The 288,358-nt window shown below is 37.7% G+C and overlaps 4 protein-coding genes across 14 annotated transcripts; 2 read left to right on the forward strand and 2 right to left on the reverse strand.

The window, feature by feature from the left end:
• Positions 1–3,639: 3,639 nt before the first annotated feature.
• LOC131426902 (protein pecanex) lies at positions 3,640–42,852 on the forward strand. 4 transcript variants are annotated; one of them, XM_058589663.1, is made up of 13 exons: positions 3,643–3,793; positions 3,993–4,330; positions 11,889–12,058; positions 12,123–14,353; positions 20,975–23,212; positions 23,280–23,440; positions 23,507–23,663; positions 33,322–33,564; positions 33,636–33,788; positions 33,849–34,057; positions 34,118–34,645; positions 34,708–36,204; positions 41,142–42,852. In XM_058589663.1, the coding sequence occupies exons 2-13, from the start codon at positions 4,178–4,180 to the stop codon at positions 41,652–41,654; spliced, it is 8,253 nt and encodes a 2,750-aa protein (XP_058445646.1). In that variant the 5' UTR covers positions 3,643–3,793; positions 3,993–4,177; the 3' UTR covers positions 41,655–42,852. The 4 variants fall into 4 exon arrangements, with proteins under 4 accessions (XP_058445644.1, XP_058445647.1, XP_058445646.1 ...); XM_058589662.1 differs by having other exon boundaries at positions 3,644–3,793; positions 3,957–4,330; XM_058589661.1 differs by having other exon boundaries at positions 3,640–4,330.
• Positions 42,853–52,117: 9,265 nt separating this feature from the next.
• Positions 52,118–197,714, reverse strand: LOC131432756 (protein crumbs). 4 transcript variants are annotated; one of them, XM_058599256.1, is made up of 11 exons: positions 197,245–197,714; positions 118,179–118,310; positions 108,628–109,836; positions 85,782–86,479; positions 74,762–76,887; positions 74,507–74,572; positions 63,051–64,222; positions 62,854–62,981; positions 62,551–62,795; positions 62,304–62,475; positions 52,118–53,300 (listed from the first exon to the last, which is right to left on the reverse strand). In XM_058599256.1, the coding sequence occupies exons 1-11, from the start codon at positions 197,291–197,293 to the stop codon at positions 53,070–53,072; spliced, it is 6,228 nt and encodes a 2,075-aa protein (XP_058455239.1). In that variant the 5' UTR covers positions 197,294–197,714; the 3' UTR covers positions 52,118–53,069. The 4 variants fall into 4 exon arrangements, with proteins under 4 accessions (XP_058455239.1, XP_058455238.1, XP_058455241.1 ...); XM_058599255.1 differs by having other exon boundaries at positions 74,507–74,584; XM_058599258.1 differs by lacking the exon at positions 108,628–109,836 and having other exon boundaries at positions 74,507–74,584.
• An 8,157-nt stretch (positions 197,715–205,871) lies between these two features.
• Positions 205,872–237,239, reverse strand: LOC131427058 (uridine-cytidine kinase). Of its 4 annotated transcripts, none has more exons than XM_058589948.1 (7): positions 236,991–237,237; positions 236,772–236,837; positions 236,284–236,620; positions 227,978–228,075; positions 227,866–227,914; positions 215,081–215,200; positions 205,872–206,752 (listed from the first exon to the last, which is right to left on the reverse strand). In XM_058589948.1, exons 1-7 carry the CDS (start codon positions 237,108–237,110, stop codon positions 206,730–206,732), a joined length of 813 nt encoding a protein of 270 aa, XP_058445931.1. In that variant the 5' UTR covers positions 237,111–237,237; the 3' UTR covers positions 205,872–206,729. The 4 variants fall into 4 exon arrangements, with proteins under 4 accessions (XP_058445931.1, XP_058445930.1, XP_058445933.1 ...); XM_058589947.1 differs by having other exon boundaries at positions 205,873–206,397; XM_058589950.1 differs by lacking the exon at positions 205,872–206,752 and adding an exon at positions 206,875–207,121 and having other exon boundaries at positions 236,991–237,236.
• An 18,200-nt stretch (positions 237,240–255,439) lies between these two features.
• LOC131431922 (cathepsin K-like) lies at positions 255,440–271,318 on the forward strand. Of its 2 annotated transcripts, XM_058597882.1 has the most exons (3): positions 255,440–255,474; positions 256,117–256,398; positions 271,105–271,318. In XM_058597882.1, the coding sequence occupies exons 2-3, from the start codon at positions 256,301–256,303 to the stop codon at positions 271,301–271,303; spliced, it is 297 nt and encodes a 98-aa protein (XP_058453865.1). In that variant the 5' UTR covers positions 255,440–255,474; positions 256,117–256,300; the 3' UTR covers positions 271,304–271,318. The 2 variants fall into 2 exon arrangements, with proteins under 2 accessions (XP_058453865.1, XP_058453864.1); XM_058597881.1 differs by lacking the exon at positions 255,440–255,474 and having other exon boundaries at positions 256,076–256,398.
• Positions 271,319–288,358: the final 17,040 nt, after the last annotated feature.

Consider the following 288,358-nt stretch of genomic DNA (forward strand, 5'->3'; position numbering starts at 1 on the left):
TACAACTAAAATCTGTACCAGAACTGATAGTTTGAAGTTGGATGGGCGTTGTTTTAATGCATGTACGATTTTTAAAAGTGTGATTGATTCGAACGTAAACGGGAATACGAATTTGATATACTTGCGAACGTATCGCATACGGCCGTAAACAAGAACGAGGGTAATTATTCGACTCAGTTAGTCGAGATTAGAAAATGTCTGCGTGTGCCTGTATATGTAGGCAACAAAATTAGTAACTAACAAACTCAGAAATGGGTAAGCTTTGATTCTAATGATAGGTCTTATGGTTTCATAAACTACTATTCTAGAAATACATGATGAAGTGTGATTAAAGTTGCAAATCGTAATTTAGAGTGACGATATACAAAATGGAAAAATTAATCTAAATTTGACTCACAGCAGTTCCAATTTATAGGCTATAGCGACTCAAAAAAACGAAGATCACTTCATTTTCTCAATGATGGCTAAGCCGATTTTTGCAAACTTAGTCCTAAATGAAAAGACTTATCGGCCTGTAAGCTGTAGCTGAATAATAAGCTGCTACTGAAGGTTGCTATTTATTGCTGTGTACAATAGGAAAGGTTATGCTAGTTATGCCCAGAAAATCTTTCTTGTTTCATTCAAGATTCAATGAAATGTTTTTTTTGGAAACCTTTCGTAATTTTTAGGAAAATTTAAGTAATATGAGAAAAGTTTTATCACACAACTTGGTAGATTAAAACAGGTTTTTCGTAATCAATGCATTTTTTAATATTTTATTCAGAATGTAGTGTTTTCATCAAAAGAATGTAAACGAGTGTTATCCATAGATCGCTATCGGGCAGCATCGACCCGACGATACTAATGTGTTCACTCGGCTTACTCGGTTCATGCAAATGGTGCAGAATTGTCTGATGACGACCGATGCGGTTCGACAAAATCAACTAGGGTCGCTCAGTAACACATCGCCTCTGTTTCTACACCACGGTATATATTTCCGGGGGCAACGTTTTTAGGGAGGCGGCAAACAAATCCTTGGGACCTTTTTTTTGCTCGTCCAAGTCATTTTTCCGGAGATGAAGAGTTAAGATTTAATTTCCTCTCTAAACGAACAATGGGGGCGGAAAATGTAATTTTGCCCGGGCGTCAAATTTCCTCGGTACGCCACTGATATAAAATAAAACCTTTCAAAACTACAAAATAATGATAATAGCCGTAGTGCTTTCATGTCAGATGATCCAACTAAATTTTTTTATGATTATTATAAATAACTGAAATTTTCCTTACCATAGCATACCATCAAAGACACCATATTAACTAGATATCCAGCTCTCACTTTTCCCGAACGAATCATTGGCAACATCCTTTTTTGCGAGCGTGACGCCCTCAGGCGAGTCCGCATCGAATCTAGTACATAGGAGTAGGGGAGAGAAATTTCAAATTCGTGCGCGCCAAAATAGCAGCACTGCGCACCCATACAATTGACATGATATGTTGAATGTAATGCCGTGCGATGGCGTTGCTGAACTGAAGATTGATTTCGCTCCAAGCTCATCGGCGCTGTGTGGAATTTACCAAGAGAGAATCGCAAGTTGACAATTATCGCAGAAAATCTAATCAATGATTCGACTTGATGATTCTCATGGTAGGTGACAATATTTCAAATACCTTGTGTGGAGCATTCACAGACATTTCCATAGACACATCTTAGAATAAGCGGCAATAGTAAAATGATTCTATTGCAATTATCCACTGCCTGTATGGAATCGGATCGTAAAATGAGAATGAGCGACCGTTTGTTGCTTCAGAGCGAATCCCCACAGCAGCGTGTTAACCCGTGATGCTCAGACGGGTAATCGAGAGGAATTCGCTCTCGCACTGGTCAAGTCAAAGTCTTGGCATTACATTCCTTTTGTGGAATTTGGCCTTTCTGTTTTAACAGACTTCGCAGCCGATTCTTAGTGTACAGAATCATTGCATGGCTAGTACTATGGATCCTACTGACCTAAGAATCCTTCCAGGTCGGGGCTCGAGCATACGACAACTGGCTTGTAAGACCAGTGTCCTATGCATTAAACCGCCAACCTGGGCCGGGCTCGCACTGGTGCCCATTCTATATTAAATGAACCATGCCAGTTTTTGTTGCTGAGATGATATCCGTCTCTCTTTTATGGCACTGATTGAATCTTGTGAGCAATCCAAGTAGCAATTCTCCTGTAGAGACGCTTCGAACAGCCCAGTGATCCTATATGGGCTCTTGCGTTCGAGCTTTCATACAATGGTAATTCATGCGTGCAAAGTCGTGTGCAACGGTGATTTTTACCGGATTTTTACTTGTATGCTTTACACAGCTTTTTTTGAAAAAGTTTACTGTCAGTTCTCTTTGACAATATTATAACAACAAACGGTCATCGGTGTACGATCCCGAATAAAAAATATTGTTGAAAATACGATTTGTTGTTACAAAACCTTCCACAATTTTGTTTTGACCATTGAAAAATGTTTCAATATATTGTTATACACTATTCAATTAATTGTAAACATGCTTTTTACAATAGAATGTTTAGGTTGTTAAGTATCGTAACAATTCAAATCATAAAATTTTCTCATACATGTTTTCTTGGAAAGCAATCAAATGTACAGTTTGCATAATGTTTAAACACCACGTGTACAATAAATTCATTTGTAGAATAGTAGAAACAATATATTGAATCGTTGGAAATGAAAAAAATCTTGTTAATATATAATAAAATGTATTGTAACCGATAGATCTAATTGTGAATCAATTGTGTATGCTGTAGTAGTACTGTAGTACTATGTAGTTATTCGAAAATCGTTGAATCATCGTGTTTTCAAACAAAATATTCTTGTTTTTACTAGACAAATTTTGTTTGTTTCAAGAAAAAATCGGTTGAATCAAACCAAAATTGTTATTGTCACTGTATTAACAAACAAGTTTGTAAGAATTGCCAGGAATTTATTGAATTTTGCAATATATTTTTCTAGGTAAAGATAGTATTTTTAATTATGCGGGTTCATTTACACGAGAATTATTAATGTCATTTTTAATTACTACAAAGTACATTCCAGATTTGTATAGGGTAACAGGGGTATTTTGGCCCGCTTTAGGATCGATTTTATTTTGGCCCACTTTGTAAAAATATCCACCAAATGTTTTAATATCTTTGAAAAATCCTTTCGCAATAGGTAATTTAATGTGATTAGCTTCAAACTGATGCAACAATGGTTACCTAAGATCGATTGAATCCATATAGTTTGTTAGGTGGGCCAAAATATATGAAGTGGCCAAAATACCTCTGTTACCCTACTATCCTTACACGTTCATTAAAAATTATATCACTCGTTTTCGGATCTCACCCGCTTTAGAAAATGATCTTGTCTGCAAATGACAGATTTTCTCTTTTGCTTCTCGACCTATTACTAGACACTAAAAGATCATGTTTTTCGTGGAACTATCTCTAATGTTGCTTCTAATTGACATTTAAATGTAGCAGAATGTTCAGTGAAAAATTTTAAAATTGCAGTGAACTCCAACCAAAACACATTGGTAAATATTTTTGATCGGTACTTTGCGAAACGCGAAACTTTGCGTTTGAACTGTCAAACTAACCGTCAAACGTTGCAAGAGAAGGAAAAAGTCTTGAAATTTGTAAAGTGAATCGTGAATGAAAGTAGTGTCGTTTGTAAGATTTTAAAATTGTGTATTATCGGACCGAAAAGGTCTATCTGGAAGCAAAATTGCATGCTTACTTGATTATTTATCACAGCTGCCATCAAATTCAGTGAAACTGATGTAAAGTTTGCACAAAATGGATCGAGTTTGGGCGATAAAAAATCGCCTTCAGTAAGACGAAAGTTTTTGCTATTGCAGCACTTCTGCTGCACACAAGTAGCGCTAGCGAAGGCCCCAATATAGTAGGAAGGCGATGAGAAAAATGGTTTATTTTTCTTCGTAGATTGTCACCTATTAACATTTCCGGATTTTTCCATAGTGCTGTAAGAATTTAACGTGAAAAAGAACTAGTATTTGTGAGAATTGCAAAGTGCACCGGGAAAAATGGACCTTGGTGAAAGGTCGTCTTTTGTGTAGTTGTAGAAAAAAAGCAAGTGTTTCAGTGCGTAGGAAGGTGAACGTCGAACGCAGCGCGAGAGAATATTATGAAATGAACCTTCGGCAATGGGGTCACAAACCTTGGAAATTCTACGACAAGGCGTACTGGCCAGCTTGACCGGCGGATGGTTCTACGACGTGCACCAGAATGTGTTCTGCAATGCAGTCCATCTGTACATCTGGTTGTTCCTGCTGTTCCTGCCTTTCATCATCTACATGGTATGATTGCGTGGTTATTTTACCTCATCATTACTAAACTTCGGAGATACAGGCAAAAAAAAACAACAAAAACATGTCGCACATAACTGTGCCTGAGATGCTGCCGGATCCGTTAGCTTATTAGTGACTTTTCACTTTTCGGATCGGTTCCAGTTCCGAGCTATTGCGAACCGTACAGTCGGCATTGTCTTTTTTTTTCTAGTGAATCCGGTTGAAGCAGCTGTTCAACCATTTGCGAACTTCACACTGTGTAGCAAGTATTGAAGCTGTATTGGGAGTCGAGTTGCACACTCGAAGGCGGATAAACGTCTTTCGTTTATTAGCTCATTATTTTTATTGTGAACGAGCAAGTGAATGGTTCAGTTGCAAGTGCATTTCCGTGATGGCAAACCACGCTTATTTGTGGTTGCACTGAGAAAAGGAAAAAAACAACTTTCACTGCGTACCCACGGCTAGTTTGTCGTTCTAGATTACCTACGTGTGTAAATTTTATGGCTGTAGATTCTAACATTTACAAATTCAATTACGAAAACAAAGAAATTTTATCGTCGCGTTAGATGTATGGAATTTATTTTCTATTACAATTTGTATTTAGATCCGACAGACTTATTACTAACATTTAACGAAAACTTTGATTCACTTCGGTATTGACTACAATTGCTAGCTGTTTGTTGAGTACGTTAAAAGACGTTCAATATCTTTCCATTCCATATTATCAGCAAGATCTATACTGTATTGCTGAAAATGTTCAATAAATTCTTATGGTGCGATTGCATTGCTTATCTTTCTAGAGCACTGGAGGTTAAAATGAATGACGTTTGAATAAAGTTATTTTTGTTTATGGCGTCTTACCTTGAATTCGTTTTGATTGTCCTAGTATTTACTTGTATGGTAGTAATACAATTTTGGTTGTTTTTAAAATCAAGTGATGTTTTTGTATGGAAAACTTGAACTCGTTCGAAATACAAAATAAAAAGGCGGGTGGGTAATGTCAAAGACATAACAGGATGTCGTGAATACGAAAACAACTGGCATGTTCCTTAACGCTTCCGAATATCAATTAGTTGTTCAATTGTATGAATTATGCAAGCATTCCTTTTTTTCACATTTTTCGCAAAAACAAAGAAGGCTTCACTTGATCTCGATTACTGTGAATTTCACACAGCGAAAAGTGCACAAATCTAATCAAACAATTCTAGATTTGCAGTTTTGCACTAAACTGAGGATTTTTATCTTCGATTTGCGAAGAAGAAATCCTAATAGTTCTTTAGAAGACTTTTAGAGCCATTAGAACGGCTGATGCTCTTCACCGTCTTCACCTCTTTTCGTTGTTTTTTCGCCAATGCAATTGTGGAACTCACTACGATATTAAGCACTGTTCGGAACATTTTTCTCCAACGATTTGTTGTACAACAGCAGATATTTTGTTCTCTTCCTCAGAACGCAATCTGATTGGCTGGTATTTACATGGGTCAAATGAGACAGGTTTTTCAATAGTGTACTATTGAAATACTTCAATGCTGTTGCTATACACGTTTAAGTTGAAAATTTTCGATTCTATTGGTAGTAAGATTATGTAAATCCTTTCACAGATCACTGAGCTATGAGTTTTAAAAATACGAGAAAGACAAACGCGCCTTATGAGTTATCCTCTTTGATACTATTTTATACCAAAAATTTAAGAAAAGTTGAATTTTGTATTATTGGAGATTATGTCACACAACTGAAAATTTTATCATAAAGTTGTGATCATATTTCCGATGGCATGTAGCAAAAATTATGTTGATTCGTTAGATACAACAAGAGATATTCACTATCAAAAACTTATCACTCTCTCAGAGGGTAGATTTTGAAAAGGCGCCCCATAGTAAAGTAAGTAAAGTAAGTCGTATTCACGACAAAAATTTAGCATCAATCGAAACATTTCGATTCGATACAAATACAGCATAGGAGTAAATGAACAATGGCAAAATTATTAGCGTGAGAACAAAAACTCAAATTTAAAATTTACCTGCAAATTTAACGAATTTCAATAGACTCCGAATGTTTTCAAGCAATTTCAGAAAACTTTAGGTAGTTTTCACAATAATTAAAAGAAAAATTATATCAGATCTACGCTTAAAATCCGATGTTCTAATGTTTAACAAGATCGCCGAAGGATCTCCGCCTTGAAATTAGAAAATCTTGCGGATTGAATATGATGCATTGGAAACAGGTTTGAGGGTTTCAGAGCATTTTTATAGAGTAAAATGGGAACTGCCAGATTAGTAAACTTCGATCCATTCCGTAAGACTTCACAAGAACTCTGCAGACAGAAGGTCTCCTTATACCTAATTGTATATCTGAAAATTTCGCCAGGTGAAGGAAAATCGCGGATGAGATTTGATTGGGGTCGCTAGAAATTCACGATTCCTCGTTAGCTGGTTTCAAGATATCCGGCTTATGTCTGAAATAGGTTACAAATTCGAATTAACTTGATTCAGGAAGATCTTGAACATACATGTATTCGTTTTGATCTGGTAAATTCCTTTCGGAAAGAATATTTATAATAATCAGAAAGATCAGGGATAGATTGATATCGTATGAACCGTAAACATAGATTTCAATTGCTGACCGGGGATTAGTTGCAAATTGAAATGTTTGTCTTTGTAGAATTACAAATTACGTGGATCACAATATTAGCCGTTTGTATGTATGCATGATAAATGTAGTCCCAATAAAAATGCGCATATTATCGCTCATAAGTAAAAAGTTATTTTCAAACACCATTAGGCAATGTGCTCTGTATCTCTTATGTTCATTCTTCAAAATTCGTCATGTGTAAATTGCACACGCAGAGAAATAGAACATATTAGATCCGAATACCAACTTGCAAAACATTCGTTTGAATCAAATAAAACTATCTTTGAATTAAAATTTCAAATTCAAAAGTTTTATTGAAAAAGTAATAGTAAGTAGAAGTAAAAAAAAAAATTTAATTCACATTTCTTGATCATTATACTAAATGTATTTGAATTAAATATGTTTTGAGATTGTTTAAAATAATTTTCGAAATAAATGAGTCTGTAAATAGGTACTATCAATAATAATAGTAAACTACTTAGATGATCTTATTGAATTTTTTAGCTGTTTCGATTCCTTGGCTATTTCACCTTCAAGAATATATTGAGTCAAATGGCATAATAGATGCTATTTCGAAGACTTTGAAGCATTCGAGATTGAAGGTAATCTCCGGGAACAGCGCAAATTGATTTCTCATAAGAAGCACACAGCTAATACTTATATTTGAACTTTTAATACGCTTATTTATTAAAAATGCATAATTAATATTATCTGTGAACAATTAGATTCAAAAACCAACATTCTACAAAATCTAGCATTGAATTTACACACGTTCGTACGGTCGCCTGACTGTAGAAACAAAACCTTTTTGCCACGAATCAAATAAAAATTGTATTTGATTCCAAGTAAAAAATTAGATTTAGGTTCAAATAAAATATTTATTTTTAGTTCGAACCACAATATATTAAAACTTTATATTTGCTTGTAGAATAAAAAAAATCTACTTTGAATTCAATATCAAATGTATTTGAATCAAAGAGCAAAGAAAATAGGAGCTGATTTGATAAAAAAATCTTAATATTCGAGGCACAATATTCTTTAATTTGAGATCTTATTTTCTTCGTTTATAAAAACCACCAACGTTCAATATTTACTAAATTAATGTTCATTATCCTTGTCATATGACCACGAATCAATTCGTGAAAAGAACGCGAGCTCGAAATTTCGCAGAAAAGATATCCAGTTGAAGTCATGATGCTTAACAAAGTATTTTCTTTAAGGCCTCTATTGCTTCGATGTTGGCCTCGGTTTGCACCAACATTACTAATGGTCGTTTGAGTGCCGTAGATTCTGGAAACACCCGCATTTTCCTAATCAACCTAGGGATGTGATAACAACGCCTTTCTCTTTGCCCGCAAACAGTCTAATTAGAACATATTTTTTTTGAAAAGCCAATTTCTGACACGAATATTCCAACAACATTCCCGAAACCAGAAGTATCCGCAGTAATACATTTGAAATTGAAAATTAGTCACTTTCTGAAAGAATTGAAACCATTACATTTTCGGAACCGGATGTGTCAACAATTTGATCTTCGAACTTGATCTACGATGCAATAGTAGCTTTCTAACGAGCCTAAGATTGTTGAAGTCGGCTTAGCCATCATCGAGAAAATTGAGCGTTGGGTAATTTGAGGTATCTCTCAAACTTATCCACAGAACCAAAACTTTACTAATTCAATATGTTTACGTTTCATCTTTGACTCATCAGTGCATAGCTGTTCAAATTTGCTAATTATTATTAAAAGATGAAGGGTCTTACTATATATTAAAAAAAATGCCGTAAAAAATAAAACTTGTTCATATTTATATTTAAAACAAGATTAGAGGGTTGTGTAAAAGACATAACCGATAAACGTGACATGAAAAATGAAATTGTCAAACTCATTCATTAATGTATTTAAATTTTGAAATAGGCTACAAGTTCGAAACTCAACATCATATTATTTCCTAACATCATGAAACCTGCATGTCGAACCATTAGAAATTTGGAAATATAATGCTTATATGTTTGTGGAGAAATAATGTAAAATCCGTAGTATACCAGAAGTTCACTGTAAGTGCTTAGAAAAAAAACCTAGTGGTGTAATGATGCGTTTCTCATATTACTTATATTTTCAAAAACATCACTAGAAGATTCTGTCAAGATTTTTTTTCAAACTTGAATTCTTTGGTATACCTTATGAACAAAAAAGAACCGGAATTTTCATTTTAAAATTCCCGCGCTTGTCCAATCGGTAAACTTTTATTCTCTCAACGTTGGCAACACTTTTATACACATTCTGTCAAATTTTGACGCATATCGTACGATTAGTTTTTGTTTGGCGTCTATACAAATTTTCGTGTGGCGATTTTTATAATGGATGAAAATTTAGAACAACGTGCATGCATCAAATTTTGTGTTGCAAATGGGTTTAAGTGTTCCGAAACGTTGAAAATGTTAGAAAAAGCTTTTGGTGAATCGTGTCTAGGAAAAACACAGGCATACGAGTGGTATAAACGCTTCAAAGATGGTCGTACAAGCTTGGATTATGATGAACGGAAACCGGGAACCAGTAGTCTCAAAGTAAATTTATATATCCACTAACTAACAAGGTCTGCCAACTAGATCAATTTACCAGCGAGTTTTATAAAAATTTGCATCTCTTTTGAAAAAAATCCTCATGAAATTGAAAAGTTTTTGCTTATCACGCTGTAGTACCGAAACCAAAAGTCAGATTTGGATCAACTTTCCGTGGGACATTTCAACAAATTTCAAGAGCTTTCATTTGTATCTTAGTTTGTAATAATCGGTTGAGAAATTTCCGTGAAAATTGAGTGCGCATTTTGTCATAGATTAGATCTCTCGTTTGAATCTAAGATTGTGAAAATCGGTTTCTCCATCTCTGAGAAAAGTGAAAGACATTTTTTCCATTTTTTGGTGCATATTACCCTGTTATTCAGGAACCGGAAGTCGGATCGGGATAAAATTCAATAGCGATCCATGGGACTATAAGACCTTTGAATCTGAGTTTGAGAAAATCGAGTGATATTTTTTGTCACATACACGTGTATAAATTTGACAGCTGTCTGATTATTAGTTTGTGAGATATTGCATTTTTAGTGTAGCTACTTTTGTTATTGTGAAAAAAATGAAAAAAAAAGGAATTTCGTGTGTTGATGAAACACTACTTTTTGATGAAAAAAAGTGCCGCCGATACCAAAAAATGGCTTGATGAGTGTTATCCAGACTCTGCACCGAGCGAAGCAACAATTCGTAAGTGGTTTGCAAAATTTCGTACTGGTCATATGAGCACCGAATACGATGAACGCAGTGGACGTCCAAAAGAGGCTGTTACCGATGAAAACGTGAAAAAAATCCACAAAATGATTTTCAATGAAGTTGATCGAGATAGCTCACACCCTAAAGATATCAAAGTAACGTGTTGGACATATTATTCACGAATATTTAGATATGAGAAAGCTTTGTGCAAAATGGGTGCCGCGTGAGCTCACAATCGATCAAAAACAACAACGAATTGATGATTCTGAGCAGTGTTTGGAGCTGTTATATCGAAATAAAACCGATTTTTTTCGTCGATATATAACAATGGACGAAACATGGCTCCATCACTTCACTTCGGAGTCCAATCGACAGTCAGCTGAGTGGACTGCACGCGATGAACCGAACCCAAAGCGTGGTAAGACTCAACAATCGGCCGGTAAGGTTATGGTGTCTGTATTTTGGGATTCGCATGGTATAATTTTCATCGACTACCTTGGAAAGGGAAAAATTATCAACAGTGACTATTACCAGACCTCAAGAGAATGCTCGCTGGTAAAAAATTTAGAAGCAATGAAGAGGTAATCGCTGAAACTGAGGCCTATTTTGAGGCAAGAACAAATCGTACTACAAAAATGGTATCGAAAAGTTGGAAGATCGCTATAATCGCTGTATCGCCTCTGATGGCAATTATGTTGAATAATAAAAACGAATTTTGGCAAAAAATGTGTGTTTCTATTAAACGATACGAACTTTTCAGCCGAACTGTTATGGAATGAAATTCGATGTGTGAACACAGACGTCATGAATTTTACACTTTGATGTTTGTTTATATCAAACATTTTCGCAAACTTTTGAGTTTTTGTGTGACTTTTTTAAAACTTATAATATAGGTTTGAAGGCATAAGCAGGTCTAAAATGCCGAGGGCATTTTTGTGTGGTTATCTAATACTACTGAAAACTGATGATATGGCATGCAGAATTGTCAATGCTCCAGATTTTTCTCATTTCGACAGACACTCTTACAAACTAGATCTTTTGCAAGATTTTGCAGGACAGAAGTGTCCAAACTGGATTTTCGTATTGCAAAAAGAATCACAAGCGGGTAGTTCAAGCTTTCAAGAGAAATCCGAACAGTAAGATGTAAGATGCGAAAAACGTGAAGGAAATTTATTCGCTTCGTTCTTTGCCGTGACCACGTAACACTTCAAGTTATGGAAGTCGCGGATTACTAATTGGTCTCGATACACTACAAGAACGGCAAGCATTTTAGTTATAACTGATACCTTGAAACGATAAAATTGATGGTCTCGTATTGCTCTACGAAGCTCAATGACCCCGTATTTTCTGTACGGTGCTTTACTTCGATTACCCAGAAGACGTACCAGCTACGGTTGTAACAGTGCTGGTTATAGGACTGCAGAGATTATTCAATTGAGTATAATCAGGATTTATTTTCTATCTCTGAAGTAGTTGAATAATTGAAAATTTTTGGCATGTAATTGGGAATGATCACTTGTACTTTCTGAAAACATTACAGTGAAATGGTACAAATTTTAGGTACCTAAAACTGAAACGATTCATGTTCTATTTTCGAATAATAATTTCAATTGTTGTTCCTGATCTGGTGTTCATTTTTAATTCTATTCTAAAATTCTTGTTATTTTTTTCTCAGTATTTTCCTACCACGGTGCTGGTATGGAGCATCTACTGCGTGTTGATCGCCATTATCATAAGCTTCTTCAAGTTCATCAATGTGGCGCTGCATCGAATGTACGACAAGGCACGAACCATGTCCGACACGAACCTGAAGAAACCGGCGAAACCTGCCCGTGAAGCATCCGGGTAAGTGGAATAGTTATTAGTACACACGCATTGTTCAACTTATCATTTCTGGTTTTGCTTCTAGGGATGACGATGCCGGTATTGAGATGCAAATCATCCGAACGGCCGAAGTGGTGGAAACGCCTCCGGTGGATATGTCCTCGCGAACTTCGGTAGAGCGACACAGTGACGAAATAAGCTGTGCCAACAGTGCAATTTCCATCGACTATCAGGAGCAAGCTGCCAGCACGATCGATCTGAAAGTGGATGTACATCGGAAGAACAGTTCCGAGTCTAGTGACAGTAATGGTGTTGGTAGCGGTTCAGCAGCGGATGGACCCAGCAACGTTGGCATATTTTCAAAAGCCGTAGCACTCGGATCGATGGCACAAACACTACCGACGGAAACTGGCAATATGTCAACCCACAAGCGCTCCTTGAGTACACCCAATCAAGGAAAGTCGTTGGATTTGAACGCTGACAATCAGGGCAGTGATGGAAGGGAGAAAGCATCGGTTGACGCAGAAGACGGTGCCGTCGGAGGCGAAACGACGAAAGATGGTGGAAAAAAGAGTGCCACTCTGCGCAGACACCAATACAAATCGAAGCGGAAACAACGTTTCATGAACAGCCAACTGCAACGACAAATCTCTCTAGACTCGGAAAAAATCGGCATGGGTATTGCGGATGAAGCGGCCACCGGAAGTGCCCAGCTTCACAGACATCTGAGTTCGGATGATCAAAACAACAAATCAAACACCTCGCTGTTTCATCATCACCACCATCACCATCATCTGCTAGCGCTACAGAATCTCGATCCCGATCTCTATATGGATCATAGCTACACAAAGTCGGCAGTGCAGTTGGCGGTTGAAAATATTCCCGGAGAAACGACGAGCAAGATCTACCAGCTGCAACAATCAACCCCGATTCGTCGGGATTCGAATAGCACAATGTCGGCCCTGCAGTTACCGACCATGGTGGGCAATTCGTTCGGAGTATCTTCGGGAAAAAATAGACGTCATTCGAATGTGAATGCGGCTGCTTCCGGGGTTCGTCCCTTACCACGGTCGCTGACGTCGGTTCGACGAATTAAAAGTGCAGCACTGGAAACCTGTAGTCCGTCATCGATCTCTAATTTGGCCCCGACTCATCCGAACAGCGTCGAAGTGATAGGGGGACAAACCTTGCGAAATCCACAGCACACGGTAATTCCTCCGCCTAGTAAATGTCTTTCGCGGAATCCACATCTCAATCTGTTTCCGAAAGCAAACGGAGAGAGCACCATCGGGTTGATGATGTTGGCTTCGGTTGCGAATGCCAACTCATCGAATGTTGAACCGGTTTATCCGATTGCAGAGCAAGCGGATGAAAGCACTCCGGTAAAGAATCAATCCGAAAAACCTGACAATTTTGAATTAAATTCCGACTCGGACAATGCAGGTGAAAATGATGATGATGATGATGGTAATGACAATGAGGGCGACGATGACGACGATGATGATGACGATGAGGAGGATGAGGATGACGATGAAACTATCGATCGCCTTCGAGGGGTTGTCAGTGAAGGTGAAGGTGTTCATACGATTCACATTCATCGTCACCACCACCATCACCAGTATCCTGGCTCCTCCGCGATAAGTCGACAGCATTCTCAGCAATCTAGCAATCCACCTTCGCAGTCGCAGGCATCACGCCAGGGCACCGGAACAGAGCTGGAGGATGTCGAACAGGATACTGAATCGGATCTCGATCAGCCAGCACTTCAATCGACTGATTCCGACACGGAAAACAATGCTGGTTCCAGATCACCATTGCTTGAGCCGCGAAACCGGGCCCCACCAGTGATCGTGGAAGCTAAGAATCCTTCCTGCATCATTCCTTTGTCTGAGTCTGACATCGTATCCATGAAGCTACCGAAATCAATCGAAATCAAAGCTATCGAAATGATCAAAAAATCCTCTACCAACACCATCGAAGATTCTCCGGTGAAGACAGGCTTCGAGGAAACCGGTGGTCCTTCGTCAAGCGATTGGGAACAGGCGAGTGCCAGCTCCAAAGATCTACTCATTACGAAGGACCGTCCGGGACAACTGGGGATGAGTGAAGGTGTTATGACCAAATCGGCATCAGGTTCGGCGAACGATTCAGTGCCTGGACTGGCGGCTAGTGGACAGAATAAACAGCAAGACAAATGGCTGGAGTATGATGGTGCCATTGATGGCGACGGGGTGGTTCCATGGTTGCCCGGGAGGGAACCGAAAACGATGGAAGAAAATGCCCGAAAAGAGTTAGAACGCGAAAAAAGTGGATCAAGTAAGTGTGCTAAAGGCTAACTAGAAGTAAATTGGTAGGCACAAATTTCATCATGAACTTTAAAGTAACAGCACAAGATAGTAACCTTTTTCCAGTTCGAACCATATCTCGAACCTCTTGATGGAACCCATGGGCACCCGCACAGTGGAAACGGGCACAAAATCAGCGCATTTATTTAATTTTGCCAGCATTTGTTAATTGTTCTTGACTATCGCTCCGCTTTGAAATTGCCCAGTGTTTTTCGATGGGTCGAAATTATGGGCAATTCGGATGCCTCAGTAGCTTGGGGACCAAATCGACTGCCACCTTGTAGTAGTGGTAGCTGGCCAAATCGCGCCAAACGATAATTTTGCACCAATGCTTGCGAATGAACGCTTGCGTTCACGTTAAATTTCGGACACCAAATTAATAGCAGCAAAAATGATTACACAATGATTCAGCAAAACCGATTGTTTATTTCAGAATAATAGAGTTATGTGTACATTAGAAACAATTTATTAAAATGTTAATTCTTTTTTTCGGTAAAATTCTCGAATTTTCTGTGGTATACCCACCATTTCATACGGTATCCGCAGATACGCCCTCGGTGACGATTCTCCATCTTAGTCTTAGTCTCTAAGAGTTTCCGCTTGACTAGAGCCTAATTTGGGCGAAGTTGTTGACAGTTTGGTGCTATTTTCTCTTTCATTGAACCGTTAAGAAAGTCAGTACTCTCGTCCATCTGGTGAATGAAAAACTTCTTCGTATTTACTATAGTCAGAAGCGTTCTAACTGTGGTTAATTAGGGTACAGGTGTTTCATAAGTTTCATCAAAAGCGAATCCCTTTCATTGCGAGTATACTTCAACCACCAGGCGCGCTTTGTAGTGATCTACGTTTCCACTTTGATCTCATTCTAACTGGAATATCACTGTCGATTGCATACTTCCAATCCCTTCCAGTCCCCTCGTTTCTTAAGACCGTCTATGTTTGGCGATAGATCCTCTACGTACGCTTCTGCGTTCAATGTGAAATCCATCATGGTCATCTTTAGAAAAACCTGCGGAACATTGGACACTAGTATTTGCTTCAAAACAGTGACTAAATAGTTAAACTTACCGAGACTTTTGTACTCCCGTTCGCTATGCCTCGTGAAAGCCTCTGCGGGCATATGCCTACAAACAGATTGCGAAGGGAGCGTGCCGGTTGATTTCTCATACTCCTCATTCATCGCAACGTTTTCTCTTATCGGATCATTCTCAGCTAGCCGGAGCTCTGTTGGTACAATTTCCTTTTCGACAACGTGTTAAATGTCATCCTTTGATTCATATGTTGCCTTTTCTGGTACATCATTGTAAATCGATTTTTTGTTTTCGTCGAACATAACATCGCGAGAAGTGAAAATCCTCTTATTTCTAGGATCCCAAAACCTGTAACCATTATTATTAATTTCGCGGAGCAAAGCAATCTTATCATTTAAAACATCTGCTATTAATAAAGCACGTGCAACATCTCGTCGAACTTATAGTGTATCGAGACCGATTAGTAACCCGCGACTTTCGTAGCTTGGTAGTTGGTGAGAATTGTTCGGCGGTAAACGCCGAAGAGCGAAGCGAATCAATCTGCGTTGTAAGGATTCAATTCTATGAGCTTCGTTCAGCTAGTGAGGATTCATAACGACAGAACAGTACTCCAGAGTTGAACGAACAAGTGAGCAGTACATATATTTTAAGCAGTATACACACTTAAATTTTATTGCTGGATCTCGGCAAAAAAGTGCCGAGATTTGCACAGCCGAGAGATCGGTAATCATCTCGGCAACATAATAATTACTGAGAATCTCGGCAATACCAAATTTGTTAACTGTCAATTATTGCCGAACTTGTCAGCAGCAATTTTGCTGTTAGCTCGGCTGATCGAATAATGAATTTTTCTTTATTATTGCATGAAATAAATATCACAAATGCTAAGGTTGAGGAAAGGGGATGTTTTATTAATGTCCGTTTTAATGCAGTATACAAAAAAGTAAAGCAAACCTCAAATGAAAACATCACGGTTAAAGACAATTATTTCCAGTGCTCCTCAACACGTCTACCTGGAAATAAGAATACTTTTGTAAGTATATATATATATGAAAAGCAGAGTTTATTTCACTTATCTTTTCAAGAAATATGAGAATCTCTTACCTTCATCCAATATATATTATTTTCCCGCTCCTCCAGCAATGGCTACGTGATGTTTTGTACATTCGACAATAGACACTAAATGACAAGTGTTTCACCAAGTTTCAATTAAAGCTAAAACACTATTCGAAATCTCGCCAAACGGATTTGTTGATTTCGGTATATTTGTATATTTACTGACAAGCTCAGCTCAATATTTTTCCAAACTTCGGCGAAAGAACGCGCTTTACCGAGATATCAGAATATTACATTACCGAATTTTGGAAAATAGCATATGGATTACTGAACAATGTCGTGTTGCCGATCTAATTCAGTATTTCATTACGCCGAGCTGAAGAATCTCATTTGAGTGTGTACGTTTGTAAAATGTTTAGTCATCCTCATTACAAAAGTTGCGAGAAGTTTTAGAAACTAAATAGCTGATGTGTTGCTTGAAGGCCGGTTGATTATTGAGAAAAACACCAAGGTCTTTAACACGCGTCGTCCTGACTATCGGGGATCCTTCCAGAAACTATTCGAAAAGAAATGGCTCTTTTTCCTTCGAGAACGTAATGGTCGACCGTTTGTCAGAATTCAATTTCATACGGTTCACTCGATTTTTAGTCCGGCAGTCTTCATTTTTCGCAACCGTAACTCCAAGAACAGCTTATCGACGATTCCGACATGTTCAAATACATTTTTCAACGCGTCCCAAGCTTCTTTTGTCGTTGGTTTGTCCTTGATGTAGTCCTGTTGATCCTCAGATATTCGATGCATTAGCAAATTTTAGCACTTCCGGTCTCTGGTCATTCGCTATTCAAGTTTCGGCTGTCAATGAAGGCTGTGTTCTGCGGAAGCTCTCTCGTGTACTCCTCGTTTCCAATGACATTCTTTAGACAGTCCAGTAAGCTAAGTTTTGTCTTCCATCAATGCGTCAATCCGGAATTTCCAGTCTCCGAAATTGGTTCAATCAAACATCCACAACTTTTCTTTGCCCGTTTTTGGAATCTTCAAGGCTTTCGTTGCATTTACCGAACCCATAACCAATTCAAAGTTTATTGAACCAAGTAGTGAACTGAAATGGAAAATTTATTCTTTGAACATCAGGGATTTCCGTGATTTGTAATATCACTGTAACTATGGACGACGTTAGGTCGGTTGTTTTCTTCTCAAGGGTTTCCTGCTTGGTTTTGAGCACTCGACAAACTATTGTTCTCGGTATCTTCAACATTCTAGCCAAATTAGAACCGGACCACTTCGGAATTTCCCGGTGTTTGAGCACATTGGGGACTGCCCATAAAAGACGTCACGTCGCAAGGGGGAGGGGGGTGTTTCATAAAACGTGACCTTATGTGACAGGGGGAAGGGGGGGAGGTTTCAGGAATGTGACGTCTAATATTTTCAATGAGCGCATTTTTGAAATACCTAATTATATTACTGCTTTGCCCTATTTCCTGAAAACATCTCCACAATAAACGTTCACATTCTATAGGGAAATGTGTATTTGTTGATGTTAAAGCTTCTTCTTGTAAATTGTAAATACAGGAAATCATTTCTGTTGTGATCAGCAAAAGTGCACGAAGGAGCGAGTAACTTAGCGAAATTAATAAATTTTGCCTAATATGAGTAAAAAAGAAAAAGACGCCTTCAAACGGTTTAACTTAAGTTATGCACTGACAATTTTTCAGTAATTTGATTTTCTAGTATTGATAATAGTATATCATAAGAATTTCTCTTATCTGATTCTGATGCAGTTTATTCAATTGTACTCCATTTGAAAAAGGGCGGGAGATCAACAATTTCAGACGTAGATCATGTCATGTCTTATCTTGATCATATGTGATTTTCCTCCACCAACATCAAAGCTTATCGAATCGAATCAATGATTGAACTTACATAAATCAAGAATCATTTTAGCTCAAAATCACTACCCATTGTGTGACGGAAGATCAGTACCGATATTGATCGATGTTATTTAAAGTTCACTGATCAACTGATCTTGAAAAGATTCTTCGGCAGTGATCTCGTTTTGATGAGGTCTTTATTTTCTTTATTTTCTCAGCCCTGTATGATACACTAAGGAAATATTATTCTTTACCTAAAACAATAATATATCTGTGTACCCCTAGGAGGAATAAAACAGATTATTTAAATGTTTCATCAATTCCAACCAAATACTTTTGTTAATTTATATAATTGATATTAATAAAATAATTCCGATGATTTTGTAGTTTTAGGAATATTTTTTAATCTAATGACAGCATGTAATAAATCGATTTTTCCCTCATATTTGTATGGTTTGTCATACATATTGAGAAAGTATTGAGATGAATTTTTTTAATTTGAATTCGTGACATGTGACATAGGGGGGGGGGGGTCTTTGATTCAGTGACAATTTGTGACAAAGGGGGGATGGGGAGTCAAAAATCGTCAAAAAAAAACGTGACGTCTTTTATGGACAGCCCCTTGAGCGTTATTTCTGAACGCGATCGACTACTTTTATCAAACTTATTTATTTATTTATTTATTTTATTTATTTCGTCAAGCAAATGTAGACTACATATAAATTGTTTACAATGTTCACTTACATACTACGCATTATTTCTACGACAAAGCTGAGATTTTAATTGATTTTTGACATAGTTAGGTCAAGATGTTCGCTGTATTGATTGTAATGGCGCATTATTCGATTGACTGGACTGTATTTTGCATAATTTGTTCTAGCTTGTTTTTCTAAAAATAATTTCCTGGAACGTAGTTGACGGCTAGGTATATAAAAATTTAATTGCGATAATAATGGAGCTGGTTGAATGCGTTGAGAAATGATGTCGCTGATAAAATAAAGCATTGCAAAGTCGCGGCGTTCTTTGAGTGTTTGTACATTAATGAGCATGCAGCGTGCTTCATATGATGGTAGAGGAAATGCTGTCCAGTTTAATTTACGAAGTGCATATAAAAGAAATTGTTTTTGTATAGATTCAATGCGTTCTTCGTGAATAATGTTATATGGGTTCCATACTAGGCTGCAATATTCCAAGATGGGTCTGACATATGTACTATATAGCAATTTTATAGTATATGGGTCTTGGAAATTATGACTGAAGCGTTTGGTGAAGCCCAGCATACTGATTGCTTTATTGATTATTGTGTTATAATGTTCCACAAATGTTAGTTTGGAGTCCATGACTACACCTAAATCTCGTACAATTTTACTTTTTTCTACTGTTTGATTTCCTAAAAATATGTCTACAGAATGGGTTTCGTTTTTCCTACTGAAAGTTATTGAGTTGCATTTCCATGAAGAGTTTCATGTCGTCTGCTTATATAAGCATTTTTATATTTTTGAGTATGAAGGAAATGTCGTTTATATTTAAAATAAAAAGAAAAGGCCCTAGGTGAGAGCCCTGAGGTACGCCAGATGTTACAGTAATTGGTTCAGAGTTTATTTTTCTTTACGTTTCGTCTTAGACTCGTCAGTGCAGAGCAGTTCAAATTGAACTGCTTATTGCAAACTTAAACAGTTCAACTTGAACCGCTAAGCAGTCGTGGTACTTCGGTACCAAATATATAAGTGTTTTGCAAATAGCATTAACTTTACGTCTGCTTAGCGGTTCAAGTTGAACTGTTTAAGTTTGCAATAAGCAGTTCAATTTGAACTGCTCTGCACTGACGGTTATGTGCCCTAAGCACAAACATAGGCTAACCCCTAAGTGATCAGAGTTTATGTTTTGGAAGCAAACTACTTGTACACGATTCGTTAAGTATGATTTAAGCCACTCCAGAAGGCTATGTTCTATGCCATATTTTTGTAGTTTGTATAGAAGTAATGGTGTGTCAGTACGGTCGAAAGCTTCACTAAAGTCGGTGTAAAGAGTTTCTACGGGGTTGCCAGCGTCCATTGCGTTCAGAGTGAATGTCACAAATTCAAGGAGATTTGTTGTAGTTGAGCGGCCTTTGAAAAAAACATGCTGTTTGTTAGTTATTACGTTCTTCAGTTGTTGAAAAAGTTTTTCGTTTATAATTTTTTCAAACAATTCTGGAATGCAAGAGATAATGGCTATTCCACGGTAGTTCCGAATGTTAGATTTTGAACCAGATTTAAATATTGGTGCAAGAAAAGAAGATTTCCATGCTTTAGGAAAAGTACACTTATAAAGTGATAAGTTAAAAAGTAGTTGTAGTGGTAGTGTAAGTTCTTCAGCTAGATTTTTTAAGAATATTGGTGGTATACTGTCAGGCCCAGGCCCTTTTGAGGCGTTAAGTTTTTCAGTGCTGTCGAAATGTCATGTTCTGATAGATAGTTCACAGAGATGGAGTTGGAAAATGCAGGTATGAAAGAACACCAGTTGTTCTCTATAGAAGTGTAAACAAACCACAGCTTGCGGCGCGCGAGGGGTCCACCAATTTACTTTTTGTCAGCCTTTACAATTTTGAACCAATATGTTAATAAAAATCTGATTATTTTTTTTCTCTGTAAACAGCATCCTCCGATACAGCCGTTGCCATCAGTCGCAACTTGGGTGCGATTCCCAAGACCACTTCCAGTCGCATAACGAACCGTCGATTGAGTGCGGAAGAAAACTACCCCAGCACCAGCAACAAGATCTACAACCGAACACTCTCGCAGCGACTGTCGGCGGAGCGCATTCCGGAGAATGCAACGGCTGCTCCGTTGATTACCTTTCTGGACTATCTGGTAGAATGGGAGCCTCCGTCATCGTGTTTCTCCGGTAACGGTTCACTTCCCGAACAGCAAAGCTCGAATTTTACGACGTTTCGAAGGCCTAACACGTACAATCCGGAACGAAGCTACCGACAGATACAGTGCCGTTTGCGGATGTCCCGAAGTAAACATCCGGTGGTTTCGATGGAACCAAACAGCGGCGGTGGAGCGGGAGGTCCAAGTGGCAGTAATGGTGGATCGTTTATAGACGATTACACCAACAATTACAATCACGGTATGGATTCAGTGGATAATACAACGATGTTTATCCGAAGCGTAGGTGGTTCCAGTTCCACGTTTCATGATCAAACAGAGGTGCCTTTAAATTTATTCGTAGACGAACCGGAACGCTGGGTACAGTTGATTGAGCGAGCCACGATAGAGGATGCGATCAAGGAAAGGATGGCGATAAGTCGTGGCGGGCCGGGTGGCGTTGGGCATACGGGTGATAATAACAACACTAAGCTGAATTCTTCCGGGATCGATAAAGCAATGGCCCCGACGGAGTACAGTCTATCGAGTGCACAAAGTGCAATCGATGTCGTACCGCGGTCGATGTTTGGCGAACCGCAGATACTACCAAAACGGTACTACAAATTTTCCATCAATTTACTGTGCTTGAAGGAGGTGAACATTTCGATGAATCGGTTGCAGCTGCTAGCATTGTTCGATCGCGATACCAACTGGTTCCAAGTGGTGCTATCGATTGTGCTGTGTACGTTAGTATCGCTGCTTGGTGCCACGGTTCTGTATCTGAAGTTCTATGAGGATCTCTATGCATTTATATTTTGCTTTGTCATTGCTGGTAGTCAGTATTCTTTGCTGAAGAGCGTTCAACCTGATGCTGCCTCGCCGATTCACGGTTTCAACAAGACTGTCACCTACTCGCGGCCAATTTATTTTTGTCTGTGCTCTTCTTTGCTGCTAGCCGCACATCACATGCTACGGAACTACCAGAAAGGAATAGAAGCAGTCAGCGATAAGGCCGCTCTGTTCGGATTCCAAATTTCCATCGTTGAGTTTCTCCAATGTACCCAAAGTATACTGTCGGTGGTGATTTTACTGTTTCCGTTTTTGTTCAGCTTGGGATTATTTCCGCAAGTCAACACGTTCGCGATGTACCTGCTGGAACAGATCGATATGCACATTTTCGGCAGTAACGCATCGTGCAGCCTACTGTCATCGTTTCTCTCCGTCCTGCGATCAATCCTTGCTTGTACACTGCTGTTTGGACCAGCCTATGGTGGCCTGTCGGAAACGGGAACCCAGCATGTTCTGTTTTCTATGTTTTGTGCATTTCTGATAACGGTTTCCTACCATCTGTCACGATGTACCAGCGATTTTACCTACATTTGGGCAGTCATCAAATCGAGCCTTATCGTGCATCCCGACTACGATGACAGTAGCAAAGAAGATTCGAAAATGTCCACCGATTCGGACGAAAATAATAAAATGCCCGCTGAGAGTGACCATCAACGTTCGACCGACGAGATACGGAAGGATTTGGATGAAGAAGCCAATCGGGAATGTACCAAGGAGTTGGATGATCCTCTGCCCAAAAAGCTGCAGTCCACGGTAACCGCCAGACTGAAAAACGATGCCGTAGTTTGTGTAGTGTTGTCAATCATCATCTTTAGTTTGCACTGTAGCACGATTTTTACGGTCCTTCAACCAGACATCAACTACGTACTTCATACGGGGGCATGTATTTTGGGTTTCCTCATTCACTACATCGTTCCACAACTCAGGAAACATCTGCCCTGGTTATGTATCGCTAAGCCCATCCTCAAACCGAAGGAGTTTGGTCAGTTCGAAGTGCAGAACCTGTCCAAAATAATGTGGTTCGAAACCATGTATGTTGGGTTATGCTTTTTTGAGCGTAACATACTCTATCCGTTGATCTTTCTGAGTGCACTGACGGCGGACTCCGGTGCGATCGCTCAAAAGTTTGGCCTTACGATGGGAACGACGCTGGTTGTTGTTAGTGGATTGAAATGTAAGTGCTTGCGAAATTATATTTAAATCAATTGTTTTCATATTTGATTTGCTTGTTTTTTTTTAAGGTGTTCGAAATGCATACTCCGATGTTGGCAGCCAATACATAATACTGATATTCACTGTACTATTCTTCCGGATAGACTACAAACTTTCCAGTGAAACGTTTTTGATCGACTACTTTTTTGTTTCGATTTTATATAGGAAAGTTAGTGAATTTTTACTGAAGGTAAGTGTTAATTTTGTGCTTTCACAGATTATTTATTTTATTTCATTTCATTTTTTCCCGTTTCAGTTACAATTCGTGGTAACTTACATAGCACCCTGGCAAATAACTTGGGGTTCAGCATTCCATGCTTTCGCACAACCATTCAGTGTACCGCACTCCGCGATGTTGTTTCTACAAACTGCCATTAGTGCTCTACTTTCGACACCATTAAATCCATTTTTAGGTAAGTTCGTCTCTTTCAATTCGAAGAACACATCGAACTATCCTAGAGTTTATCAAAGTCATGGAAGACTATTATTGTTCTCTATTTGCTGACATATTCTAGTCGTTTTAACTGAATTACTCAGTTCAATTTGATAATTTATTGTTTACTAGCTGGCCCGTCGAACTTCGTCTCGCCTGAAATTATTTTTTTAAATTTGTGTTTTCGGACAGCAGAGTTGTCAAACGTTAATGTTTCTTTCCATTATTTTACTGATTACTTGGCTTACAATAAACGAATTACGACAAATTCATATCCAACATCATGAATTATTGTGGATATGTTCAATGCTTTTGTTACGCAAAAACTAAACAAATGCACCAATTGCCATCTCATCCTTCGAGTCAGTGTATTGAACAGAGATTGTATATCTCTCTCAAACTAAAGATTTGACATGTGGGATGATGGATTTGATTGAATCATATCTGACTGGTCGTAGTATGACCGTGAAAATTGGCGACTGCGTTACTCCATCATTCATCGTGAGCTCTGGCATTCCTCAGGGAAGCCATCTAGGACTATTCATATTTCTGATATATCTAAATGATCTAAATTTCGCATGCAATGCATGAAGCTATCATTCGCCTACGATTTCAAGCTGTTTCATCTCATCAAATATCTGAAAGACTCAAACTTCTTGCAGTCACAGTTGGATGTATTTTTTAACTGGTGCAACGTCAACAGAATGGTTATAAACGCCTTCAAATGTTTCGTTATCTCCTTCTCTCGTAAACGAACCACGATCATGTATGATTACACTATTTCGCAAGCTGTACTAAAACGGGAGACATCAAATAAGGATCTAGGAGTGTTATTGGATTCAAAACTTAGTTTCAAAGATCACATAGAATCTCTAAAGCATTAAAGATGCTAGGATTCATCTTTCGCATCTCAAGAAATTTCAATAACATATACTGCCTGAAATCGTTATATTGCGCTCTAGTTCGTTCTACACTGGAGTATGCTGTTGTTGTTTGGGCACCATATTACCAAACTGATAAGCTGCGCATTGAAACTGTTCAGCGCAAGTTCATTCGTTTTGCTTTGCCTGCCCTGGAGAGATCTATTTAATCTTCCAAGCTACGAAAATCGTTGTAGGCTCATACACTTCGATTTGCTATCTGTCCGCCGTGATACACAAAAAGCTGTTTTCGTCGCGGACCACATCCAATGTCGAATTGATAGTGCAGATCTCCTACAACAGCTAAGTTTTGACATTCTTCGGCGTAATTTGCGGTTTAATCCCTTTCTCAGAATTCCTCGTGCTAGAACTAACTATGGCTTCAATGAACCGTTTTCGAGTATGTGCCGCGTATTCAATACTTGCTCTGATGAATTTGATTTCAATTTATCTCGTAACACCATTAAAACCCGTTATCTCCGAATCTTTTCCCGCTAGTTTTATTTACATAATTAGACGATATGAATAGTTGTTAGTTAGCTTTGTAGTTTAAATAAGGGTAACTAAAGATTTCGTTATGTATCATTTGGTCAAATGTTATCTGTTGATACAAAAGATGAGAAGGTTTTATGCCGGCTGGAGAAGGAGAACCAAAATCTCAGCTCCAGCAGGCTTTTCCCTTGCTCCTAAATAAACAAATAAACAAATTAACAGATGGATGAAAAAGAGATGACCAAGATAAATACTTTAAATTGACCCCACAAATTTCCAAAAGCAGCCCTCGGGGATGGTTGTTTGTCATTGAATGTTAAGACTTATTTGTACTGAAGACGTTTAAAAATTTAATAGCAAATCCTTAGGGATTATCGAAAGTAATAAACTAATTTTGAACGGTTGTCCATAACTTGCTTCACCGCTAGTGATATTATTTAGTCGTGTTTGATGAATGTTCGTAGCAGGATAATGACAGGATCAATTTTCGATAAAATGAAAAATACTTGGACATTCGAAAGTTCAAATTACCCTTTTATTAAATATTGTGTCCATTAACTTTGACATGAACGCTGGATTCGTTCAAGAATTGTATCAAAAGGTCTCTCATTCGTCGAGCCACCACATCGGTTTTCTTAGTATTCAGTCCTGAGAATCAATATTCTGTTCTAGCGGAGTGAACATGAGGAGTGATTATACCAGTATTCTTCTTATCGTTAAAGCCAATGTATAAAACAGCAGATCTCACAACTAATGGTTCTTACATGCCACGATTTCTCCTTCAGATATGATATTCACGATTCCCATATGGTAATTCGTCAAATAATCCAAAGTTCGGAAAATGAAATGATTTGACTTAAGCAGCTTACAAATGTCATGAATACCATCCGTTTTGAAGTAAACCACTCTTGAAAACTCACTCGAATCGGCTGAACAAACGTCAGCATGCTAAATGCAAGGAAAATATTTCCATCTGAACTCATTATTTCAACAGCAGAATCCTATCATAGATACGTAAAAAAAATCGTTACATAATTTTATTTGTTCAACTCACGCCTACGATGGCCAACATAATTCATCTAACTACATCTACTGGTAAATGACATTGGAACTTGTGCTTCTGTTTACGGTATAGCTAAAACAGTCATTTGGCAAGTAATGATTTTGATACCCTATTAAGCACGTGTTTCCAAATGACGAATCAATCATGCATGTAAAATCTCCACCCAAATCTACTCGTTGCGCGCCAAACGATTTTCCAAAGATCTAGTATTCTTTTCTTCAACGGCGAAATACTGAGCATCTCCTTGCGCGCCAAACATCAATTGTAGATCTAGCAATCATTGGCGACTTTTTCAGTGGAAAATTCCATTGTCCATACAAAATAACTTTATTGGTTTTTCCCACTTTTCCGGTAAGTTTTCCTAATTTGTTTGATGTACGAACCCGGTGGGGGTACAAACTGATCAAACAAAAAAAAAGCATCTCAATCCGTCCATCCGTTCTTACGTGATGCGATTACAAAGAATGATCTCTGCATTTTTATATATATAGATAACCGTTTCACTCGGTTTTTAGCAGCTCATAATAGATATCATTTCGCCGATCACACCAAACGCAGAGTTGGTCACAATTCATTACAAACGAACAGCTGTCGTCACTTTGATTATAGTCACTCCAGCTTGCTGAAGTAAAGTTTATTCCACAAACACAATAGAACTATGTTTTCCCCACCATTTCCGCATTGTCGGAAAACCGATTTCTTTTTTCTATGAGTCGTATTTCGCAAAAAGTTTGACAGTTTTCTTGCTGTCTTTCGTTCGATTTGTTTTGTAGCCATTTTCCCATCTTATGATTTTTGGCTCTCAAGTCGCCGGAAATGGCTGGTTGTGACAAATTCAATATCTCAGCAATCGTTTTTCTGGTTCGATGGTGATTTTCGTCCAATAATTACTGTAATTCAGTATGTAAACATTTGTTTCTAACACATAAATCACAACTTTGTAGGTTTGAAACAGTCACTTGAATCAAAGACATCATATTAACAAGATATCAAGCTTTCACATTTCCCGAACAAATCATTGGCAACCTCCTTTTTTTGCGAGCATGGCGCCCTCAGGCGAGTACAGATCGAATCTCGCACATAGAAGTAGGGGAGAGAAATGTCAATTTTGTGCGCGCCAAAATAGCAGCACTGCGCACCCATACGGTTAACATGATATGTTGAATGTGATGCCGTGCGATGGCGTTGCTGAACTGAAGATTGACTTCGCTCCAAGCTGACAGGGTATGCTTGAATGTAGCTTCCGATAGAGCAAAAGGATCGAAAGCCTCTTCGAGCTTTCGATATGATTCGGCATCGGATTTCTTCACATCAAAACACAAACAAACACGTTGTCAAGATTGCTCTTAATTTGGTACAAAATTTGTCGTATTTAGACTTGAAAAATAGTACGATGTGGCATAAAATGTGTCCTAGATCTCCCTCGAATGGTCGATTCATACTTCTTAGCTGTGTCTAGTTCCAGATTTTCTATGGGATTTCGTCCGGCCTCCCAGCTTATCATTGCCGTCCAATCTTTACTGTGCGTACGATAGGCGGTCCTCCAAGCAGCTATTGAAATTCGTTGTGTTAACGATATTTCTACGGGTTATATTCCATTTGGCATTAGGTGCTTAGCAATAACCGGCATTCGGTACATCGGTCGTTTGGCATAAACTCAAAACCGAACAAAGCGATTCCGGTTATTCTTTCATGAATCGAACAAAATTATTTCGAAGAATACCACAGTATTACATATGATAGTATGATTGATACGAGAAAGGCATAACTACACCGCTAGGTGGATTAAAACCGATTTTTCTGTGAGTTTTCATTCATTGGACTTTTTCGATCTCCATTACCAGAACATAAGCTTTCTTGCGAATTTGAAGCTTAGCTTAATTTACCGGCCATGAGTTTCGCGTGATTGATCAGAAACCAGTTGAAATTGAATATTGAACCAAACCATGCTACTAGTGGATCTGGGAAATACTATCAAAAATTATTGTGTACATGTTTAAAGCTTTTGTTACGCAACAATTAAGTAAATGCACCGATCGCCATCTCATCCTTTGAGTCAGTGCATTGCACAGAGATTGTAAATCTCTCTCAAACCAATGGTTTCGGCATATAGGATGCAGGGTGGAGTAGACCAAGATGAATGCTTTAAATTGATTTCGCAAATTTACAAAAGCTGCCCTCGCGACTTGTTGTTTGTCATCGACTGTTAAGTAATGGCAAATCCTTGGGATTATCGGAATGAATAAAATTGTTTTGAACGGTTTTCCATAAACTGGTTCACCGCTAGTCTGGTGATATTACTTAGTCAAGTTTGATGAATGGTCTTAGAATGGCAATCACAGAATCAATTTTCGATTAACAATTTAGCAATAAAATGAGACATTCTTCATTGACATTCGAAAGTTCAAATTACCATTTTATTAAATATTGTGTCCATTAACTTTCTCCACTCTCCATTCGTTCAATAATTGTATCAGTTGTCATCTCATTAGCCGAACCACCACATAATTTTGCTTTACTATTCGATTTACAATTAACGAATGGCGTTGAGTTCGGTGCTGAGAATCAGTATCAGAAAGAATTATATGAAAGAATGTGCAGTTCTTCAGTTCTAGTGGAGTGATCATGAGGAGTAATTATAGCAGTATTCTTCTTATCGTTCAAGCCAATGCATAAAACAGTAGATCACACAACTAATGGTTTATAAGGTTTAGCATTTGCTAATTGGTCGGAAAATTGGTTAGAAAAATGGAATGATTTGGCTAAAGCAGCATACAAATGTCATGAATAGCATCCTAAGCAGTCCGTTTTTAAGTAATCCATATTTGAAAATTTACCCGAGGCGGTTTGATCCATAGAAAATCGTTCTATAATTTGATTTGTTCAATTCACGCCCATGATTGCCAACATTATTCATCTCGTATGTCATAGATCTATGTATTTATATATGCAGTGCAACCAGTTTATCAAAGTGGCTTGAACGATTGAGTTTAAACAATCTTTTTTAGCAATAATTTATTCTCAAACGAATGTTAAGCCTGACTTTTTGAATGAAATATCAGTTTTGATTCATTTTGCACCAATGTTTGATGGAAAATTGCTTACATTTATGAATGTCGATTTTCATTCCCGAATAAAATAGTTGGCTACACTGTTTCAATGCATTTGTATTAGATCGCGCTACACAAAATGAACGAAACTAAATATTTTCTGTTACAAAAGCAGTTAAATAGTTTTACGAAAACTTTCCATATCCTTTGCTTTTCGCGTGTTAAATTAAAGGTTCCTAATTTGCGGGATTACTGAAAGAAGGTATGTAAATCTTTATTTCGCAATAGTTTCTGCAAGTGAATATCCATACAGGAATGTGTGCGTTGCTAATCAAATGTGTTAGTGGAAGTAAGCCGAAACTGAAATAATTTTTCTCGAGCAGTTTTCAGAAAAACGGAAGAGTTTTATACTTTTTATCGCTTTTCTTGAATTGCAATTCTAAACAGAGGGAACTGATTTGTTTATTTTTCAACCATAGGGAAGATTTATAGATTTATTGAAATTTATTAAACGCACACATTACTGACATTACTCATTTGGTATACCCTATAAAGCACGTGTTTCAAAATGACGCATCACACTGATCAAGCATGCATGTAAAGTCTCCACCCAAAACTACTTGTAGCGCGCCAAACGATGTTCCAACGATCTAGTAAATTTTCATGTTCACTACTACTGGAAATTTTCATGTTCACTACTACTACTACTGGAACTGCCAGTTTTGCTGGTCATAAAATCCAGATTTAAATTTTAAAATTGTCATAAATTATGCATCTAGAACTATAACACTACTGAAGCAGTCCATAAACTGTGTCGAAGACATCACTCTCCAAATCAATTCTCATTCCTAATTATGAAAGCTTTTAACTCCATATGCTTACTAGCACCGCCAAAGAGATCGTATGAGAAATATTTTATCAATCATCTAATAGGTCTTAGCACTTTAAGGGCTGAGGACAGTACCGTAAAGTGGTAGGTTTTTTTTGCTATTTTCCCGTTTCAAATTAAATTTTCTTGGAAACGGTGCAGAATATAGAAAAACCCACCTGACAATGTCTTCGAAATTTAGTTGAGAATATTCTGTGAAAATTTCAGAATGATTCATTGAGTTTAGCGGTCGTGTTATATTTTTTTCTGACTGAAGAACTGCTGAATATTGGAACGCTCGGAAATGCATACCTCTACTTGTTCATCGAATATCTCGGCTTTAAAGGCTTGTATCATAAATCTACCGTGACAAAGTCTAGATAATTTAGTTTAGATGCGATTAGTATATAAAAACATATATGTTATCGCGATAAAAATAAAGTCTTGTATTTTTCTGTGGAACAAATTCAGTTTCAATGCATCCGCCATTTTTTTCGCTTTGGTTTTCTGCTAGCATTCTGAGAAAGGAGAGGCTTGGCTCGACAAGGCTGCCAAACACACAGACGTTTCATTGTATATAAACACATTTTTTGTTTCGCAATATTTTTTCATTGTTCATTGGAATCTATGTAATGTTCAACCCATACGATAGATTTATGTGATAAAATTTCTCATCGAAATAATAACATGTATGTTGGCAACCCGGTACAGTTTGCTCATAGACGAGAGAGTACAAGAGAAATGCGATGCGCAAAGAGAATTGAGCGAGCCACGTGGTCGATTTAAAACTCAACACGCGACCCTCTGTCCTCAGACCTTAAAAGATTAAAGCTTCAAGTGCCAAAAATTCACGCCGTCAGCGAAACCGAAAGGCTGTAGACCCAAATCCAGACGATTATTCGCATAGCTAGATTTCGATAGTTTCGGTTTGTATTTGTACGTAACTTTTGTTTTTCCCGTCTCTGTCTGAGGGCTATCGAACAGCTCAAGTGCGGATCGAAAACCTCCAAATAACGAAAAAGAAGAAACTTCTTCGTGTGGAATGAAATTTGTATTTGATTTTTTGCCTTTCTCATATAGAAAGGCTATACAATCTCTGCAAAAACCGACTTTTGAACCGAGGCCGAATGTCATATACCATTCGACTCAGCTCGACGAACTGAGCAAATGTATGTGTGTGTATGTGTGTATGTGACAAATATTGTCACTCACTTTTCTCGGAGATGGCTGAACCGATTTTCACAAACTTAGATTCAAATGAAAGATCTCATTGTCCCATACAAAGTTCCTGAATTTCATTAGCATCTGACTTCCGGTTCCGGAATTATAGGGTGATTTGCACCAAAAAGGGGAAAAGAATGCATTAAAAATGTGAAAAAAGTGTCACTCACTTTTCTCGGAGATGGCTTAACCGATTTTCACAAACTTAGATTCAAATGAAAGGTGTCACGGTCCCATACAAAGTTCCTGAATTTCATTAGGATCCGACTTCCGGTTCCGGAATTACAGGGTGATATGAACCAAATATGTGAAAATAATGTCAACCTTTTTACTCGGAGATGGCTGAACCGATTTTCACAAACTTAGATTCAAAATAAAGGTCTCTTGGTCCCATACATAGTTCCTAAATTTCATTTGAATGCGACTTCAGGTTCCGGAATTACAGCGTGATGTGTACCAAATATGTGAAAATAATGTCACTCACTTTTCTCGGAGATGGCAAAACCGATTTTCACAAACTTAGATTCAAATGAAAGGCCCTACGGTCCCATACAAAGTTCCAGAATTCTATTTGGATCCGTCTTCCGGTTCCGGAATTACAGGGTGATATGCATAAAAAATGTGAAAATAATGCAATAAAAATGTGAAAATAATGTCACTCACTTTTCTCGTAGATGGCTAAACCGATTTTCTCAAACTTAGACTCTAATGAAAGGATTCATGGTCTCGGTTCCATACAAAGTTCCTGAATTCATTTGGATCCGACTTCTGGTACCGGAATTACAGGGTGATATGCACCAAAAATGGAAAAAAACGTCACTCACTATTCTCGGAGATGGCTGAGCCGATTTTCACAAACTTAGATTCAAATGAAAGGTCTTGTGGTCCCATAAACAATTCCTGAATATAATTTGGATCCGACTTCCGGTTTGGGAGTTATGGGGTAAAATGTGCATAAAAAAGAAAATATGTGTTCTAACTTTTCTCATAAATGGCGCCACCGATTTTCACAAACTTAGGTTCAAATGAATACGTAATTCCTGAATTTCATGCGAAACCGACTTCCGGATCCGGAAGTATAGGGTAAAGTGGGTTAAAAATTGTATACCATAACTGAAAATGGGGAAAAACCTTAAAAAATTTTCCAAATCGACCTCAAATCTTTTCCAATTGATAGTTTTTATCAGTAGACGGTCAAACAAACCGATTTCGGTTATTCTTTTAAGAATCGAAGAAAATTATTTTGAAAAATACCACAGTATTATATATGATAGTATGATTGATATGAGAAAGGCATCATTACACCACTAGGTGGATTAAAACAGGTTTTTAATGTTTATAATTAGTTTGAAGTTGCTCAAATGAACTCAGTTTATTTTCATTATTTTTCAATAATTCCTTCAACAAATTCACAAATAATCATGTCGTTTGGACATGCGTGGAGTATCGTGATGTCAGATCTCAACTAATAAATTCTTTGCGTACCCAAGGTAGACTATCCAATATCCCAGTTCGAGACATTCTTGCTTGTCGTGACCTTTCATACATGAAACTTATTTATCATTTCATAAAGAAAACTGGAGTTTCAATTTAATAAAGGCCCCTTTCAAGACTTAGTTCTGATCCCAGCTGCGTCCATGAGTTCAACCAATAGCTAAATTAGAATAAAAATAATGTAATGATACAAACAAACTCGAAACAGTTTATGAAATTATTAACAAAATGTCTGAAAATAACAGCTTATTTTATAATTTATAGAAGTTAATCGTTTGGTTCAAATAATATTTCCGAGTAGATTTCATAATTAATGACGAGTTACCTAAGATGATATTTAAGTAATAAGAGAATATGTTTTAATAAATGCAAAACGTTGTGACTATGTTAGAATTAAATTAGGATAAGAATATTATGTAAAAGTGATGCTACGGCGAAGAAAAACTTATGTAAACTGCCTTAAGAAATAAACGTATTCATGAAAAAAAATTCACAGATATGTACTTATCTCCTCTTCTCTTCATCCACAGGAAGTGCCATATTTCTCACCTCCTATGTGCGACCGATCAAATTCTGGGAGCGCGATTACAATACTCGCCGCATCGATCATTCCAACACTAGGTTAAGCTCGCAGCTGGAACGGGACTTGGGTGCCGACGATAACAATCTCAACAGTATCTTCTACGAACATCTGACCCGATCGCTGCAGCACTCGCTGTGCGGTGATTTGCTGATGGGTCGTTGGGGAAACGTTAGTCAGGGCGATTGCTTTGGTAAGTCACAAGCTGCTAGGTTCTCTCGTTTAGTACGTGCAGTTCTAATCCCCTTTTTCTATGAACATTAGTTCTAGCTTCGGATTATCTTAACTGCTTAGTCCACATCATCGAGCTAGGCAATGGGCTCTGTACGTTCCAGATGCGTGGTCTTGAATTCCGAGGAACCTACTGCCAACAGCGTGAAGTAGAGGCTATTTCGGAAGAAATTGAGGAGAATATTGGTGAGTTTAAGAGAACCCTTTCGCCGCAGTCGAGAGCAAGTGCTTGTGAATAATGAGAAGTTTATTCCGCGCCAGGTTGTTGCTGCTGTACCGTCGGTCATTTGCCGCGGATGTTGAGTGCCAATGCTATGTTCACAACGCGATGGCTGGCGTGGCAGGTGATGGCCTCCAAGTACGTTCTGGAGGGTTACTCGATATCGGACAACTCGGCAACGGCTACACTGCAGGTGTTTGAATTTAGAAAAGTTCTAATTTCGTACTACGTGAAGGTAATTGCAGTACGGCTTTTTCGTTGTTTACTTAATCATTATGACATTTTGTTTCCTCAGAGTATCATCTACTATGTAATCCGTTCACCGAAGCTTGTCAGCTGGTTACAATCGCAGGTCATCGAAGAAGCTTTGGAACATACGCTCGATCGGCAGTTTGTCGATTTGGATCCGGTATTCACCCATAATCTGGACGACGATTATGATTTCCGTTCGGCCGGAATAACCCGGGCCAGTTTCTGGAATGTGTATGGCGAATGGATACAGTTTTGCTGCGATAAGAAGCGTCAACAAATGCAGGCTGCCTTAAATGAAAAGAACACTCCAAAGAAGACACAAGAACCTACGGTGGCGAGCACTGGCGTCGGCGGCAGTGGACCAGCTACTGCTTCGACATCCACGGCAAATAATGGCACTGGGAAAGCAAATGACGGTACCGCGAGGGATCAAGGGGAAAGCTCGGAGAATACTGGGTTGAAGTCAACAACGGAAGGTGAGTCCACTTCGAACGGAGCTACAACGTCCAGTGCGGGAAACAATTCCAATGCAGTTTCTGGAAGTTCCAACCAGCAGCTGTTTTTCAATTCGGTAAGAGAAACAAAACTATTTAGTTCGGTTGAATTTTTAATGAAACACGGATTTGCTTTCAGGGTCGCGAATCTCTCGTTACTTCGCTGTGCATGGCGTTAGCTCTGTTAGCCAGACGAACGCTGGCCACCGCAAGTCACAGTTCGTCGTGTGGGGTGGAATTTTTTCTGCATGGATTGCATGCACTTTTTAAGGGTGATTTCCGCATCACTTCCACCAGAGACGAGTGGGTGTTTGCCGATATGGAATTGTTGCACGGTGTCGTGGCGCCGGCCGTACGCATGTCTCTGAAGCTGCATCAGGATCACTTCCTGTGCCCGGATGAATACGATGTGTACGAGGCACTGTTCAATGCAATCGACTACCACACCAAAGAGTTGGTTATTTCACACGAAGCAGATCCACTGTGGCGAAATGCCGTGCTGCGGGGGACACCCAATTTGCTTGCCTTGAGACACGTGATGGACGACGGATCGGATGAGTATCGGGTTATAAGACTGAGTAAACGGTTTTTAAGTTTTCGAGTGATCAAACTGAATCGTGAATGCGTACGTGGGTTGTGGGCCGGTCAGCAGCAAGAACTTATCTACCTCCGGAACCGGAATCCGGAGCGGGGAAGTATACAGAATGCGAAACAAGCACTTCGCAACATCATCAATTCGTCCTGTGATCAACCGATTGGCTACCCGATTTACGTGTCCCCTCTGACGACATCCTATGCGGAGACAAATCCGCAGCTGTGCCGAATCATTGGGGGTGAGATAACGCTGGAGAAATTGCAGCACATGATTGTGAAATTTTGGAATCGTGTGAGACAACGTTGCCGCGAGGGTTGCAGCAGCGGAAGTGCAATAATTGATAACGAAATGGGTGAATTCCAGGGAGTTTATCCTACGCCGAACAACACACTTTCGGGCACGGCTGGGACGCTATCCTATGGTAGTCAGAATATGTCACTTTCGGGTGCCGCTAACCGAGGCAGTCTCGCAAGCATCAACAAACCAACCAGTTCTACTTTGCTGGCTACTTTTCTGAATCGCGAACGTGATTCCGAGCGGGATACGATGCGAGATCGGGCCGGTGTAACGAAACGATGCAACCTGAGCAGCAGCAGTAAGGACAGAATTGATCGTGCTTTGGCGGTTAACAAACGGGAATCTTTCAAGGAAGCTCTCGCCAGTGGGAGCGGAGTACATCCGGGAGCCACCGTAGGCACCAGTGCCAGTACTAGTCTGAAGCAGCAGGAAAGTGTTGAGTCGACATCTGGCAACGCAAAAAGCAATAATTCTTCGTCGATGAATTTGAGTATGCCCAACACCTCCGGTCCGGTGCCAGGCCCTTCGGTGATGTTTACTTTGTCACCACCCGGGGAAAATTCCTACACCATCTTCTCCATGACGGAAGCCGTCAGCAACGAGCAGAACGAGTCCGCCTGCGCGAAGGAAAAGCTTCGGGGGAGTGAAATCGATGAACAGCAGTTCCATTCGCAGTCACAGTGGATCAATGCACCACCGACAATTGGATTGAACCGAAAGGTCATCATAGTGGACTCTGCTCAGGTAAGAAAGTGCCGGGTTGTTACGGTCGCGCGGATTTGGCTCGGTTTCTGCTATGATTTTGATACTATGGCGCGGATTTCGCGCGAATTTAAAAAAAAACATCATTCCACGAAATTTTTTGCAAATTTTTTAAGCTTGTGAGTTTTATGAAACCCTAAAAAATAAAAGATGGGCGAACGTTTCAGCAATTGGTCGAGATGGTCGAATTTTCACCTTGATAAAACTAAAATTTACTAGAAGGCCAATGTTTTCTTCAGTGGACAAAATTTTGATTTTATGCTTTTCGATCTCAAGTGATACAAGTTGCTATTTCAACATTTTGCACTTAAGGATATTGATGTTAGATGGAAGATATAGTCTCAGTTTACCAATAATACATTCAATAATGCAAAGAACGTAATAAATGCAATGCGATTCTTCAATAATATGGTAACAAATTTTGTGTATGATAAAAATCGCATTCCTAAAGCAAAATTTGCACGACATGCTTACGAAGCTGACAATAAAAGAAACGAAGAAGCTCTATGATTCCATCCGTGGTGATAAGAAAGTGTTCTAATAATTTGTTGGTTCCACTATCCAACATTTTCAATTGTTCTTTGCGTTCTGGAATTTTTCCTGAAATATGGAAGAAATCCAATGTGAACAAGGGTATAGTATCCAACTACCGGGGAATTGATGCTTTGTGCGCTGTATCGAAACTGTTTGAAATTATAGTTCTGGATTTTGTAACACATAATTTCTCTGACTACATATCTGAGACTCAGCTTGGATCCATGCCAAAGCTTTCAACTTCCCCTGCTGCGTTCGACGAAATCAATCATCACATAACGATCTCCATGTTAAGTAGACAGGGATTAAACGGATCATTTTTTAATTGGCTTCCATCATATCTAACTGGTAATGAAATGATAGTGAAAATAGGAGCCTGTACAACCTCACCATGTGCTGTTACATCTGGAGTTCCTCAAGGAAGTCACCTTGGACCGTTCATAATTTTATTGTATCTCAACGATCTAAATTTTTCGATTAAGCGTATGAAACTATCGTTCGCCGATGACTTTCCTATTTCATATTTCAAAATGGTGTAAATGCCACTAAATGCTCCGTCGTCTCTTTTTGTAGCAAAAAGTTTGTATTCAAGTTCGACTATAATATGCCACAAACTGTTCTCGAACGCGCATTGTCTGTTAAGGACCTGGTGTTCTGGAAAGCAAGATAAATTTTAAAGAGCACATAGAGCTTTCAATTGTTACAATTTGGCATTCGACGTCGTAGTTTTCCTATTTTTTTCTTCGGATTCCCTATGTTAGAATTAGTTATGGATATAACGAGCCCATTGCTAGCATATGCCACATATTTCAATTCTTTCGACTTTCATTTATCACGTAATGTTATCAAGAAATCGTTTCTTATGTTACTGTCTCATTAGATTTAATTACTATAGAAGCACTAGATTTAAGGAAATGTATCATTTGAATGATTTTGATCTTTTGGTGAGGAGGTTTTATGCCTGCTGGAGAACAAGTTTGACAGAAACTAATTCCAGTGGGCTTTTCCCTGATCCAAATAAAAGTATAAAAGATGACATGTTCCTTGACACTTCCGAATATCAATTAGTTGATCAATTGTATGAATTATGCAAGCATTCCCCTTTTCCACATTTTACGCAAAAACAAAGAAAGCTTCACTTGATCTAGATTACTGTGAATTTCACACAGCGAAAAGTGCAAAAATCAAATCAAACAGTTCTAGATTTGCACTAAACTGAGGATATTTCCTTTCGATTTGCGAAGAACAAATCCTAATAGTTCTTTAGAAAACTTTTAGAGTCACTAGAACGGCTGATTTTGTGTAATGCTCTCCACCGTTGCTTTTTCACCAATGTAAATGACTGGCAGCTGTGACGTAATCGCTCTTGTCGGAAGCGAAACTAGCTCTGCAAACGACACAAAATACATCTGCTCGCAGTGGCGATAGAATCCAAACCAAACCAATTTTTGTTGAGAAATTTGTTTTTACCAGATTTCGTTTGTAGCTTTCACACTAATGGGCGGTCCTAACGGCTATAAAAATAGCCGCATACAGAATTTTAATGTGGATTATTTAATTTCGGATTTGCATAATTTATTGAAAGAAACTATCAATATGCTGTAGGGGTTTGTTTCTAGCATTCAGAAGGACCAAATTGAGGAACTCACTACGATATTCACCACTTTTCGGAACATTTTTCTCGAACGATTTGTTGTACAGCAGCAGATATTTTGTTCTCTTCCTCAGAACGCGTTCTGATTGGCTGGTGTTGACATGGGTCAAATGAGACAGGTTTTTCAATAGTGTTCTATTGAAATACTTCAATGCTGTTGCTATACACGTTTAAGTTGAAAAATTTCGATTCTATTGGTAGTTAGATTATATAAATCCTTTCACAAATCACTGAACTATGAGCTTTAAAAATACGAGCAAGGCAAACGCACCTTATGAATCCTCTTTGGTACTCGTTTAACCAAACATTTCAGAAATGTTCAATTTCGAATTATTTGAGATTATGCCACACAAATGATAATTTTATCATAAAATTGTGATCATATTTCCGATGGCGTGTAGCAAAAATTATGTTGATTCGTTAGATACAACAAGAGATATTCACGATCAAAAACTTATCACTCTCTCAGAGGGTAAATTTTTAAAAGGCACCCCACAGTAAAGTAAGTCGTATTCACGACAAAAGAGTGAATCAGATCATCCTGATGTGGTCTACCTTAAAATTCTTCTTACCAAGAAGGAAATGTTTGCCGAGCAAAAAGATGTCGAAGCAAAAAAAAAATATCTTCGATGAAATCTGTTTAACTTCTTTCAAAATCACAATTGTAAGCATTTTTATTTTTACTGTAACATTTTCCGTACATCAAAGAGTATTAATTCAGGATCAAGAGTAAACCAAGTGTGTCAGTGGAAGTTTTTCTCGTGCAGTTTTAAGGAAAACCGAAGAGTTCTAGACTAAGACACTTTTCTTGAATTGCAATTTAATGCAAAATGAATTGATTGGTGTATTTTTCAACCATATGGAAGATTTATTGATTAAAATCAGGAAAAGAAGCGCCGCTAAATTTCCTTTTTCATATTATATGATATTCTAATGATTTTGCACTATTATCATTTCCAATGATAGCTACTTGGTGTATTCAACATCATGACAAATATATAAGATAATCTTATGAAACATAAAACTCTGCCTAATGTTATTTCTACAAGATTTTCATATAACGAATGAAATTTCTAGTCTGAGTCAAATTTATAGGAGCGCCTTATAACCATTACTATATATCCACACAACACACATTGGAACTATTTATGAAGCGCATATTATATTCACTTCGAGTTTATATTGATAGGCTCATCTATACCATATGACTAGTTTTATAAAATTTGTATATGACTTTCGATGAAGGTCATCCCAGTTCTACATAGCATTTATATATAGATCACTGAGATTATGGTGTTTAAGGAAATCAAAAACTACAATAACAATAATTGTCCTATAAAAAACTTATTGATATATTTTTCGTATATAAAGCGTTTCATAATATAAATTTATTTTAACATTTCAATTACACTTGCTTCTTTGAGACTGGCTGATTTCATCGGATATTTACTGTAACCAAACGATTCAGATGCACTACGAATAGTAGATAATCGCAAACTACTACTTTTTTCGAGGATTTAAGCTATACTAGTGGTCAGCTGCGTAAAGAAGCACTTCCTAATATTTGCGGAGGAGAAATGAGATCACGAAACTAAAAATAAAAAATTTCAATCCTCTTACTAGACAGAGTAATGAAACGTACCGGATATTTATTTCATGGTCCGTTGGGTCGTATCCTTGAACGAAGTTGAATGAGCTGTCTTGTCAGTGATTTAAAATAACATTGAGAACTTCCCAAAAAACTGTGTGGAGCATTCGATGAATATCGAGGACACAACTCTTTCTTCAGTTTCAAGCCGCATGATTCACAATTATTCTTTCATAAAAACAAACTCCTTTATATGTCTAAGCTTAAGAAAGCAGTGCCTCTTTTTTTCCTTGTTTGCAGATTTTATGTACGTTCCAATAAAGGTTATACGTTTTCACATAACTTTTATTAAATATAATCAGCATGCGATCTATTGAAAAGTATAATGAATATTAATATTAAATTGGCTTAAGTTTTATCGGCTTTTTGCATAACTTGTATATGGTATTCTTATCAATATCATAAAGACAATGAAGATATAAAATTTATTGAACATCATTTAGATTATATGTAGAGTTCCATTAAATGTCATAAGTTATCATATGCCTTCTATGAAATATCATCTGCGTACGATTCATATGACTCATCCAATGAATATAAATAATGTAAAGAGTGAGGTTTCATCGTATTTCAATATAAATTATATGAGATATTCTTATAACCTTCATCATGGTAACGTCTATTTAGATTTAACGTACACTTCAAATAAAGATTATAAATTTCCATATAACTTCTATAAATTATATTCCATATATGATTCATATGACAAATCTGATGAATATAAATAAGATTTTCATTTCAGTGTACGCTTGGTAAAAAATTTTGCTCCTTAACTAAGGGCATCGAAAAAGATGGAGAATAAAAATGAAATCGTTTTCAAGGGGTTTCTAGAAGTGACGTGCTGTAGGCGGAGTTATTTATTGTGTTCATATGACAAACTTATATAGATTTTTATATTATATTTAAGTGAATTTTCAGTATCACCTGCATAAAAATAGTTGTCTAACGCTTCACTCGAATATCGCGCGTTTTAGTTTTCGACTTCGCGCGTTTTGATTTTGAAATTTTTTGTAATAAACCTGAAAGTGTCAATACGAAAAAAAACCGATGGTGTGAAAAATTTAAATCCAACGAATCTTTCAGATTTACGACTGCCTTGACCTGGGACGGCGCATCGATGTTATTTGGCCAAACGAACAGTTTCGAAGTTGCGGGGGTCGATCTTCCTGGAAGGACTGGCAGCCACAGGAGGGCATGGTTGGAAACGTCATCCACTATTGGCAGCCAAACCATCCGGATCATTATTTCCGTTCGCACGTTAATCGAACCATACTGCTGTTGAAAATCGGTGAACGCTGTGTACCGATCGGCGAGAAAGGGGTCAAAGAGTACAACACGGTTGGTTTGGTAACTGGTGGTCAACCGTCCACGTCCACGTCCACAGCGACCATCGGTGGTTCCGTTAGCCGTCAACCATCACTCGAAGTGCCATCTGTCACGGGCTCCAGCTCGGTGGGTGATTCCGGTAGCAGAACCACTGCTGATTCGAACGCGACACCCGACCACGATGCAATGCAGCTTGAAAACGTGCGCTGTGAAGAGGCTTTCAGTGAAGCACGACGAGATGCGAACGAGCCGGACCCAACTATTGTGTAGTAGATTGTGTTGTTTCGAAAATTACACTAATCTTAAGGGTTACGTGTCGTTCAGGAAAGCCCCGGGAAAAAATTATAATATTCAAGTAATTTCTCTACTAACTTCTATCCATCCTGTGAGGAACAAAATCAAACACATTTCCATACAATAGATCGCCTTATCATGTTCACAACAATACGGGAAAAATACTGTTTATACATTGATTTCGTTTGGATGCTTCGTTTTCAATCGGGGGGGAATATTTGGGGCTCTGTTTAATAGTCAATGTTTGTCTTGTTCTCTGTTTTTATTTCGTTCAAAAATGCTACGAAGCAAAATATAAAACCAACCAGCTCGCGATGATCGTTCGATTAGTGCGAAAGATACGATCTTTAACGAATGAAATGTCTTATGGTAGATAGTATGAATTATAGTCAGGAAAAAGCCAATATAAACAAAATTGTAAATTCGGAATAGCGAAGAACACACAGGTTCGAAAAGTTGATAGGAAAGGGGAGGGACTTGTTTTATTTTTGTATAAAATAGTTGGTATTGATTTTGTAGAGTGGGTTTTAAACTAAATTATCTTTTATCGCAGTAGACATTATTTCCAGACATAGAATGCGTGAGTGGGAAGGAATGAAACGATCGCCGAGTGAAAGTGTTGAAGCGATAAAATAAATACTGCAAAAGATGAAAATGTGATAACTAAAAGTAAGAAAAAATTTACCTATTCTAGATTTATTATGATAAAACTGAACATGAAAAGATCGTTAATTTATTCAAAACGTATGTTGCAGTGAAACGATAACAGAAGTTTAAAATATCACACATCTAGAACGGTTTAACGATGAAAAAAAGCTATTACAAATCACTCGTAGTTAGAAATTAATAATTAATAAAAAAAGAGGTTAAACAAAACTGTTATTTAAACCGAAACATTGCGATTTGCGCTCTTATTTAATGGAGATCTACTAGAATAATTACCGTTTGGATCGAATGATGACTAATAAGGGAGGAAGCTTTTTTATTTCGACAAAATATAATTCTTACCGTGTTCTCTCAGTCTTACACAGGAGGCCACCGCGAGAGGAGTGCACTGTTAATCATCGTCGCATGGCAGTTAGCCTGTGAAATGAGAGTAGGGCTAATTTAAAATCGATTGAGTCTAAACGCGGGTAAACATTGCGCAATAAATTGCAGACTATTGTTTTTTAAATGAATCGTGTACTCACTTATCCGAATTTTTCTTGCCGAACTGTTCCTGTCGAATAAATCCAGGCGATATTTACTTGCTTTGCTTAGTAAAGTGGAATTTTTCTTCGACTTTTTGTAACTGTTTTCTGATTCTTTTCGTTCGTGTTATTCTGTGCCGTCTTGGGGTCGTTTGTTGCTGTAGGCGTGCATTATTGTAAAATGATAGTAGAATGCTATTTGGGTCGAATTAGAAATTTGGGTGCAAATTGAAAATCGAACACTGATTAGAAATAAATCTACGCATCGATTTGAATAGATAAAATCATATATTTTCAATTGTAAGACAATGCATTTGTTTTAATAGCGAGTAGTGTCTTGTTTCACCTGCAATAAATCTTAGAGGTTACACAGATAAAAATATTTACATATATTATCATGCACATATTTGGAGCAGGGGATTGAATATAAAGTTACTTCTTACGTCTTTATTTTTCAATATACCGTAGAACAAAACTAAGCGTAAATCGAAATAAGCTACGGTATTCAATGACAAATCGAGGCATTTTCAATTAACTGTTACATCGATGATGGTTTTCAATCAAATTTTATATTTAACTGATGTCTATTCAACAGTATCATTGATATGATAGTAGTATCATTACTATGAGTCAAAACATGTTATAACACCGATTTCATGTTTTAAGCAAAATATCAAGTGTTCTTATCACGTTATTTCATATTCAAAAACGTCACATTAAAACATTTTTTCTTCAAATAACACGATAAAATTGTCATTAAGGTCTGAGGACAGAGGGCCACGTGTTGAGTTTTAAATCGACCACGTGGCTCGCTCAATTCCCTTTGCGCATCGTATTTCTCTTGTACTCTCTCGTATATGAGCAAACTATACCGGGTTGCCAGCATACATTTTATTATTTTGATGAGACGTTTTATCACATTAATCTATCGTATGGGTTGGACATTACATGGATTCCAATAAACAATGAAAAAATATTCAACTTTCACAAAGATTGAATGCGAAACAAAAAATGTGTTTACATACAACGAAACGTCTGCGTGTTTGGCAGCCTTGTGACAGCCAATTTTATTTATCTCTCCTTTTTCAAAATGCTATCAGGAAACCAAAGCGAAAAAAATGGCGGATGCATTAAAAGTGTCTTTGTTTCTCAGAAATACAAGACTTTATTTTTATCGCGATAACATATATGTTTTTATGTATTAATCGCATCTAAACTAAATTATCTAGACTTTGTCACGGTAGATTTATGATACAAGCCTTCAAAGCCGAGATATTCGATGAACAAGTAGAGGTATGCATTTCCGAGCATTCCAATTTTCAGCAGGCTTGTATCATAAATCTACCGTGACAAAGTCTAGATAATTTAGTTTAGATGCAATTAGTACATAAAAACATATATGTTATCGCGATAAAAATAAAGTTTTGTATTTTTCCGTGAAACAAAGTCAGTTTCAATGCATCCACGAGGGGGATGACACTTGGAAACTTCACTTTAAACCCTAAAGGATAAATCGCCTTTTTTCTGTGGTGCATTTTCTTACAACCGCTTGTTCATCTTTACTGTGCATAGTAACGGATGGTTCTGGATCGGTTGTCTTTTGCTGAGTTTTTTCGGGTTAGAAACATTACCATGGTGATTTGTACGTTGTTTATAATAATATTTGCTTGTGTAAATTAAGCTTATTAGAAGAATCCCGACTGGGCTGAATATTCACAGCTTAGTAAATATTAGCTAGAAACTTGATCCAATTTGGTTTATTTCAGATGAGTAGAGAGCAATATCCCAACTGACTTTTGAAAACGTCGGTGTATTTTCGCAATAATGTTGGAATCGGTATTCTCTACCGTTTTGCAGCTCATCGTCGTCATGTAGATATCGAAAATTTATCTGAAAATTTCAGAATAGCTCTTAAATCTTAAATGGATAATTTTCAAAAGGTCTAGAATTCTTATAACAGAGTAACATTCATGCCATAATCTAATATAAGGCACTTTTATTACATCTTCAAGCTCTCAGGAAATTTTGCGCTAAGGAACTTAAGATCATGACGGTTTCACCAATTCGAAACCAATAGCAATTTAAAAAATAGTATGACCGTCAGAGGAACAGGGACAGAGATATCTTTGGTTAATCTTTCAAAGGGTCACAATAAATTGAAAAATTAAATATTATCCATCTTCACGTTCCCAGCTACTGAATTCAACGTTTTTTGAAACCATAATTTCATTTTTTCAATCTGCTGACGATTTAATGTTGACACTCAGTGATTGTCAAGAACAGTAACAAAAACTTTTAAAGAGATCGCATGTTCTTTGACTTTCTTTTCTACGGTTAGCAACGCTTTCAAACGGATCGATATAGATGTTTGGTTATATGTAGTTTTTTCGCTTTCCATTTACTTTTTGAAAAAACCAGATCTGTCGTCTCCCTCGTGCATCCACCATTTTTTTTCGCTTTGGTTTCCTGATAGCTGAAAAAGGAGAGAGAAATAAAATTGGCTCGACAAGGCTGCCAAACACAAAGACATTCAATTCTCATCAAAATAATAAAATGTATGCTGGCAACCTGGTACAGTTTGCTCATATACGAGAGAAAACAAGAGAAATACGATGCGCAAAGGGAATTGAGCGAGCCACGTGGTCGATTTAAAACTCAACACGTGGACCTCTGTCCTCAGACCTTAAGGAGTGTATCGAAAATAAGCTATCCACATACATTTGTGTTGTACGCATGTATTTGTGATGGTTTTTTATGCTCAGATCACAGCATGCTGTCCTTTCGGCTTTAAATTTTCGTTTGTTTACTTGTTTGTGTGGTTGAAATTATGCGTTTATTAGATATCGCGTATTGAAAAGGAAGTGAAAATTGAGGTTCTGGACACATGGCTAAGTGAGAAGGGTATTACTATGCGAAAATTTACGAAGCGGTTTGGAATTCGTCATGCCAGTGTGAAAAACCATCATTAATAAGTTTGGGGAACACTATTCTTTGGATGAGCTACCAGGAAGAGGCAGAAAACCCGGGTCTTCAAATCCGAAGCTGGACCAGAAAATGGTATCCCTAATCATGAAGAACAAATCAATGTCAATACGCGATTTGCCCAAAAAAACAGGAACGAGTGTCGGAATGATCCAGTGAATCAAGAAGCGAAATCACCTGAAGACCTACAAGAAGCAGAAAATCTGTAGAACAGAAGAAGCGAGCAGCAACAAAGGCCCAGAAATTGTATTCGCGCCTTTTGCAGTGGCCGGATGCATGCTTTTTGATGGACGATGAGACTTATGTAAAGGAGGACTCAAAAACCCCTCTAGGTCCACAATACTTTACTGTCGTCGTTGGGGAGGATGTGAGCGATGCGGACAGGTCGATTCAAATGGAGAAATTCGGTCGAAAGGTACTGGTAAGGCAAGCAATATGTTCCTGTGGTTTGAAGTCAACCATTTTTTACACTACTGGAACTATAAATGCAGAAATCTATCAATCTGAGTGTCTCCAGAAGAGATTACTGCCTTTATATAAGAAGCATAGTACACCTTCACTGTTTTGGCCGGATTTAGCGTCGGCTCACTATGCCAAAACCACTCTCAATAGGCTTGCGGAAAAATATCAATCCAACAAATTGCCCTCAGCTTCGACCCATCGAACGTTACTGGGCAATCGTGAATAGGGTATTCAAGAAGACTGGTAAGGCAGCTGGGAACATGCAGGAGTTAAAAACAAATTGGAGTCAAGCGTTCAAAAAAATTCAAAGCGTTCGATCAAAAGTTCGAAAATTCGTGAAGGAATAATTTAAATTTCATCCAGTTTTCATTATTCGAATCTGTTTTTAATGTAGTTTTCGCTTGTATTTAAATGAAATTTGAGACTGAGACCGAGGGGAGGTTATTGTATTACATTTCTTAACGTTTCTGTCGCACATGTCTAAGACCTTCTAAACGTCCATTTCTAGAGCACAACAATCCACAAGACTTGTGATGATGTGATAGATTTTGGGAATTAGGCCGAGATAGTTCCCTTACTTCGATTCTTGGAGAACAGAAAACATCTTCTAAATTTGTAGGTCATATTAGTTGTATTGTAGGCCATACCAACTTACTTTGGCTATACTTGTTTCGGTTTCAGGCTCCGAAAGTAGGGTTTAAAAATTTCAAAATGAAACTCACGTCGATTTCTCAGAGATGACTTCAGATTTGGGAACAGATAATAGTTCGAGTAAGTCAAAGATTTCAACCATGGTTACGATGCTCATGGGCTCATGCGCTTTCATAGTGATTTCGGTCCTCACTCGCTTTATAAATGCACGCTAATACTTGCATTGAGGTATACTCCAAAAGTATACTATGACAATCCCAGAAAACCGGAATCCTGATCCTTCCGACCCAGTGAGCCTTCCTCCCCCTTCCCTCTGGGTACGTGACTGCATGTAGTTATGATAATCCATGGCTTCAAGCTTCGACGTTAATAAATTCTGAGTGTCATTAGAAATGTGCTGAACATTGAGCACTAGCAGTGAAATCTTCCATCAGTTCCTCCATCAAAGTGTGATACTAGGGATGGAAACCCTTTATAATGCCTTTCTCAAATTATTTATATTTTCAAAAATATATCAAGAAGACTCTATCAAAATTTTGTTTTCGGCTTTGAATAAAATAAGAAACTTTCTTTGGGTATGAACTAACTTAACCTTTTCATTTTGTAAATTTAGTTTTGTCAAGTTATTATGATTTTTTCTTTATTTTGTACCAATTTTCACTAGTCAATTTTTCAAGTGATTGCATAAACTTTCTATATGAAAAACACAAGACTTTTATAAAAACAGAATCGTTGTATGACTTTGTGATAATACTTACAAATAGGTAAAAATTGAATGAAAAATTTTCATATTTTTCACCTGAAAATATAGATTCAAATGTGGCAATACGAAATTGAACAAAGCACGCTTCAAACGGATCAAAGTCGGTGGTGTTTCCTTTTTCCGCACCAGCACGTACTGACACGTACCTGTTTTGCAGCGTTATTTTGTATGACGGTTTCAATGTTTTGACACTTATCGCCCTATACTTTCGGAACCGGAAGTCGGATCTGAATGAAATTGCACACTATCACACAGATAATGAGAGCTTTAATTGGAATCATGATTTGTGCAAATTGCTGAGAAATCAGAGTGAGTTTCGTTTTTTTGAGTATTTCTTCACTATTATCGCTACTTTCGGAACCGGAAACCGGAGACTAGCAATCCCAAAATAGGTTTATATACCCTCCTACTAACAAGATCTGTCAACTAGATGAATTTGCCTGTAAGTTTTAACGAAAATTGCACCTCGTTTCGCCATCACTTGTGAAAAAATACTCATGAAATTGAAAATTTTTCATTCATCGCGGTGTTAAAGCGAAACCGGAAGTCGGATCCGGATCGACTTTTCGGGGACTTTTTAAAGAGTTTCGAGAACTTTTATTTGCTTCTTAGATTGTGAAAATCGGTTATGGAATTTTCGAGAAAACTGAGTGCACCTTTTCTCATAGATTTGCACATATTACCTTGTAATTCCGGAACCGGAAGTTGGATCAAAGTGAAACTCAAACTTCCATTCGAGTCTAAGTTTGTGGAAATCGGTCCAGCCATCTCTGAGAAACGTCACCCAACTAACCAAAAGTTCGGATAAAAGGGACTGATTTTGCTTAAACAGCTCTCAAAGTTCTTCAATAACATTTTAAGCAGCCCATTTTTTAAGTAATTATCCACACTTGAAAGATCGCGCGACGCAACCGAACGAACTTCTAAGCTGCTTCTAGAATACATTGTTCAGCTTCTATGCAGCGGAAAAGTTCACGCGGAACTTGTTCTGTACTTCGAACTGTCAAAAATTGCCACGTGTTTTCTTAAGCAGCTAGAAAGTTCACGCGGAACTTGATCTGTTCTTTCAAGTTCTCAAAAGTTCCGCGTGTACTTTTAAGCAGCAAGAAAGTGGATTTTTTAAAGTAATTGTGGAAATTCTGGTTGCTTTTACAGTGACTATTTTTTTTCCTTTTTTTCACTCTGTAATTCCGGAACCGGAAATCGGATCGGGATAACACTTAATAGAAGTGTATGGGACTATAAGACCTTTCATTTAAATTAGAGTTTGTGAAAATCGGTTCAGCCGACCAGGCGCGGCAACTATGGGGTGGCAATGCACTTTTTGCCCCTCCAAAAGATTTGTTGGAGAACCCCCCCCCCCCCCCATTATTTTGGCAATTGGAGAATCTTATGATATAACACTTCGTTCTGTTATCCCCGTAGTTAGTCTCCGTAATCGTTCATATTTCTTAACTAATTTGTTATTTGTTACACCACTTTCGAATATTGGTTATTACTGGAATAGTCAGGGGACCGTGCCACTTGAGCCAATTAGTTCTGAAAGTTTAATGATCTGTAGTAATAATTTTTCGTCCCCCCCCCCCCAATATTTCATAGAACTTACCGCTCCTGCAGCCGAGGACACGACCTGCCACTCGATATTTCAAACTGTCTCACAAATCTAACTACCCCTCAGTAACTCGTAATCTCAAAATGAAAGCAACCTTTCCATAAAAAATGAAACGGCAACCTTTCCATAAAACTGTTGTTTTTGAACTAACAGATACGGTAACCCTAGTTACGTTTATTTACGCTCATTTTTTCATAATAGTTGAAAGAGAAAATTTTCACTTTGAATATTTTGAATGAGATTAAAACAATTCTGAACAGAAGGATATTTCGCTACGAAGTAATTCTACCAATTTTTCAGGAAAAGTTTTCATCTTACAGTTCCATTGCACCGAAGCTCAAACACATGCTTGCGTACTCAGTCAAAAAAGTTATACATAGGATTAAATTCGAACTGAAAAGAAATCAGAGTTGACGATTTGAAAAATTGCCTTGGATCTTTCTAAGCTAGCGAATTACTTTAAAATTTTTTCGCACGGTTATACTCTGAAAAAACTAGTTTGTGTAACCTAGAGTGCCTATAACCAGAGTGACGACATCTCATCCGTAATTTTGGCAACAATTCAAAACATTCCATTAGCTTTACATTGAATTGACAGGTCGTTTGCTCGTTTGGAACTGGGAGCTGTCATTCCAAACGAACAGCTGTCGCCACTCTGATTATAGTCACTCTAGTGTAACCTATATTATTATTTGGTCGAACTGGACGTTTTGTTTACATCAAACTGAATAGGAAAATCCATCGTATATTCTATTAATTTTTTTAGGTTTCATATGATGAACTGTTTACATTCAATATAAATAAATATATGGCATTTTCGCATAATGATGCGGATGCGAAAAAATGTGTTCATAGAAATGTAAACTTTGAAGACTACTTCGAGAAAAATTATTATGATCAGGATTGCGAACGATTTTGCACGATTTTACGTTGAATGTCAAATCGATGTCCACTATGACGTTTACATAACACTAGGGGTGTACCGATAGTAAATAGTTTACGCAGTTCAATATAGGTGGAGCTAGTGCCCTCGACTAGTCAATGTATTTTGACTGGCTCTATTGGATAAATGTTAATATCAGGTGTACAACTTTGCTTTCGCCGTTTTCCGATAGGTGGCTGTACCGGCTGTGGCTGGTTAAAATACATAGATGATAATGCCTTTAAAGTGAGTGTGTATAGTGCCTAACGAACTGTCATCGCCGTTTCAGTGACAGTTGTTCTTGTTTTCGTATTATTCACGCTCGAAAATGTCTGTTTATGTGCCCAATTCTCGCCATTTGCGGGAAGTTTTACTTTTCTGTTACAATTCGAAATAAAAATGCAGCTGAAGCGCATCGAATGCTCTCAGAAACTTTCGGTGATGCTGTTCTGAGTAAAAGAACGTATCGAGAGTGGTTTCAACGTTTTAAAAATGATGATTTCGATGTCGAAGGCAAACCTAATGGTGGAAGAGAAAAAACCTTCAATGTTGAACAACTAGAAGCTTTGCTTGATGAAGATTCATGCCAAGCCCAAGAAGAGCTTGCCGAATCGTTGGGAGTGAGTCAGCAAACCATTTCAAAACGTCTCAAGGCCCTGGGCATTATTCAGAAAGAAGGAAACTGGGTGCCGTACGAGTTGAAACCGAGGGACATCGAGCGCCGTCTGTTTGTATGTGAGCAACTGCTTCAAAGACAAAATCGTAAGGGGTTTTTACGTTGAATCGTAACCGGTGATGAAAAGTGGGTTCGATACGATAATTCTAAATGCAGAAAATCATGGGGAAAGCCCGGGCGAGCTACTTCGTCGAAGACAAAACTGAATATTCACGGCGCCAAGGTTATGATTTGTATTTGGTGGGATCAGCTCGGTGTGAAACTGATGCACCTTAGTCGCGCGCTAAAAGAAAAACGGCCACAATATCAAGAGCGACATGACAAAATCATCCTTCAACACGACAATGCTCGGCCTCACGTCGCAAAAGTGGTCAAAAAGTACCTGGAAACGCTGAAATGGGAAGTCTTGCCCCACCCGCCGTATTCCCCAGATGCCGCCCCTTCTGACTTCCACCTATTCCGTTCGATGGCACACGGCCTGGCAGAACAACATTTTCAATCCTTCGAAGAGTTGGAAAAATGGATTGCTTCATGGATAGCGTCAAAAAAGGACTCCTTTTTTCGAGCCGGGATCCGAAAATTGTCGGAAAGATTGGAGAAAGTTGTCGCTAGCGACGGACAATACTTTGAATAATACATCTGTAAGCACTTTTTCGCAATGAAGCTTTTAACTTTGGAAAAAACGGCGGAAGCAAAGTTGTACACCTGATACATATTTATCCATCGATTCAGTCCAGTTCCGTAGAATTTTCTTCACCTATTTCGTCTGTTGCCGTAAGTTTACTTCTACTATTCGTCCAATGATTTCTTCTGGTTTCGTATAGGGATAGGGTCGATTTATCGATCTACTTCATCGGATTTAACAGAAGATTTTCTACTATGTTATTAACCTACTAAATGATGCATTCAGTATCTACTAGTTGATCGATGATGTCGAATTTCGTCTGTCGATTTGTTTGGTTGACGAGTCAGTAGAACTCTGTTATAATCTGCCATAAGAGTAGCTGCAACAATTTAGAAATTCGTCGGATCTGAAGTCGGATGATTCAGTCGACGCATACCGATTTTTTAGGAGGGAAAATCGAGGGGGTTTTTTATGGGGTTGACAATGTTGACAGAGAACCAACGCGCCAAATCATGGATCCAAACAAGAATGCCGCAGCCACAGTGGAAAATACATCTTTATGGATTTAAATATTTATTTATTCGTTTTATTATACACTAATCCTATCAACGACGTTTTAAAATATCTGCTTTATAACTTACAATATACTTTACAAACATGCAGCATCGTTCTTGTTCATAGTTACCTAAAAAAAATACTTTGCTACAGTAATAAGAACACTAGTTAAAATGAAGGCATCTAATTTCCGTTCAAGAATTTCAGTCTACCGTAAGAGAGATGTAAGTGTCTTACTTCTTTCATATATTCTTCTAGTCCAACTTCAATTTAAGGAAGTTTGGGTTGCAGTAAAATTTCGTATTCTTCTCAAAACATACGGCACTTGAATTTAGGTATTTTCATTAGTTTGCTTTGCATTGTATTAAAAGGGCCTATAAGCATGCTAATGGACGGAATTCGCATGGATAGTTTAAAGCATTCTAAAAAAAACAGTGTTTGTATTAAGGCATGTTCAGATTCAATCTCCCGAGTGTTTTATTTTTCAGGACAGCTTCGAGTTACGTTAAAATACTCATTTTTGTCTTACCGTAACATATTCTGTGTAAGGGATTCATATCACAATATTTATTTATTATTTAGTTAAAACTTTGTTGTTCGCCTTCCTATAGATTTTAAGTACAAAAATCTACCACTAGCTCTTTCACAAGTTGATCCACGGGATGTTATTTTGTATTTTTAACTTAAAAGCTAGTTAGTGATTATTTTAATTTAAGCTGGTTTTTTTTCTACTATGAGTAAAAGTCTGTAGTCTATTCACAATCATGCAACCACGTGGCCATAACAAGATCATTAAAGTTTCATATCTACAAAAACAAACGACACCTGACCGTAGGATTTTAAATTTTCCGCGCATTTGCTCCTCTCGACGAAAATATAAACAAAACACGAAGCTCACTTAACGTACAACAAGGAAACACTGATACGAACGCAGTTCGTAGAAGAAAAAAACACTAGATAAGTCGTTCTTCGGGCGGTATCTTCAGCATGTTGTCCATCTCCAGTCTGGGGTTGCAGTACTCCTGGGCACTGGGACTGTACGTGCCGCGGGTGGCCCGTTTGTTCCGTGCCATCACCAGAAACGTCCCGATCAGTGCTCCTGCCAGTGCCAGGATGCCGATCACCACGGGGACCACGATGAGGGCAATGTCCGCACCGGTTGTTCCCTCCGCTTCCAGTACAGCCTGCAGGAAGAAATAGGAAAACAGTGCAAGAGGTGATTTTCAATCCGTTCGATTATTTTCGATGATTTTCTGCTAAGTACTGCGACATGCAACTAGAACTACAGATTATGGAAATGTTAAGATCCCACGGAAACTACAGCATTTTATGATGATGATGGTGGTGAATCTCCCGACTTATACCTCAATAAAGTTGTGACTTGAATTAGTGATTATTCTTATTATAGGCATACCATTTATTTCCAATGAAGAGAGCTGAACATTACAATCAACAGCTGATAAAATCTTCTAATCAGACATAGATCTTAAAGATAACTGAGCAATTTTTAAATTAATAATTTATCAACCAATCGATTCGGGAACATTTAGCTTGAAAACGTACTGGAACGTCGTTTTAGTGTGTTAATAGTACACACCTAGAAAGAATCATGTAAATTAACGTCTTTATAGATCTATCGATCAATAAACGGGGCGCCATAATTTTTTTAAATTCACGATACAAAGCTTGTGAAGATAAGTCATATCTTTAACTTCGCAGTTAATTTAACTGAATTTTACATCGATACAGACACAACAATTATTTTTACAGGTTAATAGTTGTAATATTTTTTCATCACCGAAGAAATTATGGCATGCTTGATTTTACGTTAAGCGTACAATCACAGCATGTCATAATGATGTCATCTTCTTGATTCTTGTAACACGGCCGACGGTTTTGATCGTTGCTTCACTTTACGTCGTATAATTTGAATTTTTGTTCATGATTTGCCCTTCTTCGGGAAAACGATTAATCTCCTCTATTTCCGATACTTTCGGAGCCAAAGTCAGTTAAATTCACCTAAGGGATTGTAAACCATTTCATTTGATTCGAAATTTTTAAAAAATCAGTGTAGCCAATTTTTAAGTTACTTCCAGGATCGAAAACCGAATACCGTTAAAACTGAAATAAGTCTATTTGGTTATCGACTATCACAATCTGCACACTCGATAAATTCAATTAATTTATGTGCAATGGACATTTAATCCATTAATCACCCAGTATCTCCTGAACCGAAAGTTGGATCTGATTGAAAAGCAGAATGTTTTATAGAATCTTAAAACTTTTCATTTTAATCCTAGATGATTCTTAGATTTCATTTGAATTTTAGATCGGTTCAGCCATCTACGAGAAAAATGAGTTACGCAAATTTAAATCAAATTTTAATTTCGTTTCACATATCATCATGTAGTTCCGGAACCAGAAGTCGGATCCAAACGTAATTCAGAAACCTTGTTTGGGAGCATACGACTTCTAAATTTGTAGAAAACGGTTGAGTCGTCTCCGAGAAAATTGAGTGAAATTATTTGTCACACACGCATTTGCTGATCTCGACGAACTGATTCGAATGGTATATGGGTTATGTTCTTCCAGCATTTATTGATTTAAGTAGTTTAAATAAATATAATTATGGAATCACTTTCAACTTGAAAATTCTGCCATCATCTGGTTTATATGTCATATTCGAACGATTATGTTGCCAAGAATGAGCCATGCTAAAATCGGTCCGAGGCAAATAGTCATGAAAAAAGATGCTGTACACAGGCTTTTTGGTACTTGAAACAATTGTGTATTACGCTGAATCGATTGGTATATGACACTCGACCCTCGGGGCCTCGGAGAATTTGTCTAAAATTTGAGCAACAAACTATGGCTATTTTGAAAGATATTTTGGAATCTGCTTTGTTTTTGAAGTGAATTGAGGAAGATATTGTCAAAAACTTTGACATAAAACTTTTTATAACTCAACAAATGAACAACAAATCGAAAATAATAGCGACAAAAAGCCGTTTCATTTGCGACGAAAAACCGTTTCATTTGCGACCAGTGCGACCAAAATCGGCTCAGTCATCGCTGAGATCTATGCCTCTTTCTTCTGTACACACACAGAACACAGACACACACACACACACACACACACACACACACACACACATAGACAATTGCTCAGTTCGTCGAGTTGAACCGATTGGTATTTGACACTCGGCCATCCTAGCCTCGGAAAAATTGTCCAATGTTTGAGCGAATTATATACCTAGTTTTTTAAGAGTAAGACACAAATTTCTGCGCTTCTTTTCCTGATTTTAAACAATAAATCTTCCATAGGGTTGAAAAATAAACAAATCAGTTCATTCTGCTTAGAATTGCAGTTCAAGAAAAGCGAAAATCTTAGTCCAAAACCCTTCCGTTTTTCTGAAAACTGCTAGAAACTGAAATTATTTCAGTTTCGGTTTACTTCCACTAACACATTTGATTAGCAGCGAATAAACTCCTATATGGATTTTCGCTTGTAGAAATAGTGAAATAAGAATTTATTTTTCCGGAAAACTGCTTTTTTACACAGAAAATATTTAGCTTTGTTTATTTTGTGTAGCGTGATCTAATACAAATGCATTAACAGTGTAGCCAACGTTTTTGTCGTGAATACGACTTACACTACTAGGGGCACCTTTTCAAAATTTACCCTGTACAAGAATGGGCAGAACTTTACCGCGAATATCCCTTGATGTACTTAACAAAAAAAAATAATTTTTTCTACAAGCTATCGGAAATATGATCAGGAATTTGTGATTGAATTTTCAACAGTGTGAGATAAACATTAATCTTTTGGAAATAATGAGGAAAATTCATCACGCTTGCTTGCCTTTTTCGCACCCGGACGACGGTTTTGAGGTAGTCAAGCACATATCAGTACCGATTATCTACTGGGCGAGTATAAAAGGTAAATTTTGATTGGTGAAGTTTTCCCACCATCATCGAGGTCGAGGTGAAGTTTTCCCACCATCATCAGTAAGAACTTCTAATGGATCCAAATTTTATCTAAAGAACTATAAAGGTTTCTTCTTTGCAAATCGGTAATTAAAACCATCAGTGTAGTGCAAATCTGGGATAATTTGATTCTCTTTGCGCAATTTCTTCAGTGCAAAGTTCGCAACAGTGTTTAATATCGTTTATATCCAAACAGTGTTTTATATCTTAGAGATTTACATAATTTGGCCCTTCTGAATGGCAGAAATTAATCCGGTACCGCACTTTGATAGTTTCTTTCACTGTAATATTCAAATCCAAAATGACAATCGACATCAAAACACTGCATGTTGCTATTTTGAACCATACCCAAAAATTAAGCGATTTTTCTTCACTATACTGTATACGCCCATTTTCAACCAGTTGTAGTTTGTAGTAGAATTTTCTGTAGGTTTGCTATATAACAAGCATAGCACCGACTCAGAATAGATTCGAACTCAACTCGTCACTCTCCATCACGAACGCCTTCAGAAAAAGTTTTTTTTAGAACCACCATTATTTTATCATAAATAACTATGCTGGTTATTTCCTAATATTAATTGTATGTCAAAATGTAACTTTAGTTTAGGTGTATCGTTTCAAATTCTAGAAGTGAAAAAGAGGAAAGCTTGCATAATTCAAGTAATCGATCAACTAATTGATTTTCGGAAGTATAAAGAAAGAGTCAGTTTTATTCGTATTCACGAAATCCAGTTATGTCTCTGACATTACACACCCGTACTTTTTTTATTAGGGAATTTAAATCCACATTCATAAAATGTAAGCAATTTTCCATAAAGCATTAGTGAAAAACTGATCAAAACTAATGTTCCACCCAAAAAGTCGGATTTAACATTCGTTTGAGAATAAATTATTGCTAAAAAAGATTGTTTGACACTCAATCGATCAAGCCACTTTTATACACTGGTTACACTGCATATATAAATACATAGATCTATGACATACGTACCAAATAAAATGTACGTTGAATGTTTAATTACCGGATGGACTTCTCGGGGACCATTTATTCGCATCTTAGTTTATGAAAATCGGTTAAGAATTTTCTGAGAAAATTGATGGCTTATATTTTTTTCAGGAATCCGGATAGATCAAATCCCAGTTCTGAATTTAGCCCCGAAATTCCGCTTTAGGAATTCAGTTGCAGAGTCCAATCCATACGTACATACATAAATTACCAACTTTGTTTACATTTGATTCTGAATATTTATAAAAACCTGTTTTAATCCAGCTAGTGGTGTAATGATGCCTTTCTCATATATAAATGTGTGGTATTCTTCAAAATAATTTTCTTTGATTCTTGAATAACAAAAAGGTTTGTCCAAAAACTAGTATAACATAAAGAGTGAAACAGTACTCAGGTCAGTCAGGCCATCTCTGGGGAAATAAAGTGAGTTACGCTATTGCAGGTACTTCCGAAACCGGAAACCGATATAATCGAAGTTGGTGCGAGCAAAGTGACTTTGATCAATTTTTGAGTCTATGGCTACAAACTCCGGTAGTTAATCGAAGACCGGAAATCAGGAAAGCTTAAATTAATTTGTTTAACCGTCTACTGACAATGACTACCGACTTGAACAGTTTAGAGGCAAGTTTAGAAATTATTTTACGATTTATTTTCGGTGCTTCCGGAATCGGAAACCGAGACCCAGAGTAGACGGAATCGGTTTGTTTGGTTGCTAATTGACAATGGTTACCGATTGGAACAGTTTCGAAGCCAGTTTGGAAATTTATTACGTGTTTTGCTTCGCCACTGTAAGTGACAGTATCGAATTTTTAACACACTTCATCCTATAATTCCGGAACCGAAAGTTGAAAGTTTGGAGGTTTTGCATGGAACCATGAGACCTTTCATTTGAACCTGAGTTTGTTGAAATCGGTATCGCCATCTATAAGAAAATGGGGAAGTAATTTGAAATAAGAATTTTATCACTGATCACCCTGTAATTTCGGAACCGGAAGTCGGATCAAAATAGAATTCAGGAACTTTGTATCGGACGATTGTACCTTTCATTTGAATCTAAGTTTGTGAGAATCGGTTCAGCCGTCTCTGATAACATTTTTTTTGCACATATCATCCTGTATCTCCGGAACTGGAAGTCGAATTCTAATCAACTTCAAGAACTTTGTGTGGGATTACAAGACCTTTTATTTGAATCTCAGCTCATTAAAATCGGTTCAGTCATCCCTGAGAAAAATGAGTGCAAAAAAAGTTACATACACACACATAAACACATACAAACATTTGCTCAGTTCGTCGAGCTGAATCGATTGGCCCTCCTGGCCTCGGAAATTTATTATAAGTTCAAGCGAATTCTATACCTATTTTTATATTTATAAAAAAAGTAAAAATAGGGTAAAAACCTGTTTTATTCCACCTAGTATTGTAATAATCGACCGTTTACTGATATAAACTATCAATTGGAAAAGATTCAAGGTCGATTTTGAAAGTTTCTTACGGGTTTTCGCCCTTTTCAGTGGTGGTATAAAATTTTAAACACACTTTACCCTATATTTCCGGATCCGGAAGTCGGATTCGGATGAAATTTAAGAATTCCGTATGTGACCACAGGACCTTTCATTTGAACCTAAGTTTGTGAAAATCGGTCGCGCCATCTATGAGAAAAGCTAGAAAACACATTTTCATTTTTATGCACATTTTACCCCATAATACCGGAACCGGAAGTCGGGTCCAAATAATATTCAGGAGTTTTGTATGCGACCGCAAGACGTTCATTTGAATCTAAAAGCAAAGTCTTGGCATTACATTCCTTCCGTGGAATTTGGCCTTTCTGTTTCAACAGACTTCGCAGCCGATTCTTAGCGTACAGAATCATTGCATGGCTAGTACTATGGATCCTACCGACACTAAGAATCCTTCCAGGTCGGGGCTCGAACATACGACAGCTGGCTTGTGAAGACCAGCGTCCTATGCATTGAACCGTCAACCCGGGACAACCTTTTTTAATCCACCTAATGGTGTAACGTGGTGGCGTATTTGAAGAAAGGGGAGGGGGGTGAAAGGGGCATTTTTAGGAGGTGGCAAACCAATCCTTGGGACCTTTTTTTGCTCGTCCAAGTCATCTTTCCGGAGATGGAATTCATCTTTTTTTGCTCATGGGGGCGGCAAATCTTATTTTGCCCCGGGCGCCAAATTTTCTCGGTACGCCATTGTGGTGTAATGATGACTTTCTCATATTACTCATGTTTTCAAAAACATCACTAGAAAATTCTGTCAAACTGTGATTTTTTTTCAAACTTGAATAAAATCAAAAACATTCTTTGGTATAAACTACCATCACCTTTTCAGTTATGTCAAGTTAATATAGATAAAAAGTGTGGCAACCCTGCACGCTACACAAAATTAAACAAAGCACGCTGTGTGCTAGGTGGGTGTGTTATCTTGTTTTTCCGTACCAGCACGTACCGATGTGTACCGATTTTGCATCATTTTGCAAGATATTTTGAATGTTTTAATACTCATTGCCCTACAATTTCGAAACCGGAAGTCGGATCTGGATGAAATTGCACCGTATCTTTTAAGACACTGAGAGCTTTGATTTGAATCATGATTCGTGAAAATCGGATTAATCGTTACTGAAAAATCGAAGTGAGTTCCGGTCTTGGGGCTTTTTTTTACTATTACCGTGGGGCTTTTTTTTACTATTACGGTTCGGAAGCGTGAAAAAATACTCATGAAATTGAAAATTTTTACTAATCGCACTGTAATACGGGAGCCGTAAGTCGGATCTGGATCGATTTTTCGAGGACTTTTTAAATAACTTCAAGACCTTTCATTCGCATCTTAGTTTGGTAAAAATCAGTTCTCATAAATTTGCACGAATTGCCATGTAATTCCGGAACCGAAAGTCGGATCGGGATAAAATTCAATAGCGATCTGTGGAACCATACGACCTTTCTTTGAATCTAAGTTTGTGAAAATCGGTCACGCCTTTTTTGAGAAAAGTGAGTGACAATTTTTGTCATTTTTTTTGGTACATATCACCCTGTAATTCCGGAACCGGAAGTCGGATCGGGATAAAATTCAATATTGATAAGTGCACTCATTTGAATCTGAGTTTGTGAAAATCGGTTCAGCAGTTTCTGAGGAAATCGAGTGACATTTTTTGTCACATACAAACATACATACATACCTTATGATAAAAAAAGAACCGGAATTTTCATTTTAAAATTCCCGCGCTTGTCCAATCGGTGAACTTTTATTCTCTCAACGTTGGCAACACTTTTATACACATTCTGTCAAATTTTGACGCATATCGAACGATTAGTTTTTGTTTGGCGTCTATACAAAGAAGTTGGAAAATTTTCGTGTGGCGATTTTTATAATGGATGAAAAGTGTTCCGAAACGTTGAAAATGTTAGAAAAGGCCTTTGGTGAATCGTGTCTAGGAAAAACACAGGCATACGAGTGGTATAAACGCTTCAAAGGTGATCGTACAAGCTTGGATCATGATGAGATCCCTGGCCGCCCAACAGCATCTGTTACTGAAGAAAACATTGAATCGGCGAAGCAAATCGTGTTGCAAAATCGTTCCGTACCGATTAGAGAGATTGCTGTGTTGTTGGGCATCTCTTATGGATCAGCCGAACACATTTTAACTGATGTTTTGGGTTTGATACGCGTCGCTTCTCGGCTGGTGCCAAAAAAGCTGAATTTCATTCAAAAACAGCGTCGTGTTGATGTGGCCAAAGAGATGATTTCCAACGCAGATAGTGACCCCACATTCATCGAATGCATCATAACTGGTGATAAGGTGTGAATCTATGAATATGACGTCGAAACCGCACAACAATCGACCGAATGGCGCTTCGAAGGCGAGCCGTTGTTCTAAATTTTCATCCATTATAAAAATCGCCACACGAAAATTTTTCAACTTCTTTGTATAGACGCCAAACAAAAACTAATCGTACGATATGCGTCAAAATTTGACAGAATGTGTATAAAAGTGTTGCCAACGTTGAGAGAATAAAAGTTTACCGATTGGACAAGCACGGGAATTTTAAAATGAAAATTCCGGTTCTTTTTTGATCATAAGGTACATACACACACAGTTGCTCAGTTCGTCGAGTTGAGTCGAATGGTATATGACATTCGGCCCTCCGGGTCTCGGTTCAAAAGTCGATTTTCATAGTGATTGTATAGCCTTCCTTTATAAGAAAGGCAAAAAATTGAGCCTTTTAAAAGACAGCCTATAAAATTTGGAAATAAAAATTTACATGTCCCGAAAGTTGGATTCAAATCTGAAAGGATACTGCCAACATTTGTTGAAGTTGGCACGGCATTCTTCTATAGTGCGCCGGAGCTCTAATCGTCAATCAACGAACAAATCGCAGCTGTTGTTCCACGAGAGAAACAATTTGCATATGGAGCCACTGCCCATCCGCTATTCGTCATTAGCATTTGCTCATCTTTTTTTCACGACGCCAACCCTCCCTTCACTTCCTGCAGTAGGCTTAAAAACTAGGCATGACTGTTCGAAAAATTTCTGTAATTGAAGATCCGTGAGAAGCGATTATCACAGACATCGTTCACTATACGCACGGATAGGCAAATGACTGTTGAAACATAATATTACCTTAAACAGCTTTACGAGTAGTGCACGTGCAGAAGATATGCACGAGTTTAAACGTTACGCCCAGTTGATTTTGGAATACAAGCGAACGGCACTTACTTTTCCGAGTATGTTTCGCATATTTTTCAATCGTTGGGTTTAATGCAATAAGGAAACGAACTGATATTTAATCTCGTAGTAATAACTAGAAGGTTAGACACGTGACAAATTTCATGCAGCCAAAGTTAGTTGGGTTAGTTTTTTTCCGACGATAAATTGTGTTAGTTGTAAAACAGGAATTGAAATTGTATATACATGTTTGATATTGTTTGTGAGATAGGCTTATGTATGTTACAAAAAGAAAAGAACACTCCCCACAATCTTATCGACATAGTAGTAGACCGTATCCAAATAGTGTATTTGAGTGATTATGTGGCCGTCCTATAAAAGAAGAATGAGATGTGATGAAGGTGAAGCGACACGCAGTTATGGCAGGTTATCGACACGATGTTCAATTATTGTGTTACTAATTCAGATCCTTTTTTGAAGCGTGAATGATTGCTGCGTCATGTTACGGAACACAAATCTTACCTGCTCGGAACAGTTGATTCCCGTAAATCCGGCGGTACAATTGCAATAGTACCGATAGTCTTTGTCACAGTCTTCTATGCAAATTCCACCATTTTCACAAATGCTTGGATTGTCACGACACGGATCAATCTGAGCACATTCCTTCCCGCACATGCCTTCGTCACATTGGCACCTGAAACAATGAACAATCGCGGGTTAAAATCATACAAACACAACCACCCCCGTCGCCTCGACGAGACTAGCATACCTGAACGATCCTCTCGTATTTATGCACAAACCACGCCCACCGCATTTGATTCGTTCTTCGTAACATTCGTCAATATCCATTTCGCAATTTAGCCCGTCAAATCCGGTGCCCGAACAATTACATCGGTAGAGATTTATAAAATCAATACATTGGCCACCGTTGAGACACGGTGCCGATTCGCATTCGTCGATTTCGATTTCACAGAATCGTCCCGTATATCCGGAATTACACCGACAGATGGGAACCTGCAAGAATGAGAGCGTGAGCGGTACGTTTTTCATCGGCGGAACTAGAATCACTTACATTCTCGTCGTTGGCAATGCACACTCCATCGTTTCGGCATTCTTCGAGCAGACAGAATGGAGTATCACACAGTGGTCCAGCAAAACCGGTCTTACAGGAGCAAGTAAAATTATTACCCGTTGTGGAATCTGTGAAAAATACAAACAAAAAATGATTTAGTATGAAATCTAGCATGTATTAGTTCTATTCTAACTTACTGAAACCGTCAATACAAATCGATCCGTTCCTGCACGGTTGATTCTCACAGGTCACCAACCGGAACGTATCGCACTGTAGTCCCACGTATTCCTCCGTACATTGGCACTGGTAGCCTGCCACAAGATCGGTACATGTTCCACCGTTATGACACGGATTGGACATACACTCGTCGATTTCGAATTCGCACAGATCTCCCTCGTAACCCTCCAGGCACCGACAGGTAAAGCTGGCCACTCCGTCTATGCAGGTCGAGTTGTTGGTACAGTTGGCCGTTAGACATTCATCGATGTTCTGTGAACAGTCATCACTTTCGTAACCGGCCGGACAATCGCAGGCATACTTCTCCGACGGATTACTGCAGATTCCACCGTTCTTGCAGGACTGCTGGAAGCACAGTACGCAACCCTCTTCCGGTTGACTTGAGTTAAGATTGAAATGAGGACCACTAAATTGGAATGTGTCCGGGTATATCACGTTGTGTGGAAAATATGGTAATAAATATCCTCCGACACGGGTTTCTCCGAGGCATCCTTTGAAGGTTGACCCCTTATCGATTCCACCGTTCACAACGGAATTGCTCTCAATACCGGCATTGGCGGGCATACCTCCCAAGTAGATGAAGTGCCTGCCCGAGAACAGATGTTTGAACGCCAAGTAATCGATACTGACCGAGATAGTAGGCTGAGGATCCAGAGGCGTTTCCCATCCTTTCCATCCGGCTTCCAATTTTCCGTTCGGCGTGACCAATATGAACACCGTGTGCCATCCGTAGTTGTCATCATCTTCATACTCGAATCGGTACTGTTCCGGCAGGTCCATTGACAGTCGCCACGAAATGGTGACCAGCTTTCTGATGGTCGAAATCTCAAAGTACATGTCACTGTCCTGCACGTAGAGCAGAGTTCCGCCGAACTTGGTGCGGTAGGAAATCTCTATCGTTTCCATGTTGTTGTTATTGTTGTTACTTTCCTTAGCATTGTGCAGAAGATCCACCGCACCCGAATTGAACGAGTATTTCAACGGCTCGTTGTCATCGTGGAAAGTCATGTTCGAAATACACTCATAGCCGGTGTCCAAATTCTGACATGTGGCGTTCTGAGGGCATTTCTGCAGCTCACAGAACTGTATCTCCTGGCAGAATTTGCCTTTGTAGCCTCGCGGACAAGTGCATCTGTTAAGTAGAGGATAAGAATCAATTATTGGTTGTTTTTTAAACAGAAGAGCTGGTTAGTGTTGATTGGACAGGGATTAGGTTCCGGTTCTCGGTTTTGGATGACCCTTAAATTAATGGTCACATGAGTCCTAAGGAAGCGTAGAACGCTTTCATCTTTGTGATTAAAATTTATACGGATCGAAGTTCTCGATCCAAAGTTATAAGATAATGAATGGGATTAATATCGAAATTCCATTATGAAGACAAAGGTATTTAACATATAATGCGCTGTAGACCAACTTGGTTGACTCTGTAGATTTTGAATGTTGATGGTACTTCTAGGTCCCTTGAACTTCAATGGTTTTCTTTTTAGAATCACGAGGCAGCGACTAATACAAAAACTCAGAAATCAAAATCACATCAATTTCTCAACGATATTATTGATGTCCTAATTTCAATGGGCGTTCGTTAATCGAGTTAGTTTGTAAAAAAGTTTACATTATTTGGGATTTGGTTCGTAAAAAGTTTGTGCAGTGAATGGTATAAAACCCTAATCATACGGATATTGTCAACAATGTTTGAGGTCGCTTCCAAATCTAAGCTGGCGACTTTCGATTTATTGATATTCCTTGGAAACCGGTATTTTCTGAACGGGTTTGAAGAGCCAATGTCGGAATGCTATGTTTGAGGTCGCTTTGAAATCCAAGATGGCGTTTATCGATATTCCTTGAAAGCTCTTACAATGTGGATTTTTTCCGGAACGGACTTGATGAGTAGATGCAGGAAAATAATGGGGGTCGTTCCGAAATCCGAGGTGGTTACTTCCGGTATATTGATATTTCTTGAAACCCGTTACAGTATGAGTAATGAGCTTCAAGGAATGTTGATAAACCGGAAGTCACCATATTGAATTTCGAATCGAGCACAAACATCATTTTCTGTTATCCAATCACCAAATTCGTTCCGAAAATACTCCTCTCTCATACTTTTTAAGAAATATCGATGCACCGGAAGTCGCCATATTGAATTTCGAAACGACCCCAACATCGTTTTCCGGCACCTACTCAACAAATCCGTTCCGAAGAAAAAACCCACATTGTAAGACTTTTTAAGGAATATAAATAAACCGGAACCGCCATCTTGGATTTAACAAAGAAACCACAAGCATCATATTGTAGTGGTCTCCATGGAATATCATTGACCCGTTAGTCGTTTACATTTTATGCAAAAAAATCTTTTTACGAAGAAGGTTCATTAAAAAAGCTGATTTATGACAACCGAAATGTGGGAGCCTACTTCACCTAAACCAAATATTCATTTTTCAATCCATTTGAAAAAGCCGGATTAGTCTGCATAAAGACCAAATATGTTTAACTTTGTTTTAGCTAAAACAACTCTAACACAATATTTTTCATTCAATCTCTCAATTTTTATTAATTCTTTTTTGTGAGAATTAATAATTATCACTGAAAAGAAACAAGAAAATGGCAAAAATTTAACGAAGATGCAGGGCCTACACGAGAGATGAAAACATGACTTTTCATGCCAACATATTTTTGACTATTATAATGCCCTGCTCAAAATTAAATTTAGTTCTTACTACACTGACATAGATTTGGTTCCAATGGATCTTGCTTCAAACCTTCCAGCTTAACTTATCACAAAATCATTATTAAATCACTATTTTTTACGTTTCGTTCTCGACTCGTCAGTGCAGAGCAGTTCAAATTGAACTGCTTACTGCAAAAACTTAAACAGTTCAATTTGAGCCGCTAAGCAGACATAAAGTTAACGCTATTTGCGAAACACTTTTTTATATTTCACCGTAGCGCAATGTTTCTTCTGACGTCCCGAGCGGAACAAATAGGCGACTGAACTGGCCGATCACATCAATTTGTCACTGCTCCTGCACTGACAAATGGAAGACGAAACGAGTAAAGAATAGTGAAATCGGTCATGTGCACAAAAACGAGATTTAAGCGAAATCCCTAAATAACCATTACTAAATGTTAAACCTCATGCAAGATAAATGCTCTGTATATAATTTGTTTTCATTCTCATCCTGTAATTTTTAACACCGAAATATTGGCTATCGCACACTTTCGCATGCTCAGGCTTACAGGCTTAGGAAGCACCTAAATTACATCAATATATAGCCAAACGTTTTGAGCCATAACTGAAACAGCAATAAAAAATGGAGTCGGTTTTGTGCCTCTTAGTAGTGTTTTTATCTTTAACGGGTGTAATTCATGAAATGTCAACTATCTGTTTTGTTTTGATTACAGACATGTCAAACTCGTGGTCAATATTATCCATCACGCTTAGAGTGTTCAAACCAGAGTGATGACAGCTGGACTTCCGGTGAAACTCTCAACGGGTGAGCACGTTGCATCGTGTTAGTCCGGGGAAAATTCGAGTATTTCGCAAGAAAGAAAGGATTTTCAGCCGTACTTTGACGATTCGACGCAGCCACACAGCGAGATTTTCGCTTGTAGTCAAGTGAAAAGAAAGTCCACTGGACTATAAACGAAAATTAACTGGCAATATAGCCTTAGTTGCTGTGCCATCAATTCGGCGTCATCTCAAGGTGACGCCAACCAGAAAGGAAGAAGAAGAAGATGACAGCTGTTTGTTTGGAATGACAGGTTTGATTCAAACGACCTGTCAAACACAATATAATGCTATAGTGGTTTTCAACTGGACATAGAATGCGACGGAATCGTCGCAGAATAGGCATAGCGAAATAATGAGCGTGAGAACCACAGATGCCAGGTTTTCAGATTAGTATGTAAATTTGCAATTTCGTTTGTTAGCAGACTTTGCAATTAAGCAGACTTTTTTTGCAGATTTTCGAAGATTAATTTATTGACTTTTGCTATTACTATAGGGTTTTTGTTTGGTTTTTCTCGTTATACTTTCAAATTTTGAGCTTTCTTGTACGCAGACGCTTCAAATTTCACCTGGCATCTCTGCCAGAATATTGGACAGTTGTTTTAACCCTTTCGCTGTCTGTTGTATTGAAATTAATTAGCATTAGGGCTACAAGAAGAATTAATCGGCTGGTGAATTGAAGTTAACTGCAGTTTCAACTGGTAAACTTCCTTAGCGACAAGTGTTATTTCATTTTTCATTGAAAGCATCAACAAATGTATATCTGTCAAAGACGACCAACTTTTTAGAGTGGACTATTCACGATTTTATGTAACAGTTTATTTTTGTAGTCATAATTGTTTCGAATAAAGTACGAGATTTTGAAGACCAAGGCGTCGATTAATACAAAATATGAATGAAAAGAAAAAATACTATGCACAAAATAACCATTATGTCAAATAAATAGAATACGGTTGAAAAATCCGTGCAAGTTGTAGCCGATGGCAGATCTGATACGCATTATCAAAATGAATTCTTTATGATTGAAGTTTACTTGATAATTATTTCACTAATAGAAATTTGGCATTGTAACGGTTTTTCTATTTTATTTTGAAGAAAAAAATATTTGAAGTATTTTTCTTGAAGATATAAACAATGTAAAAAAATATTTTTTGAGATATATTCACTTTATTTTAAAAACAGTTTTTTTGGTTTTATCTACGTAGAATCTACCTCTATTACCTCAGTATCTACTACAAAGTGCGCATAAATATTCATAAACAAGCTCATGCTTGCACGCGCAGCTTAAGCAAATTGTTGTGATTATTATTTTGTTTACGTTTTGACAATTATCAATATTAGAAAAAATCTAAGTGGAACTCGATGCACTTTTTTAACGCCTTTTCAAAGTTAGTTTTAAATATTGAAAATCCGAAAAATTATCCAAAGTTGAAAATATGAGAAAGTATTGTAAAAGTTCAAACCTTTACGAAGAAATTTCATTTTTAAACGTGTTAATAAATTGAGCTATTGCGAAGCAACACGTTTTTTAAGATGATATATTGATCGTGCAACGCTCACTTAGAGATGTGCGAAGCAGCTCATACCGATGAGCAGCTCCGAACCGATCAGCTGACTAAAGGGAATTGAATCAATGTATCAGCTCATCAGCTCATTTAGACTGAACTGAAGGATTGTTTTGACGTCGTTTTTTGCGCCGTTTTTCTTTCATATGCATGGTCGAAATCATTGGATGCACGAAGAACAATGCTATTCGAACTAACTTGTCTGCGAATTATTATTATGTCATATTTGAGAATATCTGCAAAAGTGGCATCTCTGAATGTACCTCACCTACTGAGTGAGAGGTAATATTTCTCATTGACAACGGCTCATTCAATCTGTTAAAGAAGGATAAATACACATTTGGAAGAACGAACAAAAGCTCATTTCTTCTCATTTATAACACGCTCTTCAAGAGCCGAAGATCCGTTCAGCTCGTAGCTTGTTTTCACCTTACCATCAGGGGTGCCAGGTAATTTTTTCAAAAATCTGTGACCATCCAAAAACTCTCACTATTTTCTGCCGTTCTGTAATTTTTGGTGCTAAACTGTGGTCTATTTTAAAAATCTATGATCGATTTCAGAATCTGTGTAAATCTGTGATAAATCTGTGTTTTCAGAAATCTGTGAGAATCTGTGCTATTTTTGAAATCCGTGCAAAAAAGTTGAAAATCTGTGAAACACAGATTAATCTGTGAACCTGGCATCCCTGCTCACCATGGCCATAGTGAAAAAGAGTCACACGAATTAAGGACTATTCACACATATCCGGTCCGGTTCAGTGCCGGCACGACACCGTGCACGGATACTGATATTATTTCATTCGTTTTCTATTCGCACATTCACACCTATCCGGCACCGTGCCGTTTCAGTGCAGCTCGCCGTCAGTGTACCGTCCGTCCGGCAAACTCAAATTCGTCGTTACCGATATTTTTTATTCTCACTGAAGTCGGTATGTCATTGTATTGGCTGTGCCGGAACGGAAACAGCACGGAAACGGAACGGAAGGGTTCCGATAAAAAAAGAACACTGACGGCGCACTGAAGGCACTTTCACTGAACCGTCACGGAACTGAAATGTGTGAATAGTCCTTTAGGTTTTTTACCGTCACTGCTAACCTCAATCAAATGAACACATTTTGACAGTTCAGCAGTACTGTTTGTAAACATAGATTTTCTTGTTTGTCTGTTGACAAATTGGAAGAGACCATTTACAGTCCATATCGCCTAAATAGAGTTTTAAAACAATTGTTCACGATTGGATACGGGTTGTTTTTGAGATTTATTAAAGTCACTAGTTGCAAAATGTAAAGATGATTGTTTAAGATGTGTTCTTCGATTTTTGTTTAAGTTTGTTTGTAAACAGTACCGCTGAACTGTCAAGGATGAATTCTTGTTCATTTATGACGTCACGATAAAAAATCTAATAGTACTCATGATATTCTTATTGGAAAATAAATTGAATTAGGAATATATTTTCCTCTAAGTATTGTAAAAGTTTGCTGCATTAAGTTGCATATTTCGCTTCAGTACAAGGTTTCCTAGGTAAAAATAGGTAAAATGATGTATAACTTTTCCTGAAAAGAATTAACCTATGCATTAACTTCTACAAAATTATGGGATTTTATGTTTTGTACAATTATTTTAAATAAAGTATGTATAAAAAACTTACTTGAAACAAGTTATGATTAGAAAACTAATTTTAAGGGGGTTGTCATAATTCAATAACTAAAACTAACTTTAAAAAGGCCTAAAAAAAGTTCCATCGAGTTCCACTTAGATTTTTTTATAGTATTGGGCATATCTTTTCCTATAAATTTTGTAAAAATCAGCTGCATAAAGTTGCATATTTCGCTTCGGTGTAAGATTTTATCATTGGTAAAAAAAGGTAAAATTTGCCAGGAAACAACAAACCACTACATGCACTACCTTTAACAAAAATCTGGGATTTTTTATTTTCCTCAATTATTCCAAATAAAGTATGCATAAAAAAATAACTCGAAACACGTTATGAATAAAAAACTGATTTTAGGAAGGTTGCCATGAAAACGCTTTGTATATCCGAAACGGTGCGACCTAGACTTTTGGTATATTTGACAAAGTAAATTATTTTCAATAGTTCTAAAACTTTGTAGAAGAAAAAAATTTTCTATCTCTTCAGAAAAAAAAGTACGGGTGTGTAATGTCAGAGATATAACTGGATGTCGTGAATACGAATAAAACTGACACGATTTCTTTACACTTTCGTATTCGAGTTGATAGTTGATCGATTGTGTGAATTGCGAAACTTTCCCCCTTTTCACTACTAAAATTTTAAACGATTTTTGACGTCGATTATCTCATTTCGTATTTGCATATTTCATTGAAAGAAACTATCTAGATGCTGTACATGATTCATTTCTGCCTTTTAGAAGGACCAAATTACACGGGCAATATTCCGATTCTTGAAATTTGCAAAACGAGTCATGATTTGGGGAAAATAATATATTTTCATGTTATGATAATACACCATGATTAAAATTTCTCGGATCATGATCCATTCGGACTGATTTCTATGAAATTTAAACGCAATGCACTTGAAGTTGTTGGGTATAACTTCAGGCGTGTTTCTGCTACGATGGTAATTTTTGCAACATAATTTCAGGCGTTATGTGTGATTTTTGCAACGATGACCATTTTTCCAATATAAATACAGTGAAAAGCACGACGAACTTCTTCTAAAATGAAAATATTCTGTTTTTGAAAAACGACGACGCAAGAGATGACGTATTTACTTGCGTTCATTACTTCAGTTTTGATTTTGTGTTCCAGAATTTAAACACTTAAACGAACTGCATGAAAAAACACGAGTGAATCAAACCTCTTAGAAAGAAACTCTATGTCGAATTCTTGCAAAAAAATCGTCTTATTGATAATATTTAGGTGCATCAATACAGCTAGGGTTGTTATATCTATGAAACAAATTAATCAAAGTGATTGAACACAATATTTTTCTGATTTTCGTTAGATGGTGTTCCAAATTCACAATCGAATTAAACGCTAGCTCTCGGAATATTATTCTAGTAACAACGATCACATCAAATATGTAAGAATACATTCGAACAAAATGTAACATTGATGTTTGTCAAATGAAAAGCGTAGCCGTGCTTAGTCTCTTATGATGTCAATTTTCGGTTCATTATCTTTATTTTTATGTTATGTTTAATTCTCTATCAGCAGGTGGGTAAAACAACACGATTATTAAATAACATGCTTCCGAATGAAGTAAACATTTTCAATGTCTGCTTTTTGCTTTACCATTAATCTATTAATCTATCACATCACTTGAGACAGAGGGTTCAAAGTGATATTCGGGTAGAAAATTAGAGTTACGAGCTTTGAAAGAAATGCATTCTTCAAGTAACGCATTTTCGAACCATGATTAATTTTCGTGGGAGAAGAGTTATTGCTCATGATTTCATGATAAGTTAAAATAATTGATTTCATGATTTTCTAATCATAACAGCAGTAACGGATTTCTCTCCGTGTACGATATTTAGCACAGTTCGGAACGTTTATCTCGAAAGATTTTTGCACAGCAAAAAGTGCACGAAGCAAATCAAATTATTTTGGATTTTCACTAAACTGATGATTTCTACCTTCGATTATCAAAGAAGTAATCTTAATAGTTCTTTAGATAACATTTCGAGCCATTAAAACGGTTGTTTTTATATAAAGTTGTCCACTTTTCGTTTCTTGTTTTCTTTCTCTCCAATGCAATCGACCAGCAGCTGATGCAATCGTTCTTGCTTGAATTGAAACTAGCTTTCCGTACAAACCGACACATTCGCTCGCAGTGCCAAATGATGCGAAAATGGTTTAATGCATCTTCTCGCCTTGATGACCGGGAGGTAAATGAGAACTACGACCTGAGCGTTTGTGGTTTTTTACCACGCACAAGGTGCGCTCTCTGATGCCGCTGTTTGAATACGTCTTCTCGCCCCGACGTCTGCTTCCATCCAACGCACAAGAGGAAATGATCGATTTTCGACCACGGTTCCCCTTTTATAACGTTCAGTTGAAGATATGCGCCTGACTACCTCAAAATCGTCGTCGTTGCGCGAAAAACCCAAGCAAAAGTAAAGAGTTTTCCGCGTTGTTTTAAAATTTTCAGAAAACCTTTTTGAGTTGTTTGTGGTTAACTCACACTGTTCAAAATATTATCCTAAATTCCTGATCATATTTTTGATGAAATATTGAAAGAATTATGTTGCTGCCATTAATACAAGTCGAGATATTCACGATTAAGTTCTGCCCATTCTTCCATATGGCGCCCCATAGTGAAGTAAGTCACGACAAAAAGTTATGGTTATATTTATTGTCAAAGTAGGGATAGAATCAAATTACGCGTTATAAATTATATATTTGTAAAAAAATTCTTAAAAGCAACTATACGAGGTCTGTTCAAAAAGTTCCCGGATTTTTTTAATTGCGCGCGTCTGGAGAGTCCGGCGGTCAAAAATTTTTTTTTATTGTGTTGGTACATATGTCCCTAATGTATGGTGAAATTTTCAGCTGTATTCATTGTTTACATTCTGTCTTGTAGCGGCTGGTGTAGACGTGTTTTTTTGAGCTCGGCGATTTTTGTTAGTTTACGATTGTGCTTTTGTTTCGACATCATAACCGTACACCCATGTTTCATCACCAGTTATGACCCTTTCAAGTAAATTTGGATCGTCGTTGACGTCGTTTAACAGCTCCTGAGCGATGGTAATGCGTTTGTTTTTTTGATCAAAATTCAGCAGTTTTGGAACGAATTTTGCTGCCACTCGTTTCATGCCCAAAACATTTGAAAAAATATCATGGCATGAGCCAACTGATATGCCAACTTCATCAGCAACTTCTCTAATAGTGATTCGGCGATCATCCATAATCATTTTTCCCACTTTTCCCAAATTTTCATCGATTATTGACGTGCTGGGTCGACCGGAGCGTTCGTCGTAATCAACGTCTTCGCGGCCATCTTGGAAACGCTTATACCACTCGTAAACACTTGTTTTTTTCATAGCAGACTCACCGTAGGCTCTCTGTAACATTTCGCACACTTGATTACACTTTATTTCATTTTTCACGCAAAATTTAATACAAATTCTTCAATTCTTCCATTGTTTAAACTAACAAAAATCGCCGAGCTCAAAAAAACACGTCTACATCAGCCGCTACAAGACAGAATGTAAACAATGAATACAGCTGAAAATTTCACCATACATTAGGGACATATGTACCAACACAATAAAAAAAAATTTGACCACCGGACTCTCCAGACCCGCGCAATTGAAAAATTCCGGGAACTTTTTGAACAGACCTCGTATGCATTAAGTGAACGGTTTGGCAGCTACTGATTTATGTACACGTTTTGCCTTTCTCATATAGAAAGGTTTTGCAATCACTTGAAAAATGAACTAGTGAAACACACACGGTTCCGGAGTTATAGGGTTAAGTGTGTTCAATATTGTACACCGTCACTTAAACTGGCGGAACAAAAACCGCGTACTAGTAGAGTTTGTATGTCATGTTAGTTGGTGGCCGTACGAACCGACTTTGATTATACCGGTTTTCGGGTTCCGGTGCCGGAAGTGCATATAATAGTGAACCAACCCACTTCGTTTTCTTAAGGATGACCTACGCAATCAAAGCACTGTTTTATTCTGTATGTTTTGCATAAACAATCTTTTGGTTTCTTTCAAAAATCGAAGAGGAAAATTTTGAATAGAATACCACAATATTTACATGAGAAAGGCATCATTACACCACTAGGTGGATTAAAACAGGTTTTATTGATTCGAACCACTGTGCGACAGTGGAAATTACAATATCGAAACTGCTAACATTCAGGATTAACCGATTTGAATTGTTGCCAACATCACGAATGAGATGTCGTCATTCCGGCTTTAGACACTCTAATCACGCTATATTCGATCCGAACATAAACTTATCAAAAACCAATTTTTAATCTAAATATTTTGAATTTTTAGATAAATTTCAAAGGCAGTGACATAAAGTGCTATAAAATAGATTGTTTATATAATCTTATGCGACTGTAAAACAATTAACTAGAAATACTTCTGATATTACTCATCATTACAATTACAATTTCAAAAAGTTTCATTTATCATTAGGTAAAAAGTAAACAGTAATTCAATTTTGTTTTGTTTTTGGTCAAAAGCCCACTCTAGCCGAATCATCAGTACAATTAAAATAGCAATACCTAAAGGAAATTGACATTTTGCTTCCCTACGTGGCTTCAGTTTTCAAAAAGCATCTATTCTACTCGAAAAAATTACTAGCTTTGGTGTCTACCCTAATATATCTATGACTTCATGCGATTTTACCTAGCTAAGAGTTGATCTATCCACATACGCTTAAGCTTATGGAGAGTATCCTTCAAGTGGTTCCACCTGCAGCAGTTACTTACAGGCACAATGGCATTGGTTCAGACCGCAAAAGTGCACGCAAAAAATTGGGTATTTGCAAGCGTGCGTAGAAAGATGGGAAAAAATCGGTTTTATTGATTAGTGTCAGCAAAGCGAGGTGTTAGTCAGTTTGTTGCCATAGGATCAGCAACAGGTCGGTCGAGAACTACTTACACGAAATCATTCCAGGTGTTGGCACAGATGGCATCGTGTTTGCAGGGTTGATTACGGCACAGGTCGTCTGTGACAACGCCCTCCAGCACCGAGCTGCGATCGATGGTGACTTTTCCGAATGGTGGCGGTAGAATCAGACCTTCTTCGTTCAATGGATACAGTTCGACGATCATGGCGTGGGATCCATTGGACACCTGAACGTCCTGAATTATACCCTTGAAGAACTGCTTTTCCGCGAGTTTGTACAACTCATCTTTGTACAAACTGTTAATTGAATCGGCATACGGCGGAGGTCCACCCAGATACAGTACCTGAGCATTGAGTTGACCCGAAGATGAGAGTGTTTTTCGGAAGTATTCAGTTCCATTCAGTTTGACCTGTACCAGCGTAGAGTTCCGGATGACTTCAATCAAGTGTAGATAACCGTTGTCAAGTTTGTTACCACCGACCGTGTAGCCTTCGGGTGTATCGTTGAAACTCATACGGACGAGCAGTTCTCCTTTGGACAGGAAAGCAGCCACATACGAGTCATCGGCCGGGTTTTGATTGTTATCCATATCCTGATCACTTCCAAGGTAGAACACCATACCTGATCCTTCCCGGGTTCGGATAAACATTGAAATATCCAAAACCGATCGAATGGCGCGACGCGCTGACTCACTTACGATGACCTTGACAGCTGACCGGGTGGTGTTTTCGTGGCCAAATGTCGCTGCAGTTATGTTGTACTTGCAAGTATGTCCCAAATGAGGCCGCTGACAACTGCAGGCAAACGTATGCCACAGATCGGTACAGTGACCGTTTGAATTACACGGATTCGGTTCGCACTGTGGCGTTCGCGGACATCCGGTGTCGATATTGTGCAGAGTTGTAAACTCTTGCTCCTGACCCGGGAGCACCCATTGCCCATTGATAACAACGTCTTCCATGCAACCGACGAAACTGGATACGGCTCTGGCGATGTGTTTCAGGTAAGGTTGAGCCAGTGTTGGCGTTGTTCCTCCCAGATAGGTGATCGGGAAGGATGTATTGCTACCGTTGGTTCCCTCGTAGGAATTGATTGGATAGATCGTTTGTTCTTCGTTGGCCGACAGAACCAAATGCGACGAGTTGATCGCCACAAACACCTTCTGCCATTTGCTATCGTTCAAGCCGGATCCGATGAATACTCCTTCCCAGCGATTCAGCAGTGCCGAATGGAGATTCAGTCGACCGTTGTTCAGTACTAGAATGTATGAGGTAGCTCCATTTCCGAATGCTAAAATTCCATTCGGTAAGGTTGTCTTGAATCTCAATTGGATATCGTATCCTTCGTCTCGGGAAGTGTTCACGATCAGTAAACTACTAGCAGCAAGCGACATTGTCGTGACGGTATCACACGTTTTTCCCTGAAATCCCTGCCGGCAGGAACAGTTAAACTTATGCTGAGTCTCATTTTCCAAATACGGTATACAAGCACCACCGTTCAGACACGGTTCATTGACACACCCTGTCAGTCGAACCGAACAGTTCTTTCCTCCCCAAAGCCCATCACAATCACAGTTGTAATTATTGCGCCCATCCATACAGGTTCCATGAACACATGGTTGGTACTTCAAGCACTCGTCAATATCCGTCTCGCAATGGAGCCCTTCAAAACCCGGATCACACTCGCACGTATAGTTCCCGATTCCGTCAACGCAATTCCCGTTTTTACACGGACTGCTGTCGCACTCGTTGATGTTAACCTCACAATTTTTACCCATCGTTCCGGGTACACAAATACACTCGTACCCACTGGCATTTTGGAAGGAAAACTGTTGCGAAAAAATGGCCGGCAGGTTTTTATTGTTCGAATAGTACAGTGTTATGTTGGACCGCTGTAGACACTTTCCCGAATACTGACAGGGATTGGATTCGCACTCGTCGACGTCTTCGTCGCAATTTTTTCCACTGTATCCCGGGTAGCACTTGCACGTATAATCGTTCACCTTGTCGATACACTCGGCACCGTTGGTGCAAGGATTCGATTCACACTCGTCGATGTTGAGCTGACAAAATGAACCGGAATATCCGGTCTGGTTACAGTTGCACAGGAATCCGCCCAACTGATCGATACAGCGACCTCCGTTCAGGCACGGTTGAGACTGAAATGAGAGAAAGAAAGTGTTATTGGCGTTCAAGAATTGTTTTTGTTTGTTACAAGAGATGTCATAATATCGATCAATTAATCGAGTAATTGATTAATAACCCTGATAATCGAGTAAAATTTGATCGATTAGTTTAAAACTAACATTCGATTATTAAACTAATCGAGTAATTTGAAAAATTCAATAACACAAATCGAATAATTAAAAGAAGAATAAATTAATAATGAGTCATTGAATAATCGAGAAATTCGAAAAATCCGAATATCTTAAACCAGGGATCGGTAACATTTTGAGGGATTCTTCAAAAAAGTTTGTTGCATACATTAGCATAATCTTTTCAATTTTGAACAGTTTTGATCCAAGTTAATTGCAATTTTTCGGTTTCTGCATTTTCGTTCTAAATGAGAGTTTAAAATTCTAAACACATCCCGATCAACAGAGCATAACAGGATTCTATCAAAATTATATATGATCTTAATATTTATGTTTCATTATGTTATAAATATGATTCCAAATCAGAAGCAAACATTCAGATTTTATTAAGATTATATCAAGTCCAGATATTATATTAAGGTGAAATGTAGCGGAATGCGCGAATCGCGTTTTTGATCAATTATTCAAAAACTAGACCGATTTTCGAAAAACCAAAAACACTTAAGTTTTCGAAATCAAATTTATCACAACTAAGAATTCTTAGAATTTTGAAATTTTGCTTTGCCGAGCCGTAATTGGTTTTTGAAATGTAAAAACCGTTACAATTCCGTTCGACGGGGATGGTTTTTTTTAACTGAAAAGTAGTGTTTGTAGCAGAATTTCACAAAGAATCTGAAAATGCTACTCCAAATTATAAAATTTTAGCCAAAACAACCGGAATTAGGTCAGTTCGTGCTCGCATCTCATCCGACACAGTCGCAAATCGTTTACGGTCGAGACAACAGAAACAAAGACAATACAGTGTAGTGAACAATGTAGTGCACGAAATGGGCAAATACGATTTAACAAAGCCAGAAACTTAGCCTACAAGGCCAAATTCAGTATTGTATTGATTTCAAGCGCTGCAAAGTTAGACCAGCAGCAACCGAAATTGAAATCTTGCTTAAGGCACGAATGCATCTCAACGTTAATGATGTAAGTGAGATTCAATTCAACAAGGCGTCTAACTCTGTGTACATTATGTTCAAACGTGAAAGAGATGCAATTGCATTTGCTTCGGTTAATAACGGGGTACACAGTGTTGATCATGACAATGTTAAATTTAAAATCCCTGTGTCCATGGCGGACAATGCCATAGAAGTATGCGTGCATGACCTTCCTCCGCAGATCAGCGATGGGTATGTTCGGGAAAGTATGTCGCAGTACGGTGAAGTTCTTTCGTGGTATACGTAAAGCAATTCCATCTTACATCATTTGTGATCAAGACGGGATACATCCGTGTAAAACGCTGAATACGTATGAAAATCAACCGGTTACATGTCAGTTTTTTGAACAACCTGCACACTACGGCAAACCTTGCACTGAAACTGCGAAAACAAACAAAACAAACAAAAACAAGAACAACCGCTCAACAATGGAAACTAGTGAATGCAGTGCTCCTGTTTCAAAAACACCTTCACCATCTAACCAACAAGCAACTGCAACCAATGTACAACAAGACGCTTCTACAGTAACTAGCTACGAGATCAAGACTGCGAATAACGAGGAAAACGAAAAAAAGACGGTTTCGGGGCTGTCCATAAAAGACGTCACGCCGCAAGGGGGAGGGGGGTGTTTCACAAAACGTGACCTTTTTGACAGGGGGAAGGGGGGAGGGTTGTTGGAATGTGACGACCAATATTTTAAATGAGCACATTTTTGAAATTCCTAATTATATTACTGCTTTGCCCTATTTCCTGAAAAAATCTTCACAATAAACGTTTACATTCTATAAGAAAAAGTGTATTTGTTAATGTAAAAGCTTCTTCTTGTAAATTCGGAAATGAACGATGCAGGAAATCGTTTCTGTTGTGATTAGCAAAAGTGCACGGAGGAGTTAGTAAATTAGCGAAATTCACAAATTTTGCCTAATATGAGTAAAAATAAGATGCCTTCAAACGGTTTAACTTAAGTTATGCACTGACAATTTTAGTCAAGTTATATGAGTTTGAGTGCACCAAATGCTTGGAATTATGGATTTTTTAACTTTCGGAGATCTAATGATAGGTAGTAAACAGATGTGGATTATAAACCACACAAAGAATGAAAGAATTTGTTTGTTTGGTCAGTCGCATCGAAATTTCATGCTTCTTGATGTAATTAAAATTCATTCAGCAAAACCATGTTGGCGGAGTAATATCAATAAAGCCAGCAAATAACATTAACATATATGCTGTGGTTATCAATAATTATAATGATAAGAAAAACAAGTTCAATCATAAAGCGTGTCATGCAGCTGATTTATTTACCCTGTTTAGCTTGAATATCATACACAGAAGTAACAGCCCGGGTAGAAGTGATTTGCAAACCAATTATTAAAAACCAAACATCTCAATGGTAGAAAATACCATTGTTTAGTTTGAAATAAGAGTTTAAATATCAAAAATCATTCCAAAGTCTGCATGAGAAAATAGCAACAAAATATAAAATTTAACCATTGTAACTTCAAAGTAAGAGCAAAACATTTATTGAAGACGAATTTTTCAGTAATTTGATTTTCTAGCTTTGAGAATAGTATATCATAAGAATTTCTGTTATCTGATTCTGATGCAGTTTATTGAATTGTATTTCGTTTGAAAACGGAACCACTGGATCAATTGTATTTAAAGAAATTGGTATGCCTCATCAATAACGAAATAAGATATAATAACAAATCTTGATGCTAAATAAATATCTAATCTATCTAGAAGATTCCTTCAATGAAATATCAAAAAATATGAAGTATTGCTTTGGCAGCACAGGAACATTAAGACAAGATATAAAGGTAAAATTTGTTATTATTTTAATTTTTGTTTACTATTCACATCTACCCGGGAGAAGTGCAGGTTTTGCTAGGGCAATTCAAACGCAGCGCCTGCTGTGTGCTCGAACCCTGCTCCTGTTACTAATAAATTCTCTGAGGTGGATGCAGATACTTTCACAGAGGTGTACACGCCGGTGAGCACTCTGCTGTATAGTTTGCGTAGAAGAAGCGTGGACACGCAAAATCAGCAAAATAAAACAATTTATCGTAAAATTTTCGGTTTTCCTTGCAAATTTTTCATAGTAAGGCCAGATCTACTCTCTATCAATTGAAGTTCACAGAAGTGTTCGCTCACCATCACGCGCCAGTGGTCACTTGGGCGTATTTAGACTAGAGCGCGTGTGAGCGATTCATGCGAAGAGAATGTGTTTCACTCGCGCCAGCTGCTTTAACCACAAGCACACACTCAAATGCTGTCTATTCGACACTAAGAAGAAGTGCGCTTTCCTCTTTGTGCGGTGCTTCGTTTTTTGCATCCTCGGTGTGGACAAAAATCTGACTCCAGCGTGTATCACTCTGGTGAAATGCCATCTCTGGTAGAGAGTGCTGTCAAATTAACAATATCAATGATTACGATCCAAACTTATTATTTTCATGAAATTTTTATCTAGCATTTATTTCTCTTAATCTTGTATTCATTTTATTGCGAATGAAACAACGGTTGCGAAATCAAACACGGGATGCATCAAACGAGAATATATGTTGAAACTACGTGAACCGTGCCATAACGAAACCGGTATTTTCCCAAACTGCTACTGTGACAATTTGGGGTGGGGAGTCAAAAATTTCCAAAAATAGCGTGACGTCTTTTATGGACAGCCCCATATCAAATAATGACGCGAATTTATGCAGCATTGGGTTTTGTGTTGAAATGAAAACGAGTTGAATACAATAAAATGTGTATTGTAAGAATTCGTCTATTTTCTAAGTAACTGTCATTTATAATGCTAAAAATGTCCAACTCAGTTGAGCTCAATGCATTGATGTTGCTGAAGCAATAATGTTTGGCTGCGTAATATCATATAATAGGTATTATTTTAGATTGTAGCAATTTTTATACCAAAACTAAAACATATTCATATTCACAGATCCACACCTCATCACCAGTTATGATACATTCGATGAATGTGGGGTCACTATCTGCGTTGGAAATCATCTCTTTGGCCACATCAACACGACGCTGTTTTTGAATGAAATTCAGCTTTTTGGCACCAGCCGAGAAGCGACGCGTTTCAAACCCAAAACATCAGTTAAAATGTGTTCGGCTGATCCATAAGAGATGCCCAACAACACAGCAATCTCTCTAATCGGTACAGAACGATTTGCTTCGCCGATTCAATGTTTTCTTCAGTAACAGATGTTGCTGGGCGGCCAGGGATCTCATCATGATCCAAGCTTGTACGACCACCATTGAAGCGTTTCTACCACTCGTATGCCTGTGTTTTTCCTAGACACGATTCACCAAAGGCCTTTTCTAACATTTTCAACGTTTCGGAACACTTAAATCCATTTGCAACACAAAATTTGATGCACTCACGTTGTTCTATATTTTCATCCATTATAAAAATCGCCACACGAAATTTTTTCAACTTCTTTGTATAGACGCCAAACAAAAACTAATCGTACGATATGCGTCAAAATTTTACAGAATGTGTACAAAAGTGTTGCCAACGTTGAGAGAATAAAAGTTTACCGATTGGACAAGCGCGGGAATTTTAAAATGAAAATTCCGGTTCTTTTTTGATCATAAGGTATACATGGTTAGCAAGCTAGTCAATACATATACATATAACCTCATGTTAGTTATTCATAATTACTCGTGATTCATAGCTCTAGTGTAAGAGTAATCACTAACAATAACGATTGAATTAGCATATGTTCAAAGTGTGAAGGATCTATTACGTCCAGTCTTATTTACAAGTTAACATAACGAGAGGTAAGCCCACTGCGCTCAATCACTGAATAAAGTTCTGGTATCTATGTGTCGGTTTTTCTTGTTTTGCTTTGTGCGACGGTTCGTTCAACTGAAGCGGATAAAATTTTGCGCGCAATTTATGACGCTACATTTCACCTTGAGGGCCGTAATATTTCAGGTAAAATTATACTAGAGAATTGAGAAAAAAGACTTCAAACACTTTTGTCGTTCATGTTTTTGACTTTCAACCTGAAAAATGCTGTGCTTCAATAAAGAGCAGTAACAAACATTTTTTCCAATTTCACATACCTGAAGATGCTTTTGAAAACCATAATTTGATATTTGATTTTGAAATGACGGCCTAAATTTCAAATTTGAGAACGTTTCAATACTTAAATTGTGTAAAGTTTTTATTGAAATATAAATTTTAAATTGAAAATAAATATTTTTCAAGATGATTTTGCGCTTATTCTCGTACGGGGTAATTTTGTTTCCGAAAACACAAAGTGATATGTGTTAAAAATTTCAAAACGTCTTCAAAAGTGACGCTGCAATAAACGAAACTCGAAATCTAAACTGGGCTCAAAACCAAAATCTAAACTCAGCTCAATACTTTTCGATTTATAGGTCTTTTAGTTCAGATTGATAATAGCGACTTTAGTTTTACCCGGGGTCCGGTAAATGTACTGGATAGATGTACTGGAAATAGAAAAAAAATCTTTAAAAAATTCGTATCGAATTATCTTTAGTTCTTGTTGTACTTTATAATATGTTGATCTGATGATTTTTTACGTAGTTCTAAATAAAAAAACGGGATTAATCCACTTAGCAGTGAGATGATACCTTTTTTTTATCAATCCGCATATGTTTTTTGCATGGATATTCTTAGGTATTTTAGTTCTCACTATTTTAATTATCGTCGTTTTAAACGGCAAATTGAGATTTTAATCACTCATTACACTGTAATGTCGAAATCGTATCGAATTTCAATCTTAACGTGTGAAAATCGATTGAATATTCCATGAGATGTCGAAGTAAGTTCCACTTTAGAGTTCTTCGTCATTATTTATGGTATTTCCAGAGCTGGTATTCAGGAACTAGCATAACCCAAAATGATTCGAATGGCCATACTTTAATACGCCAAACAATTTACATCTTATATATCGGTATGAATTTTGAAAACTCATCATCCTGTAATTCCAGAAAACTCATTATTTTGTATGAGACCATAAGTCCTTTAATTTGAATTTTCGTTTTTGTAGCTCGATTTGGCCTTTTTGAGAAAATGATTGAGCTTTGAGAAACAATTCGATACTGAAACCTGAATTCTAAAATCGGTGTAGCCGAAATCAGTTAAGTTCACCTGAGTGTGTAGATATCTCTGAGAAATTGTAGTGCGAATTAAAATTTGGGAATACATTCCGAATCCAAGAACGAATACCGCTTAAACTGAAATAATTTTATTTGGTAATCGACTATCCAAATCTGCAAATCTGCAATCTGCAGACTATCCAAATATGCAAATCTGATTCGAATGGCCATACATTAATACGCCAAACAATTTACATCTTATATATCGGTATGAATTTTGAAAACTCATCATCCTGTAATTCCAGAAAACTCATTATTTTGTATGAGACCATAAGTCCTTTAATTTGAATTTTCGTTTTTGTAGCTCGATTTGGCCTTTTTGAGAAAATGATTGAGCTTTGAGAAACAATTCGATACTGAAACCTGAATTCTAAAATCGGTGTAGCCGAAATCAGTTAAGTTCACCTGAGTGTGTAGATATCTCTGAGAAATTGTAGTACGAATTAAAATTTGGGAATACATTCCGAATCCAAGAACGAATACCGCTTAAACTGAAATAATTTTTTTTTGGTAATCGACTATCCAAATCTGCAAACCCGATAAACCTGATTAATTTATGTGTTTTTAAGACCTCTCATTGAAATCATAGATGATTCTTAGATTTCATTTGAATCTAAGATCGGTTTAGTGAATTGCATTATTTTAATTTCGTTTCACATATCATCCTGTGGTTCCGCAATCAGAAGTCGGATCCAAACGTAATTCAGGAACCTTGTTTGGGAGTATACTACTTTTCATATGAGTCTGAGTGTGTAGCAAACGGTTTAGCCATCTCCGAGAAAATTGAGTGAAATTATTTGTCACACACGCATTTGCTGATCTCGACGAACTGAGTCGTATGGTATATGGAAGTTATTTTCTTCCAGCATTTATCGCTGTAAGTACTTTAAATCAATATAATTATGGAATTACTTTCTACTCGAAAATGCTGGCATCATCTGGTTTACATATGGCATATTCGAACGATTATGTTGCCAAAAACGAACGGTGCTAAAATCGGTCCGAGGCAAAATATCATGTTGTATACAGTCTTTTGAGTACTTAGAAACAAATGTATGTAACAGTATAAAAAATCGTTTTTATGGTGCTCCCAAGCATTTCTTTGCAAGACAGCGCTCAAAACTCCTACTGCTGGAATAGGGGGAAAAGTCGCTTATACAAAAATGTCGATATCTCCGTTGAAAATGAACGGATTTTAACAATCTATGGCTTGTTGGATAGCTATTACCTTGTGGAATCTAAGTATAGAAACATATTCTGTTTTCAAGGTGACAAGTGTGACTGATACTGTCAAAAAACTAAAAATTTTGACATAAAACTTCGTATAACTCAAAAAGTAAACATTCGATCTCAAAACCATTCAATAGCGTTCTGGGTGACGGGGAGACCTTTCATTTGCGACTAGTTTGATCAAAATCGGTCCAGCTATCTCTGAGATCTCGACCTCTTAGTTGACAACACACATACACACTGACATTTGTTCAGTTCGTCGAGCTGAATCGATTGGTATATAACATTCGGCCCTCCGGGCCTCGGAAAATTTGTCTAAAGTTTGAGCGAATTCTATACCTTTATATATATATAAAGGTAAAACGTTGTTAATATTGCATTGAAAAATGTTCACTGGTGACGCTCGCCTAAGGCAAACTAAAGTAATATAGAATCACTTTCACAATTTTTGGATCCAAAATCAGTAAAATCGAAATGAGTTGGTTAGGTCTTCAATTAATAAGATCTACAAATTGCAGATATCGCATTTTACCCGTTGTCATCTATATCATTGCATGAACATTTTTACATTCATGAATCAAACAAAAACGATTAATAATAATACCTTCGATTTAAAAAGTTAAATCTATCCTTATCTTATAAATTTATGATAGTCTCATTTCGTAGTATTTTGATTACTTCCAATCCGGAACCATGAGTTGGGATTCGAAATTTGCAATGTAGAGTTGAAAGCAACCGACCCGCATTATGAGACTTTCCATTTGAATCATTTTTCTGAGTCAATCTAGGTAGATATCATACAATCAAACCGGTATGATCATCAATCATAAAAACTTGATATTCGAGTTATAAGTTTTTAGTTTAGTATCATTATCATCTTTATTTTTGTATTTATTATGGGAAACCTAGAAACGTTTCATGTTTAATGTTATTGTACGACCGAGCACAACCTTGCATACAACCCTCTAATTTTTTCTTTAGATTTTTGAATCAAACATAAAATGGATGATTTCCAACAAACGACTTTATATTAAAAAAATTTTCAAGTAATTACATACATATTCCCATACGTATGGAAATTGAGAAATATGTTCTGAATCCTCTTCCTGATTTTTTTTCTGGGAACGCGTCTGGTTTCTTGCCTTGTAAAGTAACATCCAAGCAAAAATAATTTTCTAAAATCAATTAGTCAAGAGTTGTTGAATTAAAATCGTAATATTAACACTCGTGTGATTCACAACAACATTGTTACTGAAAGGAAATCAAAAGATGAACTTTCAAAGAGTACGAAACAAAGTAGATTAAAATGTATGCATTGCTTCTCCAGTGAACAGAAACAACTTTTGCGTTTTCTTTTCAATTCATTAACCGATTACTCACCTCACAATCGTCGATGTCTATCTCGCACAGCCGGCCCGTCATTCCGGGGATGCACATGCAGGAAAAGTTGGCCACTTTGTCGATGCAGGTGGATCCTTTCGAGCATGGATTGCTTTCGCACTCATCGATATCGATGCTACAATCTTTCCCACTGTATCCCGGCTGACAAATGCACTCGTAATCATTTTCCCGGTTCAAACACTGAGCATTATTTTTACAAGGATGGCTAAGGCACTCGTCGACATCGAGATCACAATTCAACCCGGTATAACCGGGCGTACAGAAGCACCGAAATGAGCCAGGCGTATTCTGGCAGATACCATTCACACAGATCTTATCTTTAATTTTACACTCATCCACATCACTTTCACACCGTTTGCCTTCGTATCCCGGCGGGCACTGGCAGAAGTAGTCCTGACCTTGCGTAAAGCAGGAACCATTGTGGAGACACGGCGACGACGCGCACACATGATCACAGTTCATATTTTCCGGGCACTGACATTTCCCTCCGATGCAGCGGAACGGTTCCGGACAGTTGGCTGTCGAACAGACCGCCAGCGATTCACAGTGCTGTCCTTCGTATCCTTGCGGGCAGATGCAGGTGGAACTGTTCGGTGGACAGCTACCACCGTTCAGGCAGTTGCAATCTTTGTCCTTGTCCGAGTAGGGCAACGCGATGGGTGATTCACAGCGGGAACCTGGGGGGTGAAAAAACGGAAAGCATTATAAGATCAACCGAGACACGGATTAGTTTTTTCCAGCAGAGCACGCAGTTGTGAACATTCTCACGGTTGCGATTCACAACTGTTTGCTGCTGATCGGCGGCATGTGTTGATATGTTATTTCCAACCTGTAAATCCGTTCGCACAAATGCATGTAACATTTCTACCGTAACCCGGTGCAGGGTGAAGGTGGTGCTCGGGGTGCAGGAGGTTGTTGCTGCCGCCGGTGTCAACGGTTGAACTGTGGCTGGCAAGCACACAGCTGGCACCATTGTAGCAATAGCTCGAGCATGCATAAGATTGTGCCGATTTTTGAGCGATAACAACTTGGCGCCCACCTGGCAGTGAAGCTGTGCCGGCGTTTTGCCGCTCTACGCACTGCTCATTCAAGCCTACAAAGAACGAATCGAAATGTGTGGGTGTATGGAAGTGAAAAATTTGGAATTTTGAACGATTGTATGTAGGGTTAGGACATGATTCAAAATGGCAACCGTTTGTAGTGACGCAAAGGAGTTGAAATGAGAATATTTCCAATTCTTTGCGTTACGCCTTTGGCTCATCTAAGCATTAAGCACAGGTGCAATATTATTTAGGACGCCTCAGGCGTGGATAAGTGACGGCTTATTACTGGCCGAAGGCGAAACGCGAAGAAATAGAAACAAAATACACTGAAGTCTTTATTTATGCGAATTTACGTACCGCATAAAAAAACGCATAAAAAAACCGCATAACTCTGAAAATTCGCATGAAAAAAAAACCGCATAACTCTGAAACTTCGCACAACTCTGAAAATTCGCATAAAAAAGTCACGTAAAAAAACCGCATAAAAAAGACCTCAGTGTATGTATTTTTTGCACAAACCAATAAAATCCCTAAATGTGATCATGATTGTCAGAGTGGCTCATTCAATTATCGATTCCAATTTCCCGGGTTTTCCGGTTTGCGAAATAAAATTCCAGGTTTTATGGCAAACCCAAAGCGTCACTGTTCTGATTATTTTAATAGCTGTATACCAAAACTACAATTCGGAAATTTAAAAATAGATAATATATTTAAAATTATACAGTCACTGAAAAACTGTACTCGAAAAAACAGCAACACTTTCATTTGTTTATGACTTTTTATTGCACTGGTAGAAACTGATCAGCATTCGACCAATGTTTAGGGGAGACTGGGAAAAATATATTTTGTTTTATTAAGGACCTTTAAACCGGCTGGCCATTGGTTCCGTGGGGCAAATAGATAAATTTTTATCATTTATTTTATTCTCGTGTGTTCATTTGTCACACACATACTTATAATAAACGACTCTGAAGTCCTAACTCTACATGAGAGGTTGAGATTTTCATCGAAATTCTGTAAAGCACATCCCATCATCACCCTCAAAAAATTGAACGGCCCTTTTCAGGGTATTCAAATTTCTTGAAGAATTTTTTATCGAAACCGCATTCCACATGGATACAAATACGCATGTGGGACACAAAAATACATTTTAAATATTGGAAATAAATACCTGCTGTGCCAGTTGCAGAGATTGCAGAGATGTCTCTGCAAACAGGGATTAGTTCATTGTCAAAACTATTGCGTCACTTTTTTCTTGTATCATAACGTTCCGCAAAATAATAGCTGTTTTATCAATTGAAAGTTGAGACACCATTTAAGGTATTTCCGTGATAAAATCTACATCCCCCCTAAATACGTACACCCAAACCTCCGTTTACGAACACTTTTTATACGTTACCTTTTTTTACGTACCTCTTTTTACGAACCAAATCCCAAATAACGTAATCTTTTTTTACGAACCTACTTCGTAAAAAGAGGTTTTGTCATTCATCGAAAGCGATTTCCGACTCCATGGAAACTACTACAATATGGGTATTTTTGGAACGGGTTTAACACTCCAAATACCAAGCCTCAAAAAAAGTTGGAACGGTAACTTTGAGCTGTCATAGCTCAGCTGTTTTTCAACGAATCTCGATAAATTTTACACCCTCGAATTTTGTGAAGTTCGTAGATTGATTCCAAAACTTTGTTGCAGACGATTGGTAAAGGAAAACCAATGAAAATTTGATTTTTCCCGTTCCAAGTTTTTTTACGCGCTCAACATGCCTTATCTGCTTTCCAATTTTCTTTCCTTTGGCAAAAACGTCGCATAGAAAATATTGAATACTTCAACTTTACCGAGTCATAACTTTGTTGTTAGTCAACCGATCTTCAAAATTTGTTCACCATTGGAAAGGTACTACTTCCACAAATAAAATGCACTGAAAAAAACTAAAAATAGGGTTGTCTACCCAAAGTTATAATGAAAACTGTAGATAGATGACCTAAGAAAAGATGAGACTTTTTACAATGATTGTAAATATCTCAAAATTCAAAGCGATGACATATATATTTTTACACATCATTCGATTGCTAGTGATACCAGCTATAACTTTTGCTCAACTACCATTCCTGCACAATCAAAAGAAAACATTAAAAAATCGATGAATTTATAAATATATATGAATTTTTCATTTTTTTTTCACATGTTTGTATATAACTCAAAAATTAAAGCGATGACATGTACATATTTTTGATTCAGAATATTGGAATCATTACCAGAAACAATGTATTGATGATCAAAATTATATATCCGTTCAAAGAATCTCGAGAAATTTGGTACAAATACAGAGAATTTCTATTATTGGGAAAATTTTGCCAAAAAAAAAACAAATCGAAACTTTGAAATTTTATGACATATATTTTTTTATTATTTTAGTTGGAAATTTATTGTGAACAAAATTTACAAAAAAACTGGAACTTGGATTTCACTGAAAATCTTAAAAATTTTGGAAAATATACCCAAACTCTAAAAATAATAATGTTTTTGTATTGGACAAAAGATCTAAACAATTTTTATGCTCATCCCAAACGGAATTGTTAACTTCTAAAATTAGGTTTTTTTGTTTTAGGTTTTCCATAAAATCTCAAAAAATCGGTAGAAGATCGGAAATTTCAAAATTTCTGATATATATTGCGTTCCAACGTTTCTGCAAATCAAAGTGAAAATATCGGAATCCGTTTTGATTTAATCTGTTTCAAAGAGACGTAGAATTTGTTTCTATTAATAAAATAAATTTTGTGACAACACGAAAATTTTAAATTATTTCAATGGCTTTGTACAAAAAGAAATAGAACGTAAATTTATATGAATTCCATATACTAACCCATGGCCAAAGAAACCAACTACAATTAAAAAAAATAATTATTGCTTGATTTTTGTTTTACAAGCAAATTTTTAAATTGTCCGCTATCCTAAACGACATCAATTATAATCGATAGAATATAAAAATTTAAATATCACAAACTTAGATTTATTTCGGAATGTATATTTATTTGAATTATTTGAATTTTCTATTAGTAAACAATTTAGAAAAAGTAGAATTCTGAATTTAGCAAAAAAATCATACGAAATTAAGTAAAACTTGTTTTTATCCACCTACTTGTGTAATGATGCCTTTCTCATAACTCTCTTATTCTCATATAAAAATGTATTCTTCAAACAGTTTTGTTTGATTTTTGAAAAACATGAAAGCTAGTGCAAGAACTAGTGTAACCTACAAATTGAAACAGTTCTCAAATCGGTTAGGCCATCTTTCTCAGTGAAATGAGTTCCACTATTTCAGGTACTTATGAAACTGGAATCGCCCCGAATATTGGATTTGCAGCAGCCTTTGCGATTAGCACCAACCAACTAATCTACCTGCAGGTTACAGTTGTCTTCGTCTCGAAACACAACCTCTTCATTTGAATGGTTACTGAATGAAACCCTACATCTATGTTATCATAACTAATTGGCTCAAGTGGCATGTTCCCCTAGTTATTTGGAGATTTGTGCCTTGCCGTAGCTTCTCATCAACTTCCTGACGGGAAGGGAAGTATAAAAGGAACATGGAAGGGAATTGAGAATTGGGTGAGGTGGGAAAACAGCACAAAACATAAAGAAATAAGTCGTCCTGCATCCCCGAAACGATGCTGAACGATCTGCAGGTGCCAAAATGCACGGTTGATAAAACCTCCAACCACCGAGAGGCCTTAGAGATTTTACTAAAGCGACACCATTCTGCATTCTCCGAAGAATGCATAACGATTTCTTCCCGAATATGCACTTGAATTAACATTTATAAACATGCTCGAACATATAAACACAATTATAAACATGCTCGAACATATTTTTTGTCAAATGCAAGAAACGGATTTTTTTCGTTTTCCTCAATGTTAGATATAGCAGTTTAAAAATAATCTGTTTTTGAACTAGTTTTGCTCATAACTTCGGTTCAGAAAACGCTACCTGAACACGCCAGTCATTAAAAATTGGTTTTAAAAAACTCTAAAAAATGTTCAAAGATACCTATACGAAAAGAGAAAAATATAAATGCTAGAGCAAAAAATCTGATTTTTTGAGGAACACCCTAAGTTTCTCTTTAAAAATAGCTGTAACACTAAAACCGTTGCAGATACTACTATGGTGTCCTCAGCAAAGCTGCTCGATATAGGTTTATCTACAATTTTGCCGAGCAATGCAGTCCTCTATCTCAATACATCCGGAAAATAAGTTTTGGAACACCTTAATAATAAGAGCCACCCTAATACCATGTACATCGACATATGGCTTATCTTCACTGATCATTTGTTTTGAAGACATCATAGCTCTAAAGTTTAAGGTTAAGCCACAAATGTTTTTGTCCCCCTAAATTGTGGATCCGGACCACTGTGCCATGCAATATAACTCGGAAATTTTAAAATTTCCTATCTTTTACCTATTTTTTGAGATTCTACGGCAAACCTAAATCAAAATCAGATTTCGAGTAGTTATCAATTGCGTTTAGGTTGTGCATAAAAAATTGTTTAGATCTCTTGTCCAATACAAAAATATTTTAAAAGTTTTAGGTTATTTACTAAAAATTTGAAATTTTCAGTGAAATCCAAGTTTCAGTTTTTTTTTTGTAAATTTTGTTTATAATAAATTTCCAACTAAAATAACAAAAAAATATATGTCATAAAATTTAAAAGTTTTGATTTCATGTTGTTTGGCAAAATTTTCCCTGTATTTGTACCAAATTTCTTGAGATTCTTTGAACGGATATATAATTTTGATCATCAATACATTGTTTCTAGTAATGATTTCAATATTTTGAATCAAAAAAATGTACATGTCATCGCTTTAATTTTTGAGGTATATACAAACATGTGAAAAAAAATAAAAAATTCATATATATTTATAAATTCATCGATTTCTCAATGTTTTCTTCTGATTGTGTAGGAATGGTAGTTGAGCGAAAATTGTCGCTGGTATCACTAGCAATCGAATGACGTATAAAAAGATATAGGCCATCGCTTTGAATTTCGAGATATTTACGATCATTGTAAAAAGTCTCATCTTTTCTTAGGTCATCTATCTACAGTTTTCATTATAACTTTGGGTAGACAACCCTATTTTTCGGTTTTTTTCAGTGCATTTTATTTCTGGAAGTATTACTTTTCCAATGGTAAACAAATTTTGAAGATCGGTTGACTAACAACAAAGTTATGACTCGGTAAAGTTGAAGTTCTCAATATCCCATTCGCGATGCAGGTGCCGCATGAATGCAGATAGGGCACGTTTTGAGCTCGAAAAAAAACTTGGAACGGGAAAAATCTGATTTTCATTAGTTTTTCCTAAAAGATTGCCAATAATAATATACTTAAAATAATCTACAAACTTCACAAAATTCGAGGGTGAAAAATTTATCGAAATTGGTCAAGTAACAACTGAGCTATGATAGCTCAAATTTACCGTTCCAACTTTTTTTTAGGCTTGGTGCTTCGCGTAACTTTTTGAGGCTTGGTATTAGGAGTGTTAAAGAGTAGATTCCGGAAAATGATGTTTGAGGTATTTAGGAAATCCAAGATGGCGACTTCCGGTTGATTGATATTCCTCGAAAACCCTTACAATATGGGTATTTTCGAAACGGAATTGATGAGTAGATGTCAGAAAACGATGTTTGAGGTAGTTTTGAAATTCAAGATGGCGACTTCCGGTTTGTTGATATTTCTCGAAAACCCTTACAATATGGGTATTTTCGGAACGGAATTGATGAGTAGATGTCGGAAAATAATGTTTGAAGTGGTTCTGAAATTCAAGATGGCGACTTCCGGTTTGTTGATATTCCTTGAAAACCCATACAATATGGGTATTTTCGGAACGGGGTTAATGAGTAGATGTCGGAAAATGATGTTTGAGGTGGTTCTGAAATCCAAGATGTCGACTTCCGGTTTATCGATATTCCTTGAAAACCCTTACAATATGGGTATTTTCGGAACGGAATTGATGAGTAGATGTCAGAAAACGATGTTTGAGGTAGTTTTGAAATTCAAGATGGCAACTTCCGGTTTGTTGATATTCCTTGAAAACCCTTACAATATGGGTACTTTCGGAACGTGGTTAATGAGTAGATGTCGGAAAACGATATTTGAGGTGGTTCTTAAATCCAAGATGGCGACTTCCGGTTGATTGATATTCCTCTAAAACCCTTGCAATATGGGTATTTTCGGAACGGAATTGATGAGTAGATGTCGGAAAATGATGTTTGAAGTGGTTCTGAAATTCAAGATGGCGACTTCCGGTTTGTTGATATTCCTTGAAAACCCATACAATATGGGTATTTTCGGAACGTGGTTAATGAGTAGATGTCAGAAAACGATGTTTGAGGTAGTTTTGAAATTCAAGATGGCTACTTCGGGTTTGTTGATATTCCTTGAAAACCCTTACATAATGGGTATTTTCAGAACGGGATTGATGAGTAGATGTAAAAAAACAATGTTTGAGTTAGATCCAAGATTGCAACTTCCGGTTTGTTGATGTTCCTCGAAAACCATTACAATATGGGTACCTTCGGAACGTGGTTAATGAGTAGATATCGGAAAACGATATTTGAGGTGGTTCTTAAATCCAAGATGGCGACTTCCGGTTGATTGATATTCCTCGAAAACCCTTGCAATATGAGTATTTTCGGAACGGAATTGATGAGTAGATGTCAGAAAACGATGTTTGAGGTAGTTTTGAAATTCAAGATGGCAACTTCCGGTTTGTTGATATTCCTTGAAAACCCTTACAATATGGGTACTTTCGGAACGTGGTTAATGAGTAGATGTCGGAAAACGATATTTGAGGTGGTTCTTAAATCCAAGATGGCGACTTCCGGTTGATTGATATTCCTCTAAAACCCTTGCAATATGGGTATTTTCGGAACGGAATTGATGAGTAGATGTCGGAAAATGATGTTTGAAGTGGTTCTGAAATTCAAGATGGCGACTTCCGGTTTGTTGATATTCCTTGAAAACCCATGCAATATGGGTATTTTCGGAACGTGGTTAATGAGTAGATGTCAGAAAACGATGTTTGAGGTAGTTTTGAAATTCAAGATGGCTACTTCGGGTTTGTTGATATTCCTTGAAAACCCTTACATAATGGGTATTTTCAGAACGGGATTGATGAGTAGATGTCAAAAAACAATGTTTGAGTTAGATCCAAGATTGCAACTTCCGGTTTGTTGATGTTCCTCGAAAACCATTACAATATGGGTACCTTCGGAACGTGGTTAATGAGTAGATATCGGAAAACGATATTTGAGGTGGTTCTTAAATCCAAGATGGCGACTTCCGGTTGATTGATATTCCTCTAAAACCCTTGCAATATGGGTATTTTCGGAACGGAATTGATGAGTAGATGTCGGAAAATGATGTTTGAAGTGGTTCTGAAATTCAAGATGGCGACTTCCGGTTTGTTGATATTCCTTGAAAACCCATACAATATGGGTATTTTCGGAACGTGGTTAATGAGTAGATGTCAGAAAACGATGTTTGAGGTAGTTTTGAAATTCAAGATGGCTACTTCGGGTTTGTTGATATTCCTTGAAAACCCTTACATAATGGGTATTTTCAGAACGGGATTGATGAGTAGATGTCAAAAAACAATGTTTGAGTTAGATCCAAGATTGCAACTTCCGGTTTGTTGATGTTCCTCGAAAACCATTACAATATGGGTACCTTCGGAACGTGGTTAATGAGTAGATATCGGAAAACGATATTTGAGGTGGTTCTTAAATCCAAGATGGCGACTTCCGGTTGATTGATATTCCTCGAAAACCCTTGCAATATGAGTATTTTCGGAACGGAATTGATGAGTAGATGTCAGAAAACGATGTTTGAGGTAGTTTTGAAATTCAAGATGGCAACTTCCGGTTTGTTGATATTCCTTGAAAACCCTTACAATATGGGTACTTTCGGAACGTGGTTAATGAGTAGATGTCGGAAAACGATATTTGAGGTGGTTCTTAAATCCAAGATGGCGACTTCCGGTTGATTGATATTCCTCTAAAACCCTTGCAATATGGGTATTTTCGGAACGGAATTGATGAGTAGATGTCGGAAAATGATGTTTGAAGTGGTTCTGAAATTCAAGATGGCGACTTCCGGTTTGTTGATATTCCTTGAAAACCCATACAATATGGGTATTTTCGGAACGTGGTTAATGAGTAGATGTCAGAAAACGATGTTTGAGGTAGTTTTGAAATTCAAGATGGCTACTTCGGGTTTGTTGATATTCCTTGAAAACCCTTACATAATGGGTATTTTCAGAACGGGATTGATGAGTAGATGTCAAAAAACAATGTTTGAGTTAGATCCAAGATTGCAACTTCCGGTTTGTTGATGTTCCTCGAAAACCATTACAATATGGGTAGCTTCGGAACGTGGTTAATGAGTAGATATCGGAAAACGATATTTGAGGTGGTTCTTAAATCCAAGATGGCGACTTCCGGTTGATTGATATTCCTCGAAAACCCTTGCAATATGGGTATTTTCGGAACGGAATTGATGAGTAGATGTCGGAAAATGATGTTTGAAGTGGTTCTGAAATTCAAGATGGCGACTTCCGGTTTGTTGATATTCCTTGAAAACCCTTACATAATGGGTATTTTCAGAACGGGATTGATGAGTAGATGTCAGAAAACAATGTTTGAGTTAGATCCAAGATTGAAACTTCCGGTTTGTTGATATTCCTCGAAAACCCTTACAATATGGGTATTTTCGGAACGTGGTTAATGAGTAGATGTCGCAAAATGATGTATGAGGTGGTTCTGAAATCCAAGATGTCGACTTCCGGTTGATCGATATTCCTTGAAAACCCTTACAATATGGGTATTTTCGGAACGGAATTGATGAGTAGATGTCAGAAAACGATGTTTGAGGTAGTTTTGAAATTCAAGATGGCTACTTCGGGTTTGTTGATATTCCTTGAAAACCCTTACAATATGGATATTTTCGGAACGGTATAATGTTTTAAAGGAATACCAAGTCAAAGGAAAATGGCAAAAACTTTCAAAAGATACTAATAAACCGGAAGTCACTGTTTTGCATTTCAAAACCACCTCAAATATAATTTTCCGACGTCTTCTTTTAAATCTCTTTCCGAAAGTACCCATATTGTAAGGGATTTCAAGGAATATCAACAAATCGGAAGTTACCATCTTAAATTTAAGAACCACCTCAAACATCGTTTTCTGACAACTACTCATCAATTCCGTTCCGAAGATACCCATATTGTTAGCGGTTTTAGGCAATCTCAATAAACCGGAAGCCGCCATCTTGGATTTTGAAACGAGCCCAAACATCATTTTCTTGCACTTACTCTTCACATCCGTTCCGAAAATAAACATATGATGCGCGGTTTCCACAATAATCACACAAAACTTTTTTTACGAACCGAATCCCAAATAACGTAAACTTTTCTTACGAACTACCTCTTTTTACGAACCCTCGTTTAGTTCGTAAATGGAGGTTTCGGTGTAATATCTCTGGAAATATTTCATCAATCTGTGGAATATTTCACAGGCTGATGAACGTTAGTCTTTTCATTGTGTGAAATCAATTTTTGGTGCCAATACCAGCTTTTAGATCGAACATTGACGTCGAAAGAAGAGCAAGTGTGAAAAGCAATTGTGTTCAGTCGCTATGAAAATCCGGATTTGTCGATAAGAACACTGTTTCAATGCACCTAGTGGTTTCATGATGCCTTTCTCATATAACTCATGTTTCCATAAATATTACTAAGGGATTTTTCAAAAAACTTTTCTTTGAATATTGTATAAGAACGAAATATATGCCCTAGATATTAGCGTAACCTTTTGAATGTTAAACAGTTTTAATCCAAGTTAATAGGCGTCTCACCCGTTACAGCGATCCGGACCCAGAATTTGAGTCTAATACCGTTTTCGTTTTTGAACCTAGACGCGGGCTACTCTGACTCCGAGTAAAACGAACACGTGGTACGCGCCCTAAACAACAACTCATGAAAAAAAGATAAAATAAACAAACTCTGCTGGATGCGTGGTGCGACCCGAGAAAATTTTCAGAGCGAAACTGCGCGATTGGAGTCCAATCTAGAGCGACCTCAGGTTGCTAAAACAAACATATCAAACGTTGTTTGGGCGACTCTGGGTCAGCTTTCGGGCTGCTCTGATCAATAAACGAAAACGGTATAAGATTGTGAAAATCGACTCATCTGTTTCTGAGAAAATTAAGAGAGTGCCGTTTTTGAGTTTTTGACTACTATTTCCGGTACTTCCGGAACCGGGAGCTGGGAACCGGTATAGCTGAAATCAGTTGGGCCAGCAACTTTCGTGTCATATTTAAAAAATCGTTCCCGAAAATTAATCAACCTGTATATCCGGAACCGGAATTTGTATCCTGATGAAATTTGGTAGGGTTAGAAAATCGATTTCACTTTTTTGAACATTTTACCTCTTTACTCCCGGGGCCGGTTCCAGGTGAATTTCAATAGCAAGCTATGGGATTATAAGGCCTTTAATTTGAGGCTAAGTTGAAGAAAATCGGTTGAGTGGTCTCTGAGAAAATTTAGTGCACTTTTAATTCATTTTTTTTGCCCCTTTACTCCGTCACTCCTGAACCGGAAATTCGATCCGGGTAACTTTCAATAGCAACCTGCATAGTTTATCTATATGAGAAAGGCAAAACACGCAAAAACTTGGTTTTCCAGCAAGCAATGTCCATAAAGCAGCCCATACACGCTCAGTTTTCCGGACAGTTTCTCGTTACCAGAAGCGACTGAAGAGTTCATCCGGCCGAACGTCCGGTTTTTTGACTGAAGCTTCAGTCCATTAGTTTTCTTATGATCAGAATAATGTGCCTCCAAGGAAAAAACTGATGAAACTGACATGGAGACAAAACGCAAAACTGAAAGGTCACCACACACGCTCAGTTCAGTTAATCATTCTGTTTTTTATTCCATCCAAGGTTAATTTGGACTGTCCGGAAAACTAATGGTGAATGAGCCGCTTAACATTTATAAATCTTTCGATACACAATTGGCAATAGTCAGGAAGGCTGGGAATAGAACAAAACCGAATTTCAGGAACCACCAGAACGATGCGAAGATGAAGGAAATATTACAAAAGAGACTAGATCTTTCGGAACGTACTATGACTAGAAAAAATAAATCTGTCTTCAACTTTCGTGCATACTTCCAAGTACCAGCAAGGTATGAATTCGTTCAAGGTGAAAACTGTACCGACCCGTAATGATAAACAGAATGTGATGGGTAAAATCCAACCGCGAAAGTTATATCGCGAATATTTGACGAAGATTCCCTGCGTGACAATACGCGATAAAGCTTCTGTGCTGGAAGACTTTGAGCAATGTCCAGGTATGTCATTTTCAAATTCAAGTTTCGCATAAAAAATTTGCTTTGGCAGGCAATATGTAACTGTGGTCGAGCAAGCCAAAGCATCATCACTAGCGTCATCGTCATTTACCGTGAAGATTCTTACCGCTCCTACTCCTAGTCATGACGCTCCCTTGTTATTCTGGCTTGATTAGGCAGTTCTTGTCCAGTATAGAGCATTGGCGGGAAGTGTTGATTCAGTACTTTGTTTAAAGAAGTGCTGCAAAGTCCCATCGAATTCTTGTTGAAATTCACGAAGAAAATGATCTGTCGATCGCGACTTATGCACGTTGGTTGATCAGATTTGAAAGTGAGGATTTCAGAGAAAAATACACAGAACGCACAGGTCAATCAAACAACAAAAATGGAAGATACCGAATTGCAAGGATCGTTGAACGAAAGAAAAAAATGATGTAGACGTTAGACGCTAATCCATTTTTGATTCAAAAGGTGGGTAAAGGAGTTCCTCGTTAGCTGAAAAACAGGTAGCGAGAAAATCGAATTACGAACAACCATCGATATCATCGCTGCTATATTGGGGAAGCTAGAGTCGTTCTATTGATTTTTCTTTTTTTTTGAGTTTTGAAGCAAGTGGTTTGCTGAAAAATTTGAAAAAAAATCTATGATATTTTGGGCATTGTCAGGAAGGTTTACATTTTTTTTAAATTGTACTTCTGGCTTTCAAAAATACTTAAAAGTTTTCAAACTTATTTCTTTCCACTTTCGTTTTTAGTACTACTCTGGATTTTTTTGTAATAAATTAATATTTTTTGACGTGTTGAAAATGGCAAATGGCCGTTTTGAATTTTGTTTACGGTTCATCTTAGACTCATCACTGTTCATCAAATGGATCTGCCGAGTTTTGCATTAAGAAGTTTAATATGAACTGCTATGCACTGATGAGTCTAAGGCGTTAAATGCTTCGGTTTCAATATTTTTAGAAAGGTGTAAAACCATAATTTTTAGGTTTGTCTAAAGGAAAGTAACATTCCACCATGCGTCTCCATTTGAGTTCATTTGAAAGAAACGCATGGTGCATTACTACTTAAACTGAGCACTATGCGTTTCTTCTAAATAAAGCTTCAATGGAAACACATTGAAGTTTTGGAAAATTGTTCTCCTTTTTACATATCACCCTGTAATTCCGGAACCGGAAATCGGATCCATATAAAATGCAGGAGCTTTGTATGGGACATAAAACCTTTTATTTAAATCTAAGTTTGTGAAAATCGGTTTAGTGAGTGACTATATTAGTCACACACACACTCACTCACACACACACACACACACACATCAGGGCAGCAGGGACTATGTCCAAGGGCTTGACAACCCTTCCCCCGGCAACTGCGAGTTGTAGGGCTTGTATAGGATGTGGTGGGGTTCGGCAGTGGGTTCTGCTGTACCCCTAAAAAAAGCTGCATGTATCCGCAAGCAAGTCCTACCAAAGCGATCGTGTGCCGCTCTAAGCGCACAAGCCCAAAGACTGGAGCGCCGTTAGGCGCATCAGGGTTGATGCCAGTGAGACCCTGATTATGGAAAACTGGCAGCACACGAACATGGACACGAATACGAAGCATGCCCAGACACTATGTCAGAGAGCTGACAACCGTACTATTCTACTCCCCCAGTAAGGACGGATGACACCTTCTGGAAACGGCGAGTGGGCTAATGGTACCATTGCCTCCGTCCCGTTAAAGCCTTGGCAGGACTCCAAGTACGTTCCAAACCCGCCACCTTAGTCGGTGGAAGTAGGCTCAGTTGACGTTGTCCTGACTCGCGCTGATCTGGCTCTGAACCCTGTTCCCCATAAGGGGCCGGGTCAACCCTAGCATGGCGTCACTGCTGGCAAACATCACCATGAGATCATGAAGGCGACTACTTACGACGGGGGAGGATAGCGGCTTGGAGAGGGGACCCAACAGCATGGAAGTAGGAAATCTCAACAAGGGAGAGAGTTTAGCGAATCCATTCGCCCAAAAAGGTCTACCCAGATCACCACCGACGATCCAAGAAGAGCAGAAAAAACAGAAGCGGGAACAACAAGAGCAAGAGAAGTTAGAGAGAGACCAACCCAACCGCGAGTGCTCGAAGCTGCAGCAACAACAGCAGGAGCAAACACAGCAGCAAATGGCGTGGAGTGCACTGCCGAATTCCTCGAGAGTGGAAGTGGCGAAAAGACTTGTGGACGATCTCTATTATCATATTGATAAGAGACATAACGTTCACAAAAACATTAAGGAGATGGTGGTCAAGATCCGCGGAGCTATTGGTTCAGCCACTAAAGAGCTCAAAAGAGAAATGCAAAGAGCTGAAGCTGCAGAAACTGAACTGGCAGCGGCCAAGATTGCCGCAGCAGCAGCAGTGACCCTTCAGACAAAACCCAGTACGACCTCGGAAAAGCACCAAAAAGGAGGTCGAGGAAAGCTAGCGGGTACGGCCAACACACAGGCCTCGACACCCAAGAGGGTCAGATCTTCACCGGGCGAAGAAAAACCAGGGGCGTCCAAGAAACAGAGAGATACCCTGGGAAGACGCATCGATGTAGGTCAAAGAGATGAAGAGGTTGAAGGGGCAACCAACAACGGTACTCCAGAAACTCCCTGGCAAGTGGTTGGGGGTCGAAAGGACGAGACTAAAACGCGGGACAGCAAAAGGAAGCCTCCTGGAGATAAGAAGTTTAGGAAGAAGGGCGAAGCACTCATCGTGAAGACAAGCGCGGAGGATTATCTTGAGATTCTGCGAACCATAAGACTTGCTCCAGAATTGAAGGAGCTTGGTACGGACGTGTACAAAATCAGACGCACCCGAACGGAAGACATGATCTTTGAGCTGAAAAAAAACTCGAAGAACAAGAGCTCATACTATAAAGATATAATCCAGAAATTTGTGGGAAACAAAGCCGAAGTAAAAGCCATGACCGCAGAAGCAACCCTCCAGTGTGAAAATCTGGATGAAATCACTACCGAGGAAGAGGTTAAAAATGCCCTGAAAGAGGCATGTAAAATGGCTGATGCTGAGTTTAATGTTCGCCTAAGAAGAGGAATACTTGGTATGCAGGTGGTAGTCATAAAACTACCAGTTGAAGCAGCCAATAAGGCACTGGAGATCGGTAAAATCAGAGTCGGCTGGGCAATCTGCCCGTTGAGCATCCATCAGCAGCCGGAGGTGTGTTTCAAATGCCAGGGATTTGGCCATGTGGCAAGAAACTGCAAGGGACCCGATAGAACTAAGCTGTGCAGAAGATGTGGTGAAGAGGGCCACAAGGCACGGGGCTGCTCGAAACCACCGAAATGCCTTATATGTGCGAATGAAAACGATAACAATCATGTGACCGGAGGACTGAGATGTCCGGCCTTTAAGAAAGCAGCAGCAGCCAAACCACAATGGAGGTAACACAAATTAACCTCAACCATTGTGACACAGCACAGCAATTGCTGAGGCAATCCGTGTCGGAAATGAAGAGCGATATCGCTATAATATCAGAGTTCCAGCTGGGGATGGGAACTGGATAGCTGATAAAGCTAAATCAGCGGCTATATGGACAGTGGGCAGATACCCCATCCAAGAAATAGTGCACTGTGCGGATGAAGGTTTTGTAATAGCCAAAATCAACGGCGTCTACATCTGTAGCTGTTACGCACCTCCACGATGGACGATAGAGCAGCTACATGCTGGATAAGTTAACGGAAAAGCTCATTGACCGAAGACCAGTTGTCATCGCCGGTGACTTCAACGCTTGGGCGGTGGAGTGGGGCAGTCGTTACACCAACATGAGGGGACGCAGCCTATTGGAAGCTCTAGCAAAGCTTAACGTAGACCCTGCCAACGAAGGCTCTACTAGCACATATCGAAGAGATGGTCGAGAGTCGATTGTCGATGTCACCTTCTCTAGTCCTGGAATAGTGCGAAACATGAACTGGAGAGTAAGCGAGGAATATACCCACAGTGATCATCAAGCAATCCAGTATCGTGTCGAGGACAGGAGACTGGTGGAGCCACGTGAAAGGCAGTGGAGCGAGCGAAGGTGGAGAACGAAAAACTTTGATAAAGACGTGTTCGTCGAGGCACTTCGTTTTGAACAAAATCCGTTGGAGCTGAGCGCGGAAGAGCTGATAGCAGTACTGACACGAGCCTGCGATATAACCATGCCGAGAAAAACGAAACCATGAAATGGCCGTCGTCCGGTGTACTGGTGGAATACGACCATAGCAGAACTACGGGCCAGCTGTCTTCGATCCAGGAGGAGAAGCCAGAGGGCACGAACCGACAACGAAAAAGTGGAAAGAAGAGAACTGTACAGAACGGCAAGAGCCGAGCTAAATAAAGCAATCAGATCCAGCAAGAAAGCCTGCATCGACGAGCTCTGTATAGAAGCCAATGTGAACCCCTGGGGAGATGCTTACAGAGTGGCTATGGCAAAATTAAAAGGCCCAGCTGTACCCCGTGAAAGGTGCCCAAAGAAGATGAAGGCCATCATTGACGGTCTTTCCCCGCAGCATGAACCATCCATATGGCCGCCCACACCATACGAACTGGACGGGGATTATGACGAAGAATCTCGGATCACTAATGACGAGCTAATCTCGGTGGCAAAAGCAATGAAGGTAAGGAAAGCTCCAGTGCTCGACGGTATCCCAAACCTGGCTCTGAAAACAGCAATCTTGGAAAACCCGGATATGTTTAGGACCACGATGCAGAGATGTATAGACGGAGGAAACTTCCCCGACAACTGGAAGCGACAGAAGCTGGTGACATGCAGTTCGGTTTCCGAAGTGGCAGGTCGACAGTGGATGCCATTCACGTGGTGGTAAAAGCTGCAGAAGCGGCACAGAAACAGCAGAGACGGGGTAATCGCTACTGCGCCGTTGTCACCTTGGACGTAAAGAATGCCTTCAACAGTGCAAGCTGGGAAGCCATAGCCAACTCGTTACACAAAATGAAAGTACCGGAATATCTTTGCCGAATTTTGAAGAGCTACTTTCAAAACCGGACTCTTATCTACGAAACTGAGTGAGGAGAGGAAAGAAGAACAGTCACAGCAGGCGTTCCTCAGGGATCTATTCTTGGCCCGACGCTCTGGAACGCGATGTACGATGGAGTTCTAAAGCTGAACCTTCCCAGAGGCGCGAAACTGGTCGGCTTTGTGGATGATGTGGTGCTAGTAATCGTGGGTGAATCAAAAGAGGAGGTCGAAGTTCTTGCCACAGAGACGATAAACTTGGTGGAAGATTGGATGCGAGAAAAAAAGTTAACGTTAGCTCACCATAAAACCGAAGTGGTGATGATTAGCAACCGGAAAGTTGTACAACAACTAAAAATTACGGTCGGGGAACATATTGTCAACTCAAAGCGTGAGGTAAAGCATCTAGGGGTGATGATTGACGACCGGCTGAGCTTCAACGGCCACATAGATTATGTGTGCGAGAAGGCGGCGAGATCGATCAAAGCTTTGCTTAGAATCATGCCAAACAACTCGGTGATAAACAGCAGTAAGAAGAGGCTCCTGGCCAGTGTGACTACGTCAATAATGAGGTATGGCGGACCAATCTGGGCGTCGGCGCTCAAGACAAAAAGAAACCAGAAGCGGCTTAACGGCACGTATCGAGTAATAAGCATGAGAGTGGCAAGCGCTTACAGAACCATATCGCTAGAAGCGGTAAACGTCATCGCCGGCATGATCCCAATTGGAATAGTGGTGGAAGAGGATTGCGAGTGCTACCGGCCTGCGGGGCATCCGTAAAACTGCTAGAGCAGAGTCGCTGAGAAAGTGGCAACAAGAGTGGGACAATGGAGTGAACGGAAGATGGACATATTGGCTCATCCCCAACGTGTCCACGTGGCTAGAGAGAAAACATGGAGAGATCAACTTCCACCTGACACAGTTCCTATCTGGTCACGGATGTTTCAGGAAGTACCTGCATAGATTTGGGCACGCAGAGTCACCGCTTTGCCCGAGCTGTGCAAACGTCGAAGAGACACCGGAACACGTGATCTTTGATTGTCCCCGATTTATGGAAGAGCAAAATGAAATGCGTCTAGTAGTCGGAGAGGACATTTGCGTCGACAACATAGTGGAAAGAATGTGCGGCAACGAAGAGATGTGGAAGGCGGTCAACAGAGGGATGATGCATATAATGTCATGGCTTAAACGGAAATGGCGAGAAGAGCAACGAAACGGTCAAGAATGAGGAACGAGAGCCCGAATAAGGATAAACAGTGGATATCACAGAGCAAAAATGTGAGCTAGAGTAGATGCGCAAGATCGCAGCCCCCTCCCGAAGTAATACTATATGGTGATCCCGGGAGGATAAGGGCATGGAGAAAAGGGGGTGTTTTAGTGGGTTCGACTCCCACATACCGAGCTATCCTGTCTACATACAGAGCTATGTGGAGATAGTTTGATGATCCGGCGATTTCACCTCCTATTACAAAAAAAAACACACACACACACACACACATGGTATATGACAGGTCGGTTTTCACATTGAATGTATAGCCTTTCTATATGAGAAATGAGAAAGGCAGAAAGTTTTTGTAAAAAAAGCTTTTTCTTATCTGTTACTTTTTGCCATAACTATCAATAGGATGTTGAGCTTCATTGGAAATTTCCTTTGGGCAAGAATTTTTATTAGACAATGTTTTTTCCTCAGAACTGCCCATCTTGAAATGTTTGAACGGTTGGTAGGGAACATAACCACCTACCTTGAGACATTTTTTTTTTAAATTAAAAATTGTTCTTTTTTGTAAATCAATTTTTAATTTTCAGAGATAATTTTTCTGCGTATTTTTATTTAAAAAATTATACTGGTTTTATGAAAATTACTAGAACTTTTTGTATGATTTGTCATTTTTCGACAATTTGAAAAAAATGGATGAAAAATTTTGGCCCTTTTCTATAGACAGTTTAAATTAATTTTGGTTTGTTTCTTAAAAAAGTGTAAAAGTGGCTACAAAGTCTACATGTCCATCGGGACAAAATTTTATCAAAATCAAATGATGTTTGTGAATCGACTTTAAAGTTTGAAAGCCGATTTTGTTCCGTGTAGCACTCGAAAAGGATTTTTTTCATTTTTTTTTATTCAAAAATTCAACTGATTTTGTGAAGTTCACTGAAACAACACTTTTTTGTAGGATTTGTGATTTTCCGACAATAACTAAATTGGTAAAAAATACTGGCCCTTTTCAAAAAGCAGTCTAGATCAATTTTGGAGAAACAAACTATGCAAAATGACTTTCTGTGACAAAGTCTACATGTCCAGTAAGTTTCATTCAAAGGCTATAGCAGGATAAGCATGTGAAATCTGCCCCCCTAGGGGAATTCATATTATTATACCACATTCGAAAGGTCATAGACTGGAAACAATTTTCTCAAAGTTTCAACCCATTAACTGCTAAAAATCACTTACTGAGTTAATTATGTATTCTCAAATATTTTCTGGAAAATACGGAGTTTTTTACACAATATACCCAAAAATTGAAGAAATCGATTCAGCGAATCAAGTTTTTCAATAGACATGGTCGATAAATGCTTGACTTGAAATTATGCAAAGGTTATAACTCAAAAACGAAAAATAACGCATCATTATTTTTTTATATCTGTTGTTGTTTCATATTTAAGAACAAATAAAAAAATATATAGCGCTCTCAGTTTACAAACCATGAAAACCATCATAAAGATATTCGATTGACGTTTTCAAGCACAAAACTCCAACTTTATCTTTATCATACATTTTCCAGAAAACTATTCACATCCCTTGATAACATATCTTTATGATAACTTTTGACACTGTAATGAAATTTTAATTCTTCCTTTCATTATTCCTTCATTACATCTATCAGCAACACGTAAAAAACTGACACCCGCTCTAGTTCTTAACTGCCGTAACCGAATTTCATATGTGGCATACTCGCGACGTTCATGTATTACTACCATTCATATATGAACCACATACCAGTAAGTTCTCGCTTTGTAGCTTTCTAGGTTGTACCCGAAGTATGATCGTGTATGTATTATGCATTTCCTTCTTTTCGTTACTTTGATTTCTAAGCCTTGCGCTTGAGTTGCATCATAAACTACTAGAACAAAGCACCATGCGTTTCCCTTTTAAGAGAACTTTATGGGAACGCATGGTCGACTACTACTAGAAACTGCTAAGATAAAGCACCATGCGTTTCCTTCTCTCAGAATTCGATGGGGACGCATGGTCGACTGTTTTTAATTTTTTAGAAAAAATCAAATATTTTGGTCGTTCACATTTTTAAAAAATATGGAAACATACCACTTTAACATGTCCAAAAATTCTTTATTTATCACTAAAAAATCCAGGGTGGTGCAAAAAATGGAAGAGGAAAAAAATATGTTTCAAAATTTTCTAGTATTTTTTAATGGAAGAAATACTCATTCAAAAATTTTGAAAAAAATTGTAAATCTTCCCCATAATGCTTTAAACATGCCTGATTTTTTTCAAATTTTTCGGAGGAGCAGTTTGTTCAAAAATCAAATAAAATAAAAAGCAATAGAACAGTGTCATCTCGAAACAATTTTTTTTTTGAAAATATCGACTTTCTGGGACTAAAATATCAAAAATATCAAAATCCCGGAAAGTTGATTTAAAAAAAAAATTTTTTTTTCGAGATGACACTAAATCTCGACATTTCATGCAATTGTAAGACTTTTGGCATCAAAAGTTTATTTTCGATTTCGAAAATTTCATGTACTCCCTATGGTGCTTTTTCAAAATCGAAATTTTCAAACCTTTACCGCCGGGCAGCACCTCTTACACATGTCCGATTTAGCTAAAATTTTGCATGAGGACATTTTTCGATGTGCTTAAACTTTTGAGCACAAGCGCTTGCAAAATTAGAGGTGATCCCAAAATATTGACACCCTTTTATATATAGGAGCGGTGAAAATCAACCTATTTTGTCGGTTACGTCTTTTATACTATTATATCTCCGGAACCAAAAGTCACAGCCATTTGGTCTTCGAGCTTGATCAATGGTCCGACAGTAGTTTTCAAACAAACCTAAGTTTGTTAAAATCGGTTCAGCCATCTCTGAGAAAATTGAGCGCGTTAAAATACAACGCTTTTTGTCGGTTACGTCACTTATACAATCATATCTCCGGAACCAAAAGTCACAGCCATTTGATCTTTGAACTTGATCAATGGCCCGACAGTAGCTCTCAAACGAGCCTAAGTTTGTTAAAATCGGTTCAGCCATCTCTGAGAAAATTGTGCGCGTAAAAATACAACACGTTTTGTCGGTTACGTCACTTATACAATCATATCTCCGGAACCAAAAGTCACAGCTATTTAATCTTTGAACTTGATCAATGGCTCGACAGTAGCTTTCAATCGAGCATAAGTTTGTTAAATTCGTTTCAGTCCTCTCTGAGGTAATTGAGCGCGTAAAAATACAACGCGTTTTGTCGGTTGCGTCACTTATACAATCATATCTCCGGAATCACTTATACAATCATATCTCCAGAACCAAAAGTCACAGCCATTTGATCTTTGAACTTGATCAATGGCCCGACAGTAGCTCTCAAACGAACCTAAGTTTGTTAAAATCGGTTCAGCCATCTCTGAGAAAATTGAGCGCGTATGAATATCTTCTAAAAGTGCACACACACATACACACAGACATTTTTCGATCTCGTCGAACTGAGTCGAATGGTATATAATACTATGGTTCTCCGAGACTCCGTTCTAAAGTCGGTTTTTCCAGCAATTCTAATACCTTTCTATAGAGAAAGTCAAAAATATTTTAATTGTACCTATATATCGATACTTTCATGATTATGGTCAGCTACAAGCATTGTGAGTCGTCTTGAAGAAATTTAATCTGATGATGGCGAAAATATTTAATGTACCTCGGTGCGAAAAAAGTGCCAGAGATACAGTTAATCAAAACAGTAGCTCAGTTTAGATACTATTCAAACAGTAGCAAAAAACTGAAACTAATAAGGTTTATGGTTTAGGTAGAAGATTCCGTCATAGAGGTGTTCAAGCACATGTCCTTTCTGCGAGCAAAAGAGAATAATACGTTCGAAAACACATGTTGCAATACGATCTTTTCGTTGATAAGGAAGTTGGTGGGCTTTCAGTGAAAGAAAGTTTCACGTTATGATCAGTCGCCTTGCAGGTCAGAAAAACAGACAGAATAATAGAATTAATTGAGTTGTAACAAATAAAAAAACGAACAACAAAAGAAAATCTAAACTAGTCTACAAACAAAGTTTTGCCATTTTGAATCACTTGAATCTATCGTAATAAGATATTGCCAAAAAAAAACAGGTGCTTAGGATGAGTGTGTAAGAATGATTCTAAAGCAAAGCGCTGGCGCTACTCAAACTTACCTGTGGTGCCCGGTTTGCAAACACACTGACCACCGATGCAGTCGGAATCGATCGGACACTGGCTGCAGCCCGGTGCAATTTCGCACAGCTCTCCGGAAAATCCTGGCAAACAGTGACAATCGAAGCCCTCCTGGGTGTCGATACAGGTGCCACCGTGCTGGCACGGTTGCGATTTGCACTCGTTGACGCTAAGCTGACAGTTGGCACCGGTGAAACCGGTGGGACATTCGCAAAGATACGATCCGTACGTGTCGAAGCAGGTTCCCCCGTTCAGACAGGGATTCACCGAACACTCGTCGATGTTGTTCTGACAGAGGGTTCCCCCGTAACCGGTTCCCTTGCAGTCACAGGTGAATGCATCGATTCCGTCCACACATTTACCACCGTTCAGACACAGATTCGGTTTGCAATCGTCCCAGTTGATCTCACACCGTGCTCCGATAAAACCCTTCAAACAGTCACACTCGTAGCTATTTTTACCCGGCGGAACTCGACAAATTCCTTCGTTCAGACACGGATTCGATTCACACAACGGATGGGAGCTGAGCTCCGTTTCACAAAGAATACCCGTATATCCCGGGGCACAGATGCACTTGTAGTCACCTTTGGGATCTTCTTTACAGGTGCTCCCATGCTGACACGGGTGCGACTGGCAAGGATTTCCCGTGTCAATTTCACAATTTTTTCCCTTAAACCTTGAAGTGCAGTGACACTCGTACCCATCGGGTCGTGAAATGCACGTTCCATGCTGCATGCAAGGATCGGTAGCGCAGTGATCCTTCGGTGGCCCAGCCAGCACGTCATGATCCGTGCACGGTCCTGGCGCCAAAGGACAGGGACCAAACACAACCCCTTCGTAGTTCATTGCACTTTGGTTGAACACCAGTCCGGGACCGTGCAGCAAACATCCCGAGTAGTGATTACCCAGAATCAACACCGCAGCTTCGTCCTTGATGTATTTGTTCGTGATCAGCTGGGAGTTTAGGGTTTGATTGGCGATCGTTGTCGACTGCTTGTCGATGATGCAGTACAACGTGCCCAGCTGGTACACGAACTGTAGCGTGTGCCATTTGTTGTCCAGGTAGCGACCCGGAACACGCGCCTCGAGCGGTTGATTATTGGGCGCTGACAGCACTATCGAAATCGAATCCGGCAGTACTGAAACCAGCAGGGCATGGCTGGCATATCGCTGAGACAGGATTTCTCCCCCTGAAAAAAGAAAATAAACAAGAAAAATATGCAAAATCGCGAACGATAAGATATAGGAGGTCTTTGTTTCGGCGGACGCAGGAAAACATTAATAATGTTTCAGCTCGCAGTTTGACCCGGTTTCGGACCCACACACGGATTTCGCCAGAACCGGTCGGTTGGACATTGTTCCGCTTGAGAAACGCGGCTTGCATTGTTCGGTACGTACCCTAATTAAACAGATTTGTTCGGTTCAGCGCAGAACGGTCCTGTCGGTTCCACGTCACGGTGCAAAGATCATTCGTGCTGCATAAACAGCAAGTCTTCTGGTCTCCGGATCGAAGATAAAAGTTTTAATTATTCGCCGAAAGCCTATTTACCGGCTACTTTCCTATCACTTTCGAAATCATTCTTTTACGGTTGAATCGATTTTACGCTGCTGCCGCCACGAACAGAGATTCCGTGATAAGTGGGAATAACACCATCCAAAACCACTTGGCTTCCGAAGACTTCGCGATGCTGTTGTTGTTGTTGTTGTTTGCTGCCACCGCCAGGTAAAAAGCCATGACCAGCGCGGGGCCCCGTGATCGTGGTCTCAATTGGCCAAACTGGGTTTGTATTTGGAACAGAAACAGAAACAGAAAGCTGCGCCATGACAAAACACGTTTATTCTATACACAGCTAGAAACGAAGACCTAGATTCGGTATCGAGGTGATCGAGACTCGCTTCCCGCGCGCGATGCATGCCGGCGTGCGTTGATTGACGGTGGGGACGCGAAACGTTTGGGAAGTGTTTCGAGCTGCTCCCAGCATGCTTCCATGCATGCATGCATGAGTCATTCGGGCGCCGTTAGCACTGTTGCTGCCAGTACTGACGACGAAGATGATGACGATGACGGCGTGGGCTTGGGATCGGTGCGTTGTGAACCCAGAAGTGTGTTAATTGGTTTGCATAAACCTTTCTTGGCACAGGCCGTGCGCTGCCAAGTAGCGGTTTATGGTCGCTATCTTGGGAAACTTATTTACTGTTCTCATCATGTTGACCTCCAGCACTAGGGGGGGTGGTCGATTGTCAACTAATATTCATAGGAATCTAGTATTTAAATCTAATGTGATTGTATTAAAGACTGTCCCAGAAAATATGGACGCAACCAAAAACCGCTGCCATTTCGCAATGGTTCAGAATCTGTCAATTTTTATGGCTGCGTCCTGTTGTTTACACTCTTCTCTAACCACTTGTGCAGTTGTTAATTCGTTTTCATTAGTTTCATTTCGAAATGCGTGGACTTTCAGCAGAACAACGTCGAAAAATTGTGTACAAATGGTGCACAGAACGCGGACTGTCACTGAGAAAGATAGCAAAAATGGAAAGAGTAAGTGAAAAAGCCGTGCGAAATGCAATCAGGAAGTTCGGTGAGGATAAACCGAACCGGGTCGAAAAAAGGTCCAGCTAACCCTCGGTTGGATAAACGTATACTGAAGGCGTTCGAGCAAAAGAAGGACGTTTCAGTTCGGGATGTGGCCAAAAAAGTGGGCACTTCGAAGTCAAATGTTCTTCGTGCTAAAGAACGTTTGAATCTTCGAATCTATAAGAAGCAGAAACAACCAACACGTAGTCCGAAACAAGAAGCATCGATCAGGCCGAGGGTTCGAAAGCTGTACAATACGATTCTTGCTGGAAATTTGAACTGCATAATTATGGACGACGAAACCTACGTGAAACTCGATTACAAATCCTTGCCGGATCCACAATATTATACGGTGCGAGAAGGACAAGTGTTAAACCAGTTCGAGACATTGATTGAAGTCGAAAAATTTGGTAAGAAAGCTATGGTAGCTGCGGTAAGATTTCGTAGCAAGCAATTTGTAGCTGCGGTAAGATTTCGAAACTTTTCATCACCACTGCTTCAATGAACAGCGAAGTATACACCAAGGAATGTTAACAAAAACGACTTCTACCCATGATTCGAAGCCACAAGGATCCTGTTGTCTTCTGGCCAGATCTTGCTTCTTGCCACTACACGAAATCAACGGTAGAATGGTATACTACCAAAAATGTCACTTTCGTCCCAAAAGACATGAATCCACCAAATTGCCCACAACTTCGACCAATTGAGGAATTTTGGGCATTACCGAAGGCACATCTTAGGAAACATGTCTCGGCAGCCGAAACCATTCGAAAAAGATTGGAAAAAAGTGTCAAAACTTGTCGCCAAGCAGTCTGTACGGAATTCAATGAGGAACGTTCGCAAGAACGTGCGCCAGCTAGTCTACAATGGCTAAGTAGCAATTGTTGAGAATAATATTCTGTTGTTGTAGTCTAATATTATCAGTATAACGAATAAAATTTGAATACCTAACACTTGTGAATTATTTACAGCGAAATCAAAGTGCGTCCATACTTTCTGGGACAGTGTTTACTAGTTGTTCAAAAAGGGTCGAGAACGCGTTGACGACAAACCACGTTCAGGGCGGTTGTTTTGAAACTTTTCTTTGACTATCGAGGTGTGGTGCACTCCGAATTCCTTCCTACCGGCCAAACTGTCAACAAGGAAACATATTTGAGTGTTATGCGTCCTTTACGCGAAGCTATTTGTAAAAAGAGGCTAGAATTATCGGCCAACAACTGCACCACGATATTGCACCGTCGCATACTGCATTGATTTTTTATGTTTTTCGGCCAAAAATATTTTTCCGTAACCACCATATTCGCCTGATTTAGCTCCATTAGACTTTTTGAAATTCAGAAAACTCAAACGACCACTCCGGGGGAACCGTTTTGAGTCAATTGAAGATATCAAACGTGAATCGCTACGCGCATTGATGGCTATTCCGGAAATTGACATCAACAACTATTTTGAGGGACGGAAAAAACGTTAGCACAAGTGTATTGGAGCCAGGGAGGATTACTTTGAGGGGGACGAAATGCATTTGTAAGAATAAATATTTAAATTATGAACAAAGTCCTACTAGTTTTTGTCCACAGTAGTAAGACTGATTTTTAAAAAGATTGAGAGTGACAGCCAAAATCGTTGTAACCCGAAATCTGTTGTTGGCAGAAAATAGTGTTTGAAAAAAAAAATATATGAAATAGTGTGGTAGAAAATAGTTTCGCTGTTAAAAATAAATCACACTTTTGAGGTATTCAAAAATCAACCGAAAAAAATACGGTCACGAAAAAAAAGGCTTCTAATTTCTTTTCGAAATTTCTATTTTAACCCTGTTATTAAAAGCAACACATTGCCATTAATGCCATTAAAGACAACAGTGCTTTTGAAAACATAAACAGTTATAGCTGGAATTCAAGTTCTTGAGGAAAGATAGTCAATTAAACACTAAAAACCTCCAAGCCTCGGCCCAAAAGCCGGTTTTCATGTTGATTGCATAACTTTTCTATATAAGAAAGGCAAAAATGTTTAAACAGTTCAAAAGTAATAAATTTACTAAAAGTAGCCATTTTCGAGATATTTGGACATGGAATTACAAAAACTCACACTCTTATTGAATTGCACCGTTTTCTTCTAATCATTGTAGCTCGGAAACTAATATTTGTTGATTGGGAACACTGCTTTTTCAAGAATTAAAACAGTAACCAAACAAAAAACAAATTAAAAGACGGCTGTAGTTTAATCCCTTGCTGATTCGAGATTTTTATAAAACACATGCCAAATTATGAAATAACCATTTTATTATTATTTGTGTAACTAATTTCTATGCATTTAAAATTTAAATATGATTTCGGGCATATGACCGCTACGACTACTTTTCACTGAGATCATTCCGGAAGTCCAATTTTAAACCACTTTTCGAAGCATTTGAGGGCGTATTTCAGCAATGACACGTTGAATGTTGGTTTCTAAAGCATCAATCGTTGCTAGTTTATCCAAATAAACCAATGACTTCACGTATCTCCACAAAAAACATTCGAGTGGTGTCAAATCATACGAACGCGGAGGCCAATTCACTGGTTCATTTCTCGAAATAATGTTGTTGTTGAAATGTTTTTTCAATAAGAAGATTTTTCCGGCCGCAGTATGACAAGTGGCACCATCCTGTGGAAATCACATGTCGTCAACATCCATATCATGAAGATTTGACAACAAAAATTCATTGATCATTTGATTCATTTTGTTTGTTAACGTATCCATTCAACACTGATTTTGAAAATAAATTCCCACGATTTGGAAGCGTTGTTCTGCAGTGCCTGATGGCCATGATGATTTGCCAAATAATACTGAGTAGAGACGTCAGGCGCGTATACAGGGGGGTGTTTTAGGGGTTCAAACCCCCTCCGAAACTCAAAAAAGTATGATATTATGTAAACTCTTTTTTTCAAATAAGTAAAAAATAAAATGAATAATTTTCAACAAACGACTCCACAATAAAAAAATTTCAAATAATTATATAAAAAGATCCATTTGTATGGAAATTGATCAACATGTTCTGAAACACCCCCCGAAATTTTTTTCTGGGTACGCGCCTGAGAGACGTCATTTTACACTGTCATAACAACTTTCAGACAATAGAGTAATCCCTATTGAAAAAACATACCTCCAGAAAAAACACCCGTTATTATAAAAACATCTGTTTCGGTCGATGTGTGTGGTACGCAAGGTTGCGAAAATTTGACATTTTTTTAAACTGTCACCAAACATAAGGCAGTCACTGCCAACGATACGCGCAGCTACTACGTTCAACAGTAGCCAACACGCAGTGACACGAGAGCTTGGCGCAATTATGAGAGCCACGACACACGACAGCAATATTGAGAGCAATTAATTTTGTCGCACTCTCTCACAGTAGTCAAAGCCACAGCGTTCGCTTTGTGGTAGTATACGTACATACTGGATAAGTAGCTGCTATGTTCATTTTCGGTCACGGGTTTCGAGAATGTCACGAGTTCAAAATGTTATGACATTTTCATAACTGGACTGTCATATCCGCTGTGACCGATCTGTGGCGATAAATTAAGTGCGAAAAGAGTGGTTTTCATTACCGGTTCAATTTCAGTTTCAATCCATCACAAAGCTTGTTGATGCAGATGTTTCAAAATATTACAACTATTTACTGAAATTTCATACACGAAGTATCAGGAGCGCAGCTTTTATCTTTCTAGTATGACGCAAAGGCAAGAAATCTTACAGAAGAGACAATAGATTTTGCGCTCCTGTTACTTCTACAATTCTGGTTTATGCTAAACGGGGTTTAATTGTTTGATCGAAAAAGTGCATTGGAGTAAATCAACCAACTGGAAATAAAACAAAATCACCCCAACTGTCAAAATGAACCCACCATCGAAGTTCTTGCATTTACTTTGCTTTTCTCACTGAACCGCTTCCTTCCAACGGTAGTGCAGAGAAACAAAACACGTAAGGATACAGAAAAAAACCCGTCTGCATTGGGAAGCAAGACGTTCTTGTGCATGTCCCCCTACACCTCATGAAAATCGACATAAAACGAATTTCAAAGTTGAGCCTTGTTGGCGACTGTCTCTCGAAAGTTGTTGAATTTAGAAGGGGCTACTGTTTATTGTGGCTAGCCATTCTCATATTGAAAAGAGTAGAACAGCTATCGATGAGAGCAAACGGCGACATTCACGAGGAAAATTGTCATGAGACCCATGACATTTTACATCTGCTACATTCACGGCGAAGTACAATCGGCGACTGTTGTCATTTGTGCGGTTTGCTGTCTGCTGTCTCGTGTCATTCTCCAGTACCGTTTGCAACCCTGGCGGTACGTACTAATTAAGAAATGAACAGTTGTTTTTTAAATATATTTTTCTACTTTAGTGAGTGTATGCTCAATTTTCATTCGGTAAAACTAGCTTTTCGGAGCCGTTATATATCGGAACAAAAATTTTAGGCTTACAGTGTGAGTTTGTTCTCAAAACATACTATGTTATATGAAGCATGCAATATATCATAATTGGTTTCATTTTATACGTTAACCCATGATGTTGTCAATTGGCAACGAAACAGTTTTATAGACAAATGGAGTAAATTGCATTAATCATCGATTATTCTTCACACAGTTGAAAAATGAAAATGAACCTCGGCGTAATAATATTCATCTCGTAAATATTGTTTCAAGCGGTAATTCAAAGTTCTTTTCACTCATTACTCTGTAATGTCGAAACTTCAAATCGGATTGAATCTGAATCTAAACGTGTAATAATCGATTAAACATTCCACGAGATGTCGAAATAAGTTCCACTTTAGAGTTTACGGTTATTTACGGTACTACCAGAACCAGTATTCAGGAACTAGCATAACCCAAAACGATTCGTAAGGCCATAAATTAATATGACGGATAAATTGCAATAGTTTTGATTTCAACTTTGAAGGTTTCTTGGATTATCATCTTCTATATCGGTGTGAATTTTTACGAGTTTTCGTCCTTTTCAGTAATGGTATACAATTTTTAACACACTTTACCCTATATTTCCGGATCCGAGAGTCGGATCTGTATGAAATTCAGGAATTACGTATGGGATAACAGGACCTTTCATTTGAACCTAAGTTTGGGTGAATCGGTCGCGCCACCGACGAGAAAAGTTAGAATACATATTTTCATTTTTTTTTTTGCACATTTTACTCCGGAACCGGAAGTCGGATCCAAATATTATTCAGGAATTTTGTATGGGACTACAAGACCTTTCTTTTGAATCTAAGTTCGTGAAAATCGGTTCAGCCATCTCCGAGAAAAGTCAATGCAAAAAAACGTTACACACACACACATACGCACATGCACACACACACATACACACACAAACACACCCACACACAGACACATTTTGCGTACTCGACGAACTGAGTCGAATGGTACATGACACTCGGCCCTCCGGACCTCGGAGTCGGTTTTCACAGTGATCGCATAACCTTTCTATATGAGAAAGGCAAAAACAAATGGTTTGTCAAACTGAAGACAAATGAATTTTTTTTCCAAATCGGTGCAAGTGGATTCTGATTTTGTTACAATTTCTTTTGAAAATTCCATTTTAGGGGCATCAATTTCGTCGCGAATATTTGATTCCTCACCTTTTTGTTCGTCTCGTAGCAGCTTTAGAAATTTTCGCTTTGTAATAGTTAAGAATATTTATGAAGATAGAAAGAATTTTCCGTCGATAAGCTGTCATAAATCCATTTCAGCTTTCAGTAAAATACTACTTTCTCTTCATCGAGTCTCGTCTCGTTTGGGCAGCACACTTAAATAATACTGTAATTGAAGACACGTCCTTTTATCCTTATTAAAAACATTTAATCAATTCATCGAACTACATGTTGGCGTCCATCACTATGAAGCCCGTTTCTAGGACTCTGATAAAAAAGGGTATCCGTTCGATGTCTACTTCTTCTCACCTTCTGTCATATCTCATTTGGCAGAGCTACGCCATCTAAGAGATGAGTTTGCACCTTCTCGTGCAGTATTCTATCGTATCTTTAAAACTCAAACGATTTGCAGTTCCATGTACCGAGCCTCCAATCGAAGTGCTATTTTCTGTTTCACTCAGGTAGGTTCTTAATTTTGCGTAACATTTGCCACAAACCTTCTGTACAGCCGGAGGTCCTTCTTTGTTGTCCACTATCTCACATCTCACATTTTTAAAGATTAGAGTATTCCTGAATTTACACGTGAAAGTAACCAATGAATCAAAAAGTAAACAAACCAAACATAAATTTGTCATTGTTACCGAAGCGTCAACAATGCGATAATGATTGCAGCATTTGCTCTCGCTAAGCAGCGCAATCGAACGCCGTGCCGAATGCTTCAGACCGTTTCCAATTACACTTCTATTCGCAACATCTTCTGCTTTGAAATCAACAAATCCGATCGCGGTGTGTTCAAATATGGAAGCGAAGAAATAATAAATGTGCCAATAATTATCGCATAATACAGCCAGCGGTAATCGGTGATGGTGTTCATTGAGAGTAATTACGGTTCAATCCACTGGCACTAAAGGGCGGAAAAAAACTTGAAAAATCTATGCATCCAAATAGCATTTCAAATCCCGCTAACCGACAAATTTTCCGCACCACCGTTAGAGCGCACGCCGCTGCTCCCGTATTCATTGATTGGCGTTGAGTAATCCAACAAATCATTTTGCCGGGCTCGGTAACAGCTTATCATTAGGTCGAGATCGGTTCTGTAGCGATCAGTTCTCGGTGCGTCTTCAAAGCTAATCAAAACTACCTTCAAACATGCAAAGCGTCTAGCGTTCGGTGAAACACACTCCAAATTCTACGGGAGAACAGAAAAAGGGGGAGGGGGGGGTTCGGGGGTGGGGGGCAAACTGCGAGCTCGATACTTGATACAGACATTTACCGGAAGGGGTGGGGCGGGCGGTCAACCCCGAATCTTACCTCGGCAGGTCTTAAAACTAATCGCCGAATGGCTCCATAGGGTCATTGGCGTCTTTAACCTAAGGTACGATGAACCATTGAAGTAGGCTTCCTTCTCCACCTGTATCGATGCGGTCCGGGATGAGCATAGCACTGTGACGGAAGAGAATCGGGGAAGAGAGAGAGGGAGAGAGAAAAAAAAACATTGTGTTAATGAGGCTTGTCTCGCTGGTTTGGTTTTGTTCTGTCATTCGTTGGTGCTGTCGGCGGGCGGAAAATGACTAGAACAAAAGCAAAATTAATCTAAATTACAAAGTGGTCATAAATTGAATGAGGTTGTAGTTGGTTGCTTCTTTTGGGTGGGTTCTTCTGCTGATGAATCATCAACATCATCTGGTTTAAGCGCGTACGTATTTTCGGATTTTGCATACAATTGCCCTGGGAGTCCCATAATTTTTTTTCCTTTGGAATCCTGCTGTTACAATTCACTTACTCTGGTACCTCATAATTAAATCATTTGATTTAAAATTGTAAATTACTTTGAATCATCAACCATTTTAAAATAATATAAACGAATGAGTTTGTATTACCACAACATATTTACAACGTTTGGGGGTATGTTATTTTTCAGTTCGCTTTCGTGACGCGTTCGATACATCCATTAACCGCTTACGAAAGAACGACAGCAAAACTAACGATCAAAAGGCACATGTACTGGCTAGTCCACGACCATGGTAAATCGTTCTTAACTGCAAGTGCTGTCGTGTTCGTCCATGTATAAACGAAATTAAAGTTTTGCTTGATGAAACCTCGAAATCTTAAAAGAAAATTCGTAGTAGTGAATTGAACAGAAACAATGAAGCCATATAGATTAATGTTTCTAAACTCGGCGCAACTATATTCGCTACCGATAACAGCAACGTGCACTATTTCGAACTTGCAAATGTAAAGCACAACATACCTGTGCATGCGGAGAATTGTGTATTCAACCAATAACGCTGGCCATGTTGGAAAAAGACGTGTTGCAATCAAGACTGATAAAAGTCAGTTTAAATCGAAAACTGATTGAAAATAAATTTTACTCTTAGATCCGTATGTAAATTGCAAGAAAAAGACTCATTTTCCATTGACAAGCGCGGAAAAGTATCTGTAGAATCGTTTTCTTTCTTTCGTTTCCCTCTTTATTCTTTATTGGGTTTGAGTGTTTACTGTGAAATATTGATATTCAACCGAAGCTGAAAGAACGAAAAATACCAGAAAACGATTAACGATCTTTATATTTGTCTTCGAATCATCCGTGCAATAGCAGTTCATGTTGAACTGCCGAATCCTCCTAACGGTACAAAATAGACCGCAAAGCATACGTCAAGTTCATAGCAAACTATTTTCATTTACATGTTCCAAATCGATCACCACAATGACTTTAATCTGTTGATGCTCATAATTTTGATATTTTAAGTTTCCAATTATACACGGGGAACCCCCAGATAAAAAGAAATACAATATTGCAATTGTTTTTTTCACACCCTGGTTTTTTCAACTAATATGTTATTGATTTAACTAACATATCTGTTGATTTTTCCATAACCATTCAGATAAACGAAATTGCTGGCAGCTAACTGAGAACGAAGACACCAAAATGCAAAAAATACTCGTCATTTCTTCAGAAACGTTTCATTTTGAAAATTTTAAATCGTAATGTATTTTAGGACAATTCATGGCAATGTAATTAAAAACGCTAGGCGCTTAGAAATTTCAATTAAAATGAAGTAATAGTATTTGTGTTTTCTTGAAAGCGCATCTTTAGCATTAGGTTTATTAGAGCTACATTCTAGAAAAACGGAATAAGAAATGCTTTTCCAGCGAACCATTCTCCATTCCAGTTTTAGTTGAAACAGATAAAGTGTCGGAGTGTTTACTGTGATAGCTACACATTGAATATATCTGAAATGATTCTCGAACAGAAATTTTTTTAAAGAATAATTCTCATAGACGTTTTATCTCAACCCTTTGCAGAATACATAATGCTCGTATCCGAACTGTATTTCAAAGTATTGTACTGTATTTTCGACGCAAATACTGCCTACTGTTTTTTACCCTCAAATGTACTTTATTTTAATTTGTACTGTATTTTCACATTTGAATGTACAGTATTTTTCACACTTAAGATTCGTACAGAATTTTAAATCTTTAACGCATCGAATTTCGATTAGTGGCAGTACAAAACGTCAGAAATAACAGTGACAACGCTACGTGAATGTGAATTTTTTCAATAATCATTTTTGTTCAGAGCGCGTCATGAAAACTTAGCGAAATTTTGATGATTAAAAAAAAAAAAGAAAAATGTCTCAACCAAAATGAAAAATCATCATCAAAAATATCCGCTGCTCAAAAAATGATTGATGAATATTTTGTGCATTATTTTTAGTTTCTGTCGAACTTAAAAATGCCCTAAAAAGGAAATAAAAAAAAATTGAGGTTGTGAAAATAAATAACTTGATAGTTATTTGCTTTTAGTGATTTTTTTTAAATCTTGTCAAGACGTAGAGCCGTCTTGAGTTAGTTTTACATATCCGTATATGAAAAAAACAGATTTAAAAATGATATGCGAATTCAACTGTGGAACGCAAACCGCAAAAAAGCTACCGCAGAGATGGGACTCGAACCCGTAGCTAGCTCCTATCCGGGAAAATCGTTTTACCAATTAGGCTACCCTGCATGTGAAATACATGGAAAAAACAGACTAATTGAGGGCTGAATCAACTGACGGAAACATTAGTTTTTTTAAATGTTTTTTGCCCCTTAAATCATACGCAGAAGTCACAGGAGTGCAGGTTATCGCTACGTTAATTCAAACGTGTCATTGAAACGCTGCGCCTGCTGTGTGTTCGAGATATGCAAAATGCTGCGCTCTTGTTATTTCTGTAAGTCAAATTCAAGCTAAATAACGTTTTATTGGGTCGCTATAACCCCTATTTGGAATGTGGCAAAAATATTGTTGTTCACATTGACCATACTACGTGCATCTAATACATCATAGTCATTCATTCAGAGATAAAACTTATTTTGTGCTAGGGCACATAACTAATTTCACTATCTTTACGTTTCGTCTTAGACTCGTTAATGCAGAGCAGTTCAAATTGAACTGCTTACTGCAAACTTAAACAGTTCAATTTGATCCGCTAAGCAGACGTAAAGTTATTGCTATTTGTAAGTTTGCAGTAAGCAGTTCAATTTGAACTGCTCTGCGCTGACGAGTCTAAGACGAAACGTAAAGATAGTGAAATTGGTTATGTGCCCTAGCAAAAAATAAGGTTAATCCCTAAATGACCATCTGAATCGGCCAGTATTAGCCGAAACTTGTTTTCGGTTGGTACGTCAGGAAAGACTTAGTACTTCGGTGTTTATTACAAGTGTGTTGTAAATAGCAATAAATTTACGTCTGCTTAGCGGTTTAAATTGAACTGTTTAAGTTTGCAGTGAGCAGTTCAATTTGAAATGTTCAGCACTGACGAGTCTAAGACGAAACATCAAGATAGTGATCACAGTCATTATTTATCAGTAGCAATTCGGTTGCAAATTTATTTAGTAATAGATTATATCTTTAGGGATATTTCTGAAAGGTGAAAATTCATCATTAAGTTTTGCTGACACAAAAAATCACTTGTGATTTTTGTGGATGCTTGTTTCATGAATGAAAATTTCGGAAGTGGTTTTTTTACGCCACTGAGTTTTTTTTTAGAAATTCATTTGAACTGATTTTTCACGAGTGAAGATGCAATGAACTTTTTCTGATCATGATTTTCGAAAAACTGCACATGACATATGACGCATTATGAATAAGCTGTCATTTTCATTTTCGTTGATTGTTCTTGTGAAAAAATTGATATCGCGTTCCCAGAAACGATTGAGGATTTAAGGAGTGTATCGATAAGTAGTTGGCAATATTCAAACAGTTATTTCTCTGAAATGGCTTAATTTTTTTGCAGCGTTTTTTGCGGTGACATATTTGTTCACATGTCAATAACAGCTGCGCAATCGATTGGTTTCGGTACGGTTTATCGTTTCAATGATGAGTCGAAGAAGTTTGGTAAGACCCTTTCCATGGAGGATTTGCCCCGATCCGGTAGGAAAACGGGTCCCAGCCAGCCCGGCCGGGACTTAACAGTGGTTGAGTACATCAGGAAAAACCCATCGGCGTCGATGCGGGATTTGGCCAAGCAGTCCAACACCAGCATCGGGATGATTCAACGGATCAAAGTTCGGAACTCTCTGAAAACGTACAAGAAACAGAAGGTGCCAAAAAAGTCCCTGGTACAGCAAGTTCAGGCCAAAACAAGAGCGCGAAAACTGTATAACCGGATTCTACAGAATAAAGACGGATGCATCCTGATCGACGACGAAACCTACGCCAAGGAAGACTCTCGAGCGCTGCCCGGACCGCAATATTATACGAAATCGGTGTACCAGGGCTTGGACGACGCTGACGCCACGGTGGCGGTGGAAAAGTTTGGGCAGAAGGTGTTGGTCTGGCAAGCAATTTGTACCTGTGGTTTGCGGTCATCGATTTTCTTCACGAAGGGCACAATTAAGGCCAAGGTGTACGAGGAATAATGTTTGCAGAAGAGAATGCTGCCACTGTACAGAAAGCATAAGGCTCCTCCTCTCTTCTGGCCGGATTTGGCTTCAGCCCACTACGCCAACTCCGTTCTACAGTGGTTGTCAAAAAATAATGTACAATTCGTGGAAAAGGACATCAACCCACCGAAATGCCCGGATCTTTGGTCAATTGAAAGGAATTGGGCAATTGTCAAGCGGCACTTTCGGAAGGAAGGTACAGTGTCTCAAAACATGCAGGAGTTAAAAAAAAACTGGACAGCTGCCACCAAGTCACAAAAGTAACTGTGCAGAATTCAATGAAGAATGTCAAGTCCAAAGTGCGAGCGTTTCACAGAAACTAGGATTTTCTTCAATATAATCAGTGAAATGCATAAAAATGTAATTTTTCTACAATATATCGAAAACTGATGTCAAAATATGTTTTTTTTCGCTTTTTTATTCAATAATCAATGTTGCTAACTACTTTTCGATACACTCCTTAGTTGGATTGAAATCGATTGACTGCATAACTAACATAATTAACATAACTAACATAACTAACATAACTAACATAACTAACATAACTAACATAACTAACATAACTAACATAACTAACATAACTAACATAACTAACATAACTAACATAACTAACATAACTAACATAACTAACATAACTAACATAACTAACATAACTAACATAACTAACATAACTAACATAACTAACATAACTAACATAACTAACATAACTAACATAACTAACATAACTAACATAACTAACATAACTAACATAACTAACATAACTAACATAACTAACATAACTAACATAACTAACATAACTAACATAACTAACATAACTAACATAACTAACATAACTAACATAACTAACATAACTAACATAACTAACATAACTAACATAACTAACATAACTAACATAACTAACATAACTAACATAACTAACATAACTAACATAACTAACATAACTAACATAACTAACATAACTAACATAACTAACATAACTAACATAACTAACATAACTAACATAACTAACATAACTAACATAACTAACATAACTAACATAACTAACATAACTAACATAACTAACATAACTAACATAACTAACATAACTAACATAACTAACATAACTAACATAACTAACATAACTAACATAACTAACATAACTAACATAACTAACATAACTAACATAACTAACATAACTAACATAACTAACATAACTAACATAACTAACATAGCTAACATAACTAACATAACTAACATAACTAACATAACTAACATAACTAACATAACTAACATAACTAACATAACTAACATAACTAACATAACTAACATAACTAACATAACTAACATAACTAACATAACTAACATAACTAACATAACTAACATAACTAACATAACTAACATAACTAACATAACTAACATAACTAACATAACTAACATAACTAACATAACTAACATAACTAACATAACTAACATAACTAACGTAACTAACATAACTAACATAACTAACATAACATAGTATCATGCATTTGGTGCAATATGTAATTTTAATTGGTTTCTGATCAATCATGGGAAACTTTCGGTCGACAAAATAAGCTAAGCTACGCTGTTTTAATTATTACATATTTCGAACAAAACGTTCTCATTTGTCTTTATTTTGAATTAGTTACAAGAATGATTTAAAGACAATTGAATTATTTGGCGAAATGGCTTTCGGCGAAATTTCTTTCAGCTAAATGGCTTTCAGAGATGTGGCTTCCGGAGAAATGGCTTTCAGCGAAATGGCTTCCAGCGAAATGGCTTTCAGCGAAATGGTTTTCGGTGAATTGTCTATCGGCGAAATGGTTTTCGGAAAATTGTCTTTCAGAGAAATGGCTTTCAGCGAAATGGCTTTCGACGTAAAGGCTTTCGACGAAATGGCTTTTGCCGAAATGGTTTTCGGAGGAATGGCTTTCGACTAAATGACTTTTGACGAAATGGCTTTCGGCGAAATGGTTTTCGCCGACTTGTCTTTCGGCGAATTGTCTTTCAGAGAAATGGCTTTCGGCGAAATGGCTTTCGACGAAAAGGCTTTCGACGAAATGGCTTTTGCCGAAATGGTTCTCGGAGGAATGGCTTTCGACTAAATGACTTTTGACGAAATGGCTTTCGACGAAATGGTTTTCTGCGAAACATCTTCCAGGAAAATGGCTTTCGAAGAAATGACCTACGGCGAAATGGCTGATCCGTAACCATGAGGCTGTGCGAATCGTGATTAAAGTTGTCAAATGAAAAGCGCGGCAATTCGTTTGCGCAAAAGAGGAAGATGTTGTTAAGTCTGCAAGAACTAGAAATGAATGATTTGATTTTTCTATTATCGGGTGTACAACTTTGCTTCCGCCGTTTTTTTCCAAAATTCAAAACTTTATTGCGAAAAAGTGCTCTACATCTAATACATCTTATTCAAAGTATTGTCCGTCACTAGCGACAACTTTCTCCCATCTTTCCGGCAATTTTCGGATTCCGGCTCGAAAAAAGGAGTCCTCTTTTGACGCTATCCATGAAGCAATCCATGGTGTCGTGAATATTCGGCTTTGGTTTCGACGAAGTAGCATGCTCAGGCTTTCCCTATGATTTTCTGCGTTTAGGATTATCGTATAGAACCCACTTTTCATCACCGGCTACGTTTCGATGTAAAAATCCCTATTTTGTCTTTGAAGCAGTTGCTCACATATAAATAGACGGCGCTCGATGTCCCTCGGTTTCAACTCGTACGGCACCCAGTTTCCTTCATTCTGAATCATGCCCAAGGCCTTGAGACGTTTTGAAATGGCTTGCTGACTCACTCCCAACGATTCGGCAAGCTCTTCTTGGGTTTGGCACGAATCTTGATCAAGCAATGCTTCTAGTTGTTCATCTTTGAAGGTTTTTTTCTCTTCCACCACCACGTTTGTCATACAGTTATACACACCTGATACAAGTTTGACCAATTTTCGATCGTAACTTTCTTCAGTTTGAAACATTACTATATCAGAGGTTGATCATATCAAAATTTCGTTGGACGACGAGATCATCAAGCACGTTAAAAAGCGTATAATAGGATCATTAGACATCCAACTTTATGATTTTCAAATTGATTCGCATAGATAGCACCGTTTTAAAATAAAGACCCGTCGGCACATAAGAGCAGCATCTTATCGGCCGGAAAAGCACACTACACCATGCATGCATGAAAGTAGTATATAAAAAAACAAAAACATCACGACATTTAACACTGTGCCAGCAGTACGCTCAGCTGCTGGAACTGTTCAAATTTCAAAACAAACCTACTCTCGACCAGTTGGCTGTGTCTAGTTGGGGCAATTTTGTTCCGTGAATCGTTCAAATTTCAAAACATGCTGAGCAGCACCTTCGTACAAAAGAGCTACTGTGGCCCAAGGGCCCCAAGCGCATTGGGCGGAACAAGTTGGGTTCTAAGTGAATGTGAAATAGTAATAAATCTTTTTGTTGTTGTTGCAATTGCACTTTGCCTACAACAACTACGGGCTCTCGTGTTGGCGTAAGTATCGAGCCAATGAAAATTGCAGTGCTTCAAGTTGAAGATTCGGATGAATTTTAAGAGCGCTGTCATCATTCATGTCTCCTTAGCTCATAACTAGTAAACAGTTTGGTAACTTTGCCACACGAAAAGTACGCTGAGTACGTGTTGCAAGCACGTGTGCACGCTCAAACACCTTCGAATGGAATAAGTTATTAATCGATGGTTAACTAATGATTGAAAGATAAAATCAAATCAAGTTGTGGCATTCCGAAACCGTTCCTAAGCGGAACTCACTCAATCAATACCATTGGGCAGATGTGTCGGCTTGATTGATTTATTATTTGAAGAGCTTACTCATATCCGCTGGAACAGATATCCCCTTTGGATTCCTCTCCGTTTCGTCGAGCAATGAAATGTCTAAACAAAGAACCTTGAGATTCTTGCGAATAAGTGTTCTACGCCAATGAATATTAAATTCATTTATTCTCTCTTTGTTTATTGTGGTGTCACAGTGCTTGGCGTCTGCTTGTAACTGCGCAATTGACTGAGCAGAGGTAATTTTGTCCTACGTACCAGAACGTACGGAACAACTGGGAAGCGATTCTAAATATGTGCGTGACAGAAATGTGAATGCACGGATCCGACTCAAGAACAGATCAGCAACTGTCGTTTACCGAATTTCGCAGATTGCAGCCGACAATACCGCAAACCGGTTCGGGCTACGAATATTAGCTGAAAGTTAAACAAGCAACCAAGCACATACCATTGGGGATACGCTTCAGCGGCCAGGCAATCCTTGGTGATCCGGCAGCCGACGTTTCGCAAACTAAAGCTAAAGTATCATCATCACAACACAATCCGGCGCGCCATTGCCAATCAGCATTGTCCGGTAAGATTTACGATTACCACTACCACCACCACCACCAACACCGACGGCGACGCTGGTCAAACAACGCTGGCCAGGTATGATGTACTGTGCTGTGGCTATCTATGGATCATATCCGTTGTACCGCCGTCATCACGACGATCTACACACCGTTGAAAGTAGAGAGCGAAGCGACGAGACATGACGAGTGCGGTATGAGTTGATGTGCAGGATAAAATGAGCTTTGTGTGGTGTACATTGGAATCAACAAAACTGTGGTAGTTTTGTTATTATTAAAAATTTAAGGTTAAGTTGTATAATCTGAGAATCGGATTTTCATACTTAAAAACTCCATCATCTCCTAGCATCCACTAACTGATTCGTCCGATCTAGCTGATATTAAACTTCTAGCTTACTTCACAACCTAAACATTATTGCTTCTGAAACTTTTATAGTAAAATGTTTTAATAGATTGCTGGAGAACGGAGAAAGTTCAGTTCCTCATGGCAAAAGGTGTACATAAATTGCTATGAACGAATTTCTCACCAACTCGAACAATGTTGGCAACACCCTCTCAGAACTGAATGAAACTTTTAGGACATGTAGTCTCTGTCACAAAAAGCTACTTTGAATACTATGTTTTTATTTTTCCAAAATTGATCTAGTCTGTCTTTTGAAAAGAGCCAACCTTTTTTAACATCTTTTGTCGTGAATACGACTTACTTTACTATGGGGTGCCTTTTCAAAATTAGCCATATGAAAGAATGGGCAGAACTTAATCGTGAATATCACGACTTGTATTAACGGCAGCAACATAATTCTTTCACCATTTCATCAAATATATAATCAGGAATTTAGGAAAATATTTTGAACAGTGTGAGATAACCACAAACAACTCGAAAATTAAGTTTTCTAAAACTTTGAAAACAACGCGGAAAACTCTTTACTTTTGCTTGGTTTTTTCGCGCCATGACGACGATTTTGAGGTAGCCAGTCACATATCTTCATCTGAATGCGTATAAAAGTGGAACCGTGGTCGAAAATCGATCATTTCTTCTTGTGTGTTGGATGGAAGCAGACGTCGCACAGTGGTCCAAAACTGGAAAAAGACGGTCAAAAGTCTGTACTGATTTTTTTTTGATTTTTTAGAGCTAACGTGTCTTTGAAGAAGTTTTACAAGATTATATTACGCTTCTTTTGAAAGTGGCACCTTTCAAATCATTTTTTCAAAAATCTGTAAATCAAGCCAAAAACCTGTCTGTGCAATATCTGTGCACGTTTCCCCGTTTCCATAATAGCTGATCGGAATCATTCTGGTAAGCAAAAAAAAGTCTCACTATTTTCTACCGCTATGTAATTTTTTATGCTAAACTGTTATCAATTTTAAAAATCTGTGATCGATTTCAGAATCTGTGTAAATCTGTGACCATTTTCAGAAATCTGTGAAAATCTGTGCCATTTTTTTAATCTGTGCAAAAGGCATCCCTACTTACCATCGCGGTGAACTGGTGAGCGGCGGTTCTTTTGAAAAGAGCTGTGAGCTATCAGCTAACGGAAATATGATCAGGAATTCGTGATTAAATTTTCAACAGCGTGAAAAAACCCTGTAAATAATTGAAAACCAAAGTTTTCTAAAACTTTTGGAAATAATGAGGAAAATGCATCACGCTTGCTAGCCTTTTTCGCATCCGGACGACGGTTTTGAGGTAGTCAGGCACATATCAGAATCTACTGAACAAACAGAAAAGGTGATCTTTGAATAAAAACTGTTCATTTCTCTTATTGCTACATACGGAACTGGATGTCGAGGTGAGGTTCTCTCATCAACATCAGTAAGAACAAACCAAGTATAAAGCGTGAAACGCTCAGGTCGTCCTCCCATTTGGAGCAGTTGGCAATGAAAGTAGACCTTTTGCCTCAAACGCTCAAATCACAGAGCCAGTTTTCAGGATAATTTGATTAGCTTTGTGCAATTTTCGCAGTGTAAAATTCGCTACAGTGTTTAATATCATAGAGATTAACACAATTTGGTCCTTCTGAATGCCAGAAATTTATCTCGTACGGCATTTTGACAACTTTTCACTGAAATATTTAAATCCGAAACGAAATAATTGACATCAAAATTCTGTATGTTTCTATTTAGAACAATAATTGTATACCCAAAGAATTATGCGAAATTTTCTTCACTATACTGTATACTTCCCATTTTCAAACAACTTGTAGTTTGTAGTAGAACTTTCTGCTGATTGGCTATATAAAATGCATAGCACCGACTTAGAAGCCATTAATGAAAGGTTTCTTTCAGAACCACCATTATTTTATCATAAAGAACTATGCTGGTTATTTCGTAATATTTAATTGTGTGTCAGAATGTTTAATGTAACTAATCTGTACTTTAGTTTAGAAGAATCGTTTCAAATTCTAGTCAACACAATCGATCAACTAATTGATATTCGAAAGTATAAAGAAAGAGTGTCAATTTTATTCGTATTCACGACATCCAGTTATGTCTCGGACATTACACACCCGTACTTTTTTTTTCAAATAGTTATAGTCGAAAAATGACAAATCTAGTGGATTTCACAAAATCAGTCAAATTTTCGAGTAAAAATACTGACAAAATCCTTACTGAGTTCAACCCTGAAAAAATTGACTTTAAAAATTTGAAATCACATTTTCATTTTTATAAACTAGTGTTATTTTATTAAAAACTAAATTTAACTGAAAGCAAAATGCCGTGTGGAATCCGGCGGAAAAAAATGAACCAAGAATAGATCCACTGGGTTCCTGCTTCCATGTCGTAAAATCTGTTGACCTTTATTTGGTGATTTAAAATGATTTTATAACAACTGATTTATGTCAATGCAATGAATCAATTATTTTGTCTAAATTCTATTCACTCGTTTATTTTGTATCACGTAATTTCATTTTCAAAAAATAGGGAAGTTTTTATTCTTTACGTGATAGTATTGCAAATTTTTCTTCACTTTCCTCGAATAAGAGCCGTGCATCACGACTTCCCGGGACTTCAATATAGGATATTGTTGAAACGTTCACTCGGGAAGTTAGTCAGTTTAGTGGTTTAGCATCCGAGCATCTTGAAATCGGAACATAGTGAGTCGTGCGCGAATAATACCAATACTGAAATTTTTACTAACAAATATCATTCTCCCGTGACACTTGTGGAGTTCGCCGTAGTATATACGGTCTCTAGTAACAACATGTGTTGGACTAACATCCCTTCCCATTCCTTAGACGATCTACGTTCGGACCTGGCCGGCGCCGGACCTCATCAATGAATTCTGGGATTACCAGAAGATGTACATTGAAGGATGATTTACCAGGCCCAGGTCGGATCATCTAGAAATTCCCTGTAAAATTTCCCGATAGGTAATGCAGTAGCAACCAGGGGAGGTCGCTCAAGCTCAAGCTCAACTAAATTTAACTGAAAGCAAAGACATCATATTAACAAGATATCCAGCTCTCATATTTCCCGAACAAATCATTGGCAGCATCATTTTTTGCGAGTATGTCGCCCTCAGGTGAGTCCACATCGAATCTCGTACATAGAAATAGGGGAGAGAAATGTCAAATTCGTGCGCGCCAAAAAAGCCATACAATTGACATGATATGATGAATGTGATGCCGTGCGATGGCGTTGCTGAACTGAAAATTGATTTTGCTCTAAGGTGACAGAGTTTGCTGAAAGGCATTAACATCCAAAATTCCAATGAAACTCAATTTGTGAGAAATGCCCAAATTAGTGTAATTTTCTCACAAATTGAGTTTCATTGGAATCTTGGATGAAAATGACTTTCAGTTTAGTTTAGTTTTCGATAAAAAAAGACACTAGACAAAAAATCTGTCTGCCTTTCTCATTGTCATTTTCTCTTATATATTACAGCAGAAATTTCCCAAAATATTACAAATTAAAAAAGTTTAGAAAATAGTTTTGAAGATTTCTGTTGCATAATACTACTACATTGATGTACTACGTTTGAATTTAAGTTAGTGAAAATCTATTCAATCCTATGTGAGAAAGTGAAGTGAGCTCCATTTTATCACATTTGGTTGTTATTATCGGTACATCCGGAACCGATAGCTGGATATTGGCATATTGACAATCGGTTCTAAAAATCCTCTATGGCGATTTTAATTTTGAAATGAAATGTATCGGTTGTCGGATTTGGAAAAATATCAGCAAATCATTTATGGGAATATCAATAGTTAATTTGGTTACAGAGTCTCGTGGTCTACAAACTAGAGAAAATCACTAGCCAATATAAATAGATAGCTTCTGAACAAAGTATACTTGAAATCGACATCTTTATACTAAGCACCCTACCTCCGGAACCAGGGTGTTGATCCGAATGAAAATGGGATTATTCTTATGGCATCGTAAGACCTTCCATCTCCGAGAAAAGTAAGTGGCATTATTTTCTCATTTGCACATCACCCTGTAATTCCGGGATCGGAAGTCGGAATCAAATGAAATTCCGGAACTTTATATGAGAATCTATGTTTGTGAAAATCGGTTCAGCCATCTCCGAAGAAAGTGTGTGACATTATTATCACATTTTTGGTGCATATCACCCTGTAATTCAGGGACCAGAAGTCGGATTCAAATGAAATTCCGAAACTTTGTATGAGACCATAAGAACTTCAATTTGAATCTAAGTTTGTGATAATCGGTTAAGCCATCTTTGAGAAAAATAAGTGACAATATTTTCTCATTTTTAGTGCATTATTTTAACATTTTTAATGCATATCACCCAGTAATTCCGGAACCGAATTTAATTTGAATCTAAGTTTGTGAAAATCGGTTCAGCCACTCCGAGAAAAGTGTGTGACATTATTCTCATATTTTTGGTTCATATCACCCTATAATTCCGGCACCGCAAGTCGGATCAAAATGAAATTCAGGAACTTTGTATGAGACCGTGATACCTTTAGTTTGAATAGAAATTTGTGAAAATCGAGCTGAGTCGAATGGTATATGACATTCGACTCTTCGGGCCTCGATTCAACACTTGATATTGCAGAGCCAGTTTCGCTTCAAACAAGCTTCATTACATCATCTGCTGGTCGTTTGCATTGGAGCAAAATACAACGAAAAGTGAACAACGAACAGTGGTCCGAAACGAGAAATTAACGTGAAAAAATTTTCTCGCTATTAAATACAATTTTTTTTGTAGTTTGTGTCTTCACAAAAGTTGTTTGTATTTAATTGGCGCATCTTTTGATGTAAAAGATCATTAGGGTGGTCAATATTTGAATCTGAATTCTAGCTTTCTTAATTGAATTTAAAAATTATTACACCTCACGGTAAAGTTGCAGGAAATTTTATTTTGAGCAACTTTGCTGAAGAAGCCATCATCCTACCTCTTTATTTGATCGAATTACATAAATTTTTCGAAGTAAAAGTAGGGTGGTTCTAAAAAAAACCTTTTTTGTTCTAATTTTTTTTGACCAATTTTACGAGATTTGTCGAGCTAATTATTGTCCACAATTTTGTTCAACTAAGCTTTTCAATATTCAAAAATTATGATTGTTTTTTCGTCAAAAACTAGTAAACCTTATAATGTAAATATTCAACAGATGCCAAATCGATAAAGTCTAATCTGTTACGGTTTCTGAAAGATCATAAAATAAGGACAAATTCATGTAACTCGATCAAATGAAAAGGTAAGACGATGACTTCTTCAGCAAAGTTGCTCAAAATAAAATTTTCTACAACTTTGCTGTGAAGTGCAATAATTTTCAAATTCATATCAATACATGGACCACTCTAATAATCTTTTATATCAAAAGATGGGCCAGTTAAATACAAACCACTTTTGTAAAGGCACAAACAACAAAATATCATATTTAATAGCGTAAAAATTTTTGTCTCGTTAATTTCCCGTTTCGGACCACTGTGCAATGATGGAAAACATTATGCAAAATCAGCCCTTTTAATGGCTGCAAATGTTATCGAAAGAACTATGAAGAATGCTTCTTTGCTAATCGGAGATAAAAATCATTAATTCAGTGCAAATCTAAAATAATTTAAATCGCCTTGTTCTCTTTTCGAAGTGCGAAATTCGCACCAAACGAGCGCGAATATAGTTAGCATTTGACTGCTCCGCGTTTGAGCAAAATGCTCCGAACAGTGTTTAATATCGCAGAGAATTCCACAATTTGGCCTTTATGAATGCCTGTAATGAATGTCGTGCATCATTTTGATAAATTCTTTAACTTAAATATTCGCAAATCCGGAATGGAATAGTCGACACCATTTTTATGACCGTAGGGAATAAAAACTACAAACGAGTTCACATAAGAAGAAAAGGCTACAAATGAAATCACATAAAAAGAAAACCTTTTACCAAATAGCTTTAGTATTGAATCACTTTGCATAGGAAGCAATTCTGCTGTGGGACGTTCGCCGAGTCAGTTTCGCTTTAAACAAGAGCAATTGCTTCATTCAGCTGCTGGTCGTTTGAATAGGAGCGAATTACAACGAAAAGTGGACAACGATGCGGAACATTCTGCAAAATTAGCACTTCTAATGGTTCCAAATGCTATCTACGAAACTATTACTTATTAGTTAGGTTTAGTGCAGGATTGACAATCTAATAGATTCTAATTAGAAAATTTTCGCATATTTTTCGATTCTTTTTTAATTAGATTTTGTGTGTGTGCTGTGACTTTAGCAACCTGTTTTTAATAAATATCATTTTCAATATACACTAAAACCTTAATTTACGTGAATTTAATTTACACGTTTTATTTTAAATAACGTCATTTTCGTTTATATTCACATGATAATCGCTTAAAAAAGTGTTTGCATAAAAAATTGGTGGAATTTTAGTCAAACCGAACAAAATTATCTACACTCGAAAAAAAAAACAGTTACTTTTTCTGGGCGATTTACAAATTCTGACTCTATTGTGAAATGATAATGATTACGGAATGGTTTGGTTTCATAGAATCTAGTTAAGACCGTGGGTATCTAAAAATTCTCTAGAAAGAAAAATCATTATATAAATGTTGAGTGCGGCATGTACACGTTGCACTATACGAGGCAAATTACCAGACTGTGATAGGTTCTGTAGAAGTGTGCCAGGGCTGGGAATATCATAGAAAATCAAAAATCATTGGTGATCTAAGATCACTGCTGATCTTAAGATCACTGATCTCGTACATAAAAAAAATCACTGCTGATTTCATCTCAAGTGTGAGACCACCAAAATGCCAAGAAAGAAATCAAGTTTGCGAAATCACAACTGATTTGATTTTTAAGTAATTTTGATTTTTGTATGATAATGATCATGTCAAGTTGAGTTCAGTGAAGATCTAAGTTTAAAAAAATCACTAATGGTTCGATCGGAAATTATTGATGTAGCAAAATTATTTCTGATGTGATCAGCAAAAGTGCACAGAGAGGCGAGTAAATTAGCGAAATTACTAATTTACTAGAAGTATGGCGAAGAATGAAAGAATTCCAATGAGTTAATTTGGTCGGTTGCACCGGAATTCCATGCTTTGTGATGTATTTGAAATTTATTCAGCAATACCAATAAAACCAGCAATTCAATAAAACCAGAAAATAACATTAATATATATGTTGTGATTATTAATAATTATAACAATACGAAAAACATGTTCAATCACAAAGCATGTTATCAAAGACATCATATTAACAAGATATCCAGCTCTCACATTTCCCGAACAAATAATTGGCAACACCCTTTTTTTGCGAGCATGTCGCCCTCAGGTGAGTCCGCATCGAATCTCATACATAGAAGTAGGGGAGAGAAATGTCAAATTCGTACGCGCCAAAATAGCAGGGCTGCGCACCCATACAATTGACATGACATGTTGAATGATACGCCGTGCGATGGCGTTGCTGAACTGAAGATTGAGATCGCTCCAAGCTGACAGGGTCTGATGTTATGCAGCTAGCTGATTAATTTACCCTATTTAGCTTGAATATCATACACAGAAGTAACAGGAGTGCAGGATTTTGCTAAGCCAACTCAAATGCGCCGTTCAAACGCTGCGTCTGCTGTGTTTTTGAACCCAGAAAACCCGGCGCTCCTGTTGCTTCTATATATCAAATTCATGTCAAATAGCGTTTTATTGAGTTTTATCAAAATAGTGCATAAATATCATCATTTGCATCAACCACCAGGAAGTAAAACAAAGTTATTTGTAGCTATAACCACTATGTGGAGTGAAATATTTATTTTACTGATTTTGCATTACGTATTGCTGTTGCATAGTGACAGCTGCCAAATATACAATATCAAAGTGATTACGATCCAAACTTATTATTTTCATTAAACCTTCATCTAGCATTTATTTCTTTTTATCTAGTATTCATTTTATTGCGAACACGGGGTGCATCAAACGCGAATATATGATTGAACTACGTAAACCGTGCCGTAACGAGACCGGTATTTTCCCCAGTTCTGGTGATAAGGAGTCTTGAAGGAGCATTCCCCATAGATACAAGATTGACCATTTTCCATGATGTTGGAAGTCTCAATGAACAATGAATAATGAACGTAAGTTGCCTTGGTATGTTATTTATACAAAGATTGGATTGGTTTGACAAAATCTTTTTTTTACATAAAGAATTGAAACAACGCGATGCTTTTTTTAATGAATGCGACATTTCTTTTACGCGCTCCCTACTTTGCGCGTAAATTGATTATACTATTAATGTTAATATCAATCAATTAGAATTTCTGCTAACCATTATCGGAAAGGTATAGCATAAGGTTTAAGGATTTCAGGACATCTCAAGTAAGTAGGTAAGTAAGTAAGTAAGTAAGTAAGTAAGTAAGTAAGTAAGTAAGTAAGTAAGTAAGTAAGTAAGTAAATAAGTAAGTAAGTAAGTAAGTAAGTAAGTAAGTAAGTAAGTTAGTAAGTAAGTAAGTAAGTAAGTAAGTAAGTAAGTAAGTAAGTAAGTAAGTAAGTAAGTAAGTAAGTAAGTAAGTAAGTAAGTAAGTAAGTAAGTAAGTAAGTAAGTAAGTAAGTAAGTAAGTAAGTAAGTAAGTAAGTAAGTAAGTAAGTAAGTAAGTCAGTAAGTAAGTAAGTAAGTAAGTAAGTAAGTAAGTAAGTAAGTAAGTAAGTAAGTAAGTAAGTAAGTATGTAAGTAAGTAAGTAAGTAAGTAAGTAAGTAAGTAAGTAAGTAAGTAAGTAAGTAAGTAAGTAAGTAAGTAAGTAAGTAAGTAAGTAAGTAAGTAAGTAAGTAAGTAAGTAAGTAAGTAAGTAGGTAAGTAAGTAAGTAAGTAGGTAAGTAAGTAAGTAAGTAAGTAAGTAAGTAAGTAAGTAAGTAAGTAAGTAAGTAAGTAAGTAAGTAAGTAAGTAAGTAAGTAAGTAAGTAAGTAAGTAAGTAAGTAAGTAAGTAAGTAAGTAAGTAAGTAAGTAAGTAAGTAAGTAAGTAAGTAAGTAAGTAAGTGCTACACTTTTTCTGCACTGATACCACTGGTGTAGCACTCATCAAAAGTTCGGTGTAGCTTTGTGCAATGGAATCGTTTATTGTAGTCAAGGGTTACTGTTTATTTTACATTTTTATTCGTTTATTCATGCCATGGTGTAGCACTGCATCGGTGTAGTGCAGTTTAAAAACGAAAACGACATAAGTTTTTTACTTTTTCTTTTTGACGACTAAGTATAGTAGTCAATATTCGGGTGATTCGAATTGCTCAGATGCCTAAGCCCGACTCCTCTGGTAGAAGGTGAAGGTTAAGTTAATAAAGGTTTCTGCTTGCTTAAATGACCCTCTTTCACGTCTCACCTTTCCGTTCTATATATTCACATCCTGGCTCTCCCTTGAGTACTATCATTCTATAATATTCATTTTCTGTTTCTACAACAATGGTTTCTGGTTAGGTGAATATCGCAAAAATAAAGAAAATAAGTAAGTAAGTAAATAAGTAAGTAAAATGTAAGAAATAAAGTAAGTAAGTAAGGAAACAAAGCAATTGAATACCTAACGCACATCGATATGTAGTAAATGCGTTCGCTTCAACTAAATCAATCTAATAATCTTGTATTCATTCAATTCAATAATGAGTCGAAAGCAATTGAATTCGCTTTTAATAACAATAATATTGAATGAAACACAATAGCGTTAAGTACAACATGGCAGTTCTTTCCATTGAAAATAGATTGTTAAAGATTTACTTTTCCTGAAACGGGTATGTTCTTCACGCACTTACTAGTGCGCTTCTACTACTTTATTCTTCTAAGGCTACCCCCATATTTCGAGACAGAACTTAAATAGCAACCAGTATACAGCATGCAGAACCATAACTTGCCTTGTCCTACGATCCTATTGACACTAAAAATCCCTCCAGGTCGAGGCTTGAACGTGCAACAACTGTCTAGTAAGACTAGTGAGTGATGAATTATGCTTAAGAAATTCAAAAAATAAATAGCAACAATACCAGCTATAATTGTTTTTGTTGATTTGTGATCGAGTTACTTCACTGCACTTAGGAGATGACGTCCAACATTAGAAATGTTGTTTTTAATTTTCTAAAACGTCTTTGTACTCAAAAGCTCTGATGCTATACATAATGGATGTGATATTCTCTATCCGATGCAACGGGATTCGTGGAACAAATCCGTGAAAGCAAATTTGAATTTTAAAGCGACCCTACAATGAAGCGCGTATTGCCCCATTGTCTCCGCCGTGATTTCCCGCAAAAGCTTTTCTTTTTATGTTACATAGTAGCCTACACACGGTGAAGTTGTACTAACTTAAGTGCTTGTATGCTAATTGGATTCAAATGTATGATCCGAGGGTTTAACGTGACTTGGTTTTTTTTTCTTCAAATCATTACCGGACCACGAGTGACGTTTGTTCCCCAGCGGGGGATTCGGTCGGTCCAGCTGGTTCGGGTGGGTGTATTTATACCGATTTTTCTATTGCTTCATTTGTCATACTACAGAATCACTTTCCGGTCACAAATGGCGCGGAGCCAAATACATTGTATCGTGCCCTTAATCTTCAATCAATGCTCGGTATGTTGTGAGAACCAACGTGGGGGTTGAATTGAACGTACCATGTTTCACTTCATAATTGTGAATTATGATGCCACACAAGTACGAACCAGTGACGCGGAAGGTCAATGTTCGTGTTCGCTTGGGCTACATCGAAGCATCAAGCAGCACACACGGCAATCGCAACTCTCTCACATTGAAACACCGAGTACTACAGAGTGGAATCACGACGTGCCTTCAGCAGTATAACAATAGTGATGTTATGTTTTCTGATTCATTCAACAATACCCCGAATGAAATGTTGTTTCATTTGTGTTACGCTTCGCATAATAGATTTTGCAGTTGGTGTCTGTTCCACACTTCAATACATATGAAATATTTCTAATGGATTCGACAACTTTCCATGAAAGCAAATACTGCTCACCGCTCTTCAACTTTTTGTCTGTCCCTCCAGGCCGGCAGCATTTTCCCACGTGACAATGGGCCAACCGAAAATAACTCGCCCACCAATCAAACGCTCGTCAAACACCAGCCACAGCCTCAGCCCTAGCCCCTCTTCCAGCAGGAACAACAATACCTCTTCCGCGATTAATTTGCGAAATGCGAGTGACTTGCATGCCGGCGTAGGATGGTAACATGAAACCAAATAATAACCACCCCGTCACCGATCACCGCCGCGGACAGATCGTCGTGGTCGTGACCGCCAGGAAAATGAACTCCATCTTGAATGGAAAGTGAAACCTGGGCTTTTGATGAGGTAATGACGTTGACGGCAGTCACCGTTCGCCGTCTAGGTTCGTCCTACTGCATATGGGGCCGCCACCGTTTGGAAGATCGCATTGATGAAAAGAAAACTTTTCTCGTGGGACACAATTATCCCAAAATCGCTGTCGGGTCCACAGGGCGGCACAGTGGAACGAACTAGGGTATATTGGATTCGAGCAGTGAAGGCTATGTGGGTATTTCAATGGAATTCTGGCAGATCTTTCGTCGGCTGCAATGTGGAATGCCTAACTGAGCATGACGTTGTTTGATCTGATCGCAGTAAGCGAGGAGTAGGCTATACAAGTTTTACTAGAAGTGCTGTCAGATCGATGAACATTTTTAAAGTTTAGCGGATTACAAGAAATTATGTGGATTTTCGAATCCGCAGATTAAAAATACACACTCATTTTTTTTCGCTGAATATCGGCAAAATAATGGCCGGGATTTGAACCGCGGAGTACTCGGTAATCATCTCGACAAAAGATAAAATTGCGGAGTTTCAGTAATCTCAAATTTAACAAACGTCAGGTATTACCAAAATTGTTGGAAAAAAGTTTACTGTCTGCTCGGCATAATGTTTATTGAATGTTCGGAAAAAGCGACGAAATGAAATTTACGATTAACTAAGCCTTCAGCAATTAAAAGTAAACAAATATTTTTTTTATTTGTAAACATTCAACTGGGTATCAAGATTTCATTTCATTTCCGTAAAAACATACAAAATATATACATTACATTACTTATGTTAAAATATGCAATCCGGACTCAACACCGATTGCCGAATATTTTGGTTAGCATGTTATGGACTAATTCCAGTTTTTTTTCTAAAGATCATCGGGAATTTTCCCCGAAATATTTCGTTACATTTCGAAAATGTAAAACATAATTGACAGTTATTTAGCCGAAATTCAGTAAAAGCTAACACATATTTCGAAATTTTGGCAAACAGATTTGCTAATCTCAGGATAATTCTTAATCATCAATGAGTGCAGCACAAGGTTTTTTTTCCAAATCTCGGCAAACAAATGCTCTTTGTTGGAAAATCAGGAAATCTACTAAACGAATCTCGGAAAACTTAATATTGATTACTAAGAAATCAGTAAAATTGTGTGCTGTCGATCTGTCTCGGCATTTTACTTTACCGATCTCGAGAATTAGTTTTAAGTGTGTACGGAAATTTTAATAAGTTAGTAAACCCTTCCGCAATTTTTATAGGTTGCTGAAATCTAGGAAAATGTTCTATATATTTTTTACCGCAATTCCTAACTGAACCTGCATTCTTCTGCAATCCGTGCATGCGCGTTTTACCATTTTCGCAGCGGTAGACACTGTTCTACAACAGCACCAAGTTGGTAAGCAAACAATGATCTATATCCTAGCCGCCTCGCGACCGGTACATTATATCCAAACATCTTCTATGTTTACCAGACAACAAGCACTAGTCTTCTCGTTCTATACCTATTTTCCGCTCAAGCATTGGGTTGGAGAGTATATTCATAATCGCTTGTTACTTAGATATGGTGACTTTACGTCAAACCAACTAAAATTATTGAATCATTTAAAACAATTGCAGGGTTGTTACGAAAAATTTCAAAATCAAAACGCGCGAAATCCGCGCGAAGTCGAAATCTAAAACGCGCGATATTCGAGCGAAGCATTACACCACTATTTTTAATGCAGGTGATACTTTTCGCAGAACTTGAAAATCCACTTACATATAATTAAAAATCGGCATTAGTTGGTCATATAAACACAACAAATAAGTCCGCATGCAATACGTCACTTCGAGATGACGTGAAAACAATTTCATTTTTATTTTCCACCTTTTTCGATGTCCTTAGTTAATTTATACTTTCAGATGTACGCAAATAGTTACAGAAAAAAAAATTGCTTACAATTGTGATTTTGAAACAAGTTAAGCAAATTTCAGCGAAGACTATTTTTTTGGCTTCAACATCTTCTTGCTCGGCAAGTTTTTTCTTCTTTGCTCTTTTTAATTCTTTTTAATTTACACTTTTTAATTCTTTTTAGTTTCAATTATTTATCGCCTCCTGTTCAGCTTTGCTCTCCAGCAGGCATAAAATCTCCTCATCTTTTGCATCAACAGATTACAATCATACAAATGATACAATCTAGTGCTTCTATGGTAACTAAATCTAATTAGACAATAACATGAGGAACGATTTTGAGTCGCTTCAATGCGTTGGATATCCTTTTGGTAATAAGATGACCAGATAAGAGCAGCATATTTAAGAGTTGAGTGAACTAAAGTGAAATACGGAGCTTTTAAGCATGTACATCAGAGAATCTCTTTGGACTTTGATGATAGTAAACTTTATGCGCTCCCTAAAATTTAACTTGGAATCCAGAAGAACACCCAGGTCCTTAACAGACGATGTGCGTTCAAGAACAGTTTGTGAATTATTATAGTCGAACTTGAATACAGACTTTTTGCGATAAAAAGAAATAACGGAGCATTTAGTGGCATTTAGTTTGTTTCCATTTTGTTGATGTTACACCAATTAGTTGAATTATCCAACTGTTCTTGTAGAAACTCTGAGTCAGCTGCAGATGTAATTGTATGAAATTATTTAAAATCAAGAACGAACGATAATTCCATACACTTGATCGAAAAATTTTGATCGTTGACATACAATAAAATTATAAACGGGCCAAGGTGACTTCCTTGAGGAACTCCAGAGGTAACAGCAAATGATGAGGTTGTATAGTCTTGTATTTTCACTATCATTTCATGACTAGTTAGATATGATCGAAGCCAATTCAAAAATGATCCGTTAAATCCCAGTCTACTTAACTTGGAGATCGTTATGTGATGAATGATTTTGTCGAACGCAGCAGCGAAATCGGGGTATATAGAATATACTTGTAGTCATACTTTGAAGAAGGTATGATGAAAGAAGTGTAGGTTACTTAATTTGTGGAAGTTGAACGATTTGGCTTGAATCCATGCTGAGTCTCGGACATGTAGTCAGATCAATTATGTGTTATAAAATCCAGAACTATAATTTTTTGTCCTCTGAAGAAAACATTTTCTAGAACCGCCTTCTCGTAAACTTTGATTTAATCAAGGTGAAAATTCCCCAATTCGGCCAGCTCGACCAATTGCTGAAACGTTCGCTCATATTTGAATTTTTTGGGTTTTTTAAAATTCACAAGCTTCAAAAATTTATAAAGAACTTTTTTTTCTTCGAACAAATGATTCACAAATGTGGAATGTTGTTTCTTGAAATTCGCGCGAAATCCGCGCCATCGCATAAAAACCTGAGCAGAAACCGCGCTAAATCCGCGAAAATCGCGAAATCCGCGAAAACCGCGAAATCCGCGCGACCTTGCAATTGCGATTTGATTTTCCGTACCTATCTGATGCAATCAAACAGTCTTCATAGGGTCCATCACTGACGATAGCCAGGCAGCGACTGGCACAGTAGAGAAGACTACAAGGGCAGCCGAACAGGACATTGGAAACTGGAAGAATGAAGGTTTATTTTCGTCTAGTAATTTTCCATCATGGAGCACACGAGTGTCGCTCACCGCATTTTTATTTATAACTCGTTTTTGAAGAATCAGTCGTACGTTATAACTATTCGTGAGTTCAAACAACATTTTAAATTAAAGTCGAAAATAAAACATCCGGGGCGCGTTCGGACTGTCACCAGAACACCAGAGAATGTTGAACGACGATTTCGAGAATCGTTGTCTGTCTAATATCTCCTCGAAACGTTTTGATATCTTCAAATAGTTTTTTTTTCCAATTTAGGGTTCTTGTTTCAGGAGCTCTCTAAGTTTTCCAAAGAGGAGTTGGCCTCAACAATCGGAAATGGGTCCAATATTTCACATATCTGGGTACTTTATTTTAACTGTATAGCGCTTCTAGTTCACAGATTTGCAAGAATGGTTTGACAGTAGTTTTATGTTCAATGTCGTTTTCGTTTGATTCCATATTTAACCCAGCTCCCACCCTAGCGTGCAGGAATACTTGAAAAAGCGTATTCTTCTCCTCACAATAGACCCGCAAACTTTTGACCTGATTTGGCGAACAGTCACCTCAACGATAGAAATAACAACAATCCCCCGAACTGTTTTCTATTACGCACAATTGAGAAACATTGGACAGTTATCAAACATCCTTCATTTGAATACCCAACATTATTATTTCGGTCTAACGGACGAAAGAAAAATATTTTTGCGATTTTTTAGAGATATCATTCAAAACAATAAATGCAAAAGTTTTGCGAGATACAAAGCACCTTGCGAACAACATTTTATAATTTTTTCGTGGAAAACATGGAAAACATGATGAACGAAGAAATGTTTGCAAAGATTTTTTTTTCTGTTGGCGATTGGTAGAACAAAGATTAGCATCTTTCTAGGCCCGATGGTATACCAGCGATTGTTCTGTGAAAATGCTCTGCTAGTTTAGCAGCACATCTTTGTTCCTGCAGCAAGTTTAGCAGCCTTCGATAAAAGAAATCATGCTGTCGCCATTGCTAAACTAGACTAACTCGGTTTTGGTGCGAATGTACTCCGCAGGATTAAGTCATACCTGAGCGACTGACGTCTTCATCAGGAATCCCACAAGGCTGGTATTTTTGCTGTACATTAACGATGTGAATTTTGTTCTGAAAGGGTTGCGGCTTCTAATTGTTATTGATCTTACAATTTGCAATATAATCCTCGAAATAGATGATTCCATATTTCTGCAATTCCAACTAGCTGAACACAATTTTTCGATAAAAAAGTGGATCTCTCTCCAACTTTGTCAGAGCCCATTCCCTAAATGTAGGACGTTGTGAGTCGATTCATAGTTAAATTATATACCAAACGGAACAGGTTTGACAATGACACAAGACACGATTCACGCGTGATCTGTCAAAAATAGTGTTGCCAAGAAAATACTAGCAAAAAAATTACTTCCTATTACCTCAATTTAGGTGAATCGAGTATTGTTTAATATCGAGTTGAACAAGGTTGATATTGAATATTTAGGGTTCTTAACAACTATTATATATCAATCGTTTAAACAGGTCTTTTTGACAGGAAACTATACGAAGAATTTTTGACCAAACATAATGGATTTTGGACGATTTATGAGCCTAAAATTTTACCTTGCTAAACTTAAGAAAGGAGTTTTGGTCAAGTTAAAACTTATCTTCTAAGGTAATATTGATGATATAGTGTGTGTGTGTGTGTGTGTGTGTGTGTGTGTAAAAAAGTGTGTGCGTGTGTGTGTGTGTGTGTGTGTGTGAAAAATGTGTGTGAAAAAGGTGCGTTCGTAGAAAAGTTGACGTAGTTTGGAGTTTACTACTTAAAAAAAGTTGACGTTATTTGGAATTCAGTTCGTAAAAAAAATTTTGTACAGTGAACTGTTTTAAAACCTAATCATATGGCTATTTGCAGAATGGATTTGAAGAGCAGATACCAAAAAACAATGTTTGAGATCGTTTCGAAATCCAAGATGGCGACTTCCAGTTCATTAATATTCTTTGAAAATCCCTACAATAAGGGTAATTTTGGAGTAGATTTGAAAAGCAGATGCTGGAAAGCAATGTTTGAAGCCGTTCCAAAATTTACGATAGCGACTTTCAGTTTATTGATATTTTTTTAAAACCTCTACAATATGGTTATTTTGTATTGATGTCCCATCCAAGATCGCGACTTCTGGATATTCCTTGAAATTCATTACATTATGAGTATGGGTTTTGAACATCTAAAAAACCGGATGTTACTATATTGAATTTCGGAACGAACTCAAACATCGTTTTCGGATAACTAATCATTAAATCCGTTTTGAAAATGCATTTATTGTCAGGGGTTTCAAGGTATATCGATAAATCGAAGGCCGTCATCTTAGATTTCGGAACAACCTCAAACATCGTTTTCTTGCATCTAATCATCAAATCCGTTCCAAAAGTATCTCAATTATAAAAGTGCTCAATGAATATCTATGAACCGGAAATCGCCATCTTGGATTTTGAAACGACATTAAACATTGTTTACCGGTACCTATACATCAAATTCGTTCCGAAAATATTCACGTGGTTTTCACGGAAATTCAATAACCCAGAAATCTATTTCATTTTCTTGAAAAACCTTTTTTACGATGTAGGTTCGTAAAATAAGTTAACGTTATTTAGGAATTGATACTTAAAAAGAGTATGTTATTTGGGATTTCATAAAAAGAGTTCCGTAAAAGGAGATAACAGAGAAATAGTGTACGTAAACGGAGTTTTGGGTGTATTTAGCTAGCTGCCACTACGGTCGGGATGTCATCGAATGGTATAATCGGAATAATATAGTTTTTATTGAGATCACTATGAATCCCGGAATTGTCCTGATTTTCGTCTAATCGTATAATTTTGAACAATTGTCTAGTGTGATTTGGATAAATGTGGAAATACAATCAAAACACTATCGTACTTTAAGTAACCTTGGTATTTTTGTATGTTGGTTCCCATTAAGGAAATAATCCATTTGGTACGGCCAAATTTTCAGTGAAGCAGTCGCTACCATTTGTTCGATCGTGATTTACCAACTCCGTTCGAAACAGGAAAGTTGATACCATTGGCACATTGCACGTGCAGACACACGGCACGTATTAGGTAAAGGTTTGAAGGGTGATATTCGAAAAAAAAAACAAACTATAAACAAATCGAAAAAATGACCATCATCACCAGTCACTGACGCGTGTCGTGTTCCTTTTCCTGTGTTTTGTCGCATTGCGGAGCACCATCCATGCGTTGAAGTCGAGTGTCACGAAAAATGACCACATCAAATGGTCGCCCAAAAATATTTGTATAGCACAGGCCACCGGTAAAAAAGCTACTTTTTCCCATGGTGAACAATATCAGCGTTCCAATTATTCGAGCTAGAAAAACTGCCTCGTGACACTTATTCAGGCTCAATTCAAAAACTTCGAGTAGACATAAATATCGTGGCAATTATGTATGCTTATTACGACGGGAAAGTTTTGCGTGGGTGGGATGTTACAAGTTAACTTTTAGCAAAAACAGTTCCGCTGCTTTTTGATTTGTACTGGGTAGAAGTAATTGTTTGGTTACTTCCGGTTGCCTAGTAGCAGTCAGTGTCGAATAATTTTGATTTATACGGCTCGATTCATCCAAGGAAACAATTAGAAAAAAGTCGTGAATGAAATCGACATCGAAGTAGATATGAATAGATTTTAAATATTCATAACTTTTTTGACCAAAAGGTTGATTTTTTTACACTCCTCTGAACAGACTATTTACAAAACATGAACCCACGATCGATCAGATAATCCTCCGAACAAAACATCGAACTGTCATGTCGTAATAGTATTACAAATCGATCGATTACCGTCACTTTTGCAGACCGAACAGCAAAATTTATTGTAATTACATTCTGTTTTTATCAATCACGTGTGCGGCTGCTACTATAGAGGTGACCATCCCCGTTGCCCGGGACAACCAAAGCCTACCGCTTGCGTGCCGTCCAAACAGACGCGCGAGTGCTGGTTATGTATTGATGGCACAACACTATGCTGAGCTACCTACCTGATACCGGAGTAGTTAGTGCATCACCGCCACCGCCGGTAAGTGGAGAAAAACAGAAAAAAGAAACTCTTCTATTTGAGGTGGTTTCCTCCTTTCGCCTGTTCGTTGTGAGCTCCGATTCAAGGCAATTCTCCAACGGAGGTCTTTCTGGGTTCGATTGTTTCAATTAGTGCGTTTGCTTTTCCAGTGAGCCGTAAACATTCGCCAAAACAGCCCGGCAAGGTTGGATTAAAGTATCCGTGTGTGTTGGTGGGAGTTTTCAGGCACCAGAAGAATAGAAGCTAATGAGTGAGTAGTTTACCTGACTCGGCTTAGCTGGAGATCTGATTAATTCGATGCTCGATTTTATTGCTCCAATTGGTTTATTGCTTTAACAACAATAATTTGCGAAGATGAATGCACACTCATGGATTTGGAAGAGGATTTCTTCTTTGTAGAGAAAGAAAAATAGGGTAGAATGGCCTACAGCTACATTTCTAGCTTGTTTATACCTAATCCATTTTGTTCATAATAACTATTTGTTTGAGCTGAAATTTATTTTGTCATGTAATTGGATACACAAATTAAGTAAAGCTAATTATTTGGTGACCTTTAAACAGTTTCTTTCTTGATATGTTAATACATATAAAAGAAATGACACGTAAATTGTCAAAGCGTAAAAGTAATCATAATATCAAAGTAAATGTGAACTTTTCGTATCGCTATTATTGATCGTTATACCGACATCGAAAGTATCGTACCCATCAATACAGTAAAAATATGACTATGATTCATGATTCTATGATAAAAATGCTAAGTATTGGTATTACATCCTTTTTGTAGAATTTAATCATAGCTACCCGATCCTCAAGCAGTTACAAGTTTAAAACAAAAAGCAGTTTTTGTTACAAATGGCTTGTAAGACCAGCCTCCTATGCATCGAACCGTAAACCTGGGACAATAATTTTATGATTAACATATTTTATATTAATATCAAACTTCTCATTAAAATTTATTACGATCGCTTAAGTCTCATTCAATAACTGAACGCACTATTAATTTTACTGTAGCGCTCCTAGTTGTCAGATCTGAAATGTTTTGACAGTAGTTTGTTCTATAATGTTCACTCTTCAGTGTGTTGAAAACTTCGTCTAATTTTTGACACCCACGAAGTCATTAAAAGTGGTGAAATCGACCGTATGCAGTGTATTCCTGTGAACGTCATCAAACTATCAATCGGCAGGATCACAGTAAGTGTCGTAGTGCAACTATAAAATGGGAACTTGTATTCGAAGATGTTGAGAATAATTATGGCAAATCCTGAGCTATCGGATTATGGTATTGTCAAGAAATTCGATGCAGGCCAAAGCACCGTCGGAAGTATTCGTCGGTGAGAAGGACTTTGCTCTTTGCGGATCAGTAAGCCAGAAGCAAACAAATTCTAAACCAAAATCTAGTGATCAAAAGACGTGCCCGAAAGATATAAAATAAGATTCTTGCAATATATGGTGGCTGCATCCCCATGAACAATGGAGCGTACGTAAAATGTTATGGTCAGCTTCTCGGTCAAAAGTTATGTTCCTCGCAAGTTTTATCTCGGTTGGTTCACCCATTTCCAAGAAAACTGAGCGATACTATTTTCACATTTTTGGTGCATATTAGGGTGGGACAAAATATTGATTGGGGCCCCATAAGCCCCATGCAATTTTTTTAGCTTGAACTGAGAGACTATATTTTCGCGTCCGAGGTTTTAAGTTTGTATAGGATTTAGTATGGAGAAATTCACTTTTTACAAAAAAATCGGCTAGAGATTAATCTATGAACTGTAATAATCAGTGCATATATCAGGAAATTTAACGAGGAAGAAAAACTTCGAATACTTCAGAACAATCCGACATTTGTAAAAAAAGTTATTAAAGACAAACCGACACAAGGTCCGAACGATGGCTCATTCCTTAATATATCTAGCACCACTGCTGCCAGTGGTGGCAAAATGATTTTGCTTTCTTTCATTATGCCATAAAGGTTGATCTGAGTTGTTTGATGTCTTGACGATAATTACTCAGCTTAGAATGAAGAGTCTTTTTAAGTAACGAACCATGCTCCAAACCTTACTGTAAAAACGTGTTTAATCCACCTAGCAGTGAGATGATACCTATTTTTATCAATCCGCATGTGTTTTTTGCATGAATATTCTTCGGTGTTTAAGTTTTCATGACATTATTTTAATGACCCTCGTTTTAAGCGACAATTTGAGATTTTAATCACTCATTACTCTGTAATGTCGAAACTGCAAATCGGATCGAATTTGAATCTAGAAGTGTGATAATCGATTAAACATGCCATGATATGTAAGTTCCACTCTAGAGTTTACGGTAATTTAAGGTACTTCCAGAGCCGGTATTCAGGAACCAGCATAACCCAAACCGATTCGTATGGCCATATGACGAATAAATTACAACAGTTTTGAGTTCAACTTTGAAGCTTTTCGGGATTGTCATCTTCTATATCGGTTTGAATTTTAAAAATTCATCATCATGTAATTCGAGAACCGGAAGTCATAATTGGATAAAATAATTAATTTTTGTATATAAGTTTGTTTTAATTAAAATTTTTGTTTCTGAAATTTGATTAGGCTTTTTTTGAGAAAACGATTGAGCTTTGAGAAACGATTTTATACTGGAACCGGAATTCTAAAAGCGGTATGGCCGAAGTCAGATAAATTCACCTGAGTAGCTGTACACTTTACATTTGTTTCAAAACATTTGAAAATCAGTTAAGACATCTTTGAGAGATCATAGCACGAATTAAATTTTTAGGTGCCTTCTGATCGACAACTGAATACCACTAAAACTAAAAAAAGTTAATTTTTTTATCGACTATCCAAATCTGCTAACCCGATAAACCTGATTAAATTATGTGGAATAGACATTTTTATACAATCCCCGAAACCGGAAGTTGGATCTGACTGAAAAGCAAGATGTTTTATAGAACTTTGAAACTTTTCATTTGAATCTTAGATGATTCTTAGATTTCATTTGCATCTTAGATCGGTTCAGCCATCTTCAAGAAAAATGAGTTACACAATTTTGATTTCGTTTCACATATCATCCTGTAGTTCCGAAACCAGAGGTCGGAACCAAACATAATGCAGGAACTTTGTTTGGGAGCATACGACTTTTCGTATGAATCTGAATTTGTAGAAAAGAAATTTTCCGAGAAAATTAATTGAAGTTATTTGTCACACACGCATTTGCTGATCTCGACGAACTGATTCGAATGGTATATGGATGTTATGTTGTTCCAGCATTTATTGCTGTAAGTAGTTTAAAACAAAATAATTAAAAAAAATTCTGCCATCATCTGGTTTATATATGTCATATTCGAACGATTATGTTGCCAAAAACGAGCCGTGCCAAAATCGGTCCGAGGCTAAATGTCATGAAAAAGAATGCTGTACACAATCCTTTTGGTTCTTAGAAACAATTGTATGTAACAGTATAAAAAATCGTGTTTTCCGTTGCTCCCAAGCATTTCTTTGTCATACAGCGCTCAAAACTCCTACTGCTGGAATAGGGGGAAAAGTCGCTTACAGAAAAAAATCGATATCTCCGTTAAAAATGGACGGATTTTAACAATCTATGGCTTGTTGGATAGGTATTACCGTGCGGAATCTAAGTCTGAAAACATATTCTGTTTTCAAGGTCAATTGTGACAGATACTGTCAAAAAACTGAACATTTTGACATAAAACTTGGTATAACTCAAAAAGTAAACATCCGATCTCAAAACCATTCAATAGCGTTTTGGGTGACGGGGAGACCTTTCATTTGCGACTAGTTTGATGAAAATCGGTCCAGCCATCTCTGAGATCTCGACCTCTTAGTTGACAACACACATACGGACACACACACACACACACACACACAGACATTTGCTCAGTTCGTCGAGCTGAATCGATTGGTATATGTCATTCGGCCCTCCGGGCCTCGGAAAAATTTTCGAAAGTTTGAGCGAATTCTATACCTATTTTTTATATATATAAAAATAGGTAAAAACACAAATATTTATGTAAATTTTGTTTTCGTTTGCATAAATAGTATAGTCTGTATCTTCTAAACTATAAGAGAGAGAGTTTGTATATTCGGCAAAGTTAATGGATTTGAGTTTTTCAAAAATATTGTAGAAGCCTCCAAAAACCTGTTTCTTCAAATTCAAAAGTTAGACTTTTTTGAGTCTTTACAGTGAGTTTTGGAGCATGGTTTGTCACTTGAAAAAAATCTTTGTACTAATCTGTATAACTATCGTTAAGACATCAAACAACTCTGATCAACTGTTATGGCATAATGAAAGAAAGCAACATCATATTACCAGAACTAGCAGCAGTGATGCTAGATATATTAAGAATGAGCTATTGTTTATACTTTGTGTCGGTTTTCCTTTAATAACTTTTTCTACAAATCTCGGTTTGTTTTGCGGTCTTCGCAGGTTTTCCTCCTCGATAAATTTCTTACGAAAATAACACATGCACTGATTTTTAGAGTTTATAGGTTGATTACCAGCCGATTTTTTTTGTCAAAAGTAAATTTCTCCATACTAAATCCCATATAAACTTTAAACCTCGGGCGCGAAAATATAGTTTCTCAGATCAAGCTTAAATTTTGCATGGTACTTATGGGACCCAAAAGCAACACGAAAAATTTGGTGGAGCGAGAACATAAAACTTTTCATCTTTTTCTCATAAAACCTTGTCCCACCCTAGTGCATATCATCTTGTAACTCCGGAACCGGAAATCGAATCCAAATGAATCTGAAAAGCTTTGTAAGGGACCATAAGACCTTGCATTTGAATCTGAGTTTGTGCAAATCGATTCAGTCATCTCCATGAAAAGTGAGTAGCAATATTTGCCATACACAAAGACGTTTGCTCAGTTCATCGATCTGAGTCGAATGGTATAGAGTATGCGTCAGCAAATAATGATAACAAAACATTATTAATTTCATTGGGGCTTTGTATCGCTATTTCATCTCATTTGTAGGAACGTTACATTAAAAACCTGATTTAGCCACTAAAATCACTATCATTTTTTCATATTGCTGCTTAATTTGTCTTGCTCCACATGGAGAATTGATTCATGTTCCTTGGAAATTAAAATAATGTTCAAAAAATCAGCTAAAACACTTCTGATATGTTCACTACTCTGCTCCTAATTTCATCTCAAAGGAATTTAATTCATCCTATCGTTGGTCCTTTATTCATCCTATTAACACAATCAAAACAAAACATTACACTATTACACTTTCATGTTCAAAATGTCCGAGTTTTTCTTAAAAAATGGCCTGATGCCAACTATAAGATAATACACGATATTTTTAGAACCAGTTTTGAATCATTTCGACGTTAAAAAATTTTTGGGTCGTTTTCGTTACCTTTCGTTTTAACTTTAAAATTTTACTGTAGAGTTAATTTGGTAAACTTAACAACAAAACAAAAAAAGAAATTGTTTTTATTTAAGCATTAGTCCTTTTAAAAACAAAATGCAGGCCAGAGATGCCATTTATACAGATTTATCTGTATTGTATAGGTTTTTGCGTTGATTTAAATCAGAGTACAGATTTTATACAGATTTCCTAAATGTAATACAGATTTGTACAGGTTCATAAAAAATGAGAAGTAAAAAATTAGACTTTTCTCTGTGAGTATCTATTACTATTTGATTGCAGTAATTCTTTGAAATTTCAGTAATCAACGGACAAATCGCATGTTAAAGTGGAAATCTTCGCAGATATGAAGAATTATCTTTTAACATCATTTTATTAGTGAAAACGCATAGAGCAGATGTAGACTTTTTATGCAAAATAATACATATTTTCTATGAAAATATCTGGCATCTCTGTGCACAGCCGATGAAACGCAGACACTTAACAGCGTTATGTTGACGTATAGCGGAATGAAACCAGTGCTGCTGGATTTGCCACAATGGTTATTTCATTAGTATTTAAAACGCTCTTTCTGGTAATATTCGAAGCCGAAATAGTTTTTTTAAAATATAAATTTCAATAATATAATTAAACTAATATCACGGGTGCAAAAAAAAACTTTTTGTTGATCATAATTTGAAGAAGAAAAACAATTTCGTTTTGTAACGTTATGAGAAAACCTGGCAAAACAAATGAGATGAAAACAAGCGCAATTGACTAAGTGAAAAACTTTCATCTTATATTTTTGAAGACTTTTATTGGTTGTCGGGTAGTTTTTGAAGTTTTTAATCGTTAATTAAACAAATGACAAGAGAACATTACTAATTATGAAGTCATCCAGCGTTCAATAGTAGTGTGATTGTTCGAAACAACGATCATGTTTTGAGACGAATTGTTTAGTAGATATTCAGAAACATGACGAATTGTATATCTTGAGACGAAAATGTGTCCTAAATCGAAAAGTGAGTGTGTTTTTAATGAAAAAAAAAAAAAGAAACCAAAGAATTTAAAACCATTTCTGCCAATGGAAAAGTGTGGCAATAGCTTATATATTCATTTTTAAACATTTCACAGTTTGGTTCAGGTACGTTGTAAGATATTATGCATATTCAAAGTAATGAGGTGAAGGGATGAGATTTGCATTTATAACCGCTTCTAGATGACGCCTGAAGCTTTTACAGAACCTGTTTATTTTGAAAACGTGATAAGCCCGGTGGAATTAGTTTCTGTCAAACTTGCTCTCCAACAGGCATAAAACCTCCTCATCTTTTGCATCAACAGATTACAATCATCCAAATGATGCCTTTCACTTAAACATAGTATTTCTAAACTAACTAAAAATAAAACTAATCAGATAGCAACCCTAGGAACAACCTTGGCAATACAATCTGATGACATTTCTCTCTAATGTTTTGTTATGGAGGTCCGTAGAGAGATCAAATTCGAGTGAGGATGATCACTTTCAGGTGTTCTTGGTACTATTGGGAATCCAACACACCAACAAAATTTGAATTTTACAGGTAAATTAATCTCTCATACGATGTGATTCATAAAGACCTAATTTGTCAATGATTCATTTGTAATTTGTGTTAGATTGGCTTGAATTTTCCTGGTTTCGACTTTAACTTGCATTCTGCTAGCAGGTGCGATTGTATGAATTTAAATTCACTTTTTACCAACCAAGCCGATGTGTGCTTATGTGGTTCAGTTGATTAGCAGACATACTTTGTGATCGAATGATTCTCGGTTCAAGTTGCGGCGGTTGCTATCAGTATTAATTTATTTTATTTTCATGAATTTCATGTCATTGAATTTAAACTCAATATTCAATGTTTTTCAACGTAAGTTTGCGTGAACTGCGACGCTCCATTTATGTGAATCTAAAAAGATGTAAAATCACAGGGTTTTGCCGAAGTGTGAACTGACGCCTTGACACGAAATACAGTAGCCCTTGAACATTTTACAAGAGCCATGATATCTGAAACTGACTTTTGGGCATGAAGTAATCCTTGTCGTACATTTTTACCAATCTGTTTGTAAACAATAACTGACACCTGGAGCAAAATTTTGTAAAACTAGGTGGAGTGACTTGAGCGGTAAGGTAGTGTTAGTGAAAGTCTCAAAATTTTCTGACGCACACTGTATGACATTCGGCCTTAATTACAAAATGCCAGCTGGCAAGCTTCTTGGAATAAAGTTGATCTGGGTCGGTGGATGCACTCAATTATTCCTGAAATATCGACAAAGGCATGGTTCAGAGGACTGGATGTGTGTAGGGATTTCATTCGTGTGGTGTCTAGACTCATGTCCAATTACTACACGTTAGATGCACATCTCCTTCGAATTGGACTTTCCGAGAGTGATCATTGTGCTTGTGGCGAAAGTTATCGCGATATTGGTCATGTCGTTTGGACATGCGTGGAGTATCGTGGTGTCAGATCTCAATTAATAAATTCCTTGCGTACTCAAGGTAGACTATCTAATGTCCCAGGTCGCGACATTCTTGCTTGTCGTGACCTTACATACATGAAACTTCTTTATCATTTCATTAAGTCCATTGGAGTTCCAATTTAAATTTTATTTTATGTTAGACCCTTTTCTCTTCCATGAGTTCAACCAATAGCCAGCTATATCAAATGAATAAAAGTGATGAACTGATACAAACAAACCTAAATAGTTATAAGATCATGTACAAAATGAATGTATTTTATTTAATGTAATTTATAATAGCAAATTGCTTGATAAAAACAGTGTTTAGATTAACTAATGATTACCAACATACGAATATGATATTCGAAATGTATTAGGTTCAAGGTACTATGTATTGTACCGACTTGTACCTAATAAAAAAATAAAAATCTTTACGCGTGCCCAACCCGAACTAGAAAAAAGTCCCGAAACCCGGAACAAAAAACTCGAGTCACGACCAAATTTTTGTAACCCGAACCCGACCCGTACCCGTTGAAAATAAGAAAAATCGTCACCCGTACCCAACCAGAACCCGACACACACATCTTTTTCTGTACCCGAACCCGACCATCTCTACCCGAATACACAGCAATAGCAAACTAATATCATAGTAATAGTTCATTGTACTATCTTTGTTTATTTAGGCATTGTTTTATTATTGAAATGGCAAAATAATGCTTCAATTTAGAATAATTGCCTGCTTTACTATCATTCCGCAATTTAGAGATGATATAACTTGTGTAGGTATATTAAAAACGTATTGAATAAATTGTTAAAAAAAATTTGATAGCTATTAGGAAAAAATTTCAGTGAATTTGGTAAAATGTAAAAAATCCCGAATTTTGTGTGATATTCATCAAAATTTGGATTATAAAATGTACAAACATAGTAATATAGTCATTCATCGTTTTATTTTATTGAGTCATTCATTTGGTATGCATCGATAATAAAAATATACTTCTCGAAACCGACAATAATTGTCCCTCAAATATAATTCAAATACATTTTAAAACTTGAAAAAGTCACTGTATTCTACATTTCAATGTAACTGTGCTGTTGTGCTATTTGGTACTGAAAATACCTCAAGTAGATATTACTCTGATCGTGCGGGTGACAATTTTAGGTATTTTGTTTAGCTACTCGTTTTAAGCTCTTTTGCTAGTCGAATACAAGGACATAATGAGGTATGCATTAACTTTTTTCTTCTGATCGGTTAGTATAGGGGAAAGTGTTATAAAGCGCTCCTGCTGGCCAAAACGCCCCCTTCCTTTTTTAAGTATTCAAGACTTTTCTAAACAAAAGTTTTATCTCTAATGTTATCTTTTCGTAAGATCTTTCTGGTATGCAAGTTTGGCAGTTGTATATAGCTTTTCGATGTAAGGTTTTGCTTCGACTAAACAAGCATTTTAATCGTGTAAAACGTCTAATGGTCGGTTGCAACTTAGTAATTAACTTTCAGCAGTGCTAATGTCTCTATTTACAGTATAAATATCTAGAGAAACAAAGCCATTTCTTTGATATACGAATTTACTCATAACAATCACTCTATGGACATTAAGCCCCACCTTCGATTCAACAGTATGCTTCGAGTTAAAATATTGTTTTAAAGATTTATAATGGTTAATAAAACCAAAAAGTAGCGTTGGGAGGATAAAAAATGTTGGTTTCCAATAGTATAGCATACCACTGATTTGTTGTGAGGCATATTATACGGTTGCTGGGTCATTATGCCAACGGCAAGCGAAAAAACTGAGAATGTGGTCGTTTTGGAAAATGTGTTTGTATCAATCAATTCTCATCACTTCTTCCGAAATCATTGAAAATTATGTTCCTCAGACGTATTGCAAAGAAATACATACTTCTCAAAGAAAATATATCAGTACATTTAGAAATATCTCAATGTTTTCTTAAGGGGGGCATATTATAACACTTTACCCTACCCTTTCATAGTAGCGCAATCTGATACGGAGTATACAAACCTCTAAATGTATGGGGTGCAAATAGCCAGTCACATTTTGACGCAGGAAACAATCAGACATGAGTTAATATTGAAGAAAAAAAGGTTGACTCATAATCTATTTCACTGCCTGGTTATCGGCTCTCCCCTACATGTTTTTTTGTTATTGATTTCTGTGTGGAACGCCGTTTTTTCGTTGAAAATAAATGATGTTTGCAAAATATTAGCAAACAAATTTGTTAAATTTTTCATTATTTTTTTTCCATAAATACGTTTATTTCTTAAGGCAGTTTACATAAGTTTTTCTTCGCCGTAGCATCACTTTTACATAAAATTCTTATCCTAATTTAATTCTAACATAGTCACAACGATTTGAATTTATTAAAACATATTCCTCTTATTACTTAAACATCATCTTAGGTAACTCGTCATTAATTATGAAATCTACTCGGAAATATTATTTGAACCAAACGATTAACTTCTATAATTATAAAATAAGCTGATATTTACAGACATTTTGTTGATAATTTCATAAACTGTTTCGAGTTAGTTTGTATCATTACATAATTTAATTTTTTTTTTCATTATATTTTCAACAAATTTGTTTTAAAAAGGAGTAGAATTTTTTGTGTCCGTGTTCTGTTCAAAACCTAACTGAGAATGGGTAGAACTTAATCGTGAATATCTCTTGTTGTATCTAATGCAGCAACATAAATATTTCACTACACCATCGAAAATATGTTCAACAATTTATGATCGAATTTTTAGTTATATAAGAAAACCACCAATAACTAAATATTCAAGTTTTTTCAAAATGTTTGGTATGAACGAGCATAAAGGTGAAATTTGGTGCCAAAATAAGGAGCGCAAAATCTGGCGGATCCGCATGAATTGAACGAATCATCGCACAAAGTGTATCGTGCAAACTGGACATATACGGAATATTTTCAATCGAGTGCACGATACGTTTTGGTCGCTAGTAGAACAGGCACTAACTATGTGTGGTTATAAATCATGAGTATTTTCAATTGAGTTATAAGACAGAGACACGTTTGTTAAGACGATCAATTTAATTATTTCATGATTTTATGACGATCAATTTAATTATTTCACGATTTAAGACGATCAATTTAATTATTTCATGATTTGAGACGATCAATTCAATTATTTCATGATTTTTTGAAGAAATTATAGATACTATTTGTACACGCTGGCGAGTGGACACCAATAACACATTGATCAATAAGTCCCGAGACTAACAATGGAAACAACATTTTTTTTGCAAATTTTTTTTTATTCATCAACATAATACACTTTTAGGGTGATACAATGGTTCCAACGTTTTTCCAATTTTTCAATACCATGTTTATAAAAAAAATTATCTTTCGCTTCAAAATAAGCTTCAGTTTCAGCGATGACCTCCTCATTTGAGCCAAATCTTTTTCCCTGGAGCATTTTTTTAAGATCAGCAAAGAGCCAGTAGTCACTGGGGGCTAAATCTGGCGAGTATGGGGGGTGGGGCAGATCAAAGCCCAATTCGTTCAATTTCTGAATCATCGACTCGTTGCTGTTTTTGTTCCATCGAAAGCAATCGCGGCACCCACTTGGAAAAAACCTTTTTCATGCTCATGCTAGTAAATACACTTCCATATGATATCTGTGTCATCTCAGCAATCTCACGGAGCTTCACTTTACGATCTTTCATTATAATTTTTGTCACTTCACTCACATTTTCCGGTGTAACGGCTTCCACAGGTCTACCCGAGCGTTCCGCGTCATTTGTGTCGGTACTCGATAACTAAGCTGTTTCTGGTCGGATCGACTTAAAATTTTGACCCGTTTCAAGCAAAGGTTAGTACTCTAGAAAGACGTGGTTACTGGTTTACTACGAGCGCCATCTCTGCTTTAGTCTCGGAACTTATTGATCCATGTGTTAGTTCATAGTTTTAGATTTCTTGAAAAAACAAGATGTTGGCTTTCGCTATAGAATTTGTATTTTTGAGACGTGTTTCACAAGTAAGTTATTGAAATAAATGTCATATCGATTCTTAACTGGAATATAAAAATTCAAGATGGCCACATACGATTTGTTGTTTTTCAAATTGGAACAGTTTAACAGTGTGTTTTGCTTATATTTTGCACCGTTACAATTATGCATGTGAAGCGTTGAAAGCTTGCAATATTCACACAATCTATCAATTAGTATGTGCGATCATCGATATTTGGAAGTGTGGATTAAGCATGTCATTTTTATTCGTATGCACGTCATTTAGTTATGTCTATGACATCACCCACAAGTCTTTTTGAAATCGGTAAAGCTTTAGCTATCGTGTACACCAGTTTGACCGTTTTGTCCCACTTTAAGCAATCATATCTCAAGATATGTTTTTTAGATGTTCTTATATAGAATTTACACTGTAGCAGATTCTAATAAAGAATAACTACAAAAAGTTTAAGATTAGACAACCTACTGTTTTTCAATCCGCGTTCGAAATGCCGGAACAAAAAACATCGATTACAGGAGTCTATATGACTATTTTTATCGAGAAGCAAATGTTTTGAAAATCATTTTAGCTCTAACGTGCAAAGATATTATTGCCAAGAAAATTGAAAAAAGAATAGAATTTTTTTTAGATAATTTCAGTTTAATAAAAAACCAATAATCTTTATTTTTACCGGTCTATATTTTTTTAAAAGTATCCCATTGATTTCCTACAGTTTTTTTTGTACACTTCTAGTTTACAAAATTACACGACTTGAGATGCAATGAAACAAAAAACTGCTGGCATTCGTACCCAGAATCATCAGCAGAACACAAAAAGTGTCCTTCTTTTGACTGAGCCGCAGACGAAACAAAGAATCATAAGAAACAAGTAAACCTCAATCAATCATGACGTAAAATATAGTTAGTTGGTAGAAAAATGCATTTCATGATGCATTATAATTGACTCGAAGCAAAGTGAATATTGAGCAGCAAATTATGTCTTTTGCCGATTTCTGTTATAAATATTTTGATTGTGTTCTCACTCATAAAAATCTTCTAATAAACAAAAATGAAATGATTAACGTCCATATGCGATTGAGTTCTTGAACAAAATCTTAAAGACACTACAACGAATGTAGAAATCAACTGGTCCAATTGAAATGAGAACCCATGACCTGTTGCAATCTAGGAAAACACCCCTATAAGCTTCGACCTGCAGCGTAATTCCACCGGCCAATAGCATTATGATGCATCCAACTCGATAGTGTTCAGCTTTTCCTTCGCGTGTAATCAAATATGTTTGTTGTTTTGCCTTTTTTCATTCTTTACTTTTCTACGTCATGAACCTCCCGCTATGCCTAACTGACTTTCTTTCTAAGTTGTTTTTTTCTATGTAGAAAAAAAATCAAACGAAAGCACATATCAGATAACACAGCCCTGGCTTTGGCCGGCGCACGCGGTACGGGTACTAATGAACGGTATCATCTGGGGGCAGTGGGGTAAATCTGCACTTAATTAGTAAATCTTTTGAAATTTTCGTTTAAATAGTTCCTTGAATATTTGATCCACTGATTAAGGACAAATCAAGTGCAGTGCAGTGATATCAAACTTACTTCCGAATTACCCCAGAGACCCGTACTTATGCAAACAGACGGCTAGCTTAGAACTTAGACAAATGAGGCGCTAACCGTAAAATTTGCTGAATGGAAATGTTTGCTCCCCCATCATCTGATGACAGGGCCGTACCGAGGCGTTCTACCGCAGGGAGTAATCGTAATTGGACTTTAGTTGCAGCACTGAAAACCGCAAGTCGACGAACATAATTCCAACTTATAACCTACTCGTGGCATACGGTAGTGCAACAACAGCAACAACAACAACAAAAAATACGTTCAGTACATTCAAGGTGGCATCGTTGGAAGCAGAAGCCGCAAAGTGGAAACGTGTGTACGAGTTCATGTCTGGCCGAGTGTGTGATATGGACTTATCGCGCAGGCAGCTACTCTAAATCGATCTGTTATGACGCGAATCAGCTTACGGCCAGTATGGAATGCGGCCAGATAGAATTATCTATGAAGTCTAGCGAACATAGTGATCATGGAATGCGAACTAGACATACAGTTTGTTGAAGCCGACCCACAACCCGGCCGATGATGATGATGATGATGATGATAATAATTAGGTTTGCTTCGTGGATTTTTATTGTTTTGGGCAGGAATTATGGGCTGGGAAAATCATCGAAACAATTACTGGTATTCGTTAGAAATAGTTGATCAAGATATCATGGGAAAATAATATAGTTTTTATGTTGGCACGCTTCTCGGCTGATGTTTGGACACTCTATTTGCAGTTCTACCATTTACAACTTCTACTATAATTGAAATCAGCTGTTTCTGAATATTATCAATGCAGATAATACCAATGTCAGAAATTCTTCTTCTTTTCAAACAACATTAAAATAAAACAAGCAGAACTTTGATTGATGATTTATTTGTCGAGTAGTGAAACGGAGAATGTGACCTTGTTATCTTATCAGACTCGTATTTACGGTGGTAAATATCAACGGACAGGTAGAAGGTAGCTGTTCGATCGAAAGATTCCTTTCCGATAAGTTTCGATGAGTTGTATCGTTAGATAAGCAAGTGATTCATTTCTTTTTTTGCCGTGATGATGTAAAAATAATAAAAGTTATAAAAGACACTCGCAAAACTTCTCCGATCCGATGGGATCACTCTGCAGAAGACCGCGAATCGAAGAAAAAACGGTGGGTGGGTAATGTCAGAGACATAACTGGATTACGTGATTACGAATAAAACAAACATGTATCTTCACACTTTTGAATATCTGAAATCGTTATTATAAGTTGATATATTCTGTGAATTGCGCAAGGTTTCTTTTCTCTACTTCCAGAATTGTAACGGTGCACCTATACTAAAGTACAACGAATTCACGACACACTTATTTTAACACAAAAATTAATAAGCTACGGGTTCGAGTCCTGTCTCTGCGGTAACATTTTCGCGGTTTTCATTACATAATTGCATTCGCATGTCAATTTTCAATCTGTTTTACCCGTAAGATACTGATCACATTTATAATTTTCTAAATGGCTTTGGTATCAACGAAAATTAAGGAGAAAAACTAGATACCGATACTGATATTGATACTGATTATATTCCAGACGGCTCAACGTCTTAACAAAGACTAAAACACAAATCATTCATTCCTTTCGTGACCGTCGTATCGATCGGATGGTAGTTTGCATTAGAGCAGCTGTGCGTTAATCCATTCTAATCCGTTTCAAGGTCATTTAATATCAGATCTTTTGTCGTGAGCTTGTGCGGTAGATCAATACAGTATAAACAATAAATACCGTTAGACAGTGCCGGGTGCTATTGTGTTAAAACAATAAGAACAGTGAATCGACGTTTAGTGTGGTGCCGTGAACCGGTGCTGTGTGCATATTTATTCTCGGAGGTCGTTGTAACTAACGCTTGGCCTCAGCGGCCGAGTTGCTACGGATCATTAGCTAAGTATAATATTTTTTCCCTTCGTGTCCCTTTATCGTCTTATATTTTGACTCCCCCTATAATTTGCGCGGAACCTCAACCGCGCTATGGCAAGTCCATTAAATTCTCCCCTGTCCCCCGAAGATAAAATGGAAACAGATTTTAAATCTGCCCCAAATAGTAAAACTCACCGGGTTAAACAGTATCCCGAAGAGCCTTCACCCTCGGCCGGCCTTTATGTGGTTTATTTTCGGACCAAAGAGAAGAATAAACCGCTTAATATTTTGAAAATATCTAAAGACTTGGAGTCGAAATATGCAACATTGAAATCTATTTCAAAAATTCGTCCCGATAAGCTCAGGGTCTCGTTGACCAGTCTGAAACATGCTAATGAGATCGCTCGAAACGATCACTTTACGCGGGACTACCGCGTCTACATACCAGCTCGCGAAGTCGAGATAGACGGAGTGATCACGGATCCAAGTCTGACATGCGAGGACATTCTCAAACATGGGGTCGGATGTTTTAAAGATCCCTTGCTTAAGAATGTCAAGATACTGGACTGCAAACGTTTGCATTCAGTATCGATCGCCGCGGATGGGACAAAGTCTTATCCCCACTCGGACTCGTATCGGGTGACCTTCTCCGGCTCGGCTTTGCCGAAATTCGTTCTCCTGGCCAGGGTTCGTCTACCTGTACGACTTTTCGTACCACGGGTAATGAATTGCACTAGTTGTCAACAACTAGGACACACAGCTTCCCATTGTGGAAATCGGCCCCGCTGCTCGAAGTGTGGAGAGAGTCATGCGGATGGCGTTTGCGACAGAAACATTGAAAAGTGTCTTTATTGTGGGGCGGCCCCGCATGACCTCACAGCATGTTCTGCGTATAAATTGCGTGGAGATCATTTGAAACGATCTCTCAAGCAACGATCAAACCGCTCGTTCGCAGAAATGCTGAAAATCGCCACACCACCTGAACAGAACCCCTACACCTGTTTGTCTACGGACGATTGCGACTCTGACGATCCTCAAGAAGGTACATCTTCAACTGTCCCTCGTAGTTTTAGGAAGAGGAAAAATATATCATCTCCTAAACTCCCTAGAAAGGGTTCGAAGATATCTCTTGAAGGCCCTCCAAAAGTAACAGCAGAAGGAAGTGTTGGTAAAAAAAACGAAAAGAAGAAGCCAAAAGCTCCTAGTTCCGGAGACTTGATATCGGAGAAAGAATATCCAACACTTCCGGGGACACCCAAAACCCCGAAAGTCCCCAAGGAACCAGAAAACACATCAAGTGCTGGACTTGTAAAATTCAGTGACATTGTGGACTTTATATTTTCCGTCTTCAACATTTCTGACCCCCTAAAAGGTATTTTGATGACTTTCCTGCCAAAAGTTAAAATGTTTTTGATGCAGCTGACTGCAAAATGGCCCCTCCTCTCAGCAATCGTTTCCTTCGATGGCTAATTTTTCGAACGAGGTCAAGGATTCGATCACTGTTTTACAGTGGAACTGTAGAAGTATCATCCCGAAAATAGATCCTTTTAAATACTTAGTAAATAATCTGAAATGTGACGCATTTGCATTGTGCGAAACTTGGTTAACTTCTGATGTATCACTAAACTTCCACGATTTTAACATTATTCGCCTGGATCGAGATAATCCCTACGGAGGAGTACTTTTGGGGATCAAAAAGTGCTATTCCTTCTTTCGAATTAACCTCCCCTCGATATCAGGTATTGAAGTTGTCGCATGTCATGTCACAATTAAAGGCAAGGACCTTTGTATTGCTTCCATCTATATTCCCCCTAGAGCCTCAGTTGGGTACCACTGGCTCAGCAGTATCATGCAACTTCTTCCCGCACCGACGTTAGTTTTAGGAGACTTTAACTCTCACGGTGCGGGATGGGGTTGTTTTCATGATGATAACAGATCAGCTATGATCCATGATATTTGCGACAACTTCAATATGACAATCTTGAATACGGGAGAAATGACACGAATTCCCGCACCACCAGCAAGACCAAGTGCGCTGGACTTATCCCTCTGCTCGACATCGCTACGGTTGGATTGCACGTGGAAGGTAATCCCTGATCCCCACGGTAGCGATCATCTGCCTATCGTAATTTCAATCGCCAGCGGATTAAGACCATCGGAAACAATCAATGTTTTGTATGACCTCACACGAAATATTGATTGGAAATGCTACGCAATATCGATATCTGAGAAACTAGAAACAACACAAGAACTTCCTCCGGAGGAAGAGTATACGTTTATGGCTGGCTTGATTCTCGACACTGCGATTCAAGCTCAGACGAAACGTATACCCGGCGCGAATACTAACATTCGTCCTCCCAACCCGTGGTGGGACAAAGAGTGCTCATCACTGAATGCGGAAAGATCTTTAGCATTCAAAAAGTTCAGAAAATATGGAACACCTGATAATTATAGAAATTACGCAGCGCTAGATAAGCAAATGAAGAACTTAGTTAAAGCAAAGAAACTAGGTTACTGGCGACGGTTTGTTGACGGATTAACAAAAGAAACATCGATGAGCACTCTTTGGAACACAGCCCGACGAATGCGCAACCAAAACACAACGAACGAAAGCGAGGAATATTCTAACCGCTGGATATTCGATTTCGCTAAAAAAGTATGTCCTGATTCTGTTCCGGAACAGAAGATATCCCGCGCCGCGACTTCGAATACAAACGAAACACCGTTTTCGATGGTAGAGTTCTCACTTGCGCTCTTGTCGTGTAACAATAAGGCCCCGGGGCTAGACAGAATTAAATTCAACTTGTTGAAAAATCTTCCTGACTCTGCCAAAAGGCGCTTGCTGAATTTGTTTAACAAGCTCCTCGAGGGTAATATTGTTCCACACGACTGGAGACAAGTGAGAGTTATCGCCATTCAAAAACCTGGGAAACCAGCCTCCGATCACAATTCGTATCGGCCGATTGCTATGCTTTCCTGTATCCGGAAGTTGTTCGAAAAAATGATTCTCTTCCGTCTAGACAATTGGGTCGAGACTAATGGTTTACTTTCAGATACACAATTCGGCTTCCGCAGGGGTAAAGGAACGAACGATTGTCTTGCGTTGCTCTCAACCGAAATTCAAATGGCATTTGCTCGTAAAGAACAAATGGCATCAGTATTTCTAGATATCAAGGGGGCTTTTGATTCAGTTTCTATAAATATCCTATCTAAGAAGCTGCACCAGCATGGTCTTTCGCCGGTTTTGAACACCTTTTTACATAATCTATTGTCCGAGAAACACATGTATTTTGCACATGGTGATTTGTCGACAATACGATTCAGTTACATGGGTCTTCCTCAGGGCTCATGCTTAAGCCCCCTTTTATACAACTTTTACGTAAACAACATTGATGAATGTATCAACACATCTTGCACGCTAAGACAACTTGCCGACGACAGCGTTGTGTCCATTATAGGACCCAAAGCTACCGATCTCCAAGGACCATTACAAGATACCCTCGACAACTTGTCGACATGGGCTCTTCAAATGGGTATCGAGTTCTCTACGGAGAAAACTGAGCTGGTCGTATTTTCAAGAAAGCGAGAACCAGCACAATTACAGCTTCAACTAGGGGGTGAAACCATAGCTCAGGCCTTCACATTTAAATATCTCGGGGTCTGGTTCGACTCCAAAGGCACCTGGGGATGTCACATTAGATATCTGAAACAAAAATGCCAGCAGAGAATCAATTTTCTTCGCACAATAACCGGAACTTGGTGGGGTGCAAACCCAGGAGACCTGATCAGGCTGTACCAAACAACGATATTGTCCGTAATGGAATATGGATGCTTCTGCTTCCGATCCGCCGCGAACACCCATTTCATTAAACTGGAAAGAATTCAGTATCGTTGTTTGCGTATTGCCTTAGGTTGCATGCAGTCGACTCATACGATGAGTCTCGAAGTGCTCGCGGGCGTCTTACCGTTGAAAAACCGATTCTGGGATCTCTCATATCGATTGCTAATCCGATGCGATATCTTGAATCCGATGGTGATTGAAAACTTCGAAAGGCTTGTCGAACTCAATTCTCAGACCCGTTTTATGTCCTTGTATTTTGATTACATGGCTCAGAATATTAATCCTTCTTCGTTTGTTTCCAACCGTGCTCATTTCTTGGATACTACTAATTCTACTGTGTTTTTCGACACATCCATGAGAGAAGAAATTCGTGGAATTCCGGATCACGTGCGCCCTCAAGTGGCCCCAAATATTTTTTATAATAAATTTAGAACAGTCAACTGTGAAAAGATGTTTTACACTGACGGATCAAACATCAACAGGTCCACAGGCTTCGGAATCTTCAATCAGAACATCACCGCTTCGTACAAACTCAGTGATCCGGCTTCAGTCTACGTCGCAGAATTAGCTGCTATTCAGTACACCCTCGAGATCATTGAAACCTTGCCCAAAGACCATTACTTCATTGTCACGGACAGTCTAAGTTCAATAGAAGCTCTCCGCGCAGTGAAGCCAGGAAAGTATCCCCCATATTTCCTGGGGAAAATACGGGAACATTTGAGAACTTTATCTGAACGGTCTTTTTTAATATCGTTAGTCTGGGTCCCTTCGCATTGTTCCATTCCAGGCAATGAAAAGGCAGACTCATTGGCTAAGGTGGGCGCATTAGAAGGTGATATTTATGAAAGACCAATCTGCTTCAATGAATTTTTCAGTATCTCTCGTCAGAAAACTCTCGAAAGTTGGCAAACTTCATGGAGCAATGGCGAACTGGGACGATGGCTGCATTCCATTATCCCTAGGGTATCGACGAAACCTTGGTTCAGGGGGATGAACGTGAGGCGTGACTTCATTCGTGTAATGTCTCGGCTCATGTCAAACCATTACACCTTCAACGCGCATCTCCGGCGTATTGGAATCGTGGAGAGCGGTCTCTGCGCTTGTGGTGACGGTTATCAGGACATCGAGCATGTCGTATGGACGTGTACGGAGTATCGTGACGCCAGGTCTTTATTAAAGGACTCCCTAAGGGCCCGAGGTAGACCACCTGAAGTTCCGGTCCGAGATGTGTTGGCTAGTCGGGATATCTCTTATATGCTTCTTATATACCAGTACCTCAAACACATTAATATCCAAGTGTAATCTGTTATACCTCGCTCAGAAAGTATAATCTCCACCTACAGGTTCGACACTAACATCCGCCCGATTCTCTCGATCACCGTCCCTGTCCACCATCTTCATTGGAACTAACAAGATCTTTTTTTGTCACTAACTTTTCGTTCCCCCCTTCCATGTCTCTTCACCATCTCGATGGCAACTAATTAGATCTCTGTAGTTTTCAGACATTTTGTTTCCATACCCCCTATTTACCTCGGTTTTCACAATATTTACTTTTTTATTTTCTCATCTCTTCGTAACATCACCATCACCGCCTACGGTCCTACGCTCCAGACGATGACCAGCATGCGGGCCACCCGCCGGGCCTTCGTAGCCTGGGGGTGTTTCCCGCGGACCCACACGGACCGAAGGATGCGGCCAACATGGACATTTGCAAACGCCATATGGGAGACCCTCATGCAATATCCAATTCACCGGCATTACATAATGATACTATTCTAGTTTTAATATAGTCGTAATTAAGATTAGTAAATACCCTTGGCATCTTAGAGCTTAAGCAGTGTGCCTTAAAATTGTATTATAATATTGAATAAAAAAAAATAAAACACAAATCGTTGAAAAAATTATATTTTTTTGTTATTTGTGGTTATTTCATACTACTGAAAATTTTACCATAAATTGCTGATATTAGGTGTACAACTTTGTTTCCGCCGGTTTTTTTTTTACAAAATTAAAAGCTTTTTGCGAAAAAGTGCTTACAGATGTATTATTCAAAGTATTGCTCGTCGCTAGCGACAACTTTCTCTTTTGGGCAATTTTCGGATCCCGGCTCGAAAGAAGGAGTCTGACGCTATCCATGAAGCAATCCATTTTCCAACTCTTCGAAAGATTGAAAATGTGGATCTGCCAGGCCGTGTGCCATTGAACGGAATAGGTGGAAGTCAGAAGGGGCGACATCTGGGGAATACGGCGGGTGGGCAAGACTTCCCATTTCAGCGTTTCCAGGTACTTTTTGACCACTTTTTCGACGTGAGGCCGAGCATTGTCGTGTTGGAGGATGACTTTGTCATGACGCTCCTGATATTACGGCCGCTTTTCTTTTAGTGCGCGACTAAGGCGTTGCGTTCGGTAGCGATCTCCTGTGATGGTTTCACCTGGTTTTAAGAGCTCATAGTAAATTACACCGAGCTGATCCCACCAAATACAAATCATAACCTTGGCGCCGTGAATATTCGGTTTTGCCTTCGACGAAGTAGCATGCCCGGGCTTTCCCCATGATTTTCTGCATTCAGAATTATCGTATCGAACCCACTTTTCATCACCGGTTACGATTCGATGTAAAAACCCCTTACGATCTTGTCTTTGAAGCAGTTGCTCTCATACAAATAGACAGCGCTCGATGTCCCTCGGTTTCAACTCGTACGGCACCCAGTTTCCTTCATTCTGAATCATGCCCAGGACCTTGAGACGTTTTGAAATGGTTTGCTGACTCACTCCCAACGATTCGACAACCTCTTCATCAAGCAATGCTTCTAGTTGTTCATCTTTGAAGGTTTTTTCTCTTCCACCACCATGTTTGTCTTCGACATCGAAATCACCATTTTTAAAACGTTGAAATCACTCCCGACACGTTCTTTTACTCAGAGCAGCATCACCGAAAGTTTCTGAGAGCATTCGATGCGCTTCAGCTGCATTTTTTTCGAATTGTAACAGAAAAGTAAAACTTTCCGCAAATGGCGAGAATTGGGCACATAAATAGACATTTTTGAACGTGAATAATACGAAAACAAGAACAACTGTCACTGAAACGGCGAAGACAATTCGTTAGGCACTGTACATACTCACTTTAAAGGCATTATCATCTATATATTTTGACCAGCCTCAGCCGGTACAGCACCCTATCGGAAAACGGCGGAAGCAAAGTTGTACACCTGATAGTATTTGCGATGGAGTAAGAATGATGTAGATAGGTTAAGTACAACAAGAGATTTTCACGATTGAGTTCTGCCCATTCTTGTAGAGGGTAAATTTTGAAAAGGCGCTCCACAGTAAAGTAAGTCGTATTCACGGCAAAAAGGTGAATGGGTAATGTTAGAAATTTGGCCAAATGATCGTGAATATGATTAAAAGCTACACACATTCTTCATACTAGCAGCAAGCGAGCGACTTTTTCACATTCATAGCATGGGTTTGAAAAGAGACGGATAACAAATAATCACTCATCTGGGAAAAATTTATTGGTCTTGAAAAGAACCGAATCATTAAGTTTCTCCGATGGTGAGTAAAGTTGAGTGAATTTTCCACCTTTACATCTGCTTAATGTCGATTAAAATAATCACCACTCGTTTGAATAATTGTCAAGTTCAAAGCAAATCAGCCTAATGGTCCCGCTAATTTTTTGTGATCCCAAGTTCAGCCTTTTGATCCTCTGGAATGCATTCCTTTTTGAAGTTCTTTGCCAACTGTTTTCGGTACCGAAAGCTGGAAACCGGTATATTCGGAATTAAATTTTTGGCCATCAACCGGTTAGATGAAGGAGGTTCGAAGGACTTTCGCATCGTCATGTATGTATAGAAAAACTGTTTTGATCCGCCTAGTGGTGTAATGATGCCTTTCTCATATTGCGCATATTTTCAATAAAACCACTGAAGATTCTGTCAAAAATTTTGTTTTCAAATAAAATTAAACTTTTTGCCTTTCTCATATAGAAAGGCTATGCAATCACTGTGAAAATCGACTTTTTAACCGAGGCCCGAAGGGCCGAATGTCATAAACCATTCGACTCAGCTCGACGAACTGAGCAAATGTCTGTGTGTGTGTGTCCGTCCGTGTGTGTGTGTGTATGTAACAAAAATATGCACTCACTTTTCTCAGAGATGGCTGCACCGATTTTCACAAACAAAGATTCAAATGAAAGGTCTCATAGTCCCATAGCCTGCTATTGAATTTCATTCCGATCCGACTTTTGGTTCCGGAGATATAGGATGATATGTACCAAAAACATGAAAAAATATGTACTCACTTTTTTCAGAGATGGCTGAACCGATTTTCACAAATATTGATTCGAATTAAAGTTCATACTGTCTTTAAAGCTACTGTGAAATTTCATCCGGATCCTACTTCCGGTTCCGCAGAAACGCTGGTTCGTTTCGTTTGTTAGATTTCTTTCAATTGGTTTAATCAAAATAGAGCATGAGATAGTAAGTATAGGTTTAACTACGTTCAAAACTGTTCCAATTCGTAGGTCATATTTGTTGGTAGCAAACGAACCAACTTCGGCTATTCCGTTTATCTGAATCCGGTTTCGCAAGAATTGGAAATAGTGATTAAAATTGCAAAAAGGATCTCACTCACTTTTCTTGGAGATGGCCAAATCTATTTTCACAAACTTATAGGTTCAAAAGAAAAGTCTTACAGTTTCATACGGAATTCCTTAATTTGTTCTGGATACTACTTTCGTTTCCGGAACTACAGGGTAAACAGGATTTATAGAGTTTGAGAGATTAGGTCCGAACAAGTTTTCCTATTTCTATTCAATGAACAGTTGTTTTTGCGAATTTCACGGTTATATTTATGATGTAATGAGTAATACGAGAAAGGCATCATTACATCACTAGGTAGATTAAAATAGGTTTTTTACTTATTGCGCTGTAATACCGGAACCCGAAGTCGGTATCATAGTTAGCTATTAAATTTCATCTCTATCCGACTTCCGGTTCCGGAGTTACAAGGTAATATGTGAAAAGCTATGAGGAAATGCGCACTCAATTATATCGGAAATTTCTAAAAAGGCAATTAAAAGGTTTTCAAATGCTTTAAGAACTCCCCGGGAAGGTGATTAAGACCTGATCTTCGATCTCCGGTTCCGTTATTACAGCGCGATAAGAGTCATCTCATCAATTTCATGAGTACTAGTTTACAAGTTATGGCGAAACGAGGTGCAAGTTTGTGTTAAACTTACTAGTAAATTCATCTAGTTGGCAGATCTTGTTAGTTAGTGGATATATAAACCTACTTTTGCTCTACTAAAGTCTATCCCAGGAAGTATGGACGCAACCAAAAACCGCTGCCATTTCGCAATGGTTCAGAATCTGTCAATTTTTATGGCTGCGTCCTGTTGTTTACACTCTTCTCTAACCACTTGTGCAGTTGTTTATTCGATTACGTTAGTTTTTTTTTTCGAAATGCAAGGACTTTCAGCAGAACAACGTCGAAAAATGGTATACAAATGGTGCACAGAACGCGGACTGTCACTGAGAAAGATATCAAAAATGGAAGGAGTAAGTGAAAAAGCCGTGCGAAATGCAATCAGGAAGTTCGGTGAGGATAACACCTTTGAGGACTGCATAATCATGGACGACGAAACCTACGTGAAACTCGATTACAAATCCTTGCCGGGACCACAATATTATACGGTGCGAGAAGGGCAAGTGTTAAACCAGTCCGAGACATCGATTGAAGTCGAAAAATTTGGTAAGAAATCTACGGTCTGGCAAGCAATTTGTAGCTGCGGTAAGATTTCGAAACCCTTCATCGCCACTGCTTCAATGAACAGCGAAATATACATCAAGGAATGTTTACAAAAACGACTTCTACCCATGATTCGAAGCCACAAAAATCCTGTTGTCTTCTGGCCAGATCTTGCTTCTTGCCACTACTCGAAATCAACGGTAGAATGGTATACTACCAAAAATGTCACTTTCGTCCCAAAAGACATGAATCCACCAAATTGCCCACAACTTCGACCAATTGAGGAATTTTGGGCATTAACACGTTGACTGCCACGACCATTCTCAGAATTCCGGTTTAAAAAGCCAATTGCATTTAATCATTTTATATTATTAAAGACTATAATTATATTACATAGTAATCATCAAAAAGCATAGAAAATGTATTTTTTAAAAAAAGTAGGCCTGCGGCTCTTCCCAGAAGCCATCTATCCATATTAGCACTGATATGCTACGAGTTTAGGCGTAGCTACGCGACAATGGCAAGTAAACACAGTACGAGATAACTCGTAGTCGGCGTCCTAGCAAAGAACGGAATATACGAGTTATCTCGTAGTTGGCAGTCAACGTGTTAACGAAGGCACATCTTAGGAAACATGTCTCGGCAGCCGAAACCATTAAACAGTTCGAAAAAGGTTGGAAAAAAGTGTCAAAACTTGTCGCCAAGAAGACTGTACGGAATTTAATGAGGAACGCTCGCAAGAAGGTGCGCCAGCTTGTACACAATGGCTAAATAGCAAATATTGAGAATAATATTATGTTGTAGTAGTCTAATATTATCAGTATATCGAATAAAATTTGAATATCTAACACTCGTGAATTATTTACAGCGAAATCAAAGTGCGTCCCTACTTTCTGGGACAGTCTTTAGTGGACCGCAGCCCCGTATAAACCTCATTAACTCATAGCAAAACAATAGTCGTTTGATGCTATTAAGCCGATTGAGAAATTACAAAGAAAAGATTATAAGTATATACAATTATTTTTCGGTTTTGTTTGAGCTAAAGTAACGACTAACGATCAATGAATACAAATAAGTATATTTTGATAATATTCCATAATAAGTTATGGGCCGGTGGCATCATCGAGTCGTACTTCTTCAAAGGCGACGATGGGCGGAACGTTACTGCTAATGGCGAGCGCTACCATGTGATGGGTTCACGATTATTTTGGCCAAAATGAAAGTTCCAAAAAGACGGTGCCACATCTCACACGGCACGCGAAACAATGACCAAATTGAAAGCCGCCTTTGATGAACAGTTTATCTCTCGTTTTGGGCCTGACAACCGGCCGCCTAGATCGTGTGATTTAACGTTTTTGGACAATTTATTGTGGAGCCATCTTAAGCATTTATTCGTGAAATACCGGCCGATATGTTGGGGAGAGTGTTCCAAAATTGGACCTTGCGCATGGTCCATCTAAGGCGACAAAATTAACTAGTTGTGCACTGCCTATGCGATATGATAGCAGATGTAACAGTTCGTTGTAAGTGAAAACTAAAGATTGAGAAAAGGATATTCGCTTGTGTTTTTCAGTACAATGAGGTAACGATATACTTTCGGATGAGATTTTTTTTATTAAACAAACAAATATTAGAGCTGAGCTGAGTAATTCTTTCTCTTCTTGTATCTGTGCAGTAATTCATGTGCATTTCAACCTGCTTTCATCGAATAAACAAAGATTTCAAAAAATAATTAAATTGGAAGGGGGTTGGGGACGCAGTTCGTTCCTACAATTCGACCGGTTGTGCAGTGCACGAGGTGCACATGAGGACGAGGCACCACTGATGAAATCATTTTGAAACATTAAATTATTTTGATCGTTGCATCGATTCTAATGAAGATTTCGAACATTTTCTCAAATTGTTTGTTTTGTTTTTCGAAAATTAAATCCTACACTTCATAAAAAATCCCTTCTACATCATATGTGAGTTTAGTGTCAAAGCTATAAGCAACTACTTAGGCAACATTTCGCTGTTTAAATTGTGAACGATTAGTTAACAATAAAAATCTTTTAAAACATTCAAAATAGGTTTGAATTCGAAACATCTGGTAATTTATGCAGTTAAGGCTTGATATGCAGTACTGATTCTTCCTACAAGCAAACAGATTTTTTTCTATCTGCCCAAAAATTCCAATAATATTTGTGCTTTCCTTTTCAAAAGTACCACCAAACCAATGAAACAAAATGCAAAAATCAACATTCTCATTGCCGAACTTGAACCCATACTGATCTTGGTATGCAAATTTCTCCGGATCAACTGCCACTCGAAAGATCAAGCCCACTTCGGCCAGGTTAGGAATTTCGCTGAAAAAATAGCAGCTCATGGAACCACCTAAAATCGAGCTAGTAGTGTAGGAAACCACCAGACAAAATTGGTTTGAAAACAAAAACAAAAGTCTTTGTTGGCCTACGCTGAAGTACCGCTGAAGTTACTTTTTTTCGCTTTGGCATGTCGTAGACCGAAGGAAAAACTCAAGTACGAGGAGTGGTACGAGGTGCGAGCGTGCTCAAGACAGCAATCGTGGATGGAAATCGTGAAACTTAATTCTTTCGATCGTCCACCGACACTTCAACGACCGCTCATTAGGCAGACCTCACCCGACAGTCGCATCTTCACGTCTTCAGGGCCATTTTCGAGTGTGCGCGAGCAAAACGACTTTATGCAACAAACCCAAAAGGGGGGCCCCGGGCCCCATGAAGTTCTTCCACCAGCTAAGACTGGGAGGGAGTCGTGGCTTTCGCTTTTCAGTTTTGATTTTGGTCAGTTTTAAAGCATCGAAGCATTTTTGGATCAGTTAAATTCCGGTTTGATTTTAATCCAAAAAACGTCTGGAAGATTCTCCTGACAATCTGATCGAAAATTTTAAACTTTATCCGTTAACAAACCGCAGAACGATAAAAACTCGAAACACAATTAATTTTCAAACGAATATTTTAAATACTAGGCTACAGCAGAGCAGATCCAGTTTTGCACCAGCGAACTGGTATGCGATTTTTTTAATATTTCTTTCTTTCTTTATTTTGTATCGTTCAGTGATTCACGGTTCAACGATCTTCAATCACGGCACCGTCGTCATCATCACCACCATGATCATGATCGCTGTTTGATGTTTGTTGATGTAACATGAAGTGGGAGAAATGAAAAAGTTTTCGGTGCGTTAACTTCGGCAAATTTTACGGCTGGTGTGCGATTTGTAGCCGCCACCATTTGCGGCGAATGCGGTGCGGTGGAAATTTTCCCCTCAGATTCGTGTGTTGACCGAAAAATGGCAAATCGGTTTCCCAATTGGTTTCAACCGGTTTATCGATAAACAACGCCTTTCGGGTGGGCCGCCAAAACACTAGCGCCATCAGTGGAACTGTAAATTGATTCGAAGCTTTCACGGGTGTGGGAATCACTTTCCGTTGAAGGCATAACAATCCTTTAACAATACTTTGTTTATTTATTGATCTTTAGATGAAAAGTTTTGTTTTCTGCTAAATACGACTGCAAAACCAAAACGATCTCGCGTACAAAGGCGAACAGTCTGCCAGCGTCAGAAATGTTGATGAAATTTTTAGTGTTTCAATGTCTATGCCATATGGTAATCGGATCGAAGAAATGGAAGTGGAAAGACAGCTGATCTGGTGAAGGCCAGGAAGCTGTTGAACCCAACCTTTCGGTATGAGGTGCTCCAAAGATGGTCATTTTTTTCCATTTGTTTTGTACATCAACCGTGTCGATTAGCAGAACATGGCGGCCAAAACCCTTGCAAGTCAGTCGAATTGGTGGCATTGACTCGTCAAACCAAGGTTCGTTGATATGAATGAATGAGATATCAAGACCAATATCATACCGATATTGGAGTAGAAATTTGGTCTACCTGGAACAAGGAACTGTTCAAATTCCCCCAAAGCTTCATTCAATATCTGGACACACTGGGATTATTCGAGGTCGAGGTGAACAAGCAAACTTTTTCTATGGCAAGGTAACACATGGATCAATATGTCCCGAGACTAAAGCAGAGATGACGCTCGTAGTAAACCAATACCCACGTCTTTCTAGAGTACTAACCTTTGCTTGAAACGGGTAAAAATTTTAAGTCGATCCGACCAGAAACAGCTGAGTTATCGAGGTTGGAGTAAAGTCGTTTTGTAGTTTGTTTAAAAAATGGAAAAAACCAAGTTTCGTGTTTTGATAAAACATTGTTTTTTAATGGGTAAAAACACCGTGCAAGTGAAACAATGAATTGAAAAATGTTATCCGGACTCTTGTCCATCAAAAGCGACGATTTGTCGGTGGTTCGCCGAGTTTAAACGTGGTCGTACCGACACAAATGACGCGGAACGCTCGGGTAGACCTGTGGAAGCCGTTACACCGGAAATATGAGTGAAGTGACAAAGATTATAATGAAAGATCGTAAAGTGAAGCTCCGTGAGATTGCTGAGATGACACAGATATCATATGGAAGTGTATTTACTATCCTTCATGAAAAATTGAGCATGAAAAAGGTTTTTTCCAAGTGGGTACCGCGATTGCTTTCGATGGAACAAAATGCACCCTACCACAAGTCGATGAAAACAATGGCGAAATTGAACGAATTGGGCTTTGATCTGCTTCCTCACCCCCCATACTCGCCAGATTTAGCCCCCAGTGACTACTGGCTCTTTGGTGATCTTAAAAAAATGCTCCAGGGAAAAAAATTTGGGTCAAATGAGGAGGTAATCGCTGAAACTGAAGCTTATTTTGGAGCGAAAGATAATTTTTTTTATAAACATGGTATTGAAAAATTGGAAAAACGTTGGAACCATTGTATCACCCTAAAAGGTGATTATGTTGATGAATAAAAAAAAAATTTGCAAAAAAAATTCAGATTCAGATAAAAAAACCCGTTCAATGAAGCTCACAACGAATCCGTAAAATTTTAGCCTGATTTAGCAAGCTGTCACTGCGGAGAAGTGCTGCACTGGTATCAATATAACAGAGATGTTTGCTGATCGAACAAGGTATCAACTGCCTTCAATTCCAAACAACTAAGAAATATTGGACAATTGTCCACCATACTTGAAACCTGCTATCTATTTCGAAGGCACTTCAGTAGCGTTTTCTCCAATGAAGTTCTTAGTAGCGACGACTTCGGCAATCGTGAACGTCCCTCTCCGTTCTCCTGTTGGAGCTCATCCTCCTATTACCTCGACCATTAAAATTACGGCGTGCTCAATACTAAAAAGCTCTACTAACGCAGGACCCGATGTCATTCCTTCGATAGTCCTAAAAAATGCTTGAATTCACTCCTAACACCACTGACTATATTGTTCAACGATTCCCTTAACGCGGGGACTTTCCCAGCCCCTGGAAGAAATCATATATTTTTTCCGGTTTTTAAAAAAGGTAACAAATCTGATATTACTAATTACCGTGGAATAGCTTCACTGTGTGCTGTGTCCAAGTTATTTGAAATAATTATTCTCGATTTCATAACTCTCAAATGCAAGGACTACATATCTGAAACTCAGCACGGTTTCATGCCTAAGAGGTCAACATCTACAAACCTTGCAGCTTACACATCCTCTATCATACGATCTCTACAATCGCATCTACAGGTTGATGCTATCTATACAGATTTCTCAGCGGCATTCGATAAAATAAATCATCAAATAACAATTGCTAAGCTCGACAGACTGGGCTTTAGTGGCGCTTTACTGGATTGGATGCGTTCATATATTACTGGTCGCGAGATGTTGGTGAAAATAGGAAACTTCACACCAGTTCCTTTTACTGTTAGTTCTGGAGTACCTCAAGGAAGCCACTTAGGACCGTTTATATTTTTACTCTACCTCAATGATCTCAACATCTCCGTGAAATGTCGTTTGCTCGCCCTCTTTTTTTATCCGTCTTCCACCATCTTTTTCGACCACTAATTAGATCTACATGCCGAACCTCACCCCGTTTCGTTCGCCAACTCTCATTCACCACTCCCTCCTTCTACCTCCCATTTTAAAGTATATTTCTTTTCTTCTCTAGTTAGTTTTAATTGATAGTATTAAGTAGATACATGTATCTGTTGGATTGTTGTAATCTGTTGATATAAACGATGAGGAGGTTTTATGCCTGCTGGAGTGAGAGATTAATATTTCAGCTCCATTAGGCTTTTTCCTGCTCCAAATAAATAAATAAATAAATTGTCACACAAAAGATCAAGGAGAGTGACAATGTGACATGGGGGATGCTACAAAGATGAAAAGATGAAGGAACAAAATGGCCGCATAGGTTAGTTGCCGAAATATGATGATTGATTATCAAAAAAACGAGAGAATTCATAAATCAACAGATATTATTGGAAGATTCAAGTTTCAATTATGAGTTTTTCTGAATCACTTTCTGTGCATCCTGAAGTGTACCCGGGAAATGTGGCCTGATTGGGAATTTTTGAACCCTTACTAAAGACAAACTTTACAAAACCCTCAATTTATTGATGTCTGGTACGGATTCGAATGCAACAAAGCCGCAAATTCTGCACCGTTTAAAATATTGGTTTCCCATAACTCAACGTCAACAGTTTGGTTATAGTTGATTCCTGTTACGATCAGAGATTTTTCGCACATCGATTCTTCAGTAAGGAGTATAAATTCGAGCATCAAACATTTCCCTACGACAAGTTGAAACTGATGTATGTAGAGTTTTAATTTTCATTCTAGATTTAACGTCATGAAACTCTGGTAATTCATACAGAACAGCTTTGGACAAAATCATTGTGAATCGATTTAAGTCTCTTGTCCATTCTCGAAACTTCAGATTAACATCGAAAGTGCACAACATACACATTGCTTCTTCACAACCTGTAACGGATTCGTTTCGGCATAATATCGACAATTTTTTCATGTTTACCGCGCCGTCCAGGTGGAAGTGGACTTCGTCGCTCATCATTTTGTCGCTCAGAGAAATCTAACCACTGCCTAGCATTTCTAGCATCTTGTTCGGAACGATAAAAGAGCTCATAATCCGCTGGTTTCACACCAAACGGAAGACGATCTTACATGAATGAAACGACAAATGTTCCATTCGACCATTCGATGGAAAGAACGACGAGAAATTTCAGGAGTACGCGCATGTTTTTTACCCGAACGCGCGGGAATCTTCACACAAGCGGATCGAACTCGTTCAACATTCTCTGGTGTCCGGACAGTCCGGACGTGGCCCGGAGGTTTTCATTTTGGTTACAGATCCTGTTTTTACCTAATTTTTCACCCTTAGCTTCACAGTATTACACGAAGGCACCGGCCCTTTTGGCTTTAATTTAAAATGCTTTTACCTTTCTTTATAGAAAGGTATTAGAATTGCTTGAAAAATCGATACCAATCGACTCAGTTCGACGAGATCGAAAAATGTTTGTGTGTGCACCTTTCAACGAGTTTTTCCTACTGCGCAATTTTCTCAGAGATGGCTGAACCAATTTTAACAAATTTAGATTTGTTTGAAAGCTCCTATTGGGCCATCGATTAATTTCTAAGATCAAATCGCTGTCACTTCCGGTAATTCTATGATGAAGTTTGAAAAATTTATGTCAAACATTCTCGGTACGGGAGATGTCTTAATTTTTTTAGAATTAATTAGGGGTAGTTGGGGTAAAAAGCACCCCCTAAGGAAATGTAGCTCTATCTTAACTATAGAGAATAACACGGAAGAGTTTCATGCACGACTATCTTCCGTAATCATTATTTCTCAAAATTACGTACAAATACTCGCTGAATGCATTGAGAAATACATGAAATATCTTATTTTCCAAAACCCTTAAAAATTTTCTATTGAAATATATGCGGGGCATGACGCCCGATCGTGGAAAACATGAAAAATATACATTTTGAAGTACGCGAAGTGACGATTATCTGAACATAGAGGCAGGATGATCTCAAACAACGGATAAACATCCATCAAAACAACAGATTAAAGCTCATGACAACCACGGGGCAATGTGCACTCTCATAAAGCTTCTTCTTCTTATTTAAAGAAAGTTTTAGACTTTTCGTTGACAAATAATTTGCCAGGTGGAAGAATGTTCACTATTATTCATTAAATTGATAACTTATTGATAATTTTTGAGCATTTTGCCTCACACAATTCGGGTCGTTTTGCCCCCAAAAATATGAGACGATAAATTTGATAATTTTTCTATAAAATAGCAAATACATCGTCTGTATTAGAACTAATTTTAGAAACCCGAATGATTGGCAAAGAAGTTCACAGAAAATTACTATGGAACGAACATCAAAAATTACTCATAACAGAGACATAATTAGTTTTTTTTAATTTTTCCAGATATGATTGAACCATCGCTACCAAAATTTCATAGTAATCTGTCGTTATGGCGGACTTTCAGTTTCATTAAAATTTCAGTGAAAAAAATTGGTAGCTTTTGAGGAAAGCAAAAGGTGCATTATGCTGATTGTCAGCAACAGAGTTACGAAGTGCCCTGTCAGTCGTCCATCACCCTGGCCACGTCGCGATTCGCCGGGAAAATATGAGTTGACAATCTGCCGCTGCGTAATTGCCTGCAGCTCCGAAACCAGTGGACGTGATTTCCGCTTCCTGAAATGTATGTTTATGTTCTCCAGGTACTTTTTCACTATTTGGTACTTTTCCATCGGTCTTTCTCTTCAGCTTCCGTTGCAGCTTCTTGTTGCTCAGGGTCGTCGGTCGTCCTGAACCGGGCTATCTTTCGATGCTCTGATTGTAGTCTAATTGTGCCAAGATGTTGTAGATGATGGAACGGGCGTATCCGGCATCCACAACGTGCCGCACGATGTCAGTTTTCGACGCTGCAGGGTGTTGGGTGCACACTTCTGAACCGAGTTGTTTCACTGTTTTTGCCATCACGGTTAGAGTTCGATTGATAGAGCTGTTAAACTTTGTCTGCTAACTTACGGGTTACTATAATTGAGGCTACATGGGTAGTTTCGGCAGCGCGTGTGACGATAAACCCATGAAAATTGTGCAATTTTTGTCCATTTTTTTAAATACAAATGTTATGCTACGTTGTCCACTTGAACGCTGGTATCACAGAACCGAGGCCTTTTTCGGACTTCTAGGTTTTTTGTTAGAAATGTCTTTGACCCGAACTTCAGTCGAACATTGAATCGTAGAAATTCATGCGCTAAGTTGCTCACGTTTTTGTTAGATTATGCTTAAGTATGTTAGCCCAGGATAATTGCATGACAAGTGCAACGGGGCTGGAACATACTCGATAACTCACTTTTGATATCAGTTTCTTAACATTAAAAACGTCTCATTTCAACGCAGCCGTATGTTCTCGAAATTTGAATAAATTTCAATTGAAAACTTAGGTGATATGCAAAGATTTTTGCAAATGGTAGCGAAATGGCAGTTTTTACTAGTTCAACTCCTGCTTGAAATCATTTCGTCGAAATCTGAAAAATTTAAACAAAATTTTACTGTTCATTTTTCGTTTCAAGAATTTATCAACTTCACCGGATTTTGGAATCGAGCCCAAACAATATTAAGCTTTCCCTTCCTGGTAAATCGTGCCACTAATTGAACTATGCTGGGTGTGATGAAACGCAACTTAGTTGTTCAGACTGACAACGATCGGAGAGGTTTATAAATCGCTGTCGCATCTAAACTTGTGTGGAGAGTATGTTGTCACACTTGTGCAGCTTCACTGAACTCTCACGAATATATTTTGCATGTTATTTGAAAGGTTAAAAGTAAGTATTTTTGAATGCAAAAACCGTTTTAAAATATCTTTTTTGTGTGAGCCGGGCAAAAACTTTGAATGCGAAAACAAAACAAAAACTTACCGGTTCTCCAAAACTAATGTTTTTATTCGATTTCTGCATTCAAAGTTTTTAACAACTGCCCCTGTAAGAACGTAGCACAGATTTGGTAACAAACAAGCAGACCATGCCTCGTCCATTGTAAAAAACTTTGAATGTTAAAACCGGATAAAAACATTTGTTTTGAAAGAATCGGTAAGGTTTTCGTTCGGTTCTTGCAAAAAAATATATTTATAAACTTGCATTCTTGCATTGCTTTGTTTTTATCTGGTTTTTGCATTAAAACGGGGTTTTCCAAACTAAGTTGCAATTTTTCGACTTTTAAAATCAGCCGTTCGTTCGAAATACTGGTATTAATATCTGGCTCGAATCTCAATTAGCTCAAAGACTTTGCAGGACTAGAAGTTTGCAATTTCAAAATATTTGAACCTTTTTGTGGTACTATTCTGTCTTCTGAAAGAAGCTCTTTGTCTAAAAGGTCAACCGATTGGTATTTATCTTGTCTTTCTGGTTTATTGTAAGCTAAATACTCCAAAAAATGCCGGGATTTTATCGTGGTAAAATTTCAAAACCCCGTGTGGTGACTGGAAATATCGAGTTGGAATAGTATCGTATATTTTTATGAATGGATCTTGCCAACATTACGAGTAACAACAGGTAAATATAATTGAAAACCCTAAGTTTGTGTTCGCATTTCATCCGATACAGTCGAAAATTGCTTACGGTCGAGATGATAGAAAAAAAGGAATACAGTGTAGTAAACAATAAAGTATAAGAAGAGGGGAACTACGATTTACAAAAGCCTGAAACTTGGCCTATAAGACCAAAATTAGTTTGTATTAATTTCAAACGCTGCAAAGTTAGACTTGTAGCAAGCGAAATTGAAATCTTACTTGAAGAACGAATGCATCTAGCCGTTAATGATGTAAATGAGATTCAGTTCAACAAGGCGTGTAACTCTGTGTACATTATGTTTAAATGTGAAAAAGATGCAATTGCATTCGCTTCGGTTAACAACGAGGTGCACAGTGTTGAGTATGACAATGGTAAATACAAAATTCCTGGGCACGTGGTGGACGATGCTGTAGAAGTACGTGTACATGACCTTCCCCCGCAGGATAGTGATCATTTCGTTCGAGAAAATATGTCGTACTGCGAAGAAATTCTTTTCATCGAAAGGGAAGTATGGCGGAATTTTGTCCCCGTTATCCGGGATGGCGTGCGAGTGTTGCGTATATGCGACTACATAGGCCGATTCCATCTTATGTAATTTGTGTTCAGAGCGGAAGACATCCTTGTAAATCGCTGGTTACCTATGAGAATCAGCTAATTACCTGTCAGTTTTGTGAACAACCTGCTCTCTACGACAAGCCCTGCCCTGAAACTTCATCTTCAACCAAAGGTAACTGTTTATCACGGGTGTCTAGCGAGTCCAGTACTATTGGTTCAACAAGCAAAAATATTGCAATAACCGAACAAGCTTCCCCTGCTAACGCATCAACTGCAATCATCGTGAAACAACACAAACCCACTTCAACTAACATCGGTTCGGACAATACTACGGATGTTCAAGAGACGCACCAGAACAATGACTACGAAAACACTAAAAACAACAGCAAAGACAACGACGACGGTAAAATGGAAGAAGATGCGACTCACGAGCCAATCACACCTCAACCCATGGTGGATAGAAACGAGAACAACTCTCCCTCAAGAAAAAAGGTTGCAACAACGATCCAGTAAAAAAAAATTATCTTTATTCTATTTGCAACCAATGTTATATGATGAAACGGCTCTGTTTAGTTTTAGGATCGTGAGCCGCATTAAATAAATGCATGAATAAAAAGAAAAAAAAATAATTGAAAAACCTGTCTGACAAAAGGTTGTGCAAATAATTATTTATAACCGCTGGAAGTCCATGTTGGTGGAGCTTGTCTGAAAGAACATCAATGCAAACTAAATCAAATGCTCCTTTAATGTCTAAAAATCCATTTGTTGTTTTTGAGCGAAGGCAATTTAAATGTCAGACGAAAGTAACGCAAGGCAATAATTTTTTCGAACAATTTTCTGATGCAGGACAACATCGCAATGAATCTATATGAATTGTGATTAGAAACTGGTTGCCCTGGCTTTTGAATGGCGATAACTTTCACATGCCTCCAGTCAGGTGGAACAATGTTTTGCTCAAGAACCTTGTTGAATAATTCCAACAAACGTCTTTTTGCAAGGTCGGGCAGATTCTTCACCAAGTTGAATTTAATTCTGTCTAACCCAGGAGCGTTATTGTTACAAGACATGAGTGTTATGGAAAATTCCATCATTGAGAAGGGGCTATCAATGGAACCATCATTTGAAGAAGACTGCGTAGGAACAGAAATCTGGACAAACTTTTCTCGCAAAATCAAATATCCATCGGTTCGTGTATTCCTTGCTCTCATTTCTTACGTTACGATTCCTCATTCGTCTGGCCGTATTCTTAAGAGTGCTCATTGAGGTTTCTCTTGACAAACCTTTGACAAAATGTCTCCAATAGCTTCATTTCTTGGCCCGAAGTATGCTCTTATACTTGGTTTCTAAATTCAAGAATTTTTCAAAATTCTGAGTTCCTCCTCCTCGTTTCAAAAACGTCTTGAAAGCGTTTTGTTTTGCGTGTTTAGCAACTGAGCACTCTTTGTCCCACCAAGGGTTTGGAGAGCTTCTGTTAGACGATGGACCAAGAAACCGTTTGGTTTGGGCTTGTTTTGCAGCCTCCAGAATCGAACAAACGAGGAAGTTATATTTTTCAAGTGGGAGCTCTTCCATTGAGTTCAAGGTGCTTGAGATACTACTTTGGTATTTAATCCAGTCAACATTTTTTGGCAAATCATATGGAATATTAACTGAATTAGCAATGCATTTGTTACTGCTAATTAAGATGATGATTTTTAAATTCTTCGACTTCAACGAACTAAATTTAATCGCATTTAAAACTCGTTCTTCAGTTAAAAATCGGATTTCTTCTTGCGAAGAAAGTAAAAACAGAAAGTCTCCGGCGCGTAAATTTGATCGAGGTTCACCGCAACGCTCTTACTCAAAAGAGACGAAGACAGATCTAAAACACGATCGAGTTTTGTTCCAGTTACAATGTCAGTCTTTCGATCATGTCCAATCGAACGGTCCCACATTTGCTTGTAAATTTATACCAAAGGTTGATTCTTGGGTAGGTCACAGCGCGAACTCAGCCCACGAAAGGGACGTACGTGTGGAAAACGCCTGTAGCGGAGCAGTGTAACGGGAAAGAGCATCACGCTTTTTTTTTGTTTTCGGGGAGAACGGTCAAATCACCTCACGGCACCGTCGTCACTTTAATGGCTGGCACACATCCACCTTTCGAACGGTGCGTGCTTGTGTGTGTGCGCCTGTGCGAGCGGTTGACGCTGATGACGCTCCCGGTGCCATACATCCAACTGGGAGTGTCTGTCCCCCGGTTGCCAATAACGAATGTCGTTGCCCGTTGACCTACTCCGCGTGGTGTTTGTGGATGGCTCAATTTCCGCCGGGAAACTTGTTGTGTGGTCAGTGAAACGGGCTAGTTACGCGGAAATTCGAGATGTTACACCTGTAGTAGAGATGGACAGATGGAACATAACAATATTGTATGTGTGTTTTTATGTTGTTGTTCTTGTTGTGCTAGCAGATGAGTTTGGCGCTGATAAAACTGATGAGTTCTCTGACAGCTGAATGTGACTCGCAAACATGGTGTTGTGTAATGCAGTTATTGGTTTGGATCATACATGGGTTAATTATTATTGACGTGTTAAAAAAATATTTATTTTTATAGAAAGTATACATGATGTTATAACTATTCCAGATATGTTCGGATCAGCACATCACTTTTATTCAAAGTAAGAGAGCTGACTATTTGTTAAGCTCATGGAAGAGGAAGGAGCCTAAAGAAGTTTCATGTATAGAAGATAACGACAAGCAAAAATGTCACGAACTGGATAGTGTAGCTTGTGTAAACAAAGAATTTATTAGTTGAGACCTGACATCACAATACTTCACGCATGTCCAAACGATATGATCAATATCCCGATAACCTTCACCACAAGCACAATGATTAGTCTTGGAAAGTTCGATACGATGGAGATGTGTGTATTACGTGTAATGATTGGACATGAATTTGGACATCACACGAATAAAATCCCTACTCACATCTAGCCCCCAGAACCATGCCTTCGTCGATATTTTAGGCTTTCGATCCAGTTCATTCCCATCCCGAGAAGCTCACCAGCTGGCGAGTGTCCGTTGGCGATACGCACTATAGTATTTGTTGAACGCAATCGGTCGCACATAGATTTCACTTTCAAGAGCACCACATTTGGCTAAATAATCGGCTTTCTCATTGCCTGGAATAGAGCAATGAGCTGGGGCCCAGACTAAAGTGATTTGATAATTATTATTCGCATATTCAACATGTCGTTCAGGTACTGTCTTATTTTGCTCAAGAAAAACGATTCATTCTTGTCAGCCATGTTTGAGATTAAACTACAATTTGTAACCAGGTTTGAGCAAAATTCAGAATTTGTCCGTTTTGATATTTTAAACTCATTTCACCTTGTAATTCCGGAACTAGAAATCGTAATCGTATATAATTCAAAAGTAGTTTCTTGACCGCTAAACCATTTATTTGAGTGTAATTTCGCTATAATGTGTTCAAGTATATTTGAAAAAGTGAAGTGTGCTCCAAGTTGAAATTTTTGCCACTAATTTCTGTACTTTCGGAAACAGAAACTGAGAACCCATATAGACGAAATCGGTTTGTTTGGTCAGAAAGAAAAACGAACTACAATTGGAATCAGTTTTAAACCAAACTTAGAAGAATTTTTCCTTAATCTTTACCGTCGTAGGGAATGACGGTTTGAAATTTCAAGCACACTTTATTCTGTAACTCCAGGACCGGAAGATGGATCCGGATGGATCAATAGTAGTTTATTGGACGATAAGAACTCTAATTCGAGCTTAAGTTTGCGAAAATCGGTTCAGGCGTCTCTGAGAACATGAGTTCCATTTTAGTGTTTTTAAGCAATGTTTCCGTTGTTTTAAAACGGAACTCACTTCGTGTTCTCAGAGACGTCTCAAATTCCGCAAACTTAGGCTCAAATTAGAGTTCTTATCGCCCAATACATAACGGTTCCGGAGTTACAGGGTGAAGTGTGCTTAAAATTTAAAACCGTCATTCCCTACGACGATGAAACTTACGGAAAAAATCTTCAAATTCGACTGTGTGTGTAACAAAAATATGTACTCATTTTTCTCAGAGGTGGCTGAACCGATTTTCACAAACTAGGATTCAAATTAAAGGTATTATGATCCCATAGCCTGCTATTGAATTTCATTTGGATCCGACTTCCAGTTCTGGAGTTATATTGTAATATGTGAAAATTTGAGAAAAAACAACAGCTCAACCGATTTTCGCAAACTAAGATTAAAATGTAATATCTTATAGTTTCCTAAATATTCATAAAACATTTTATCTGGATCCGACTTCCTTCCTGAAATTAAAGCGTGATAAGTGCAAAATCCGTTTTCTCCGAATCTTTTCCCGCTAGTTTTATTTAGATAATTAGATGATATCAATAGTTGTTAGTTGGCTTTGTAGTTCAAATAAGGGTAATTTAGGATTTCTTTATTTATCATTTGGACAAATGTTATCTGTTGATACAAAGATGAGAATGTTTTATGCCTGCTGGAGAAGGAGAAAAAAAATCTCAGCTTCAGCGGGCTTTTCCCTTGCTCCCAAAAAAGTAAAAGCAGGTACAAATCTCATAAAACTGTCTTCATAAACTGTTTTCCTAGTTTGCAGAGCTTATTAGTTTGTGGGCATAAAAACTTAATTCGGTACTACTGAACCCCACTTTTCCAGATCCGGAAGCACCGGAAATGCTTTCACAAATCTTGATTTGAAATCTACTGTGAAATCCGGATCCAACTTCCGGTTCCGCAGTTGCAGGGCGATGAGTGTCGAAGCTTTCAAATTTTTTTATGCCTGCGGGAGAAGGAGAAAAAAAACCTCAGCTTCAGCGAGCTTTTCCCTTGCTCCCAAAAAAGTAAAAACAGGTACAAATCTCAATTCGGTACTACTGATCCCCACTTTTCCAGTTCCGGAAGCACCGAAAGTGATTTTCAAAAATCTTGATTTGATTTAAAGCTCATATTATCGTTGAAGCTACTGTGAAATTTCATCCGGATCCGACTTCCGGTTCCGCAGTTACAGGGCGATGAGTGTCGAAGCTTTCAAATTGGCTTGAAGAATGTCAATATAATACCGTGTAACGTGGAAGAAATGAAAAAACACAAAACGAAGGATGCGTGCTTTGTTGTATTTCGTACACGCTATAAAGAAAACGAAGCGGTTACGGGTGTCTGCTACTAGTGTGTGATATTGGTAAAAGACGGTGCTGCGGTTGATAAAAATTTATGCTATTTTATAAGTGCGACCGAAAAAATAAAAGAATGTCAATGAATTGAAGTTTATTTGAAAAAATATGTAATTTTCACAACCGGTAGTGCAGTAATACCGTGACGGTGGTGTAGTGATGTCAATAACAGTAATAATAATAATAATAATTCTACTACATGTTTTATGCTGCTGATTCATGCTGTTTAGCTTGACTTACATATGCAGAAGAAACAAAAACGCAGGTTCGTTTCATTTGTTAAATTTCGTTTAATTGGTTGAATCAAAACAGAGCATGAGATAGTAAGTCTAGGTTTAACTAGGTTAAAAACTGTTCCAACTTGTAGGTCCTATTGATTGCTGGCAAACGAATCAACTTCGGCTATTCCGGTCATCTGAATTCGGTTTCGAAAGAATTTGAAATGGTGATTGAAAACTGCAAATCATCAAACTTTCTTCAATATGGCCAACTACAGGGTAAACAGGATTTGTGATGTAATGAGTAATATGAGAACGGCATCATTACACCACTAGGTGGATCAAAACAGGTTTTCACATTTATGTTTTCGGTTTATTTTCTTATTCTTGAAAACAGTTTTTGATCACATAATCTTTTTAGATTGTCTAATTTTGTCTAATGTTTCGAGGTGGCACTGTTTGAGCAAAGTGCAGGCTCAAAATGCATTCACCATTTTTAAGCATTAGTATTTAGTCAAACCGTGGTTTGCTATACTGAACACGTGTGCAAAGTTTCATTCAAATATAAGAAACTCGATGCTGATTTTGCCATATTTGAAGGTGTTAAATTTTTGGAATTAATCTATTCGAGAAAGGTAAAACCTCACTGTGGCATGAGAAACGCAACAGTGCAACAAGTAAGAAGTTATTTCAAAAGATTGAATCAAAATTAAATTCAGTTTACGTTTCTAGTTGAACTGCTAAGTAGCACTACCAATTCAAACGGCACTGCTTCGTTATGTCAAGTCAAGCCGAAACGTAGAGAAAGCCATGAGCGTAAGAGATGGAAAAATAAATAACACAGCAAAAAATTATAAAATTTAGAGGTGACTTAAATCCACATATGACTTAACTCACAAGAACCTAATTCGTGGGGATGAGTATGGTAGCTAAGTCGATGCCTTTCACGCAGCCCATCTGTGTTCAATTCCCAAACCCCGTAGACAGGGTCAGAAAGTTTTTCTGGTCCGAAATATGACGTGAGATATGTGTGATCGAACACTGTAAAAAATCAGTCATTTTTGACGCTGGAATATGTCGGTAATTATAATATTTTGCCCTTACGATTCATCTTAGCGGATTTACTTGCAAAAGAATACTTGTCAGGAAAAATCCAGTTTGCAAATTTCAGATAAAGTTGCGAGGATATGGATAAAGTTAGAAAAACTCAACGAATTAGTATTCAACAATAAAAATGCACACGTTCCACATGATAATATTAAACTTGCTTGGCTGATGTTTGACATTTCAGTATCTTCGCACGCTAAATCCGAGCAGCATAGTTTTAGGGTAGTACGTTCGGTAGCGAACCGAATCAAAAAAAAGATGTGATAAAATTAAAAATATGCAAAAATAAAGCCAGGCCACTGTGATTCCCAGTTTTCCCATCTTTCGAAACTTTATTGCCATTATAAAACCGAAATGACAGCTAGAAACTCCCGAAACCGGTTCAGTCACATTGTTTTAGAACGATCGTTTCCTCGCGTGTCAAACTGGTTGGTTGATGGGCAATGAAAAAAAAAAAAGATTCGTAATTTTATCGTGACCCTCTTTCAAACGATCTATTTACTGAACTGAGCCAACATCATCGAAATTTGCCGGACCCGCTCTTGTCGGAATGCCATTCTCGTCTCGGTTGACCGTTCGTCAAGCGAATCAGGTTCCCTGCTGTACAAAAAATAAAAAACCTTCCTACCGTGTCTCGTTGAAATCTTTTGATTCCTCATCTGACCACCACTCGCATGACCCATCTATCAACGGATGGGCAAACGATTTGTGTACGACCGACTCGAAAGGGGATTGGCTGACCTGTTTCTTTTTTCTCCCGTCACTCGTCACTAACCGGCTCACCCGTCGGTGACTGAGATGATGGGCCAAGAGCAGGACCCGAGCTGACATGGCATCCATCTATTTTCATGTGTTTCTGTTTTTGTCCATACGCATAATTCCGTTTGGGATTGATCGGGTCGCTTTACCTGATGCCACATTTCTCGTTTACTCTTCTCATTTCGAACATTCTTATCCCGGAGACTTTCTTCGCACTCGAATATTAGCATTTTTATTTCTTTGTGTTTCTTTCTTCCCTTGATGTTTTTCTCGCACGATCACAGTTTATTTTTCGCTTCTCCTTTCGGACCTGTTGGGATTTTCACGTCAAAATCTAAATACTTTTCTTAACACACGAACACTCGCACAAACTTTTTATTCCAAGTTATTCGATCGATTTATCATTTCTCTCACACGCACATTTTTCATTCGAGTCACCGCCTAGTACGATTCAATCCGACGCGCATTGATGTGTGAAGTGTTTAATTTTCTCCCTTTGCAGTTTTCCACTCCGACAGAGCGCACCTTCTGTTTTTTTCTAAATTAGTCAGGTGTCACCAGAGATGCCAGATATTTTCATAGAAAATCTGTATTGCTTTGTATAAAAAATCTGTATTAATCTGTATTCACTAATAAAATGAAATTCTTGCAACAAAATGATGCAAAAAGATTTTATTCCAACAGATTGTGGTTGTAGGAAGGTAGATTCAATCAGTCATTGCCGCACTCACAAGAATATTCAACGACGAAATTTCACAGTTTTTTTTTAATCCACAACAATTGAATTGTAATTGCATATATTTATCTAGCTTGAAATTGGTGACTTCATAATTCGACATAGAATTTCAACGCCTAATATGCAACGTCAAGTCGGTTCATACAACTCTCACTTTGACAGTAAAGTTTCATGATGCCATTATTCCCTTGAATAAAGTACTGTCTCTAAGTGTATATTTTTCCAATAAATCATCTTTTCTGTTAGTTTTTCATTCATTTGGCTTCTCCAATATATGTTTCCACTCAGTCATTGCAAAAAAAAAAATTGAATATCAGTTCAAATTGGTTTCAAATTATAATATAAATGGATTTCACAGATTTTCATATTAATTTGTGATTGTTGATTGATAGACTTTTATCTCGTCACTGGAATCCAAAACTAAAAGATAGCTCAGACAGAAAAGTTTAATTTTTTCTTCCTTTTTGTGAGATCTGTATAAATCTGTATTGAATTGAGGAAATCTGTATAAAATCTGTACTCTGTATTCAATCTGTATGAGCATGTAAAAATCTGTATAATACAGATAAATCTGTATAAATGGCATCTCTGGGTGTCACACACTGGTCTCGGGCGGTACCACCGCAATCAGCATGTACATATTCGCATTAATGATCGTGTTCCGTGATCGAGCCGCTTATACTGGCACAACTACTAGCGCACCGAGAACGCGATCTCTCTCTCTCTCGTTTACTCAAACTCAGCCAGCAGAGAGGCACCTTTCCATTGTCGCTTTTATTTGAAGTTCGTTCTTTCGCCTTTTGAAAAGCATTGATTCGTGTCTCGTTGACTGAGCAGAAGCGGTGAGTTTTTTGTTACGAGGTTGCAAATGAGAGCCTTTGTTTTGTTTTCTCTTCCGGTTATTATAGTGCAATCATTTTAGATTTTGGTTTAACACGTTGATTGCTAGTCCTATTTATCGATTTGTACAGAATTAATTAGGTCGTCGATTTCATTTGAACTACTGCGTGGTACTAGTAATTCAATTTGAGCTGCTATACACTGATGAGTCGAAGATGTAACGTGAGAAAAAAGAAGTAGTATAGTTATAGACATTCAACACAAAACTTCTTGGTTTGTAGTATTGGACCTTTCTTCAAATGTTCACCAATATTTATCATTATCAACATCGTAATTGCTATAATTTCAGCGCCTGGGATCTGTAGATAATTGTAAAAATCAAAGGAGGAGCAAGCAATTGCAAGAAAAATTGACGACGACACGCACGTGGTCGGGAATCGGAGACCCTCATTGGTTTCAATATATTTTTTTCTAAACCCTTGAGAACCCACTCAAACAAAACAATCCGTAAATCGCAAGCAAAACTAACCTACCAGTAAGACAGTAATTTGCACGGGACTTGGTCGAGTATGAGTTTTGAACGACTTTTATGAAAAGTCGTTTGATTGAGTATTGCTGAAAATTTTACAATGAAAAATTTGTTTTGAAAAGTAATAGAATTTAGAAAGGTAATAGAATTACTGGAAAAAGGGACTTTCGAACGGAGACTCTAAGACCTCAGCTCGGAAAATCGTTAAAAGTCTGTGCATGTATCGAATTTCGATGAACGTAGTACACGCAGAGAAAAAAATTGTTAAAATTACTAAATTTGGGTTTCATAAAGTCAAAAGTTTTGACGTTACATTTCTTTGGTGGAATTTGGCCTTTCTGTTTCAACAGACTTCGCAGCCGATTCTTAGTGTACATTGGCTGCATGGCTAGTACTATGGATCCTACTGACACTAAGAATCCTTCCAGGTCGGGGCTCGAACATACGACAACTGGCTTGTAAGACCAGCATCCTATGCATTGAACCGCCAACCCGGGACGATTTCATATTTTTATTAAAATAGTGACAAAAGAAAAGCTAACAAAAACTGATATAGAAAATATTGCTGCTTCAAACTACAAAATATGAAAATTAATTTTTCTCAGTGGATAAGTTTGTTTTAACCAAAATTTTGATAGTAATAACAAATATTTTACTTGTGTGTTCATATCAATTTTCGAACAAACAATTTCGCAGTAAATTCAATTCGAAGAATTTGTTGTGAATAAACTAACTCTAAATAAAGTTAATATTTGAAGCGGTTTAGATTCACAAACTTTTTAGTTGAAATAAATTACCTTAAATTTTGTTATTTCAATTAATGCTTTTGTTTGTAATCCTGCATTTTTGTTTGGTTTTACGAATAAAACGATTTTTTTCAAATTAATGTGCAAGATAATTTTTGATACCACTTTCATTTCGATTAGTATGCGTTTTAAAGTTCGTGAAAAATAATTATTTTTTTAATTTTTGAGAGATTTAGCAGTTTTGTCGCTGAACGATCGAATTATTCACATACATTCAAGCCCTGTTTATTTTTATAGCTACAAAAATTCGGTGCACAAAAAAATTGATGCAGGATCTCTTTCTTGACCGGACAAGGTAGAGATCCTGCATCAAATATTTTTGTGGAAAGAAAATATGCTATGAAATTTATCTTAATTATTATGTTTATCTTTTATGGCGTCTTCAGCAAAGTTTTAGGGGTTAATACGGTGAATACACGGGAACCAGGGTTACCAGATGTACGGATTTTCAGTATACTAGTGGTTTTCTATTACAATGGTAAAATTTTATACACATTTTTTCGAAAGTGGGTTTTTTTCACCAGTATAAGTAATATTACAGAAAGTTTTTCCTGCTTTATCATATGATGACAGAGGAACGTGATCAATCGGTTCGACAATCGAACCGATGCCGGCCGACAAATTTCACTGGGTTGAATCAATGAAAACCTGCGCAAGATGAACTTTCAGAACGCATCCAAAGTTTGTAGAACATGTACAAACATTGTGCATTCTACACATTCAATACATTCATACGTCTTATTTTCCATCAGTTGTTCTCTTCTCTTGATTCCTCCCTACTTGCAGATTCTATATATTTATTAGGTAACTAGCGGACCCCTGCACACTTCGTAGCGCAATAATATTAGATTAGTTTAGTAATTTACTCTGGAATCAACTACATTTGTTCATGTTAAATAATAAAAATTCGTTTGAATTTTCTTTTGTATTGCTAAGAAATAGAGGCGAGTTCCGTTTTTTATGGAATAACCACAGGTTACAGATATACAGATATACAGGCTAGAAAATACATTTCGAATAGTTATAATATACAGTTGATTCTTCAAAAACGAGTTATAAATAAGAACCCGGTGAGCGACACTCTAGTGCTCCATGATGGAAAACTACTAGACGAAAATAAATCTTCCTTCTTCTACTTTCCGATGCCGTGTTCGGTTTCTCGCTTCATTGTTTGGTTCCAGTGTAACCGGAGAATCAAATTTGTCAGGTTTATCAGCGCAACCCTAAAAAACTAGTTTTGAAAAATTCGCCTAGTTACTGATTAAAAACTTTTCTTAATCCATCTAGCGGTGCGATAATGCCATTTAAGTAATAATCGGGGGTTCGTAAATCAAATCTGGACATAAAAATAGTTTACGTTATTTGAATTTTCAACACAAAACACAACACAAGGATGGGTATGATGAGTACATGGCGAAAAACAATGTTTGAGGTGGTTCAGTATTCCAAGATGGCGACTTCCGGTTCCATAGCATCGGAAATATGGTCAGCTATTTATAATAAAATTTGCTGTAGTATGAGATAACCATAAATAACTCAAAATTGAAGCTTTCTAAAATTTTTGGTATGTACGATCATTATGGTGAAATCCAGTGCCAAAATAAGGTTCGCGAAATTTCAACCGCATGAATTGATCGAATCATTGCACAAAGCGTATCGCGCAAAGCCAAAACATAGAAATACGGAATATTTGAAGTGGTTGAAGGCATCAACTGATTATAAACAATGAGTATTTTTAATTGACTAATATGAGAGAAACGCATTTGTGCATTTGTTTATGACGATCGATTTATAATTAAAATGCTTTTATAATTGATTTTCTTTATCAAAATTGCCTAGCTGTTTATTGTATTATTGTATCATTTTGTATAAAAACTGAATAGTATTCAAATAAGATCTTTTTTATATGGAATTTAAACTGGCATATAAGATGTCTACTAGAAATATCCAGTTTGTGCGTATCATATCAGTATATAAGTTTCAATTTTACAATTTTTTAACATTGCATTTCTGATTTAATCGGTTTGTCCCTCACAGAATCTCGTAATTTCTTGCTATCGTGTGTTCCGTCTTACAATTGTACTGCTAAAATTATGCAAGTGACGCATTGAAAGTTTGCATTATTCACACAATCAATCAACCAGTACGTGGGATCATCGATATTCGGATGAGTGGAAAAGCATGTCAGTTTCATTAGTATTTCCATTATGTTCCAGTTATGTTTCTAACATTACCCACCCGCCTTTTCTACAATTATGCAGAGAGCTCTTGCTCTTGCTTTCGACAAAGCTACTTTAATAAGAGCGTGCCGCGTTCACTCACAGTCGACCAAAAACAGCAACGTATTAATGATTCAGAGCAGTGTTTGGCCATGTTTATAGGTAAAACGGCGTCGATATGTGACAATGGATGAAACATGGATCCATAATTTCACTCCGGAATCAAAACGATTATCATCTGAGTGGACTGTAGACGGTGGACCACGTTCAAAGTGTCCAAAGACACAACACTTAGCTGGGAAGGTTGAGGTTTTAGTACAGTGGGATGCACTAGGTATAATATTCATCGACTGTCTTGTAAAAGTAAAAAATCATCACTAGCGAATAATACATAGCGTAACTTTGAATCAATCAAATATTCGGCATATCTGATGGAATCATCCGTCAAGATATTCTAGACATTCTTGACACTTACTAGGCTCAACTGAATCGGAAGCAGAAATGCCAGATCTGCAGATTTGTCTGTTAATCTACAGATTTCGTATACAGTGCTGGAGACATTGTTTGTTGCAAACTTTTTTAGCAGACTGTTGAAAATCGAGTTTTTCGCAGACTTTTTTTTTCTCGTCTACCATACTTTATAGAGAAATTGCTGCCTGCAAGAGATACTTACTAACTGCAGACATTTTTTTTTGATTTACTGACTTTTGCAACCCTGTCTGAAGATATTTGAAATTTTTACCTGCAATCTCTGATCGGAAGTGACAATTAAACTATCAACTAACTCTTTAGTATTATTGAACAGTTCAATTTGAATTTTCAGTTTGGAAGTTTTGTTGGTACTTAACAGTAAACTTTCATGTTGGCTTTGTGGTTTAACTTCAACTGCTAACTTGTACCAGCAGTTTGATTTGCACTGTCATACTCTGACGAGTCGAAGACGAAACGCGAAGAGAAAATGAATAGATTATGAGCCCTAACCACAACCTTAGTTCAGAAAATAAGTCTCCACTAGTCTTCGTTCAACTTTTCAGTAAAGATCTCATCTATACTATAATCTTTTCGCATGCTCAAAGTTCTACTCACTATCTTATGTCGTTTTCGCTTGATGCCAAACTGAACCCAGTTCCCACCCTAACTGCTGTCAAACCATTTGCTTGAAGCTAGTTTTGAACCTAGTTTCAACGTTGTTGAACTGAAAATCGAGTCAGTTTCGAACCTGGTTTTGATATCAGGTTTGCTCAAACCTCCGTTGCTAAGTACGAACCCAACACAGTTTCCTGAAAAGTGTTTGTTTGATGGAACTACCCTGGGACAGTTTCAGTTTTCTCAAGCGATAACGATATTAGGGAAACAGCCATTGTTGAGCAGTTTATTTCCGCTACTACTTGAGGAAATTTCAAGAAAAAAACATTATTATATAAAGAAAAATCAACTAAACAAACTGACATTTCTCTTTTGAATTTCCTTTCAACGACCGCGAAGAAAACTGCTTTTGCGTTTTGCAACAATGACCGTTTTCTGGAGATTGTAAATTATGAAACAGTTTGATTTGAATTGTAGTGTACTGACGAGTCGAAGATGAAACTTAAAGAATACTAAAGCTTAGTTATCTGGGTACAAAGGTATTGAAACCTCTAAATAACATAATCAATGAATCATTTATCATTTTAAAACACTGATTAGATATCGAAAACTACATGGAGTCACTACAACGAAACTTGATGGATATTGTAAAGTTCCACAGAAGAACTGTAGTGGTAATCATATGGAATAAATTTGAAGTATGTGCAACAGACCTAGCTTCGCTGGAATTCCAACGGATTTATCTTTCTATGTACAAATAAACGTTTCTGTGATAACAATTCACTGGGTGGATGAGTGCTGTTATATGCTACATTAAATCCGCAGAGATAAAATATTACACAAACAGCCCGAACGATAACACCCCAATCCCGCAAACCACCGCAACACGAGTCAAAACCCAGACAGCTCACGTCACATACAATGAATGGATTCCTCAGCCGCACACCACAGCGCAACCTACATACGTTCCACCAGACTGGAGCACATACGGTAATTTCAGCAACGTTCAACCGTTAGGTACAGAACATTCACTGCTCCTTTGTGGAGACCAGTAAAACCCCCCCAGTAGAGGTCGTGCCCACCGTTGCACGACAACGCACGAGACGTTGACTTTGGACCAGCAACGAGTTTTTCTTTTTTCTTGCAGCCGGCAGCTACCAACAATTCCACAACTCCACGGTCGTCGTGGAATTCCAATTTATGACTCACTTCGTTCATGCGGACAACCAGATTCTATTCCGCCACTTCGTTTGCCACTTCGATCGTCACACTTACCTAGTATGAGCACTCCGATGGTGGGAGCGAAGAGAGAATTAAACCGCATTTTGGATGCTGTCAGTCGCTATAACCTCTTCATTTAGACTCCCCGTGTAGGTCACAAAAATATCACACAGAACACACTAATTATATTTGCCGTTTTCCCCCTCCTGATTACGTTACGGTGGTTGGTCTGGTTACTCGAGAACCTGCCCGAATCTTTGATCCACCGCTGTTGCGTTTCTGTGCTTTTCACCAATCCGACACGAAAAGTAAAGAAAAGAAAAGAAAAGAAGCACTTCACTTACACCCCGAACTGGCACACACAGCACACAGCAAAAAAAAAAAAACACTTAGAACTTCGATCTCACTCGGACGCGACCAACGGCCCGGTAGAGTGAACGAGACGCACGACAGAGGAATGGTTCAAAACATAATCCGACTGGACACCGACCGAAACGCGACAAAGCCCCATCCGCACGCACCGAACGATCAACCTCAACTGAATCTGAATGGTAGTGGTCAAGCCTCTCGGAGCCCAACCGAGAAAAGGTACGCTGGCAGTTGTTTGTTTTGGTGGCACCGGTTCCACCTGAGTCAGTCTGACACCAACACTGGCACCGACAGGCGGGATTGGTTCACCGTTGTGTTGGTGACAGGTGAAATTACAATGGAGGCCTGCCAGCCGAGACAGGTGAGCGTGTAAACAATCCGTTTTCTTGAATGAATAATAGGGCATGGGTTGCTGGGAAACTGCTTGGGGAACACAAAACCATCGAAGTTTGAAAGTTGTGTCAAATCAGTTCCTTCGAAATTACTTGAGCATGTTATTCACACGTACAATCTAGTGCATAAAGCGAAAGCTCTACTGTAGCTTAAACGCCCCTATTTTTATCTAGATAAGTTACAGTCAATTCACAGTGTACAAACGGCTTGTTTTACCGGTTGAATAAGTTTATTCCGATCGGTACATCAACTTGGAATTGAGTTTTCTGTAAGCTTAGTTGAAATTTACATACATGATTTTTTTTTATTTGTTCGATATCTTTGTTTCCGTGTTTCGGTTGATTGGAATTATTCCGTTTCGTTCTCGCCTGTACACCCAGTGAATTTTGCTGAGCCGCACTGGTCCGATTGGTGGATTGATCGATCATGATACCGATCTGACGGAAGTGTTTCGATATGTTCGTTATCAGGAAAGTGTGTCATTTATTAATATTAATAACATTTATTTAAGGGGGACACTCAATGAAAAATCGATTTTTCATTTATTGCTTTAATCGATAGATATGTTGTCTGAGAACATAGTTGCAAAGCTTCAAAGTCGTGTTTTGAATAGTTTTGGAGAAACTGTTCTTTGAATTTACTCGCACCATATCATTCCATAAACTTTTTTGCTTGAAACCGAACGTTTACACAATAAAAATTAAACTACTGATCGACACGAGTCTAGATGTACAGTGAAGTATGTTACGTGAATCTCTAATATGTTTAAAAAATTGGTTTTAAAATTTTTTTTTTAATAATAACAACAAGAAAACATCGATTGGTTAGTCTTTCTCATATAGAAAGGTTATGCAACCACTGTGAAAACCGACTTAAGAACTGAGGCCCGGAGGGCCGAGTGTCATATACCATTCGATTCAGTTCGTCGAGTACGCGAGTACTCTCTCTCTGTGTGTATGTGTGTGTGAGAGTGTGTATATGTGTATGTGTATGTGTGTGTTTATGTGCGTATGTGTGTATGAAACGTTTTTTTGCACTAACTTTTCTCGCAGATGGCTGAACCGATTTTCACAAACTCAAATTCAAATGAAAGGTCTTGAGGTCCCATACCAAATTCCTGAATATTATTTGGATCCGACTTTCAGTTCCGGAATTATTGGGTAAAATGTGCAAAAAAATGAAAATATGTGTTCCAACTTTTCTCGTAGATGGCGCGACCGATTTTCACTAACTTTGATTCAAATGAAAGGTCCTGTGGTTCCATACGTAGTTCCTGAATTTCATCCGAATCCGACTTCCTGATCCGGAAATATAGGGTAAAGTGTGTTGAAAATTTTATACCATCACTGAAAAGGGCGAAAAACCATAAAAAGTTTTCTAAATCGACCTCAAATCTTCTCCAGTTGATAGTTTTTATCAGTAGACGGTCAAACAAACCGATTTCGGTTATTGTTTTAATAACCGAAGAAAATTATTTTTAAGAATACCACAGTATTATATAGGATAGTTTGATTGATATGAGAACGGCATCATTACACCACTAGGTGGATTAAAACAAGTTTTTTTTGCATATATGTTTGTATGCAGCTAAGTATTAAATATTAATATAGTAGTTGAGGTTCATGCACTTGAAACAAATCTCGTGATCAATTTGGTACATTATTTGGATGTATTCGAGGTCCACTTCGGAAGACATTGTGTGAACGGGAGGTGGCATTTTCTAAAACCTGTCTCGGGAAATGCTCGAAATGTTCGCTATTTTCAATAGTTTTTATACACAAAACCTTTTTCAATCCACCTAGTGGTGTAATGATGCCTTTCTCATATTATCTATATGTTCAAAAACATAACTAGAAGATTCTGTCAAGATTTTTTCAAACTTGATTAAAATCAAAAACTTTTCTTGAGTATCAACTACTATAATCTTTTCAATTTATAAGCCGCATGCTGTGTGCTTGGCCGTGGTGTTTTCTTCTTCCGTACCAGCACGTACCGGTTTTGCATAATTTTGTATGACAGTTTGAAAGTTTTGACACTCATCGCCCTATAATTTCGGAACCTAAAGTCGGATCTGGATGAAATTGCACAGTATATTTTAAGACAATGAGAGCTATAATTTGATTCATGATTTGTGAAAATTGGTTAAACCGTTGCTGAGAAAAAGAAGTGAGTTCCGTTTTTGGAGCTTTTCTTCACTATTACCAGTGCTAATAGTCTCAAAGTAGATTTTTTCCATGGTTTTGATGCATATCACCCTGTAATTTATTGACATTATTTGTCATGTCCACACATACACATTTTCGGGGATACTGTTATTTGAATTTATTTATCTCACCAACCTAGATTCAAATGAATGGGTTTTTTGGTCCCATAGGTTGCCGTTGAATTCTACCCGGGTTAAACTTCTGGTTCGAGAGTAACGGGGTTTAAGGACTATTCACACATATCCGGTCCGGTTCAGTGCCGGCACGACACCGTGCACGGATACTGATATTATTTCATTCGTTTTCTATGCGCGCATTCACACCTATCCGGCACCGTGCCGTTTCAGTGCAGCTCGCCGTCAGTGTAGCGTCCGTCCGGCAAACTCAAATTCGTCGTCACCGATATTTTTTATTTTCACTGAAGTCGGTATGTCATTGCATTGGTTGTGTCGGAGCGGAAACAGCACGGAAACGGAACGGAAGGGTTCCGATAAAAAAAGAACACTGACGGCGCACTGAACGGCCACGGAACTGAAATGTGTGAATAGTCGTTTAATGTGCACAAAATTAAGGAAAAGTGCGCTTGATTTTTTCAGAGATCGCCCATCCGACTTTCCTCAACTTAGATTCAAATTAAAAGCCTGTAGTCCCATAACGTGCTATTTAATTTTCATCTCGATCCGATGTTCGGTTTGGAAGTAAAATTTCCAAAATGAACTAAATAAATGCTTATTTAATTTTCACTAAATTAGATTCAAATGAAAGGTCTTACAACCTCAAATAGTGTCACTAAATTTTGATCCGGATACGATTTCCAGTTCCGAAATTAAAGGGTGATAGGTATAAAAATTCCACGACACGGACATGGAAAATCAAGTCAAGTACATGCAAATAGCCGTATAATTCTTCAGTTAGGCAGGTATGATTAGTTTATGATCAAATACGTTGACTATACCGGATCACCGTTCCTGGTTCCGGAAGTACCGGACACGTGCTCGTGTGCTCCGAACCGGAAATAATTCCAATTGCTCAGAAATGGCTGAACCTAACTTCGCAGCCTCAGATTCAAATGAAAGGTATTAAGTTTCCTAATGCAGAATTTCATCCAGACCCGGACTTTCGGTTCCGAAAATACAGTGTAGTCTGTATGAAATTGCAACCTGTCATATAGAGAGAAAAAAAAAACGTAAAAAAACGTTATACACTATACTGCTGATTTTTCATACTACTACGAAACTGTACTCGTAGCCTCGTGGTTATCTAACAGATCGGCTGAAAAGTTCGTATCGTTTCTATGAGAGGGCGCCACTAGAATTAAATCCATACCATTTCCAGTTAGTACCAACCTTCAAAAGATACGTGTATAAATTTGACAGCTGTCTGATTATTAGTTTGTGAGATATTGTATTTTGAGTGAAGCTACTTTTGTTATTGTGAAAAAATGGAAAAAATGGAATTTCGTGTGTTGATGAAACACTACTTTTTGATGAAAAAAAGTGCCGCCGATACCAAAAAATGGCTTGATGAGTGTTATCCAGCCTCTGCACCGGGCGAAGTAACAATTTGTAAGTGGTTTGCAAAATTTCGTACTGGTCATATGAGCACCGAAGACGATGAACGCAGTGGACGTCCAAAAGAGGCTGTTACCGATGAAAACGTGAAAAAATCCACAAAATCATTTTCAATGACCGTAAAGTGAAGTTGATCGAGATAGCTGACACCCTAAAGATATCAAAGGAACGTGTTGGACATATTATTCACGAATATTTGGATATGAGAAAGCTTTGTGCAAAATGGGTGCCGCGTGAGCTCACAATCGATCAAAAACAACAACGTATTGATGATTCTGAGCAGTGTTTGGAGTTGTTATATCGAAATAAAACCAATTTTTTTCGTCGATATATAACAATGGACGAAACATGGCTCCATTACTACACTCCGGAGTCCAATCGACAGTCAGCTGAGTGGACTGCACGCGATGATGAAGAGGTAATCGCTGAAACTGAGGCCTATTTTGAGGCAAAGGACAAATCGTACTACAAAAATGGTATCGAAAAGTTGGAAGATCGCTATAATCGCTGTATCGCCTCTGATGGCAATTATGTTGAATAATAAAAACGAATTTTGGCAAAAAAATGTGTGTTTCTATTAAACGATACGAACTTTGCAGCCGAACTGTTATATAAATTCATCAACAAATGACTGAGTTATAAGCATTCAAAATTATGACGGAAAAAGGTTACGCGGTTAGTTTTGCATTTTTTTAAATTGACACCCAGCCTCGTACAGTGAAGAGTTAGCAAAAGCGACAATCCAACGAGCGAACGCATATACAATCTAGTCATCACCTCGCTGGACGAGCTACTTGTTTCATTCACAGTCAAGCATCAACTGAAATCAAGAAATGATTTGCAGCATATATTTATAGATTCCTCTTCACACTACGCAGAATGATGCGATATTTTTATGCATGACGCAAAGCCTCCTATGCCGAACAAGAAAATAACGTCAATTTGGTCAGCTGGGATTGGTGGATGAAAACATAGGTCAATTCTAATCATTTTTTCAATAGTATGCTACTGAAATACTGAAACGACGTTGTCATACATGTTTAAGTTAAAAGTTTCCGAATCGATTGGTTGTTAAATTATGTCAATCCATTAACCAATGACTGAGTTATTAACGTTCAAAATTATGACGCAAAAAGGTTACGCGGCTATTTTTGAAACTTTTAATTGACCCCCTGCCCCGTATAGTGAAGAGTAAGGCATTTTTAATTCCAAAAACCAAAAGTTGTCGGCCCATAATTCCAATTTTCAATGATCCTTCCGATATTCCAACGATCCCAATAAGGTCTTTGACTGTTAATTGACGAGCAACAATTCCATAATTTTACTGACGTGTTCATCATCAGTTGATCTTGATGGCCGTCCTGGACGTGTTTCATCGTCATCGTGTTCTCGTTCCCCTTTGAACAACTTGTACCAATAAAAAAAAGTCTGCTTAACGGTTTAAATTGAACTGTCTAAGTTTTTGCACTAAGCAGTTCAATTAGAACTGCTCTACACTGACGAGTCGAAGACGAAACGTAAAGAATAGTGAATCAAAAATACTTGCTCGCGACATACAATTATCACCGAAGACTTTTTGCAACATTTTGAACGTTTCGGGACCAGAAATTTCTTTGTTGAATAATTCCTCTCATTGTAAAAATCGCCGATTGCACTTTTAATAGTTCAGAATGACAGACGTATACTAAACACTAAAGAATATTTTGATGTGACACTGGCACAGATGTCACTGACAGTCATACCAACCTGGGAAAAAAATTTCGACGAATAAGGTTTCCGCGCGAAACAACATTCAAATTTGCCCACAATAGTACAACGTTTCGACTAACATTGTTTTTGTGAAAATCCATGTATTCTTCCACCGGTTCTGCTTTCTCAGGATGTTGCCGAAGCGCCTACTTCATCATGGTCTAATACTTCAAGTAATGGCACGTGACTAATTCCGGCTAGAAAAGCGTAAGAGCATTGTATGACCTTATTAGCAGAAGTACACACTTTTGGAGAGATTCCTCTATGTGTACTTGTCCGAGGAGCGCTCCGCTTTCCTCATGTGTCAAATCATGTACACTGAAGTCTTTTTTATGCGAGTTTACGTACCGCACCGCATAAAAAACCGCATAACTCTGAAAATTCGCATGAAAAAACCGCAAAACTCTGAAACTTCGCATAAAAAACCGCATAACTCTGAAAATTCGCATAAAAAGACCTTAGTGTATTGGTAAAGGAAACAAAAGGAGAGTGAAAACAATAGTCAGAATTATTTTACTGGTTCTCTCATCAGGAAAAAATCGCGCTTGAATCTGATTCACGATGACTTTCTATCTTCCAGAGCTAACACTAATTTCTACAATATCGAGGAGCAGAAGCTTCGCATTTGGCGAAAACTTGTTAAAAATTGAATAAATTTCGGTTTTTTAAGGACCACAAAAACGATTCTAAGCAATTAATTTCATTTACAGAAATGCTAGTGTCAGTTTCAATAATTCAATACTGACGTTGGAACTAGAATACAAGAAAATATTAGAAATAATTCTTTGTGATATATTTTTCGTCCTTGAAAGAACTGTGTGCAGTTCTGGAGCCGAGAAATTGTAGTACTCTCTTTAGCCCATTTTATTCAATTGTGTAAGGAGTGTATCGAAAAGTAGTTAGCAACATCGATTATTGAATAAAGAAGCGAAAAAAGCATAATTTGACATCGGCTTTCGATATATTGTAGAAAAATTACATTTTTATGCATTCCACTGATTATATTGAAGAAAATCCTAGTTTCTGTGAAACGCTCGCACTTTGGACTTGACATTCTTCATTAAATTCTGCACAGTTACTTTTGTGACTTTCCTAGTGGCAGCTGTCCAGTTTTTTTTAACTCCTGCATGTTTTGGGACACTGTACCTTCCTTCCGAAAGTGCCGTTTGACAATTGCCCAATACCTTTCAATTGGCCGAAGATCCGCGCAGTTCGGTGGGTTGATATCCTTTTCCACGAATTGTACATTATTTTTTGATAACCACTGTAGAACGGAGTTGGCGTAGTGGGCTGAAGCCAAATCCGGCCAGAAGAGAGGAGGAGCCTTATGCTTTCTGTCAGTGGCAGCATTCTCTTTTTAAAACATTCTTCCTCGTACACCTTGGCGTTAATTGTGCCCTTCGTGAAGAAAATCGACGACCGCAAACCACAGGTACAAATTGCTTGCCAGACCAACATCTTCTGCCCAAACTTTTCCATCGCCACCGTGGTGTCAGCGTCGTCCAGGTCCTGGTACACCGATTTCGTATAATATTGCGGTCCTGGCAGCGCACGAGAGTCTTCCTTGGCGTAGGTTTCGTCGTCGATCAGGATGCATCTGTCTTTATTCTGTAGAATCCGGTTATATAGTATTCGTGCCCTTGTTTTGGCCTGAACTTGCTGTACCAGAGACTTTTTCTTCACCTTCTGTTTCTTGTACGAACTTCTCGATCATATTTTTGACACTGGTGTGGTGCACTTTCACCCATTTTGCAATTTCGTTGTACGTGCACCACTTTCTGAGCACCAAGTGTGCAGATTTTTCTTTCGCGTTTTCGGATCAATTCGACTCATCATTAAAACGATAAACCGTACCGAAACCAATCAATTGCGCAGCTGTTATTGACATGTAAACAAACATGTCACCGCAAAACACACTGCGAAAAATTAAGCCATTTCTGAATAATGACTGTTTGAATGTTGCTAACTACTTATCGATACACTCCTTACCAGAATTTATTTCTATCCAAAGCAAAAGAAGGAAGACAGAACATCTGCATTGCAGAGATAATAGGAATGTTGCTTTTTTAACTGCTTATATTAATCATTTTCCCCGTAGCCTTCTGCTACAAACTTCATTGGCAGTGGTGTATCGGTCAGTTTCGAAACTAATTTTTCAATATTCATAATATTTACCAATCTTTTCTTCGGTTTTCTTTACCGTTCAGCCCCTCTAAAAACAATGTTCCCACATAATTCCTAACCTGATTGACAGTCCAAAAGATAAGTTGCAGTATTGCGTTAAAATATGACTTATTTACCTGAACATGAATCAACCACTATATCCGGATATACTTCGGATTTTCTCTTGGGTCTTATAAAGGCTTTCGGATCCCCTCGAATTGTAATACGGACAATTTGTTTTATTTTTTTTATGCGTGTAAGCTTGCTTTACTCTTCAAAACAAAATATACATCTAAAACCATTTCAGTGTCTAATCTGCAAATAATTTTTCTTTTGTTTTGTTTTTTTGGTATTTTCGAAATTTTAATCTCTAAAAATCGATATCAAACATCGGTTTCGCTTCTGTCTAGTATGTTATGGACCCAACATATACAAAACATTTCTTCCGAAAAGGCCGCTCCATTGTTTTTCTTCTAATAAACAGTCCCTACTTTAAGAGTATCAAGTTCTATAGCTGAGTCACCACTCGTCTAAATCGCTTAAAGTTTCTGAAGGGTTTCGTATTGCTGTGCTACATAATTAGGTAGTTTAATTTTCTATCGGGCTTGAGACATTCAGGTTGTTCCGTCCCGGTTCTATCGGCTAAGACTACTCTCGTTTTCAGTAGTTGAATACAACAGAGAACAGCTTCCGATTGATGATGGTGGACGAGAATCGTCGAAGACCAGGCGCCATCACTTCCGGAGGGATGCCCTCGTCTTTTAAGGAATATTTGTAAATTTCAATTTTTTTTACTCGGTTATTTGCATTTTGAGTACGTTGTTTGTGAGGAAAGTAAAAGAGCATTCACAGATATACGAAAATTAATCGTTGGAGTTTTTGTTTTCATCGCACTATCTTTTGATCTAAACCAGTAAATTAGTTGATTAAATATTTTCTTTTTAGATTTGTTTTTGCATTCAACTAGTGCTAATTTTTGGTATATCGGTACGCTAACATTGCTGCTGGTTAGTATTGTCAAACGGATGCTACTGTTTTACAAGGATGATCTTTATATGCTTTCGCGCATTCTCGGTCTCGCACAGACATCCTAATGGAAAACGAAGTATCGGACTAGAATGGTCGGGATTCAAATCGAAAGGATATTAGTTTTGATTCAATTCATTTAATGGATGACTGTTTGAACGGGAATTGCTGCAGTATTCAGTCGAAGTGATTAAGCGAAGTTTCGTTCGGATTCAGGATGGATATGTTTTATAGATTGGGCTAGTTAAAAACAAACTATTAAAATTAGATGTCTATTATCTAAGCTATTCGTTAGTCACTACTTAGTTAGCCAGTTACGAATGATGGCGAAAGAAGGCCCTGGACTTCTGTGTCTGTGCGGTTCAACTAGCAAAGTACTTCGAATCAACTTAGCAGAGGGCATCATCTGCCGCTTGAGGAGTTGCCTCTAGACTCTTGTTTAGTGTTTACAGGTGGCTTGTGTTGGGAAGAAACGAATAAAGTAGTTTGCATTTACTCGATTGTGACAGTGTAGTTGCTGTAGGTTGTTAGTGCCTATTCAATGTTAGTGACATAAACGAAAAAAAAACAGTCGAAATCTAGCAGTAAATTCCGATGCAGTAGCTGCCAGAAAAGCGTCGATGGAACACAAAACAAGCAAAGCCGAATGTCACGAACACGATGTATGGTAGGTAATCAAAATGAAAATGTTTTAATTTTATTCCATTTCTGTTCATCTACTTGATATCTACGAATTAAGTACGTATATAGAACTACTGTAACTCTTATTAAAACCTAATTGTTAAAAAACTACTGTTTTATTTATTTTGAGTTTGAACCTTGAACTTTGAACTAATGAACAAATGTAATTAAAAATTCATTAATTTTTTCGAGCGTAATAAAATCAATAACGAGATACCTCATCTAAAATAAACTCGTTGAACGGGAACCCGATATTGAAGAAAAACCGTTAAAATTAGACAATTTTTTAGTTCCGTGTATCATTCACCGCTAAGGTAATCCCCACATTATCGAAATGACGGAATGCGTAATGAATTCTTACTCGACTGCATGATTTTTCAGTGCTCGATCGGTTCAGTGCTAGATTTTTCGCCTGAGTTGGCTGCTCGATCAACCCGATTGACAGTGACATTATGAATGTCATTGAATATTCGCTCATTTTATGAATGTGTGTGGAAAATTTAGGCGCCTTAAGCCATTTCACTACACTCCAGCTAGAGGAATGGTTGATGCTGACTAAGGTAGGCCGTTTTGTTAATTTCCAGCGAATTTCAACAGTTTATGTTGGAATTCTAAGAAGAACTGGTTATTTACTACTTCTGTATGTATATCCGAAAAACATGAAGATTTCAATGTGTATAATCAGTTATGTGATGTTTTCATTTAAAAATAAACTGAAAGTCAGCACGAAAACGTGCAAAATCGGGAAAGAAGAAGAAGAAGACAAATTGACAATTCAGTCCGCATCTTCTCACTCAATTCCGACTGATTTCCGAATCAACCGGTTGTAGGCGAAATTTATTCGGAATCGGTTGTTGCACTGGAGTTGGAATTGATTCGGAATTCATTATGATTTCCACATGAAATTCCGAATGAAAATTTCTCGCCGATTCGAAATTGATTCGGAATCCATTCGGATCTGATAATGTGGGCAGCAGAAACCGACTACACGGTAAATAAAAACTATAGCTATTTTTTGATTTCGTTTTACCTAATTTTAAGTTGTTTTGAATCTGTTATTTTTTTTCATTCGCTCCCTCCATTGTTGCCGAAACACAAAAAGCAAAATCATCCAAAGGCGAGAGTTTCGTTCAAAGTGAGTAAACCGCATTCAATCTGAAATTGAGTTAATACGATTCAACCGATGCGTAAACATAACTTAATACATGGTTCCGGGCCTAACACTATTTTCAATGCAGTCACCTTTTTTTCAGTAAATACTAACCTTTAAAAGACAGCTGTTAAAATTTCATGAAATTATATTCATTAGTTGGTGAGTTATTGTGCTAAGAGTGACGCTACTTTTGTTATTTTCATAACAATGGATCAAAAATAATTTCGTGTTTTAAATTTACACTGCTTCTTGAAAGGAAAAAAATACCGCTCAAGCAAAGCAATGGCTTGAAAAGTGTTATGAAGACTCCACTCCATGAGAAACAACAATAAAACGTTGGTTTGCTAACTTCAAACGTAGACATAGGGACACCGATGAAGCAGACCGCAGTGAACGTCCAAGTGAGGCGGTAACACCAGAAAACATTAAAAAAATCCACAAAATCGTATTGAATGATCGAAAAGTGAAGTTGCGTGAGTTAGCTGACATCGTAAAGATATCAAAAGAACGTGTTGGCTTTATATTCCATGAACATTTGACTAGGTTGGTAAACGACTGAACAATGCGCAATTCAGGCCTCAATGTAGTTTTTAGCCTCTTGTCCAGTAACTCCTGTCCCTACCTCCCCGCGGTGCCGGCTGCCGGCTACGAGTAACCATAGGAAAGATCGGGTAACCAACCCCGGTGGAACCTTGGTCGTATGCTGACAGGGAAGGGGGGACTTGCCCTCTCTTTACAGAGAGCGAGTCTACCCGAGCGTCTGTTCCCCATGTTGGGGCGGCTCGAAACAGCGTCTGTTCTCCATGTTAGGAGCGGCTGATTACCGTCCTTGTGTCAGTGTGGGACTCTAAACAGTGCTTACACGATGGCCCTCCGGCGAGACAGAAGGCTGGTGCAGGTCTAACAAACCGCCCGGAAAACACATGTTACGCACAATCAGAATATAAATACGACTCGGAATAATCGGCAAAGACCTACGCGACGAACAAAGGACTACGATTAGAAGCTTGGCACATGGAACTGCAAATCACTTGGCTTCCCTGGATACGACCGAATGCTGCATGATGAGCTTCAAATCTGATGTCGTAGCACTGCAGGCTACCTTCTACCAGAGCTGTGGCACAACCAGCGCATACAAACCGCGACAAGGTAGTGGTCAGAATCAATATTGGCACTGCGGTAAGGGGGGACATTGATGACGTCAGAGAAGAATCGCCCGTCGATGAGAACGTGGTCGATTTGATTTTCCGTATGTTGATCAGGTTATCTCCAGGTGGCTTTGTGGATATCTTTGCGGGGGAAGAAGGTGCTTCGAACTACCATTCCTCAGGACGCTGCAAATTTTACGCATCGTTGACCGTTGTCGTTTGTTACCGCGTGCAGGCTCTCCAGCCCGATCACGAGCCTCCCGGCCTACCTGAGCATTCATGTCGCCGATGACGAGTTTCACGTCCCGCCGTGGACAGCTGTCGTAGGTTCGTTCCAGCTGCGCGTAAAATGCTTCCTTCTCATCTCATGTGGGCAATGTACGTTGATGATGCTGTAATTGAAGAAACGGCCCTTGATTTTCAATACGCACATCCTATCACTGATTGGCTGCCACCCAATCACGCGCTGGCGCATCTTGCCCAACACTACAAATCCCGTTCCTAGACTCAAAACTATCGACGGTGTACAACACTCATCGCACAGGAACGCTGGGACTCAATCTCGAGCAGCTACGAAGCATTCGTACTGCAGAGGAATACGCGCAACAATTGGAGCTAGTGCTACCAACGTAAGATCAGCTTCGCGCGACGACTCTTGAAGACGGCTGGAGGAACATAAGGTCCGCCGTGAGTAGCACTGCTGCAACCGTTCTAGGTACGAGGATATCGAATCGAGGAAATGACTGGTTTGACGGCGAATGTCAGCAGTTGGTCGAAGAGAAGAATGCAGCAAGGGCGAGGAAGCTGCAACACCACACTAGAGCGAACGAGGAACGATACAGACAGGCGTGGAACAGACAGAACGCGGTTTTCCGCACGAAAAGCGCCACCAGGAAGACCAAGATCGCTGGAACAGCTGTTCCGCACAAATAACACACGGAAGTACTATGAGAAGGTGAACCGCTCACGTAGAGGCTACACGCCACAGGCCGAAATGTGCAGAGATACCAGTGGTAACCTTCTCACGAACGAACGTGAGATGATCGACAGATGGAAGCAGTGCTATGACGAGCATCTGAATGGCGAAACACAAGATACAGAGAACGGCACAGGAATCAATCTGGGTGCACGCTCAGCCGACGATAGATTCCCAGCCCCTGAGCTGTCGGAAATAAGTGAGGAGATCGGCAAGTTGAGGAAGAACAAAGCCGCGCGCAATGACCAGTTGCCAGGCGAGCTGCTCAAACATGGAGAAGAGGCACTGGCTAGAGCGCTGCACTGGATGATTTCTAAGATTTGGGAGAAGGAGATTCTACCGCAGGAATGGATGGATGGAGTGGTATGTCTCGTCTACAAAAAGGGTGATAAGCTAGATTGTTGCAATTACCGCGCAATCACATTGCTGAACGCCGCCTACAAGGTACTCTCCCAAATCCTTTGCCGTCGTCTATCACCAATAGCTAAGGAATTCGTAGGGCCTTACCAAGCGGGATTCACTCGAGCCCGCGCCACTACGGATCACATATTCGCGATAAGACAAGTACTCCAGAAGCGTCGTGAATACAACGTACCCACGCATCACATATTCATTGACTTCAAAGCGGCATATGACACAATCGATCGAGAACAGCTATGGCAGATCATGCACGAATACGGTTTCCCGGATAAACTGACGCGATTGGTCAAAGCAACGATGGATAGAGTGATGTGCTACGTCCGAGTATCTGGGACGTTCTCGAGTCCCTTCGAATCTCGGAGAGGGCTAGGGCAGGGTGATGGACTCTCTTGTATCTTGTTCAATATTGCCCTGGAAGGTGTGATTCGAAGAGCGAGGATCGACACGAGTGGCACGATCTTCCGAAAGTCCGTGCAACTTTTTGGCTTCGCTGACGATATTGATATTGTGACACGTAACCTTGAGAAGATGACGAAACCTACATCGGACTGAAAGCTGAAGCTAGGCATATCGGACTGGCCATAAATGCGTCGAAAACAAAATACATGAGAGGAAGAGGCTCTAGAGAAGAAACACTACGCCTCCCACCACGAATAATAATAGACGGTGACGATATCGAGATGGTTGACGAGTTTATGTATTTGGGCTCACTGGTGACCGCCGACAATGACACCAGCAGAGAAATTCAGAGACGTATTTTAGCAGGGAATCGTGCGGACTCCGGACTCAGAAAAACTCTTCGATCGAGAAAATACAAGTACGCCACCGCACGAAATTGACCATCTACAAAACGCTCATTAGACCGGTTGTTCTCTATGGCCACGAGACCTGGACTATGTTGGTAGAGGACCAACGCGCCCTTAGTGTTTCCGAAAGAAAGGTGCTGAGGATCATCTATGATGGAGTGCAGATGGAAGACGGAACGTGGAGACGGCGTATGAATCACGAACAGCTGCTAGGAGAACCACCCATCGTACGGACAGCTAAAATCGGACGTCTATGATGGGCTGGGCATGTCATAAGGATGTCGGACGACAGCCCAATGAAAATGGTTCTTGAATCTAATCCGACTAGTACAAGAAGAAGAGGAGCGCAGCGAGCAAGGTGGATCGATCAAGTGGAGGATGATCTCAGAAGCATCCGTGCCTTGAGTGGCTGACGACGAGCAGCCATGAACCGAGTTATGTGGAGACGTATGCTTGATTCAGCAAAGGACACCCCAGGAGTATAGCTATTAGGAGAGAGAGACATTTGACTATGAGAAAGCTCTGTTCAAAGAGGGTGCCGCGTTTGTTCACTGTTGACCAAAAACGAGAACATGTTGATGATTCTGAGCAGTATTTGCCATGTTTAAACGTGAAAACCGTTGTTTTTGCGTTGATATGTGACAATGGATGAAACATGGATCCAGCATTTCACTCCGGAATCAAAACGATCGTCATATGAGTGGACAGCAACTGGTGAACCTCGTCCAAAGCACCAGGAAGCACAACAATCGGCTGTAAAGTTTATAGCCTCGGTATTTTGGGATAATATCAAAACTACTATACTATTAACAGTGAACATTATATAGCGTTATTAGAGCTTTTGAATGTTGAAATACAAAAAAACGACCGCATATGCCCAATTTCGCTGAACTGAAACTGAGGCCAATTTTGAGGCAAAAGATAAATCGTTCTACGAAAGTTGTATTGAAATGTTGGATCAGCGCTGGAATGATTGTGTTGTTCTTGATGGAGATTACGTTGATGAATAAAGTTAACTTTAAAAACACGAAAATCGTGTTCTCTTTTCAGCCCGATTCATATTATCATATTAACAAGATATTTCTCTCAGCTCTCATATTGCCTGAACAAATCATTGGCAACATCCTTTTTTGCGAGCATGGCGCCCTCAGGCGAGTCCGTATCGAATCTCGCGCAGATATAGGGGAGAGAAATGTCAAATTCGTGCGCGCCAAAATAGCAACACTGCGCACCCATACAATTGACATGATATGTTCAATGTGGTGCCGTGCGATGGCGTTGCTGAACTGAAGATGAATCTTGCTTCAAGCTGATAGGGCCTTAACTTTTTTCATTTTTTCGCACATTCCATCATGTTACTGCCGAACCGGAAGTTCGACCTGGAAAAAGTTCAATAGCAGGCTATGGGATCAAGAGATCTGTCATTTGAATTTAAGTTTGTGAAAGCCGCCGAGTTTCAGTGAAAGCTAGCACACTGTTTGATATCTCGGGAATAGGATTTACTGAAGTCGATATTTTTGTCCGGTAAAATGCGCATTACCGAGATATCAGAATATTACATTAACGAAAGCATGTGGATTACCGAACAAACAGTAAAATCATTCTTATTCAAAATGTAAAGGCAGTTTTGTCATAAAGAAATAAAATCGAATGAAACACATTTTGACAACACCATTTTCTACGCCAATTTCTCGCATAGTCGCTGTTCACTTCGAAGCAGTTTTATACCGCTAAATCAGCTTTCTTATCCCCTCTCTTTCGAAGTTCGCTACCAGAAAGTTTTTCAATTTTTAACAGTGTTTTTGAGCATCTTGTTAGTTTAAAGGCGTGCACTGATTTATATATCGAATTGTGATAAATGGAAGTAATCACTTGGTTTAAGATCTGTATTGAGAGGGTCTGTGCAATGAGCGTTTTCAAAAGTTCCTAACGAAAATCCTGAATTGTTTCTTGGATATGATATATAGATACGCAATATCATGGTAGAGAATTACACTGAATGACAGTTCACTACGTCATCGATTTTTGATCGTTCGTCTTAACGCTACATGTCAGCTGTAATTGTAAACTCTTGTAGTCGTATCATGACGGAAACATCACAGCAGGCGAGTTTACTGTACGCACAGGTAGGCAAATGACAAATTAATTAAAATAACACTTGAATTGTCTGCCCCAGAGATGCCAGGCTCACAGAATTATCTGTGTTTCAGAGATTTTCAATATACTGCACAGATTTAAAAAATGACGCAGATTTTTACAGATTTCTGAAATCATTCACAGACTACCAATGAGCCCCTAAAAGTCTTGAATTTGCTAGATAAAGCAACTATATTTACGACAGAGCGTTTGAAAGTAGCGAGACCTTTTGTTTTGGTTTTTACTCATTAAAACCAGTCCGATCAGCAATGCTGTTGTGAGAAGTGTGCACTGAGTTTGCATAGACTGATTTTTGGTTCGATCGTAGATTTTTGAAAAAATAACCTAGCATCCTTGGTCTACCCATGTATCGATATGTACATGTTTGAACGTATTATGACTTGACGCTTTTGAAAAATGAGTTAATGACCTCGTTTATCCAGTTCTGTGTAGAACAATTTTTAATAGATTTTCATAGAACTTGGTTCATTGTTCCCGTTTCCATAATTTAAAATGAATTCCTCTATTAGGTGGTGCGTAAATCTTAGATTCATTACAATACAGTCTAGTCACACTTTAAGGGTTCCGGTTAAAAAAATTAATTCAACTACTTTGTTCAACTATTCGAAAACTGCAAAAGTTCTAGTCTACTGAAACGATAACTAATCTCAAAGATTTCAACCAAACATAAATAACAACCGTTTTGATTATGCATGTGTTAGTAAGTGAGTGAGTGAGCTGAATGAGTTAGTAGCCAAACATTCCCAGTCAGACGTTTCCAAGCGTCAACGTGTCAGAACAGAACATGAAATTAAATGATTCCTAGTGATATTTTTTTTTCCGTGTAACTCCACAGTTCTACGGCATCAGGCAGTCATTAACTATGGTATCAGTGCGATACACAAGGACACAATACGTTACGATACTGAACACGCACACGCAAATGTACACGATGATGATCATGATGATGAGCCCCCGTGATCTCTCTATTCGAAAGCAACCCTCGAAATGATGACGGGAATGCTAGGTAGGCTAGGTGCGGTCATGTTTAGTGTGGCCGATAGTGTGGATCATTGTCGACGGTTGTCACCTTACCTCGACCGTGGGAAAGGTTCAGTGCGCTGGTGCCGGCAGTCGCCAGATGGGGACTGTGATCCTGTCGGGTGCGGTTGTTCAAGAACTCGCGGATGTGCTGCACGATCAGATCGATGGCCACTGGAAGAAGATTGACAGAAGAGCACAGTTTGGATGATTATTTTTTCCCCAGCAGATGTTTAGGCTTATCATTTCATTTAAGGAAATTATTGCTACAAGGAATTGCTAGACTAATTAATTGTTCTGTCGCGATTGATAACTAAAGAAACTCATATTTTGTCCCATTTCTTTGCAATCATATACGAAGTACTTATTTAAGGAGTGTATCGAAAATAAGCTATCCACAAATTTTTCTTTCGAATTATGATACAAACGACATTTTATTCAAACTAAAAATTGATCTTTTATTGTACGAGGTTGAACTTAAGCATAATGAAAACTGGATGAAATTTAAGTTATTCCTTCACGAATTTTCGAACTTTTGATCGAACGCTCTTCATCAAGTTTCGGACAAGTGTTGCATCGAATTTTTTTGACGCTTGAGCCCAAATGTTTTTGCACTCCTACATGTTCCCAGCTGCCTTACCAGTCTTCTTGAAGACCCTCTTCACGATTGCCCAGTAACGTTCGATGGATCGAAGCTGAGGGCAATTTGGTGGATTGATATTTTTCTCAACCAAATTCTCAACCCTTTTCCGCAAGCCAATTGAGAGTGATTTTGGCATAGTGAGCCGACGCTAAATCCAGCCAAAACAGTGAAGGTGTACTATGCTTCTTATATAAAGGCAGCAATCTCTTCTGGAGACACTGAGATCGATAGATTTCTGCATTTATAGTTCCGGTAGTGTAAAAAATGGTTGAATCCACAGGAACATATTGCTTGCCATACCAGTACATTTCGACCGAATTTCTCCACTTGAATCGACCTGTCCGCATCGCTCGTATCGTCCCCAACGACGACAGTAAAGTTTTGTGGACCTGGAAGGGTTTTTGAGTCCTTCTTTACATAAGTCTCATCGTCCAACAAAACGCATGCATCCGGACACTGCAAAAGACGCGAATACAGTTTCCGGGCCCTTGTTGCTGCTCGCTTCTTCTGTTCTACACTTTGTTTCGAGATTTTCTGCTTCTTGTAGGTTTTCAGGTGATTTCGCCTCTTGATACGCTGGATCATTCCGACACTCGTTCCTGCTTTTTTGACCAAATCAGGTATTGACACCATCGATTTGTTTTTCATGATTAGAGATACCACTTTCTGGTCCAGTTTCGGGTTGGAAGAACAAGGTTTTCTGCCTCTTCTTGGTAGCTCATCCAAAGAATAGTGTTCCTCAAACTAATTAATGATGGTTTTAACACTGACATGATGAATTCCAAACCGCTTCGTCAATTTTTGCATAGTAATAACCTTCTCACTTAGCCATATGTCCAGATGCTTAATTTTCACTTCTTTTTCAACACGCGACATTTTGAGAACGCAGAGTTTCAACCGCACAAATAAGTAAACGAACGAAAGCTGACAGCCAAAGGCACAGCATGCTGAGCATGAAAAACCATCACAAATACATGCGTACAACACAAATGTATGTGAATAGCTTATTTTCGATACACTCCCTATAACCTTTTATTAAAACGTTAAGAAAGACAAGCTAAAAAAGTATTGATGAATGAAATATCTGGTATTGAAAGTTGCGGAAAAATCACCACAGAAGCCACAATTCGAGCTCACAACCTTTTTCGATCAGGAAGAAATCGTTCTGCCAATTGAACTATTCTGGATGTGATGAAACACAAGCATCGCAAAGAGCACTTCCCGATCACCAAGGAATAACAAGTTTATAACAGAAGCCAATTATGATAACAAGTTCTGTTATAAACTTGTTCTCGTTAGTGCTCAAAACGACAAAACTTTCTAATAAGTACCAATAACTGATATATCTTTGATATAGAGTGAGTTGTTTAATTATTTCTTTTGGCAGTTGCTTATTTCATCCAATTAACTGAAAGGTTTGTAACGACAAGAGAATATTTGTAGATCTTCAAAAACATTGATATTTTGTAAATTGTAATTTTATACATTACCGAATGAAAAGGTTCCCGACTCCTGACCCATGTCAAGACCAACCCTAATAGTTTTAACCGGTTTAGATATTTGTTTGTTATCACATATGTAGTCATTTATGGGTATCAAAAATTATAATAGCTCTATATCTGCAATTTGAAAGCCTATATGTTGTAAATCAAACAGAATTCAGCTCGTAGCATGCACATTAGCCATAAATAAGTATTATCTATGAATAGTCGTATAGTTGGATAAAGTCAGCCTTATTTCAGTCTCAATAGCGATTGAAAAGCCAATTAGCGATTATTTGCTGTCATAATACTGCATTAGTGTTTGCTTATTGGTGATCTAGGCATGATCTGAGTTTAAATACTATCAGTGCCCAAGGAAAGAAAATGTGAAAAATTGCTGATAAATGAAATAACAGAATAGGAACCATACTTAACAGTTTGGCTGAAAAGTTCGTATCGTTTGATAGAAACACACATTTTTTTGCCAAAATTCGTTTTTATTATTCAACATAATTGCCATCAGAGGCGATACAGCGATTATAGCGATCTTCCAACTTTTCGATACCATTTTTGTAGTACGATTTATCCTTTGCCTTAAAAATAGGCATCAGTTTCAGCGATTACCTCTTCATTGCTTTTAAATTTTTTACCAGCGAGCATTCTCTTGAAATCTGAGAACAGGAAAAAGTCACTTGAGGCCGAATCTGGAGAATACGGTGGATGAGAGAGCAATTCGAAGCCCAATTCGTTCAATTTCAGCATGGTTTTCATCGATTTGTGACACGGTGCATTGTCTTGATGAAACAAAACATTTTTTTGAAATTTTGTCCTTCAAACGCTCTAATAACGCTATATAATAGTCACTGTTGATGGTTTTTCCCTTTTCAAGGTAGTCGATGAAAATTATACCATGCGAATCCCAAAATACAGACGCCATAACCTTATCGGCCGATTGTTGAGTCTTTCCACGCTTTGGGTTCGGTTCACCGCGTGCAGTCCACTCAGCTGACTGTCGATTGGACTTCGGAGTGAAGTGATGGAGCCATGTTTCGTCCATTGTTATATATCGACGAAAAAAATCGGTTTTATTTCGATATAACAGCTCCAAACACTGCTCAGAATCATCAATTCGTTGTTGTTTTTGATCGATTGTGAGCTCACGCGGCACCCATTTTGCACAAAGCTTTCTCATATCCAAATATTCGTGAATAATATGTCCAACACGTTCCTTTGATATCTTTAGGGTGTCAGCTATCTCGATCAACTTCACTTTACGGTCATTGAAAATCATTTTGTGGATTTTTTTTCACGTTTTCATCGGTAACAGCCTCTTTTGGACGTCCACTGCGTTCATCGTCTTCGGTGCTCATATGACCAGCACGAAATTTTGCAAACCACTTACGAATCGTTGCTTCGCCCGGTGCAGAGTCTGGATAACATTCATCAAGCCATTTTTTTTGGTATCGGCGGCACTTTTTTTCATTAAAAAGTAGTGTTTCATCAACACACGAAATTCCTTTTTTTCCATTTTTTTCACAATAACAAAAGTAGCTTCACTCAAAATGCAATATCTCACAAACTAATAATCGGACAGCTGTCAAATTTATACACGTATCTTTTGAAGGTTGGTACTAACTGAAAATGGTATGGATTTAATTCTAGTGGCGCCCTCTCATAGAAACGATACGAACTTTTCAGCCGATCTGTTATTGCATTGGTTCGCTATGAAGCGAGTAGAAAGTCTCAGTCTTTTTCAATGGAATGATCATTTTGGATATATCATTCTTTCTACCGCCCACGGGTGAAAAAAATTCCTGGGTAAATCGATTTAGCATTTTTGCAGTTATTTAGCATTAACACACAGTTAAAGTAAAATGTTAATACGATATATTATCAACCAAACATTGAGTAATTCAACATATCTCACATTATTTGCCTGCCGGAAATTCACAGTAAAATTCAATTGGTTCGGAAAAGGCTTGCAGTATTAGATAACTGGGGTGCGACTAAAACTGGAAACTATTTCAGCCGTTCACAGTCACATCAAATACCCAGTTTATTTCTACTGCCATGTGTTTCATAACATCCACAGTAGTTCAGTTGGCAGCACCATTTCAGCGGATTGGAGAAGGTTGCGAATTAATAGTTCGTATCCCCAGTTTTCGTACTTCATTATTTTCATTTTATCAGTCATATTTGAGTCTGTCATTCTTCTAATATAAAGTTAATTGGGTATATTGTTCTGTGCCAAATGTGGACAAAATTGTGTATTTTGATAAAGTGCTTTTCTAAAAGTTTTTGTTTAGCGCTGAGACAGAAACATATAACCAATTAGTTTTCACTATTAACTACACCTTTTTATAAATTATCCGAAAAAAACAGCTACTCGTTTGTGATTTAGATTAACCAATTTCCTCATTTGCAAATTCCTTGCTGCAAGCATAGGATAACTATGAATTTATAACAGCACCGATTTATAAAAGAAAGTTCTGGTAAACAATCAGGTCCACTTCCACTTTTAATTTTCGAAAAGCTTACCGCACATCAAAACACCATGACATTGTGTTTGCTCGAAAAAACAATAATTGTAACACTCGAAAATACCTACAAAAATAGATACATGTTTAAATATTTATGTGGCTCAGTCGGTTATAGAACTGAGTCAAAAATCTTGTTGTTTTAAACGGGTATTCATGGAAATTATTGATCATTTTCAAGACATTTATGGTTATGGTTTTACTTCTTGTGTGAGAGAAAAAAATCAAAACCATTTTAGATAAAACATATTGTTGTTTGAAACGATTCACTTACGACTCACAATCTTCTAAATGGATAATTAAGATACAAGTATTAGGGTGAAGGATGATTGTGTTTATCAATTGATTGGTATTTTGGTCGTTAGAAAAACTCACAAATCTTCTCACTCAGTAATAAGCGATTGCTCGGTTTGCTAACCAAAACTACATTGAATCTTTGTTCGACAGAATATAAAGAAGAAATCACAATAACATTTTTTGCAACAATGTTTCATGGGTCAGCAAAAAAGATGGGAACGACTGCTTAGTCTAATTTAAAATATCCAATCTCGAAATAACGTCCGTAGGAGGAAATTCCCGATGAGTGCAAGCCTGTCGTTGGGCGATAGACGTAGAATGTGTAACCCTTCGGTATCTTGTCTTGCGTTTATACTTCAGCAGTTCAAAAGTTTTTTTCATAATAAATTGATCGCGTTTCTATTGCAGGCTGACTTTAATGAAATTATAGAGCACAAATTTGTTCAGTACGCTATTTTCCAATGCATTCGAACTCAAACAGGATCAAACCTACTGTTCGGTTTTGATATTTACTTCTCGATTGTGCAAATGACAAAATTTTGCTTGTGCATCGTGAAAATCCATACTAACTCGCTCGCAAAGTTGTCGGAATTGATGAATGTAACCAAATTCACTGTTACTAATGTAATAAAAGTATTCGGAGATCGTTTGTCGTTGTTTTGCCTGTAAGTCCAGATCGGAAGGAAATTCATGTCCGGATACCACAAAATCGTTATAAAGAGTGGCCCCTGTTACAAGTGGAATCAGTCGGCTTTCGAGAATGTGTTGACTCAGAATCGTGCAATACGTAATTCAAGTCGGTCGTTCGTGCAAGAAGCTGATAAAGTTTGAACACTGGGTGATGAAATCTACACCGTAATCATCAACCAAAATTTCTATTTTCGAATTTTAAGACATGAACTCTTCCAAGACGCCATAGCTCCGCAAAATAGAAATATATTGGAACATTGTCAAGCGCAAATTCAAAAAGAAACAACAGACTGTTGTCAGTGAGATGCAGTTCGAGACAAACTGGCGGGTATTCGCATTTGCTGAAAAAGCATAAGCTAATATCACTATCTTTACGTTACGTTTTAGACTCGTCAGTGCAGAGCAGTTCAAATCGAACTGCTTACTGCGAACTTAATCTGTTCACTTTGAACCGCTGAGCAGACGTAAAGCTATTGCTATTTGCAACACACTTGTAATAACTACCGAAGTGTTAAGTTTTCCCTGACGTGCCGAACGAAAACAAATAATTTTACGTCTGCTTAGCGGTTCAAATTGAACTTAAATTCACAGTAAGCAATTTGTACTGCTCTGCACTGACGAGTCTAAGACGAAACGTAAAGATAGTGAAATTGGTTATGTGCCCTAGCAACTCAACCCCTAAATGAACTAATATCTATTCCGTATTTTGTATGAATTGAGCTTGAAATATAGACATGATTTGAATCTGGACAGAACATATGAACTATTTCACCAATTTTTGATCGTAACACCCTTCAAGTTTTTATCAGCTCATTTTTATTTTCGTTCTTATTGATTTCACAACAATCGAATGATTTACTATTCAAATCATTTTTGCAACTAATTGTTTGGCTTGATCTTAGATTAGATTCAGCAATGATTTATTGAAAAGTTTCCCACGTGTTAACATAAACTTATCATACAATATACACTTGCTCTGAGCCTGTCTCAGATAGAATTTTTTAGTGACGAAGCCCACAATTTGACAATTTTGAGCTTACTGCCCACCAAAACTGAGCTAGTGCACTCTGGTAGGCTGTAGGGACCACTTTGGGAATCACTGGCATACACAATCCGTTCATTAGCTATAGATACATGAAAATTACCAAACTAATTATCCGAGTTGGAAAGTGATAAAAATGCTTTTTTTATAAGTGATTTTTATTTTAGTTCATTACATATTGTTAAATGTGGTCGATTACAAAACTTATCACTGGATGGCGTTGTTCCTCTTCTCCTAGGAGAAAAGACGCTTTCATTATTATGCATCGGGATGAAGAGGGAAAGAGGAGAACAATGGTCCACTATTTCCACTTTCGTACATTAATTCTGTGTCGCTGTTTTTGTGATTGTTGCAAACATCGTTATAGGGGGTTTCCTTTTTAATTGTTCTTCGCTTAAGTGTTCGGTTCGTTGCTAGCTTCAACTGTCGTAGATTGGTTGCAGATCATTGTTTCCACACCCGTTATTATACTTCAATCACGGTAACTTATATGAAACAAATTCAAGGAACAATTTGAAGACATATCAACGTGTATTATAACTGCCATCAAAGACATCCAATTAACAAGATATCCAGCTTTCACATTTCCCGAACACGCCCTCCGGCGAGTTCGCATCGAATCTCGTACATAAAAGTAGGGGATAGAAATGTCAAATTCGTGCGCGCCAAAATAGCAGCCCTGCACATCCATACAATTGACATGATATGTTGAGTGTAATGCCGTGTGATGGCGTCGCTGAACTGAAGATTGATTTCGCTCTAAACTGACAGGGTCTGCTGCTATGTAACCTGCAAAGCGTAAGAGGCGGAGCATTTGCGATTTGCTGAGGGTTGCAAATATGTTCTCAGTAATGAATTTTTTTTTGATCTAGTGCGTACATTAGTTACAATGAAACAGGAAAAATACGTTTCGGTTTTATTTAACAAAAATTATGCAAATTTTTACCGAACGACACAAGTTTTCATTACATTACATTACAGTTCTGTAAACAGATATACAGTTCATACGGTAAATCTCAATAGTCGCCGAGTACGGTGAAAATCATACAGTTATTGAAATACTCAGTAAGTGTCTTTTTAATAATCAAACGAACGACATCTTAAAGGGTTTGTCGAATGTATTCAGGTGTACAAGTTTATAAAACATCAGAACTACTCAAAGCCTATTATTTAATTAAAGGCAGAAAATAATTTTATTTCACTATGTCCACTTGCTACCAACACATATTGCTCGAGGGTAATTTCTGGTGAACTCTATGGGTTGTGCAGTGTTCTGAAAGACGCTCACAATTCCGGTCAACCGAACATGAAGTTGCAATTTTTTAAATTTTTTCTTGAATATAGCAAAATTTTCTGTGAAAAATATCAAATGTTTTCAAACAGCGGAAGTCTTTTCAAATCCAGAATTTTTACCAAAAGAAAACAAACACAAAAAGTACCGAACCATTCGTTAGATCTATTTGGTTTACAGTTTACGGTAGTTGTTTGACAATTCAAAAAAAATTTGTTGCCGAACAATCGGTAATAAGTGCAAATAGAGTGCATCTCGGTTCGATACTGATTCTTGTTTTTTAGGACAGTCTTGGAAAACAGAGAAAATCAGACATTGTTCGTTCACAGTAATCTATATATATATAAAAATGGATGTAAGGTTGTATGTTTGTAACGCGATAACTTCGGAACTACTGAACGGATTGCCACCAAACTTGGCACAGGTACTTCTGGTATTTCAGAGATGGTTAGGGATTATATTTATATGGGAGGGAGCGTAGCAAGTGTCATAAACAAGGGGGGGTCATGGAAAAATTCATATAACTTGACAAGAATCGATACGCTTTGAAGACCGTAGAACCATTTTGCATACCTTGGATATGACTATATGGGGGGTGGATGTAGTAAGTGCCTTTAAATAGGGGGGTGTAATGTTTAAAATGGCATAATTCCGAAACTACTGAACGGATTGCCACCAAACTTGGCACAGGCACTTCTTGCTCTTCTGAGATGGTCATAAGCGTATTTCTATGGGGGGGAGGGAGCGTAGTAAGTGATCTTAACAGGGGGAGCTCATGAAAAAATTTGTCTAATTTGACGAGAATCGAAACTTTTTTAAAACCATAGAAATATCTTGCATATATTAGATATGATTATATGGGGGGTGGATGTAGCAAGTGCCTTTAAAAAGGGGGGTGTAATGTTTGTAATGGCATAGCTCCGAAATTACTGAACGGATTGCTATCAAACTTTGCACATGTACTTCTTGCTCTTCAGAGATGGTCATAAGCGTATTTTTATGGAGGGAGGGAGCGTAGCAAGTGTCATAACCAAGGAGGGGTCATGAAAAAATTCATATAACTTAATGAAAACCGATATTTTTTGAAAATCTTAGAAACATTTTGCATACCGTAGATATAATTTAATGGGGGATGGATGCAGCAAGTGCCTTTAAAAAGGGGGGTGTAATGTTTGTAATAGCATAACTTCAAAACTACTTAACGGATTGCTATTAAACCTGGCACATGTACTTCTTGCTCTTCAGATATGGTTAAAGAATATTTCCATGCGGAAGAGGGAGCGTAGCAAATGTCCTTAACAAAGGTGGTCATTAAAAATTCTAATTTGACGAGAATCGGTACTTTTTGAAGACACTTTTTGGACAACTTAGATAAGATTATAAGGATATTCTGTTAGGAGAGGGAGTAGTAAGTGCCTCTAAAAAAGGAGTGCAATGTTTGTAACGGCATAACTCCGGAACTATTGCACGAATTGCTATAAAATTTGGTACAGTTATTTCTTGCTCTTCAGAAATAGTCATAAAGGTATTTTTATAGGGGAGGAAGCGTAGCAAGTATCATGACAGGAGGGGACAAGAAAAAAAATTCATAAAATTTGACAAGAATCGATAATTTTTGAAGATCATGCAAACATTTTCTATACCTTAGATATGATAGATATGGAGAGTGAATGTAGCAAGTGCATTAAAAAATACTTTTTGAAGACCATAGATACTTTTTGCGCAACTTAGGGTATTCGTGTGGGGTGGATGTAGTACGTCCCTCTAAAAAGGAGATATAATGTTTGTAGCGGCGCAACTCCGGAACTACTGAACGGATTGTTATCAAATTTGGCACAGATACGTCTTGCTCTTCAGAAATGATCATTAAGACATTTTCAGGGAGGAAAGTGTGTAGGAAGTGTCCTTAACATGGGGGGAGAGAGTCAATGACGAAATTTGAAGAGAATAGACATTTAGACTAGAAGGAGGGGTTTTTGAAAATAGATTTTAATCTCCCATTTTTTATAAAACAAGAGAGTGGCAAGAATTACAAGGTCGTCTTTTCTTTAAATAATTTCAAAAGATCTGGTTTCATTTTGCCGGGGAATTCAAAGAACTAAGGGAAAATATGCTTTATCTGCCTATGAACGCAAGTGTATTTAAGTCTCAGCATAACTACGAAACAGCTAAACGAATCGCCACCAAGTTTGGTACATGTACCAAAGGTGGGAATCGATATTTTTTTAAAAACACAGATATACTACACTACTCAGGGTAATCATGGAGGAGATCTGTAGTAAGTTCACTGTTAAAAAGGAAGTTGAATCAAAATAGATTATAAGGTTATTTTGCGGGTGAGAGAGTGGAGTAAGTGCCCCGAACATGGAAAGTGTAAGGGAAAATTGATCGGATTTTACGAAATATTGGTATTTCTTTACGAGTACAGCATATTTCTAGCAACTAAGTGATGTTCACAAAAATATTCACAAGAGGGAGGGGGAATAAGTATTCTCAACATTGATCTGAATTGACGAAATCATATAATCATTTATGTAAATTGTGCATTTTATTATCTTATTTGAGAAAACTGTCGACTCAAGGAGATGGAAACAACATTTGTATTAACTGAATCATTATTCTATAAGTTTTCCTCCCCGATAAACGGCCAGAATGGTTAAAGCCTTGGTGAAAAAAATTATATAAAATGTTATTCTATAGTACGAATGTAGCTATGATGTTAAACAACCTTTCGTTATAAAATAATCATTATCAGATGGAAAATTTTGAACAATTCATGATGTCATAAAATTTTTATAAAGAGGAGGGAGTAGCAAGTGATTATATCCATGGAAGCCAAAGGTATTGTAGATCGATTGTGACGAAAATTGTAATACATATGAAACTCGGAGGTTACTAAGAAGGTATTTATAGAGAGAAAGGTGTTTTAAATGTTCCTAACAAAAGGGTTCAAATATAAAACTGACCCAATTTGTCGAGAATGCCATGAAAATTATGATTATTTTGAGGTCTGAGATGGGACACTGATCATTCGCAATCTGAACCTGAACGGAGTATTGTTCGACCGGGTTTCCGTCTAAGTTATGTTTCACTACAATCAGAGTATTTCACTAAGCAGTACAACTTCGAGAATTCTTTCGGCCTTCCCTTCACGAAACATTTCCGAGCAACGCCGGGTAATTCAGCTAGTTATCTATAATATAGTTTTATGTATTGGAATCGATACGCAGAAATATTTCCAAGCAGTAGGTGTAATGATAACGAAAATCCGTTGAGTTGTAGATTTCCAAAGTTATTGTTTGAACGGTTTTGTTATCCGTATTTCGAATTCATATCGCTACAGTTAATAAAAATACATAGTCCTACGTCAAAAACTGCCACGTGGCATTTTATTGAGTGTGCTTCGCTACTGCACTGGACGTTCAGACTTTAGAGATAATTTTGAACATAGTTCAGGAATGTGACTTGTTTATATTATGAAAACAGTATTTTCAAAACGATAATTTCTGGAAACAACCCGAAAGTCTGATCATTCTATTGTTAGTAAACAACATTCCGTAAGATCCCTCAAAAAATGTTCGTATATCAAAAGAAATGTTAGAAAAAGCATGCCCCATTCCAAAAAAATTTCTCCATAGGACGTAGTAAATAAATTGATAACACACATGATTTTCTTTCGGTTGATCTTTCTTTCTAATCAGAGCTTGATTGTTCGTGGATTTCGAGCCTGGCCGAGGAATTTGGTGGGATGAAATGAAAAGAAACCATGCGTGTTTTAATCGTCCTTTTATTGATTGCCCTGATAGGGTGTGTGCGGTATTCATTGACTTCAAGCTCATTTTTTTCCTTATAAATATAATTCGATTTGTTCGCAAGTCGCAAGCCCAATTATCGGGCGGTGATGTTTTGTTTTTTTTTTATTTTAGGAGGAATTTTAATACACAATTAATTTTAGTTTTGGCTAAATCCAAAAAAACGTATTTCTAAAATATAGGGAATGTCCTGTAAAAATGCACTAAACTGTCGGAAATGCCACCTGTGTTGTGATTGATTGACGTAGTACTCTAACTCTTAATAATACTTTCAAAAACTTTAGGTTCTATGTATAGGTAGTAAACGCAAGATACGTGCTAGATAAAAACTTATCGAACTAAACCTTGCCGATAATAATAATCGCAATTTGTGTGTTACAATGTTTTTGTGTGTGTGTGTTTGTGTGTTGGTGTTAGACTCTACTACGTATGTTGAAGTGAGCGTTTGTCTGGATATGTGTGCTTAAACCGTTATCTTAGGGCACCTCTTCGAGGACACTACAAACAGTAAAGGATAATTCGAGTACGCAAGCAAAGCGCATCCCTAAGCGTGTGTCTCACCGTTTGCGAAGCCATGTGCAAAGTGAGTTTTTTGTTTTCCGTCGGTAGTTCCGTTGCTGGCATTAATATGCATAATCTCGCTAATGTGGTGCACAATTAGGTCAATCGCAACTGTAAAAATGATACCATAATAAAGCAAAAAACGGTAGCAGACTAGTGTATAGGAATAGATAGAAGAAAACTATTATTGAAAGCATTAGAACGTGGGAGCCTCCGAGCGTCATACTAGATAGCGTATAGGATAGAGTTACACTAAATGAAGCATAGGTTTAATTTATTTCAAACTAATTTAACCCGAAGCTTTTTTGTTAGAATTCTTTGAATTAACTTCTACAGAAAGGCTTCGTAACTGTTATACAATTGTGCCATAATAACCACAGTACAAAATAAGTAACCCTTTGCCTTTTGTAATCGTGCATAGAACCTAACTCACGTTATAACAGGAGTAGTAGTATTGACAGAGAAAAAAGGACGATCATTCTTACCTGTATTGTCAGCCCCACGTGGAATGATAACATCAGCAAATTTTTTAGTCTGGAAAAACATAGCAAAAGTTAATTTCTTTCCACAAGTTCCCGGAAGATACAGGATACTTACCGGGGAGCAAAACTCTTCGAAAGCCGGCTTCACAAACGACATATAGGCATTCAACACTTGGTCCAAATCGCGCCCTCTTTCGTTGATGTCCCTTGGCACTGAAAATGAAGCAATGACGTTGATCGGTTAGATTAGATTATCATGTTTTTCTTTTCAACATTAGGCTCTTGTACAAATTTTGGGAGCATAGTGTCAAAAAGATCGTACTGACAGCTAAATTAAAGATAATAAAGGGTGAACACCAACTAATGTATATATTTTTTATAAAATTTATGAAATTTTGGGAAAAACTAGTTTAGAGTGTAACGTTTTCTTGTATCAGACCCTGTCAGCTTGAAGCGAAACCAATCTTCAGTTCAGCAACGCCATCGCACGGCATCACATTCAAAATATCATGTCAACTGTATGGGTGCGCAGTGCTGCTATTTTGGCGCTGATGAATTTGACATTTCTCTCCCTTACTTCTATGTACGAGATTCGATGCAGACTCGCCTGAGGGCAAGTATGGCAAAGAAGGATGTTGCCAATGATTTATTCGGGAAATGTGAGAGCTGAATATCTTGTTAATATGATGTCTTTGCTTGTATGCAATTTCGTCACAATCTGCACGGAACCTCTCGCGATGGTGAAACAACCAAAATATTAGTTGTTTTTCTGAATTTGATTGGTTGAAATTTGGTACAACTAATCGATTGTTGTTTTTTCTAAACTGCCATTTTTGTTTTTCGATTAACAGAAACGATGGTTGAAATAACAAAATTTTTGGTTGAAAGAAGATGCTGTCAGTTAGTCAAGACACACACCTTTCAATTTCAATAAACAAAATAATAATAAGTTACAACAACCGACCTTGTTTTTGATTTAACAGTTATGTGAATTGAAAAACAAATCGGTTTTAGTTGTTTTAGATATTACGATTAGTTATTTCAACTTAAGCAAAATTATTGATTTTGAATGACAATAAAATATTCCTTATTGATATACGCTCTGATTTTTTAAATGAAAATTCGATATGTTAAGATATATAAAAAAATATGTAATGTTTATAAATAGTATATTATATTATGACGGTATAAATAAAAGTTTTTGTTGTTGTAGTAACAACATAATAACAAAATAGACTAGAAACACGGTTTTTATTCACTGAAGTAATGATTGTTGATTTTTTAGAAAGTAACGCATCAAATAAATTGATTTCTATGATTGGTAACTGATTTGCGGAAAACTAGTATATCAATTCAAAGTCTAATGAGATCCTATGTTCCCAAAATTTATTTTTAATTTTTAGTTTTCGGTAAAGGATCACACTCATATCCTATCAAGCCAAGTATTATTTTTAACGAAGCAGAAAAATGATATTACCTTCCATCTATCGGTATGATAAAACCTTTCTCAGCCCTTGTTTTATATTAAATATATTATTCATTGAAACCATTTTTATTTTTGTTTTTTATATACTGTATTTTAGTAGTGCTGGTGTCAACAAAACTTTCTAATTGTGACCACTATATTACTTGCGAACAAAAAGTCGAACCGAATGCACTGATTTTTATTTTTTGAGCCATTGCAACTTACAGTTTCAACAGATTATGTGAATGAATATTAAACATTTTCAATTTAATCACTTTGTTCATACAATTTTTGTACATGACTTGAAGATAACATGATGCTTATTCATTAACATGCATTTCACGATGGAGAATCAAGTTGATTTTAAGACCAAAATTCAAATGCATACAATTCACTGGGTTCTAGTTTTGGTTAAACACGTTTTGTTTTTTTTTTGTATCAATCGTTGCTTCTTGTAACACCAGAGCAGTAAAGATGTAAATAATTTATCATCACATTAATATTCTGACAACTAGTGTAATGATAAACATTAATCTACTATCATTCAAAAGTTACTCTTCACGAGTTTTACAAACGTATAATAAGCGAATTTTGTTTGCATGGAAATGTTTAAGAAACGCGTTTGAATTTCAACTAAAGTAATGGTTGATTTTCCATTGCGTTTTTTGTTTTGCTTTGTGCTCTTTTTGAAATTAGACAGCATTAAAAACAACATATTTTTCAACTACTTCAATATGTGCAAATCAAATAGCAAATTGGTTTAATCAAATAATTATTAGTTAAAACAACAACTGCAAAAATCAAAAATTGCGAGATCGCAATTTTTTGATTGGAGGGTTTTCCGTGTGGTAAGTGATTATTGATGTGGAATCCACGCAAGTTCAAACTGTTGGTGTAGGACTTCACTACCGTTTACTATATATGGGACAATTATGTGTATAACGGCATTGCACAATTATTGTCAAAATTACAGTTAATTCTTGAAAAGGATCGCTTAGTTTGTTGATGTTTTAAATATGGGGTGCAGGATGATCAAGATCATCGAGCATTTGCTTCGAATGTAAAGAATCTGTAGAATGTCGATAAAACGATTGCATCTTGTCATCCGGCGAAAGGCGCATAAAATAAGGTTCACTTGCTGACATGCACAGCAACGTTTTCTACGGCATTAACAAACCATAAAGAGTTCAAATTGATTAAATATTAATTTCAAATTATTTAATAGGTGTGGGATTTGATTTTAAAATATGCACAAAAAAGAGAAAATTGATTAAATCTTTATAGGAATCGATAGAACGATCAAAATAATTTAATGTTTGAAGCAGATTTGGCACACTCTCCAATATATCGGCCAGTATTTCTCGAATAAATGCTTAAATATTGGCATCAATCGTTGCTGGTTTATCCTTGTAGACATGACACGGCCGCACAAGAAATAGTTCAAAAGCGTTTACCAAAGGCGGCTCTCAATATGGTCAATTTGCATTGACCATATTGAGAGCCGCCTTTGGTAAACGCTTTTGAACTATTTCTTGTGCGCATGTCGTGTGGGATGTGGCACCGTCTTGTTGAACTCACATGTCAGACATGTCCAATTTTTTTGTATTTTGGGCAAAAAATCGTCAATCATCACAGTAACGTTCCACCCATTGTCGCCTTTGAAAAAGTACGGCCCGATGATGCCACTGCCCCATAATCCACACCGAATAGTGACTTTTTTAGGATAAATTGGTAGCTCTTGCAATGCTTCTGGCTGGCCTTCACTACAGATGCGACCATTTTTCTTGTTGACGTATCCATTCAACCAGAAAAGAGCCTCGTCGCTTCGATTTCGATAAAAAGAGGAGAAAGGCCTCGTCGTTTTCGATAAAAAGTGGATATTACTACAACTTTGTCAGAGCCCATTTATGATTAAATTATAGACAAAACTGACCAAGTTTTACAATGAAACAAGACACGATTTACGCATGATCTGTCAAAAACAGTGTTGCAAAAAAAAAACCAGCAAAAAAGGCTTGGTTTAAATAGTAGCTTTTATACTACATGGAATGCAAAGTAAAGCGATACATACGAATTTCATTATTTTTGTTTTCTTTCTAAACGATTTTTGCATTGCAAAATCCGTGTCAGGTTTTTGTATTGAAGGTTTTTTATCTGGTTTTTCGTATTTAACGGTAACGTACTAGAACGGGGTTATTCAATCCGATTTTCATTGCGAATTTAGGATGCCCTGAAAAGGACCGTTCACTTTGTTGGCAGTTATTTTGACAATAGTTGTGTAGTACTACGTCAACAGTTCGATTGACTTCGTAGGACTGTCTCTTGTAGTTTTTATTTTTAAGCTAGTACGCGACGGGTTCGTGTTTAAGAGTTTGCTTTGCGAGATCGGATCTGGATTAAAAATATTGAATAATCGATCGATTAATTCAGTAATCGAAAACTAATCATCTGATAATCGATTAAAAATAATTCGATAAATTTCATTCTAATATTGAAATCGAAAATTTTTAAAAACCGACATCAGATAATTGATAGATAAACCGAGTCATCGATTTATAATCCTAATATTCGAAAAAAATCAACCAATCGATTAAAAAATTTACATCCGATTATTGAAAAATCAAACAATTAAAAATGCAACATCCCTAGTCAAGTTTCGGGGATTCCGGAGATTAAACACAAAAACGGGTCAGGTCCGGGCGCAAAAATTTTTTTTTTCTCTGGATGGGGTCGTTTTTGGACTTGGAAAAAATAGGTGGATGGGTGATGTCAGAGGGGTAACCCGATGACGTCAGTTCGACCGGTCAGGGACAAGAATCCTACTACTGAACCAGAATCCAAAATCTGGACATAAATTCATAATCTGAATTCTGAACCGGGATTCAGCTACTGAATTCTGAATCTGAATTCTGGAACTGAATTTTGGAATTGGATTATAGAACTGAATTCTGAATCTGGATTCTGCACACAGAATTCCAGCACTGAATTCTGCATTCTGCACTATAACCATAATCTACCTTTACGATAATTCAATCAGATGTTTAGTCTTTCATTTTCTGTGGTACATTATTTTTATTTCAGTCAACCGGCTGAGCTATGACCTTTTAAAGTTACTGTAGCGTAGAAATGTACCCTATGAGAGCTTTTACGTTAGTGTTTTGTTGAAGGCGCAAATTTGATTATAACTTTTTTCGTAAGCAATACATCTAAACATAGTAAACGAGAAAAATGTAATTTTTTTTGGGATACAACATTGCTGAATAATAACAGTGTCTATCTTTTACATACAAGTAACCATTAGAAAGTTCTAGAGTTATGGCAAAATTAAGGTAAAAAGGGAATTTTGACGTTTCATTTATAAAGCTTCTTTGCGATAGAGTTTGGAATAAAAGTGTACGGTTTATTTATAATACATAAAAATTTAGTAATTTTGGACAGATTCCAATTCTGGAGTAAAAACGAATTCATTTAATCTAGAACGTGACTCGATTGAAGTTAAAGTGAAAGAGAATATTAGTTAGTTAAAAATGTGATGTGCTACAGTGTAGACGTCATTGGCATGTAATTTTCGATTCGGTAGTAACGGGGTAAACTGTGCAAAACTGAAGCAAAAGTGTACTCCGATTTTCTCAGAGATCGATTTTCTTCAACTTAAATTCAATTTGAAGGTCCTATAGTCCTATAACCTTTGCTATTGAATTTCATCTTGATCCGACTTCTGGTTTCGGAGTTACGGGGTAAAATGTGCAAAATGAACTGAAAAAGTGCACTCGATTTTCTCAGAAATTGCTCATCCAATGTTCACAAGCTAATATGCAAATGAAAAGTTCTACAACCCCATATATAACACTATCAAATTTCATTAGGATACGACTTCCGGTTCCGTAATAACAGGCTGATGAGTATAAAAATTTCATTTTCATTAGCGTGTTTTTATACATGACACGGAAAAACCAAACCAAATATATTTAAATAGCCGTATAATTCTTCAATTAGGCAGGTATGATTAGTTGCTGACCAAATATGTTGATTTTTCGGTATACCGGATCATCGTTTCTGGTTCCGGAAGTACCACAAAAGTTCTTGTGTACTCGAAACCGGAAATCACTCCAATTTCTCAGAAACGGCTAAACCGATCTTCGCAAACTCAAATTTGAATGAAAAGTATTATGTTTCCTTGAGTTAAGGTAATTATATTAATTATTATTATTATTAATTATATTTAGATCCGGCTTCCGATTCCAGAAATGCAACCTGTCATATAAAGCGATAACGAAAAAAATGTAAAAATCCTTTTAAATTTGATTCAAATCTATTTTAATTAATAGGTTATGCTAGTAGCTGGCCAAACGAACCGATTTCAGCTATGTCGGTTCCCAGCTCCCAGTTTCGGAAATATCGGAAATAGTAGTCGAAAGCTCAAAAACGGAACTCTCCAAATTTTCTCAGAAGCAGCCTAGTCGATTTGCACGAGCCTAGACTCAAATAAAAGGGTCAATGTATATAAAAAACAGACTGCTTTTGACCTTTGTTCGGATCTCACTTCCGGTTCCAGATGTGTTTAAATTTTTAAACCACAAAAACCAAGAATTTCTATCAACTTGAGTCAAAACTAATTAAGGGCCAAACAAAATTTTTTGTTCCTATTCAATATTAAAAAAAAACTCTTTTAAGAATCCCTCATTATTATTATGAAAACCTGAGTTATATGAGAAAGGCATTATAACACCACTAGGTGGATTAAAACAGGGTTTCCTTGAATATCATCGAGGAGAATGTTCGCTAGTGAACTTTTTACAACTGATCTTGATCATAATTTTGTATTGAAATTTTCAGTTGTATGACATAATCTTAAATAGTTCAGAATGAAACTTTTCTAAAAATGTTTGGTATCAACTAGTATCAAAGGGGAAAACTGATGACGCGCGTTTTCCTTTCTTTATTTTTGATAGCTCAAAGCTCAGTGATCTGTAGAAGAATATATATAATTGAAAAAGCTGTCTGGTTTGACCCATATCAGTACCAGCCAATTAGAACGCGTTCTGAATACGAGAACAAAATATCTGCATTTGTTTGAAACTAGTTTCGAATCTCGTTTCAACGTTGTTGAAATGAAAATCGAGTCAGTTTCGAACCTCGAATCCTCGTTGCTAAGTGTTGCTAAGTAAACCAACACAATTTCGTGAAAAGTGTTTGTTTGATGAAACTATTCTGGGTCAGTTTCAGTTTTCTCAAGTGAAAACTACATTAGTGTCAGTAGGATCGTAGTACTAGCCATGCAATGATTCTGTACGCTAAGAATCGACTGCGGAGCCTGTTGAAACAGAAAGCCCAAAATCCACGAAAAGGAATGTAATGCCAAGACTTTACTTTGCTTGTTCGCTAATCAATCGATTAGCTTTCTTGATTGTGTAAAACTTCATTACTTCTTGTGGATGGCTTTCGCTGTCTTATTTATTTATTTATTTATTTTGGGGAGCAGAGAAAAGCCCGATGGAGATGAAATATAGCAATCTCTCTCTCCAGCAGGCATAAAACCTCTTCATCTTCAACAGATTACAATGATCCAACAGATACATTTACGTTTAAAACTAACAATTAAAACTAACAGTTAAAGCTAAACCACTAACCCTATAACTAGTTGATGTGTTGAGATTACAGCATTACAGAGCGGCTTCCTTGACTTGTGAAAGTATTGTTAAATTTTTGATAGCATCGCAAAAACCATTCAATGTTCAGCTTAAAATAAACGACTTTAATAAAAATCAGATGTGAATCCGACCTTATATTTGGGTGTGTTAAATATTTATCGACACCAACTAAATTTCTGACTTTTCGAATCACAGATTACCAGAATTCAAGTGATTATCAAGTCAAATTTCAACTAAAATTTTAGTTGTTATTCCAACCGAAAGTTTTTCCGTGTTTGGATTGTTTTGGCTTAGTTCTATATTTTCTTGTTTGTAAATCTGTTTCCTATTAATTTCAACTGTTCTAAACTGCTGCCACCGGAGACCGGAGACCGGAGACCGGAGACCGGAGACGACTTAGCTGGAATAGGCCAGGGACATTTCACCGAAATGATCGTTTCGCTGAATCGTACAATTGCCTTAATATTGTATTGGAATTGATTAAAAAAAATGAAAGATAATCGTGTTCACGCCTGGCCTAAAATCGTACGTCTGAAATATTTCCTAATTTAAATAACGGAGAAATTCATTTCCTTATTCCTCGTTCAGCAAGAATAATCTCTGGATTGATTATTTCAGATTGATTTATGATCCTCAGAGTGAAATTCCCAGGAAAGCTACTAGTTGATTTTATTACCTGCTAAGCATCAAAGCATTTACTCTAGTGTATCTACCAGGCCAGTTTTTATTGTACTTTTTCGTTAACTGAGCGCAAATGAAAAAAGTGTCCAATGAGATTACACCGCTTCGTTTGTGATATTGTACTGAAAAAACTATGGCAAACAAATTTAGCTTTGAGTAGACCGGGAAAACGAGGAAAACTAACAGGTTTGTATGGGAGAGGCCGCTGCGATCAAAAACAAAATAGGCAGTAGAAGCGTCGGGCAGTAAAACAGCCGTTCCTATATGAGAGATTGCTAGACTCGAATGCAATACTACAATTCATTTACGGTTGTTTTATCATCTAAAAACTGAGTGATATTAATGTTCTGTAGTTCTTCAGTACAAAAATCTTTATGCCGGCTTTCAGCATTCAGCGAAGTAACTTTCGGTGAAATGCACCCATCTCATGGGAACTTCCTCTCTGAACTCAGTCGGTATTATTCTCACTTGTCCTGTATGTGAATCAATGATTTAGTCACAAACTAAGCCCGGCATTCAGTATTGACTAGCAACATCTTTGACGAGTAATCCACAAAAACGAAAACCTAGCCTAATACCGCGGTATCACCAAACTCCCTCCCACGTGTCGAAAACATAACTTACCCCGTCTGGCGAGTCTGGTATCCGAATCCGTATCCACAAACAGCTTCATATGGAACAAATCCCGTATCTCCGGAAAGTAGAATACCAATATTCCCTCGAACAGCACCACATCGGCCGGATAGATGATCAACTTGCGGTCCGGACAGACCGAATTCGTCCGGTAGTCGTACTCGTTGATTTCCACTTTCTGTCCCTGCAGGACCGCTTGCAGTGTTTGCAGCATCAACTGCTCATTGAAGGCGTCCGGATGATCGAAGTTGAACTGTCCCCGTTCGGCCCGTAACTTTTCGGCTGCCGTTAACTCCCGGTAGAAACTGTCCTGGCTGATGGTGACGACCTGTGGCAAAAGAGATTTACATGTAAACAAACACACACAGACACATATACGCATGCTGATATTGATCGCGATAGTCGTCTTCAGAGCGCTTCGCATTACGTAAATATTTATGATGGAACACGATCTAGAGAATGAAAAACCAGACACTCACTTGTCGTTGTGCGTGATCCATATCGGCTTGGCCAAGTTGTTCCATTATTCTCTTGCAGACGGTAGACTGAAAATAAAATGCAAATTAACCAACACAGGTATTTGCTTTTAAGAAAAATTCTTTTCGCCTCTGCGGGGACCCTCTCAAGGCCATCGGCCGTCGTGAATCGATTTAAGTTTTAGTGAATAATAATAAGCTAATTTTTTTTCTTGGACCTACCTTCCCGCTTGCAGTTCCACCGGCCACTCCAATCAGGAACGGTGTTTTGACGCCGTTTTCAGAACCGTTTGACTTCATTCCGTTAGTTTTCTGCTCGCTAGCACTAGCACTTTCTGCCATTCAGGTTTGCAAATCGTGGCGTTTTTGTCCAATTTTCACTCGCTTGCGATCAATCTTTTTACCGAATCGTAGAAGGGATGAGTCTGATATGAGCCACTTCTGTCAGAATGCTGGTGAGATGAGCATATTCAAAGCTCTGACGGATGGTGACATTAAAAACAGCTGTCCGCACGACGAACATTCCCGTTACGGATGGTGTAGTGAGACACGGGATTAAAGCGCTATAAAAGCTCTATAACAGCTTTTCCTCAGCTTTATTTATGGTACAATCTTGCATACAAGTTATGTTGCATGCGCCGAGTGGTAATGTCGACTTACGACTTTCGTGCAAAGGATTTTTCCTGGCTGCATTTTGATATATCATTGTGATAACCTGAATACTGTTGTGTTTTGCAAAAATACTCCGCTGATTACTTCAATTTAATGGAATGTTCCACTTTGACCCGAAACTATTACAATTAATTTTTTTTTCGTTTTTCGTCTTCGACTCATCAGTGTTGTAGCAGTTTAAATTAAACTGCTAGATTTACCTAGCAGTTTGATTTAAACCACCAAGCAGGCGCAAAATTCACTCTATGTGAGTGACGCCTTTCAGATTATTACGCCGACGTTCAATGTCTTTCCTGAAGTCTTGAGAGTGAACGAGTGACGACTTGCTGACCACCAACAATTGTGAACATGTAGGGTTTGTTTGATTCAAACTGCTACATCACTGATGAGTCGAAGATAAAACGCGAAAGAAAAGTAAATTCATTAAATGCATTTCGAACAACTTACACGCAGAGCAGGGGAGCTTGTTTAAAATAAAAAAGTAACAATCAACAGATTTTTAATTATGGTTTCTGTTAATTTCAAGCTAAGATTGTTTTGAACCGAATTCTCCCTTCTACATCAATAATTATATCTGTTTGATTTGCAGTAAAACTATGATCTTGGCTAACGAAAAAATGATTCGGTTTATTTATTCAACCCTTCATTACATGCCAACCAAAGTTGAGTTGATGTTATTGGCATTGCATTTGTTGATTCAATTATGTTTTACGTTTACATAAAGAAAAACCTTTTTTAGTCGACCTAGTGGTGTAATGATGCCGTTCTCATCTTACTTATATTTTCAAAAATAACACTAGCAGATTCTGTGAAGAATTTTTCTTTCAATTTTGAATAAAATAAGAAACTTTCTTTGAGTATAAACTAACATAACCTTTTCAATTTGTAAACAGTCAATAAAAGTTTTTTTTGTTTCGATTATAGAGGTTTTAACCTTAAGGTCATTCGCCTCTTCGGACCAGAAAAACTTTCTGACCCTATGTGCGTTGGGAATCGAACCCAGGCGGGCTGCGTGAAAAGTATCGACTTACCCATCACGCTATACCCGTCCCCAATAAGAGTTTTACAGTTATTCACAAAATTGATCCTACACACGACAAAATATCACATTTTGTTGTTCAATTAGTAAGTTACGAGTAACAAAATATATGTAATTTCAATGTTATACATTTTATGAATTGGATTAATATACATTTTATTTAAATATTAAGGTTCTTCCCATTTGGTGGTTCGATTGCAACAAAATACGACTTAGTTCTATCTCACAAAATTGGTCGTACACTCATTATGGAAATCTGCATTATTAAGTGTAGCTGGGGAATGCGGATTGGAATATCATATTTAGTACTTAGTGTGGCCTCGCTTAGCGTCGATTACGGCTTACAAACGACGGGGCATTGGGTCCACTAGTTCTTTGCGCAAGATGCTCGGATGTTTCCCATACTTATTTTATTTTCTGTTTCAGCGTGTTTTTGTTTGATGTGTTAGTACACCCAAACCTCCGTTTACGAACACTTTTTATACGTAACGTCTTTTTACGTACCTCTTTTTACGAACCAAATCCCAAATAACGTAAACTTTTTTTACGAACCTACTTCGTAAAAAGAGGTTTTGTCATTCATCGAAAGCGATTTCCGACTCCATTGAAACTACTACAATATAGGTATTTTTGGAACGGGTTTAAAGAGTAGATTCCGGAAAATGATGTTTGAGGTATTTTGGAAATCCGAGATGGCGACTTCCGGTTGATTGATATTCCTTGAAAACCCATACAATATGGGTATTTTCGGAACGGAATTGATGAGTAGATGTCAGAAAACGATGTTTGAGGTAGTTTTGAAATTCAAGATGGCGAATTCCGGTTTGTTGATATTCTTTGAAAACCTATATAATATAGGTATTTCCGGAACAGGGTTAATGAGTAGATGTCGGAAAATGATGTTTGAGGTGGTTCTGAAATCCAAGATGTCGACTTCCGGTTTATCGATATTCCTTGAAAACCCTTGCAATATGGGTATTTTCTGAACGGAATTGATGAGTAGATGTCGAAAAATTATGTTTGAAGTGGTTCTCCAATCCAAGATGGCGACTTCCGGTGTGTTGATATTCCTTGAAAACCCATACAATATGGATATTTTCGGAACGGAATTGATGAGTAGATGTCAGAAAACGATGTTTGAGGTAGTTTTGAAATTCAAGATGGCGACTTCCGGTTTGTTGATATTCTTTGAAAACCTATATAATATGGGTATTTCCGGAACGAGGTTAATGAGTGGATGTCGGAAAATGATGTTTGAGGTGGTTCTGAAATCCAAGGTGTCGACTTCCGGTTTATCGATATTCCTTGAAAACCCTTGCAATATGGGTATTTTCTGAACGGAATTGATGAGTAGATGTCGAAAAATTATGTTTGAAGTGGTTCTCCAATCCAAGATGGCGACTTCCGGTGTGTTGATATTCCTTGAAAACCCATACAATATGGATATTTTCGGAACGGAATTGATTAGTAGATGTCAGAAAACGATGTTTGAGGTAGTTTTGAAATTCAAGATGGCGACTTCCGGTTTGTTATTATTTCTCGAAAACCCTTACAATATGGGTATTTTCGGAACGGGGTAAATGAGTAGATGTCCGAAAATGATTTTTGAGGTGGTTCTGAAATCCAATATGGCGACTTCCGGTTTGTTGATATTCCTTGAAAACCGATACAATATAGGTATTTTCGGAACAGAATTGATGAGTATATGTCAGAAAATAATGTTTGAGGTAGTTTTGAAATTCAAGATGGCGACTTCCGGTTTGTTGATATTTCTTGAAAATCCATACAATATGGGTATTTTCGGAACGGTATAGTGTTTTAAAGGAATAAAGTGTTAAAGGAAAATTGCAAAAACTTTCAAAAGATAAGAATCAACCGGAAGTCACTGTTTTGCATTTCAAGACCACCTCAAATATAATTTTCCGACGTCTACTTTTAAATCTCTTTCCGAAAGTATCCATATTGTAAGGGTTTTCAAGGAATATCAAGAAACCGGAAGTTGCCATCTTGGAACTAAGCACCACCTCAAACATTGTTTTCTGACATCTACTCATCAATCCCGTTCTGAAAATACCCATTATGTAAGGGTTTTCAAGGAATATCAAGAAACCGGATGACACCATATTGGATGACAGAACCGCCTCAAACATCGTTTTCTGATATCTACTCATCAATCCCGTTCCGAAAATATCCATATTGTATGGGTTTTCAAGGAATATCAATAAACCGGAAGTCGCCATCTTGAATTTCAAAACTACCTTAAACATCGTTTTCTGACATCTACTCATCAATTCCGTTCCAAAAGTACCCATATTGAAAAGGTTTTCAAGGAATATCAACAAACCGGAAGTCGCCTTCTTGAATTTCAAAACTACCTCAAACATCGTTTTCTGACATCTACTCATCAATTCCGTTCCGAAAATACCCATATTGCAAGGGTTTTCAAGGAATATCAACAAACCGGAAGTCGCCATCTTGGATTTTAGAACCACTTCAAACATCGTTTTCCGACATCTACTCATCAATTCCGTTCCGAAGATACCCATATTGTTAGGGATTTTAGGCAATCTCAATAAACCGGAAGCCGCCATCTTGGATTTTGAAACGAACCCAAACATCATTTTCTTGCACTTACTCTTCATATCCGTTCCGAAAATAAACATATGATGCGCGGTTTCCACAATAATCACACAAAACTTTTTTTACGAACCAAATCCCAAATAACGTAAACTTTTTTTACGAACTTCCTCTTTTTACGAACCCCCGTTTAGTTCGTAAATGGAGGTTTCGGTGTATCCTTGAACCGCCGATTAATTTTATTCCATGGGTTTTCGATGGGATTCATGTCTGTTGACTGTGGTAACGCAAAGCCTAGGTGTTACATTCCTGTAGTGGAATTTGACCTTCTGTTTCAACAGACTTCGCAGCCGATTCAGAGTGTACAGAACCATTGCATGGCTAGTGCTACGATTTTACTGACACTACGAATCCTTCCAGGTCGGGGCTCGAACATACGACAACTGGTTTGTAAGACCAGCGCCCTATGCATTGAACCGCCAATCCGGGACACCTGGACCTGGTGACTGTGGTGGTGTTTTTAATTGATTAGGAACGTAATTTAATGTAACAGTCATTCCCGAACAACATGTGAGGTGTGTTTTGGATCATTGTCTTGTTGGAAACAATATCCTGATGATAGTTCTAATTGTTGTGCACTTGGTTTTAGGTTACGTTTTAGGATATCCATATATAGCATTTTGTCCATATACCGGTCGATAAACTCCAGTGTTCCTGTGCCTGAAAGCTGCCATACAACCCCACAACATAACACAGCCACCACCATGTTTCACTGTTGGTCTAAAATTTTTATATTTGAGCTCTTTATTCGTCTCTCTCCGAACAATTTGTATGCCATCAAATCCAAAGCAATTTATTTTTGTGTCATCAGTGAATATTACCTGATTTCAAAACTCCAGCGGTTTATTTACGTAGGTTCTGGCGAACTCAAGTTGCTACTTCTGATTTACTACTGATATGAATGGCTGTTTACGGGCAACATGACCATGCAGATTAGATTTCCAAAGAACGCGGCGAACAGCTTCAGTTGAAATAGGTCAGTTGATATGATGCGACACTTCCGCCGTCAATTTAGGTTCACTTATTTTCGGGTTATTTCGTATTTTGCGAACTATAAACCGTTCGTCAACTTCCGATAGGATCCGTTTTCTTCCCCTTTCTGCCTTGTTCTTCAGAGTTCCCTCGTATTTCCAGTTGTCAATGATATTCTGTACGGTGGAATGTGATCATCCAACGATTTCTCCTATTTCGCGTAAGGATTTTCCTTTACAGCGCAAGGAAATGATCAATTTTCTTGTCGAAATGTCTTTTTGCTTTCTTTTGCCTTTCATTACAAAAAAATAACGGTTTTCTCTGTATCTCAATTTATAACTCTCAAGCCAAAGTTAAAACGAACTATTATTGTTGTTTTCTCTAACACTGACAGCTTACACACAAAACGCAACCAAAAACCGCTGCCATTTCGCAATGGTTCAGAATCTGTCAATTTTTATGGCTGCGTCCTGTTGTTAACACTTTTCTCTAACCACTTGTGCAGTTGTTTATTCGTTTTCATTAGTTTGTTTCGAAATGCGTGGACTTTCAGCAAAACAACGTCGAAAAATTGTGTACAAATGGTGCACAGAACGCGGACTGTCACTGAGAAAGATAGCAAAAACGGAAGGAGTAAGTGAAAAAGCCGTGCGAAATGCAATCAGGAAGTTCGGTGAGGATAACACCTTTGAGGATAAACCGAAAACGGGTCGAAAAAATGGTCTTGCTAACCCTCATTTGGATAAACGTAAACTGAAGGCGTTCGAGCAAAAGAAGGAGGTTTCAGTTCGGGATGTGGCCCAAAAAGTGGGCACTTCGAAATCAAATGTTCTTTGTGCTAAAGAACGTTTGAATCTTCGAACCTATAAGAAGCAGAAACAACCAAAACGTAGTCCGAAACAAGAAGCATCGATCAGGCCGAGGGTTCGAAAGCTGTACAATACGATTCTTGCTGGAAATTTGAACTGCATAATCGTGGACGACGAAACCTACGTGAAACTCGATTACCAATCATTGCCGGGACCACAATATTATACGGTACGAGAAGGGCAAGTATTAAACCAGTCCGAAACATCGATTGAAGTCGAAAAATTTAGTAAGAAAGCTATGGTCTGGCAAGCTATTTGTAGCTGCGGTAAGATTTCGAAACTTTTCATCACCATTGCTTCAATGAACAGCGAAATATACATCATGGAATGTTTACAAAAACGACTTCTACCCATGATTCGAAGCCACAAGGATCCTGTTGTCTTCTGGCCAGATTTTGCTTCTTGCCACTACTCGAAATCAACGGTAGAATGGTATACTACCAAAAATGTCACTTTCGTCAAAAAAAAAAAGAATGCACCAAATTGCCCACAACTTCGACCAATTGAGGAATTTTGGGCACCAACGAAGGGCAGCCGAAACCATTCAACAGTTTGAAAAAGATTGGAAAAAAGTGTCAAAACTTGTCGCCAAGAAGTCTGTACGGAATTTAATGAGGAACGTTCGCAAGAAGGTGCTCCAGCTAGTCTACAAAGGCTAAGTAGCAAATGTTGAGAATAATATTCTGTTGTTGTAGTCTAATATTATCAGTATATCGAATAAAATTTGAATATCTAACACTTGTGAATTATTTACAGCGAAATCAAAGTGCGTCCATACTTTCTAGAACAGTCTTTTTTCCTTGTAATTTCGGAACCGGAAGTCGGATTCAATTGAAATTCAAGAAAATTGTATGAGGTCATAAGACCTTCTAGCCTCGGTTCAAAAGTCGGTTTTCACAGTGATTGCGTAGCCTTTCTATATGAGAAAGGCAAACAATTGGTTCATATTATCTATAATCTTATTTGTGTAATGATATAACTAAGTTTATTGTTTGAATTAACTGTATCAGTTTTATTCTTTATAAACCAGGGATTTTTTTTCTCTCCTGTGGATAATTAACACTCCTAATACCAAGCCTGAAAAAAAGTTGGAACGGTAACTTTGCGCTATCATAGCTCAATTGCTACTTGACCAATTTTGATAAATTTTACACCATCAAACTTGGTGAAGTTTGTAGATTATTTTAAGCATATCATTATTGACGATCGTTTAGGAAAAAAACTAATGAAAATGTCTATACTTTATGTTTCGTCTTCGTCTCGTCAGAACATAACAGTTTATGTTGAACTGTTATGTGACCTATGCAGCACCTGTATCGCGAATCTTATATTGAGAACTTCAACTTTACCGAGTCATAACTTTGTTGTTAGTCAACCGATTTTCGAAATATGTTCATTATTGGTAAGGTATTACGTCCTGAAATAAAATGCACTGAAACAAACAAAAAATAGGGTTGTCTGCCCTAAGTTATAATGAAAACTGTAGATAGATGACCTCAGAAAAGGTGAGACTTTTTACAATGATCGTATATATCTCGAAATTCAAAGCAAATACCTATATATTTTTACACATAGTTCGATTGCAAGTGATACCAACTACAACCAATTGATTTTCATACGTAACCAACGTTTTACTCGGATGTATCCCGTCTTGATCACAAATGATGTAAGATGGAATTGCTTTACGTAGTTTCATAAGTACCACTTGCACGCCATTCCGGATACCCGGGAAAAAATTTCGTCATACTTCCCTTTCGATGGAAACAACTTCACCGTACTGCGACATACTTTCCCGAACAAACTGATCGCTGGTCTGTGGGGGAAGGTCATGTACCCGTACTTCTATGGCATTGGCCACCATGTGCACAGGGATTTTATATTTAACATTATCATGATCAACACTGTGCACCCCGTTATTAACCGAAGCAAATGCAATTGCATCTCTTTCACGTTTGAACATAATGTACACAGAGTTAGACGCCTTGTTGAATTGAATCTCACTTACATCATCACCGTTTAGATGCATTCGTTCCTTAAGCAAGATTTCAATTTCGGTTGCTGCTGGTCTAACTTTGCAGCACTTGAATTCAATACAAATTGAATTTGGCCTTGTAGGACAAGTTTGAGGCTTTGTTAAATCGTATTTGCTCATTTCGTACACTCTATTGTTCACTGCACTGTATTGTCTTTGTTTCTGTCGTCACGACCGTAAGAAATTTTCGACTGTGTTGGATGAGATGCGAACACGAACTGAACAAAACTATATATCCGTTCAAAGAATCTCAAGAAATTTCATACAAATACAGAGAATTTCTGTTATTGGGAAAATTTGGCCAAACAAAATTAAATTAAAACTTTTAAGTTATATGACATATTTTTTTTATTATTTTCGTTGGAAATTTATTATGAACAAAATTTACAGAAAAAACTGCAACTTGAATTTCACTGACATTTAAAAGATTTCGGTAAATATACCTAAACTCTAAAAATAATTATATTTTGGACAAAAGATCTAAACAATTTTTATGAACAACCCAAACGGAATTGATAACTACAAAAATTTTGATTTTGATTTATGTTTACCGTAGAATTTCAAAAAATAGGTAGAAAATCGGAAATTTAAAAATTTCCGAGTTATATTGCGTTGCACAGTGGTCCGGATCCACAATTTAGAGGGACAAAAACATTTGTGGCTTAATCTTATACTTTAGAGCTATGATGTCTTCAAAACAAATGATCAGTGAAAGATAGGTCATATTTCGATGTACTTGGTATTAGGGTGGCTCTTATTATTAAGGTGATCCAAAATTTATTTTGCGAATGTGGTGAGATAGAGGACTGCATCCTGCGGCAAAATTGTAGATAAACTTATATCGAGCAACTTTGCAGAAGACACCATTGTGGTATCTTCAACGGTTTTAGTGTTACAGCTATTTTTAAAGTATTTTTGAACATTGTTAAAACCAATTTTTTGATTACTTGCGCATTCAGGTAGCGTTTTCTGAACCGAAGTTATGAACAAAACTAGTTCAAAAGTGCGTTATTTTTCAGTCGGTGTTGAACAGCCGTTCGCACCGCACGCGTATAGCTCTTGGCTCCTGGAATTTTTTTCTGGCTACCTAGAGCTTCATTGATTCAAGGCTACCTGAATCACTAACTAAGTGATACAAAGAGTGATATTAGAGTGACTAAGAAATTAATCAGCCTTTTTTAAGGCTAGCTAGGAGTCAAATCGAAGACTAATTTAGCCTAGTTAATTTAATTTACAATTTCATTCATTTCAAAAATGCCTGCGTCCAACCGGAAAGGCAACAAGCCTAAGGTTAAAAATAATTCAATACGGAATAAATCACAATCCGTTATTCAACATTTTTCTAATAACATTCACGATCTTATAGAATCTGAATGTAAAAATAAAAGACAACGGACGGATTTCCCTTCCGTTGATCCTATGCCGTCTAACAATATTTACGAGATTCTTCCTGAATCCGATTGTAGCGACATAGAAGAAAATTCTTCAAAAAATCCCAAAATGGACGCTTGTCGTTCTGGGAAGAAACTAAACGAATTGCTTGGTTTTGCCCCTTCCCAAGTAATACTTACGAAAAAAAGAGCGAATGGTACTTCTAAACCACGCTCTGGAATTTCCCATGAACTTTACCTAATACACTTCAATCGAAGTGATGTAAACAATTTGAAAACTTTAGAAAAAGTACGTTTCATTTCCCACATTAAAATTCACTGGGAACATTATAAACGGCATAATCGTATTGCAAACTTAACGCAATGTCGTCGTTGCCAAGGCTTCGGTCATGGAACCAAAAATTGTCATATGGATATACGGTGTTTGAATTGTGGTAAATCGCATTCGAAAGACGATTGTCCAATGAATGAAACCACTGATAAATTTTCATGTTCAAATTGCAATGGAAATCATAAATCCAATTATTTGAAATGTCCTGTCAGGGAAAAAATTATAAACGCTCGTTCGCTTAGACAACAAGTCAAATCAACGACCTTAAATTTACAGAACATACCTGAAAATCAAAAAACCGTTACAAATGCCACGCCTAATTCTTCTAAGGCACTGATTTCTTCGAAACAAAAAACAGGTACGCCTGCCAATTCGTCTTCTAACGAAAACAATTTATTGATAGGTAGATCGACCTCGTCATCATCTTCTTCTAATGTCAGTTATGCTGGTATATTAGGTAGAAATCTATCACCTATTTCTTCTACATGACCGCCTTGCAGTTCTTCTTCTAACGAAAACAATTTATTAATAGGTAGACCGGCCAAATCTTCTTCTTCTAGTGGCAGTCTACCTACAAATATTCCTTCAATGCCATTCGCTTCTTTAAATGAAGTCGATTTAGGCGATATAACTGAAAATAAAATGATCTACCTACAAGATCAACTTTTTCTAATGATCATCCAGATGAATTCGACTTCATCACTTTTTGAAGCATTTCAAATCGGATGGAAATTTGCAAATAATATTATAATGAATTTAAAATTTAACAGTGATGTTAAATAATTATTTGAATATTTTAAATTGGAATGCTCGATCTTTGAAATCGAGTGAAGATGAATTTTATAATTTTCTTAAAGTTCACAAAATTCATATTGCCATTGTGACAGAAACTTTTCTTAAACCAAATGTCAAATTGAAAAGTAATCCACATTATGTGGTTCATCGATTTGACAGGTTTACTATAATGGGTGGTGGAGTTGCCATTTTTGTCCAACGGCAAATTAAACATCGAATTTTACCTTCTTTCAATACTAAAGTTATTGAAAGCTTGGGAATCGAAGTTGAAACCATTCATGGAATTTATTTCATCGCTGGAGCATATTTGCCATTCCAATGCACCGGCGAACAATTAAATTTCTTTAAAGGCGATTTGCAAAAACTTACAAGATATCGATCGAAATTTTTCGTAATAGGGGACTTAAATGCTAAGCATGTCCAGTGGAATTGTAGGCAAAATAACAGTAATGGTAAAATACTTCATAATCAACTCTCAGCTAGTTACTTCACAGTTCTTCATCCCGGCAATCCGACTTGCTTCTCTTCCGTGAAAAACCCGTCTACAATTGATCTGGTTCTAACAGATTAAAGTCACATTAGTAGTGAACCGATTACACATGCTGACTTTGACTCAGATCATCTTCCAGTCTTTCCAACGAAGCTTTAATTAATCCAATTAGTTCTATATTCAACTATCATAGAGCTAATTGGTTGGATTACAGATCTCACATTGAAAATCATGTGGATCATGAAACTATTTTAGAAAATTCTGCGAACATCGACACAGCAATTGATAATTTGAATCATTATATTATCGAAGCTAGAAATCTTTCAGTTCCCAAAGCTCAAACTAAATTAAATTCTCCTATCATCGATGACAATCTTCAATTGCTCATTCGGTTGAAGAATGTTCGTCGACGACAATATCAACGTTCTCGTGATCCTGCTATGAAAAACATAGTTAAGGATTTACAAAAAGAAATTAAACATAGATTTACACTTTTGCGAAATAAAAATTTCGCTAAAGAAGTTGAACAAATTAAACCATATTCTAAACCTTTCTGGAAACTTTCTAAGGTTCTTAAGAAACCTCAGAAACCAATTCCTGCTCTCAAGGAAGGAAATCAAATACTTCTTACAAATGGTGAAAAAGCTCAAAAACTTGCTCAGCAGTTCGAGAGTGTCCACAATTTTAATTTAAACGTTGTGAGTCCTATTGAAAATGAAGTCTCACTGAAATATGATCATATTTCAACCCAAGTGTTGTCACATGATGACATTATTGAGACGAATTTTGATGAAATTAAATCAATTATTAGGAAACTCAAAAACATGAAGGCTCCTGGTAATGATGGAATTTTTAATATTCTTATTGAAAATCTTCCCGATGTTGCCTTGAGACTCCTGGTTAAAATTTTCAACAAGTGTTTTTCATTAGCTCACTTCCCAAAAAGATGGAAAAACGCTAAAGTAATTCCTATCCTAAAACCTGATAAAAATCCAGCAAAAACATCAAGTTATCGACCAATTAGATTACATTCTTCTATCAGTAAACTTTTTGAAAAAATTATCTTGTTGAGAATGATGTCTCATATAAATGAGAATTCAATTTTTCTACCAGAGCAGTTTGGATTTCGTCATGAAGATTCAACTACTCATCAACTTGTCAGAGTCAAAGAGTGATCTGCAGTCGCCTACAAAGAAGTTTAAATATTTTCAGTGATTATCTGTCAAAATGGAAAATTAAACCAAATGCAGCAAAAACGCAATTAATTATCTTTCCTCACAAGCCAAGAGCTTCTTTTCTTAAACCAAACAATAATCACATTCTCAAATTGAATGGCTTGGAATTGACATGGTCTGATCAAGCTAAATACTTAGGTTTATTGTATGACAAAAAACTCACTTTCAAGGATCACATTGAAGGAATCCAGGCAAAGTGTAATTAATATATTAAATGTTTATATCCTCTTATAAACAGAAATTCTAAGCTCTGTCTAAAAAACAATTTGTTAATTTATAAACAAATTTTCAGACCAGCCATGCTTTATGGGGTACCAATTTGGTCAAGCTGTTGTTCCACCAGGAAGAAAACGCTTCAAAGGATTCAGAATAAAATTCTGAAAATGATTCTGAAGCGTCCTCCCTGGTTTAGTACAAATGAGTTACACAGACTCACAAACATTGAACCATTAGATGTAATGTCACATAATATTATAAGCAAATTCCGACAAAAATCGATGCAATCTTCAATTGAATCGATTCGCTCTCTGTATTATTTAGTAAGTTAGTATATAAGTTCCTTTTCCCCATTACATTACACAATACAAGTAGGTTTAGAATTTTCCCTACACAAAAATCTCAGAATTGCGGAAGCAAATGATGTCCTCATGGTAATAACCAAATCATATATATATATATATATATATATATATATATATATATATATATATATATATATATATATATATATATATATATATATATATATATATATATATATATATATACAAGGTGAGATGAAAAAACTGCAACAAAGTAAAACGCCATAATTTTTTCATTTTTTTTTTAAATTTTATTGAATGAAAGCAAAAAATGTCGGAAATAACATCAAATTTGAGAATCGGTTTAGATTTGTTCGAATTGGCCACCTTTGGCACGAACTATGGCCTTCAAACGGCCAATGAAACCATCACACGCTGCCCGAAAGTGGCTCTGCGGTATTTTGTCCCATTCTCGGCGAAGCGCTTGCTTGAGATGATCGACACTTTGGTATTTTTTAGTGCCAACCTTGCTTTCCAAAATACCCCAGGCACAATAGTCCAACGGATTGGCATCCGGAGATTTTGGTGGCCATTGTGCGGTGGAAATGAAGCGAGGAACCTCATTTCTTAACCATTCTTGGGTGGCGCGTGCTGAGTGCGATGGTGCTGAGTCCTGTTGGAATGTCCAAGGTCTGCGGCCGAAATGTTTGCGTGCCCAGGGCTTCAGAACTCCCTCCAAAATATTTTCGCGATAGATTTGCGCATTTATTTTGACCCCACGGTCGATGAATACGAGCGGCGAGCGACCATCGGCTGTTATGGCGGCCCACACCATCACCATGGCCGGCTTTTGAGTTCTGGTGGCCAACCGAAGTTGCAAATTTTCAGCTGACCTCTCTGGCAAGTAAACACGATCATTTTGTTTGTTTACAAACTGCTGGATAACGAATGGTTTCTCATTGGAGAAAACCAAATTCGGCAGTTCACCACTTTCGGCCAAGCGGAGCAACTCTTTAGCTTTTTCGAGTCTAACTTTTTTTTGCGCATCAGTAAGATCTTGCACTTTTTGGAACTTCAATGGCTTTAGTCCAAGCTCATTTTTCAATATTTGCCGAATGGCATATTGCGATATGTTCAGCTCACGAGCCATTTTTCGGCCACTGCGACGCGGATTTCGTTCAATTCGCTTCTTCACTTTTCGAACCATTTCTGCCGATGTTGCTGTTTTTTTTCGTCCACTTCCTTGACGTCGGGCTACGCTACCAGTATCACGGTAACGAGCGATGGTACGAGACACAAAAGATTTATTCACTTTTAAATGCTGGAGGGCTCTAACGATAGCCACTTGTGGTTTTCCAGCCAAATGCAAAGCAATCACACTATCACACTTGAATTCCATCACAAATAACTTTTTTTCTGAAAAATTCCCACCAAAATGCTTTTGTGCGCTTGTAAATAATATAATGAGCTGTCACTAGAATAAATCTGACAGCTGTGGGACGAGCGGTTTAGAAATGACAGCAGTCTGAAGTTGGTTGCAGTTTTTTCATCTCACCTTGTATATATATATATATATATATATATATATATATATATATATATATATATATATATATATATATATATATATATATATATATATATATATATATATATATATATATATATATATATATATAATTTGGGCTGAAAAGTCACCACTTGTGGCTGAACACCCAATTTAAATCTTAATAATTTAATTTTAACTCATATTCCAATAAATAGTTATTTAATAAAAAAAAAGTGCGTTATTTTTGAACTGCTATATCTAACATTGAGGCAAATAAAAAAATTCCGTTTCTTGAATTTAACAGAAAATACTTTCGAGCTTGTTTATAAAAAAAAGGCGGAGGAGATATTTTTTAAAATTTTTTAATTGTGTTCAACCGGGTATATATAAAGCTTAAATTAATTAATTAATCAATTGTGTTCAAACATTGGGTTTTTTTCATTGAAAAATACTCTATCATGCAATGCATTTATTAGAGTGTCTTCTAGAGTGTTAAAACTAATTCAGGTGCATATTCGGGAAGATGAAGTTCACTCACGTTGGTTGTTACACTATTTGATAATGCTATTACAGAGATTATCTGACTTTAAAATCAATCGTTTGAATACCTCCTTTACTTTATGTTTTTGGTTAAAAAGTATTACCCTATATAGTATGAATTCCATACTATACAAAAGTAACATAAGTGCAGGGTTTCATTCAGTAAAAAGCATTCAAACGGAGAGGTTGTTTTTCGAGACGAAGACAACTGTAAGCTGCAGGTAGATTGGTTGGTTGGTGCTAATCGCAAAGGCTGCTGCAAGGCCAATATTCGGGGCGATTCCAGTTTCATAAGTACCTGAAATAGTGGAACTCACTTCACTGAGAAAGATGGCCTAACCGATTTAAAAACTGTTTCATTTTGTAGGTTATACTAGTTCATGCACTAGCTTTCATGTTTTTAAAAAATCAAACAAAACTATTCAAAGAATACCATTCCTTTTTTATATGAGAATAAGAGAGATATGAGAAAGGTATCATTACACCACTAGGTGGATAAAAACATGTTTTCCTTAATTTCGTGAGATTTTTTGTGCTATATTCGTAATTCTACTTTTTCTGAATTGTAAAACAAGTATATGATAGCTTTTCGAGTGGAATTTACTAGAAGGAAATTCAAATAATTTTCGAATTTTACACATTCCGAAATAATTCTAAGTTTGTGAAATATCAAGCAATGTATTATTTTTGAATTGTAGTTGGTTTCTTCCGCCATGAATTAGTATGAAAAATTATTATATTTTTACGTTCTATTCCTTATTATATAAAGCCATTGGACTTATTTAAATTTTTGTGTTATCACAAAACTTATTTTATTAAAAAAAATTCAAATTCAACGTCTCTATGAAATAGATGAAATCAACACGGTTCTACGGAAAACCTAAAATAACGATTCTACGGAAAACCTAAAATAAAATCAGAATTTTAATAGTTGGGTTGTGCATAAAAATTGTTTTGATCTTTTGTTCAAAATATAATTATATAGGTATATTTATCAATTTTTTTAAGATTGTCAGTGAAATCCAAGTTTAAATTTTATTGTAAATTTTGTTCATAATAAATTTCCAACTAAAATAATTAAAAAATATATGTCATACAATTTTTTTGGCTTGATTGTGTTTGGAAAAATTTTCTCTATAATAAAAATTCTCTGTATTTGTATGAAATTTCTTGAGATTCTTCGAACGGATATATAATTTTGTTCATCAATACATTGTTTCTTGTAATGATTCCAATATGTTGGAGCAGAAAAATGGACATGCCGCAGCATTAATTTTTTGGTTAAATACAAACATGTGAAAAACATGAAATACTCATATGTATATTTATAAATTCATCGTTTTTTTTTTGGTTTTTTTCATAGTGCAGGAATGGTAGTTGGGCGAAAAATGTAGTTGGTATCACTAACAATCGAATGATGTGTAGAAATATATAGTTCATCGCTTTGAATTTCGTGATATTTACGATCGTTGTAAAAAGTCTCACCTTTTCTGAAGACATCTATCTACAGTTTTCATTATAACTTTGGGTAGACAACCCTGCTTTTCGTGTTTTTCAGTGCATTTTATTTCTGGTAGTAGTACCTTTCCAATGGTGAACAAATTTTGAAAATCGGTTGACTAACAACAAAGTTATGACTCGGTAAAGTTAAAGTTCTCAATGTTCTATTCGCGATGGTGGTACCGCATGAATGCAGATAGGGCATACCTATTTTGAGCTTGAAAAAAAAACTTGGAATGGAAAAAATCACATTTTCAAAATAATACCTAAAATAATCTACAAGCTTCACAAAATTTTGGGGTGTAAAATTTATCGGAATTGGTCAAGTAACAACTGAGCTATGATAGCGCAAAGTTACCGTTCCAACTTTTTCTCAGGCTTGGTGCTCCCAATAACTTTTTTAGGTTTGGTATTAGGACTGTTAAGTAAGTCGTAGGTATTTCTTGTGAATGAATAACATTAATTACTGAAAACTTTAACAATTTCGAGTTCCGAAATGCCACAAATTTTGTCTTTTAATTAGTCTGTTGTTGATATTTTGAACCTGTTTTATCAGATTTAATTGAAACCATAAATTATACTACCTTGATCAAAAAGTTCCCGGAATTTATTCAGAAAAGTAAAAATACAATATTATTAATCAGAATCGTCTCAAAAATACAAGATTATTCATCTAAATTGTCCCCTTCAAAGTACTTCTAATCGACTGTCAGACACTTATACCAGCGCTTGATCCAATCCTTGAAATATTTTTTAAATTCAGTTTTCGGTATGGCCATCAGAGCCATCTGCGATTTTTCCGTTTCTCGGGTACTGAAACGCGTTCCACGGAGTGGTTTCTTGAGTCGTCCGAATAGGAAAAAGTTACAGGGAACCAAATCAGGTGAATTCGGTGGTTGCTGGATAGTGAATAGGATGGCATTGTGCGACGGTGCATTATCGTGGTGCAAGATCCACGAGTTGTTTGCCCACAAATGTGGTCTTTTTCGACGAATTGCTTCACGCAAGCGTCTCGTAACGCCCAAATAACACTCCTTGTTGACGGTCTGGCCTTGTAGAAGGAATTCATGATACACAACATCCTTGTAATCAATGAAAACTGTTAGCATCGTCTACCGCTTCTCTCATCATCATTCACAGGCTCGCTTCCACTTCTGAAACGTTCGTGGCACTGATATACGACTGTTTTCTTCAAACTATACTTGCCGAAACACTCTTCTAACATTTGCAATGTCGCCGCACCATTGAAACCGTTTTTAATGAAAAAAGTAAGGACTCGCACAATCGCAGATGTACTCAATACAGCGTAACTTTTACAAATGGCCAGGTATCTAGCTGAAAATTTGATGGAATATCAATGACAGATGTGGCAACCTAAAAAAATAAAAAATCTAATCGGTTTACTGAGAGCGCCACACGGTGGTGATTCCGGGAACTTTTTGATCAAGGTAGTAGTTGCAAATATAACAGCAAATCATTTTCAGTTGCAACGTATTTCATCTCAAAGTAGCAAAATTCCAGATATGAAACTACACTCCCCGGTGTCTGGTGCCGGAGCTGTTTGAATTAAAGTGCGGTGATGGTCAAATCGCCATACACCTTTGGCTGGATACCACTGTGTTGGAAAGCGAACATCGACAGCGACAAGTGGTCCGATTATAATCAGATGACTCTAGGAGATACCCATTTTATATGTTAATTAATGTTGCATAATCAAGGCGCAGCAGTTGTATCTCACCGCGCCGTGTATGTGTGTGTGTGTGACGGAGATGGTGGGTACTCCGGGAATATCCCTCCGGGCGTCTAATGTGTTATTTTTCAGCTTACGTTTACAGAATGGATGGACATGGGGTTGTCCCATTACTTAGCGCTGCGCTAGCCTTAATGGCTTCCAGGCTCGGCAGATTGCATCGGGTTGGGTGGTGGAGGCTCTGATGCTGCGGGAGATTAGAGGACCAGCGAGACTAGCTGTGATAATAACTATGTCTGGTGGTAAAATTGCTCGGTTGCCTTGAATAATGTAAAACAAGTTCCGTCTATTTTGCATAAACGTATATAAGCTTCTTATCGTGGAAATTCAATCTAAAGATACCGGCAATCAACCGAACCGGAGAGGAGAATTCGATCGCTTCGGTAGAGATTCGTTCCTTGAATCGCAAGAATCGCTTTGCGAATCGGATTTTTAAACAATTTCTTAAGGAGTGCAACTGAAAGTGATTAATTTGACAAAGATGGATCCTGTGATAAGCCATTTTACCACTTGTCGATGGGTTTGATGCCCCTAACCTACCGGAACAAATGGCAGTCGAAGGTCGTCCGTACACTAAAAGACTGACATCCGTCAATTTTGTTTCGGCAGCAGAAAAAAAAGCATCGTAGCCACACATTTCGGGTGTACATATCGGGTCAAACTGCATAACTGTTCATAAAAAATATGCCAACGAATGTTTCTGCCTTCGGGGGCAGTTATTTATTTTTCACGATAACAACAATTTATCGCGAACGCTAATGGTCACAAGTTGGCACTCCGAAAGGCCAACGTTGCGGTGTCCATTGTCGGTAATCCGATCCATTCAGTCGATTTCGGTCGGTCATTGTGAGTTGGTTCGCCGGTAGCGCAATCCGGAACATTTTCGGCTGGCGAACATTGTTCCGCTGGCGATGAAATGCAGCCGCTTTTTTGTCTGTTAATTTTCCTGCATGTCATTTAGTTTAATTTAAGCCAACAAAAAAATCAATGAAAATTAATCGAATTCATTTTTTTTTTCTTTTCAGAGAACTCGTGTCAGCAGCTGTGGTGGATTGGCAATTTTGTTTATTATATTATTTATTACTTCATATTTGTAGTAGTAGTAGCAATAGTAACGGTTATAATAAATGTCATGTTTATCGATTTCAGCAAGAGAAATGTAAATTCAACAAAAATTTTGTTATCGCCAGCATCAGCGACTGGGCCATCATGCCGAAGAACGAGGATGCGCTGGCATTTACGGTGTGGAAAATTGGACCGATTGCGGTTAGTTTGAATGCAGCTCCGAAGTCATTTCAACTGTACAAGTGAGTGGTTTTTCATTTACCAAAATTTGAATGTTATGAATCACCCTTGTCAAAATACTTGCCAAATTTGCGGATTTCGATGAATTCTACGGAAATCCTAAAATTGAAAAATAATCATAATATCAATTCATTGCATTATCATTCTCAAATCAGATTTCCTTACCGATAAAAATCGTTGGTGATTATCGTTTACATGATCATCTCCGACCATCTTGACGAAAATCGTTTGATTTACTGAGTGTGACATTAAGGCCACGTTTATCATCCCGGATCCATGCTGCGAAATTATGAAATAATCAAATATCACCGCTGAGTATAAGAAAAATATCATTTCGTTCGATATCACGATAGTGATATTTCATAAACTCACACACGATCATCGCCTATAAATAATCATTTGCAGGATTTTGCTTGTCTCGAACACCCAGCATGCACAGTTTTTGAACGCTTGCTTTGGTTTGTTGGGTTCGACGGACAAATGAAATCCTGCGCTGAGCTCCTGTTACTTCCGTCTATGAAATTCAAGCAATAGTGATGTTAGAAACAGCTGTGATTAAATTTTTACTATTACTTTCATTGTCGTTATAATTTTTTATATATTAATACTAGTTTAAAATTGATTTCCAATACCACACTCACCTCACTTAACATCATCAAGTTCAGTGAAAATCGCTGTATGGCTGATAATCGTTAGAATTATCAATTTTGAATTAATCGATTTTGAATGATTATCGTTTATTTTTCTGAATTTGATAATCGATTCCGATGTATAAAATTTGGTTTATTCGCAACTTTGGTCACAAGTTTGCATTGACATAAGTGTCAATCATTTGATGCTTCAAAAAATCAACCGAAGAAAGTAAAGCTAAAAAAATTAGAAAAAAATCTTATCGAAAATGACTTGAAGAATTTACCGCGAATAGCAAAAAAAAATTTTTTTTTCAACGATATATTTTACACACTGCCATAGCTTGGAATGATATCGAATCAATTCAGAATCACTTTCATCTCCCCAAAGCATGCATTTTGCACGCATCTATCGCTTTTTCGGGTGCCGAAAATCGTTGACTACGCAATACATTTTTTTCTAGTAGAAATAAGAACAAATATTTGGGGAAAAATCAAGGCTGAATGGTGGATGATACATCAATTTAATGTATTGAGCGCATAAAAAGTCAATTTTGTCACGTGTAATATCAATGTTCTCTTAACAAAAAATTGAAGCATGCAAGTTGGCACACTGTGTTTAAGATAAACTGCGGGGGGAAGTCAAAGTAATTCAGTGTACGAAAATATTCTTGATTTAATTTCATTTTGCGTAGAATACAATTTTACAACTCACAACAAACAGCACAAGTCGGCTCGAGTGACAGAGTGTTCGGAGCAGGCAAACCACTCAAAACACTCAATTATACGATACTGATGTCAGATTAGACGCATGTAAACAAGTGTTTGCATATCTCAAAACTTAGTTAATTTTTAGGAATCGTTGAATTCTTTGCTATACTTTTCGGATGATTTAATAGAATCTTTAAAATGTTCTTGGAACTTATAGATTCAGACCTTAAATGCTCGTACTACGGTTATAATTTTTTCTTCTAAAGTAGTCGGAAGTAGTTACAATAATTTTACATACACAGCAAAAAAATATGAATTTTACTGGTGTTTTAAATCCACATATGACTCAATTCATCAGGACGTAATTCGTAATATAACTGAGTTTTACAACACAGAAAAAAATGAAATTTACACGACTTGTGATTCCATGATATTTTGAAATAAACAATAAAAATATGATTGAAAAACATCATCGATGTAAAGGTAAATTAGAATGCCTTGATTTTTCAATGAATTATACAACATATTTTGATTTACACTTAGTTTTGCTTTTATAGTATATTGAAAAGTAAAGATCTGATGAGTAACTTTGTATTCAATTTCCAGTTCCAAATATGTGCATGAAAATAGATGTAAATATTTTTATCTGTGAAAAATGATTTGAACAGGTGTCAAACACATCCCATCTCTGATTTTCTCAGAAACGGTGACAAATATCAAAAAATCCAACTGATTGACAATCTCTTAGAAAATTATTTTAGATTATTCTGTGAAAATTTCAGAATGATCAATTGACTTTAGCGATCGGGAAAGTCCTTTTTCTGAAGGAAGAACTGCATAGCTGAAAACGCCGTCTTTCAAATTGTTCATTGAATATCTCGACTTCAAAAGCATGGATAAAAAATCTATCCTGACAATGTCTAGATAATTTAATTTAGATGCGATTATTGCATAAAAACATATATGTTGTCGCGATAAAAATGAAGTGAATGTTATTTTTGTGAAGGTAAGTCGATTTCTATGGCGGCGCCATTTTTTTCTGCTCCAGTTCCCTGGTAACGTAACGAAACACGAGAGAGAAATAAAATCGGCTCAGCAAGGCTGCCAAACAAGCGGTAGCTTTATTGGATTTTATGTGATGTAGTCAAACTTGTAACCGAAAAAAAATATGTGTTAGATGTACTGTAAAAATGAGTAATTTTTATCGCTCGTATGTCGGTCTCAGAAGATGTAAATTTACACGATTTTTTCTAGGTGTGTACACACTTAGAAAAATTTACATCTCTATATATGCACATAAAAGAAGCGTCGCGATTCACTTACATTTACAATTCAAAGCATGTAAAGATATGTCATATCGTTAACTTCACAGTTCATTTAGCTGAAGCTATACATCTATATAGAAGCAAAATTAATTTTTACATTTTAATAGATGTAACATTGTGTCATCAACGAAGAAATTACGGTATGTTTGAGTTTACATCAAGTGTAAATTTCATTTTTTTGAAAAGTGTGGTTTCTGAGGATATATTTGAAGTTTCACATTTAATTTTCCTTTTGATTCTTAATATTATTTTTTGAGCTATGTTAAATGTCTATCGATGTTTCTTTACATCATCTAAAAATCTAAATCTCTGAAGTTCCCAGAACGATTCTGCAGTCTCCAAAGACCAGTTGGAGTCTCCTGAAATTGTCTGAAAAAAAACTATTCTATCACTACTCGAATGTTTTTCAAATTCTAAACAAAGTAAAGCCTTGGTATTACATTCCTGGAGTGGAATTTGACCTTCTGTTTCAACAGACTTCGCAGCCGATTCAGAGTGTACAGAACCATTGCATGGCTGTTACTACGATTCTACTGACACTACGAATCCTTCCAGGTCGGGGTTCGAACATACGACAACTGGTTTGTAAGACCAGTGCCCTATGCATTGAACCGCCAACCCGGGACAAATCCTTTTTTTTTAATTCTAAACAACATTCGTATTTAATATGAGTTTAGTTTATCTTACCTATATTATTACCAGGTTCTGTAATAGATACTTTTGGATGTTTTTTATGTAGATTATAGAAGTTTTAACTTAGCAGTCATTCGGCTCTTGAGGAATCGAATTCAGCTAGGCTGTGTGAAAGGTGTTGATCTCACTTATCACGTAAAGGCTGACTAACAGTAAAATGCTACGTTCAGAAAACCTGTAATTTGTGTTTTAATAATTTTTTGTTACAAAAACTTCAAAATTTTAACAATACATGTTTACATTTTGTCAGTTCGAACGAAATGTAGAACTTTCCCCTCAGTCACGTACCCAGAACCCCCCCCCCCCCCCCTCCTTCGGCTCCTCCCGAAATCAAAAACAGATATTCAATTATTTAGAAGCTCTCAGACATGTGTTACCGAAATTACAAGACAGTAAACGTAAAGAAATCAAATACAATAACAGTTCCAGTGGAAAAGTTTAAAGTGTCTGTTAAAAACACCCGTAAAAGGCATACCGAAAATTAGGTACATCAGCAATCTTCAATAACATTTTTTTTTATATTTGGGCCCCAATCGAAACGAAATCCTGTGTACGGGCCTGATTCCTCTTGTAGGAGCCTATCTGCGAACACAAAGTGAAAGCGAACATGGAATCAGCGAGTTTCCTCCACTTTGATCACGTTTTCTGGATGTATTTGACTGCCTTGTCGATTTGTCCAGGTTGCTACTTTGAAATCGCCAAGTATTTTTCGATTGGTCAGAATTTCGGGAAATTCGGAGGATTCATTAGCTTAGGGATAAATCCGATCTTGTTGGCAGCATACCGCTTCAAATGAACCTTGGTGTAGTGGCAGCTGGCCAAATCATGCCAATAGCTAAATTCTCCCCTATATGTGCGGGTTAGGTGGAACTGACAGGAGGTGTTAGTAATTCAACATGCTAATGCACTGATGAGCTGAAGACAAAACGGAAAAATAAGAATATATACAAAATGTTTGTGTGTGTATGTGTGTGTGTATATATGTTTGTATGTATGTGCGTATGTGACAAATAATGTCACTCAATTTTTTCAGAGATGGCTGAACTGATTTTCACAAACTCAGATTCAAATAAAAGGGCTTATAATCTCATAGCATACTATTGAATTTCATCTTTATCCGACTTCCGGTTCTGGAATTACGTGGTAATATGTGTAAATCTATGAGAAAATGCACTCCGAATTTTCTCGGAAATTTGTTCTCCGATTCTCACAAACTAAGATACAAATAAAAAGTCTTGAAATTACTTAAAAAGTCTAGGAATAGTCTATTCGGATCTGACTTCCAGTTCCGGTATTACAGCGTGAAATTTTTTCAATTTCATGAGTATTATTTCATAAGTGATTGCGAAACGAGGTGTAAATTTGTATGAACCGTCATACAAAATGACGATGCAAAACCGGTATGCATCGATACGAGTTGGTACGGAAGATGGAAACACAACCGCCTTTGCTCCATTCGCATTTAAATCTATATTTTTCAGGAGAAAAATCTGTCAATTTGGACCGGGAGATCAACATTCTGTATTGAAAATCATAAGAAATAAAAGCGGAACGAAATGAAAAAGTCTTAATATCGCATCTGAAAATGACAGCTACTATTTAATTAGAGGTAGCGTTTATTGTAATGTAATTAGCAATCATGTCTCTTTACTATCTTACATTATGACCAAGGATACCATCTTTCCATCTTATCAGAAGAAAACATGAAGAATTACGTTAAAATAAATGCAAGAAAAGTGTTTCGAAAAGTAGTTAGCAACATTGATTATTGAATAAAAATGTGCTTAATCCACCTAGCGGTGAGATGATACCTTTTTTATCAATCCGCATGTGTTTTTTGCAAGAATATTCTTCGGTGTTTTAGTTCTTATGACAATATTTGAATGACCGTCGTTTTAGGAAGCAGTTTGAGAATTCAATTATTCTGACATTACCGTAATGTCGAAAGTGCAAATCGGATCGAATTTGAATTTAAACGTGTGACAATCGATTGAACATTCCATGAGATGTCGAAGTAAATTCCCCTTTAGAGTTTACGGTTATTCACGGTACTTCAGGAACCAGCATAACCTAAACGGATTCGTATAGCCATAAATTAATATGACGAATGAGCTGCAATAGTTTTGAGTCCAACTTTGAAGCTTTTTTGGGATGGAAATCTTCTATACTGGTATGAATTTTAGAAACTCATCATCTGTAATTTCATAATCGGATAAAATTCACCAATTTTGTATGGGGCCTTAAGTCTTTTAATTTGAATTTTTATTTTTGAAGTTCGATTTGGCCTTTTTGAGAAAATGATTGAGCTTTGAGAAACGATTCGATACTGGAACCGGAGGAGTATAGACATTTTTGAGAAATTGTAGTGCGAATTAAAATTTGGGGGTACATTCCGAATCCAAGAACGAATACCGCTTAAACTGAAATAAATTTATTTGGTAATCGGCTATCCAAATCTGCAAACCCGATAAACCTGATTAATTTATGTGAAATGGACATTTTTATACTAATCACCCTGTATCCCCTAAACCGGAAGTTGGATCGGACTAAAAAGTAAGATGTTTTATAGGATTTTAAGACATCTCATTTGAATCATAGATGGTTCTTAGATTTCATTTGAATCTTAGATCGGTTCAGTCATCTACGCGAAAAATTAATTGCATTATTTTAATTTCGTGGTTCCGCAATCAGAAGTCGGATCCAAACGTATTTCAGGAACCTTGTTTAGGAGCATCCGACTTTTCATATGAATCTGAGTTTGTAGAAAACGGTTTAGCCATCTCAGAGAAAATTTAGTGAAATTATTTGTCACACACGCATTTGCTAATCTCGACGAACTGATTCGAATAGTATATGGCTGTTATGTTCTTCCAGCATTCATTGCTGCAAGTAGTTTAAATCAATATAATTATGGAATTACTTTCAACTCGATAATGCTGATATCATCTGGTTAACATATGCCATATTCGAACGATTATGTTGCCAAAAACGAACCGTGCTAAAATCGGTCCGAGGCAAAATGTCATAAAAAAGATGCTGTACACAGTCCTTTTTGGACTTAGAAACAATTGTATGTAACAGTATAAAAAATCGCGTTTCACGTTGCTCCCAAACATTGCTTTGTCATACAGCGCTCAAAACTCCTACTGCTGGAATAGGGGGAAAAGTCGTTTATACAAAAATATCGATATCTCCGTTGAAAATGGATGGATTTTAACAACCTATGGCTTGTTGGATAGCTATTACCTTGTGGAATCTAAGAATAGAAACATATTTTGTTTTCAAGGTCAAGTGTGACAGATACTGTCAAAAAACTAAAAATTTCGACATAAAACTTCGTATAACTCAAAAAGTAAACATCCGATCTCAAAACCATTGAATAGCGTTCTGTGTGACGGGGAGACCATTCATTTGCTACTAGTTTGATCAAAATCCAGCCATCTCTGAGATCTCGACCTCTTAGTTGACAGCACATATACACACACATACACATACACACACGGACATTTGTTCAGTTCGTCGAGCTGAATCGATTGGTATATAACATTCGGCATATAACATTTTCTAAAGTTTGAGCGAATTCTATACCTATTTTTTATATATATAATAAAAGGTAAAAAGCGAAAATAAAACATGTTTTGACATCAGTTTTCTATATATTGTAGAAAAATTACATTTTTATGCATTTCAATAATTATATTGAAGAAAATCCTAGTTTCTGTGAAACGCTCGCACTTTGGACTTGACATTCTTCATCAAATTCTGCATAGTTACTTGACATGTGCCCAATACCTTTCAATTGGCCGAAGATCCGGAGAGTTCAGTGGGTTGATGTCCTTTTCCACGAATTGTACATTATTTTTTACAATCACTGTAGAACGGAGTTGGCGTAGTGGGCTGAAGCCAAATCCGGCCAGAACAGAGGAGGAGCCTTATGCTTTCTGTACAGTGGCATCATTCTCTTCTTCAAACGTTCTTCCTCGTACACCTAGGCGTTAATTGTGCCCTTCGTGAAGAAAATCGACGACCGCAAACCACAGGTACAAATTGCATGCCAGACCAACACCTTCTGTCCAAACTTTTCCATCGCCGCCGTGGTATCAGCGTCGTCCAGGTCCTGGTACACCGATTTCGTATAATATTGCGGTCCGGGCAGCGCTCGAGAGTCTTCCTTGGCGTAGGTTTCGTCGTCGATCAGGATGCATCCGTCATTATTCTGTAGAATCCGGTTATACAGTTTTCGCGCTCTTGTTTTGGCTTGAACTTGCTGTACCAGGGACTTTTTCGGCACCTTCTGTTTCTTGTACGTTTTCAGGGAGTTCCGAACTTTTATCCGTTGAATCATCCCAATGCTGGTGTTGAACTGCTTGGCCAAATCCCGCGTCGACGCCGATGGGTTTTCCTGATGTAATTAACCACTGTTAAGTCCCGGCCGGGCTGGCTGTGACCCGTTTTCAGGGCAAATCCTTTATGGAAAGGGTCTTACCGAGCTTCTCGATAAAATTTTTGCCACTGGTGTGGTGCACTTTCACCCGTTTTGCAATTTCGTTGTACGTGACACCACTTTCTGAGCACCAAGTGTGCAGAATTTTCTTTCGCGTTTCCGGATCAATTCGACTCATCATTGAAACGATAAACCGTACCGAAACCAATCGATTTCGCAGCTGTTATTGACATGTGAACAAACATGTCACCGAAAAACACGCTGCAAAAAATTAAGCCATTTCAGAGTAATAACTGTTTGAATGTTGCTAACTACTTATCGACACACTCCTTATAACGGGTGATTTTTTAAGAGCTTGAGAACTTTTTTAAACAATAAAACGCATAAAATTTGCAAAATCTCATCGGTTCTTTATTTTAAACGTTAGATTGGTACATGACATTTACTTTTTGAAGATAATTTCATTTAAATGTTGACCGCGGCTGCGTCTTAGGTGGTCCATTCGGAAAATCCGCTTTTTTATCGACAAATTTTGTTCAGCGATGAGGCTCATTTCTGGTTGAATGGCTACGTAAATAAGCAAAATTGCCGCATTTGGAGTGAAGAGCAACCAGAAGCCGTTCAAGAACTGCCCATGCATCCCGAAAAATGCACTGTTTGGTGTGGTTTGTACGCTGGTGGAATCATTGGACCGTATTTTTTCAAAGATGCTGTTGGACGCAACGTTACAGTGAATGGCGATCGCTATCGTTCGATGCTAACAAACTTTTTGTTGCCAAAAATGGAAGAACTGAACTTGGTAGACATGTGGTTTCAACAAGATGGCGCTACATGCCACACAGCTCGCGATTCTATGGCCATTTTGAGGGAAAACTTCGGAGAACAATTCATCTCAAGAAATGGACCGGTAAGTTGGCCACCAAGATCATGCGATTTGACGCCTTTAGACTATTTTTTGTGGGGCTACGTCAAGTCTAAAGTCTACAGAAATAAGCCAGTAACTATTCCAGCTTTGGAAGACAACATTTCCGAAGAAATTCGGGCTATTCCGGCCGAAATGCTCGAAAAAGTTGCCCAAAATTGGACTTTCCGAATGGACCACCTAAGACGCAGCCGCGGTCAACATTTAAATGAAATTATCTTCAAAAAGTAAATGTCATGTACCAATCTAACGTTTAAAATAAAGAACCGATGAGATTTTGCAAATTTTATGCGTTTTATTGTTTAAAAAAGTTCTCAAGCTCTTAAAAAATCACCCTGTATGTAAACCGTCATCAGCAGATGGAACCATTTGTAGTTTTTACCATCCTTCATATTCTCTTCTATTCAATTTGTACCCACTTGTTAGTATTATCACAAAATCATGATAACGATTCTATATTTTATAAAAGTATACTTTTTGCCTCTCTTATAAAAACGGTTATGCAATCACTTGAAAAATTGACTAGTAAAAATTGGCTCCGAGAGCCAAGTGTTCTATACTATTCGATACAGTTCATCGAGCTGAGCAGTGTCTATGTGTGTATATATGTATATATGTGTGTCACTATATGTCAAATAATGTCACTCATTTTCCTCGGAGATGGCTCGACCGATTTCCACAAACCTAGGCTCAAATAAACGCTCTTATAGTCTCATAGGTTGTTGTTGAATTTCATCCGGGTCCGACTTCCGGTTCAGATCTAAAGGGGAAGGTGTGTTTAAAATTTCAAAATGTCTTTTCAAAATGTCATGTCAGAATCTTTTAGTAGTATATTTGGAAAGAGGGGGGTTATTTCGCCGAAAGTCGTTTCGCCGAATGCCATTTCGCCGAAAGTTGTTTCGCCAAATAAGTCATTTCGCCGAAAGCCGTTTCGCCGAAAGGGTCATTTTTTTAGGATCAAAAATATTTTTTTTGCTTTAAATCTCCGCATGTGGCAGCTGAGTTGGCCGCCGACCCGCCGTCGGAAGCGGCGGCCTCTTGAATACAAACCTGTAACCGCCTCGTTTGCCCGGTCTACTCAAAGCTGTTTTTTTTACTTTAGTTAGGTCCGAACGAGCAATAGCGAGGTCGGATAGCATACGAACAAAACGATGTAGCGAAGCCGCATTCGATATTTTCCCATCTGCATTCAGTTATCGGAAAATTCCGCGAACAATTGCCTTATAGCTACACTAATAAAGTCAACAAGATATTTTTGGAATTCCGTTCTGAGGATCATGAATAAACCTACAAAAATTATTCAAGTCTCTGGATCATATCAGAAGTACGATTGAAGGTCAACAAAACGGGAGTAAACATAATCATTTTTTATTTGTCTTCTTTTATCAATTCCAATTAAAATATTTGGACTAACGACAAATTCGGCAAAATTACCCTTTCAGCGAAATGACTCTTTCGGCGAAATGGCATTCAACGAAACGGCTTTCGGCGAAATGACCCTGATCCTTTGCAAATAATAGTAATATGAGAGAGGTGTCTTTACACCACTAAGCGAATTAAATTAATTTTTTTTCTAATGAACATAGGAAAATTTTCACGAAATATTTCTTCAGAAAATAAGTACGTAGTGCCAAGCGAAAATATAAAACGTAAATGACAGTTCTCTAGCCGAATTTCGGCAAAAACTGGATAATTGTTAATGACTGATGAGTTGATAAACACAAGATTTTGCTAATTTTCGGTAAAATTTTTTATTTTGCCGAAAAATCAGTAAATCTATTTAACGAATCTCGGAAAACATAATATTAATTATTGAGCAATCAGCAAAATTGTGTGTTGCTGATCTGTCTCGGTATTTTTCTGTACCGAGATCGAAAATTCGTGTATACACAAGAAAAAAGTCTACAAAATATCGCACTAACCAAAGCTTGCATATACTCAAAATTGGCTACCATGTTTCAACGAAAATAAACATAATAGTCTATCTTGGGACAAAATTTAACTCTGATCGAAATTTTATAATTTTTGTAATTCGACTTGCAATTTTTAAAACCGACGATTGCCTTTCTCTGTAGAAAGGTAATAGAATTACTGGAAAGCCGACCTTCGAACGGATTCTTGGAGACCCACAGTGGTATATACCATTCGACTCAGCTCAGCGAGATCGGAAAACGTATGTGTGTGCACCTTTCAAAGATTTTTCCCGCTCAATTTTCTCGGAGATTGCTGATCCGATTTTCGCAAGCTTGGACTTATTTTAAAGATCAAAATAAAGTTCGAAAATAAAATTTTTGTCATTTTCCGGCCCCGGATATATAATGGTGTAAAAGACGTAAGCGACAAAACGCACTTTTTGCCGTAGGACTACGTCTTTCTTTACTATGCTCACCTGGGAGCATTTTCAAAACTTCACATCACGAAAGTGTAATGAAATTACTCCAGATTTGATTTCCTAATAATTTTTCCCTTGTTTGAGTATTTGCTCTAAATCTTTCATGAAATGACTGGAAGAAGATGTGAGATTGTTGTTAACAACATGTTTATTATGTAAACATTGTTTAAATAGTAAAAAAATAGGTTCAAACAGGAAACATCAAAATCAACCGAATCTATAAACAGACTCAGTCTGTGATAATTCATGAACAGAGACATATGGAGTGCGCAAGCCTCCATCTACGTCAAGACAATGGAACTACATTCGGCATTATTCAACTGGTGCTTCAGTCAGTGACGAATATGAGGTTCTGTTCCTCAAGCCTAAACGCAGAAAAACAACTAATTCTTCTAAGAGAATATCTGCTGGTGGTCGTTTGCAGTGTAAACTTCGTTTCAAATAAGAGCGATTGCGTCATCCAACTGCTGATTCCTTGCATTGGAGAAAAAGACAACGAAAAGTGGACAACGATGAAGAACATCATATAAAATCAGCCATTCTAATAGCTCTAACTGTTATCTAAAGAACTATTAAGATTACTTCTTTGCTAATCGTATTATATTTGATCAGAAATCATTTTATTGATTTTTCAAAACATTACCCTAGATGATCAATTCATTTCTGCATACACTTGAACCAAATTTTAACATTGAAATTTTTTCTTGAGATACTTCCAAAACAAAATTTTTGAACGCTTCAACAGGGAACGAATACAGGTCGTTAGGTGCCAAGCAATGTTGGGAAAATCATGATCAGAAAAAGTTCATTTCATTATCACTCGTGAAAAAATCAGTTCAAGAGATTTTCTAAAAAAGCTCAGTAACTGAAAAAATCAATTCCGATATTTTCATTCATGAAACAAGCATCCACAAAATTTTAAACCTCGAAATTCACAAGTGATTTTTTGTGTCAACATTTTCGTCAACTTTCGAAACTTGATGACCCAACTTGATGACAACTTCACCCACAGAAATATCGCTAAAGAGTTAATCGAGAAGGAGAAGAGTCTCCGATGATATTTCGATGCTGAGATCCGCCTCAGTTTGACATCGAAGTGATTCGTGCAAGTTTTAATTATTATATTTTCATTAAAAAAAATGAATCTGATGCGAAATTCGCAACTGCACTGCAACTGAGAAATGATAACTGCGATATTTTCGATGCACGTAGGGTGGTCAATATGAACAAAAATATTTTTTCCACATTCCAAACAGTTAATTCTAGCTAGCTGATTACACTGCACTATTCAGGTAAACCCAATAAAACGCTATTTAGCATGAGTTGGATTCATAGAAGTAACAGGAGCGCAGCATTGTCAGTGTCACGAACGCAGGGTTAGAATGGCGCGTTTGAATTTGCATACGTTATTCAAGCTAAATTGGCTAGTATTTTTTTATAATCTACATAATATGATTTGTGATTGTTTTTATTATCATTCTTATAATATTCTTAATCACAGCACTTGCTGATTTTGATTTCCGACACATCACCACCATTAATTCACTTATCAACCACCCTGCGCACACTGAACATTTTCAGAAAGGTCCAGTTTTGGTTCATCGACGAATTTATTCATCATGTATTCTGCAAAGGCTTGAGATAACAACGGCTGTGAAATTCATTTCCCGAAAATCTTCTGTTCGAGAATCATATCAGATATATTCAATGAGCTATCTCTTTTGTTAAATATCATCGAGCCGAATGTTCGTTAATGAACTTTTGACCACTGATTATTGCCATGTGAAATCAGTTTCGGTGAGAATCGCGTTGTTAACAAATTTTGATTTTTTCTTTGAATTACTTCGAACGTGAACAACTTTTGTTAGATTTGGTTTTTCTTGCAACACCCATACATATTTTACTGTTTAGTTTCGGGCTCATATTAGTTAACCATGTTTTGTCACCTGTGTTATACACAAAATTTGAAACACCACGCTTTAATTTTTTCAGCGTTTCTTTACACCAATCGCACGAGTCTTTTTTTTTGAGCGATTGTCAAATTATGTGTGATCCAACGTGAACAAATGTGAACGAAAATGTTAATGATTCAATTCAATTTTTTTGCTGTGGTTAAATTTTCCACTCACTGTAAACAAAACAAATATCGCTCGAATGACAGAATGTTCCTAAAATGGTATTGGTTGAAAATGTCAAACTTTATGATGGAAACGTCAAATCCACCGGGTAACACTTGGTGTTGCCAAGGGTAAATACATAAACGAAAACCTACGTACATTCAACGTTCAACTTCACGGGTGTTACGACTCGGTACGGTACGCTAGCGCTGTAGGAAAGGGCACACAACCAAGTGGCAGATTTACTTTGTTCGCCGTTCGCTATACGAGAGGCAACCGATTTGATCGTGTGTTTGCTTTTGGGAATAATTGTCAATCGTGTTGAAAACTGGAGAAATGGTAATCTATGGTTCTTTTCAGAATCCAAAGCATTTTACAAAGTACAAATGAAATTTTACTTGAAGTGGATGATGTACCAAAATAAATGTGCATTTTTAAAGCAATCTGTCCCTTGTCACCAGCAGTTCTACGTCAATCTCGCGGTTATGTCACTACCATTACTTTCTTATTTTTTTTACCGCTCAATTTTCTCGGAGATAAACCGATTTTAACAAGTTTGGGCTCGGCTCGGGCTGATCTTTTATTTAAACAGGATTCAACTCATTATTTTTCTTACGGATTCATCATTTCCCTTCTGGTTTCAGAGATATAATCGTACAATTATTTTAGAACGTCATCAATGATCAAGTTCAATTGTAATATTGCTGATAAATTTGATTCGAGAAATATTGCACAGTATATGACGTGGATCATTTCTTTGTAAACTACCCGAATCAATCTGAATGAATTTGCATCAAAAATAAACCCATATTTGGGTCAGAGATCATCTCAATAAAATGGCAAAAATATTTTACTGAGTCTGAGTCAATGGTAAGCGGAAGGCATTATCACACCACTAGATTGTTTAAGAATAGGTTTTTTTTAATCTTGGTATACGAAAATTAACAACATTGTGCAATACTTTTTGAAAGATTTGTCATTTTTGGACAATAACTGTTCAAACAAACTTGGTCAAAAAAGTGTTCCCCTTTTGAAAAGACAGATCAATTTTGAAAAAGGTACAACGTATGAAAAGAGGTTTTTTCGTGACAAAGTCTACATGTCCAGTAAGTTTCATCAAAATCTTCACTAGCATCTTTAAATAAAAATAAATGATTACATAAGTTATCGTAAAGTTGTATAGTCTTTTATGTCTTCGAATGGGTGTAATTTTATAATTCTGAAATAACTGAGCTGGAGGTTCCTATCGTGTTAAATTCAATGCTGGTAATTTGGATATTTATAAAACAATTTATTTAAATTAACAAATATAAAATAATTTTAATAATATTCTAGATAGCTGCATATTTCAGTCACTACTTTGTAGTGACTGAAATATGCAGCTTGTTTTCAATGCCTGTATCTGTATCAGACATAATTTTGAAAGACTAATTTATGCATTATTTTTTATATACTCTGTTTACATATCGTTTCAGAGCCGGAATCTACGATGATGCGGTGTCCTGTGATAACACGAAGGTCAACCACGCGATGCTGCTAGTGGGCTACACACCGACCTATTGGATCCTGTTCAACTGGTGGGGAGGCTGGGGTGAAGGAGGCTATATGAAATTAGCTCGCGGTAAAAACATGTGCGGTATCAGTAACTTTGCTGCGTATGTCACCATCAAATAATAATAATAATAATAAAAAAATCACATGACACAAACGACAGAACTCGATCCGCGGTATTATTTCACTTTGACGAATATGGCATAGGTCCTCTGCCTGCCGACACGGTTCGTACCCAAAAGTGGTAAGTCGTCGATCGATGGGCTCTCTAATTGGTTGTCGAGTGGCCCCGAGTGGGGTGTCAATTCGAATCAAAATGCCGCCACGTAAAACTATCTCTCTCTCATTTCCCTATCGTGGTGCGACGTCTCGCCCGGTGAAAATTGAGTTGACATTACCACCAACAAGGCGATCAACGCAATAACGGCCAGAATTTTCGTCCCTTTCGAGACAGGTTATTCGACTACTCTTCACCGTAAATGCGTGGCAGATAAAGTGCGTCATCTGATGGGAAGGTATAAATTAAAATCTGATCCATCATTCGGACCTTCGACTGGACGGACCACCGCCAAAGAGAATGTGTTTCGGGCAGCGGGTTGCGGCGGGTCTTGCAAGCCATTACCGCACGGTGCAACGAAACCGCACCGCATTGCACTTACTTGGGCTGATGTAGAAGTGATAAGTTCACGCATTCGGCGTACCCGCGGACGGTTGTCACCCGAGACCCATTTTACGATAACGGCACTCCATATTCAAGTAGGAGGAAAGAAAAAAAACGGTAACATTCGCGAGCCCGCGATATCTTGCCAATCTGATTTGTAGCCGGTGACGGTGGGATCAATATCACACGGCACAAGGCCACCTCGAAGGAGGTAAATTGAAAGTGATAGTTTTGCGTGTAGTTACAGCACAAAACCGTCCGTATTTAGGACCATATTTAGATTCACGCCAGCCGATTTGCTTTGGCACAGTTTTCTACTGTCGGTTGATCCTAATTCGAAACATATATCACGTCAAAATGAAGTCTAAATACCGCCGTACACTCCTTTTCCCATGCCAGGCTGCTGTGCTGCTGCTGCGGCTGCAATCGTAAATGTTATCGTTTTGTCCAGATCTGTATCTTGCCTTGATTCATGACTGCGTATGTTCGGAGTTTATCGTTACTGGCTGTCACAAAAGTATTTTTGCTGTTTTTGGTGCTGCTGGCTGGTGCTATGGTTAAAGATTTCTTTTCACATACGTAAACATAGAATTAGGATTTTCATTAGCACCGCTATTCATCGGTATGAAACTGGCGAAAATGGTATGACAAATTGATACTGTCAGGAATTGTTCAAACTCGCACGGCGCGTGATATTTGTTCGAAAACGGAGGAAGTCATTCGACGATTTGACGAAAATTCTTCGGTTTGTTTGCATTCGTTGGCTGCGACCACTCTACGGTTAACGGTTTGGATGTTTCTACATGACAATTTAAAGATGTTTTGTTTTTAATTGTATTAAACACAGGATATGAGTTATAAAATTATTTCTCTCGTGTCGCGTGATTTTCGCTGAGTTCGATTTGATGAACTATTTGGACTCATTTTTCATCTAGTAGAATTTCCTTATTGTTCACTATGTTCCTATTTCTGGAATTTGGAGTACAAATTAATTCGGTCCATGGAAGAATCGTTCATCGGTAGTCACTACTTCATCCCACCTCTCAGGCAATTTTCGAGTTTCATCTCGAAAAAATGTATCGTCTTTTGAGTTGATTCAAATTTGAAGCTAATTTTCGATTTCTGCGAAAGAAGTAAGTCGATGACCTGCTAGATCGTGGCTGCATCCGGCCGCACAACAACTAATCAGAAGGAGCAATGTCGGGATAATATGACGGGTGCGACAAAATGTACTACTTGAGCGTTTTCAAATATTTTTTCACGACTTTTGCGACGTGAGACCGAGTGTTGTCATGCAGGAGAATAACTTTATCATGTCTTTGCTTGTATTTCGGTCGTTCTTCTCGTAATGTACGGTTCAAAAGCATCAATTGCAGTCTATACCGATCGCTCGTTATAGTATAGTTTGATTGTAAGGAGTGTATCGAAAATAAGTCATCCACATACATTTGTGTTGTACGCATGTATTTGTGGCAGGCCTTCCGAATGCTCATGCGTGCACAAATGCGACAGCGAGAGCGCACCGATAATGTGTGTGTCGCATATTTATCCTGTGAGCATGAGCACCGACTCAAAGAGCAAACCAAAAGCAAGTAAGAGACGCGTAGCGAGCACATAGAAACGGGATGTGCTGCTTGAAATTTCAGAGCATCGCATTTTCTTCTGCGCGCGACTCGTGCGCTTTGGTCTCACGAGACAGCGCACGAGATTTTTTCTGAGCGCAGCTTGTGTGCTATGTGAGCCACAGTAAAAACTGCTGTTATAATTATTTTTTCGTGCCTAGAGCGGTTCGTGCGACTTGTGTCCTATCCTAAAGGAAGAGATGAAGAGTATGAAAATAACGTACAAACCGCTCGTAGATCGCATGAAACGAGCGCGCCGCGCTATCTCATGCGATGAGAGCGCTTGAGCCTCGCTCTTGGCAGAATGCGATGAGACTATACAACAAAGCGTGCATCAGTTTCTGGTGCGGTACGTAAATGTGCCAAAGGGTTCTCTTGAGAGCGGCAAAAGTACGTCGCATGCGCGTGGTTGTCATATGAGAATGAGAATTAATTTGTCTCAGCGCAAAATAAAGAGCGCGCGTGCATAAGGCCTGATTTGTGGTGGCTTTTTATGCTCAGATCACAGCATGCTGTACGCTTGGCTGTCAGCCTTCGTTTGCTTACTTTTTTGTGCTGTTGAAAATCTGCGATTTCAAAATGTCCCGTATTGAAAAGGAAGTGAAAATTAAGGTTCTGGACACATGGCTAAGTGAGAAGGGTATTACTATGCGAAAATTGGCGAAGCGGTTTGGAATTTATCATGTCAGTGTTAAAACCATCATTATTATGTTTTTGGAACACTATTCTTTGGATGAGCTACCAGGAAGAAATAGAAAACCCGGTTCTTCCAAGCCGAAACTGGACCAGGAAGTGGTATCTCTAATCATGAAGAACAAATCAATGTCAATACGCGATTTAGCCAACAAAGCAGGAACGAGTGTCGGAATGATCCAGCGTATCAAGAGGCGAAATCACCTGAAGACCTACAAGAAGCAGAAAATCTCGAAACACAGTGTAGAACAGAAGATGCGAGCAGCAACAAGGGCCCGGAAATTGTATTCTCGTCTCTTGCAGTGTCCCGATGCATGCGTTTTGATGGACGATGAGACTTATGTAAAGGAGGACTCAAAAACCCTTCCAGGTCCACAATACTTTACTGTTTACTGAGCGATGCGGACAGGTCGATTCAAGTGAAGAATTTCGGTCAAAAGTTACTGGTATGGCAAGCAATATGTTCTTGTGGTTTGAAGTCACCCATTTTTTACACTACCGGAACTATAAATGCAGAAATCTGAGTGTCTACAGAATAGATTTCTGCCTTTATATAAGAAGCATAGTACATAGTACTACTCCACTGTTTTGGCCGAATTTAGCGTCGGCTCCCTATGCCACCACTCTCAATTGGTTTGCGGAAAAGGGTATAAATTTGGTTGAGAAAAATATCTATCCACCAAATTGCCCTCAGCTTCGACCCATCAAACTTTACTGGGCAATCGTGAAGAGGGTCTTCAAGAAGACTGGTAAGGCAGCTGGGAACATGTAGGAGTTCAAAAAAAATTTGGACTCAAACGTCCAAATATACGATGTCCGGAACCATTCGACTCAGTTCGACGAGATCGGAAAATGTGTGTGCACTTATCGAAGATATTTTTACCGCTCAATTTTCTCATAGATGGCTGAACCGATTTTAACAAACTTAGGCTCGTTTGAAAGCTACTGTTGGGCCATTGATCAAGTTCGAAGATAAAATAGCTGTGACTTCTGGTTCTGGAGATACGATGGTATAAGTGACGTAACCGACAAAACACGTTGTTTTTTACCGCTCTAATGTACAAAAATTTAAAAAAATTTGGATGCTAAAAATCTTAGAATTGCATGAAACGTCGAGATTTAGTGCTATCTCAAAAAAAATTATTTTTTTAAATGAACTTTCTGGGACTTAGAAAAATTTTGATTTATTTTCTAAGTCCCAGAAAGTCGATTTAAAACAAAAAAAAATTTTGAGATTACACTAAATCTTCACGTTTCATGCAATTCTAAGACTTTTGGTATCAAGATTTTTTTTTCAATTTCGAAAATATGAAATATATTTTCATGAGACTGTTATGAAAGAAGAGAAAGGCATTATCACACCACTAGGTAGATTAAGAAGGGTTTTTCTTTTTGGGATTATCATAAAATATCCATGTTTCATTCCCAGTAAAAATTCGATGTAAAAAGCCTTTTATTTGTTGCCTTTGAATCAGCTGCTCGCAAGTGAAAAATTGCCTTACAATGGGCCGTATGAATAAAACGTAGCATGCTTGAATTTCGGTAGTAAATGCTACATGTGGATCACGTTCCTGTCAAAAGAAGAGACTTTACTACACAACATTTTTCGAACATGCTACAAACTGTAGTATTTACTACAAGTTTTCGGTAGGTAGTGAAGTACAGAAATGAAAAATATTGGCATTTTTACAGATGTAAGTACGTTTTTTGTTTTGTGCATGCTCATGTCAGCTTTTCCGGCTCTGTGTCGATACGGTATGCAGTAAATGCTTAAATTCGGAAGTAGCATTAACTACATGTTTGAATGTGTTTTTTATTCATGCAAGCTCCTCATGGGTTGAACTCGAGATCTTCATCGAGTAATGCCTCCAACTGTTTGTCTTCGAATGTTTTTGGTTGTCCAGAGCGCATGAATTGAACGAATCATCGCACAAAGCATATCGTGCAAAACCGACACAAAAATAAAAAATATTTTCAGTGGTTAAAAAACAGGTCCTGACTGTGTATGGTTATAAACCATGAGTATTCTTACTTGACTTGTATGAGGGAGGTTGTTTGTTTAAGCAAGTTGTTTAAGGCGGTCAATTTAGTCATACAATTTATAATCAAACTGCTCTTATAATTGGTATTCTTGCATGGAGCAGAATAGTTTAGTCTTTGGCATAATGACAACTCTTCAGTTAACTGATTACAACTATGCATCATTCAATATGAGAACTGGAATAAAGGTTCAGACCAGAATTCAGTTTCAAATTCATGTCAGAAATTCAGATTTACAATACAGTTTCAGAATTCAGGTTTAGGAATTCCAGGAACAGAACCCAGATCCACAAATAATTTGTATAGGGTAAGGGCTCCCTATTTCATCTCAGCTCCAATTTCCATCTCATTGCTTCACCTCATAATTTTGAACATTAATCATATCTTTAAACGTACCTGATTTATTGCACTGATGAGTCAAAGACGAAACGTAAAAAATAATAAAAACGGTTATGTGCCCTAGCACAAAATTTGGCTAACCCCTAAATGACCAAACCTGCATCGGCCAGAAATAGTCGAAAGCACGTTTTCGTTCGGCACGTCAGAAAAGACATTGCACTCCGTTGCAAAACAAATAGTGTTCTGCAAATAGCAGAAACTTTACGTTCTCTCGTCCCGGGTTGGCGGTTCAATGCATAGGACGCTGGTCTTACAAGCCAGTTGTCGTATGTTTGAGCCCCGACCTGGAAGGATTCTCAGTGTCAGTAGGATCCATCGTACTAGCCATGCAATGATTCTGTACGCTAAGCATCGGCTGCGAAGTCTGTTGAAACAGAAAGGCCAAATTCCACAAAAGGAATGTAATGCCAAGACTTTGCTTTTTACGTCTGCTTAGCGGTTCAAATTCAACTGCCGAGTTTAGAACTAAGCAGTTCAATTTGAACTGCTCTGCACTGATGAGTCAAAGACGAAACGTAAAAAATAATAAAAACGATTATGTGCCCTAGCACAATATTTGGGTAGCCCCTAAATGATTTATTCTAGGTTTTGCCACACTTTCCAATTGAAAAAAGTAGTTTAGAAACCTTCAACGATCGCTTTTTTCATTTAAAATAAACTCACTTTTTGATTTAGGAACCACTTTCGTTCTACAATTCATCATGTTTCTGTATATTTACTAATCGATTCGTCTCAAAACATGATCACTACTTCACATAATTACACAACTATTCAATGTTGGATGACTTTATAATTAGTAATATTCACGTTCCACTTGTTTATTCAACGATTAAAGACTTCTGAAACTACCTGATAAGCAATAAAAGCAATGAAAAATATGAGATGAAAATTTGCACTTAATTCACTTGATTGTGCTTTGTTTTCATCTCATTTCGTATCGCAAGGTTGCCAAATTTTCTCATAATGTGAAACAAAAAAAAATTATTTTTTCTTTAAATTATCATCAACAAGTATTTTTTGGTATCCGTGACATTAGTTAAATTATTACAATTAATATTTATATATTCAAATAAAACTGTTTCGGATTCTGATAAAATGCATCAAACTCAAATTCAAATCGAATTCAAATTGGTTTTAAATTTTAATATAAATGTTTATCAGTGTTCATCATCAAACATTTGCACAAAAGATTTCCATTTGACCATGTGATTTGTCTGTTGATTAATAAACTTTTACAGAAATACAGCAATCAAATACTAATAGATACTCAGAGAGAAAAGTCTAACGTTTTACTTCTCACTTTTTATGAACCTTTACAAATCTGTATTAAATTTAAAAAATCTGTATTCTGATTTAACGAACGCGAACGCAAAAATCTATACAATACAGATAAATCTGTATGAATGGCATCTCTGATTCTGCATTATGTTTTAAGAAGGGCTAATGCCTAAATAGTAACAATTCTTTTTTTGTTTTTTTTTTAAGTTCTCCAAATTAACTGCAGAGTAAAATTTTAAATTTGAAACGAAAGGCGATAAAAACGATCTAAAAAAATTTAAACTTCGAAATGATTCCTAACTGTTTTTTAAAATATCGTGTGTTGTGTCATAGTTGGCATTAGGCCCTTTTTAAGGAAAATTCTGACATTTTGAACCTGAGAGTGTAATAGTGCAATATTTTGGTTTTGATTGCTGTCGCCATTACTAGTTAATGGGATGAATAAAGAACCAACGACAGGATGAATACAAAACCTTTGAGATGAAATTAGGAGCACAGTAGTGAACATATCAGAAGTGTTTTAGCTGATTTTTTAATTGTTATTTTAATTTCCAATTATTGTGAATGAATTCCCACTGTGGAGCAAGGCGAATTAAGCAGAAATATGAAAAAATCGTAGTGATTTTGGTGGCGAATCAGGTTTTTAAGGTAACGTCCTTACAAATGAGATGAAAAAGGGAGCTCTTACCCTATCATTAATTCAGTTCTAAACTGAATTTCAGAGTCCAGGGTCAGATTTCTAGACTAGAATGCATTTCTTGAATTTGGTTCCAAAGTTCAGTTCAACAAATCTAGAAGTGATACTGAATTTAGGAAATAAATTCGAGAGATTTATGGATCTTTTGAGCTGAATTCTTGATTCGAAATTCAAATTTCAAACGAAATCCTGTACCGGAATTCTGTAACTAAAATTCAGCTGCGGATTAAAATCCATGTCCAAAGCTAAGTGCTTGAATTCAGGTTTAGAATTCAGATCCGAACAAGAATCCCGGTCTCGAATTCAGTTCAACGACACAGGCTCAATGATCAAGAAATCAAATCAGAATTCAGTTACCTAGCTGAGTTTCAGAATCCAGTTCTGGCATTCGGTTCCTGAATTCGAGTTCCAGAATTCAGATTATTTAACGTCAAATCCATTTTATTTTTATTCACGTCACACCACCTCGTCACGTTCACCTTTTTTTATAAAAATAAAAACGTGCTTAATCCACCTAGCAGTGAGATGATGCTATTTTATCAATCCGCTTGTGTTTTTTGCAGGAATATTCTTCGGTGTTTCAGTTTTTTATGACATTATTCTAATGTCCGTCGATTAAGGTGGCAATTTGAAATTTTAATCACTCATTACTCTGTATTGTCGAAACTGCAAATCGGATCAAATTTGATCAAACATTCCATGATATGTCGAAGTAATTTCCACTTTAGAGTTTAGGGTAATTTAAGGTACTTCCAGAGCCGGTATTCAGGAACCAGCTTTTCGGGATTGTCATCAAGGTTGCTGATCCTATCAATGAAACAATACTCGTGAACTATTCTTTTCACCGGCGATGCTCTACCCGTGCGGCGAGCAGTTTGTATATATTCCGTGTCTGCTTTATTCATTCTTTCCTTCCACTCAGAGAATTGAACCGCTTGGCAAAGTAAGCAAGCATCTTATATGCACTCTGGTGACTCACAGTGAGTTCGTTTCGAAGCATTTAGGTAGAAAGCTATTCGGTGGTGCTGATGACTCGCGTTGAGTCGAATTTTCTACTCACGGTGATTCGTTCTCTGCGACGTATGGCGGTACAACTGAATGACCGCCCAGGATAAAATTTTATTCCTGTTAAAGCTTATAAGAAAGATGTCGAATCTTTTTGAATTGTCTTCACTGCACATTTCTTCGGTGTTTGCTATACTTTAATCGTGATTTGTAGCGTTAGGAACAACTTTTATACCTGCCAGGATATGTTATTGATTAACCATCAAACTGTAAAGGGTTATTAATGGAGCGTTTTTGTGTGTCGTAAATATGTAACTTTCACTCCTATTCCGTAGTTCTATAATAAATTCATTTTGTGTTTCGATCGAGTTCGACTTTTCCAAACAAATTATACCTCATTCGAAATGCCAAATTGGTATTTTTCATTCGGTCGAATGTAGGGTTGTTTATTATGCCTGAGAAGTAATAGTCCCAAGTTTTTGTCAATTATTATTGTTTCTCATGATCGTGAAACTATTTATATACCGATTACAAAGCCATTCGACGATCGTTACCTTAATAGTTATAAGTGTGATTACACTAATAATTGCTTTTAATTTCATGTTAATCATTCATAATAGTATTTGTATTGACTTCGAGACAAGTAGTGTCGAACCAAGTCAACTACCAAAAAGATTGAGACCAACTTTGATGATAAACACTATCAGTTCGTACAAATACTAGAAGAACCATAAACACCAAATAATTCCGTCATATTCAATATACAGGGCGTTAGAGCTACAATATAATAGAAACTAAAACCGAAATAGAACTTCTATAATTTTGTATAAGGCACTAATTTGGAGGCCAACATAAGATTTTACCTAAGAATGATATTTCTATTATTATCAAAAACAAACAAACTCTCTACAGTTACTTATTGGAAACTGTGCCATGGATAATCGTGCAATGAAGACCTTCCGCAGTTTCCAATAACGAAATAAATATCTAAAAATCAAGTATCATACAATCAAATACAACAAAATTATCTGTCTCGTGACATTAGTGACGTTAAATAAAGTGGAATTAAATGCATATTTTTTTTTCTTGATCGTATATTCTCCTACTATCTCCTGATTATGTGATAACAGAATTATATTTCATTTGAACTCTTTGTATGTGATCCTTGAAGTATTCACGTAAAAATTTTTTTGCTCAACATAGTTTTAAGGTAAATAATACAATGAGTAGTTTCAAAACTGAATGTGTGATATGAGTAACAAAAAATCTAAATCGCACTATCTGACAAATCGATAAACCACGCGGATTGTGTTATTTTTCAAATTGAAATCGTTTTCTCTGCAATATGAATATTGTAAAATGTTATGAAATTGAATTTACAATTTCTTCTAGCGGAGGTTCTTTTTTTTAAAAAAAGCTAAACCGATCACTTCGGGAGTCAATTGTAGAACATTTTATTTTCAATACATTTTTGACAGCAATATCAGATTGTAATCTTAATTTGATTTCAGCTCATCAATTTCTCAACTGATATCACATTACGTTTTTATTTTGCTGTTTGCTTTTGGAAAAAAAAAACTTACGAGGCAATAGTTTTGTGAAACTCCAAAAATGATAATATTAAATGCAAAAATTTAATGAATGCATTAAAATAGGACTAAGTTAATAAGGCGATACAAAAATGCAAAAGTAAATTTCAATGGAACATCTATTCCTCCAATTTTATGTTGCGTTTTACAAAATGCTTCGACATCCTGTGGCAGTTGGCCGGAACCACAACCGTGATTCTCAATTTAAAAGTCTTAATTTCCTGATCGTAGTACAGTTATTCTAATCGATAATTTGCGTAGATGTATGGTAAAAGATGCTGAATGAGTATTTAGTTAGTAATGACTATTTCTTTGTTAGCCATTCTTCTTAATTGCTTTGATTTTTGCAGAGCAAGCAGTTACATGGCGTCTCAGTAGGTTCAAACGTTGTGGAAAACCTCGCACTCCTACTACTTCTTTAAATCAAATCTATGCGAAGAAGCGTTAAATTGTGTTTAATATAATAAAAACATGAGAAAATAAATCATCCCTGGAATTAAAAGATTAGACTTGCCTCTATAATCAATATTCAGAATATATTTTTGTCACTCTATTTGCATTGCATATTGATATTGCGTATTGGACTTGATCATTCATAATCATAGGTGATTTTAAAAAATATCACTGTAGATATTTCAGTCAATTTTCAAAAACATAAATAAAATAAATATCAAACCAACCCGAAAGAGAATCAAAAGTGTTGCTACAGTTATATGTGGAAAATAATTCCTTTTATTTCATTTCTTATATAAGCCATATAAACTGCAAAATTTTCACTTCACAAAAGTGATTGTCCTCAGGTGATTCAACTCCAGCTTTTTTTAAAATCTATCTGCCATTACTTGCCGCAAAATTTCAACAGCACGGAGTACGAACGTGAGAATAGTATTCGGTGAAATCTGAATAAACTGTTTCATTAGTTTTATTACAGTAGGAAGTACATTATATGTACATTAGTATACGATTTTAAACGACGTTTTGAAGTGGACTATCAGTTTTATTTATCAGTTTAATTTTTATCCAACCCAATCGTTTCGCCATCTTCCTGATATAAGTAATGATATTACGTTTAAAGTTTTCCAAGCTAATTTGTGATGTTCAACGCACACTTTTTATCAGGGCAATATCTACGAGACAATTAAACTAAGCAAAATAAAAAATTGCTTCCATCGCATCGCTAATTTTTGTCTTCAATTTTTTTCGTACACTTGCATTCATGATTGCTGGCATTTTGACTCGCAGTGAGTCAAAAATTGACTCAATGTAAGCGCTATTGGTGCCTGATGATACCTGCTCTTGAAATGGTAGAGAATGGCTCACGGCGGAATAGCAACCAGCATGAAAAAGCAAGATCTCTTCTCTCTTGCGAGTCGCTCAGGCAGTCACATATTAAGCATAGCTTTTGCCTCGTCCGGCATTACATGCTTTGCTGTCTCCGTTCTTGAATCGTTCGCAGGCGGTGAACGTTAATGAGTTGCGTGAGGCGAATTTCAGCAACCCTGATTGTCATCTTCTATATCGCTTTGAATTTTAAAAATTCATCATTCTGTAATTTCAGAATCGGAAGTCAGAATTGGATAAAATTAATTAAACAATTCGATACTGGAACCGGAATCCGAAAATCGGTTTAGCTGGAGTCAGTCAAATTCACCTGAGTAGCTGTATAGTTTACATTTGTTTCAAAATGTTTGAGAATCAATTTAGACATCTTTGAGGAATCGTAGTGCGAATTAAATTTTTGGGTGTCTTCCGAAACGAAAACTGAATACAACCAAAAATGAAATAAGTTTATTTGGTTATCGACTATCCAAATCTGCTAACTCGATAAACCTTATTAATTTATGTGGAATAGACATTTTTATACTAATCATCCTGTATCTCCGAAACCGGAAGTTGGATCTGACTGAAAAACAAGATGCTTTATAGAATCTTAAACTTTTCATTTGAATTTTAGATGATTCTTAGAATTCATTTGAATCTTAGATCGGTTCAGCCATCTACGAGAAAAATGAGTTACACAGTTTTAATTTCGTTTCACGTATCATTCTGTAGTTCCGGAACCAGAGGTCGGATCCAAACATCATTTAAGAACCTTGTTTAGGAGTATACGACTTTTCATTGGAATCTGAGTTTGTAGGAAACGGTTCAACCATCTCCGAGAAAATTGAGTAAAATTATTTGTCACACACGCATTTGCTTATCTTGACGAACTGATTCGAATGGTATATGGGAGTTATGTTCTTACAGCATTTATTGCTGTAAGTAGTTTAAATCAATATAATTATGGAATTGCTTTCAACTCGAAAATGCTGCCATCATCTGGATTACATATGTCATATTCGAACGATTATGTTGCCAAAAACGAACCGTGCTAAAATCGGTTCAAGGAAATATGTCATCAAAAGTCTTTTACATATTTGATATAAATAATTATATGTAACAGTATAAAACATCGTGTTTCACGTTGTTCCCAAGCATTGCATTATCATACAGTGCTCAAAACTTCTACTACTGGAATAAGGCGAAAAGTCGCTTACACAAAAATATCGATATCTTCGTTACAAATGGACCGTGCGGAATCTAAGTCCAAAAACATATTCTGTTTTCAAGGTCAATTGTGACAGATATTGTAAAAAAACTGAAAATTTTTACATAAAGCATTGTGTAACTCAAAAAGTGAACATCCGATCTTAAAACCATTCAATAACGTTCAGGCTGACGGGGAGACCTTTCATTTGCGACTAGTTTGATCAAAATCGGTCCAGTCATCTCTGAGATCTCGGCCTCGTTCGTCGGGCTGAATCGATTGGTATATAATTCTCAGCTCTCCGGGCTTCGGAAAATTTTTCTAAAGTTTGAGCGAATTCTATACCTATTTTTTATATTTAAAAATAATTGAAAAAAGAGACTATGCAAATATCTAACGTGTCATTGTCTTTCCGTTAAGTAGGTTCTTCCCAATATGGGGACTGGAGTGGCTTAGAACTCAGTAACTCTTATCAGCAGTAACAAAGTAACAAATCTTCCAAGTCAATCATCGCATTGCAATGCTATCCTTACTTTCCCATTCAGAATCAAGATTCCTCCGATCGAATTGAAACGTTACCAAACGAATCCAGGAATCGGAATGCCGGTTTACAGGCTAGTGATTTGTAGGAAAGCGACCGCGAGTTCGCGCGTGATGTCCAACTCGATTAGTGTTCTGCGAGGGGTTCGCAAAAGAGGCGCCCACCGGGCCGCGTTGGTTCAGCTAGGAAAGTGCTGACTAGTGAAATGCAGTACGGGTGGCAAGGCGGAGAAAAAGCATCTTCGAAGAGAAACACATAAAATAGTAATAATTGCAATCGCAAACAGATCTCACGAATGTACGATGTGAGTTTAGTTTCTTGGTTTTTTTTTCTCGTTCCGGTAGGTCGGAGGCAAACAAGAAAAGATGAGCGCCGATTCACCAATAGAGGGGAGGAGTCTTGCGGGTGGGCAACTGTCGGGAACTGTCGTGCAATTGTGGCCCCGCGGCCAACGGCTGCCGGCGCTTTCGGCCGGCGAGTTACGAGGAGAGGCCAAGTTCAGATATAAATCAAATCTGATGTCAATTCGTGTTCTTACAATTATTAATATAATTCAATTTAGAAAACGATTTCAGCCCGATGGCCGGATGACCGGGCAGAGTTGGCCCGAGAGTTTCGAAAAGGGCAGCAGATGCTGCGGTGTGACTTAATGGCCAATTTGCATGAATGTGCACAATTAAAGCGGTACGAGCGGCATTTTTTTTCTCTTCTGCCTAATTGACAGATACGTGTGCGTTTTATATAAACGATTCATCACGCTTTGGACTCTTATTGAATTATGGCCAGTTGCCGTGTTGCCGCATAGATTAAGGTGTTCACCGCGGGATGACATGAAGAAGAAAGCGCCGCATCATGTGCGGCCTTCAATGAGCAATTCGATGCGGAATGAACAATATCATTAACCGTCCGAAAAGTGCGGCACTAAAGTATGTACGTGAAAATGGAAAATTTCATGGTAAAATCGAATTAAGCTTTCGGGGTCACTGCCGAAGGCCGGTGGATTAATAGTCCCATTCGGTCCAATACCGAATGATAGTAGTTCTAACGATTTGTAGCAATTGCATTCTTTGCTTATTTGTTTTATTTTAACAAGCTCATTAAAATTTCATCGTGGCTGTCCGTGGCAACCGCGACCGATCGATTTTTATCGATTTATTACATTATTTCCAGGCACTTTCCGGCACTGATCGGCACAAACTAGCCTCCGCCCGCCAGCCGAGCCCACCGAGGTTTATCAATAGCTCATTATAATTTGCAAAGACATGGCCCCGCCGCTGTCGGGAATCCACGAGTGAAGCGTGAAAACAAGACGCAAGCGATTCGATTACCTATTCGACTAACGATCTCTAATGGCCTCCCGATCAGACGCATAGAGACGCAGATAGAGTTTATGTGGCTACACGCTGGCTTATTGGATCTTATCATAATCACTTATCATGCAATATGCAATGCCCTTATCCCGGGCTCTTCACCGAGCTGTTAACTGAAACTATTGCAATTAAGCAGCACCTGCTGCCAAGGGGAAAAACTGCCAGGCGCAGAGAACAACGTGTACTAAGTATGGCTAATTGCGTGGAATAATGGTTTAATGATATGACCATTACGGTAAACCTTCCCAATGCAGTGCCGGTGTCGACAGCCGGTAAGGATTTGTATGCGATGAAAAGGATGTCCAACGGTTAGCTGGTTGGTTGGTTGCTTTGCTGATCGGTAAACTGATTTCCGATAGCAAAATCTATCGGACACTGGGTCCCGGGTACAACTAACTTAGCTCGGGGGAACTTTATCAAGTCATTGGCACCTTCGAACATACACAGCTGACAGTAATGATGTCACTTTTGCTTATGTTGTATCGTAGATTGAATCGCTTCAAGCGTGAGTGTTGATGAATAGTGGAAAGATTTTAGATATATTGAATGTTTCTTGGTTGAGGAGACGAACGGTTGCCAACTTTCCTCTGGCCAAATATTGAATTTAAATTGGTCGAAATAAATAAAAGCAATAAAATATTCGAAAATTCTTAAATAATATCTTGTTTTTTGTTTATTATCATTACTCAATGAGAAACAGATTGAGAACACCAGTTCCACTGCAACTATCGGGCTGATCGGACGCAAGTTCGTGTTTCTCCAGTGGTGCGGTAAATTGTTTTATTCCGCTTTCAAGGTCATTTCGTATTCTATTGTCTGAATCAGTGCGGTCGAGTGATAGTTCGAATTAATCCGTCTTCAAGGTCAATTGTGAGTTGTGTAAAGAAGCACTGTGTGGTACCGTTAGCCAGCGCCCAGCTGGGCGCTGCTGCTATATTGTTAACAAATACATTGGACAGTGTATAGTGAAAAAACGTATAAGATTCCATTGTACAGTGCAGAAAGAGACTGCAAAAAAGTGCTTTTTCCTCTAGGAGGTTTTTTGCACTTTATTGATCAGGAATATCCACCGATTGCCTAGGACCGGGCCTTGTCTGCCGTTCACCCTTTGAGAGCTAAAGCTAAGTATTTTTGCCTTTTTCTTTTTTCCCCCTGTTCTTCAATACCACTACATTTGTCCTCCAATATTTACCCGCACGGACACATTTCCGTGCCATGACAGAAGGCACAGAATTGCCTGACCTCCCTCCAGATGACAAAATGGAATCATCTGATAGCCAAATATCTCGTGTAAAAAATTATCCCGATGGGCTTGCACTCCCGGCCGGACCGTATGCGGTTTACATCCGGACCAAAGCCAACGGTAAAAAATTGAACCTTCTAAGACTTTCTGAAGACCTGTCCTCGCGATACAACACTGTACAAAAAATTGAAAAGGTACGCCCGGACAAGCTTAGGGTCTTGTTAGCCAGTGCAAAACAGGCTAATGAGATCGTTCAAAGTGAGTATTTCACGCGGGAGTATCGCGTATACGTACCAGCTCGCGAAGTCGAGATAGACGGCGTGATCACCGATCCGAGTCTGACTTGCGAGGACGTTCTTAAGCATGGGGCAGGCGGTTTTAAAAACCCCTTACTCAAGAACGTTAAGATACTGGACTGCAAGCAATTGCGTTCAGTATCGACCGCCGAGGATGGCACTAAGTCCTATATCCCATCAGACTCGTATCGGGAGACTTTCGTTGGCTCGGCTTTACCTAACTACGTCCTCCTGGACCGAATTCGTTTACCTGTTCGCCTTTTTGTGCCGCGGGTCATGAACTGCACCAATTGCAAACAATTGGGACATACAGCATCCCATTGTTGCAATAAATCTCGGTGTATAAAGTGTGGAGGGAGTCATGCGGATAACTCCTGCAGTGGAGACAATGAAAAGTGTCTCTACTGTAAGGAGGGGCCGCATGACCTCTCTGATTGTCCCGCGTACAAATTGCGCCAGGATAAGATGAGGCGTTCACTTAAGCAACATTCAAAGCGTTCTTTTGCTGAAATGTTGAAGAGTGCTACGCCTCCAGTAAACCTGTACGCTTGTTTGGCAACTGACGAGAGCGAATATGATGACCCCCTCGAAGGTACATCTTCGGCTGTCCCTCTTAGCTCATCATACAGAAAGAGAAGAAATAAATCGTTTCAAAAGCTCCCTAGTAAGGGTTCGAAGATGTCCTCTGATGGGTCTCGAAAAATTACAACAACTGGTAGTGATGGCAAAAAACCAGAGAGAAAAGCTCCAGGCCTTGGAAAATTAAATTCCGAGCAAGAATTTCCATCACTTCCTGGGACTTCAAAACCCCCGAAAGTCCCTAAAGATCAGTCAGAAAATTTACCAAATACTGGGTTTGTTAAATTCTCTGATATTGTGGACTGGATCATGTCTACTTTCAATATTTCTGAACCTCTTAAAAGCCTGATAATGGCTTTTATTCCTACAGTTAAAACATTCTTGAAGCAGTTGACTGCAAAATGGCCCCTTCTTTCAGCGATCGTATCCTTCGATGGCTAAGACACCCACCGAGGTCACGGATACAATCACTGTTATACAGTGGAATTGTAGAAGTATCATCCCAAAAATAGATCCTTTCAAATTTCTAGTAAATAATCTGAAATGTGACGCATTTGCATTGTGCGAAACTTGGCTAACTTCTGAAATACCCTTAAACCTCCACGATTTTAACATTATTCGTCTGGATCGAGATGATT

Source organism: Malaya genurostris, chromosome 2 (assembly GCF_030247185.1).
Source record: "Malaya genurostris strain Urasoe2022 chromosome 2, Malgen_1.1, whole genome shotgun sequence".
Lineage (NCBI taxonomy): Eukaryota > Metazoa > Arthropoda > Insecta > Diptera > Culicidae > Malaya > Malaya genurostris.

What these genes read in the sequence shown, in the direction of transcription:
- LOC131426902 (XM_058589661.1), top strand. Translation starts at nt 4,178, where the DNA reads ATGGGGTCACAAACCTTGGAAATTCTACGACAAGGCGTACTGGCCAGC. An exon ending in TGTTGTTAGTGGATTGAAAT is followed by an intron (nt 23,213 to 23,279) that starts GTAAGTGCTTGC and finishes TTTTTTTTTAAG; the next exon opens with GTGTTCGAAATGCATACTCC. An exon ending in AGCAGCTGTTTTTCAATTCG is followed by an intron (nt 34,646 to 34,707) that starts GTAAGAGAAACA and finishes ATTTGCTTTCAG; the next exon opens with GGTCGCGAATCTCTCGTTAC.
- LOC131432756 (XM_058599255.1), bottom strand. Translation starts at nt 197,293, where the DNA reads ATGCGGTTTAATTCTCTCTTCGCTCCCACCATCGGAGTGCTCATACTA. An exon ending in AACACCTGGAATGATTTCGT is followed by an intron (nt 74,585 to 74,761) that starts GTAAGTAGTTCT and finishes TGTGCCTGTAAG; the next exon opens with TAACTGCTGCAGGTGGAACC. An exon ending in GATTTGTATTGACGGTTTCA is followed by an intron (nt 62,982 to 63,050) that starts GTAAGTTAGAAT and finishes TATTTTTCACAG; the next exon opens with ATTCCACAACGGGTAATAAT.
- LOC131427058 (XM_058589947.1), bottom strand. Translation starts at nt 237,110, where the DNA reads ATGGCAGAAAGTGCTAGTGCTAGCGAGCAGAAAACTAACGGAATGAAG. An exon ending in TCGAAGAGTTTTGCTCCCCG is followed by an intron (nt 227,915 to 227,977) that starts GTAAGTATCCTG and finishes ATGTTTTTCCAG; the next exon opens with ACTAAAAAATTTGCTGATGT. An exon ending in ACGTGGGGCTGACAATACAG is followed by an intron (nt 215,201 to 227,865) that starts GTAAGAATGATC and finishes ATCTTCTTCCAG; the next exon opens with TGGCCATCGATCTGATCGTG.
- LOC131431922 (XM_058597881.1), top strand. Translation starts at nt 256,079, where the DNA reads ATGAAAATTAATCGAATTCATTTTTTTTTTCTTTTCAGAGAACTCGTG. An exon ending in AAGTCATTTCAACTGTACAA is followed by an intron (nt 256,399 to 271,104) that starts GTGAGTGGTTTT and finishes ATATCGTTTCAG; the next exon opens with AGCCGGAATCTACGATGATG.